Genomic DNA, 286842 nt, shown 5'->3' on the forward strand with positions numbered 1-286842 from the left:
TGCACACTCTAAAACTATATCTAGTATTATTCAACTAGTAATATAAAAAGAGAAACTGTTAAAAAGTATTTAAGTTGAAAAATTCTATTTATAAGTTAGCTAGATAATGCACTTTACACATAGTTAATAAGATATGATTCGATGTAAACCTAAATGTAAACTTTTAATGAGTCTCCTCTCTGTTTTTTCTCTCGCGAAAACTGAGGTGGTGAAAAAAGTTGATAACTGTCAGGGGGGATCTGAGAGGAATGTTGGCTGGAAATAGTAAATTTGGAAAGTGAAGAGATGGAGGGGCTCGAAAGGATGTGTGGTAGTCTCCGATTATCGGAGGAAGAGAATATAGGTATTAATTTAGATCCGATAACGGTGGATGTTGCACGAGAGAAGGGGGAGAGAAGTTTAATTGGGAAGGTATGTATGGAGAGGGTAGTTGGATGTGAAGTGATTGCTGCGATTATAACTAAAATCTGGAGAGTAAGTAGTCCTGCAAAATTTTTGGGAGTTGGAAAGAATTTGTTTGTGATAACATTCAAGACATATGCTGATAAGATGCGTATCCTGGAAGGAAGACCATGGCTATTCGATAGCCATCTTTTCGTCTTAAAAGTGTTCGATGGTTTCTCTCAACCAAATCAGTGGAACTTCTCTATTGAAGTGTTTTGGGTATAGGTCCATGATCGCCCAATGGTCTGTATGACTCGTGATGGGGGAATCCATATTGGAAGCTCACTGGGGGAGGTTAAGAAGGTAGAGAGTCCAGATGATGGTGTTGGATGAGGACAATTTCTACGAATTAGGGTGGAGATCTAATTGCACAAAGCACTTGCTCGGGATAGATTTGTCAAGGTAAATGGGTAATATTGAGGTATGAAAAACTGTCTCGCATTTGTTTTAATTGTGGTTGGGTCCTACATAGTGAGGGTGGAAGCTGGATGGGAACTAGGAAGAGGGAGGAGAGGGGGAGGATGTAGCACAATTTGGTTCATGGTTGAGGGTAGAGGTTGTGCAAAAGGGAAAATATAATGGCTATTTGGACCAGATTTGGTAGTGAGGGGAAGGAAAAAACAAGGTGGAAGGATGATGAAAAGGAAAATGAAAAAGAAGGGGAGGGGTCTGGGAGTGAGGAAATGAATTGTCAAGATTATCCAAGTCGGGTAGCAGAGAAGGAGAATACATCAAAAGAGGAAGGTGTTGTGGATTTGGGGGCCAAAATAACTAAGGCTGAAAAGATATGGGGGGAAAAGGAAGAAGGGATGGTGGAATTGAGTGAGCGTTCTGGCCAGTTGCTATTGTCTGATGAGCAGAAAGGAGGGGGAGTGACTGAGTATGTCAACATTGAAGAGAAGCAAATGGAGTTTGTTGTAAAGAAAAATAGCAGTTGGAAGCGAAGGGCTAGAGACAAAGGTAAGCCAAATAATCCTTTGAATTTAGTGAGTATTAAAAAAATGGGTGGGAAACAGGAGCAGAATGATGTAGTGAGGAAGAAGTTGAAATTATGTGATGAAGAGCACATTGAGTGCAGATTGGTAGAGGCTGTTGAGCAGCCCTGCCAAGAATTATGAAAATTCTCAGTTGGAATTGTCGAGGGCTTGGGAACCCTCGGACAGTTCAATTTCTTTGCTTAATGACAAAGGAAAAGAGACCCGAGATTGTCTTTTTGATAGAGACAATAATGTGTATGGAAAAAGCTGCTGGTATTAGGAGGAAATTGGGTATGGATGGTTGTGTGGTTGTTGAAACCAGAGGAATGAGTGGTGGATTAATGGTTCTATGGAAATTGGAAGATCAGGTTGAATTGCTGAATTACTCACAATGGCATATAAACTTGTGGGTTAAAGGGAGTGTGGGGAGGGGGGGGAGAGGGATTGGATGTTAACTGGATTTTATGGGAACCCTGATGTTAGTAAAAGGGGGAAATCATGGGAACTTCTTAAAGGGTTAAAGCTCCAAGATGGGATTGCGTGGTGTGTTCTGGGAGATTTCAATGAAAAATCACTCAAGATGAAAAGGTGGGAGGGAGGGAAAGAGGTGAGGGGCAGATGTCACAATTTAGAGAGGCTCTTGAGTGCTCTGGGTTGTATGACATGGGTTGGATAGGGAACAAATTCACATGGTCTAATGGGCATGAAGATCATACCTTCATTAAAGAGAGACTTGATCGTGGGGTGGCGAATAAGAGGTGGATGGGTAGGTTCTTGGAGAAAAGGGTAGAGGTGATTGGAACACGTCTCTGACCACAAGGCTTTGTTTCTATCAGTGGGAGAGAAGGTTGGGTGGTTTCAACAAAGAAGAAATTTTAAATATGAGATGAGTTGGGGTATGGAGGAGGAGTGCAGTAAGATTGTAAGGGATGAATGGGGAAAAGATAATATCAAGAGGAAGCCTTTACAAAAGATTCAAAATCTGTTAATAGGGTGTAGAAAGGCTTTAAGCAGATGGTGTAGGGGTTCAATAAGAGCTAGAGAGGGGGCCATAAAAGAAAAAATTGAGAGCTTAAATTTTCTGGAAGCTAATGAAAAGCCCGAGAGAATGGGAGAAATAAAAAAGCTGAGAGGAGAGTTGGGATTATTGCTGGAACAGGAGGATTTGAGATGGAAGCAGATGGCCAAGAAACAATGGCTAGCATATGGTGATAAGAATACTCAATTCTTCCATGCATGTGCAAGTCAAAGAAAAAAGAAAAATACCATTAAATCCATCATGGAAGAGGGAGGAAGGGTGGTGGAGTCTGAGAGTGAATTAGAATGGGTTTTCTAGGATTATTTTAGGAAAATTTACACATCTTCAAATCCTTCCTCGGATGATATTGTGAACTGTGTGCAACATTCTAGATCCAAAATTGATGAAGGTATGAGAGAAGGTTTAGAGAGAGTGTTCACTGTGGGAGAAGTGGAGTTGGCTTTAAAGTAGATGTCTCCCATGAAGTTCCCGGGAATTGATAGTTTTGGGGCTGGGTTTTACCAAAACCATTGGAAAATAGTAAAAGATAAAGCAGCGTTAGAGGTATTGAATGGGGGAGAGATTAGCATGGGGTTAAACCATACCTTGATTGCACTGATTCCCAAAGTGAAAAATCATAACTCAGTGAGAGAGTTCAAGCCAATTAGCCCTCGTAATGTGTTATACAAGCTCATTGCAAAGGTGCTAGCAAATAGAATAACGAAAACCCTACCTGCTGTGATTTCCCAAAACCAAAGTGCATTTATCCCGAGAAGGTTAATAACATATAACATAATGGTGGCATATGAAATGCTACATTCAATGAGGTTGAGGCAGAAGGGTGGTGAAGGGAGTATGGCATTCAAATTGGACATGTCAAAGGCTTACGACAGAGTTGAGTGGCCTTTCCTAAGGGCAATGCTGTTAAAACTGGGGTTAGGGGACAAAATAACAGGTTTGCTTATGAAATGTGTGGAAACTGTTAGCTTTTCAATACTTGTAAATGGAAAGGCTGGGAGAACTATAGGCCAACTAGAGGAATAAGGCAAGGGGACCCCCTGTCCCCTTACCTTTTCATCATATGTGCAGAAGGTCTTAGCCAAATGCTTCATACAGCTAAGAGGTAGGGAAACATAAGGGGGAGTGCAGTTTGTAGAGGAGGATTGAGGGTGAGTCACCTACTTTTTGCTGATGACTGTGTGCTATTTTGTAGGTCAAAAGTAGATGAGTGGAGGAGAGTTTATGAAATTTTAAAACTCTATGAAGCTGCTTCTGGCCAAGCACTTAATAAGGAAAAAACTTCTATAATGTTCACTAAAAATACAAAAAGTGAAGTAAGAATGAGAGTCAACCATGAAGCTGGTGCTGTGATGTGTGATAGCTATGAAAGATATTTAGGCCTACCTGCCTTTGTGGGAAGATCCAAATATAATGCTTTTCGAAGCATAAAAGAAAAGGATATGGATGAAGATACAAAACTGGAAGACCAATTTTCTTTCGAAAGTTGGGAAGGAGGTGATGATTAAAGCTGTATTGCAAGCTGTACTAACATATACAATGGGTGTTTTTTTACTGCCCAAAAGATTATGCACTGAGATTGAAGGCATTTTCTTGAGACTTTGGTGGAGCCAATGTCAGAATGAGAAAGGTATTCATTGGAGAAGTGTATGGGCAGCAATGGAGGGTGGGAAATGGCAAGGATATCAAGATTTGGGGACAAAAATGGTTGCCTACTAAAACTACTCACTGTGTCCATTCTCCTATATCGACGTTGCAAGCTAACTCAAAAGTTTGTGAATTAATAGATGAGGAAAATAGATGTTGGAAGGTGGATCTTGTAAATGCTGTGTTGTCAAAGGAGGAAGCTGAGATTGTGAGATCAATCCCTATCAGTCAAAGGGGCTTAGCAGATAAACTTGTGCGGGGCCAAACAAAGAATATGAAGTACTCGGTGAGGAGTGCTTATCATATGGTCCAGCAGAGGTTATTGCAAACAGGTGGTGAACCTTCTAATATTGAGAATAAAGATGAGATATGGTCAAGAATTTGGAGCATGAATGTACCAACTGCTACAAAGTTGTTTGTGTGGAGAGCAATTAGTGATTTGTTGCCCACAAGGAAAAATCTCTGGAAGAAAAAGATTGTAGAGGATCATTTGTGTCCAATATGCAATTTGAATGAAGAAACAATATCTCATGTAATGTGGTCTTGCCCTGCAACAGTTGATGTATGGCGGGATACAATGAGTCCTATTAGTAAGTGGCCTACTGGTGATTGTGATTTTATACAAAAGTGGTTGGACTTGTGCAGAGGTAAGGATCAGAAAATCACAGAAATGGTGGCTGTAATAATGTAGGGTATATGGTATAGAAGAAACAAATATGTGTTTGAGAAGAAGTTTTGGAGGCCTAGTAATGTAATATAGATGGCAGTTACGGGGTGGAGGCTTTTTATTCTGCAAATGAGAAAAAAACTAGGTTGAATAAGGGGGAGGGAGGGAATAGAGAAAAATGCCCTGTTGGTGTAGCGTTCAAAGTCAATTTCGATGGGACTCTTCACCAAAGTTGCTCAAAGATAGGAATAGGCGTGGTAATTAGAGATAGGCAGGGGGAGGTAGTGGTTGCTATGAGTGCTTCAAACGGGGATGCCCAAAATTCCTACATGGCAGAGGGTATGGTCCTATGGAGAGCAATGGTATTATGTCTGGAGATTGGCATGGTGGATGTGGTTTTTGAAGGAGATTCAAAGGAATTGATTGAGGTTGTAATGTCAGAAGAAGAGGAGGACTCCAGATGGGGTTAGATTGTTGAAGATATTAAGCAATTGAGGAGTCAGCACAACAATTGGAAGGTGGTTTTCAGTTATAGGGAAACCAATGAAGTGGCTCATAATTTGGCAAGAATAGCTCTCTTGAATGGTGAGGAACATTTCTAGATGGAAGATGTACCAAATTCTATACAAGAGTATATTGTAAAGGATAAACTTTGTAACAATCTACCGTAAATGAAAGTTGATGAATGATTCAAAAAATAAAAAAGATATGATTCAATTTATAATAAAAATTAAAAAATTTAAATATTACAAATTAAATCATACTACATTAATAACATGAATAGTGTGTCCACATTTTCTTGTTTTAATATAACTGGTAATAACTTGCTAAAAAAAAAATTAACTAAGAGCACTCTCATTGGATTAGTTAAAAGCTAAATCTAATGAATATTTAGTTATTAAAGAGTAAAATATGCTTACATTGGATTAGTCAAATTTCAAATATTTGGAATTTAGTTACAGTGACTTTCAAAAGTTTTTTCAAATTTGAAAGTTACTGTACATACATCAAATACATATTTTATTAATTATTTATCTCTCTCTTTCTTTCTATTACATATTTTATCACAATTAATATATTAATTTGACTTAGTGATATATTAATTTAATAAGAACATGATTATTAATTAATATATAATAAGTAGAATAGTAAAATATGATAAAATTAAAAAAATTAAATATTTTTGAAATTATTAATTATTCATTATCATATAATGAATAAATGTATAATCTAATGTGGAGATTTAATGTGAATAATTAAAATTAAATTCATCTTATATTATTTTATTATTATATAATGAAAAAATAATTATTTTAATGTATAAATTTATGTAAATAAAATAATAAAAAATTTAAATTTATTTTATATTCATCAAAATTATTTTTTAATTTTGACTATTCTAGCTAGAGTGCTCGCTACTGATGACGGTAAACCATGATTATCTATGACGCATTTTTTCTATGATTAAGGGAAGTTGTTCTGTCTAATCACTGAATGCAAAATGCAGAATAGGTAGTTTGTAGGTATATAGGGTTGTTAAACTAATACAACCAAATCTCAATGCGAGACAAATTATATATCTTTCATCAGAGTAGTTTGTGGTCTTGTCCTTTTTTTTCTTTTTTTTTTTCCAATTAATTAAACGGTACAGCTTGATGATCAAGTTGTTGCTTTTTTATGTTTTTTTCTTTAAAGGTTAATGTTCGTCCAATTTCTAAAATATTATATTTGATTAAATAATAAGATAAGATGAAATAAATTAAAATGATTTATAAATAATAATATAATTATTAATTAAAATAAAATAAAATGAGATATGATGAAGTCATCTAACCTCTCTGTATACCCTTAATTTAAATTCATGCTTTAAACCAAGATCTCCCTTCTTCCCAGAAACAGTGAAAAAAAAAAAGAAAAAAAAAAAAAGGGAAGGAAGTACGTTAAAGTAGAAGTAAATAAATTAAGGATCGCTGGCTTGCCGTAAAGAACACACTTGTTCAAGTGAAAGTGCTGATGATAATTGAGTTGTCTTTAGGCTTTAAGTTTCTTTTTTTTCTTTTTCTTTTTAAATTTTGAGACAGTGAAGTGACGTTATGATTAGGCAAAAGCAAGCATATCTTCAAGTTATTAAAGGAGATCACACCAACGATTATTTATAATCTTCAAGTACTAAATCAAACCGCATCATTTTATAAATATTACATGATTTCATATAGGCATGACATTTATCTAATAAAATTTAGATTATGTGATTTTTAATAAAAGAATATATATATATATATTGTGAGATCAAGAGTAAAGAATAATAAAAAAGAAATTGTTAAATATATTTAAGAATAACTTACTTTTTCACATCTCAATTATTTACATGATATTAAAGCAGAAGTCTTGAATTCGAATCTTAACTCTACACTCTATCTCATTTAATTAAATATTTTATATGTTGGGCTACCCATTAAAGAGAAGTATAACTCACACGTGAATGAGAATATTAAGATATAAAATAAATAATAAAATATATCTCTTTCAATAAATTTAAATTTTAAAAATAATTGATGGTTTAACATATATCCCAACTCATTAAAAAAAAATGATGGAAAATCTTAGTTGTGGGCTGGTGCATTTGGAGGCATTGTACACAATGATGGAAAATGGTAAGAAAATGTCAAACTCACTCAGATGATATACGAATGTCTGAGGAGACCCACATCAGAACTGCGGCCTCCTTAAAGCCTGCGATCCCCTGCTCACCGCTTTCAATTATTTCTTGGACTTTATATATATATCATTCATGAATTTCATCCATCCTCCCCTCCGTACATGCTTTCCCTTGTATCTTTGCCTCTTGTTTTTTTTTCCTCCACAATTATTAAGGGACAGTCTCCGTGACTTCAAATATTGTCATATAAAAATAATATTAAATTAATTTCTGATCATATGAGATCACATCAATAGATAATAAATGACTATATTTTAAAATGGTGATATAATATTTCCTTATATTCCTTTCAAGTTTATGGATTTAATTTCCTTTTATAAAGAGTTACAGACAAACCATATTGAATCCTAAACCTATTCTTGGTTTCTAAAAGTGAGACAAACGTATAAAAAGATTTGTTTGGGGCCTTGGGCTACACCATTCCTGTCCATTCAATTGGGCCCGCTGAGAACCTCTACTACAGTAATTAGCCCAAAAACAATGAACATTAGCCTTTTTTTTCCGGTTTTTCGCAGGCCCATAAACTCATTAATATATTACCCAAAATAATCCAACTAATAAAAAAGGATATAGTTTAAAAAGTAAAAAATAAAAACTTCAATCTTCACCAGAAAGCTCGCTTTGCTGACCCTCTGGTTGCATAAACTTGTGTATTTATGTTTCTGATTTTCGTGAATCCGATTTGAGAATTTTACTGAGCATTAGCATTGATTTAGCTAATTTTTTATTAAAGATGTCAAATTTTGCATGTTAGCTGATTTATTTCAAAATTTCGCATTGGATTAGTCACTATTCTTTCTATAATAATAAAATATTATTATTTTATTTATTTATTTAATGTTTTTGTATACATATATTAAATTCATCAAATTAACTTTATTTCATTCTCGTTATTTTAAAAAATAATCGATACATCAAAATAAATCCAAAAAAATAAAAAAAACAGAGCGTCAAAATATACGAACAAGAGGGAATTTTGATGTAAAAGAATGGGTTGGTGACTCCTAAGAAAAAATTTCAAGAGGGAGCAATGAAAAAAAAAGTTGGAAAGAGAGATATGAAAAACAACTTGGGAAAAAGGAATTTCGAGAGAGGGGAGAGACGTTATCATTGGAGGTAAGGAAAAGAGAGAAAATAAGATAGTTGTGCAAAAGTTCCATACAAAGTTGTTAAACGTTTGTAGATCATACCCAATATGTTATGAAGCCCACAAAGTTGGGCCGAGTTGAGGAAACAATAAAAGGCTAAGAAGAAGAAAGCTGAAGTGGGCCAGGGGACCATTAGCTAAACGGGGCATTTTGGAGCTGTTTCAGAAGGCAACTTATGTGAGAAAATGGACTACAATGCTTTGTGGGTCACGTCTATGCTCTAGAAAATGATTATGTTATTATAATCTAGTAGTTTAACATTTTACCCTTTTGTAATTCAGTTTTAAAATTCCAGGTGTAAGCAAATAATTGAAGAAGTTAGTTATATGTAACAATCTGATCTTAAGATTAGGCCATAAAATAAGTTTTATTTCATATAGTTATAAATATTATTATTATCATTATTATTATTATTATTACTATTAAGATTTTATTGTTATTAGGATAACTACTCTCATTATTTTTAACTTCCACGTTTTTCCCTTCTCTTCATTCTGCACGTCTCTCATGCACGTCTCTTTTCCTCTAGGTCTCCTCTTGATTCATCACCTAAATATATAAATTTATATTACACTTATCACTTCGGGATGGAAAGAAAACTCCAAGTCGCAAACCTCAAGCCTTCCCCTCCATGTACGCTCAGCCCCTCTGCCCAGAGCAAGCCGACGCCACCATCGACAACCTTCAGGATCACCAACCAACTCCTCGGACAACACTGTAAGCCCTCCCTGCGCCCCAGTCATGCATGAAATGCACCCCTGTTTTGCACTCACGGAACAGAGCACACCCATGTCATGAAAAGCCGCCCGGACACTACTCGGTGAGACGCAGCAACCGGAAAGGCCACGACTCGACGACGGAACCACCACAGCAACTCCGCTGCGCAGACCATGCATGACCGAGAAGGACCTCCAAGCACTGTCACACGTACGCCACGCGGTGGCTTCTTGTCGAGCACCTCTACGCTACCAGTTCAGATTGTTCCGCCGATCACCCCAGGACGTCGGAGCACCACCCACGATGCCAGAAACTGCCGACCAGCTCTTCCCCGTGACATCTACTCCATCCCGGTAGGCCTACAACCCTTAGCCACCCAGCTCAGCGTGTGCTCCTCCCTCTCTCTCGGTTGCACTGCCGCATGGTTCACTTCCTTCGGCGTCACACCACCACAGACGAGCCCCCTGTCGCGCCGCCGTGACCCCCGCCAACAACCCAGAACCGCCGCACGTCAGCCTCTCTCTCTGTGAGTTCTCTGCCTCTCAATCGTCTCCCATTGCCTCCTTTTCTCTACATAACGTATTAGTTGCTTTTTAGGTTTAATTCACTCAGTGCAAGTGTTTAAAAGAGATTACTTTTATACCCTTTTTAATCCCTTCCCATAGTATCTCCAGTGTTTTAAGTACGATTACATTTATAACTTTATGTTTAAGTGTATGTTAATTATGAATATTAATATGTCATTGTATTGAAGTTGAGTTTATTTTATTAAATAAATATATTAGTCATGAGCTCATTTTTTATAAGAAAATAGTTAAAGAATTTGAAAGGGTATTTTAAATTAGATTTAATCTTATTTTAACAACGGTTTTAGTAATTTTATTGGGCTTAATATTTTAAAGGTTAGTTTTTAATTAAATAAATATATTAGTTAAATGTTCATTTTATAAGAAAGTGTTTAAAGAATTGGAAATATATTTTAAAGTATACTTTTAAGTCTAATATTTTAGTTAATATTTCCTTTAGTAAGATTTTAATAAAATTACTATGTTAAGAATTTAATGAAATTTATTAGGTTTCTTATAAGATTTTAATAATTGTGTTAAGAAAGGAAACTTAGTTTAAGAATTTAAGTTTTATGAATTATTTTAAAATAGCCCAAGTATTCTTCTAAAATTATAAATTAGTATTTTTAAGTAATTTAAATACTAGGAATTATTGATTTTAGTGTAAAACAAAATATTTGTTTGACTATCTTTTAGAATTCCAAATTTAGTTAAGATATTAGTATTTATTTATTTATTTCCAAACAATTTAGTGATAGTTATTTATTGTATATAGGTCTCAAGTTTCGAAGTATTATTCAAGAAGAAACGCAGCGAGGTAAGTAATTTGATCCTAAATTAGGATCATCACAGTTAGCTTATATGTATGTATATTTTAAGCCAATTCATTGACAGCCATTATTTATGAACCGCTCATGTCATGTGCAAGCATGTCATCCAGCATAACATACGATCATGTCATTCCGTATCATGTTTAAATTCAGAAATTATGATTTATGTATGTAATATGTCATGCATCTCATGTGTATAAGACACGTAAGCCATCTTAAATTCAAGTGTAAGATAAGATCAGATCAATTAATAAGATGGCCATTCAGATGCATGGTACCAATGCAGTTCAGTTCAGTTCAGTTCAGGGTGGTGTGCAAGCCACGAACTCAGTCGTGGTCCACCATAGTATGCTAGAATACTATCAGCAGTTCCCCTTGCTGCAGCGGGATGTGGGGCCGATGCACATCCTTGAACACAGGGTTAAGTGTGTTGGCCAGTCAGATAAGTCAGATAAATCAGTCAGTTAGTTCAGATAAATCAGTCATACATAGCATAAGCATTAGCATGAACAGTCATGAATTTTAAGCTCAGCATGAAAGTTCTCATGAAAATCTTATGTTTATTACGTTTACGTTGTGATAGATTTCTTACTGAGTCATCGACTCATTTTAGTTTATTTTTCATGATTTTAACCACCCAGGTGAAGATGATGATTACGAGCAGGCAGGCCAGGAGTAGAAGGAGCATTTTATTTTTAGTTCAGACTTTCTAGAACAAAACTACTTTTATGACAAATTTTAGTCAGATCATTCATTTAATGTTTTTAGAAAATATTTTTATTAAATAGTTTTTCTACAAAATAAATCCTATTTTCAGTTATTAAATATGAGATCTCTTGCCAGGGTTTATTCTCTATCCTACGGGAGGGGGGGTGTTACATTACATGTCTGAAAGGGAATATAGGAAGGGAAAAAGAAATGATTTCCTTATGTTTTTTAGAATATTTTCTGAAGCTTTTCGTAGGCTATGGAGGTTGGGTGTACCTCAAATGTACCCAGTATCAATACATTTCTCTTTGAATCTCTCTATTGTTTCTAATTAATTCTATTACAAAATATCAAAGACCATTACAATTGGTATCAGCAGCACCGATCCTTCATAGTTGACAACACACATTCCAAACACCATGAGGTCCTTCAACGCCAGGATGCCCAGGAAAAAAGGATCCACGTGCAGGAAGAGAGGATGCACTCCGTGAGAAAAGATATTTCCCAGCTCACTGAAATGGTGCGCACCTTAGTCACCAACCAAGCTACCCAGGTAGTCCACCAAGATCCAAATATGCACCAAGATAGAGAATTCCATGATTTTTGCAGAGAAGGCCAACGGGGAGTCAAGCTTGATTTTCCTTATTGTGATGGAAGCAACCCAGCAAGGTGGGTCTTCAAGGCTTCCCACTATTTTGAGTATCACCAAACACCACCTACACAAAAACTATAAATGGCTTCTTATTACATAAAGGGAGATGCACTAATTTGGTACCAAGATGCAGCAGAGACGGGACAGTTTAATAGCTGAGAAACTTTTACAAGAGCATTGTTATTTCGCTTGGGACCAACAGCCTATGAAGATCCAATGGAATTACTCACCCGCCTCAAACAAGTCACCACTGTAGTCAACCATAAGGCTTAGTTTGAAGCACTCTCGAATAGGCTGAGAGGCCTCCCAAAAACACACAAACTGAGCTATTTTCTTAGTGGGTTGAAGGATGAGATTCGACTCCCCGTGCGAATGTTCAACCCACTAAGCCTAAATGATGCCTTAGGACTAGCCAAAGTTCAGGAGGAGTACTTGGCCAGCTCTAAAAAGTATGTGAAGGGATGGGTGGAGAAGAGCATTGGGTTCTCAGATTCAAGTTCTAGCTTGGGAACTCACTATAGTCAACCCCAAGGGCAAGTGCATAACTATTTAAACTAGGTAGACAAATCTCTTTAGCTCAAATGGACGAGAAGAGGAAACGACGTTTGTGTTATCATTGTGAAGAAAAGTGAAGTCCCTCCCATGTATGCAAATCACCTCGAGTCTATGTACTTCAAGGGTTTGATGAGAATGGGGAGGACAAATGGGAGGAAGTCTATTTTGACTCACTCGATCGGGCAAACACACACACAATAGCCAAGAATGAGGAAAAGTTGGAACTCTCTCTAAATGCTATAACAGGAACTCCAAATCCCAAAACTATGAGGTTATGTGGTTCGATTGGAGGTGAAGTGGTGGTGATCCTAGTGGATTCAAGAAGCACTCATAACTTCCTAGATCCCTCCATAGCAAGAAAGGTTAGACTCTTGGTGGACACTACAAACAAGTTGAAAGTCAGCGTGGCTAATGGGGAGATGGTAACCAGTGAAGGATTCTACCAGAACACCCCCACCAAACTGCAAGGTACTCAGTTTAACATTCTCTTATATTTGTTAACTTTGGGAAGGTATGATGTTGTGTTGGGAGTATATTGGTTAGAAACCTTGGGGTGTATCACTTGAGATTTTTCCAAACTAGTTATGGAATTTCAGTGGAAGGGTAAGAAGATGGAGTTAGTGGGTCTAAGGCTTGGGAGGCCATCCTTCGAGGAAGGCAGAAAGGTTAAGTTCAATAGTAGCAATGGCTCTAAGGGGGTTTTAATTCAGCTATGGGTAATGGAGCTATTACCACAAATGGATAGCACAGTACATAAACCTTTTAACAATCATATTAACCTATTGCTACAACAGTTAAAATTTTTTTTTTAGGAGCCTGTGGGGTTACCACCCGAGAGAGCACAAGACCACAAAATCATCCTCAAAGCAGGAACTCCCCCCATTTCAACAGGACCTTATAGATACCCATTTTACCAAAAAATAGAGATAGAAAAAATTGTGGCTGACTTGTTAACATCTGGTATGATTAGACCCAAGTCAAGCCCCTTCTCCTCATCTGTTTTGTTGGTTCGAAAGGCAGATGGCAGTTGGCACCACATTATGTGTGGACTATAAAGCCCTAAATCAGGAGGCTATCAAGGATAAGTTCCCAATCTCAGTCATCGATGAGTTGCTAGATGAGTTATTTGGTTCGGTGATGTTTTAAAAAATGGACTTGAGGTCCGAGTACCATCAAATCAAGGTGGCCCTAGAGGATGTTCCCAAAATGACATTTTGTACTCATGAGGATCATTATGAGTTTTTGGTGATACCATTTGGCCTCACCAATGCACCCTCAACATTTCAAGGGTTAATAAACGAGATTTTTAAGCCATTTTTAAGGAGATTTGTTCTTCTTTTTTTTAATTTTATTTTTTACGATATACTGGTGTATACAGTTTAGAGGACCACTTAAGTCACCTTAAACAAGTTCTGGAGGTCTTATCTCAACACTAGTTGTATGCCAAGTTGTCTAAATGTAAGTTTGAGGTGCATGGGGCAGAATATTTGGGACATGTAGTGTCGTGTGAAGAGGTGAAGGCAGATCCAAATAAGGTGGCCTTGATGTTGGAGTGGCCAGTTCCTATAAACTTAAAAGCCTTACGAGGTTTCTTGGGTTTAACGGGCTACTACAGAAAATTTATAAGGAACTATGGCCTTATAGCTGCTCCTCTAACAACTCTTCTAAAAAAGAATGCCTTTGCATGGAATCAAGAAGCCATTGTGGCCTTTAAGCAGTTAAAAAGAGTAATTTCTCAGCCCCCAATTCTACGGCTTCCAGATTTTATACAAACATTCATGATAGAATGTGATTCTAGTGGATGTGGGATAAGGGCAGTCCTCATGCAAGGGGGGCAATCAATTTCCTAATTCAGCAAGGCCTTAAAAGTGAAGGTTTTGACACTTTCTACTTATGAAAAGGAGTTACTTGCACTAGTGTTAGTAGTGCAAAGGTGGAAACTCTACTTTTTGGGATAATCGTTTGTTGTTAAAGCAAACCAACAGACCTTGAAATTTTTGCTAGAACGAAAGTTGGGAACTACTGCATAGTAGAAATGGGTCACCAAGTTCATGAGTTATGACTTTAAAATTGAGTTTAAGAAGGGAAGGGAAAATAAGGTGGTCGGTGCTCTCTCTAGAATGCATGAAAATTCTGAAGGGGAGGAGGGATTGCTAGCCATTATTTCATTTCCAACTGTAGATTGGGTAGAAGAATTGAGGTAGAGTTATTCTTTTGCCCTTGAATTACTAGATTTGGTGAGTAAATTCAAGGTCAAGCAGGAGGTTCTAGAGTCTACACACTACAGCAGGAGCTGCTTCTTAAGAAGGGGAGGTTTGTGATAGCTCTTAATTCTTCATTCAAGGAAAAGGTCCTACAGTTTATCCATAGCAATCCACAAGCAGGCCACTCAGGGTTTCTTAGAACCTATTAAAGAGCTAAACAAGATATTTTTTGGCATGGCATGAAGGACATCAAGAACCTGGTCAGGTGTTGTGATGTTTGCCAATCTAACAAACATGAAACCCTCTTCCCAGCAGGCCTCTTACAGCCTTTACCCATACTTGAACAAGCGTGGGAAGAAATTTCAATGGATTCTGTGGAGGATCTCCCATCAGAAAAAGGGGTCAATGTCATTTTAGTAGTGATTGACAGACTCATGAAATACGGTCATTTCATGAGTCTGTCACACACTTACACTGTCAATGATGTAGCTCAGATTTTCTTAAAGGAGGTATTCAACCTCCATGGTTTTTCAAAGGCCATTATTTCTGATCGTGATCCTACATTCCTAAGTTCATTTTGGAAAACCCTTTTTTCGCTACAAGGAATTTTTTTAAACTACAGCTTAACTTACCATCCCCAGATTGATGGTCAAACCGAGGCCTTGAACAAGACTGTGGAAGGGTATCTCAGATACTATGTGGGGGCTAAGCCAAAACAATGGGTTCAATGGCTTTCTCTTGCAGAGTGGTGGTACAATACTTCGTATGTGTCTGGCACGGCTTCTAACGACATAGTGGACAAATTCCTCATGTCAAGAGAGCAAACCAACCAAATCTTGAAAGAAAACCTCATATTTGCTCAACAAAGAATGAAACAATATGCTGACCAACACAGAACAGTGAGAAAGTTCAACATTGGGCAGTGGGTGTACCTTAGGTTAGAACCTTACCGCAAGAGATGAGTAGCTGCACGACACAACCTCAAACCCTCACCTAGATTCTACAGCCCCTTCAAGGTGGTGCAGCGCCTGAAAGCCGTGGCCAACCGTTTGGATCTACCCTCGGAGTCGAGGATCCACCATGTCTTTCACGTCTCTTGCCTCAAACGAAAGTTGGGTTTTCATGTACAACCCCTCCCTTCACTGCCTCCAATCAATGACGCCGACGAAGTGCAACCCGAGCCAGAAATGGTGCTGGATCGCCGCATCACCCGCCAAGCTTGCACAGAAGTGTTGGTGAAGTGGGTTGGGGCTTCTGTCATGAACAACAACTGGGAGTGTTTGAAAACACTTCAAGAATCTTACCCACACCTTATGGGCAGGGTTCTTTAAGTGGGCGGGTTTGTTATGAAGCCCACGAAGTTGGGCCAAGCTGAGGAAAGAATAAAAAGCTGAGAAGAAGAGAACTGAAGTGGACCAGGGGACCATTAGCTAAACGGGGCATTTTGGAGCTGTTTCAGAAGGCAACTTACGTGAGAAGATGGATTACATTGCTGCGTGAGTCACGTCTATGTTCTAGAAAATGATTTTGTTATTATAATCTAGTAGTTTACTATTTTATCCTTTTGTAATTCAGTTTTAGAATTCCAAGTGTAAGCAAATAATTGGGGAAGTTAGTTACCTGTCTAAAAGGGAATATAGGAAGGGGGAACAAAAATGATTTCCTTATGTTTTTTAGAATTTTTTCTGAAGCTTCTCGTAGGCTATGGAGGTTGGGTGTACCTCGAATGTACCCAGTATCAATATATTTCTCTTTGAATCTCTCTATTGTTTCTAGTTAATTCTATTACCAAAATATCAAAGACCATTACACAATATGATCACTTCCTAATAGTTACATAATGTAAGCAACGTTTTCTCTCATATTAGCCACTTTTTTTATTGGCATTCAGAAGGCATCCCTCATCCTCCCTCATATATGGTTTATTTTTCCTTTTTCCTGATCTCTCTCCTACAAAAGATACAATTACATAGTTTGAAATTTTCAGGAAACGATTGTTGTCTTGGGTGGTCTTGGGCCTCTCTCAGCTTCAAAAGCTAGCTCAAGAAGTGAGGATTTTCCTCACATTTATAAATTGGCCACCAGCCCCCTTCCACAACCAATGTGGGACAACCCCAATAATCTCTCCCTCACACATCAGGCTCTAGGTTGAAGCAGCAACAACCCGTTTCTCCCGCAGACTATTGGGCCTAAGACTGTTGGTAAACCTTGGCTTTGATACCAGTGTTGGGTGGTCTTGGGCTTCTCTCAACCTCAAAAGCTAGCTCAAGAGGTGAGACTTTATCTCATACTTATAAACTGACCACCAACTCCTTCTACAACCGATATGAGACAACCTTAGCTCGTGGTTTTAGAAATATAATGGAAGATCGAAAGGCATTGTTCATGTAAAATGACTAGAATTGTAAATAAAGTACCATAAAGGAAAAGGAAATATAATTCATTAAACAGATTATACAGTTCTCTTCTAGAAATTTGTATGTTTCTGCATTATTTTATCTATTCCGCGCGTCCCCCTACCTTTTACATTATCTAAATTGTGGGTAATGATCCAGTTTGTTCATGAAATAGACAATATCTTGCAAAAGTAGTATAACTTTGTTAAAAATAAATAAGAAGCATGACACCAAAATTCATGAGTGAACCAATGTCTGAGTCAGCAAGCTACATCTGACACAAAACACTTCTAAGGCACCCGCCCCCAATGGGACTTATGGAAGACAGACTCATCATCATGCTTGTAGGAGACTCTTGAAAGAAGCTTTGTCTTTTCTTAAAAAACACGAGGTGACCCAAAATATAGGGAATAAAAGGAACCCCAAGGATGTGTGTGCATATATATATATATATATATATATATATATAACCTAAAACTTGTATAATAATGATAAAATCACCAAAATCTGATCTGAGGTGGAAGGTATTTTTAAAGTGAAAAATGGGTACTAGGGAAGGGTATTGTGGCATGGTACAAGTGTGAGAAGCACTGGTGATTGGTGGGGTGGCTGAGGCTCCTTCTTCTACAAGCCAAAAAGGGGTTTGAAAGAGACATTGCACCAAGAGCAAAATGTGATACGCATGATTAGTCTGCAAGGGAATGAAATGTTAAAATGTCTCTCTGGAAACTGTGACCTAAAAATGTTCTTCACCCTTGTCTAAGCAAAACCAACAGTCTCCCTCGTCTTAAATTCCTCCCAATTGTTTTTAACCCACATGAGACTCCACACCCACTTCTCCTAAATGGGGTGGCTTCAATCCCTCCTCTCTCCAGTGAAGAAGCTCTGGTTTCGAATGCATTCAGCTGAAAGAAAGAGTAAGTACTGCTGCTTCCAATATTGTCTTTGCACTAATCACATTGCCATATGGTTTCCTGGAAACACACGAACTACTGTCATTTCTCTCTTCCTCTCAGAAGCACGACGCTTTCTGCAGTTTACTTGTTTTTTTTTTTTTCTTGGTGTCGTTTTGGATCCTTTTCATGCATGCATTTCTTAGTTTCTTCCCTCTATGTTAATCTTTTTATATCATTTTGCTTTGGGTTTTCAGGAAGAGGGATATACATTTTGTATGAGGATGTCAAATCCTGCCCCTATGAAGATGTGCATGTCCTTTGGTCAATACTGGTGGAATCTAATGCACCTTTGCAACCAAAAAAATGAGGGCTCCAATGCACAGAGTTGACAGAATATGAGAAATTTCCAGTTATTTACACTTCTTATTTTCTGTCAAGTTCCAGCTATGTACATAAAAATATTTATGACATCTTCACTCATATAAAAGAAAAAAAAAAAGTTAATATTTTCTTTTTGTGTATTTTGGGCTCCTCAATTACTCCCCTCCCCCTGCCATCTTTGTTTATGCAACGTCTTTTATTTGGCTCTAAATCTGGAAGAGCCTTTTCTTTTACATGTTCTATATGCCTAATAACTCAATGTCCCAAATCTCTCTCTCTCTCTGTGTTTTTATTTTTCTTGGTTTTGGTGAGGGAGGTGGGGAAAGGTAATGGCTCTATTTCTAGATTGCATATTAGGCTGAAGGTATAACTCGTTTCTACTTCTACGAGGCCTCCTATTGTTGCTTCGTCTGTTTCGGTAGTTGAGGTGGCACTTTGTTTCTTCCTTCCCTAGAGTTTAGAGGACTAAAATTTCTTGACGATGACATGTGAAAACTACAGAAACGACGGAAAACCGACAAGATTTTCACGTCTTAATATTGCTGAACTTGAAGCAATCTCAATAGCGCTGTTGATTTTCTTTCTAGATACTAAAAAAAGAGTAAATCAATAAAGGACGTTGAAACATAGCTTTCCAAGTGCCACATAGGGATTCAACAAGGTTCTCGTGGACATGCCTTCCAAAAAAAAAACAGGCAAAACATAATGATTACAATGATAAGCCGTATAAAAAATATCTAATTTAAGACAAAAAAAACAGATGAATTGTGAATAGAATAATTGTCCTCGTGGCCAAATTATATGAAAAGAAAAAGGAGTTGGTGTGATTTTAGGTCTCATGAAATGCCTGGTTGCAAAGGAAAAGGTTGGTCATCCAAAAAAAAAAAAAAAAACCTTTGGCGAGGCTTTATGAACCCTACACTTTCATCTCTCTGATATGGTGAAAGGAACCCAATATATTTTATGCTAAAAACATATGCCATTTGCAGGCACAAGTTACTTCAACTTTTAGCCAAACTTCGTAAGCATTTTTACTTTTCGGCTATTTAGGTAGTGTTCGAGTACTACTACTCCACCATATTCTATTAGTTTTTAAAACCATTTTTCTTTTTTCTTTTGTTTTTTTTTTTGTGCGCGCTCTCTACCCGTAGATTCAACCTTCAGGAAGCTTTATAAGATGTACGAGCCTTCTAAAGCCATTATCTACCATTCCAAAGTCGTGTAATTGAATTTCCTATATTTTTTGATTTGGCTAATCCAACCTTCCATATCTGGTCAAAACGGGTTAGGTAAAAGTCTGTCCTGCTCACGAGTCTCGATCACGTGCTCATCTTACTTCATACATCATCGAAAACAACGTTATTTTCTTTTCTTTTAGGAATCCTCTAATGTACTTACTTGCAGAAGCATGTTTTCTGGTACAAATCCAGGCAGGCGATACGGTAGTAGCTTGTTCTACGGAAATTCTAATCCACGTCTATAGGAAATTTAGATAAGTTCAAAGCTACGACGAAAGTAATATATAGAGAACTAAAAGCATACATAGGATTGTTAATCATACAAATGTGTTCATAGAGGCATTCCAGATCCTTTTAGTAAGATGCGCGTGCTACGACCAGACGCCGGCATTCTGAGGGCAATGAAAAATGATATCATCTGGCAGACGAATCCAAAGGAATTATTTGAGCTCTACTTTCTTCAGTTTGCCCTAGCAATAAGATTAACATGAATAATCCTGTGTAATTCAGTATTTTCGTCCAGTGAAAACATAAAGGTAGTGATTACTATTACCTCGTGGATAATTAAACTATTCTTTCTATTATCATCTACTTAAACTATCAAACAGCTTAGAATGAGACCCTTTTAATATCTATTGTGTGGGAGAAAAAGTAGAATTTGAGACAATGAATGGGTAAAAGAAGGTTCTGTTGAACTCAAGATACGCTGCCGTAAATGTAGAAATTGTGAAAACTACGGGACAAAATGGTTTTTTTTTTTCCCGAACTGAAGATATACTGGTGTATATTTCCCACCTCACTCGCTCATTTCCACAGGAATGGTGTTCCACAGATCCGAAATCCACCCCTAGAATTGGAATAGGGAATTCTAAGGGTATCACAATCCGATTCCCTGATAATATAAAGTTTTATTCAGCATGACATGATTGAGCTAAAATCGGTGCTGCTACTAATATTTTATAATTAGGCCAGCAAATAAATAGCAAACACATGAAACCTACATATCTAAACCAAACATGTAAAAGCAATGGTGCGATGGTGCTGTTCACTCAATTTTCTTGAGTATAGGGAAAATTATATAGGCTGCAGTTACTTACAACAAGAAGGATATAAGCATTATAAGGATGAAGAAGAGGGGTGTGCAACCACACTTGGCAGCCAATTTTGAAAGAAGACATGAGAATCTTTCTCTGCAGGTGAAAGGGCACCAAGAGGAGTGACAGTAATCTGTAATAGAATCAAGATACCAATTTACTGATGGTTTTTTTTTTTTTTTTTTTAATTTCAATCAAAGTTATTGGGGCTGAAATAAAACCATATAGATAAATTTTATCAATCATATAAACATACATATCCTTCCTGAAGAATTCGGTGGTCCGTATCATTGTCGCCATGTTCAATACTAATCACCTACAACATTTGAAAAGCAGAGTTATATATGAAGAATTTAAACAGAAAAAAGTGACGCGCTTAAATATCAAGCAAAAGATCAGGAAACTTGTCCTCTGTATTAGGGCTTTCTAAAAAGAACAAAGCTTTCCTGCATGTTTGTAACAAGTAACTCAGCAATCACATTTGACTCAACCATTTTGTTCCAAACGATGTCGTCCTCAAAAGCATTAGTCATTAGATGAAATGATATAGATCACAATCTTGCAATTAGCTGAAATGATATGGTTCGAAAATTTAAAAACAAATACAAGGGATGCGAAATCTAATATACCATCCAACACAATCATATTCTCTTCCTTGAAAAGAAATTGTCTTCTATAGAATATACTGAGTGGGTCGCATCGTAGGGCTTCTATTTCAGGTTCATGAAGATGGAGCCCTCCCTCCACTTTCTACTAGCGGGTGTGATTGCCTACATTTTTTCTTCTTGGATTATACACTTCAACTCTTAGGCCATAACACATGGAAATCTTTCATCGTTCAATTAGTAAAACTCAACCCTTCATGGTCTAGACTGAACTGAAAATGGCTAAAGTAGGTAATAAAATTAAGCCATGTGAGACTCACATGACTGGCAACCAGGTACATTTATGCCACAAAGTCATTTTTCTTCAAAACCATAGATTTACACCATCATCTTCACCACTAAAGGTTATGATACCAATGGTAATAACATCAATAGTAAATATGTTCTCCTCCCTCTCTCTCTCTCTCTCTCTCAACAAACTTGTGATTTGAAAATCAGGTATAAAACAAAAGCTAAAAGTCTTCATGATCAAAAGAGAGAAACTTATGCTTCAAACAAACACAGACACGGCCTTTTTCATTCATTCATCCATTCATTCAATACCACATAGTTTCCTCTTTATTAAATGAAAGTCCATGTTTTCTATCAAGCAGAAAATTGGCAAGCAAAAGCAAACACAGAAGAGTTCAGTGGATATCTTTTCTATTTTTTAAGTAATCGAAAATTTGTATAAAGAGTTCAGTGAATATCAGAATAAGATTTTAACTTGGCAAAACAAATGGACAATGCATTCACAACATGAAGAGGCAGATGGATAAAGAATTGCACATACTTCCCTCCTGAACAAAGGATTTTCTGGCAATATAGGTGATGTTTGAGTTTCTGCTGATGCTTCTGAGTTAGACTCCATAGTCATAGTCGATGCCATTTTTTCTCCTTGCATGTCAGAAGTAACTTGTCTCCATCCCATTCTGAATATGCTTGTACCCTGCTTAGTCAGCTTATACCCCTTTTTAAGGCACATGAGACAACCCAAAATGACATTACAATCTCACTTAGTGAATACCCAACAGAAACACAGGCATTCTTATCATGAAACAGTCCAAGGAGTTCCTAATTGATCACATAAAGCTAAATGGCTAATCCATGAATATATACACGCCTATAAGTTGCATAATGAGGTTAACAAAACTGTGTCAGGTCATCACATTCAACAAAACACTAACACATTTTTAAAAATACTAAGGAAAAAACTCATTAAAATGACCAGACGAACTCGACATATTCCAGAAATGCTAGTCCTAAAGTTATCCTCTTCTTCAACCTTCTAGATATGCTACTCTCTTGCATAATTTAAAAAGAAATGACTTCCTATGAGAAAAACAATGGCTATTCATATATTCTCTTAAAATTAACGTTCAGTAGTGATATGTTCTCAAAAAAGTTTAAATTTACCTTATGATTAGCAACATCTGTTGGTAGATCAATATTCAAAAAGCATCTATGAGGATAATTTTGATTCCTGATCTCATCCACAATTGCACTTATGATCGGTAAACAAGCCTCAGCAGCAAGTGTATAGTCATGAACATTGCTCTTACCTCCAACCCTGAATGTTAAGAACACAGATCGCTAGTTTAGGAGAAAAGGAACCATTTACTATGATATGGAGGATTATGGGGAGGATGGTGTACGAAAGAAGTGAAAGGAGCTTACAGAGTGGGGTTGCGGAAACACATAAGAAGAGGATCGGAGGTATTCACTAGACACACAAGATTTCTTGTGGGGGAGGGTTCCAGGATTAAATTATGGAGTGATATCTGGTGTGGTGACAGTGCTCTACAGAATGTATTTCCTTCACTTTTCCGGTTTGCAAGTGCCAAAGATGTTTTAGTGGCTAAAGTCATGGTGATAGCGGGGGAGCAAATCCAGTGGAATATCAATTTTAGTCGGCCGGCACAATTTTGGGAAATGAGCAGCTTTGAAGAATTGTTCAGCCTCTTATACTCTATAAAACCAAGCAACCAGCAGGAAGATATGTTGTGGTGGACACCAGCAAGTAAAGGTTCTTTCTCGGTTCACTCTTACTACAAGTCCCTCACACAAGCCCAATATTCAGTTTCTATGGAGAAGGCTATGGAGACATAAGGCACCGCCCAAAGGAGCCTTGTTCGTGTGGACAGCTTCATTGGGTAAGATCCTCACAACTGACAATTTGAGGAAACAGAGGGTGATCATTGCAGATTAGTGTTGTATGTGTAGGAAAGGGGGTGAGTAGGTGGATCATTTCCTTTTATATTGTGAGACAGCTAGGGTGTTATGGAATGAAGTGTTTAGTAGACTAGACTTGGCTTGGGTTATGCCCGAGACAGTGGTGGCAATTCTGGCCAGCTGGACAAATCTAAGAGGCATTCAACAGATTAAAGCTGTGTGGAAAATGGTCCCCATATGAGTCATGTGGTGTTTGTGGTAGGAACGCAATGAACGGACTTTTGAAGATAAGGAGAGATCGCTAGAGGAACTAAAAGCTTTTTTTATTAGAACTCTATGTATTTGGGCCATTGCTGTTGATTTTAATGGCATGGATCTACATGATTTTCTTGTCTCTATTGCGCCTACTTAGATAGGGCATACTTTCTGTATGTGTACTGGGCTATGCCTATTTGTTGATTAATAATACTTATTTACTCATATAAAAAAAAAAGTAAGATGGATTTAAGGATGAAATGCAAGAAAAGCTGAAAGAGCTTTTAGCCAAAGACTATAATGACCATAATTGTTGCCATGTCCATTATATTCAGCCTCAACTCCTATTATACCCATGAAATTTTGTTTTTGATGAATAAGAAATTTTATTGAGACAAGTAGCAAGGCAAAGCCAAGTACATAGGAAGTATACAAAAACTGAACCTAGTTACAAGCCAGGAACTAGTAAAAGAAATACCCATGAAATGTATATATGTGTGTGTTTGTGTGTGTGTGTATTTAGGACTATTGGCATGCATGTATGTTTACATACCAATCGTATGATATAGAGACAGAAGGTACACCATTGAAAAAGGCCTCTCGAGCACCAGCAACTGTGCCAGAGTAGATTCTGAATTCCAAACAAAAAAAGAGTCAGTAAAGATATTAGCATAACTGACCAAAGAAATAAATTACACAGTATTAACTACACACTGAACTCCAGCTGAGACACTGGCTACTTGAACAAAGAAAGTGGTTAAAAATGGATATTTTTAAAGTTTCATGAGATTAAGATCATTTCAATCTGTTTTTTCAACTGTTTTGGAAGGACATGTTCCCTTGTTATCAGGTGGGCTAGGAAAAAGTCTTTTGATAACAGAGTCATTTCATTTTTTTGTCAATGGCACAGACCCACATTGTTTCCATGCCATTCAAAAGCACAATGAAACCACTGTAATGGTGTTCGAAGAATATAAACCAGCCTGTGTCACAAATCCAAACTTATTCCATTAATTAGAAGTCCAAAATAAAACACATCAAGATACTTATAGACTGTGTTGACTTTATATTCTGGTATCCTTTTTACTTTTACTTTTTCGGGCTCTTTAAGGGGAAGCTTCTTGTCCCATATTCTTCCTCCCTTTCTATTTTTAAGAAAGGTCTTCATTTTGAAAAGAGAAAGCGGCATTTTCACAATTCAAAATTTCAAAGAGACGGCAGAAAAGAAGACTAACATGTGATAACCACAGTTGCTTCCCATGTTTATGCCACTGACCACCTGTGTGCAGAAAGAGAAAACATTAGTAGCGAAATAAAAAACTTTAATTACCACATGTCTAGTCAAATGGATTCTAATTTGAGTTTTAAGTGTTTGCAGTAATCATCTCAAGTCCCAACAGCCCCTTGTTGAGGTTTTGGGGAGAGAGAGAGAGAAACAAGAGTATTGAAGTTTTACGCCGTCCAAACAGAGAAATAAGTCAGATGAAAGCACAACTAGGGACAAACAATTTAAGCACATACGTAAAGCCAGAGATTACCAGATCAGAAATTGTAGGAAAGAGTGCTTTGGAGATTCCCAAAGAAGCACAGTCAGCTGGAGTTCCTGCAAATCATATGCAAGACTTGAGCCTTTTGAATATTTATCAAGAACCATCTGAGGAATGCAGCATCAAAAGGGGCGGATCATCCCCTATCTATCAACATCATAATTCTGGTACACGCTACAGAGTACTGGTAGCATTACAGAATAGTTAAAAGCACAATGATCTCCACTAGTTGATCATTTCTTAGGGCCTAATATTTTTGAGTGAGATATACCCTACTGATGAATTAGAAGATGATATCAAGAAGGGTGAATTTTGTAAGCACGTTGCTAGAGGTATATGGAGTTCATTACAGTATAATCATAGTTTTATCCATACAGCATTCATTTGTGTTCTTCAATGCCCTACTCTTCATTATAACTACCTTAATCTCTTTATTCTCCTCTACAAATATAATAATATGTTTAAAAGGAAAAAAAAAAGTAAAAGTACTTCTTTTAAGAAATTCATTAATCACCTAAGGTGCTGAACTCCTACAAATATATGAAAAATTACAAGGAAATAGTTCCAGCTCACATACAGCAGTAGGAAGTTACCAAAAGTGATCACGCATAGCAAAATTATATCACAAAGTTTATACTCTAAAAAAGAGTCGGAATATCTCTACTGATTCAACATGCTCTTCGAATGGATGGTAGTGTAGATTCCACCAGCTAAAAATAGATTGTGATATTAACTCAAAATTGAAAATACTGAAAGTAGTGGAGTATGAATTAATGGAAGACGCAACATACCACAGGCTGCAAAGGCTGTTGCTCCATCAATATGTACTCGTTTGGCAGAAATTGGGTGACGCCAAGTGATACAATGGCTAACAGCTGACTTTTCCCTGAAAGTGGTGCAATAACGACATTAAATGACTCCAGATTGAAAACTCTGTTCATAAAAATCGATTTTGGTACCCAAAGTTAGCAAGATTTCTGCTATTTTGACACACAAATGACAACAATAACTCGCAGGCTGACACGAACGCTTATGGAGATGTGAGATCATATAGAGATTATTATTATTTTTATATAAGTAAGAGATCATATAGAGATTATACATAGTACCATGCGCAATAGCGCATAGGATTTCATTTAATAAATTAGTTTATTAAATCATCCTGAAGCTCCGTTTAAATCATATATGATACAACTAAGCAGTTAGGAGAGGTTTGGATTCAGAGATGAATTGAGATGGTTTGTAAATAATAGAATAAAAATTAAATTAGTTATTATATTTAATGTGAGAATTTGATAAAGTTATTTTAAAATTTGAAAAAGTTGAATTATTTATTATATTTTGTGTGAAAATTTGAGAAAATTATAACTATGAGATGAGATGAGTTGAGGAGAGTCCTAAAACAATTATATTATCAAAAGAAACCGGTTAAACGGTTATCCTTCATCATGATCTCAACCACAAACAAAGACTTCCACATGACAATTCCAATATAACAAAAGTGAATGGTGATAATGCTATAGGCTATTGCGCAATTCATAGTCACAGAAACACTGACATAAAAAACAGCAAAACGGCCACAGAAGACTCGTTAGTTACAGCATAGCCATCGTATCCGTTGGCAAGGCAAGATTGTTCGCGCAGGCAGAGCACTTTCGTAATAGAATATATGAGCGTTGAAAATCGAGGCCAGAATTAAAATAATCAGAGCTTAGAATTTCAAGAATCCAGTTGAAAATAATAACAACTACCACGTTAGCACAAACACGCCCCCATAGATATACAAATAGATATATGCACGGAGGGAACATGGAAACAGTTACGCACGAATCCGGAGCGCAGACTTGAACATTGTAGCGATCCGTGGAAACGAGGACGCGAACCAGGGCTCGGAGACCTGGCGCGTCAATTCCGTCGTCGTTGGTGACCATGATCGTGGGCCTGTGAATGTTCTCCATTTTTTGCTTGCGAGAGTGACTGAGAAAGGCGTTAGGAGTTTCGATGGCTGCCGGCTGGTAAGGGAAAAGGGTTAGGAGCCAATGGGCGCGTTTTGCGTACGAATGCCAAACTCGATCTTTTACTGTGTATCTTTTTTTTATTTTTTTAACCTGCTAGACCCACCGACAAGTTATAAAAAAAAAAAAAAAAACTTTACTTTTTATTTTATTTTTTTTTAATATTTAAAAAATATTTTCTTAATTACCCAATAAATAAAAAAATTTGCATGGTTACCCGTTCTCGAGATGGTTGCTCGGGTGACGTAGATTATTCTTTCCGTTTTAAACACTATTTTGATTGATAAGAATAATGCATGGAAGAGCGGCGTTACTCTTTCGTTCAGTATGTACCGTTCAACTTTATCGCAAGCTTTTTTTTTTTTATTAATATTTTTTAATTATTTTATAACATTTTCAAAAATATAAAAAAAATATTAATACATTAATAATCAATTTTTTAATTATTAAATAAAAAAATTAAAATATATAAAATATCAAAATAAAAAATAAATAAAATAGACAAAATAACATTTTTCAGAAACATTTTTCGTTCATGGGGACACCTCAACGAGACGAGTCTCGATAATTATTAATCACTTTGAAATAAAAACTGGAAGGTAAAAAATAAGAAATTATCAGCCGCCAACCTCTTTTCTTATTTTCTTTTCCTTAATTTATTTTCTTGGTCAATCCATAGCTTTACTTTCCATGTATAGGGTAGATTATAGGGCATAATTGTAGCTTATGCTTTTTATTTAAACACTTATACACGTCTTTTCACAAATAAAAATGTCAATTGGGAATTTTCGTTGGGATTATTTATTTATTTATTAAAAAAATATTTTTTAATAATATTATGAATTTTTTTAATATTTAAAAATATTAAAAATACATATAAATGAATAGACTAGGAAGAGCTCCCAACGGCTGAAGAGCCACCCTTTCACAAATCAATAAAAGAGATTATCATAGCCATTAAACTTGAGCATCTAAGAGCATTCACATTAAGTTTTTTATAAAAAATTTTATAATTTAGTTAAACTAGACACTTCCTATAATTTTTTCTTAAATTTTATCTATATTTTAAAAATCTTCTACATCTCATTCTCTATTCTTTCTCAATTCTATTAAAATAAAATTCTTCTATTCTTTCTTTATTACTTTTTTCTCTCACTTCTATTTACAAATTTAACTACTTAATATTTTTTTCTTATGTTTTAAACTATTACTATAGTGAATATTTTAAACAAAAATTTAAATTATTTTTTTAAAGGTTTGATAATATTTTTAAAATTAATATTTTTATATTTTAGCAATCTTTTAAATTTATTATTTAAAACTATAATAAATATGGGTAAAAGAAAAAATGTAATTGATTAGAAGAATAATGTATTTTATTTATTAGAATAAAATATTAATAAAAAATGATTTAGGGGATGAATAGTGATTCCCTATATTTAGGGAACCACTGTTCATCCCCTAAACCAAAATCCTAAAATATGGAATGGGATGGGAGGGGGTTTTTGAGTTTTTTCCTAAATTATTCCCTATAATTTAGGGATAATAGTGATATAAAGATGCAAATGGAGATGCTCTAATATTATTTATTTCTCACATTCTCCCATGGCGGCTGCCTAATTCCTCTAGTCCTCAGCCCTTCGTATCACCATTAATTAGTGAGGTTTCTTCTCCTTATTTTCTCCGCTCAGCCGATCACCAATTGCTGTTTGGACGATGCTATAGCCACCGTTTCTTTTTACCTTTTTACTTTCGCTTAACGTGGCCTACCATTTTTTTTCCTTTCATTTTTTTCTTTTATTTTTACTTTCCTTTTTTGTTTCCTTCCCAAGTCGTCTTCTCCATTTCATTTTGTCTTATCGAATCTTCATTCCATTTTACCTTCCCAAATTCTCATTCCATTTTATCTCTTTGCATTTTTTTTCCTTTTAATTTTACCTTCTCTTTTTTTTCTTTCCCATTTCGTCTTCCCCCTCCAACCCATTTCGTCATCAATGGCTGTATGACTATGAGAAAGGAACATGAGATTAAAAAAAAAAAAATGTAAAAAGGCAAAAGCACATAGTCTCATTACATATCGATCAAAGGATAGCATGAAATCATCCATATGTCGTTGAAACAGAGTAAGATAGTGCAAAAGCAGAATACATAGAATTTAGTCCAGATCATAACAAAGCAACAGATGTAGACTTTATGTCTAGAAAATGTTTTCTTTTCCAAAACTCATCCAGTAATTATCAAAACTAAAGCATGTATACTATTCAGAATTAGGAAATCAAAAAGACAAAAATAGGGTCTGCAACGAAAATGCAAATCCATTAAGAAATTGAAAGAAAACCTATGAATTAGAGTATCAATTGGATGATAGTATCTGATAGGCCTGGGCAGAAAACCCGTGGACCCATCCCGTCCTAATAATCCGAACCGACCCGACCAATAAAATGAGGGCCAAATGTATTTACGGGTCGAACCCGTCAAATGTTGGTTTTAACCTGTCTAAAGTGCAAACTTCGGATGCTCCCTAGCATATCTTCATCCAATGGTCACGAATCAACCCTTTCTTTCTAACATAAGCCGAATGCCATCTGTACTTCCAGACTTCCAATTCCTTCTTCGCAAGACACAACTCGAAACAACCATCTTCCTCGCATATCTTCATCTTCTTCGGCGATCTGTGACAGGGAGTCTTGCCCGAGAACCAGCCCGTCGTTGTCAAGGCCAAACTCGTCTCCAAGATCATCGAGAAGAAGATCAAAGAGGCCGGTGGGGCCGTGGTTCTCACTGCTTAGGAGGTTTTGTAATTTGTGGGTTCAGATACTTTGAGATTTTGTGTTTGATGGTTTGATTGTTTTGAACTTGTTTTGTTTGTTCTTTTCTTTGAGTTTGTGCTTTGTCATAGTTTTCAATTTTAAGGTCACAGAAAATGATTTTGTGGTCAATAGCAACGGAAGATCATCAAAGATAATGATCAATCAAAGAAATTATAGGTGTGTAAATTCCAAACACTCGTTGTAAAGAAGAAATCTAGAGCCTACAAATTTTCTGTTTGATGATTTCCGACACTGCCATCTTTGAAAAATAAGAACATTAAAAAAAATTAAAAGAAAAGAAAAAGGAAGAAGATGATGAAGAGAGGTGCTTATCGGACCCGACTGTCAGTGGGTCGGGTCGAACCAACTTGGCATGAACTGCGGATCGGGTTGGGCTCAGATACTGTGCGATTTGGTCGGGTTGCAAGCCTAGTATCTGAGGAGATCTGAAAGAGAACAAAGAAAAACAAGAAACAAATTACAAAAGAACAATGAGGGAAGTAGCTAGGGAACGGTAGCACAGTACGTGTTGAGGGAGATGATGAGAGAAAGAGAAAGATGATCGGCGAGTATGGAGAAGACGAAATGAAATGGCGAAGACGACGTGGGAAGAAAAATTAAAGGGAAGTAAAAATGAAAAAATAAAAAATAACATGCCACGTCAAGCAGGAAGCAAAAAGGGGAAGAGGGAACGATGGATGTAGCATTTTCCTTGTTGTTTTGGTCTCTTATGTTCTCAATGGTGACAATTATTCCACATGATGTGGAGCCATGAAGATGCCCTTAATGTTAAGAACAGATTTTGCTTTGTTGATGGCATTCTCAAGAGGCCAACCAACGACGTTGCAGTAACCCACTTACAAGAGAGATGCAACGATATGATCTTGTCTTGGCTTTTTAATAGCATTGATAAATCTCTCATGGGCAATCTTCTATATTGCAATATGCCTTATGAAGTTTGGCTAGAACTTGGGGCTCGATTCTCTCAAAACAACCAACCTCGCGACATCGCCACCCTTCGCCAGGACATCGCCTCTCGTGCCTTGTATTACAACATCACTAAACAACATTGGGAAGAGCTCAGTGCACTCCAGACCACACCACACTACACTTGTGGAGCGTCAAAGGAGTCTGCCAATTTACAAGCAACCAAACATGTTTTCCAATTTCTTATGGGATTGAATGATTCATACGCTCAAATTAGAAGCCAAATTTTGGCCATGGATCCCTTACCTGTTGTTAGTCGAGTATATTCTATCATGCACCAAGAAGAAAGTCAATGTCTTCTTCATCTTCCTTTACCCACACTGGACGACTTTGTTATGCATGTTAATCGGGCTCAATCTTATTCTACACGTGAGCTTAAAGGCAAGCGAAAGACCATTATCACCTGTGAACATTGTGGCAAAGTCAACCACTCCAAATCCTCTTATTATAAACTTATTGGTTTTCCTGTGCACTCGAATAAAAACCACAACACTTCACGCAATGACCCAATTCGACAACCCATGGCGTACCAAGTATTTGCTAGCCTACCTACCACTTGAACTGAGCATGCAATTCCTGGTTTGACTAATGAGCAGTATCACTAGTTAATGGATCTACTCACACCTCCTTTTGTTAGTTTTGCTGGTACTTCTTTCTCTCTCATTTGCAATTCGACTTATGTTTCTAATTTTGATTGGGTAATAAACAATGGTGCATCCGATCATATGACTAACCACCTCTTACTTAGCCACATGTTCTTAGTCCACTCAATTAGTTCGTTTAACCATATGTGATATTCTTGCAATATCTCATATTGGCACTTTTCATTATCTCCATCTCTTCCTCTTCATAACATACTTTATGTTCCTCAGTTTAAATAATCTTCAGTCCATCAACAAGCTTACCAAATCTTTGAACTGTGTTTTCATATTTTTCACAACTTTTATGTTTCCAGGACCTAACCACTCCACCATGGGCTTCTTCATCAACCTTGGCGAAAGTCCTATCTCTTGGCAAACAAAGAAATAATTCATTGTCTCTCGCTCCTCCACTGAAATTGAGAATATTGTGCTATAGCCAATACCACATGAGAGTTAGTCTAGTTAAAGCTCTTACTTCAAGATTTGGCTTTTCATCATCCTCAGCTCATGCGACTTCACTGTGAAAATCAAGTTGCTTTCCATATCATTGGTAATCTTATTTCCATAAATGTCTCAAACACATCGAGATTGATTGTCACTTGGTTTGTGAGAAGTTTCATGATCGTCTCATTTCTCTGACTCATTTTCCGGCCTCCAGTCAACTAACTGACAAGTTGGAATTACAGATTTTCATGCACCAACTTAAAAAATGGAGTATTATGGCACACATATTCATATGAGCCACCAACCTCTTTCCTTATTTTCTTGGTCAAAGTACAACCTTACTTTCTATGTATAGTGTAGATTATAGGGCATGATTGTAGCTTTTGCTTTTTATTTAAACACTTGTACACATCCTTTCACAAATTAATGAAAGAGATTTCTTCTTTCATTCAACATATTGTTTAAAGATTTATACAAATGGTTGTGTATCATTGCTCATTTTAAAATATGAGGAATTTGAAATATTTACTCTAGTTACTCACAGTAAGAAGAGCTAGGCACATTGTATTTAATTTTTTTAAGTCTTCGTCCGTTAGGTGAGGAAGATCGAGCAAAAGCCAAATTCCTACAGTTAACGTTCTGTTTCGTACGTCTTTGAACTAGGTTCCAACAACTCAGGTCTTCATAACTAGGCCTACAAAAATGGAGAAGAAGACAACTGGGAGAGGGTGGCATCGGGGCTGGGGAATCTCTGATGCAAAAATTAGTAAAGTCTCTCGAAAGTTTGTAAATAAGCGAGAGAGTCTTGAAAGCACATAGAGGTTTCTCGTACCTGGGAGTTGCTATCCAGGAGTCTAGGGGGACAAATCGTGTCTACCCCCATGGAGTCTATGTCTTTTGTACTGTTCATTTTGTCAAAGTCCTTTAATGCAGCATGACTCTACGACGATGTCATTAATGTGGCATGTAGCTCCGGTAGTAGTGTCATTAATGCGGCGTGGTTTCCTGATTTGCCCCACCTCGCTAGCGTCCTTGATGGTTCGTCGATATCTCCATGCCAGAGGATCGAGGGTTCCCCTTACTTCTCGCCCGTTTACGTGGACAAGTACTTAAGAGCTGGACATTGTTCGAGGGGTCTCCAAGTCAACGACTCTCATCCCCCTGCAGTATGCTCCTTCATGGAGGTTGCGTCTAGGAGAGACTACTCGTGGGTCGGGCCGAAGAGTCTACTTGTTCTGGACTGGACCTTCGCTTCTTGTTCCCTCAGTTGCCCTTCTCAGGCCTACTAAAACAAAAAGGAAAAAAATCCCTTACAGTTACCCCGCTAATCTTCATCGAACTCGTACGGTGGGAATTACTTTTAATCTTAAATCCTCCTTGACATTGAGGTCGGGATCCCTTTGCTGACATGTGTGTGGCTCCGAAATTTGGGATGGTTCCTTGTCGCTTGGCTATCCCGATACCGTTTCCCTTCCCACTTTTGTTGGCACATTTTTTAATAAATTTGATGGCATCTTTTTAGTTGTATCAATATTGAGGGTGTCAGGCAGCTCTTTGCCTTCACGTCGCTTCGTGGTGCGTACTTTCTAGGATTCGAAGCGTCTCGTACATTTTCCTTCTACCACATGGCATGGGAGATTAACAACTGTCTTCCTCCTATATAAATGCGATTGAATTATGGTCTTATCTCTTTTCACCGCACTATAATCCTCTTTTCATCCTTATTCTTCTAACTCCTCATTCTTTTCACTCATACCCTTTTCTCCATTCACTAATACATTCTACTTCTTCATTAATGCCCCCGGAGAACGCTACCCAACCCACGACTTCTAGTGGGGGAGACGCTCTAGAGGTTGGCGATGTCGGGCCATCTTTCTGGGGTAGCACTTGGCGTTCAAACATCCAAGCAGCAACGCTGACATCTCTGGCCCTTACTTACCAGGTGCCGAAATAAGTGATCTTCCAGGTCCCTAATCCACATGAGGGTGTCGTCGATGCTATAGAGGTGTAACCAGTCTGGTTGTGATCCAGTTTTGGATAAAATTTGTGACCAAACTGGTATGCACTGATTTTGCATTTTCAAGAACCGATTCCACACCGATTATTCCTCTAAACCGGTACTTCCAGTTTTACCGATTCTGATCTGATTTTTCAATTTTAATATACTATATTATATAATATATAATAGTATATTATAGTATATAATGCTATAGTGATAATATATTGTACTATATTATAATATATATTATAATTGTATTATAGACTACAATGATATTAGATTTTAAAATTTAATATTATATTAATTAGTAATTTATTATATCATATAAAAATATTTTATATATAATTATATATTATATATAAAAATAATATACAATATAAAAAATTATAATACATATATGAACCGGTCCGATTCGGTTTTAGAAAAAGAAAAACTAGAACCAGACTGATTTTGACCAGTTAGAAAAATAAAACCGGTACTAGACCGAACCAAACTTGGTACCGAACCAAATCCATTGGTTCAATCCGGTCCGGTTTACCGATTCACCGATTTTTTTACACCCCTAGTCGATGCTGAGGGTCATTCTTCCTGAGTTGCCATCTTTCCTTCTATGTTTCCGTGTAGGTTGAGGCTTCATTTCCCTCTTCCTGTTCGCGATTTGCTGAATCGCCTTGGTCTAGCCCCATCCGAGCTTCACCCGAATGCTTGGAAGCTCCTGATTTGTTGCAGTATCATCTGGCGACATGCCTTGTTGGGGTCAGACCTAGAGCAGGTTGACCTGATCAGCCGTGAATTCCTCCTTGCTTACATGGTGTTGCAGCAGAAGGGGAACGTTTGCAACTTTAAGGCGATGCACGCCCTTGTCAATTTGGAGTCGGATACCGCAAGGTGAATGACTGGTCTCCAAAGTTTTTTTTCGTGTCTGGCCATGGATGGGAGTTTCCGGTGGGTCAGGTGAACTGTCGTGAGTTCCTGATTCAAACTAACTAGGGAAGGGTACCGAAAAATAAGGCGGTGCATCCGACGGCTACGCCTGCCTAGTCGCAGCCTATCGTTATCGTTAGGGAGTGGGTGATCCAACAACGTCTTCTCAAAAGCCCTTCTTTCCAAGGAGAGCCTAAAGGTTTCTTTGCCTCCCCTCAGTCATGTTCCTTTCGACGACATGGTGATTGTTGCCCGACCTTGGGTCACTCCTGCCTGAAAGCGCCCCTTGGATCCTTCTCCATCGAGCAAGGGGAAGAAACCTTACTCGGAGGGGGCTAGGGTCTACAACGGGCCCTTGCTGAAGCCCCGATCCCTGATGGGCGAGCGCTGGCCATGCCTAAGGCCCATCATTCTGTCGTCTAGGTGACGCCAATGGAAGCGTCTCGTTGTCCAGTTGGCATAGAGGTGCTGGCGGAATCTTTTCCTTTGGAGCCCTTGGACCCATCGACGAAAGGCCCTTTGGTTGAGGTTCCCAAGATGTTGTCCCTGCCGACTGATGTTTGTGACGTGCTTTCGGAAACTAGTGACCTTGGCGCCCTACTCCGAGGAGTGTTGGCAGTTAGGATCCCCCGGCGAGCCGTCATAGGGGGCATCTTCCGAGGGTCTCCTCCCTTTCTTCTGCTCATTCTGCTGCTGGCAATCGTTCCTTGGAAGGCAAGTTTGAGGCCTGCTCGGGAGGTCCCAGCTTTGAGGCCTTGCTTTCCGCAATGTCTTCGGCTGCTGCCATGGGACAAGACGATCTGGTTTCTGTGGTAGGTGGGGAGGAGCTCAAGTCGCTTGGAGGCTTGGACTCCGTTCCTAAGAGGGCAACGACCGCTACTTTCAGTAATCGTGTCTCGGAGGCAGAGCACCAAGCGGAAGGTGGTCTCCATGTAGATGTTGTAGTTGGCATAGGTTCGGGGGCTCCGTGCGGAGATAAGCTCGCCCAAGTGGCGATGCATGCCTAATAGGTTGTCAACAGGGCTCATCAGACCGAGGCGGCTGCACAAGCGTCTGGAAACGGGGGTGCCTTACGGAAGCCATCAGCCAGGTCACCAAATGTTTGTCTGACTTTTTCCACGAGGTTCGACGACTTCTTCTTGTCTTTTTCCTTTCTTTTTCTATTTCCTAAATTCCCCTTACTGATCGTTTCATGTCGGCCTCTCTTGTTGTCAGGGTTCCTCTCAGCTAGCGGCCTTCATTATGGACGGCCAGGAGGTCGTTAAGCAAGAAAACTAGGATCTTTGTGCGATGACCCAGACTACCCTTCGGTACGCTCATGGCGAGAGGGAAGAGAGGGAGCGGCTGGAGCAATAGCTGGGGAGGGTATGACTTGCCTTGGAGGAGGAGAGCAGGAAAACCGAGAAGCTTAACCGCCATCGAAAGAGGCTAAAGAAAAAGGCCAGGGAAGACGACCAGCTGATGGAGCAACTTGTCGTAAATCTTCAGGGTGACTTGTCTCGAGTGTAGGAGGTCGCCTCTCGCTTGGACAGCTAGATAAAGTCGGTCATGAGCGTTCACGATACCGCGTAGGGGCACGAGTGTGCCAAGGGCCTTAAGTCGATGCGAGACCATATTCTGGAGAGACCACAACTATGTTCGGGAACTCTCAAAAAGTATTTGCGGGACCTTGACCTTACTCGGGTTACTGTCAAAGAAAAAGCCTTTGCATTCAGCCACAAGTTGGGGATAAAATAGATCCCTGGTGCTTTTCCGAGTCCTGCCTTCCAGGCCATGCCCGAGCCTGCTGCCTCCGAACATAGCGATTCTGATCCTGACGTTCCTGAGGTTGAAGCTCCCAATGCTGGGGTCTCCAAGCATGGTGCCTAATGTTGCAATGCCCTAGCTTCTTGGTGTCATTGATGTTATTTCATTTTGCTCTTCTTTCTCTTTCTTTTCTTTTTTTATAAATGTGTATACCTCTGCACCGTCGACATGCGGCTTGTGTGTAACTTTTGGTCATTAATGAAATTGCTTCATATTTTGTTGTACCAAACTGCTTGTTTTTACGATGTTTCATTTGTTTGGCGGGGGGGATAGCCGTCGTACTTACGGTCAGTCCCGCCAGCTCCTAACCTATTCATGACAACCCCGCTGGCCAATCATTCTTCTGCTTATGCTTTCTTCGTTCGCCCTTGTTAGGTAGCTGTCCCTTTGGGGGCTTTTAGCAATAATGTTTGACTAGGCCGATGTCTCCTGAGTTCTCCTTTATGCCGATTTCCTCCTTCTTGCCGTTTGTCTCTTGGATGTGCTTTACCTAGCCTAATCCCTCGGTTCTTCCTTTTTGTGTTATTGTGCTTTATTTTGGCATGTAACTGAAAGAAAAGAGAGTGTCATAAGTGCGTGTTAGCCCTTGCTCGCTGTCGTCGACTTGGAAGGGATGGAAGCCCCTCTTTTAGAGTAGCCGCGTCAGGGAGACTTTGGTTGCCTCCTTGGAGGAAAAAGGCTGGGAAGCATTTTGCTAACCCGCCTCTATCCCCAAAGCCTGAGTTTGAATATAAATAGATCGGCTCGCTTTTTGCTACACAGGGGGCGGATGTAGGTTATTTAGGTAGCCGTGGGGCTAATCTGACTCTCATTTAAGGGGAGACTTGGCGGCCTTTGGCTTGACCCATATCCTTGGTCTACAGGGACGTAGGTTATCCGGGTAGTTTGGAACTGGATCTACTCCCATCCATGGGCATTGTGCATTTAATCCCGGGTTGGAAGATAAGAATGTCATCATAATTTTATCCTTAGTTTTGTAGATGTTAGACTTCGCAAACCTGAACCCTCTGGCCCGTGACGTGATTTGCCTGTTGCATTTGCCGGATTGTTGATGTCCGCAATTCTTGGTGTAGTAGTAGGGCGGTCGAAGAACCTAGCCCTCTCTCTACCGGCGAGTGGTCAGGATGCTTTAGGCCAACCTGCCCCTTTAACCCCCGATGAGGTAATTTCTTTGGAAGGTCGTGGGCAGGCTCGTTCTTTATTGTGATGGGAGTTGAGGTAAGCGTAATGGAGCCGAGAGGCTGGACTGGCTCGCCTCCACAGCAGGGTCCGAGCGACATAGGGCTCAACTCGCCCCTGCTACCCTGCGGAAAGGTAATTTGTTTGGGCAATTTGAGATTGAGCCTGCGCCCACTCGTTGACACCGTGTAGCCCATAAGAAGGTAACTTCTTTGGACGGCCTTGGAGTCGGTCCGCTTTTTCGCTGCGATGGGAGTCAGGAAAAGTATTCGGGTAGTTGAAAGGCTAGACCTGCTCTCCTTCGCGGGAGGGTTCGAGCGACCTTCGGCTAAACTCATCCATGCTATCCCGCTGGGAGGTAATTTGTTCAGGTAGTTTGAGAGTGAACCCGTTCATGCTCGTTGACATCGCAGGAAAATGTAAGATTTGGGTCAGGTCAGCGCTGAACCCACTCTTCATTCACAGCAGAGGTTGGGGTAAGTATTCAGACTGCTGGGAAGGCTGAATCCACACTCCTCCATGGGAGAGTAGACTGGCCTTTAGAGTGACTCAACCTTTCGAATCCTGTGGGGAGGTAAGTTTTTCGGCAGTTTGCAACTCGACCCGCTCCTGCCTGTTGACGCTTACGAGGAATGTAAGTTTTTGTCTTCGAGTAGCTAAGAACTAACCCGCACTCCGCCGCAGGAGAGATAAAGCAGCTTTAGGCATTACACTCATCCCTTTGGTACCCTACGGGGAGGTAATTCGAACAATGATATAGCTGGTCCGCTCTTTCTCGTGATAGGGGTCGGGTTAAGTTATTCAGGCCGCCAGGGCTTGACCCGCTCTACATCGCAGGAGGGGTAGAACGACCTTAGACCTAGTTCTCCCAGGAGGTACTCTGTTCAGGCAGTTTGAGACTGGTCCCGCACCCGTTCGTTGATATTGCAGGGAATGTAAGTGTTGGGTCAGGCTGGTGCTAAGCCTACTCTTCATTGCAGCAGACGTCGAGATAAGTTGTTCAGGCCGCCAGAGGGGCAGAACCCGCTCTCCATTACGGGAGGAGTAGAGCTGCCTTCGGCCTAGCTCTCCTCTTAATCCCACGGGAGGTATGTTGTTCGGGCAGTTGGATACTGGACCCATTCTCGCCTGTTGACACTCACAAGGAATGTAAGTTTTTGTCTTCGGGCCACTGAGGGCTGGCCCACACTCTGCCGAGAGAAGGACGAAGCAGCCTTTGGAGTACTTCTCATTTTGATACCCCGCAAGGGAGGTAACATTTTCGAACAGCGATGTGGCTAGTCCGCTCTTCGCTGCAATGGAGGTCGGGGTAAGTTGTTCGGGCCAGGGGGGGGGAAGACTAGCTCTCCATCACGAGAGGGGTACAGGGCCTTCAGCCTAACTCTCCCATTTATCCCGCAGGAGGTACGCTGTTAAGGTAGTTTGGGACTGGACCCGCTCCCACCTGTTGACATCGCAGGGAAGGTAGGCATTTGACTTAGTGATGATTTTGTCGTTAATTGTAGATCTTCTTGTCGATGTTTTGTCAATAACGTGAAAGCTTGAAGTATATGTGTTGCATTATCCTAGAAAATCATACATTTCATTAAATAATAAGAATTTACAATAGTTAAATAACGCATTACAAAAGAAAGGAAAATAGAACCTTCATCCGTGGAGCTTTCGTCTTTTCTGTGTCTGCCTCTGGGACCATGCACCTTCCCGCTCTCCCTCGAGCTCGGCAATGTGAGTCGTAGACTAAGGCCTGACAGGCCTCTCTAAGCGATGCATGACCTACTCCCTCCTAGAGAAGCAATTCGGGGTAACCCCATCATCCTTCTGCTTGAATTCCTGGACGTAGCATTCCCTCGTCAGGACCAATTTGCCTCAGATTTCTCCCACTCTATGAGGAGTCAGAAACTTCATCTTAAGGTGGTAGGTCGACGTGATGACCCGCAAGCTGTTGAGGGTGGGCCTTCCAATGATGGTGTTATAGGATGACGGGGTTCTCACCAATAGGAAGTCGACCATGATTGAGGTCATGCAAGGGGCACTGCCTGCGAGGATCGACAGTGTGATGGTTCCCGGAGGATGAACCATATTCCCGGAGAAACCATTCACGTAGGGGCAGGGTGTAGCCAGACAACATATATTCTCATCCTGGTGAAGGCTTCATAAAATAGGATGTCCGTGGAGATCCCGTTGTCGATGAGGATTCTGCAGGTGGTAAAGTTGGCGACCAACATGGTCACTACCAGCGCATCATCATGAGGGTACAAGACCTCTTCTTCGTCTACCTCTCGAAAGGAGATGACTGGAGTCAGTTCACCCCTTCTGTGCTTGGTGGGGTGGTATTCCACCTAATACACCTCGTGGTACCGGGCCCACCTGGCATGTGCCTTCCTGCTAGAGGAAGAAGTGCCCCCCGCCTACGAATCCTCCCCTATTGTCTGAATTTCTCCAAGTGGAGGTCCCCTGCCCTTGGGCAGTGGTGAACGGGGGCGATCTTGTTGCTGCCCTCGTGCTGGTGGTCGTTGCAGAGGGCTTTTCCCCATTTTTCGTCGTCGACTCGATCCATGCTCCTTTCCCTCGACCTTCCCCTTCTTTCCTACTCCTGTCTTCTAATGGGGGGATAGTGTTGCCTTGTCCGTTCCACATGCTCCCTCCTCCCTTGTTGGGAGAAGTTGTCTTCAATGTTATGCGATGTGGACTTATGGTATGTATAGTAGCGGCGGACAATGCCTCGGTCATTGTCTTCGTGGGTAGTGGAAGTGTCGACCTTGTTGATGGTGAAAGCGTGTCGGTCAAGGCAAGGTCCTGGCCCCCTCGTCTGAGCTTCCTACCTCCTCTTGTCGTGGGGGCTCTTTTCTGGCTTCTCTTGGACCTTGGCCTTGGCTGGGGCCCTTCCCTTCCTTCCGCTCTCTCCAGCTCCTTCTTCCTCGACTCAGTTAGCGCTTGAAGAGTGTCTTCAGCGTTCATGATGTTATCGACCTGGTCCATAAACTCTCACACGAGAGTCTATCACGCCAACTTGGCCATGAACTAGGATCGCGGCTAGATCTTTCCCAAAAGCGCCGTCTGGGTTATCTTCTTGTCCTGGTCGTTGGTGGTAGGGGTGGGCAACAGGGCCCCACACCCCGCATGGGCGGGGCAGGGCTCCGTGCCCCAGATGAAGGGGGCAGGTGGCCATGCTCGCATTTGAGGCCTCTGGTGGAGGCAGGGGACGGAGGGGACCCAGCCTCACTCCGTGTTTGCCCTGCCCCGCATATATATATATATAAATAATTATATATGTATTTATATATATAAAAAACCCCTCAGACATAAAATGACATCGTTTTGTATATGACAAAACGACGTCATTTCATGCCTGGAATTTTTTTTTTTTTAACTTAATAACATATGACCAAACGACGTCGTTTTTTCATAGATAAAACGGCATTGTTCTGGTCATATGTTATTAGCCCCCCTCCCTCGCGACTCCCTTTTTCTAGTTTTCTATGAAAAATCTCTCTCTCTCTCTCTCTCTCTCACATCTCCGTCGTCGTCCATTTGCATCTCTGTCGTTGAAGGTAAGAATCAAACCTGATAGCTCTCCGATTATGTTTATTTTATTTTTTGTTGAATTATGGAATGGAGATTAGAGGAATGATGGAATTTAATCGGAGTTTGAAGATGGGATTGTGTGTTTGTGAATTGTCTACTGTGGATACTCGATTGTGCATGTGTTTTGGTGTGTGTTAATTTTTGTGTGTGATAATGATTTTGTGACTTTCGCGAAATGAGAATTCACAAAATAATGATAATGATTTTTCTGATAATAATGTTAATTTTTCCCATTACCCAATTTTTGTGTGTGAAGTATTCAAGTATTCTCAGAATATCTCATTATTATTTATTATTTTATTATTACTTTTCACCTATTTTTTACTACTATTCAATTTTTTATTATTTTTTCACTATTATTCACAGAATATTTCAGACTACTCTTCACAGAATATTTCAGAATACCTCACTACCCAAACGCAACAAATTTAGGGTTCCAATACTAAGTATGACCCCAATGAATGTAGAATAAAGTTAATTGTATGGTTATCATGAACGAGCTACTTTTTCAGTTTATGGAGGAGGGAGGATTCTAAAAATATTCCAGTTGCTTGGAACCTAGGATTAATATTCCTTATCACCATACTGTGGCAAATGATATTAAAAAACATTACCAAAATGAGAAGGATTTGTTGTGGAGCCAATTGGTGGGTTAAGTTATAAGCCTCACTACCGATACTTGGACATCAATCAAAAATTTTAATTACATATCCTTAACTGTGCATTTCATTGATTGTGATTGGACACTACATAAGAAAATTGTAAAGTTTTGTCTAATTTTCGATCACAATGGTGAGATGATTGGGAAGGTCTTCGAGGTCGTAATAAAAGAGTGGGGATTGGCACGGGTTTCTATAGTTACAGTTACAGTTGATAATGCATCATCTAATGATGTCGCATTGGGATATCTTAAGACCTAGGGGTGCTAGCTAACCCCTACGGGGCAGGGTCACCCATTCCCTACCCCCCACCCCAGCATGGGCAGGGATGAGGATTTTTTTCCCACAATTTGCCCTCATCCATGTAGGGGCAGGATACCCCGTGCGTTGCAGGGGGTATCCATTGCACAGGATACCCCGTCCATGCGGGTGCGGGGGAGGACCTCCATCCGTCCTCCCCTCCCAATTGGGCCTTTGGCCCAGAAACACATTCAAACCTGTTTTGGGCTATTTTGGGCTCAGGATTTAACTACAAAAATAAATATATTTAAAAACTGAAAACAAAAAATAAATTATATGGATAGAAACTATTAACTATATACTAAGTTTCAACAAATATTGTGGCGCCCTTGACCCCCCACGTGTTATTTTAGTAGAGTTCGTGACACCGGGATGATGACCACACGGATCACGCACCCCCAACGACCAGTGTTCAGAGTGTGTACAACATGTAATAAGTGTACAAAATAATATTTGCATTGGAGAAATAAAAAGGTATTTCTTTATTAAGTACCAGAATTGTTCAAAAACAGAAAAGTAACTTTACAATGATTAAACAGTCATCCGATAGATAAATTAAAAAAAGGAAATAATATAAGGGAAACAAATCTCATAACGTTGAACAGTAACTTAACAAGTCAAACCTCCGGCAGAGCTGATCCCTCAGGCTCATACTCGGGCTCTGCGTCAGACTCTACGGCACTATAAGACAGAACCGTAGGGTAAAGCACCACAATGAAATTATGACATCTTAACAAATAATTAACCAAAATAACATCCAAGAGAATAGAGATATATAGAAATAACACTCGTCCCCATACGGACATAATATGCAAAACATCTCATTTTCTTTTTTCCAAAATACCATTTTTACAACTCAGCCAAAAATTCCATTTTTGGTCCAATCACAACCATTAATTAATAAGCATGCACCACAATCTCCCCTATGGACCGTCTGCACGACTTGGCTCTCATCATCACATCACGGGTAACGTCCGTGCATGAGACTTCGTAATGAGCGATGCCCAGTTCCGCGCCTAGCTCGTACATGGCCAAGCATCCTCTAACATCGCCAGCCAAAGGTCACGGAATCGGTACGAGAGCATTACCGTCTCGTCCGTTCCAGTCGTCGCCTTGCGACAACTCAGGGGACGTCACGTCAGTTTGTTACGCTCCCGAGTGACCAGAGGAGCTCCACCGAGATAATGCCTCATCTCGACTTGGGGTCGTGATACACACGCACCCACATAATTAATACCAACAATCTCGATTTCCAACAGACAACGTGACATCACCGCTCAATTTAATAAAGCGATAAATATACAATTCACAATTTATTGGAATACATATTTAAATATTTCTTTTACAAAATCTCAATAAATACAGAAATACAAGTTCACATGCTACACGCGTATCTCGTCCTCCAATCCGGCCCAAGGCCCAACACCAAATCCAAACATAAACACAATCCAACATTTTATCTTCCCTCATCCAATGCTACATTCCTCTATTGCCGTGTGCCTCCATCAACCATTGCATTCTCACACGCCAAGCCAAGCCCAAACACCTAACCTCACCCTACCAAAATTGTCACTTTGGCAACCTTTGTTCTTGAACCAAGCAAGAGAGGAACCGGCTCTCAGTCATCACAAGGAAATCCTAGGCGAGGAGGACATAGTGTTTAGGGACTTGACCGGGGTCCCTAACAGCGCAGTCGTTCCGCGCGTGCTGCCCACGCCTGCGCACACATGCCCCAACGCCCAGGCACCCTGCCTGGACCATGCCAGCCTGCCAATGCCCAGACCAGCCCAAGGCCCTGCCAGCCACATGCCAACAGCCAACCTAGCCCACCCATGGGCTCATGCATGACATGAGTCAACTTAACCCATGTCAACTATGTTATTTTTTATTATTTATTTTTATTTAATTATTTATTTTCCAATGGACCTATTGGGAGTTTCCAAATTGTAATCCTTATAAATAGGATCCTTAGCATTTGCATTCACATCTTTTGAACCTTTGGCAAATTCCCTAAATGGGTAGACTTGTTCTAGAGATCACCTTTGGTGCTAGGCACTTGGGCTTTTTGGGTGCAATTCATGAATCCCAAAGAGAGGATCACACCTTGCAATTCGTGAATAGGTGTGATTCAATCTATCTTGTTCTTGCAACTTGGTGCAATTCGTGAATCCAAGTTGTTGTTTTTTGTTATTTTCAAGTTCATCAATAAAGAGATTTATTTCATCTATGTGCAATTCGTGAATCAAAGTTGAATTGGCTATCTTTTGTTCACTTTGTTCTTGATTATTTATTACTTGTCCATCGTGTTCTTCATTTGTTCTTGGGGTTCACCCATTCCATTGCTCATTTGATCCATTCCATTCCACATACTCGACCACCATAGTGTTTGTCATCATTTCCATAAGTTTGTCAACATACCATAAATTGTTCTCTCCATACACCTTGCCCTAGCCGAACACATTACCCTTGCCAAGTCCAACTTCATTTCGGCAATCACTTGCCTTATTTGGACTTGACCTAGCCACACCAACCACTTACCATAATTAGCTCAAGACATCAACCATAAACCCTAGCCGCCCACCTCAAGGCTCCATAAGGTTATTCTTTCCTTTTAGGAGTCTTGCCTCCATCATCCATTGACTTAGCCATCCATCAAGAGTCCATCTTGAGTCAACTTCCTTAATTTTAGAAAAGTTGATTCATTCCAATCATATCCCAAAAATCTCTCCATCCTCTTACCATAATCAAATTCAAAATAAAAAATTCAAATCCCAATTCAAATTCAAACTTCCCTCTTCTCTCAAAGATTCATTCCATCTTTCAAACTTCCATATCCATTTCCAAATCATCCAAAATCTAGCCAACCTTCCAAAGACCAAGTCAACTCAATCCATTCATCTTAGCCATCCAACATCCCAAAACCCTAATCCTACCTTCCTATTTCGGCAACCCTAGCCAACCAAACCCCAGCATCACTCTTCCATCTCATTCCCAAACCCTAGCATCATCCTATACTCAAACCCTAAGCCAACTCTTGCAAATCTCGAAATCCACCCTAGCCACCTCACAAAATCCTAGCTACACTTCACCATTCCTACCCTAATCACCATCCAAGTGGCCCAAACATCAAGGGCAACCCTTAAGCCATTCCCATTGCATCAAACACCCATAATTCTAAGTCAATCTTCCAAGACCACACCAACCCTAATTCTACCATAGCCTACGACATTCCTAGTTGCCTCCAACCCGAACCCTAACCTCATCTCATCCATTTAACCCTAGCCTCCATCATCTTGGCACTTCACTCAAGAACAAGTCTAGCCCTACATTGATTTGCCTTAGCCTTCCCAAATACATCATCATCCCATCACTCAAACATCATCCTTTTGTAGAAGACCAAGCAAGTTGGCAAGAACACTCGGTCACCATCATCACCAAAACGAACCATGGACCCTTAGTGTTAAGTACAAGACCGGGGTCCCTAACAGTTATGCATAGGTCTCACGAAGTGCTTTTGGGCTTTAACTCGTGCGTTTTAAATTTTGGGTCCATTTCCAAAATGTTAGGAGGCCCATATCTTGGGTAATGAATAGTCTTAACAAATACGTTAGGCTGGTTAGAGCACTCTAAATAGTTTATCTGGTCCCCCCCCCCCTTTTGAGAAATAAATACGTACGAATGGGCCTAGTATTCGATAAATTCCTATGGCCTTGTCTAAAGTTTTAAAAATAATACAACTTGTCTCAAAAATTTCTCGGGTCAATTCCCAATTGGCTTATTAGAAGATTTTAACCTAATTGTTAAGCCCAATAAAATTTATACACTACCAAAATAAATTTTGGACCCGTAACCTACTCTAAAATTACTCTTTAAAACTCAAATGGGTTTTTCATACATATTAACCCAAACAAAAAATTTATAGATCGCAGCTTGGCCTGGGCTTGGTGCTAGGCCTGGGTGTTACAATAAATCCTTTCTACCCGTTATAAAGATGGCTCACAAAATTGAACGAAAAGAGCAATTTTCTATATATTCCGTCTCTTTCTTGTAGATCGGGTAGTGGTTACCATCCAAGTCTTGAATTTCGTACCGTACCATCCGGTACAGTCGAAATATACTGTTTCTATGGCATAGCCAGTACAGAAAAGGATATAGTTTCTTACCGGTTAGAATTTCAGCCGATATTTCTGCCTTTGCTTTTTTCTTCTTTTTTTTCATTTCTTCAAACTGCAAGCCCATGCTGGCTATTATGAAACGGTATTCGAAATGGTACCGGTACTGAAATATCTCGTTTCAATGCCTCGATCGAAACGGTCCCCGAAACAGTATTCAAAACATTGGTTACCATACTCCCTATGCTAAGTGATCTTACTAAGTCATAGTCTTACAAGTCTTGGATCTAAACTGGCTTTGATATTTGAATCTCATGCCACTAGAGCTAAAGATTCAACACCTGAGCTCAGCACCAAGCCCAGAAACAATTTAGTTATTTTGGGCCCAGAAACAGCTTCTGGGCCCATGGCCCATTCGAGGGTGCGGTGGGTCGGACAGATAGGGTATCCGCCCCCGCACCCCGGTACCCCACCCCCGCACCACAAGGGCGGGTGTCGAGGACGAAAACCCCACCCCTGCACCATATGGTGTGGGTAGCACCCCTAGTCGATGGTCATGTGCTCCCTGTTGAATCGAGACAGGTACGTCTTCAGGCTTTCCTCCTCTCCCTGCTTGATGGTGAGAAGGTACGCTGTTGGGCATCGCCTTAGTCGACTTGACATGAATTGGGTCAAAAATAGTCGAGCCAACTCACCAAAATTGTCTATAGAGCTAGGCGCCAGAGACCCAAACCACACTCATGTTGGCCCCTTTAGGGTCAGCAGGAATGCCCTACATGCCACCTCCCCCGGGAAACTATGCAATGTGATGTGAGCCCTGAAAGTTTCATAGCTTTGAGCGAGTCCCAAGGCTTCCTCTATGTCTCTTTTGAGCTATTTGGAATGAGTTGTCGCAGGCATACAAAGTACATGCAAGATCTATAACGATCTCACAGACGATACCAATGTTAACGTCGTGTTTTGTACGCATTTGGGCCAGGTTCTAGCCACTCAGGTCTTCAGAACTGGGCCTTCAAAAATAGAGAAGAAGGCAACTGGAAGAGGGTGGCATCGGGGCCAGGGAGTCTCCGATACCAAAGTTAGTAAAATCTCTTCGAAGTTTGTAAATAAGTGAGAGAGTCTAGAGATTAGAGAGAGGTTTCTCACACCTGGGAGTTGCTATTTATACTGGGAGTCTGGGGGGACAGATCATGTCTACCCCCATGGAGTCTATGTCCTTCGTACTGTTCCTTTTGTCAGAGTCCTTTAATGCAGCATGACTCTGCAATAGCGTCATTAATTTGGCGTGTAGCTCGGGGTAGTGGTGACATTAATGTGGCATCGTTTTCCAATTTGCCTCACCCCGCTGGCATCCTTGGTGGTTCGTCAATATCTCCATGCTAGAGGATCAAAGGTGCCCCCAACTTCTCGTCCATTTACGTGGACAGGTACTCAAGGGCTGGACACTGTTAGAGGACTCTCCAGGTCAGCGAGTGTCATCCCCTTGTAGGATGCTCATTCATGGAGGTTGTGTTCAGGGGAGTCAACCCGTGGGCCGGGCCGAAGAGTCTACTTGTTCTTGACAGGGTCTTCGCTTCTTATTCCCTCAGTTGCCCTTCTCAGGCCCGTTAAAACAGGAGAGAAAAACCCCTTACACCCACAAAATAGAAGAATCGAGCATATCCACTTTTATCAAAATAAAGGGAACAATATCATCATCTCCTTAAATATATAGGAGAACTGAAGTCATATTGCAATTATAGCCCATGGATTGTGGTATATGAAACTCGCGCATCTATAGCACCACACGGACTTCATGCATTGATGAAAATTGCAGAGCAACCGATGAGGATTCTATCGATTGGGCGCTCTAATACTCCTGTAAATGTAACTGTGAAATATCTAGGGAAATGGATGAGAAATGTAATATGCTAGTTCACTTAGAGGGTGAGGACCTCCATGTATTAGGAAGAGGAAGAGTGAGAAGAGAGAGAGGAAAATAACAACTTCATTCAGGTTTTGCACAACTGACATAGTGCACGGCGTCACTCAAATAGACCTACCAGCAGACGTAACAAACATATTCTTCTTCTAAAAGACTAGTAAATAAAACAACAATGACAACTAATTAAATGACACAAACTCAATTAATACCCGTATGACTTTTACATTCTCCAGACCCTTCTGCCACGGGCCTTACTCTACTAACCTTTACTGGCCCAATTTCCACCCTAACCAACTAACTCAACTTATTACATGCAAATGGATAGGAAAGCCTAACCCATGGAACACGACTGAACCCTAGTAAGGATAGTTTAACCTTTTCTTCTTCAATTCTTCATCTCAAACCCTTCCTTACTAGACATGTCACAGAGCCACCCCCATTAGAGCATCTTGCCCATAACGTGCGGGTAAGAAACCCTTAGCTTTTCATACAATTCCCAAGTAGCACTATCAACGTTTTGCCTCGCCACTACACCAAACACTCGACCAAGGACAAATTTTTACTTCGCCGAACCTTACGGTCCAAAATCTTCAAAGTTTCTGGTTTCAGTATGTCGTTGCTTCCCGTGGGAGGTAAAGAAGGAAGGAGCACGTGTCTCTGTCCCAGTTTCTTCTTCAGCTGCGATACATGGAAGACAGGATTGATGGTGGCCATGGGTGACAATTGGAGTTTGTAAGCAGCAAATCCGACCTTGTGGAGGAAGGGGAAGGGCCCATAGAAGCGTTGAGAGAGTTTAAAACTCCTTCGATGAGCCACACTAAGTTGCCCATATGGTTGCAGGCGTAGATATACTAAATCCCCCATCTGAAATTACTATTCTTTTCTCTTCAAATCATAATATTTATTCTAAGCTATCTGAATGTTGTGCTTGGGAATGTGATTCATGTATTCCCTTGTCTATAACATGTCTTCTACTGCCTCCGCTTTTGACAGCTCCAGAATGTAAGTCATTAGTTTAGGAAGAGGGTACCCATAGAGTGCTTGGAAGGGGGTTACCCTCGTTGAGGAGTGCAGAGTGGTGTTGTACCACCACTCAGCCAAGGGCACCCACTGAGACCAGTCTTGTGGTCTGTCCCCTGCAATGCATCTCAAAAAATTTTCTACACATTTGTTCACGGCCTCAGACTGCCCATCTATCTATGGATGGTAGGTAGTGCTGAAGGCCAACTGTACCCCTTGTATTTTGAACAATTCTTGCCAAAATTGGCTTGTAAATGTGTTGTCCCTGTCTGACACAATTGAATCAGGCATTCCATGTAATTTTAAGACATGTTTGGTGAACAACTGAGCAATGATTTTGGTTGTGTAATGATGGGTTATAGGAATAAAGTGTCTATATCTTGTAAACTGGTCCACAATCACCTATAGGTTGTTGAACCCGTGTGAGGGGGGTAGACCTTCCATAAAGTCCATTGAGATCTAAGTCCAAGGTTGAGAGGGAATGAGAGTGGTTGCAGCAATCCACTAGGTATTAACTGGTCAACTTTGATGCACTGACAAACTTCACAATTCCTTATATATTCTTTCACATCCTTCTTCATACCATCCCCATAGAAATCTCTCCTAAGTCCATGGAAAGTCTTATCATAACTCGAGTGCCCCCCCATAAAACTTGCATGTAGTAAGTGTAATAACTTCTGCTTAAAGTCAGCATCTTTTGCTATGACTATCATTTACTTATAAAAAAGCAATCCTTCCCTAAACATGTACTTCTGTGGTAGCACCCATTTCTAAACTTTTCCAAGAGATTTTAAATTCTTTGATTCCCACCACAACCTTCCTTAATCTAGGACAGCAATAGTGGATTCCACCTTCTATTCCTCCCCTTCTACTTTTCTAGATAGGGCATCTACTACCCTATTCTCAGGACCTCTCTTATACTCTATTAGCATGTCATAGCCCAGTAATTTTGAAGTCTATTTCTGTTCCATGGGGGTCCCCACCTTCTGCTCTAATAAATACTTCAGTCTTTGATGGTCTGTCCTAACCATAAGAGGATGACCCAACAAGTAAGGCCTCCATTTCTGCACTTCCATAACTAGTGCATAGAGTTCTTTTTCGTAAGTGGACAGATTTAGGATCCTTCCTTTCAATGCTTGGCTATATAAGGCTATAGGTCTATTTTTTTGCATCAATATAGCTCCAATTGCCCCTCTGGATGCATCACACTCTATCACAAAAGGGAGGGAAAAATTGGGAAGAGCCAATACAGGGGGCTGACTTACTGCCCTCTAAAGAAACTGAAAAGCCTCTTTAGCCTCCACACTCCACACAAACTGGTTCTTCTTCAAGAGTTAAGTCAATGGGGCTGCAATGCTACCATAACCATTAATGAACCTGCAATAGTACCTTGTTAGGCTCATGAACCCTCTTAAGGACTTCAAAGAGATTGGAGAGGGCCAATCTGTTATGGCTGTCAGCTTATCAAAATCAGCTCTCACCCCTTCAGCTGAAATCACATGTCCCAAGTAGGCCACGTCTTGGACAGCAAACCTGCACTTAGACATCTTGGCCAAAAAACTGTGTTGTTTTAACGCTTATTTATTGGCCCAATTTTCAACCTAACCAACTAACCCACTTATTGAATGCAAATGGATAGGAAAGCCCAGCCCATGGAACACGACTAAACCCTAGTAAGGATAGTTTAACCTTGTCTTCTTCAGTTCTTCATCTCAAAACCTTTCTCGCCGTCAGACGTGTCACAGGCACGCATGATGCAATGATGGACAAACAACTGTAGATTTGACATCCAACTACAAACGCACATTGTCTTTCTTCTGAAGAAGAGAGTTTGAGAGAGTGTGAGGAGTGAGGAGTCTTCTGTGTATTATATCGTTAATGCTTTGGCAGTGGCGGACCTATGAAGTGGCCCCCCCCCAAAAGTTTGAAAAAAATAAATAATATATATTAATTTTTTATGATTTAATAGGATCATATTAATCTCATCTTATATTGACCCTCTCTCTAAAAAATTATATTGGCCCCTTTTACAAAATTACTTTGATTTTATAGATTAATTGCTTATAAGTCCAATTTAAAAAAATTTAATCTAATTTAAAAATAAAATAAATAAAATATATCTCACATAAAATAAAATGATCTAATAACATGATGACACATTTTTACTATCAATAAAAATAAAAAAGGAATTTGGATGGTTTTTTCTCCTTTCACTGCTGCCTACAAGGTTACACTGTAGTTTTAACTTTCTACTGCTATAAGTTTAAAGTCTTGAGTTGTCCTTACCATCTGCCAAATGGCTAGCTTTTGATCATTGGCTTACCACTTACATATTCATGTCTTAAAGTAAAGCTTTGGTGCAGACCTACAAGCTACACTAACAGTATCATGAGCTTTTGAATTTTGATAGTTCTGCCACTACCTGTCGCACGATACTATGATATACAGTTTGACTTTTCTCTATTTTTTTTTCTTATTTTCGATTTTCTTCTTCTTTCATATATATAATTGTATTGAATCTATTGAATTTGATGCAGTGTTTTTGAAGTTTTTTTTTCACTTTTCCCCTTCTTTCGTGTATTGATGTAGTTGTATGTTTGTTTAATTTTTTTTTTCTTTTGGAAATAGATTAATTATTACTTAGTTTGGCTTATATATAATTATGTATATTGAATGGTTATTTATTTTGTGCTTAAAAATTAACTTTAAATTCATGTTTCATGAGTAATTGAATTCATATATATCTAATTTTATTTTATATGTTTTAATTTGATTTTAAATTTAGGTGCATGAATTATGTCTAAATTAAAAACTATTGACTCATTCTTCAAAAGAAAAGAAGCTGATATTCCAGAAAATTCTTCTAAAATTCCAATGATTGAACCGGAGGAAAATCCTGATTGTAACTCTCCATTTTATGGAGTCTAAAGATATTCATTTTACATCGTCAACACTTGATTCTAAAGTGATTGATATATCTTCTCTACAACGAGATCCTAGATTACGTCCTCCTATGTGGGACTATTCAGTCAATCAACGTGATGAAATAAGAAGAGCTTAGTTGAAAATGGATACATATCATATACATCTCTCAAAATATCAATTTTTTGGTTTTCAAAAGCATCATCGTCGCTTTCAACCGTATTGATTTGTACAATTTGCATCTTAGCTAGAGTATTTTCTATCAAAGAATGCTACATATTGTTTACATTATTATCTTTTTACAATGAAAGCATCTCAACGTTCTGAATGAGATGTATTTACTATCATAGAATTTAGACATTGGAAGGAGATTAATGATGGAAAATATTGTGCCTTTTTTAATTATATTGGGAATGATAATTGCTCTTGTCATAATAATGATGTGAAATCTTGTGAAGATTTATTAAAACAATCACAGCATATTGATAAAATAATGAATGCACAAAACTTTGAATAAATTCTTAACAATCGACCCCTAGTAAAAACATCTATTGACATTACAAGAAAAATGTTTATTTGTGGCCAACTATTTTATGCAAAAATGATTATTTTCTTTTAAAATGAGTTTAATTTTATTGTAAATAGTTATTCTCGTCATAAATAATGCATCACAGATGATCGTTTTTATTGTAGTGTGATGTTGTTCGATGGCTTGCATTTCAAGGAAGTGCCTTTAGAGGTCATAATGAAACCCCTGAGTCAAAAAATCGAGGTAATTTTTTTGAGATGCTTAAACTCTTGGCTTCGTATAATGACAAGGTTGGAAAACTTGTTTTGGAAAATGCTCCTAAATGTTCAAAGTATACTTCACCCAAAACTCAAAAAGAGATTTTGAAAGTTATTGCAAAGAAAATGAGAAACAAAATTCATGAAAATTTTAAATTTTGCATTATTGTTGATGAGGCATGAGATGAGTCTAAGAGGGAGCAAATGGTTATAATCTTGAGATTTGTTGATGATGATAGTTTTATACAATAATGATTTTTTGATCTTGTACATGTTAAAGATGCATCGGCATTGACTCTAAAGATTGAAATATCTGCAGTTCTTTCTCATTATTGTCTTGATATTCAAAATATTTGTTGGCAATGATATAATGGTGCTAGTAATATGCGTGGTGAATAAAAATGATTGGAAGCATTATTTTTTAAAGATTGCCCATATGCATACTATGTCCATTGTTTTACTCATCGATTACAGTTAGCATTAGTTGATTCTTCTAGAAATGTAGTTTCTGTTCATGAGTTTTTCTCAAATTTGAATTTTATTGTCAATGTGGTGGGCCCTTCATGTAAACGTCATGATGAACTGAAAGCTGCTCATGCAACACAAATTGCACATATGATAGTTATTGATGAACTTGAAAGTGAAAAATGAGCTAACCAAATTGACACTGTCAAACGAGCAGATGATTCTTGTTGTGGTTCTCATTTTTATTCTATTTGCAGTCTATTATGAATGTTTGGAGCCACTTGCTCAGTGCTTGAAAATATAATAAAAAAAGGATACACTTACTCTCAACGTGGGGATGCGAATGCTGCTTATAAATTGATTACATTATTTTAATTTATATTTATTTTACATTTAATGAAAGAAATCATGGGTATTACTGATTTTTTAGTCAAGTTTTACAGCAAAAATCTCAAGACATCTTGAATGCCATGGATATGGTTTCTACTACAAAAAAAACTCATTCAAAAGTTGAGAAATGAAAGTTGGGAAAGTCTCCTTGAGAATGTTGTCTCTTTCTCCAAGAAATTTGATATTGATATTTTAGAATTGAGCTCTCGTTATGTACAAGGTCGTGGTCGTCATTAACGAGATCACATTACAATAGAGCACCATTATCATTTTGAAATATTTAATGCTACTATAGATTTTCAAATGCAAGAGCTTGACAGTAGGTTTAGTGAAGGACCGACAAACCTTTTAACCCTTAGCTCAGCTTTAGATCCAATAATGTTTATAAATCATTTAATATTGATGATATATGTCGTTTTGTGAATAAGTATTATTCTCTTGATTTTTCTGAGAACGAAAAAATTAATTTAAGATTTCAATTGAAACATTTTGAAGTTGATGTGCTTACCAATCCAAAATTTCAGAATTTGTCATCCATTGAAGATTTATGTCGAAAATTGGTAGAGACAGAGAAATCAACGATATACTATCATATTGATTGATTGATTTGTCTTGTTTTAACTCTTCGAGTATCTACAGCGATAAGTGAACAAGAATTTTCAACCATGAAGATTGTTAAAACAAGACTTCGTAACAAAATTGAATATGAGTTTCTAGCAAATAATTTAATTGTCGATATTGAAAGAGAAATAGATAAGAATTTTGATTTAGATTCAATACTTGATGATTTTATTTCTTTAAAAGAACGCAAGTTATAATTTAAGACACTCTGTTTTTCTTTTATTTGATATATTTGTATAAGTGTGTTTATGTTAATTCAATGATATATTATTTTCAATTCTTGACATATCATATACTTTTTTAATATATAAGTTGTATTAAATGTATTTTATTTTTATTTTAAATCTTTACTATCAAATTGTTCTATACCAAATTTTTTTTTTTTTTTTATAGAAATAGAATAAAAAGTATTTTATTATAATTTAAACTTTGCTTGGCGCCGAAAATAAATTTCTGATTACGCCAATGCGCTCTGGGTTGGTTAGTGCTTTTGGGTCTCTTCAGCTCGATAACGAGGGGAATGTAATATCTGTGCGTGGTGGCTTCCAAGAAGAAAATGGCATACTGGCTTATACTTCTGGTTTATGGGAGACTGGATTTGTATGAGTGGATCCATAACCCATCTTCTAGTATGTATTGGAGGTCATGGAAGGATCACCAGACAACCTAAAAGTGTTCGAATTTCTAGATCCTTGAATTGCACATAGGGCAGGATAGACCATGCTCATCAATATCATATATGCCTGTCCAAAAATTCAGAGAAAAAAAAAAAAAAAACATCAATGTAAGATTTTATGATGTCTTGACCACATGTTATGTCACGGAATGCTTCAGTAAGTATCTTTGGAAATCCAGATGCACTAATTTCGAACTCATCGAAGAAAACAAAAACAAAAATAATAAAAAATATATTTGATATTCTTTTTATATCACCTAAATCTTATCCTTAGTTGGGATAGGTGCTAGATATTGGGTTTATAAAATTGGTTTGGTCAAGTTTGGTTGTTTTCAAATTCGAGATTTCCTAGGTTTATGTTTGTCATCAAGCTTGAGGAAAATGGTAGGATATATTAGATGTCATGTGGAACGTGGTGGATCTTTGCCAATTGCCATCCTCTCGTGTCTTCCTTTTTTCTGCGTTATTTGGGGGATTATCTTCTGTTTAATAGATAGATATCCAGCTTGAACGTGATGGTCTCGAATGAAACAAACTGTTGGTGGTCAAGACTTTTAAGTCAGCGGGGGCAGAACCAATCGGTGCATGTAACAGTAAAACACATTATCTACGTTGTACTGTGATTAGACAAAAACAAATTTAGTTGAAAATCACGTCAACCGGCAAAACCGATCAAATCGGTGTATTCAATCCGGTTCGAAATTAGTCTGATTTGTTTCCGGTTTCTAATAATTAATATCGGTTAAAAATCAATCCGATTCTGATCTTGATATTTAAAACACCGGTTCGAACTGAATTAGATCGGTAGATATATATATATTTAATTTTTTCTATTATGTATAAAATATTTTTTATATTATATATTATATGCTAAACACTAATTAATATAACGTAAAATTTTAATCTTATTATTCATATCTATTATTCTTATAACATAAAGTTAATATAACATTTAAAATTAATCTTATAATTTTTAATATAACATTTGAATTTTTATATAACATATAGAAAATTAATATAACATAAAATAAGGGATATGTGTCAATCATTTGCTTAGCTTAAGTTTTGTTAGAATATGATTTTATTTATCCATAAAATCCTACAGGATAGACATTGAAAAATTTAAAAGTTTTAATTTCGATACTTGCACACTTCACGATTTTATATAATATTACTCGTAAAATATAACAATTCATAATATTTTAGATTGCTAAATCAATTGTCTTTGTGTAACCTTTCCTTAGCATTTGATCAACTAAGGAAACCCAAGATTGAGGGTACATTTGGTTATCAAACTCACTTCAACTCATCATTATAATTTTTTCAAATTTCAACATAAAATATAATAAATAATTTAACTTTTCAAATTTTAAAATAATAATAATATTAAAAAATAATATTCTACCAATATTTTATCATTTCAACTTAATTTAACTCAGTTTAACATTCAAACGCAGCCTGAAGCATTACTAAAATATTCATTTTCTCACTTTTTCTTATAAGTATTTTTATGTAGTAATTGTACTGGAGCGGGCACTCCACTTCCTATTCAGCCATTATTAATATTAGAAAAATGATACTTGCAGTCGTGAGCGTGCAGTCGCCGTGCAGTCGTTTTGAAAAAAGTGAATAAATAAGGGACCCACATGAAAATAAATTAATTTTTTAATAGTGGACCCCACTCTTTTTCAAAGCGACTGCACGGCGTTTGCGCATTCCACGACTGTATGTAGCATTACTCAATGATGATAATTAAAACGACACCAAATAATATTTTTTAATATAACTTGCTTACACAAAATCACAAGTTAATATTTCTTACGTGCAACAATTGAATATGATTCAATCCCCTATAACATCGAAGTTGAATAGCTGAAGATTTTATCGGGTTAGGAAAATATTTGGCTAACAAAAACTTCTTAAAATAATAAAAGTTTACAGACTTGTTGCAGTAGCTTAAGGTCTCATTTTGTTGCGTATATAAAATGAAACAAAATGAAAATTAAATAAAATATTATTAAAATATAAATTTTTTAATATTATTTTTATTTTAACATTTAAAAAAAATTAATTATTTATTATATTTTATATGAGAATTTAAAAAAAATTATAACGATTAAATGGGATGCGATGAGATAGTTTATGAAAACAAACCAGACTTAGGTCCTGTTTGGATCGTGAAAATGTTTTATCTCATTTCATCATTACAACTTTCTCAAATTCTCATACAAAATATAATAAACAATTCAATTTTTTAAAATCTTAAAATAATAATAATATTTTATTTAATTTTTTAAATTGTCAATTATCCAAATGACACCTTAAATTGTCAATTTTTTTTTTTTTTTTATCTTAAAGAAGATCTAACACAACACATTAACATCAACCTATATGGATTTAAAGAGTTTATTTTAACGAAATATTATTAACCAGATGTACGAAGGCAATGTAGAGTGAAATGGGAGCAATATCCGATGTAAAATGAAAATCAGTCTGAATGATATGACTAGCCTAAACAATTCTAACTTTTTTAAATTCTAAACTCATATCAACTCATCATTACAATTTTTTTAAATTTCAACATAAAATATAATAAACAATTCAACTTTTTCAAATCTTAAAATAATAATAATATTAAAAAATAATATTATAACAATATTTTATCATCTTAATTCAACTCAACTCAACTCACTTCAACATCTAAACACAACTTAAGGCTTCGTTTGGAAGTTGAACTCATTTCAATTCATCTCAACTCATCATTACAACTTTTTTAAATTTTAATATAAAATATAATAAATAATTTAATTTTTTCAAATTCTAAAATAATAATAATAATAATAAATAATAAATAATATTCTAACAATATTTTATTATCTCAACTCAATTCAACTCGACTCACTTCAACATCCAAACCCATCCTAAGAGTGTAAAGAAGTAAATCACCCAGAAACTTACAATGGAAACTTCACACATTTTATTGATAGAATACATGTCCCTATAGACTTTACAATTCTATCTAAGGAAATATACAGCTATTGAAAGATTGGAAAACAAATCAATTACAAAATATAATTACATAAATGAGATGATGTACACGCATGATACTTGGCTTGATTGTTGCTGCAGTTACTTTCGGATTTGCTGGGAATTTGGAGTTGATACTTGTTTTGTGTCACCTTTAGAACACTCTTATTAGATTAGTCAAAGTTAAAGGACAGTTTTGATAAATGTAAGAGAAATTTAATTTTTAACTATTTCATTCACATAAATCTCTACATTGGAATAGTTATTTTTTTATTATATAATAATAAAATAATATAAGATGAATTTAGTTTTAGTTATTCACATCAAATCTCTACATTAGATTATACATTTATTCATTATATGATAATGAATAATTAATAATTTTAAAAATATTTAATTTTTTTAATTATTAATTTATTTAATTTTATCATATTTGACTATTCTACTTATTATATGTTAATTAATAATTATGTTATTATTAAATTAATATATCACTAAATCAAATTAATATATTAATTGTGATAAAGTATGTGATAGAAAGAAAATGAGAGAGAAATAATTAATAAAATATGTATTTGATGTATGTACAGTAACCTTTAAATTTGAAAAAAATTTTGAAAGTTACTGTAGTTAAATTCTAAATATTTAGAATTTAATTAATCTAATATGAGTATATTTTACTCTTTAATAATTAAATATTCATTAGATTTAATTTTTAACTAATTCAATAAGAATTCTCTTAGATTTTATAATATAATCTAAAATACTGTGTACACATCAAGAAAACAAGCCCAAAAGGGTCCAAATCTTGGTTACAAAAATCAGAAAGAATTTTCCAACCAAACCTTGACGACTCAAATCAATCAGAGCCGCGTCAAAATAATAAGAATAATAAAACAAAAGACTTTTTCGATGGACTGTTAGAATATAGGAGCCCAAAGAGAAAAACCGAACATGGTAGCTAGAGGGAAAGCCCCGAATTCATGGGTGGACACGTAGTTTGCATGTGTTTCATAGTTGATGGCACGGCATTGCATTGCATTGCTAGAATAGGCATTTATTTCGTATGGGTCATGTTTAAGTGAACTTCATCCACCTAACGTTGTATTAGAATTTAGCACTTTGTGGATATGGGACCGATGCGTTTCACTCCCCAAATGTACGTCTCCTCGCACTTTTCTATTAACCTACCTTCCGTACAATCAGCCCAAATTGTGGATCGCTTGGTCGACAGCAAACATCATTAATATAAGAAAAACTATATTATTATTATTATTAATTATTATTTCATGTTCAAGTACTGTTATTAACGTTGTCGAGATTGGGTCAATATTCGGAACCAATTTCTAATCTACTGAAAGTGGCTTATTACCCTTTTTTTTTTAAAGGGTAGACTCGCGTGTAAACCACTTCGAGAAAGAAAGAGGCAAATTAAAGGAAATGGGACCATACGTGTTAATGTTATAACGTTGGTTGGTGCCTTTACTTATTCAGGAGTTTTTGTGGGTCTATTGTCGTTTTACATGCAATAATAGTTTTGATCCAATTTCCTTCTTCGCTCTAATTATTTTCTTAAAGAAGTAGGGCTCGTTTAAATAGTGAAATGAGATAAAATGAAATGAGATGAGATGATATGATTTTAAATAAGTTGAATAAAATATTATTAGAATAATATTTTTTAATATTATTATTATTTTAAAATTTAAAAAATTAAATTATTTATTATATTTTATACGATAATTTAAAAAAATTATAATGATAAGATAAGATGAGATGAGATTGATTGAGTTAATAGTGTTTCTGTATCCAACAAGGGCCTAAAACATAATTTTAAGCCTCTTTACACAAGAATTTATGAAATGAATGAATTTCTTTTGCTTGTTCTAATGCAAAAAATCAATGATCTAGGCCTATTTAATTTTTTTTTTTTTATACAACGGGAGTGATGAGTTTTGAATTCAAAATTTTTATTTGAAAAATGAGGTTGCATGCCATCCAACCATGCATCAGGCTATTGGGTATGCCTACCCAATTGATGATATATATTAATGTCTCAATGCATGAACGTATAGCATCCGTTTCCATTCGATGATGGATGGCTGTGGTTGATAGATTCTACCCAACCAAATGACTTAATTCTTTCTATTTTGGCTAATTTGGTAATTTTATATTCCAAATAGCCGCATAATTGTCACATTCAGAGGTTCAAACACTGGTAATAGTACAAGTTTTAATTCAATGTTCCTCATGAGAAAATTATAATATTTGTGTCAGTCTGACCTGTAAATTAATAACTTCGATGCTTCACTTTTCAATATATATATATATAAAAACTTGGATCGCATTACGTACGTGACATGTGACCAAGTTCGGTTTGAGTATATATATGGCTAACACTGATGGAGGATATGCATAGCAATTGCCAATGGGGATTTTATATTGAAGTCATATTGTAAGGTACCGAAATTAATAGCTTGTGGGTTATGTTAGGAAAAAAAAAAATGATAATTCAAGGGGGGGTTAAAAATTAAAATGGCTTTTCCTTTTCTCCATTGCAATATTTTCATAGTTTTCTTGAGTAAGAAAGAATTCAACCTCAAACTTTTCTGTTTTCATGATTATTATTTTTTATATCCTTCTCTTAGGAAATACCCTAAAGGAAGATATAAAGTTTTTATTTTTAATTCTTTTAAGAAATGTTATGTACTGTTGAGATATGTTTGGTAAAAACCATATTTCATTAAGATATGTTTCTTAATTTTTATAATTTTTAAGAATTATTGAAAATAAATTTAAGGTATATTTTGTTTGAGAAATGATATTTGTAGGTTGTAGAGTACACAAGCGTTGCATAATTTTTTTGTAAAAAATGAATAAATACAGACTCACATATAAAAAATTAATTTTTTAATAATATACTTTATTTTTTTTGAAAATAATTTCGTAATATTTGCATCCTTTACAATTGTACGTAATATTTCTCTATTGTTTTTGTTGTGAAAATAGGCAGTTACGTACAGTCTTAAAGAGATAATTGGTTTGAATAAAAAAAATTGTTGAGATGTTTTTTGTACTAGCATTTACGAATTAAAGTGTTTTATAATATAAATAACTAAACTTATTTCTTTACATCATTTGTGGTTATTTAATATAATATTAGTGCACATGTTATGAGGTCAAATTTTGACACGATATTTTACCCGTTAGTTAAATATTTAAGATGTTGTACCACTTATCAAGTTATTAAAAAAAACCTTTTGATCTACACAAATAGTTTTGAAATATAACATAATTAATTGATTTTTTTACTCGATCTGTTTAAGTTTTCATAAATAAAATTAAAAAGTTATTTGGATGAACTTTTATGATTGAAATGTTTGAAGGTTTGGATTCTTTTAGATGGTGAAATAAGATAGAATGAGATAAGATGATTTTAAATGAATTAAATAAGATATTTTTAGAGCACTCCTATTGATTTTTGTATTATATAAAAAATATAAATTATTTGAAAAATTGCTCTAAAAAGGAGTTCCATCCGATTAGGTAAAATGAATTGTAAAATACAATTAGCTATAGTATTCCGTTACATGTAGTAGGTTCTGTTCATCCTGTAATTTTTTTTTTATTGATATTTCATTTACTCTCTCATTTTCTTTTACTTTGATTTTTATCATATAAGTAAATTATTTTTATTATTCATCATTTAAAATACATATATTTCATTTTCTTCTAAAAAACACATTGGAAATATTTTTAAACCAATTTTTTCATATTTTGATTTTATTTTTAATTTTTATTTGGTTTATATATTTTTGTTTGACATTTATAGGACTGAATTATTTTATATTGTATATAAAAACAAATTACAAATATAAAAAAATATATAGATATTGTAAATTTATTAGTAGAAATGAAATATTTAAAAAGAATAAAAAAAATATTTAAATGATATAGAGAAAAAATAGATAAATTGATGAATGACCTATTGTAAAAGTCAGTATGTAAAATGAAAATAAAAGTTTTGATGATTTATTTTAAAGGATAGGATAAAAAATTCATTAGGAGTACTCTTGGAATATTATTTTATAATATTATTATTATTTTAAAATTTGAAAAAATTGAATTATTTATTATATTTTATATGAAAGTTTAAAAAAATTATAATGATAAGATAAGATAAGATAAGATAAAATTATTTTTATATCTAAATATGATCTTAGTGAAATATGTTTTGGTGTTTGTGTATTTTTTATTTTTATTTTTTCCATTTTGAACATAGGAAAATCACTAGATTACTTTTCATAAATAAAAAGCTTTATGATTTGATGATGTTTGGATAAAAAAAAAAGAAAGAAAAAAAGAAAAAGAAAAAATCAACTTCTGAAAAAGCTCGCCTAACCGAAAATGTTTACCCAGTTTCTGCTTCGCTCCTTCCTAATCCTGTCAGCGTAGAAAACGATTAAATGAATTAATTTAATCCATAAAAATAAATTTTGGAGCATAGTAATCAAACCAACCATTTCCTAACTAGAAAGTTTCATAAGAATTTCGTGATTCAAAACTAAAATATTTTTTCCTAAAAATTTTAATCCATAATTCTCACTTGTGCCTTCAAACCACATAAAACGTTGTATAGGAAAAAAAAATATATATATATATATATATTAAAGCTTGTTTGGTCCATGTCTTGCAAGCTGTTTCTGCAGGCCTAGAGAGAGAGAAAAGTCTGTTTGGTATTACAGCTCGTGATGAGAAAAAGTACGAGCAAGGAGTGAAAAGGAGAGGCTGTTTTGTCAGGTTATGTCTAAGGGTCGCTCCCTAGTCTGTAACCTAGTGAAATCTCTGCCTCGTTGTCTCTGAGTAGTTGGCAATTATCCTGTCTTTTGATGGACTCTCCAAGGCTATCTTTCTCTTCTTCTCTTTTCTTTCTTCACAAAAATTTAAAGAAAATAAATATAATTATTTTCTATATTTCTAATTAATGTGGGATTACCCATCTCTCTCTCTCTCTCTCTCGCTCTCGTTCAGACACACTCACCCGCACACTGATACAAAGGAAACGTTTGTGGAGCAAGAAAAAGATTAACAAAAGATATTAGCAAAGAATAGAAACCAAGGAATGAATGGTGTTTCAGCTGTTGAACCGGATTACTCTGAGTTTGTTGAAGTTGATCCTACTGGAAGATATGGAAGAGTACGTAAATTCTTTTGCTCTGTTGTTGCCTTCTCTCTGCGTTTTTCATTGCCTGTTTTGGTGTTTTATGTTCCTTCTTACAAGCATGAATCTTCTTCTTTTTTTTTTTTTGTTTTTTTTTTTCTAAATGAATTCAATGGGTCCTATTTATGAGTCGCTGTATTTGATTTTTTTTTTTGGCAGTACAATGAAATTCTTGGCAAAGGAGCTTCAAAGACAGTGTATGAGGCTTAATTCTCTCGATTTTTTCTTTGGCATATCCTTTTCACATGTCTGCAAGTTATCTACTTTTTTGACATTCTATGATTTTTTTTTTCATTTTTTTTTTGTCAATAGTATGGTTTTGCAAATAAATGGATGTCTGGGGTTGTATTGATTGTTGTAGTTATAGAGCCTTTGATGAGTATGAAGGGATTGAAGTAGCATGGAATCAGGTGAAGCTTTATGACTTCCTACAAAATCCTGAAGATCTTGAGAGGCTGTACTGTGAAATTCATCTGCTCAAGACCCTTAAACACAACAACATCATGAAGTTCTACACTTCTTGGGTTGATACTGCTAAGAGGAACATTAACTTTGTCACCGAGATGTTCACCTCTGGTACTCTCAGACAGTAAGCATCATATCAAGTTCCAAAAAATAGAAATGCTCATCTGTCTTCATCTTTGTCGACTTCATGGTTTGGGTTTTTGATGCTTATTTATTTAAATATTTTGTGTTTTCGATTGCTGGTTAGGTATAGGCTGAAGCACAGGAGAGTGAACATTAGAGCCGTGAAACATTGGTGTAGACAGATTTTGAAAGGGCTTCTGTATCTCCACAGCCGTAACCCACCTGTTATCCACAGAGACCTCAAGTGTGACAACATTTTTATCAACGGGAACCAAGGGGAAGTCAAGATTGGAGATCTTGGCCTCGCAGCAATCCTTCGCAAATCTCATGCCGCTCACTGTGTCGGTATGTTAGACGTGTTCTAGATTCCCTTGAATATTGTCCGAATCAAAATTGCCACCATTTGTTTCTCATCCTGTTTCCGGAAAATGAACTGCATCAATGCCGATGAAGTTCTAGCAATTCTGATTATGCATATTGTGTTTTCCCTTCCTTTTTTTTTCCCTTTTTGTTCCGCAGGAACACCCGAGTTCATGGCACCGGAGGTTTATGAAGAGGAATACAATGAATTAGTTGACATATATTCTTTTGGAATGTGCATCTTGGAGATGGTCACGTTTGAATATCCATACAGTGAATGCACCCACCCTGCTCAGATATACAAGAAAGTTGTCTCTGTAAGAACTCTTAACTATGAACTTAAGTTTCAGATAGAATTTTGTCTCCAATGTCTAATTACGAATTGCATTCTTACTATAGGGGAAAAAACCAGAAGCTCTTTACAAAGTAAAAGATCCCGAGGTGCGACAATTTGTTGAGAAATGCTTAGCAGCCGTGTCACATAGGCTCTCTGCTAGGGAGCTTCTGAAGGACCCTTTTCTACAAATTGATGACTATGGATTCTGCTTAAGTTCAGTAGAGTACCGAGGAGATTTTGATGAACTGGGCCCTTTCCTAAGACAATCTCATTATGGAAGTTATAACATAAACCATTCTTTCATCGATGGGTACAGCAATTGTCTTGGTTATTCCGGTGAAAATGATTTGGAATACCATCCAGTTGAGTTTGGAATGAGTGAAATTGATCTCTTCACTTGTCAAGAGGATGAGCATTTGGCAGATGTAGATATCACAATCAAAGGGAGGAGAAGAGAAGATGATGGCATCTTCTTAAGGCTCAGAATGGCAGATAAAGAAGGTTAGAGTTATATCTTTCATGGGTATCATAATTTTTATACTCCTTTCCAATTATTCCGAAATCCCAAATTTAATTTATTGCCTTAAATTTTCAATCAAAACTCAGAATTACTTTCCTCCGTGCAGGCCGTATTCGAAATATCTACTTCCCATTCGACATTGAGACTGACACAGCATTGAGTGTTGCAACAGAAATGGTGGCGGAGCTTGATATTACTGACCAAGATATGATAAAAGTAGCAGACATGATTGATAGTGAAATTTCCACTTTGGTCCCAGAGTGGAATAGGGGGCTGGGCATAGAGGAAAGTTTACATTGTACAAATGGAAATTTCTGTCACAATTGTGTTTCAAAAGATTCCCTATTGGATTATGTTTCATCAAATTGTCCAGGTCCCAAGAATCTGCAAGTTCTTCAGTGTTCTAAACAAGGATGTGCTGCTATCCATGGACGTTTCGAAGAGATAACATACCAAGTTGAAGGGTCGGAACAATGTGTAACAGCTGGGGAGCTAAAAACATCAAGCCAGTTTGGTGGCATCCATTTTGCTGATATCTGGGCTCAGAGAGAAGGTTTAGAATTGAGTTCACCAGGCTCGAAGGATATATGTTGCAATGAAGGAGACAACACATTGGACCAATTGACGTTTGGAAATGAGAGAACTATAAATATGGATGATCAAAGTGAATATGATGCAAGAAACTCTCCCTCCACAACCCGTTCAGCAGAGCATGCCCTCTTGGATGATTATGAGAATGAGATCAGGCAAGAATTAAGATGGCTCAAAGCTAAATATCAATTGCAGTTGAGGGAACTCAGAGACCAACAACTTGGGGCGAAATGGAAATCTTCAAGCTTATCTCAGAAGTCTTTCAACTTTGAACATGAGAGAGATAATGGATTTTCCCCTCCTATGCCCCAGCTAAAAAGAGAGAACAATGGACCTCTTCTGAAATCTTTGCCCTCTGGGAAGAATTTCACTACGGATTTTCTCATTGATGCTGATAGGAAATGCTCCACTGTGGCAAACCGAATGACCGAAAACTCTGAGACAGTGAATGTGTCCTACAGTCCTGAGAACATGTTTACAGCCAAGAATTTCTACACGGGACCTTTGCTGCTTCCACACTCTCTTCAAAGGGCAACTTCTCTTCCAGTTGATGCTGTAGATGTTTAAAACACCAAACCTTCGAGCTTTCCTAGGCTGCCTCTTCGAACGGAAGAAATAATGGTGATGGATCATGCTTGTACAAGTCAGAGATGCAACTTCCACAGCTCATAGAGTTTTTTCCCAGGTTAGATAGCATCGCTTGGGTAAAAATGAGTTAATGTACATTTCCTGCTAACTTAAAAGGTAAACCGTGTTTCAGAAATTTTCTGCTACGTCTCCCAGAAGATAGGATGGTCATGACTCATGACCCTCTGATCTCCATTTTCATTGCTGCACTTTGTGAGAATTTGCCTCTCTCCCGTTTTTTTTTTTTTTTTGGGCATACCGTGCATCTTCAAACGTCTTAAGATTAACATCTAAAACTATCAAAATTGATACATTGTGCATTTGGTCTACCAAAAACTAAAATGTAGCATAGTGTCCGATTCCGATTGTTAAATGAATGAAAAATAGGTATTGATATTAAAAAAAAAAAAAAAAAAGAATGAAAAATAGGTGACATGTTATAATGTTGAATTACAAAAAAAAAAAATGTTGAAAATCATATCTTAACGGAGGTGTATCTCGCAATTTTTACTTATTGTGGGGGTGTAATGTCTCAGTTTTGGTAGTTTTTTATGTAAAGTGCAAAACTCTTGATAATTTAACAATGCAAAGTGTATTTTTTATCGGAGAAATGATAGTTATAGTTATGAGTGTGTAAGCGTTATGTAATTATTTAAAAAAAAATGAATAAATACGAGATCTACTGGAAAAGAAATTAATTTTTTAATAGTAAATTTTATTTTTTTTAAAGTCATTACATGACGTTTGAGCACTTTACGACTGCATGAAATATTACTCATTTTTTCGTCAATTAGTAAATAATTGATAGGAGAGTTCTGTTTGACTTTCAGAGTTATTTTAGAGCAGCATTTATTGACATTACAGGGTATGAAATGTGGACCAAATTCCATCTACTCATCCATTGGCACACTAGACGTGCTCACCCACAGCACAAGGGATGGAACCTATCGTAATATCTATATATAGTAGATACCAACATCATATGCGGACGCCATTACTCAGGTTCACAAAAATGCCCTTGCATTTTCCTAGTTCCCTGGGCACCTTTCTAGTTCTAGATGTATGACAATAATGCCAACCTCCCCACCTCTAGAAAGCAAGCAAAGTCTTTGGAACCTAAAGACTTGACAACTTGACAAACATCACCATTATCAGCTCCAAGTCTCCCCTCAAAGATGGCATTCTTTCCCCCACATCCCTACCTCTCTGCTCTTCCATCACTTTCAAATGTAAACCCTGAGAAAGCACAACCTTAGGACAATTATTAGGGCGGTTTGTGCTAGAGAGCGGCAAAAGTAGGCTGTACAAAAGGTCCAAAGCATTTTGATGGTTTCTGTAGTCTGGCAAGTATATGTCATGTGCCTAACTACTGGCACCATGTGATGCTTCTTCTGCTTGCCCAAGTTGCCAACTTGGGTTAGATATTTATCTTACTTTTGTAGAATATACAACACATATATGCCCCTATAACTATTACCATTTAAAATGACTGCGGGTAGTTGCCACGTTGTATTTGTTTTGAGAAATGCTTGCCATCTCGAAAATGGGTTTCGGACATTTATTTGAAATTTATTTATTTAATAATTAAAGAATTATTTTTTAATAATATTGTGAATTTTTTATTTTTTAAAAAAATATTTATAATAATTAAAAAATATATGAAAAAAATAAATAAAAAATGAAAAACTGAAATATACTATTCGGACACTCATGGTTACTGTAGCACCACTCGTTTGTTTTCCCAGCTATTTGTGAATAATATTAATATTTGTGTTTGAAGTTCGAGTTTTCAGCTTTAAAGGCTCTCTTTTTATGAGGAGGCACTATTTCTACCACTGTTACTAAAAGGTTTGGTCACAGAAAAGTGATGATCGGATAACACGTGTAGTTAGAGTCCTTTACGACCCTACTCTCTTTTCAAAAGGGTCTTTTTACGAACCAACCTTCACGTGGGTTCTATTCTGTAGTGTTGCAAAGCAAGATTAATTTCTATTCAAGCCTTTCGACTATCCTACGCCACACACTATATACAATTTTTTTTTATTAGATTAAATAAGCTTTTCTACTCATCATTCATATCATTTGATAAGAAAAAATAAAAAATAAAAAAAAATAAAATAAATCATATATATATAATGTGTAGTATAAGAATGATGAGTAGAGTTTTTTTTTTCTTCTTTCATATTTAGGGCTGTAAGTTGGTTAGTCCGGACCGGAGAAACTGACTGGACCGGACTAGCCCAAAGTTGGGACCGATCGATCTCGGTCTAAAAAATTCTATTTTTTTTATTTTCGGTCCGATCCTGAGGTGGGATTTTCCCGGACCGGACCAATTGAATAGAAAATATATTTTTTTAATTTTTAAATATATTATTTTATATAATAATTGTATAATTAATTTTATAATTTTCATCTAACTCATTACTATTAACAATATAAAATTTTAAATATGTAATTACAATTAATATTCTATTAAATAACTAATGTATATTATTAATTAACCCATCACTAATTCACTATTAACTAATTACTAATATCTACATCTATGATCTAATTAAAGTTATTAGATAATTTTTTTATAAAATACCTAAATTGTAAGTAAATATAAAGCAATTACAAATGTTATTGTAAATTATAATTAACTAATGTATGATATCAATTAACTAACATTTCATCAATTCACCATTAACTAATTACTAACATCTACATCTATGATATAATTAAAGTTATTAGATAACTTTTTTTATAAAATACCTAAGTTGTAAGTAAATATAAAGGAATTACAAATATTATTGTAAATTGGAATTAACTAATGTATGATATCAATTAACTAACTTATCATCAATTCACCATTAACTAATTACTAACATCCACATCTATGATCTAATTAAAGTTATTAGATAAACTTTTTGTAAAATACCTAAGTTTCAAATAAATATAAAGCATGTATGGACGGGACTTATGGATAATTCAATTATTTATGCTTCGTATACAAAATGTAAAAAGTTTAATATGGCTCATTATGCATTAACTAGCATAATACATTGACATACTCTAAGTTAGTAACAAATTAGCAATTAACATCGTCAATATAATTATAATTAATTCTTTTTTTAATGATTTAGTTACATAATCTACATTAATTATTCACTTAATTTTAATTAATTAATTTAAATATATTATTTATTAATTTATTTAAAAAAAAGAAGAAAAATAATAATAAAAAATAATTAGACTGAACCGAACGGACCGATAACTATCGATTCGGTCCCTATGGATGTCCGGTCCGATTTAGTCTGGAAAAAATGATGGACCATCACCCTCTCACCGACCAATTTATATCCCTATGAATCATATCACTTTTATTTATTTATTTATTAATAATAGAATGTGATAAGGCCTAACGGGTGATCTACACTGGGTATAATAGATTTTGGCGTGATTTCGAGGACCCAATGGATTTAGTACCAGTCCACTAAACTACAAATTATTGAGGGATGACTATGCCCATGATGTTGGTCTGGTATGGACCGACTCTCCAGTTTTAGCCTTTTATTATCGAGATTGTTATTAATATTATTTACGAAAACAAACTTATTATATATATATATATATATATTATTTTATTAGCAATATTTTTTTTTTTTCCTAAGCTGATGCATTTCATTTGTAAGGAAAATTTTATATATTACACCATCATCTAGGGCTGGATTCGGTCTAGTCCAGTTGGTCCCTAGGAGATTTTGCAGATCGGACCGAAGGGGACCGAATTGACATATGGACCAGACTGGATTGTTGCCAATCGGTCCAGTCTGGTCCCGTCAGTCCGTTCTGTCCAACTCTTACCCCAGTGGCAGTGGGCCACTTTTCCAGTCTCGGCCCAACTGACGTTACTAGTCAAATTTTTGCTCAAGTGCTGAATTTGAGACTATTTTCAACTTAAATTATTATTAACAATTTAACATGCAAAAAAATAGAAAAACAACTAGAAGAAGATGCAAAATTTCAATGACATCCAAAATATAAATAAAAGAAAAATATAGAAAAAATGAAAAAATAATAATAAAACTAAAATTCCCTAATCATCCAAACTCTAAATGAAATGAAAAAAAGGTTACAAAATAAAAAAAAGTAAAGAAAATACACAATAAATTTTACAAATTACAATCCATGCATCTAAGTCGAAATTATAAATTACAAATTATAAATGACTAAATAGTAATACAAAAAAACTCCAACTCCAAGTCTTTAGTCTCCAAGTCCAAAACTTCAAGTCTTCACAAGTTTACTGCAAAAACATAGCAGACAAATATTAAATATATTAGTTTAATAACAAAAATAACTAGTATAGTAGTATAAAAGTATATTTTTCTCACCTCATTCATCTCCATTGAGTTTAGGCATTGTATTCGACGCCTCCGTAGAATTTTCAACTTCTCCAACAAGTTCTATACATAAAAGATAAAACAAAATAAATTATATAAATTTATATAACATATTAATCATAAAAGATATAAAATGAAGTAAATTTATAATTGTTACATACCCATATCCAGCTGCTTCTCAAAATCTTCCACCTCATCCATTAAAATCCTAAGGCTGATTGGAGTAGAAGAAGAATGAAGCCAATTCTATACACAAATGAGACTCTCAACCATCATCGGAGATAAGCTACTTCGGAAAGGATCAAGTACACGATTTGTCTTGCTAAATGCATATTCAGAGGCCACTGTAGATACCGGTATTGTAAGTACATTGCATGCAACTTTTGAAAGTACGCGATATCTAATTGAATTAACCTTCTACCAATTTAGAATGCCAAAACTCGCATATTGTTCCTTACAACTTTCAACTAGGTATCTATCAATCTCTGACTTGTTTTCTAAATAGTTTTATGATTGTAACCGTTGCTTAAATTTGACCAATCATTGTGCCTTCCTATCCTCAAATCTGCTAACTATAGGATTTACATCTTCACATAGGGAACTTGTGCATTGTTGTCGTTGGCCAGAACTGTTCCCTTCTTTATTTTCAACGTATGCCTCATACATGCAGGTTCAAGCATCTTCCACCTTCTAACTCAAATCAACCGTTTTTGTTATATCATAGACATACATTGATTCTGATGCAAAGTTAAGATATCGCATCCTGTACCGAGGATCAAGAATAATCCCAACATACAACAACATATTCATATTATCCATGTTGCCCTAATATTTGTCAAATTTTTTTTCTCATATATTAATCCCATCATGGGGCTTCCTTCTTCACACTCCATATCGATCGCATTTTGAATTGTAACTAACTCATAAAAAAAAAAAAAAGAGTTTCAAGTTACATATTAACCCCCCGAGAAACGCAAAGTTGTATAATAAAATAGTTGAAGAAGCCTCACAAACAACCTTACCTTCTTCCAATCGATATTATTCGGAGGCTCTAACTTCTTCGACATTCTCCTACTCACCACATCATTGTCATCATCTCCAATACTACTAAGGAACCCCGAATCTTTTTCTTCTTCCAACCGTTCAAAAGCTTTTCAAAATTTTTCAACCCTCTCCAACATAAGGTATATGGAGCTCCACCTAGTTGGTACATCTAGGCAAACATGACTTTTGCATGTAATCTCTTCCAACTGTACACATTTTTAAATGTATTCCACCTTTGAGGGGAGGACTTAACATATTTCACAACACCTCTCACATTTACAATAGACTCATCAAATTCTTTCAAGCCCTCATAGACGATTAAGTTTAAGATGTTGGCACAACATCGAACATGTAAGAATTCATGTTCCGAAACAATGTCTCTTCTATACTTTTTTTTTTTTTCAAATAAGAAACTGCTCCATTATTAGAACTTGCATTATTAAGAGTGATTGCAAGTACTTTTGGTCGCCCCTAGTCATGCAAGCACATTTATATGGCCCTACCAAGTGTATCACCCTTATGATTTTCAACCAAAGAAAAAGAAAGAATCATCTTCTGTAGATTTCAATCATCATCAATAAAGTGTACAGTGAGACACATATAATTGAAGTTTTGCACGGATGTCCATGTATCCGTGGTGAGGAAAATTTGTTGCCCTTAAAGAGCACTTCTCAACATATTTTTTTCTCCTATATACACACTAAAATAATCATTTGTAATTGTAGCACGAGATAAAATCCTTACCCACTTAGGGCAAACAACAAGTATAAACTTTTTGAAACCCTCACGAGTGTCGAGCCAACTCACGAGTTGGCCTCCCGCTCAAGCCACAATCAAGGTCTGGCTTCGCTCAAGCAGGGTCGAGCAAATGGAAATGACTAATAATTTTCTCTTTTCACAAACAGAAACTTCTGTAAACCTATTCTATACAAATTTATCAATGATTCACTACACTCTAAATTACTAAATATGTAAGCCTATTCAAAGAGAAATTTCACTACATTGGGAGAAATTCGAGAAAATAAAATGGAAGAATCAAGACTCAAGACTGTACCTTAGGTAGAGGCTGTGACGAAGGGGTTGTAGAGGGGAGGGGACGCGACAAAGGGGCCGTTTGCTAGGTTTCTAACTTCTAAGTGACAACTGAGAACTGAGAGGGAGTGTGAGAGAATGGGAGGGAATCGAGATTCCGCGAGGGGGTGGGTTCCCTTTCTAAATTATGTTGAAACAACATCGTTTGGATTGGAAATAACCCTAAACGACGCCGTTTCAACATAAGGTTATTTAAAAAAAACTGAGCGTCGTCACGCAACTCAGTTTTAATTTTGCTTTCCACCGGACCTAAACGGCACCGTTTAGGTCCAATTTTACACTAAACGGTGTCGTTTCTTTAATGAGTAAGAGCCATTTTTTTAATCTTTTTGGCACATAAATTAATAAAAAATTATTTAAATTAGTAAAATTAAATTAAGTAAACTATTTAATGTGTATTATTTAGTTATCTTATTAAAAAATATTTAATTATACTTATATTTATGAAGTTAATTGCTAATCTGTTACTAACTTAAAGTATGTCAATGTATTATAAATCTGTGATAGTTAATGCAAAATGAGCTATATTAAACTTTTTACATTTTGTATATGTTTAATAAATAATTTTCATTGACCATAGGTCCATACATAATTTATATTTATTTATGATTTTAATTAGATCATACATGTAGATGTTAGTAATTAGTTAATGGTGAATTGGTGATAGGTTAGTTAATTGATATCATACATTAGTTAATTATAATAATATTTGTAATTGCTTTATACTCGCTTGCAACTTAGGTATTTTACAAAAAGTTTATCTAATAACTTTAATTAGATCATAGATGTAAATGTTAGTAATTAGTTAATGATGAATTGGTGATCAATTAATTGATATCATATATTAGTTAATTGATAGAATATTAATTTGTAATTATATATTTAAAATTTTATATTGTTAATTTGTTAATGGTGATAGATTAGATGAAAATTGCATAATTGAGACCAAGACCGACAGGTCTCAGCCTCGATCCGATCGATTTCTCCGATCTGGACCGACCGGCTTACAGCATCACAAAGTGATGTATTTGTCCATCAACTTTAAAATTTGGTTTCTTAAAAGAAAAAAAGATACTTCAAAGACAGTAGAAAGTGATGTATTTATAAAATTAAATGAATATTGAGATAATAGTGTGGCTTATAGCATTTTTTAGTCACTCTGTTAATGCTAAAAATCGCACAACAGTTCAGAATGAGAGAAATAGTGATTCCTGACCCACTATGATAATCTGGGTCTCGATTGGTGTAGTCTGAAGCTCCTGGCATGGTTTGGTACGGTAATGAATGAAAAATAAATACTGAAAATGTAAAAGTGAGATGGATGCATAGATTTACGTGATTTTAGATATTGCCTACGTCCACGAGGGTTTTTGTGGAGGGGAGAGTCTATTATAATATGCTTATTTACAGTCTGTCATGGTCTCTCATATTCTCTGTACAATGGAGATTAGAGTTCTATTTTTTTGGTAGAGATCTCTTGTCGCTAGAGCTCCTGCCATGAGGTTGAAGAAGTTGAAAAAGTGGTTGAATTCCCAGAAGTCCCCCTAAAATCCTTTGACCATTTTCTTATATGACCCATCTTTTTGTGTTCCCTTAGGGAGTGGTGGGGATTTGACGCATTCCCTTACGTGTCTGACATATTTCTTTACTTTTTGTTTTCTTCTTTTCCTTTCCGTGTCGACCTTCCCTTTCTCTTGACACATTCTCTTTTTCCTGTTCCCTCATTATCTCCCATTCCCGTTCCTCATTAGTTTAGGCTGTGCATATTTTATCACTTCCAGTAGCTTGTGATTCTTAATGTTTGTTCTAAAATGGACCTTGAGAATCTTTAAATATAAAATATGCAATCAAAATGATCCACTAAAGTTCGTAGAGAAATAAATCTTGAGAGTGTGTTCTTGGTTATATGTTTCTCTTGCGTTAAGCGACAAGAATTTTTAAGCACGAAGTAACGTGAGAGATGTACTCGACCGCATAAGATGCCCACAAGGGTGGTCAGCCAATCAAGTGACTTGCCCGCGTAAGAGGCCGGGCAGTCCCTGACCTTTCCCGCCTATTAACTTGTTATGAAAATGGAGGTAAGCCTGCAATTAAATGACTGGACCCTCCTCTTTGGTGTGATGGAGATCGACCAGTTTGTAAGACTGAACTTGCATGTTGTTGTCGAAGAGCATATACTCATCCGATGTTTTTGTTTTCAACTTTGTTGGCTTATTTTTCCCTTCCAATGTGAGTTGTTATTAATGTTTCCAGTTTGCTATTAGTGTTGGAGTTTGTACGTGGTAACCCACGCAAAGTGGTCAGGGAGCTCGTCGACCCCCTGGATCTACCTTAAGTGGTTGTCGAGCCTATCAACTCATTCCCGATGGTACCTTACGCAGAGTAATTATGGAGCTCAGAGGCTCGTTAACTCCAAAGACTCATTCCCGAAGGAGTCTCGCTAGCAGCGATTATGGCACGAGTGTGTACACCTGGCATTCGCTAGTGGTGATGTTGTCCTGTGGTTCTCCTCGTCTGCCCTCGTAGATTGAGGGAAGGGATGAAGCAAGCTTGTGGAGACATGGTGGTTGGCTCCCCTTGCCTTCTCGTCGACCTAGTAGACTGAGGCAAGGGATGAGGCAAGCCCGTGGAGACACGGTACTTGGCTCCCCTAGTCTTATCACCGACCTGGTAGACTGAGGTAAGGGATGAGGCAAACCCGTGGAGAATCGAGATATGGTGCTTGGCTACCCTAGTCTTCTTGTCGACCTCGTAGACTGAGGCAAGGGATGAGACAAGCTCGTGGAGACACAATGCTTGGCTCCCCTAGTCTTCTTGTTGACCTTGTATACTAAGGCAATGGATGATGCAAGCCCGTGAAGACACGGTGCTTGGCTCCCCTGGTCTTCTCGTCAACCTTGTATACTAAGGCAAGGGATTAGGCAAGCCAGTGAGGACACGATGTTTGGCTCCCCTAGTCTTCTCGCTGACTTCGTAGACTGAGACAAGGGATAGGGTGTAACCGGTCCGGCCCAGTTCGATTTTGGACATATTTTAAAACTAAACTGGTATATACCAATTTTGAGATTTGAATAACCGATACCGCACCAGTTACATTTCTAAACCGGTACTTCCGATTTTTTAGGTTCTGGTCTAGTTCGGTCCATTTTTTTGGTATAATATATAGTATATATATATATATATTATAATATATAATATAGTGATATATATTATAATATATAATATAGTGATATAGTATTAATATAATTACTAATACAAAATACAATAGACTATAGTGATAATATATAGTTATTTATATAGGATTTTAAAATTTAAAATTATATTAATTAGTAATTTATCATATAATACAAAATTACTTTATACAATATAAAAATTAATATATATATATATATATGAATCGGTCTGGTCCGATGTTAGAAAAAGGAAAATCAGAACAGAACCAATTTCAACTGATTTTGAGAAAAATAGAACCGGTACCGGGTTCGTTCTGGTACCGGACCAAACTCAACAGTTCGGTTAGGTCCGATCTGGTTTATCGGTTCACTAGTTTTTTTTTTTTTTACCCCGAGCAAGGGATGAGAAAATCCCATGGAGACACGATGCTTGGCTCCCCTAGTCTTCTCCCCGATGGAAGTTTAGGAGTCGGTGTAGATAGTTGGGGTGCTTAACTAAGCTATGGAAATCGAAACGATTAACGTAAACAATTTTCAATCACAAGTGTGATGTTTGTGCACCTGAATTGTCCCATTGGATCGTAGAGAAATTTTAGGACGCCTTGGCATTGCCCGTGAGTCGCCTTGTTTCGGTGGTGACATAGATACGGGTTTGCCCGAATGTATGTTAATTTCGAGAAATCAATTCTGATGGAAACAAACAAGGATGTCTGAGCGAGGCTGTGTAGTCGATGTTTCGAGCTATAAGAATCAATTTTGTTAGCAGAAATAAAATTCACACAAATCTTGAGAGAGACAAACCAGTGAGTCTTAGTTGCTGAAGTTGATTTTGTTCAACTGAAAATGTTTACTTCAATGGTTTCCTTCTCTTCATGCCCTTCATCCTTTCCATTCAAGCTTATATATATATATATATATATATATTATTTTTTTAATTTTGGGCAGCCCATGCCTGAGGAAGTGGTTGTCGGAGTGAGAGGTGGTCACCACTAAGTTGCTAAGATGTTAGTTGAGTGCATGGCCATTTGTTAGCCCGTCAGTGGTTACTAAGATGTGCACTAGCTGAGTAGTTTGCATGGCTGAGCTTGGGCGAGGAGTCGCTGGACTGCTTGGGCGATGAGGAGCATACCACCGGCAAGGAGTTTGGTCGTTGAGTTGCTGGGCAGCCTGGGTGAGGAGTTCTGGTGAGTCGTCATGGGTGAGGAGTTTTGTTGATTCTTCATGGGTGAGGAGTCTGGCCGACGAAGGTGAATCTGTGGGCAAGGAGTCAAGGGCATGGTACATGGCCGTGGGCGAGGAGTTCTCTAGCAGTGGTGCATGGTCGTGGGTGAGGAGTCTAGTGCATAGTTCGTGCACTGGGTGTGTGGCCAAAGGAACTGGTTGGGTCAGCCGTCATGGTCTGGGACCTCAATGACATCTTCAAAAGGTGTCGGTGGCCTCATGGTGGCTCACGGCAGTTTGTCGTGAGCTGGCCGAGGAGTCTTGTGCACTGGGTGCGTGGCCGAGGGACCACCGAGTTAAGCCATGGTGGGTCAGGGACCACCCCTTAGTCGTCAAAAGACGTCGCCGTTCCAAGTGGAGATCGCTGGCGTGAGCTAGGGGCTCACGACGCCTGCCGTGAGATTTTCGTGAGCCTCCCATGTATGGAGTGTGTGCCGAGGACCACTGTGGGTCTGTCGTGGTGGTCGAGGACTACCATTCCTCAGTCAGTTGAAGACGCCGACGATCCAAGCAGTAACCGACGACGGGAACAATGGGCTCATGGTAGTCTGTCGTGAGCTCACTGTACCCATGATGCCCGTTCGTGCATGGCCACAGGCGGCCGTTTGCCCACCACAGTGGTCAAGGATCTCTTCAGTAGAGATAGACAACGTCGGCGGGCCACAGGGTGGCCTCCGGCGCTCCTTCCCGATCACGCCATTGTTGGGCCAAGCATCAATCCCATGTGCAAGGAGAGGTGCACACTGAATAACACTATTCAAGACCCCCATGGGAGGGGGCTGTCATGGCTGCCATAAAAAATCGCCTGTGGTCCACACTCCTGGGCTAGCGGCGGGACGTGCGTGGCACTATTCATGCCATGCACGGCCACCACGTTGTACCATTGCACACTTGGTCTGTGCCAATGTGTGCCTTCAGTGTATCTCATTCTATCTCTTTTTACGCAATGCACTTGCAACTCAAGTAGTTGAATAGTTCATCTTCCTGGCCTTTTGGATGTGAGTGTTTTGCACACTGTGCACTTTTAGTACACAACATCACTAACCACATGGGTGGGGGAATGATCTCTCGCCCGATTTTAGTGACAGTGTCACCAATAAAAGTAAGAGTGGAGGAATTGAAAATACTTATATGTAGAAAAGTTTATCTCCTCAGTCTGAGATGATTTAGGACGCTGAAAATCGTCATTTTTCCTCATCTGGTGTAAAAAGTAACTCAAATCCCATAGACGATGTCAACTGTCAATACCAAAAATCGCACAACAGTTTGAAAAAGGAGAAAGAGTCATTCCCGACCCGCTATAACGATTTGGGCCTTAATCGGTGTAGTCTGGAGCCCCCGCCTTGGTCCAGTGCAGCTGTGCGTAGGTTCATAGCAGTGAATGAAAAATAAATACTGAGAATGTAAAAGTGAAATGGATGCTCTGATTTATGTGGTTCAGCATATTGCCTTCGCCCAAGGGTATTTTTCGAGGTATGAGAGTCCACTATAATATGATTATTTACAATCTCTCATTGTCTTTCATACTCTCTGTACAATGGTGATTAGAGTTCTATTTTTCTGGTAGAGGTCTCTTGTTGTTGGAGCTTTTGTCATGAGGTTGAAGAAGTGGTCGAAGTCCCAGAAGTCCCCCTGAAATCTTTTGGCCATTTCCTTTTATATGCCCCATCTTTTTGCGTGCCCCTAGAGAGTGGTGAGGATTTGCTGCAATCCCTTGCGTGTCTGACATCTTCATTTCCTTTCCATTTTCTTCTTTTCCTTTCCGTGTCCCCCTTCCCTTCATCCTAACACCTTCTCTTTTTTCTTGTCTCTCATTCATCTCCCTTCCTTTGCTTTCTAGTGGAAATACCTCCCCCTTAGGCCGGCCTGGTTTACTTTGGGTTGTGCATATTTTATCTATTTCACAGTCAATAACACTAATAAAGTTATAAGAAAATGTAATTTTTTTTTAAAATAACTGCATATACTAATATAGGTTTTCGATTAGTCCTTTTCATTATAAATTATGTTTGTTGATGTTGTGTTTCATGGGCCTGGACAATTTCACGTCGGCAGTATTCGAGCGATCGCCTGCACAGTAATTAAGGGGGGACCTCGGGGTCCATTGATACTTCGATGCTTAAGTCAATGATGGTGATGGAGATGATAAACAGTAATGGAGACGAGAATGTAAGGTGATAGCGATTGATTACCTCACTTGCGGCTAGTATTGTCTTATTTATAGTTACCTACCTGGTCTCCACGATAGTGGGGTATTGCATAGCAGGAGATAATATGTTTGTGTTGTCGATTCTCCGAACTACCCTTATGGCGTCACCTCGCCAAGCTATAAAGTGCTCAGGGTGGCTTGGTATTGCTTGGGCCTTGGGCCGCATTGAATGCGACATGCATTCTGCTTTGGGACGCATTGAATGCGATATGCCTTCTACTCTGAACCGCAATGGATGCGGCATATCTTTCATTAATGATGGGTGTAAACCGTCACAAGCTCTTTCATCTGACACCGAATGCTAGGTTCCTTCCCTCTTAAGTCTTGCATGTACTTCCTATTATGATCAAGATCCGACCTGGGCATCATACCCAAGCCCTGGCCCAAGTACTACTATGCACCTGAGCTCTAATCTGGCCCATGTCTTCAGCCCAGTTCCACCCAGACCTCATATCTAGGTTGTAACCTGGGCCTTGCTCTTAGCCCAATGTAAGGGATATTCTCCCTTCACAATACCCCACGAATTTTTAGCACACTTGTGGACTGAAAATTCTAAGACTTCTTTTCTGACCTGGTAACACTAAAAAGGTGAATGCGCACTCGCCCATTAATTGTTGATGTAAACCGATCTCTCCATAATTATTAACGCCGTTCCCATTAATTAAGGTTGCTTTCTGGCGTGCCAACGTTGCCCGGGATTGGTTCGTTCAACGTACATGTGCAGTTGGTAAACGTCAATCCGTATCCCTATAGCCGAGGCGTCCCTTTGAATCTCATGCCATCATTTCGAATATCTAACCGTTCCATCACGACATTCCTATTTATTTCTTCTTCCTCATTCCTTCCTCTCTTTCTTCCCTTTCGTCTTCGTCTTGTCCTCTTCCTTTGCTTTTCTGAACCCTTAAAGTTTCTCCAATTCTTCCGTCTACTCTCACCATGACTAAACGACGCGCGAGCGGCTCTCGATTCAGTTATTATGTTTGGAAACGGTGGACGTCAGTTATGACTAGTAACGAACTTCGTTTGTTCTGCAAAGAGTTCCCCATTCCTGCTAGAACTGGAACTGTTCTGGAACTCCCACAACCTCGGGTTACAATGGTGGACGAGGAGGGTCTATCGAAAAAGGTGGCCATTTACCTTCACATGTTTTCCATTGGACTGCATCTGCCATTTTTCCATCCAGTGTATGACATTATGGATTTCCTAAAACTTGCTCTGGCGCAACTCAACCCTAATGCTTGGCGTTTAATTATGGCCAATTACGTGGCCTTTCAAATTGTTCTAAGCGGCTCAAAAGATTACCACGAAATGCTTCCCATCTTGATGGGAACATCTGTAGCTTCCCATCTTACTCTGTCGAAAAATGCTTCACTATTTTGGAGAGACATTATTCTTCAATAAAGGATTAGCACCGACGATTCTTCTTTGTTAGGGGCTCGGTTCCTATGCTTCTATACTTCGTGGATTGGCCCTTATAGGTTGGCAGGCCCAAGGGACCTGCTTCCTCACCAACATATCGTTTTTGCATCCTTGCATGAAGCTCGAAAATTCATTTAGATTGCGTTGAGAATATCTATTAGCAGGTCAAAACTCATGGCTCGATTCCTGTGCTTTATACTTCGTGGCCAATCTCGATACCGGGCTTATTTGATTTAGGTTGTTTATAAGAGACACAATAATGCAACATTCGAAATTAGTCCATAAAATTTCAACTAATCACAGTCTTACATCATTTGAACTTGGCTTGGATTTCTCATACAAAATACTTCCTTAGGTGTTCGGCATTCCATGGGTGTGGCAACTCGTATCCTTCGTTGTTCTTAAGTCGATAAGAACCAGGTCTTCCAGTTGCTGTTACCCGGCCCTTCCCACTTGGGGCCTAGGTTATCTTCATCCTGAGTAGTAACTCCTGTTTGTTTCAATACTATGTCCCCCACTTTGAAGTTGCGGGGCCGAACCCGTTTGTTAAAATACTGTTTAACTCTCCGTTTGTTGGCTGCTACTCGACTTACTGCTTCCTCCCGCCTTTCTTCCAAGAAGTCCGAGTTCTCTCCTAATCTCTCGTTATTGCCATCCGGATCGTAATGTTGTACACGATATGTGGGCACCACCACTTCAGCTAGTATCATGGCTTTAGGTCCATAGACGAGGGAGAAATGAGTCTCCTCTGTAGGAGTTCTTACTGACGTCCGATATACCCACAATGTGCTGGGAAGTTTTTCAACCCATTCCCCCTTCTAGCTTCCTAGTTTCTTTTTCAAGATGTTGAGCAATGTTTTGTTGGTTGCTTTTACTTGCTCATGGGCCTGGGGGTGATGAGTACTTAGTCTTGAATCTGAGCTCCGAGCACCACTTTCGATAATGGGAGCAATCGAACAATCTCTCATTGTCCGAAACGAAGGTTTGGGAGATCTAGAAGCGGCATACTATAGACTTGCAGAGAAAATTTGTAATTTCTCGAATCGTAATCGTTGCTAGAGTTTTCGCTTCCACCCATTTTATGAAATAGTCAACTGCTACCACAACAAACTTCACCCCTCCTTTGCCCGCAGGGAGGGGGCCAATAACCCCCATTATGCAAAGGGCCATGGGGAGGTGACAGAAGTGAGTTTTTTTGGGGGCAATGAGGAATGGAAGCTTTTTCCTGGCACTTGAGACATTTTCTGGTGAACTCGTTAGCATCTCTGTGAGAGTTAAGTCAATAATACCCTGCTCCGGCAATTCGCGCTGCTAGTGCCCTTCCACTAGCATGGTTCTCACAAACTTCTTCATGTATCTCTGCTAGCACATATTGGGCTTGTTCGAAGGAGATACATCTTAATAGAGGTTCGGCGTAGCTTCTTTTGTATAGGACTCCTTCCACCAAAGTGAACCAAGCCGGTTGGTTCCTAATTTTCCGTGCCTCCTCTTGATCATCAGGAAGGATTCCCTCTTGAAGAAATTTTAGAATGTCCACAGCCCATTCTGGGGGTTGTAGGATCTCGATAGTGGATACTCGAATCCCTACTGCTACTACATCAATAGTCTGAATTACAATGTGATTTGGGAGTGGGACTCCTTCTTAGCCTGAGGCAGCTTTAGTTAGTCGATCTGCCTCCTAGTTTTCTACTCTTGAAATCTGATGGATGGTAGAATATTGGAAGAGATCCCATTCTTCTCCTACCCATTGGAGATACCTTTTCAAATTTTCTCATTTCGTAAGAAATTGTCCAGTTACTTGCCCCACCACTATCTGAGAATCAGCCTTCACTTCAACTTCAGTTGCCCCCAATGATCTGGCAATTGTTAGATCTGACAAAAATGCTTCATATTCAACTTCGTTATTGGTGACTTTGAACCTGAGCTTGAGTGCGTAGTCCAGTTTTTCTCCTGAGTCCATTATTACATGTACTCCCACTCCTCTCCCGATTTGGCAGGATGAGCCATCGATGTAGACTTGCCACGACTTACCCTGGGGCATAATGACCATCTCCCAGGGAAAGTTCAAGAACTTGGTTAGAAAATTTGCCAATACCTAGCCCTTTATTGCGGTGCGTGGAAGGTACTCAATCTCAAACTTGCTCAGCTCGATTGCTCAGTTAGTCATTTGACTAGACGTATCAGGTTTTTGTAATATTTTTCTCAAGGGAACATCAGTTTGGACTTTTATTGGGTTAGCTTGAAAATAACGCCTTAATCGTTTGGCAGTGATCACTAATGCAAATGCTAGCATTTTCATTCGGGGGTATCTAGCATCCGCTCCCTAGAAGGCTCTACTTACATAATAAATCGGACGTTGAACTTGTTCTTCTACTCGAGTCAATACGACGGACACCGCATTGGGCGATACAGCCAGGTAGGCAGTCAGGTATTTTCTTGGCGTGGTTTGATTGAGCAAAGGTGGATGGGCCAAGTATTCTTCAGCTCGCTAAAGACCCTTCCACAATCTTCATCCCATTCTTGTGCTTTCCGCAGGACCTTGAAGAAAGGGAGGCATCGGTCGGTTGACTTCGCGATGAAGCAGCTAGGGGTGGCTACTCTCCCAGCCAGTCTCTAAACCTCATTGAAAGTTCGGGGTGGAGGCATATCCACAATTGCTTTAACTTTTTCGGGATTGGCCTCGATTCCTCGTTCAAAAACCATAAATCCCAAGAATTTTCCTAATTCGATTCCGAAAACACACTTTTGCGGGTTGAGCTTCATTTTGTATTTTCTCAGTACTGCAAAAGCTTCCCGGATATCATCAAGATGCTGTTCGGATTTCTTACTCTTAACCAGAAGATCATCTACATAAACTTCCATGTTTCTCCTGATCTGGTTTTTGAACATTCGGTTGACCAGACATTGATATGTTGCTCCTACATTCTTGAGACCGAATGGCATTGTTTTGTAGCAATAAAGTCATCGGTCGGTGATAAATGCCATTTTTTTCTCATCATCGGGGCTCATCATGATCTGATTGTAGCCAAAGTATGCGTCCATGAAGTTGAGTAGGGTGTGCCCGGCCGTTGAGTCCATTATCAAGTCTATCCTTAGGAGATGAGAACTATCTTTAGGATAGGCTTTATTTAAGTCAGTGAAGTCGACACACATTCTCCATTTCCCACTTGCCTTCTTGACCAGTATGACGTTAGAGAGCCATTTGGGATAGTGAACTTCCCGAATGAACCCTGCAACTAGAAGGCGTTCCACTTCTTCAGCAATGATCGCATATTTCTCCGCATTGAGACTACGACGCTTTTGCTTGACTCTTTTTGCCTTAGGATTTACACCGAGGCAGTGCTCTATTACCGATCTATTGATACCTGGCATTTATTCATGCCACCAGGTGAAGACATCACAATGTTCGACAAGCAACTGCTCCATAGACCGGCTCAGCTCGGTGAGCATCTTGGATCCCATTCGCACAGTCTGTTCTGGTTTTTCAGGATCCATTGGTATCCAAAGTAACGGTTCGTTAGGTTCCGCCTGCCTCAATCCCTCTTCGTCCCTTACTTCTCGGTCTAGTTCTGTTAAAGCTGAGGGTGGAGACTTGGCTGCCTTGTTGGGTCTGCTTGCCTCGATGCCTCTTTGTCCCTTACCTCTTGGTCTGGCCCTGTTAAAGCCGGAGGTGGAGGCCTGGCTGTCTCATTGGGTTGCACCTGCCTCAGTGCCTCTTTGTCCCTTACCTTTTGGTCTAGCTCTGTTAAAGCCGAAGGTGGAGGCCTAGCTGCCTCGCCGTGGTCTTGCTCAACAGTTTGTATAGCTATCGCCTTTGACTTCATCTCCCAGATGTAACAGTCTCTTATGGTCTGCTGTTCGCCACACATTTCTCCTACTCCAAATAAGGTTGGGAATTTTACCTTCAGATGATACGTGGAGGTTACAGCCTTCATTTGATGCAAGGACGGACTTCCAAGGATTACATTGTATGAAGACGGGGCCTACACTACTAAGAAGTCTACTATGAGAGATGTTTTGGGAGTTGTTCCCTCCAACACATATAGAGTGATTGCTCCAATTGGCTAGATGTGTCCCCTGTGAAGCCTTTGAGGGGCATAGGTGCTGGCCGCAACTAATCAGGAGTGATTCCCATTTTAATGAAAGCTTCACAGAAAAGGATGTTGGCGGAGTTGCTGTTGTTAATCAATACTCTTTTGGTCCGATAGTTGGCTATTTGTACTGTTACTACCAGTGCATCATCATAGGGGCCCAACAAACCTTCTCCTTCTTTTTCGCTGAAAGTTATGAGATATTCTCCGGTTTGACCCCTGTTGTTATAGGATGGTCTATGGGCGGAGAATACTTCTTCATACCTAGCCCTTCTTGCATGGACATTTCGTGCCAAGGAAGTCGTTCCCCCTACATATCCCCCAGCTATGGTGCTGATTTCGCCTATGGGAGGTTCTTCTCTTCTCGAGTCCCTTTGACGTGGGTTTTCTCCGTGAGGGTTCGCGGTTCTTCTTCTTTCAAGGCTCCTATTACTCCTCCGAGTAGGGTTCTGATCTTTGCAGGTCGGGCTGTAATTCCTGCGAATTGGACTTTGGTTCCTCCGAATAGGGCTTCGATCCTGGTTTCTCCATGAGTAGGGACGGTAGTCTTGTTGTGACTCATCCCTCTCGTCTTCATATTGGTTAGCACGAATTTCTGGGCCGTCAAACCTTCTCCTCCTGTATAGTAATCTTGCGTGTTATGTCCATTGCTCCTATGGAAGGAACAATATTTGGGGCGCGACGAACTTTGTCTTTGCTCTTCTCGCGGATTCAAGTCCTCCTTAGCTTCAACCATTAGGTTAGGGTGTATACGAGGGCCGGGTTTTCTTTTGCCCTTAGTTTCGTAAAACCTCTTCTTGTAGGCCCCCTGGTTCGACCCTTGATGTCAATTTATTGTCTTCTTATCTGCCCTCTCCAAGTCATTCTTTCTGGGGGTAGATAACGCTTGGAGCGTATCTTCTCCATTTATGTAACCATCAGTGCAGTCCATAAACTCCCTCAGGTTGCTGGGGTCTTCTGGGCGACTTCTGTCATAAAGGGATTACGAGGCCAGATCCCTCCTAATAGTGTGGCCAGAGTGATCTTTTCGTTTTGGTCGTCCGTTATAATTTGTTCCTTGTTAAACCGAGAGAGGTATGACTTGAGGCTCTTGTCGTCTCTTTGCTTAATAGTCAACAAATAGGCCGCTGGCCTTATCCTTGTTCGGCTGACTATGAATTGTGTTAAGAACATACGTGCTAGTTCGTTGAAACTATCCACTGTCCCGGGCTGTAGGGAACTGAACCACACTCGTGCTACACCCTTTAGAGTGAGGGGGAAAGCCCTGCATGCCACTTCGCTAGGGAAGCCATGGAGAGTCATGTGGGCCTTGAAGGTCTCCAGGTGTTCTAACGAATCCTTTGACCCATCGTATGCGTCCATCTAAGGAACTTTAAATTTTAAAGGTATAGGTACTGCCAAAATCCCAATACTATACGACAGTTTAGCATTGGTGGGCAGTTGGTCTACCATGGAGGGTTGGCCTATTTGCTTTGCCACCTCCATTTGGATTTGCATATTGACCCTACGTCGTTCTTCATCTGTGGTGGTTGCATTAGGATGAGGATGGACTCCGGAGTGATGACTCTGTTGGTCTACCTCGGGTTCTTCATCATTCCTTCGTAAAGCGATGTTCTCTTGTCGAAGGGTCTCCATGTCCGCCATGAGTTTATGTATTGCTTCATTTTTTTCATTGAATCTTGCTTCCATTGCTTCGGACTGCACCGTTTCACACTACGAATGCTAAGAGCGGGTTGTTGCCGGCATACAAAGGACACTCTCGTTATGGGACAACAAAGATCCCACAGACGGTGCCACTGTTGATGTCATGTTTCGAGGGCTTGGGCAACTTCACGCTGGCAGTATTCGAGTGATCACCTGCACAGTAACTAAGGGGGGACCTCGGGGTCCATTGATCCTCCGATGTTTAAGTCAGTGATGGTGATGGAGATAATAAACAGTAATGGAGACGAGAATGTAAGGTGATAGTGATTGATTACCTCACTTGCGACTAGTATTGTCTTATTTATAGTCACCGACTTGGTCTCCACGATAATGAGGTGTTGCATAGTAGGAGATAATATGTTTGTGCTCTCGATTCGCTGAGCTACCTCTGTGGCGTCACCTTGCCGAGTTATAAAGTGCTCAAGGTGGCTGGGTATTGCTCGGGCCTTGGGCCGTATTGAATGCGGCACGCCTCTTGCTCTGGGCTGCATTGAATGCAACATGCCTTCTTCTTTGGACCGCATTGAATGCGGCATGTCTTTCATTAAGGCTGTGTGTAAATAGTCACAAGCCATTTCGTCTGACACCGAATGCTAGGTTTCTTCCCTCTTAAGTCTTGCATGTACTTCCTGTTATGATCAAGATCCAATCCGGGCATCATACCCGAGCCCTGACCTAAGTACTACTGTACACCTGAGCTCTAATCTAGCTCATGTCTTCGGCCCAGTTCCACCCAGACCTCAAATGTAGGTTGTAACTTGGGCCTTGCTCTTGGCCCAATATAAAGGATTTTCTTCCTTCATAATGTTCATTTTAGTTAATAGAAAATATGTTGAAACTTCAAGCTTATAAGATTTCCATATGAAAAAATATCCTATTTTTATCTAAAAATGAAATTAAAATTGATATAAAATGGAATGGGTTAATTCAAAATAAGTGAGCCAAATTCATAGGTGCCAAGAATTATTGTGCAGATATTTAAAAAAAAAAAATTAACACCCGTTCTTATTCAATACTAAAGTTCACAAGAAGTACTATTGTCATAAAAGTTTTTGGAAAATGTTAAGCGTCTCGCTCTCAGCTCTTGTTGGGGGCTACCGCTTGTATTAATGTATTTTTTTTATGTGTTTTTTTAATTTTTTTTATATAAGTTTTTTTAACAATTTTAAATATTTTAAAAAAATAAAAAAATTATAATATCATTAAAAAATACTTTCTTAATCACGAAGTAAAATAAAAAATTATTTTTTTTATTTTACTTCGTGATTAATGAAATATTTTTTAATAATTTTTTTTTACTTTATGATAAAGGAAATGTTTTTTAATAATATTTTAAATTTATTTTTTAAATATTAAAAAGTATTAAAATTTTTTTTATAAAAAATAATTTTAAAAAAAAACACATCAAAAAACAAATGCTAGAGCCAGCGATAGCTCTTAGCGGGAGCCGCCAGCGATAGCTCTAGCAGTACTCCAAGTTTTTTAAAAAAATAAATTAATAAAAATAATCTTATAATTTGATAAATTACATTAATTTATAAATTTGTTTTTGTATTTCTTTTTCCGTGAAAATATTTCTCAAAGCTCAAACCTGGACAACCCCAGTCCGCAGCTGGAGCGTAACTCCCCGAGAAGCCAAACAGAGCCGAAGGCATTTCACTCTACCTTAAACCCTAATAATACCATCTGGTTTCTTTTCCCTCTTTCAAACGCAGCTTCACTTAACAGCGCCGGCGCCATTGCCAAGTAGACCAAAAGCGAAAGCAACTACCATAGTACGTTGCTCAACTTGCTCCTCCTCCATTAATTAGGGTCTCCAACACTTGCGTAATCGTCTTGTGTATGATGTATGCATGTGTTTTATAATAAGAGGCTTTTCTGCTTTTCTTCAGAACAATGGCGGACAAGGCGGTGACTATTCGGACAAGGAAGTTCATGACCAACAGGCTCCTTTCCAGGAAGCAATTCGTGAGTTATAGTATTCAAACTCGTTCCATATAATAACACTCTCTTTCGATCTGTTTGATTGCTGGGAAGATTTTGGAAAATCCGAAAACAAACAATTTCACTCTTTGAATACAAACACAACTGGGGTAAGGTTTCTTTCATACTAAATGATTTGTGTCAAAAAGCTATTACAGCTACAATTGCACTCTGTATTTGACGCAGGTCATTGATGTTCTGCATCCCGGGAGGCCCAATGTTTCGAAGGTATGGCCTTTTGAATTTCCATTGTATATTTGCATATAACTTCCGCTTCTTCGTGTTTAAATTGTTGTGTTTTTGTTTTCCATTTGTATTTACTCGAGTGGGGTTTTCAATTTTAATGAAGGCCGAGCTTAAAGATAAATTGTCAAGGCTTTACGAGGTGAAAGACTCGAATTCCATATTTGTATTCAAGTTCCGTACTCATTTTGGAGGTGGGAAGTCAACTGGGTTCGGGCTGATTTATGATTCAGTTGAGAATGCAAAGAAATATGAGCCCAAGTACAGGCTTATCAGGGTAATCTCATATTTCATACCGGCTTTTACGTGTAATTAACTGATATTCCTTGATTGGATGTTTATAAAATATGTGGAACATATTGTTCATATTTTAAGGCAGGCTTAGCTGCATAGATTAGCTCAAAATAGATTAAGGTGATTTGGCGAGACGGGAATGGGTCGGAAGAAAACAACCACTGCCACTGCAAGGGTTTAATTGGTAAACTTTGAAATACAAATGCTTTGGATTCTTATAGACATTAATGTATTGATTAAAGACTGCCCACTTTTTTTTCTATTGGTGAGTGAATTGGACCTTTAAGATGTCATATTGATGTTGTTCAGCCCAAAAGGTTTTGGGTGAGGCCAATGTGTTCTAGTTAGGGGTGGCAATATGTGACACGACCCGTTAACCCAACATGAACACGACACAAAATTAGCAGGCTTGGGTTTGATGTTAACGGGTTCGGGTCAAAACAGGTTGACCCGTTAAGACACTATTCATTAATGGGTCACTAACGGGTCAACCCGTTTAATCCGTCAGTGACACGTTAAATTTTTTATCCCAAAATTACAATTATGTCCTTTTTAACATAAAATAAAAAATACTCTAACCATATTCGTATTTCCTAACTCTTTCTCAGTTTTCAGTTGAGTTAGTTCTCATGAGTCACAACCGTCTCCCACACTTCCATTAGATTGTAATTTTGGTGTTTTTATTATTTGGATTGTAATTTTAGACTTATGTAGTTAGTTTTATATTTTTGGGAGATATTGTGATTTTAACTTTTATGTGAAATTATGCTAATTAGGTCAAATTAATTATTTGGGTCAATTCAACCCCTTTATACAAACGGGTTGAAACGGGTCGTGTTGAGTCGATATATTTTTAATTAATTCATAACGGGTCTAAACGGGTCGGGCCGTGTTGTGTCAACTTGTTATTTTAATGGATTGTGTTAGGGTTTGGAAATCTGACCCATTAAGCTTAATGGGTCGTGTTCGGGTTGACCCATATCGTATAATGTACACGACCTGACACATCACGAATACGACCCATTAACACGATTTGCCACCCTTAGTTCTAGTTCAAATAGAACTTTCTCCCTTGCAAGAACAGTGTGGAGCTTACCAATATAGAAAGGTAGGATGAATGATTAGACTTTTACAGGGATAGGGTTTGAATTGTGAACAACTTAGGCATGGTGCAAGATAGGGCCAAGTTGCATAAAAGATGAAAATGTGGTAACATAAGGTAGTGCTTCCCCTACCTGTCTATGCCTCCTGAGGGAGCAATAGGGTCTAACAAAGTGGCACATAAAGGATTGTCGGGGGGTGGGGCACCTATAACTATAAGCAATGTCCTCGTCGATGGAATGATGACACCTATGCCGGAGGTGAAGGTATCTTTAATGGTGACAACAACATTGGACAACAACAATATAGTTGTTGAGGAGGTTCGGGATTTGAATGTAGAATATGGCAGGGAGGAAATTATGTGTTTGTCGTTGGTGCCTTGTGAGGAGGAATGTCTAGGGTCGGGAGTGCAGTTGGGAATTGTATCTGGGGATAATGTTGTTCCCCTAGTTTCTCTCCCTCCGATAAACAATATAGCGGATTCACCATTGAATTGGGTTTTGCATAAGGTTTACGAGATTCAACATATTGTGGGGCTTTCACATAGAGGATGTGAAGACCAATTTAAAGCACTACTCACTACGATTGAGGCAGGTCACTCGCTTGAAACCGAATCAATTTTTAAGAAAAGCAAGGAGTTAAAGCGTCTTTTCTTGGGCAATCAACTACGACGCTAAGAGAGGTAGTTCAAGTCAAGAGAAGACTAAAGGGAGGGCTTTCTGAAGACGTCCTCGTAGAGGTAGTTTTGGGAGGAGTATTAGTCTTAAGGGAAACAAGGGGTTGGGTTGGGAGGTGTGTTCTATTCCAATTTGGGCTTGGTGTATTTCGGATAGATTTCTAATTTTCGTGGGCTTTTTGGGTCATTAGGAGCTCTCTTGTATGGGCTAGGTGTTTTTTTGTATACATCCAGTGTACTTGGTTACTCCTATTGATATATATATATATATATATAATATTTTTACTTATAAAAAAAATGATTTATTGTAAAATAAGAAGATCCAAGGTTGTTCAAAGTTATTGCAAGTGATGTTGGTATGACTGGAGAAAGTAAAAGTACCAGAGAAATTGTGGGAGAATCTAGCTTAGAATGTTTAGTCCCTTCCCCTCCTTCCCACATGATATGATAAATTCAAAGGAGAAACATTAAATCATTATTTAACTATGTCCAAAAGTCTGCTAGTGACAATGGCAGCCAGCTGTTGATTTTATCATGAGTCAGCAGCAATCAGCTGTTTCCCTTAAATCATTAGTTGACTGCTAGTTATCTCAGATGTGTCATGTGTGGCCCAATAAACGAGCAGACGTTAATGATTGTTGCACACGGACTACTGTTGCTTGCATTTTCTTGATATTCAAGTTCCCTTATGCCTTTTATTTTGTATGGAGGTTCTTATAACGCTCTGGTCTTGACAAGTGTGTTAAATTCCATCAATTGTTAGGACTTATTGTTTGGCGCATCCTTGTTTGTCCTTTAGTATTTAGCTTATTATGGTCTATTGTAATGAACCCATTCATGAAGGTTAACATCGGTTCAGTGAATTGCTGTGCTTAGCTGAATTTGAACTGGCACAAGACTCCTTTCTTTAGGCTTTGGATTGACTATGTACAAAATTTAACAGACCAAGTGCTATTATAGGCTTAGATATACAACCACGGGAAATATTAGAAAAGATTCAGAATGGAAATATTGGACTATTAAAAAGCAGCACGTTCACAAAACAAATTTAGCCGAAATGAGAGTGTTAAGATGGATGATAAGGAACGTCAAGGAAGATTAGATAAGAAAGAGAGTCATCTGTACAAAGGTTGGGGTGGCTCCTATTGATGAAAACCCAGGGAGTCGCTTAGGATGGTTTCATCATGTGCAATGGAGATCGGTTAATGTAATGGTGAGAAAGAGTTGTTAATTCAGGTTGAGGGAGTGAAAAGAGGTATGTGGAAATTTACAATTACATAGGTAAAAATATATACCTGTGCAATTGAGTTGTGTTGAGTTCTTGCCGAGGGGAAAAAAAGAGAGAAGAAATAAGAGTTGAGTTAGTATTTATATGCAGTTGTTAAGTTGCATGATATGTTCCTTTATAAGAAACTTTGGCTCCAGATTTCCTTCCTTACTGTGCTGCAAGAAGGATGCATATTTAGATAGTAATTCTCTATGTTATCCAAGTTCCTTTCTGGTGACATGATGCGGAAGATGTCTTTGAATCCTCAGCTACGAGTTCTCTTCATAGAAGATTTTATCAAATTTAACACGCTCAGTAGTGCTGACTCATTTTTGGATTATCTTTTTTAATTGCGGATGTAAAGAGAGAAATTTGTCATGTGCAAGTAAACGTGGTTCAGTCAGACATGCCAGGCTCTTATAATGTTGTGTTAGATTCAAATGTAGCTGCCTTGTGTGGTCAGGAGGAAGAACAAATGGCAGTATAGTTCTGCACATAAATTTATTATCTCTTAGCATATAAAATTTGGTCCCACAAATCTTCGGTCCATGAGTTGATATATGCAGTGCATTGTTTTGTATTTATATTCTGCTGAATAATTATTGCTTGTGATGGCAGAATGGACTAGATACCAAGGTGGAAAAGTCAAGGAAGCAGTTAAAGGAAAGGAAAAACAGGGCCAAGAAAATCCGAGGTGTAAAGAAGGTAATGAAGCCACCTTTGAAATTCGACACTCCCTCTCTTTTTCTCTCTCTCGCACTGTGATTGGACTTTCTCTATCTTCTCCAATTGTTGCTATGTCTCATGTGTGCAGACCAAGGCTGGTGATGCTGCCAAGGGCGGAAAGAAGAAGTGAGATTATTAAGATTACGCCTTGCATATTCAGTAATGCAATAGCTGGATCCCAGAGGATGTTTATTCTTTTTATTCTGCTAGCTATACTTCTAAGCATTTGGCTTCATTTTTGAGACTTAATATGCTCTGATTATAGAACTCCGAAATCTGTCTACTTATGCTGTGAGAATCTGATATATCAGACAAAAAAAAAACAAAGATTGTGAGAATGCGCATTCATTCAACCGCATTAACATGCAAGTGATGTACACTCCTCCGAGTCCTCTTGAGCCTTTTTTTGTTTTAGCCAACATTCAACATTCTCTACCTAATTCTGATATTGATACTTGTAACATTAGTAGTGGTCTAGTCAAAGTTTGGCCAAAATTTGACTAGAAAATTTATTTTTATAAATTTAGCTAGTCACTTTTCAACAATACTAAATAACAAATTCTTCAAATCTATCATTATTTTATTAAAATATTAATTTTAATATTTTTATTTATTTTAATTTTAATTTTAATTGTAATTTGAATATTTATTCTTCTTCAAACCTCTCTTTCTCTCAAAGCTGTAACTCGGAAATGCTTGTAAAAATCAGCGACCAACCATAGCTTCAAATGTCTTTCTCCTCGGCAAAATGATAACCCAGCAATGCTTCCAAAATCAGCAATCAAACAACAGAAGGATATTTGTCTCTGTTTGTTTTAATAGAAGAGATGAATTGAGATTAAAATTAAAAATTGAATAAAATATTATTAGAATATATTTTTTTAATATTATTTTTATTTTAATATTTAAAAAAATTAAATTGTTTATTTTATTTTGTGTGAAAATTTTTAAAAATTTTAATGATTAGATAAAATAAGTTATAATGAGTTGTTAAAACAAACAGGGAGTTGTAAAAACTCTCTTCCACTCACTTTCAAAACACCGGACCAGAAAATAATATCTCAAAATTAGAGATAGTCACTGCTCATTTTTGTTTTGTAACGAACAAACAAATGCCAAACGGTCAAAATCATTAAAGAAAACCTAGGAAAAATATACAGGAGAATCCTCAGCCTAGATGAAGAGGAAGCTGCCCCATGTTTGAAAAACCAACCAAGTATTCGAGCTTTACCGCTACAAGACACAGAGAGACTATATATAACAATCATAATCAAATTCAAAAACCAAACTTCACTCTCTCTCTCTCTTGTGGAAGGAAATATCAGTCTCTCTGTCGATTAGATTCTATTAGTGAAAAAAATGCAGTATCTTCAAGAGATGGGGTGGCTTATCAGGAGGAGGCGTTCAGCGGCAACGATGAGAGATATCAACAGCATGATTTATCAGGAGGCGTTCAGTTGCAGCTGCTGGATTGGTCAAAATGGTGGAGCTTCATGCTTTTGAGAAACTATCTTTGGTTGGAGTCGTGGAGCTTCATGCGGGATGAATAGCATGCGGGAAGAGTAGTTTTTTATGCCAAATATAAGATTTGGCCAGCAACTTGGACTAGCCAGTTTGACCAATAAAAATAACTTTAGTTAAAAATACTGTATATATATTGAGTCAATTGCAATCAATTTTTATGCAATTAATTAATTTAGCTGAGTTGATTTCACTATTGGTGCTCTTAAAAATGGGGAAGAGTTCTCTTCTTATTCGCTTTGCTGATTTGGAAGCAATTAAAAATGTGGCTGACAAGAGTTCAATTGTGCATAGTTGGAATTTGGAAAGGGGAGGGGGGGGGGGACCAAGGTTATACATTGAGAATATGAAATTAAAGTCAAAAGAGAAAAAAATCAAAGAAGAGAATAAGAGATGATTTCTGTTAATTCAGTTATTAAGTTAATATCTTAGTATAAATACAGTTGCATATTATTCCTTCAATGCAATTCAGTCGATTACACAGATTCATTTTCTCTCATCTGTTTTGTTTCTTCTCCTCTTTCGTAAGTTCCAATTGGGTCTGTATCAAGTTCTTGACAACCAGCTCAATTGTGTTAACAACTAATGCATTAAATGATGTCATGTGCTTTTTGTTTGAATACATTGGACCATGCAGAAAAGGAAAAAAACGACCGTAGCAGTGGTCCGGAGCTGTCAAAACTCAGAACGGGAAAAACAAGGAACAAAGAAAATATACCTCCCTGAGAATAAATTCGTGAAAGTCGGCCACCAAAACGGTAACAATCATGGGGGGCTGAGCTCATCAACATGGGGGCTGTGGTAGAGCCTCGGTTCTCTTCCTCAAATCCATGCCAGATCCCATTGTCTCAATAGAAACCCGTTACTTCACGCGCTGTCTTTCCACGCGTGCACGGTATATTCGTCGTTAGCTGGAAGAATCGGTATTCTTTAGCGAAGCAGTACGGCCAACCAAACTGCTAAAACAGATACCTACCTAGTTCATAACCCGCTTGATCTTGCCACGTTACCGTCCAAGCCCGCAATAAATCGGACAGTCCGACGTGGATTGATCGAGGCCGTTGACTAACAGTCCTGTCGAGCCTCGAATTCCCAGATTTGGAGGGAAAACAGAGAAAAAATAAAAAAAATTAAAAGAAATAGTAATTAAGAAAAAAAAATTATATATATACACATTAAAATGTAGAGGAAACAATGGAGAAAATACACAAAATAAATAGTGAGCAAAATATATAGAAAGAGACAGAGCACAATGGTTTGGTTTTCATAAAGTAACATCTCCAGCCAAATCCTCAATCTCTCCGCCCACTTTCGCCGGAGAATGGCGTCACTGATCGGACCTTCCCAGAGGTGAATTACGGGCGAAGGAATCTTAGGGCTTTCCAAAAATAGGTACGCTTTTCCGAATCTTTCTACTGGAGGGTGAGGTTTTGGTTGTTGTCAAACGGATTATAAGCATTCGGATTTCTTCGTTTCAGATCTGGTTCTGTTAGTTTTTTTTTTTGGGGAGAGAGGATTAGGGTTTCAATTGATTTATCCGGTATCAATTCGAAGGAAAATTTTGGGATTTAGGACCTTTTTTTTGTGTATTGGATGTAGATGGAAGAGGGACTGAGATCTGGTCGTCCTTCGGGGCTTGTAGTGAAGAACAGGAACTCTTCAGGTTGTTTAATTGTTCGGAAGAAAACTGTGGATGGAGTAAGCGGGGTTGGTTCGGCGAGTTCTAGAAAGGTTTTCGAGTCAAAGAAGCAGAATAAGAAGAAGAGGTCGAGGTTGGTTTTGAGCGATTCTGGCTCGAGCGATGAGCTTGTGCCTGTTCCTCGTAGAAGGGTTGGACCCGAAACTGTAAGGGTTTGTAATGGTTTATCTGCTTTTGAAAAGGGTGTTGTAGACGAGAGTGGAATTGGTAGAAACAAGGGTAGGTTGGAGCATAGTAGGCATTATGAAAAGGGGATGATTGGTAAGAATGGTTTTGATGAGAGCGATGGAAAGAGAGGTAAGTTGGATGTATTTGAGTTTGATGAGTATGATGGGGTTGATGGGGAAAGGATACGGAGGAAACGGTCCAATGGCAGTGGAATCGAAGTTGAGGGAAGAAGGTTTTTGGGACCAATGGACATGGCCCGTAGTGCAATTGATAGGGAATATGAAACCGGGTCAAGTAGACATGGCATTGGCAAGAGAAAGAATTTATACTATGACCGGACGAGTGGCTTGAATTTGGGAGGTTGTGTCGACAATACTAGAGTTAAGATGAGTAGGGATGGAAAACAGCTTCCTCCATCCTTTTTAGGAGATAAATTAATGAGTCATTCCGATCAACCCATTAGAGTTCAGGGGAAAAATGGTGTTTTGAAGGTGATGGTAAACAAGAAGAAGAGGTTGGGCGGAGCTTTAGACAATTTTGATCACCGCAAAGCTGAGGGAAGTAGAAAGGGTTCAAGGACTGAAGATACTGCTAAGAGGAATGTAGTGACTCATTCTTCATCATACTCTGAGAAAAAACTTCTCAAGAAACCGGGTTCATTTTTCCGGCCAGAAAAAAGTCAGATGGCTTTGCAGAAATCATTATCAAGTAAGAATAGTCAGGGAAGTGAGGGGGATTCGGAGTCAGAGAACAGCGATACATCATCGAAGCTAAGATCAAAGAATGTGGAAGCTCATAGTTCTATAAAGAGGATAATTTGTGAAGAGGAAACGACTCCATGTGAGAAGCTCCCACCAGCTATAACCAAAGATGGAAAATTCAGGCGTGGTAGTGGCACAGAGAAGCAAAAACTGCGTGAACGGATTAGAGAGATGCTTCTAAGTGCTGGTTGGACGATAGATTATAGGCCTAGGAGGAATAGAGACTATCTAGATGCTGTTTACATTAACCCCTCAGGAACAGCGTACTGGTCAATTATTAAGGCTTATGATGCACTTCAAAAGCAATCTAAAGATGAGGATGTTGAGGCTAAACCTATTGGGGACTGTTCTTCATTTGCTCCTATAGCAGATGAGGTCCTCAGCCAATTAACTAGGAAAACACGAAAGAAAATTGAGAAAGAAATGAAAAAGAATCAAAGGGATCACAGTGAGAGTGACAATGCAACAGAAGCGGCTGTGAAAAGATATCCAAGTATGAAGCGTGATGCCGAGAGCATGGACAGTTCTAGCCATGAAGAGAAACTAAGCTCCTTCATAAAGCAGGGTGGCAAGTCATTGAAGAATAGAATGAATGAAAATGGTTCGGCCAGCATCAACTCAAGATTTCAGAATTCTAATTATATGCATGATGACACTGAAAAACCATCCTCTGGATCCAATCCTCGGATGCCACATGGAAGAAAAAGTAGAAAACTTGGCAGATGTACTTTACTGGTTCGTAGTTCTAACAAGGGGCAAAATTCAGAAGCTGATGGTTTTGTTCCATATACTGGAAAGCGTACACTGCTTTCTTGGCTGATTGACTCTGGAACTGTGGGATTAAGCCAGAAGGTGCAGTATATGAACCGTCGGCGGACTCGTGTAATGCTTGAGGGCTGGATTACTCGAGATGGCATTCACTGTGGTTGCTGTAGTAAAATCCTCACAGTTTCAAAGTTTGAGATTCATGCAGGGAGCAAATTGCGCCAGCCGTTTCAACACATATATCTAGACTCTGGGGTTTCTCTTCTCCAGTGCCAGATAGATGCATGGAATAGACAAGAAGAGTCTGAACGCATTGATTTCCACTCTATAGATATGGAAGGAGATGATCCAAACGACGACACTTGTGGCATCTGTGGCGATGGTGGGGATTTAATCTGTTGTGATGGTTGTCCATCAACGTTTCATCAGAGTTGCTTGGATATAGCGGTATGTGTACTTTATTTCACTGCATTTGCACCAAGCCACGTGGTTCCTTGCATAATCCTATTTGTATCATACATTTCTTTTTGCAGTTTTTGTAGATTTCCCATGCCATTCTTTTGTGTATTTTTGAAAGAACTTGTTTACAAAAGACATTGAATCATAATATCGTCTCTTTTTTTGGGGTGTGTTGGTCTGTAGAACTCTGTTGAGTGAAGTTAGATTTAGGTTCTGTGGCTGGAGGGAGTGCGCAGAAGGGCCCTGAATTTCGTTTCATCTTCCACTTTAAGACTTGAGGGGCACTTGTTTACAGAAGATATTGAATCATTGAATGATGTTTCCTTGCGTGGTGGACTGTTATGGGGAGCTCTGTTGAGTGTGGTGAGATATATAGGTTATCATCTAATGATGAGTCCTTGCGTGGTAAACTGTTATGGGGAACTCTGTTGAGTGTGCTGAAATATATAGGTTGTGGTGCTTTTAGGTTGTTTGGATGGATGGGCGGAGGGAGCGAGGAGGCCCAGGGTGGTTATTTATTTATTTATTAGATAATTTTTTATTAGAACAAGTATTTAGGCATAGCCCAAATACACAGGGAGTCTACAAGAGAAAACGCCTAATTACAAGCTAGGATTTAGAAAAAGAACCACATAAGGCATACAAGAATCATTTTCCATGAGCCTTGGGGTTATGTTAATGACTCAATGAGATTGGTCATTTAATTGGGCACTTGCAGTATATTGGTATGATATCATGATGAAGTGTAAACTGTGTTTCTATTTGATTATTTGAACTTAAAGAATTTTTGGTATGGAGATTCTATGTTGGATTTGTTTTTCCCTGTACCTTACTCATATATGCACAATTAATTAACTGTTAGACATCTGTTTGAATTGTTTAGTTTTGGGCTGTCATAGAAATGTCTTACCTTGATTGTATGCTCCTTTGGCACTTGAGGCATTCATAGTGTTCTTCTTCTAACAGATGCTTCCACCTGGTGATTGGCACTGTCCAAATTGTACGTGCAAATTTTGTGGGGTTGTCAGTGGGAATGTTTCTCACGGAGATGATAAAATGGCCTCCACACTACTCAACTGTAGTTTGTGTGAGAGAAAATGTAATGATCTTCTTTCTTTCTTGGTTTTGAGATTTCAAATGGACTGAGTTTTATTTCCTTGTTTTATCACTGCATTGACAATATTTTGGTTGGAATTCCTCTTTTGTAGATCATAAATTATGCATGCTGGAGATGGATGCTGTTCACATCGATTTCAATAGCTTAGTCACTTCTTTTTGTGGGAAAAATTGTAAAGAGGTAATTTTTTTGGCTTCTGGTGCCTAATTATACTGAAGTCTTATAGTAGTTCAAAAGTATCTTTTAAGTTGTTTAATTAATTGTGCTTAGAAACTTGAAATGACTTGGTAACGTAGTAAGTTGGATAGAATATGACAAGTTATTATTCAACAATTTATAACGAAACATTGGTTAATGCTGTGGCTAGTTAGAATTGTTCTTTTTGTTAATGATTTTCTTGTCCTATCTGAAATCGGGTGTCAAGGACTCAATCACATTCTAACACCTCTAGATTTAATGCAATCTAATGTTACATGACTTCGCCCTTTGAATTTCATAATACCATATAGCACTAAGGTGCAGTCATGACATATTTGCACTATTTGGGAGGTTTTGTATATGATGACATCTTGTATGGGAGCTCCCTTTTGATGTTTCAGAAATACATCAATTTTCTTTTTTGGTTTATGTTAAGCGTAGTAGTTGTTAGTATGGTTCTGCCTGTCTGTCTCATCAATTTGAAAACTTCTGTTTGGTATTCTGAATGTACTTTGTTGAATTTTACTCTTGTTGTTTCTACAGCTCTTTGAGCATTTGCAGAAATATCTTGGAGTCAAACACGAACTGGAAGCAGGCTTTTCTTGGTCTCTTGTTCATAGAACAGATGAAGACTCAGATACATCTCTTCGAGGGATTCCTCAAAGGGTGGAAAGCAATTCTAAGCTAGCCGTTGCACTTTCTGTTATGGATGAATGTTTTTTGCCAATTGTTGACAGGAGGAGTGGGATTAATTTAATACATAATGTTCTTTATAATTGTGGGTAAGCTCTAAATTTTGTAATATTGCTTCGACCAATTAATGTAGATACCCATCTTAAGTAGGTATTCTTTCATTCCCTAATAGAATATTTATTATATATTAAAATTACAATAGGTATTGCTGTTGGCTAGTGGATGAGAGACTGTTTGAGTGAAGTATGTGATCATAATGAACTACCTACTTCGACTCTAGGATTTTCTGTGATAAGCTTTTTAGCATTTGCTGAACTTCACATCTGTGACATATAGGCTTCCTGAAATAGTTTTATTGTTATTTTTCTTTTTAATGATGCTTGACCGGCTTAATGTATGTTTAAGTATTTTCATTTTAGTCGTTTAATGATTCTCCCGTTGGTTGTTTTATTTTTATGGCTGTCTTGATTATTTTGGATATAGAAACATGTACAAGTACAATAATATGCATTCACGTAAATGGAGGAATGATTCTTTGGTAGCTGTTCCCGAGAACAATTTTCTGTTCCTGAGAACAGTTTTCCCAAAATGCCACCCTAAATAAAATTCACTTTTGTAAAAAAGAAAAGAAAAACTCAGATTGTGGATTTGAGGGTGGTCTTCCCTCCACTGCGTGCGGCAGGGGGAGATTTCCCACCCCTGGTAGCAAACTGCAGTGGCCGGGAGACCTCCCCCTCCAGCATGGTGTCGGTGGCGGCTCTGAGTGAGGAGGGGGATTTTGCAGCCTGTGGCCGCTGCGAGTGAGGGGCAGAGATCTCCCCCATATCACGTGCGGCTGCCAGGGTAATAGCTGATACTTGAATGTGCTTGGAAATATTCTGGAGTATTTAGGCGTGATAACTGATGTGTGTGCGTGTGCACGCTGATCACTTTTGTGGTGCATTAAGGAGTATAAATGATACTCACCATAGATATTATATTTTATGTGAAAGAGTATGTGGTCCCATTTGTTTGATGTTTTAGTTTTCCTTTTTTTTTTTTCCAGATCAAACTTCAATCGGATGAACTATGGTGGCTTCTATACTGCTATTTTGGAGAGGGGTGATGAAATAATTTCTGCAGCATCTATCAGGTGCCAATTTCCCCTATGATGATTTATAAGCTCCTGTTAAGGGGTGTCAAAAGCCTTTTTTATATAAATGTTCTGGAATGTGTGGATTAGTATGGAACTAAATTCTTACCATTACCTTTTAACTGCCTAGTTAAATTGTGGTATGAGGGAAGAGTTCCGTTTCGGAGGTCTTCAGATTTATGACTTTGGCTTGTGTACGTACGTGGATTGTGATTCTTACCTCTATGGTGTCTACTGCTTGGTTAGGTTCCATGGTACTAAGTTAGCTGAGATGCCATTTATTGGAACTCGCCATATATATAGGCGTCAAGGGATGTGCCGCCGGCTTTTTGCTGCTATTGAATCAGTAAGCTACAAGAACCATGCCCTTGATGACTTCTCTAGCATGGAAAAGAGATTGAAAATATTGCATCTTTGTTTACATTCTACTTGCTTGCTTTTCATGTTTGCTACCCGACTTCATCCTGTTTCTCTTCCATTTGAAGGCTCTCTGTGCTCTCAAGGTTGAGAAACTGATCATTCCTGCAATTGCCGAACTCATGCATACATGGACCGTGGTTTTTGGTTTCATTCCTCTCGAGGAATCACTTAAGCAAGAGATGAGATCAATGAATATGTTGGTCTTCCCTGGTACAGATATGTTACAGAAGCTACTACTGGAGCGAGAGAACATCGAAGGGAATGTGACTACCAGCATGGGTACTAGCTGTGGTGTTTGTAGCCTTTCCCTTAACCTTAGATTTATGGCCTATTGTTTAAGTCTGTATCTGTTTCTTTCCAATAGGTGCAAAGCAAAAGGAGTGCAAAGGCAAACATTCTACTAAGCATGAGGTGGAGAGTAAATCTGATATGGGACATGATTCTCATGGGTGTAACAGTGCTGCTTCAGATCATGATAATAAGTTGATAACTGATGAAAATGCAGCCACGGGTAGTAAATCTGATAAGGATTTCTCAGCTGGGCATGGTCCTCATGGGTGTGATGATGCTGCTCTGTGTCGTGCTAATGAGATAACTGATCAAGTGGTAGCTTTGGATAATAAATCTGATTTGAATTTCTCAGCTGATCCTTATAAGTGTGATGATGCTTGTCATCGTGCTAATGAAAAAACTGATGAAATTACAGCCACCGACAATAAATCTGATATGGATTCCACTGCTGGGCATGATCCTGAGGGGTGTGATGATGCTAGTTTGCCATTTGCCAATGAGATAACTAATAATGATGCAGCTGCAGATTCAAGTTCTTTAGATGCTTCTTATGATGTTACAACCCCTGCTTCAGTCCAGGCATGTTGCGACCCTCATTCTGAGGACAAGTTAGCTCAATCTGCATCTGGCACAAAATGTATGACCTCCTCTGATATGATTCATGAATCACTTGAGCTGGAAAATAAACCCGAAATAAATTGCCCTGTTGTAGATAATGCCGAGTCTTTGAAAGAGAGTGATATGGATGAAGCCCATGAAATAAACATTAGCATTGGCTGTCTTGAGCCCGTTCTTACTTCGGGGGGAATTTCTGCAGAGAACGCCACCGAGTTGATTATTGAAAATCTATATGTCTCTGATTCATCTCAAAATGGTCCTCCGGAGGGTTCCTTGCAAGGTAAATCTGATTCAAATCTTCAAGTTGCATGTGAGAGAGAAAGCAGATTACATCCTTTTGATGACAATTCTGTGACTGATGCACTTGGAGGAAAGACTTATTTATGACCATGATATTTGTAGGTTTCTGACTAACTATTGTGCATTGCAAGATTAAGGTCTCAACCAGAAGGTTTGGATATTTGCAATTTGATGCAAGTGATGTGGTTTCATGTGCACACGAAGTCAATGGTGAAGTTGCTACTACAAAGCATGAATTTTGGATGTTGGAGGTGTACATTTGAAATGTTCCAAGTGTGTCATATGATGTACCCATTCTGCTGCACGGTGTATATATCTGAATCTGCTGGTGCAAGTGTGAAGTTTCTCTCCATGCCCTTTATCATAGCAGCAGTTCGCTATTTATTATGATAGTAGCAGTACCTTTGTTCCCAGTGCTGGCATTATGTTCATAATAATATGGGTAAAGCCACAATTTGCTTCCCCCTCGTCCGCTCCCATGTGGGAGCAACAAGACATGATGCTCTGAGTGGTACTTCAGAAACCTCTCTACTTCCTCAGGCTGAGGTGACAACCAACTTGTAAATGTTCAATTTGGGGTTAATGTTGTGATCTGAAATGAAAAAGGCTCTACTATTGGAATTTTCTTCGGGGCACGTAGTAGTGAAGAGGATTTCATGCACAATATTCAATATTCTTTAGATCTGTAGTGTCATTGGACGTTAATAATCATCTCTCTCTCTCTCTATATATATATATACTAGTAAAAATGTTACGTGCCTAAGGCACGTGTGCTCAATTTAATTTTTTTTCTTTTAGCCAATCATTCATTAATTGAAATCTGGGTAAAAATAATCGGATTTTTTTTTTAACTCCATTTGAGGACTTTTATCAAACACCGACTGTGCATCCATTTTCTTGTGGCTTCCAGCGTTTTGTTTACTTTCTCCTTCAACATTTACATTACAAACAGACAGTAATACATTAAAAGGGAAGGTTTCTAAAAAAAAAAAAAAAAAACTCAGGGCTTCAGACAAATTTATGCCGAGAAACCAATGTCCAAGAACAACTTCGAATTTGACTTTACAGTCAGTAACAAGTACTGGTATATCCAAGAAATTAAAATCTAAGGTATTTACTTTTATTCAACCATCATGCTCAACGATAGTAGCCTGAAAAAGTGACATCGTTTTCCACTAACCCATTACTTGATAGGTGTAATTATTATATACCAATATAGATGGAAAAAATGATCGATATTGCTTGACACCCAAAATGAGAATTTTATAAAATTCGAGATACTTGCAAAGATATTCCCAGATCTTGCTCTTTTCTCAACCGATCAAAGAAACAATTGGGATTGATCTGACCTTCTTTAGTTGCCCATCATTGCAATTCAATCCGCAACCACACTGAGGGCACTCCTCAAAGTTATCAATAGAAAAATCCGCAACAGCTTTCCCAACCGAGAATCTGAGACTATCCCCTTTCCTCTGTAACTCAACAATGTCAACCCAGAAGAAGAAGAGCTCCACACTAATGCCCTCCAAGCTCGAGAACTTGCCTTGTGAAATATAACCTCTGATAGTGGATTTGTACTTCAACTGGTACGACCCTTCGAGCGAGAAACTGCAACTACTGCCCAAGTAGGCAGAAAATTTTCCCGTGGAGGGATCAAGATTATAGCCTCGCACACCTTTAGGGAGGATGCCGATAGGGAAGTTGTCGTCCTCGCACATCCCAGATCTTGCTCTTTTCTCAATCGATCGAGCTCTTTGTAAAGGAAGAGAGAAAGAGATAGTGTAAGGGACGACGAACACTGTCATTCACATGCGCGATATTTATTACTGTTTATTACAGAGAAGCAAGGCAGATATTTATTACTGTTTATTATTACTATTCATTACTGTTGATGTTATAGCTGCTTTTAAGTATAAGGCAGATATATATATGTACACACCTTATTTTCTTACTTGTTACGCAATTGCCATTATCTCAACCTATATTCTAATTTCTGTTAATTGGAAGTAAATAGAGGTTTCATTATTCATTTTCTGAAGGGAATAGCCGTAACCGTTGCAACTATCCTATCCTGAATGGAACATATCGATATATCCTTATGAAAGGCCCCCGCAGTGTTTGGAGGAAGGAAAAATGATTTATGTGACAAGTTCTTTGTAGGTCTTTTAAAAAAAATAATGAGATTCATATAAAAAATCTATATTATTTTTTTTATGGTGGGTTTTACTTATTTTCATAAGATCTGCAAGACTTGGACACCTAAACTGTATGTAAGATTATCTAAACCTAAATCCGTATGTAGTATTATTCTAAAAATGATTAAATTGAGTAGTAAAATGAAAAATGATCAAAATTCTAGAATTAGGAGGTGGGTTTAAATTGGGTTCAACCTTCATTTGAATTAGGATATTTAATGTTGATTATTAAAAGATAATTGAATGATAGATCAATGATTCAATGAAGTGAAGTGCTATGAACAATCTTGGAAGTAAAACGGGTCGTTTCCGATAAGCAAACAAACGGTGCGTTTTTATTCACTGACAACGCTTCGTTACGATGGATAATAGATACGGCATGTCAATCTCTCTCGGGAGCCGACTACTGTTTGCTTCCTTCCTCACTTTTCGCTTTCTGAACAATGGAGCTTGCCGCGCCTCCTCGTCTTGTATACTGTCCCAACTCATCTCCGCTGCCAAAACATAGTGTTAAGGTTTCTCAGAGACCTATCGCTTCCACTCCCACCTCTTTTGCTGAACACCCGTCTTTCTCTCTGAATAGTGGCCTACTCCTGAGAACGTCGCGGTACCCACACAGACTGGTTGCCTGCGCTGCATCGGTCGCTGATAATGGCTCAACGATTGCAGCTTCTCCTAGCGGCGCAGGTTAAAATAAAAATGACCCTAATTTTGCTTCTCTGTGTTGGTTTTTTCCTTAAATAGGCGTCGTCTTCTTTTTTTTTTAACAGGTTGCCATTTTGAATTCTTACTGTTTATTTGTTAGGGGCTCGGATTGGGGAGGTCAAAAGGGTCACAAAGGAGACTAATGTAGCGGTCAAAATAAACTTGGATGGTTCGGGGGTTGCTGAAAATAATACTGGGATTCCCTTCCTTGATCACATGTTGGATGTTAGTGATTTCTCCTTCAATAATTGCTTTAATTTTTTCAATTTATTAACTTTGTTTTGTTTCTCAATCTGGGTTTAGCTGCTTTTAGCTGTAGATTAAAATTTCAGTATTTATTTTTACACATTATTTTTCTTCCGAGTCGATTATATAGCTCTGTTGGTATGGTATATGCCAATTACCTGGATCAGGAAAACACACTTAAAATGAATTTCACTTGAGATGTATTCCTTTTTTTGTGAATTTATTGTGCAATATTCGAGTATGATGTGTTGTTTGATGATTGTATCTATTTGTTTTACGTTAGCAACTTGCATCGCATGGGCTGTTCGATGTGCATGTGAAGGCTACCGGGGACATCCACATTGACGATCATCACACAAATGAAGATGTTGCTCTTGCCATCGGAACGGTACTGGAAAGAAATTTACACCTTATGGTTTCTCCTGGTGTGATGCAAAATTTGAGGCAGCCCTAGTGTGCGTGCGTGTGTTTTTCTAGCATTTGAAAATAAAATATATGTTTATTTGATGGCATTCAATGAAGCCTATTTGTTTCCATAATCTGAGTCATTTAACCAATTTTACATCTAGTCTTATTATCGATTTAATTAGTTTTGCTTATATATTAATGCTTAGCTGAGAATGTCACATAAACGTAATGGACTGGTCATTGTTGGCTAATTCTGCTTGGTCTGCAGGCTTTTTTGCAGGCACTTGGGGATAGGAGAGGAATAAATCGTTTTGGTGACTTCTCCGCTCCTCTTGATGAAGCACTAGTACATGTTGCGCTGGTAGGTTCAACTCAATCTTTCATATAAAGTAATTAGATATTGGGTTTTTTTGTACTAAAAAACTTCACCGATGTTAAGGCCTTTTTGTGTTGGTATGTGAAATAATTGCTTACTTTAGGACATTGTTTGTTCAGGATTTATCAGGCCGACCACATTTAGGTTATGATCTGCGAATACCCACTCAGAGAGTTGGAGCATATGACACTCAGGTAGGACTTTTTTTAAAAAAAAGTACTTGCACACCAAAATTTTGTATGCCTCCTTTTTCTTATTCATCTCTATAGCAGTGGTAGAACTCCCTGCTGAGATATTGACAATATCGACATGATGTGACATCATGTGCACCTTTGGAGATTTTCTGCAATTTTATGTAGTTTAGCTATTGTTCTTTCACCTTAATCTTAAAACTGTTACTTGAGGAGATAATTTGTTTTGAATTTTTTTTTATTTGTAGTTGGTGGAGCACTTTTTCCAGTCACTGGTGAATACTTCTGGCATGACACTTCACATACGTCAGGTAAAAATACTCAGAACTTCTTAACTTCGTTATCTCGTATAAAATACCCACCTGAACGCGACAAGAAGTTGTCAGTGTTAAATTATCCAACTATGCTTGATTGTTTAGATTCTTTGAACAAAAACATGAAATTTACTGGAAATGCCATTTTCTTGCACTTTTTATTGGGCTAAATGTATATTCTTATTTAATTTCTTATGCAATTAGGTGTTTAAATTTTATTTTGAGGTTTTTATCTTTTCTATTTTTTACAACTCAATTTTTTACTTGCAAAAAAAGGAAACTGTATAGAGAAGCTCCACCAAAAAATAAACAAACAAACAAATGAAGGAAAGAAAGAGAAAACGAGTAATGGAAAGCAGCTCCAGAGTTCACAACATATAAGAATAAGAAAGTCGGCAACAACTATGTTGATCTTTTCATTCTTGGGAGACACACTTTCCAGATCTATATCAGAAAAGGTTGCCACGAGTATGTTTCGATCTATATCAGGATTTGTGGAGAAGATAAGGGCTTGGTGGGATGCTTATTATTTTGATGGTACCCCTAGCTTCATAGTGGCGGGTAAACTTAAAGCCCTTACGTCCGATTTAAAGAAGTGGAATGAAGAAGTATTTAGACATACAAAAGTGCAGAAAAACATCCTTTGGGATGAGCTGCATGCATTGGAGGAAGGGAACGTTAATGAGGATTCTTTGTTAAGGAAGAATGTAGTGGTGACCAAAATTGAGAAAGTTTTGTTGATGGAAGAAATATCTTGGTGGCAAAAATCAAGGGTGCTTTGGTTGAAGGAGGGGGGACAAATGCACTAAGTTCTTTCACAAGGTGGCTAATTCTCATAGGCGCAACAATGCTATTGAAGTCCTCCATTCCGGCCCTAATGTGTTACATTCTCCCAAAGAGATCAAAGATCACGTAATGCAGTATTATGAGAACCTACTTGCTGGAAAAGAAGAATGGCACCCCAAATTTGATGGTTTAATTTTTGACCAGCTGGATTCGGATGTAGCAAGTTGGTTGGAGAGGCCATTTGATGAGGAGGAGGTGCATCTAGTGGTGAGGTATTTGTAAAGATAAAGCCCCGGACCTGAATGGCTTTTCTATGGCATTCTTTCAAGAGTGTTGGGATATAGTGAAGGAGGAAATGATGCAGATTTTCCAAGCTTTTCATTATGATCTTAAGTTTGAGAAGTCTTTAAACGCTACTTTCATTGCTCTTATCCCGAAGATAGTTGGCGCCCATGAATTGAAAGACTTCCGGCCTATTAGTTTGGTAGGTGGGATCGATAAAATCATATCAAAGGTGTTAGCTAATCATATGAGTTTAGTGATGGACAAACTCATTTCCAAACCTCAAAATGCTTTCATTTGGGGTTGGCAAATTTTGGATTCAGTTTTGAGAGCTAATGAGCGTTTCGACAGCAGGTTAAGAGAAGGCATCCTGAGGGTCCTTTGCAAGCTAGACATGGAAAAGGCTTATGACACCATGTGTGTTAGGACTTTCTTTTTTATATTCTTAGAAGATGTGGATTTAGGGATAGGTGGTGTGAATGGGTCAAACATTGTGTTTCGACTGCTCGGTTTTCGGCTTTAGTCAATGGAAAATTTTGTGATTTTTTTCAGACTTTGAGGGGTTCGGGACAAGGGGATCCGCTATCCCCTTTCCTTTTTGTTATAGTAATGGAGGCATTGAGTCGCATGGTAGAGGCAGGCTGCCATCAGGGGTATTCCTTGCTAGTTTTTCGGTGGGCAACGATAGTAATGGTGTTAGTTCCATTTCTCACTTATTTTTTGCAGATGATACGCTCATTTTTTGTGATACTGTTAGTGGCCAGATTCAAGCTCTAAGGGTGGTTTTATTGTGCTTCGAAATTGTTTCAGGACTCAAAGTAAACTTGAGGAAGTCGGAGTTGGTTTCGGTAGGGGATGTGAGTAATATTGTTTCTCTAGCAGAGTTGTTGGGCTGTAAAATTGCCTCTCTTCCTATGAAATATCTTGGACTTCCCTTGGAAGCGTCATTTAAAGCAAAGAGTATTTGGGATGGTGTGGTAGAGAAGATTGAGAAAAGATTATCGGGGTGGAAGAGGTTATATCTATCAAAGGGGGGGAGATTAACACTTATCAAAAGCACCCTCTCCAATCTTCACACTTATTATCTTTCTCTCTTCCCATTACTGGGGGGTGTGGCAAACCAGATCGAAAAGTTGTTTAGAGCTTTCTTGTGGGGTGGTATGGGGGAGGAAATTAAATTTCACCTTGTGAGTTGGCAAAGAGTGAGCTGTCAGATTGCGAATGGTGGGTTAGGGGTGCGAAATTTGTGCCTTTTTAATAAGGGACTATTGGAAAAATGGTTATGGAGGTACCAAATGGAAGGGAAACTCGTTGTGAAAAGAGGTTATTGATCACAAGCATGGTAGTGCATGGGGGGATGGTGTTTTAAGGAGGGTAGGGGGTCTTATGGAGTAAGCCTATGGAAATTTATTAGAAAGGAGTGGAACACTTTTGAAAAACATATTAAGTTTGAGGTGGGCGAAAGAACAAGAACCCGCTTTTAGTTCATGTTTGGAGTGGGGAGAGCCCTCTTTCCACTGTTTTTCCAGTTGTATTTAACTTGGTTGGAAATCAGAAAGCTGCAGTTTTAGAATTGTTATGTCCTGCAAATGGGACGGTAACTTGGAATGTAACTTTTACTAGAAATGCTCAGGATTGGAAACTTGAAGGGCTGGCAGATTTTTATAGCTACTTGTATTCAGCAAAATTAGGAGGTCATGGGGGTGACCGTATGTTGTGGATTCACATGGGGAGAAAAGAGTTTATTGTTAAATCTTTTTACAGGGCCTTGACAGTCCAACAACCCATATTCTTTCCGTGAAAGAGTATTTGGAAGGTTTTAGTGCCGTCTAAAGTTGTGTTTTTTACTTGGACAGTTGTACTTGGAAAGATTTTGACGGTTGATAATCTAAAGAAGCGCAGTATGGTGGTCACGAAGTGGTGCTTCATGTGTAAAAGGAATAGAGAATCGATAGATAATTTGCTTTTACATTGTGAGGTGGCTAAGGAGTTATGGGCTGGGATCCTGAGTAGAGCCGGGCTGAGTTGGGTATGCTTAAGAGTGTGGTGGAACTACTATCGTGCTGGAACATGAGACATAATAGCGCTCTACTGGCAGCAGTGTGGAGAATGATACCTTTGTGCTTAATGTGGTGTTTATGGTCAGAAAGGAATGATAGGTGTTTTAACAACAAGGAGCGTGCAGTGGGGGAAATCTGGAATTTATTTGTTTTCTCTCTTTTACAATGGTTTTCTTCTATTATATTGAAGGGTGGGAATGTTCATGAGTTTCTATCTTCTTTTCAGCTTACTAGAATGTAATTACGTGTCTCAATTTGTATACTTCCTGTGTATTTGGGCATTGCCTAGTTTCATTCTATTAAAAAAAGATTCTTACTTATAAAATAAAATAAAATATTTTGAACAGTATGTTGATTTCGGTTGACAACAGCTTGCTGGAAGAAATTCGCACCATATAATTGAAGCAACCTTCAAAGCTTTTGCAAGAGCTCTTCGACAAGCAACAGAATATGACCCACGTCGCCATGGGACTGTTCCAAGGTTTGTTATTGTCTCATTAAATTTAAATTTACAACATTATTGCCAGTGGTCTTTGAACGAAGTAGAATCTACCCCCCCTCCACCCCAAGAAAAAAAAACAAAAACAAAACAAAACATGGTAGAGGGTGAGGTTACAAGTTCATTTTTATTTCTTGATGTCAGAGCTAGTTGCTTACTCTAAAGACATTTCCTTGGTTCATCGCATTGGATGTTACTTCCAAATATTTTTTTTTGATAATTAATAAGAGAAATTTTATTCCAAGTAAAATAGGCATAGTCCAAGTACACATGATGTATACAAATGAGAACACCTACTTACATGCTAAAACAGAATACAACTAAAGCAAAACATTACAATCATTCTCATTCCTTACAAGATTCTTCATCCAAAAACTTAAAGTACTAAGGAAAAACTCCCTAAGTTCTCCTAAAGAACATTCACAATTGTCAAAGCACCTCCCATTCCTCTCCAACCATAAACACCAAAGCAAGCACAAGGGGATCATCTTCAACACTGCAGTGCTGTTACTTCTCCCCACAATACCTTGCCAGCATGCAAAGAAATCTACCACACGCATAGGCATCACCCAAAAAATGCCAACCCTTGCAAAAATCTCATTCCACAAAGAAGTCGCCACCTCACAATGAAGAAAAAGATGATCAATAGATTCACCATCCTTCTTACACATAAAACACCAATCAAACACCGGTAAGCCTCTCTTCCTCAAGTTGTCCGTGATTAAAATTTTCCCAAGAGACATCAGCCAACAGATGAAAGCAACCTTACTAGGCACCTTGGCTCTCCAAATACTTTTCCAGGGATAATCTTTGACCCCATGGCAGGTTAACACCTTGTAAAAAGAACTCACTCAAAATCTGGAATTAACTGTATGCACGCATTGCAGACTATCCTCCCTGTTCTGATCAAGCTTCATCTCGTATAATCTTCCAAATAAATCAGAAACTTCGCATACTTCCCAATCCTGTACATCTCTAGTGAATTCCACAGTCCAGTGAAAAAATTTGGACCATTTCTCAATTTGTGCGTGTCATTCCTATTATCTAAGTCCTCCACAATACTTCTTAAGGTGGGGGGTTCTTGGAAGTTTCTGACCTTTTGCTTCATTGTATCTATGTGTAAGAGATTCTGTTGCAGCAACTCATTCAGAATCGTGTGAAACTTCAGTCATTTTCAGTTTTATTACTGATCTACAGTCATACTACTGCCATTAATCCTTTTGTATGGTGTGGTGGATTCTTTGGAAATTTGTACTCTTAAACTAGGTATTGAATGTTAATCTAAATACATCTTGCATTTGGTTGTGCAGCTCAAAAGGCGTGCTCTCACGTTCTTGATTTTTCATTATGATCATGCTAAAGGTGGATAATCTAGCCTTAAGTTGGTGGTAATTTTGATCTAATATCCTCACTCCCCCCAAGCGGTCAGTGATCCCACATATATTGCATTTATTGATCATCGGTTGAAGCTCTGCCAAGTTGAGACAAAACAATACATACCTGGGTTACTACCGCTTGAGCAATGCGACTTGCAAATTATCAAGGACTGAACGTCACCTATTATATGATTTGTTGTATACCTAGCAGTGTATTGATCAACAATAGTTGGCCACTCAGTTTAGTGTCATCTGTTTGTTATGATCATTGAACTCTTTGCAGATTTATCAATGTATATCCAAGTTAGGGTGGTTTTGTTTCTGCCACTTGCTTTAAGCTTCCATAGTCTCTATTCTATGGCTCTTGTTCTATCTAGTATAAGATCATTTTAGGATTTTATGACTAACCTCCCATTATTAATAGTTTGGAAATGACTGTACAACCCTTGTGTGCTAGCTTCACGCGATGAGGTTACTTCTCTCTGGCTCCAACATGTTGTTGAACTCTTCTTGTTCATTTTCTAGTCGCCAAGTCTCCAGTGGTTGCTATGTCGATGTTTGTATATTAATTTGCTGCTTCCCGAGAATATATTGAAAATAAAGAAATCCCCAACAACTTCCAGGTAGCAAGCGCGCATAATTTTGATTGAACATCGAATAAAAATACATAAAAAGGTAGCTGTTTGAATCCCAATCCAGGACTTGAGTGGTTAAGCTTGATTTACTAGATGTACATCTTGCTACAAAAACCCTTCGGCTGTGTTCAGGTCATCCAATACCTCTGACTTAACCTCTTCTGGCAGTGGGGCAGATGGGCCTGCCTTCGAGTAGAAGCTGGCTAACGATCTAATTGCTTTCTCTAGCACAACATATGATTCCTACAGGTGAATCCACAGCATTGAAATTCGTTAGTAATCATCCAACTAAAACATAAAAGATAACCTTGTGCATTCCAAGTCATACAAGTTATTTCAAAGGTACCTCTTGAACCACAGTTTGTTGTCCCCTCCAACTGCTCAAATACTCTCGAATTGACTCCTTTGCTGCATCTGCAGTGCGTCTGAACTTAGCGATATCCTGGGGGTCTTCCTTTAAGGACTCGCGCAGTGTCTTCACAACCTCTCTCGCTGACTTCAAGTACGCCTTTGGTAACACTTTACCGGACTTGGTCTTTTCATTAGGATCAAACAATGATTTCAGGGCACCAGTAATCCCCGCATCCTCTTCCTCTCGGCCATTTGACTCATCTTCAGCCCAAACAACTGATGGTGTCAAGCCATAGTTTATGGTCAGAGTGGTAAGGAATGATGCACCAGTACACACTATGATATGCCGGCGACTTGAAGGAGCTGGTTGAGGGGATAGCACAGGATGACACCTTAATTGTGTTTTACCTGTTATGTTAAAGAAAGAAATGAGGCAATGAATGCTCAACATGCAAAGCAGTGCAGGCGGAGGCACGAGTCTACACAATGTGTCAATGAATTTCATGAACTAAGATACAAGATAGGAATAACGACCGATATGCAATGCAGGTATATAGTTTATCAGTGAAGAAACTGTTGCAGGCTACATTTTAAGCAATGCAATCCCGGAATCATCTTCTTCTACAACATCTGTACTTCTAGAAGGAAAAACAGTAAATACTCTTATCTTCTCAAGCTCACCATTCAGCTTGAATAATTGTCGATGAAGGGCAGAGAACCGAGCCCCCTTCATCCAAGCCACTCACCGCATGAATTGAAGAAAAAGAACAGACACATTACTTACACTCATTGTCAGGTTTCCAGATATTCTCTGTTCTTTTGTAGATTATGGTGGGGCTGGGGCAAGTCTTTACTGCAAGAAAAGCTTCCATCTTTGTTCGCAAAAATCATCAAAGTTGAGTGTAGCAGCAACTGCTTGAATCGTGCAGCTACCCCATACTAGACTAATTCCACCTTTACCAACACCTAAACGCATCCATATGTACGCATATATCAAAGTTGGAAACACCAAAAAAGGAAGTAAAATCAAGAATGCAATGAAGTTTTACAGACAGCAGATGCAGAACAAAAAAACAGCACCCAATTTAGAGATTTTGAGAGGCGAGCAGTGAACTGCCAAGACACATAATAAATTGATGCAAAGTATAAATAAATCAAGACAGAAAACAATGAATAAGTTGGTGTTTCGGGAAATAGACTCCATGCCTCACCTGATAATGTCTGCGCTTTACAACATCTCTGCCTCAGCTTCTCTTCCAAATGGTTGGATTTTATCCGCACGAAACTCGAAGTAATTTTCATAAAACATTAGGGGTAGAATAGTCAGTCTGGCCACATGACTAGAATTACATAAGGCCCTTGACTTTTGCATAAGGTGCCAACTTCAACAGATCCAACGGCTGTGGCATCGTGAGTAGATCTCCATCGCAGCTTCTTGGGCCCACTTTCTCTTGGGAACGAAATAAGAAGTACAAGTATGAATGAGTCGTAGCATATAATTACCCTCTAGGGTTTTGTTTTGTGGCCTCATGCCCTTTAAAACCACCCATCTTCGGCAATAATAACTCTTTCTTCACCACTGCGGTCTCAATCTACACTCACCGCGATCGCTCCGATTCACAGAGAGAGAGAGAGCTAGCCATGGTGACCCAACTCGCTTCCATTCACTCGTCTCGCTTCTATTGGCACATCCTATTTTTCTTATATTTTATTTTGGTTTCGTTGTTGATTTGGGAGTATGGGTTTTGCAGTCTCTGGTAGCGAATGAGGAATTCCAGCACATTTTGCGTGTGCTGAACACAAACGTGGATGGGAAGCAGAAGATAATGTTCGCGCTTACCTCCATCAAAGGTATCGGTCGCCGGCTCGCCAACATTGTCTGCAAGAAAGCTGATGTAGACATGAACAAGCGGTACCGTTCTCTAAATTCTGACTCTCGCTACTACTATTTTCCAGCATGTTCTTCGTAGCTTTTGGCTTATGTTAGTATTGGTTCAATTTGGTTTTGATGGGCTTAGCGAGAGTTTAAGAATGCTATAAAATAGTTGATTTTTATTCGTGGGCTCAGTTGTGTGCTATTTGGTCGTTGGGTTAATCTAGATTTTATGCCAAAATTGTTGCCATTGGTTTCAAAGATATTAAAAGCTGTGCTTTGTAAAACTTCTTAAGAGGACGAAGATTAGGACGAAGATTTTTCGATTACGCTTTTCATTTAATTTGGTTGTCTCGCGCTGATGTGCTTTAATGTTTTTAATGCTCATCTATACTTCTATTCAGGCACTTCGTGCAGTGTCTTTAAAGGTTTGGATAGGGAGTTGAGATGAGATGAGTAGAGTTGAGATAAAAGTTAAAAGTTGAATAAAATATCGTTAGAATATTATTTTTTAATATTATTATTATTTTTTAATTTGAAAAAGTTAAATTTTTTATTATATTTTGTGTGGAAATTTGGAAAAATTGTAATTATTAGACGAGATTAGTTGAGATACCTTTTGTATCCAAATTGGGAAAAACCCTAATCTTCTTGATTTGCCTGGATGTTGTAACTTTTTTTTTTCTCTTTTGGTGCGTGATTTTGTTAGATGCAATTATATTTTGGAACTTCCTTTATTGTAAAGGTTAATCTAGTGTTTGATGCATTTTTCTTTCTGCTTCATATATGTGTTTCATTCTCCCATGTTTGTAAATTGTGGTGTTACGGTTACTGCAGAGCTGGTGAGTTGACAGCTGCTGAGCTTGATAACCTCATGGTGATCGTTGCAAACCCTCGGCAGTTCAAGATTCCTGACTGGTTTCTGAACAGGAAGAAGGATTACAAGGATGGCAAGTATTCTCAGGTTGTCTCCAATGCTTTGGACATGAAGCTCAGAGATGATCTTGAGCGTTTGAAGAAGATCAGGTATGCCTCCATTGATCTCCTGCAATTCTATGCCTACGAGTTTTTATTCCATACTCTAATTGCAATTCATTGATGTCGTGGATACTATACATTGGCTTGGATACTCTAATTCCATACTCCAAAATATTCACTTTTAATACTATTTTTGTTTTGGGATTTGAAAAAATTTAAATTGTGTTTGTGTTTTGTTTGAAAGTTTGTAAAAGTTGTAATGATTAGGTATGATTAGATGAAAATTTTGAAAATTTGAAATTGAAAAGCGATTGTGTTTGAGTGATGTTTGAAAAGAAAATGAGATGAGATTGTATGAGATGAAACCATTTCATCTTCCAAACAACCCCTCTGCCTGTCAGCTGCCCTACCTCTTATCCTCCTATCACTTCTTTTTTAAGAAGATTTATGTTGGTTTATCCTGTCAGAAGCTTTTGATCTAAGCGAGGCTTGCATGGCCTTCATCACAAGGAATGACATCGTGCTAACCTGTTTGCCATTATTTGTGTATGCTTGGATTGAGTGTTGGGTGGATGGCTTGTCTTCAGCTATTATGCATGATTTGAAATCACAAGGAAAACATGCTGAAGCAAGGAGTTGGAAATTTGGTGTAAGTGCGAGAGGGCGTTGGCACTTTAGCTCATGAAAAGAATCTATGACAAGCAGTTTCCCATAACAGTTGTTTAGTTAATGCAGAACTAGATGATGACAAGTTCGGTTTAGATCTTCTCAAAAATGGTTTAGACAAGAATCTGTCCAATACCATATTGGAATTATGACTTGTTAATGACATTCATTGTAACATTATCTGTTTCTCTATTGATACATTTATCTTTTTTTTAGTATTGCTTTTCTTGCCGGTGAAAGCCTTTATTCTTGATATGTAGGAACCACCGTGGTCTGCGACATTACTGGGGTCTTCGAGTGCGTGGGCAGCACACAAAGACAACTGGTCGCCGTGGGAAGACTGTTGGTGTCTCAAAGAAGCGTTGAGTTTGTTTCTTTCTTTTTGGGATGTCAAGTTTTTGTTGCGAATTCTATTTTGCACTTTTTTATGTTTGTAGTTTTTTGGTGGATTTACGCAACACTGTCTAGCCGGCTTTCATACATACCTGATACCTCTATTGAGGCTGTTTGATCTTGAGATTTTGCCATGTTACTGCATTAATCATTTATATAGTAGTTGAAGGTCACGATGACTTATGCCTTCTCAATTTTATATACTTGTTCGTTTACCTTGATTAATGCGGTGGTGACTGGTTCTCAAGTGGCGTTGCTGGGAGGTTGTAACCTCCCAGCTCTTCTATTCCTCGGTGGCTCGCTGCACTCCCTGGCTTTGAACCAGGGAGACACTGGCGTTTGGTATTCTACTTGAGGGCATGACCGATGCCTTCATTGCAAATGCCAAACATTTTAAACGATCAAACCAGAGAGACTATTTGAGAAGCTCAAAACCATCTCATGTAGTATGGAAGAAAATCGATATTTTATCAAATATAATGGAATATGCATGCATTCTTGCCATTTTTCTCCTATTGTTTTTGTATTAAGGTGGCAAATTTTAGCATTTTAATGGGATCTTTTCTTTTGGCAGTGGATTGTTGACTGTTACGCGAGATAGGTGAAACAATGAGCAGTGTTTTCTCTACCAATTATTAACTAATGAACAATCAAACTACGTTCGTTTAGGAGGTATATAGTTTGAGTAGCACTCCCAGCCGGTCGGGTGGGAATTAAGTTTTTACACCCGCCAATCAGGTATTGCCACATAGGCGTCTCAACAAAGTGGGTGTTGCCCCGCATATATGTAATGAAAGCAATTTGTTTCTCCCTCTCCCTCCCCCATCTGCACTAAATCGACGTCCTTGCACCGAACAGATCCAGATCTCGCCCCCATAAAATTAAATCGGCCATCTGATCTTGCCTCCAGAAAAATCGCCATCGCCAGATGAAGGGAATCTTATCGGTTTGCAGATTTTGTAGTCTCCACCTTGCAAATGAATCGTCACACCTCCGAAGTCGCTAATGCCAGGAAGCAACTCTAGCCCACTTTGCATTTGGATGGCATCTCCCAAGGCCTGCAATATGGCATCACTGCTGTCTTGTTCCCCGCTTGGGTCTGCTACATATCCAATTGGAACGAAAATTCTCTCATCCTTTCACACGAGTACATTCAAAGCATAAACATACATTTCGTAAAAAACAGAGATGTTGAAGAACCAATTAATAAACACTACATAATTTATAAGGATAATAAATAAACTCACAAAAAAATGACGAAGAAAGTAAATAAATGAACATGCACAAAAAAGCGTACCCTTTTCTTGGCTGAAGTCTCTTGGAAGAAAATTTTAGTTCGGTAGGACTAGGACAATAGGCTAAATTTCAGTCGATTTTTTCTCTAAACTAAAACACTACTTGCTCAATACTAGAACCTAAGGCTTCTTGTACCAACAGTACTAATAGGAAACTCAATATTGGCAAAGGTTTCATTGCTTTTGATCCAAGCATTGCTAACTATTTGTTTGGTTTGACACTGGATCTATTGATTGAATGTGCTCCTATTCGTGAAAGAGACAGGGGGAAGGGGAGAGGAAGGGTTTTGAAGGGAAGGGGGTTCTGATTCTTGCATGCAGGTGTAGGTGTTTGGAGCTTGTACCTCTTACGTGGCCAATGTTTATTGGTTGGTGTAAAAATCACATTTCTACCCGACCGGCGTCGAGTTTTTCTCTTATAGTTTTCGATCAACTCTTTTTTAAAAAAAAAGCAAATCCCTAATACTCGACCGAGAGGCCGGAGAAAATATGCTTTACTTGTCCCCTGGAATTTGTATAAAATATCGATCATCTGGATTTCGTTTAGACCTTAGGCCTTGTTAGTTTCCACAATTCTCTTTAACTCATCTCATCTAATTATTATAATTTTTTTAAATATTTATACTAAATAAAATAAATAATTCAACTTTTTCAAATCTTAAAACAAAAATAATATTAAAAAAATATATTTTAATAATATTTTATTTAACTTTTAACTTTAATTTTATCTCATCCACTAGAACTAGGGATGTAACCGGTCCGGTCCGGTCTGGTTTTGGATAAAATCTAGGACCGAACCGGTATGTACCGGTTTTGTATTTTTTAAAACCGATTACGCACCGGTTACCCTCCTAAACCGGTACTTCCGGTTTTACCGGTTTCCGGTCCGGTCCAGTCCGGTTTTTTAGTTTTTTTAAAATGTAAATTTTCACAATTTGTCATTAAAAATTTGTTTATAAAAAAAAATTAATTTAAAAAAAAAACTGTTTTATACTTTTATTAATATATTAGACTATATAATAGTATTAATATTAGACTATTGGTATAGTTATAAGTTATATATTAGTATTAGTTATAAACTTTTAGTGATTTAGTATTAACATTTTATGTAATAATTTATAAATTATAATAAGAAATTATTTCATATATGAATATATATGTTATATATAAAATTTCACATAAAAATTTATAATTATACATTACATATAAAACTTATATATATTAATATTTTATATATATATAATATTTTATATAAAACTTATATATAAAAATATTATTTTTTATTTTTTTTAATCAACCAGTCCGGTCCAAAAAATCTTGGAACCGGAACCGGACCGGAACCGGCCGGTTTTTACGCTTTAAAAACCGGTTCCGGACCGAACCGGTTCAAAACCGGTAAAACCGGTCCAGTTCGGTCCAGTCCGATTCGGTTTTCCAGTTTTCCGGTTTGAATTTACACCCCTAACTAGAACAAACGAGTTTCTTAATAAGCCCATTAATTGACACCACAAAGACGCTGTTGATAAAAGCATGCACAAAGGTACAAACTAACTAGGTCTTTCTTAAATGAAAAAATCTAGGGAGTAGCCACATCACACCCTGCGTGGTCTAGCAAAATAACTAATTTGTCCCTACAACAAAAAGCAAGTTCCCTCTCTCAGATTTCACTAGTTTGAAGTTCCGTCTGCATCCCCTGCCCCCCACCCCCACCTGCATCAGCATCCTTTCCCCCACCCTCACCCCGTGTCGCGCATCCTCTTGCCCACCCCACCCTGCATCGCCATCCTATCCCTCACCCGCACCCCTGCGTCGCGCATCTAGGCCAAATGGGAGGCATGATTGAACATGGAGGGTTAAAGGAGGTGTAGTGGAGCTAATGGTGGCGAGGGGGAGGCAGCACGGTGGTTGGAGGGAGGCAAATCTAGGCCAAATGGATGGGGAAACCTATGGGAGAGTGAGGGTGCGTGAGGGGCAGATTGGGGTTATGGGTGGCTAGAATAGGTCGATGGCAGCCAAAGGAGACTCGAGGTGGCGGTCGGAAGTCGTGGGTGGTGGCGTACGGTGGGCTAAGGTAAAGAACCCGTGTATGGGTGAAACCCATTTCGGGAAAGAAAGGGGAAGGGCAACCGTGATATGGAAGCTTGACAGTGGCTAGGAGGGAGGTCAAGAGCTCGGTGGGGCTAAAGGCTGACGACGGCAGTGGTAGCAACGATAAGAGGGAGAAATCGTGTAGAAGAACCCATTTCGAGTTGAGAAAGGGGCTGCGCGTGGGAGTTGTAGTGGAGACTTGAAGCTGGCTAGAGGTGGCCGATGTGAGGGGGTAGTCAGTGGCACTGCAGGAGGCACACGATGGGGCTGGGTGAGCTAAGAAAGGGAATTGGGTAGGGGGAGGAGGGAGGGGGTGTAATACCCCGTATTTTAGTGTATTTTTACTGAAGAATTATTTTTATTTATTCGAAAATTTATTCTCTTATTTTAAAATTATTGAATTTTTAATTGGGTTATTTTTAGGAGTTTTAATTTGGTGAAAATTAATTTTTATGTGCTTTCTTAATATTTATTTATTGTTGTGCATTTAAATTACTTTTCATATTTAATTAATTACTGTTGGATTTAATTATTTTAGTTTCACTTTACCATTACGTTTGAATTATTTTATTTAACTTGAGGTTTTGAAATCGTTTCCGTTGGATTATTTTTGTGACCCAAGTTATGAGGATTGGATCTCATTTCTTTCTCTCCATTTTCTTTTTCCTCTCTTTTTTCTTTCTTCTTTTCTTTTCTTTTTCTTCTTTTCTTTCTTCTTTCCCTGGTCTCCCGCGCGCTGCTCGTCCAGCTCCTTCCCTCTCTCTCCGTCCGTTCTTCTCTCCCCCAGCCCGCCACCGTGCGCCGACGGTGGTCGACACAGCCCGGCTCCCCCATCCACTGGCGACGCCACCCCTCAGTTTTCAGCCCCAGCTGCGTCGCCATTAGCCACCACCAGCCCCTCAAGCCGCGGCGTCATCTTCGCTCCAGCGCCGCCATCGCACTACCATTGGCTACCATCTTCACACCACTTCATCATCGACCTCTTGGCAACCCATTGGACCCAACCCCACCTCCGATCCGTCATCGGTGAAGCACAACCAACCACATTTCCGTTTTGGGTATTTTTGGCCTTAAACCACCCCTTGTGCCGCCACCCACAGCCAACCTTCACCACCACTAGCTTCACCGACCTCCCTAGGCCCTACCCTATCAATTTTGGGTCTTCGTTTGTCTCCATTGAAAAGTGGGTATCTGTGACCCACGGCCACAGTGTATTTTACACTGTTCTGCAGCTGTTTTTCCACCTCTTGCAGTTTCGTGATCCTTCAGAAATTGCTATATTGCACTGTAAGTATTTTTCAAAGAATTCTTGTGAATTTAATGTATTTTTGCACTAACACATTACACTGTATTTGAACTGTTGATTGGTTTTGCCGGACTGAGTCCGAGGAGTACGGGGGTCGGATGGTTTGGTGATTGAAGTTGTTTGGTTGGATTTGTTTGGGTTGGTTATTGATGGTTGTGGATTAGAGTTGGTACATGTGCATTTCATAATTTCATGCATGATCATGTTTGTGAAGGAAACTGGGTTTTCGTGTATTGCATTCATGTTCATGTGTTCATTGAAAACTGGGTTTTCATGTGAAATGATTTATTGGGTGCATGTGTATCACGAACCCCAAGCCGAGATGGGGTATTATCTCGGTGGAGCTCCTCTGGTCACTCGGGAGCGTAATATATTGAGTGACGTCCCCTGGATTGTCGCTGGGGCGACAATGGGATCGGACGAGAGTTCGTGCCTACTCCGTGGTCCTTCTGCTGGCGGAGACTAGAGGATGCTTGGCTACGTACGTGCTGGGCGCGGAACTGGGCATCGCTCGTTGTGTAGTTGATGTTTTCCCACGTACGTGTTGGGCGCAGAAGTGGGCATCGCTACAAAGTCAGGGTGTGCGGATGACCCATAGGGGAGATCATGGTGCATACGTTAAAAATGGACTATTTTCTGGGAAAATAGTGTGTGTTGGATTTTGTGTAAACCATTTTCTGGGAAAATGTTTTACGGATTATTTTTGGGCTAATTGGGATTTTGGCGTGTGTTGGAAAATAATCATTCTCGGATAAAATGATGTTTTGAAGAAAATGCATATTTCTTCATATGCATACATGTTGGCTGCATTAAATGCATTTTATTCATGAGGATTATTTGGGTTATACTTACATGCGGTACCATTATGTGGTAACGCAGACTTTGATGCAGATGAAGATAAGGGTGAGCCTGAAGAGTCGGCTCCGCCCGATGAGTGATTTTGGATCACTCATTTGTATTTTGGGACATGTGTTAAACTTTATTTTGGGATGACTGTATAACTTTTTAAACCCTTTTACTGATATTTAAATTGTATTTAAATTCTGGTACTTAGTAGACTTAATTATCCGTTGCGTTGTTATTGTACACTGTCGCATGTACACACACTTGACACTTTCGTTGGAATGCGTGACCGTGTTGTCATCATCCCGACGTCTCGATTCCTGTGTTTCCTTACATAGGGGTTGGGGGCGCCACAAGGGGTGCTGCCTGCTTGAGTGTTATCTCAGTAGAGGACGTTTTGTTTAAAAAAAAAAAGGATAAGATGGCACATAAGGTGTGCTACAAATCAGCTGTGAACATTGGATGATTTGAAGTAAAACTCTTCTTAAATCATTAGAAGCTTGTAGGATTTTTTGAGCATTTTCTCAAGGAAGATATTTGGAGAGTGCATGTTTGGAAATCAAAACTTTCTTATAATTTCATTTTTAAACATTATCTAAATATAAAATATTTTATAATTTCAAATTTTTAATTTTTTTTAATCATTATCTAATATAAAAATTAGTGGTGTAGAATCAGGTCGGAATTTTTTCTGGTCTGGTTCAAAACTCGAAATCCGGGTGTACCCGGGTGGTTGAGAGAAACCTAGATCTGGTTCGATTTTATGACTCGATTATTCGTAATCGGGTTTTTTTTTTTTAATATTTTTTCCAGATATCCAAATTTATAACCAAAAAAGAGAAAAAAAAAATCTAGATTGAATCCGGTTATCTACCCGATTTTTAGAATCCATATCCGGATCCAGTTATGGCTGGATATTCAGATTCGGATCCGGTTACACACCCCTAATAAAAATCAATACAATTTTTACAAATTTCAAAATAAAATACAAAAATAATACAATTTTTATATACTTCAAAATAAAAATAATATTAAAAATTACATCCAAATAATTTCTTAACTTTATTTATTAACTCTCACAAACTCCAATACATTACTTATTTTAAAATATATTTTTCTTCAATTTTTATTTATTTTTACCCAAAACTCAATAAAATATTTTCACTTGAACCATTTCATTACAATTCACAAAATCTTGAAATACTTTAAGCATCCAAATAAGAGATTCGTTTGTGGAGTGAGATGTGATGAAAATTTTAATTTTGTGAATAGTAATAAGATATTTATGAATAGTAGTAAGATAGTTTGAGTTGAATATATGTTGAGTTTTGAGAAATGAGAGAGAAAAAATTGAATAACAAATATTATAAAGTTAAAATGTTGTTAGAATATAGTTTTATAATATTATTTTTATTTGGAGATTTAAAAAAGTTAAATTGTTTTTTATTTGAAAATTTAAAAAAATTGTAATGATTAGTTTAAAAAAGTTATAATGATTTGTTTGAAAATTTTATATTTAAATTATTTTAGAAAGGAGATGAGATGAGATGGAATTGGAAATTTTGGAATAAGATTATTTCCAAACAAGCCCTTTTGAATATTTTGCTAGTTTCAATCAAACATTCTCACAATGGTATAATGTAAATATCAAAATATTCTATTATATTTTTATAATAAAAAATGATATTTATAATCATAGAAAGTGTAAATGTCGCACATTTTTTTTGAAATAATTGAGTAAATATCTAAAAAAGTAATTTTATAATAATAAATATATTTTTTTTCAAGATGAATATGTGATGCTTTCACAATCATAATTGTATCTAATATTATCATTTTATAAGAAAATGAAATCAAAATAATTTTAAAAAAATTTTAAATCTAAAAAATTATTAGTCTCAATGCAACGTGCAACTTTACCAAAATTGAGACTCCTCATTGAAATTCTTCAAAAAAAAAAGAAACACTAGAAGTTATTTTGGAAATTCCAATCATCCCCTCTGCGTTATTCATCATTTTTACACACTAAATACCATATATCATATTTATTTTTATTATTATTATTTTTAAAATTTAATTTTTTTAAACTAATTAAAATCTTCTACTTATTATTTATATATCATACAGGAAAAAAAAAAAAAAAAAATTGTGTCGTGCATTAGACGGGGAATAGAATTTTTCAATATAAAAAGCGACAGATCCTTTTTGTTGACACTCTCTTCGTCTGCAAAACCGAACCCTGGTTCTTCAAGAAGTAATATCAGCAGGCGCTCTGTCCTCTAGGATGGCCGGAGGTAATCAGAACAAAAGCGCATCCCATAAGCCTTCTCCATCCTCAGCCTCCTCCTCTCAACGCAAGTCTCGCTGGGAATCCGATAACCCACCCTCCGACTCCTCCAAAAAACCCGCTGACCCCAAACACAGCAAACCCCCATCCAACCCCACTCCGAAACCCCCGAGCTCACCCCGTCACAAAACCCCCACCGACCCAAGTCATTCCGGTCATGCTCCAATCCCCTCTTCGGGACCTCCATTTCCCTTTCCCGACCCTGCCGCTCTGGGCCCTCCGCCTCCCCCGGTCTACGGTTTCCACATGCTCGACCGGCGTACTATAGTTCTTGCAGACGGTACCGTCCGGTCCTACTTTGCCCTCCCGCTCGATTACCTAGATTTTACTCCGCCGCGGCCTCCCGCTGGAAGATTCTTGCCGATGGGCCCCGGTCCAAGGCCCGAACTGGGCGGGTTCGATAACCGTTTTCCCGCACCGGCGAGTCCCGGAGGTTTCAGTAGGCATCAGGATTACTGGAACTCGCTAGGGCTCGATGGGCGGGGGACCGCTGAGGGGTCGATGAAGAGGAAGTATAGAGAGGAGGATGAGAAGGATGAGTTCTCCAAGCACATTCCGCAATTCGTGCAGTATGGGCACTCCAACGGTCTTCCGGTGAGTCATGGCGGTGACCGGGGCGAGTCTTTTGCTGGAACCAGTGGCCCGTTTGGCCGTGGCGATGAATATAGGGCATCGAAGTACATGAGGGTTGGTGGTAATACGGGTCTTAAGCACCTTGAAGTCGATCAGAACGCATTGAAGAAGGCGTTTCTCCAATTTGCGAAGTTAATTAATGAGAATGCGAGTCAAAGGAAGAATTACTTGGAGGAAGGAAAGCATGGACGGCTCCAATGCATTGCTTGTGGCAGGTCTGTTTTTTCCATACTCTTCTATTTCTTTAAAATTTTCTACCTGGCCTGAAAAACCTGTTTTCATTTGGACGGGGGTGTTAGAGGAAACTACATTTCGTGGATTTTAAACTCTTCTTCACAATATTATTATTTTTGCTCCTAATTAACATATCGCGTCCTGCGTTGGTGCTGTATTCGTTTTGAGCTATCCATAAGTCGTACCAAATTGGTATACGGAGGAAGTATTTAGTTTTTTTTTTCCTTTTCTGTGTTGCTCTAGGAGTTGGGATGGCTATTTGACATGTCTTCCACAATTGTATGTGTCTTGTATGGCCTATTAGACTGCAATAAAGACCAAGCATTTTGTTACTCATCTAAAAAACTTTCTGTACGTATTATTGAGCTGAGGTATGAGAGATCAAATGCATTCTGCATAGTGTAGGTGTCAGGAATTGAAGTGAGATATAAGGAACTGTCAAGGACAGCAAGGTGTTCGCAAGTCTGATATATATACATGTGTGTGTGTGTGTAGGTATGTATGTATGTCTGTATTGTGTGCTTGTTTGTTTTTGTTTTTAGTCAGTTAGTACTTTTGAGTTCACTTTTGGTATTTCTAACTATGAGGTGACTCGTCAAGTTAACTTACTTGACAAATAGGAGATTAAAAATAGGTTAACTTAACTTGAAAAATAGGAGATTAAAAATAGGCGTGGGAAAATGGTACTGTGATTGTTCTTGCGATTTACCTTTTGCAATTATTTAGAAACTTGCTTTGGTAGATTTAGGGACTTCTTTTTTAAGAAGTTAAGATACCAAATTTTATTAAAGAGCACTTGGGGTGCAACCCACATACACTGGTTGTATAGATAGGTGAAACACCTAGTTTAAAGAAAGGATGAGGAGCAAGAATTCAGAAACACTACAAAAATCAAAGCTGGTATTGTTGTGGGCAATTGTCTACTCATACAAAGGCCAAGCATAGAAGTCTTTTTTACTCTTCCAATGATGTCTTGCAATCCTCAAAGCTGTGGACAATGCACTCCTTTAAATGCTCCCATTAAGCATAAAGGAGCTATCCTCCATACATCTATGCTCAAGATGCCTTCCAGTTTGCCCCACCAACTCCAAGCCACCGTTAACTCTTATCACTAGCTGTGGAATCACCCATTCAGTCCCAAAAAGGTGGAAGATCACGTCCCACAAGGCCCTAGCCGCTTCACCGTGAAGCAGTAAATGGTTGATAGTTTTCCCACACCTCTTAAGCACACAACACAAATCGTATGGTTATATTCATGGTTAATCCAGTCACAATGTGAAATCGTGCAGTGGTAAGTTTGTCAACTATTACTACCTTGAATGTTGTGTCAGAAAGAGGGCCTTGGGGAATTGATCGTTGACATTACATAGGATTTCATAGTGTAGTTTGTGGACAATTTCACATGGTGGTTAAATTTGATCATTGCCTACAGTTTCTGGATGCACCATGTGGGTATTGGGAGGAAGTGCTTGTTGTCTAATGCTTAAGAGTTGTGTTTGTGTGTGTGCACTTAGAATTCAATAGTGTACCTCACATTTTTGTTTTTTCAAGAAGACTAGTGACTCGTCTCCCTTGGTTGGTTTTTCATGAAGCAAGGAATTGTCTCTTATCAACTTTATCGGGAGGTCTTTTATTTGTAATTGCTTGCATTTACTCTAAGAACCTTCTAGTTCTTATCCTAGTATGTTCATACTTTGTGTTGCCTTTGAAACTAGTGTTTACCCAACATGAAGGTTGAATTGTTAGGTGTATGATACTTGTATGTTGCTTCAGTGCCTGAGCAATAGCTTGTTTGGTGTCAGCTATTTGTAGTGCTTCTGTGAGGAATTTTCTTGTTGCTTATATCTTAGTTTTGTTTACATATTCAGTTGAGAAAGGTGGTTGTTGGATCTATGCAATATGCATTGGTTCCTTTTTTCAGCTGACTTTTTATACTTCTGATGGTACCTTTAGTTGTTTGATAAGATAGTTGTGTATTTCAGTGGATTAATGTAACCATGGACCTGATAATCTGGGAAAGATTGCTCTGTTCATGCAATTTTTTTTATAAGATTCCCACTATTCTACGTATCAGAAAAATAGGATTCCTACCATTATATGTGAAATAGTTACGTAATATAATGCTGAAAATTGGAAAATAGTGACTTTGATTTGTTCTTAGAAAGTATTTTTGGATTGTAACCAAGATGAGATATCATCCCCAGTAAAATGTAGGATCGATATACTTCATGTTTTGCTTCTTTTTTCTTGTATCTTTTCCTTCTTCTAGATATGTCACATGTAGTTGCTCAATTTATGCTATATGCACTTTTCTTCAGTTGCTGCATGTGCAGGTCTTTTGATTTTAATATGTATTGAGGTAGTTTCAACTGTATTTTATTTGTAACTACTTACATAGAAGTACATACACTGGATCATCATCTAGGTTGGATGATGCATTGGCAAGTTACTCTGGTGTATGTAATGATATGACAGTTTTCACTTATTTCTTTTCCTATTAGAAAAGTGGTTGCATACAATCATGGTAGAAATTAGTTGAAAATGGATTTAGGCATTAGTTTGGGTATGCACTTCTGTTTGCACTAGAAATTGTTCGCTTTGATATGTGCTTCTATGCCATGCTACTTGTCCTAGGACTATGACCTATTTTTAAGGGATTTGATTTGATTAGCTTGGAATGCACATCTCTGCTTTTCCGATGATTATGGCCTAATTTTTTAAGGCCTCGATGTAATTATTCTTTTATCGGTAAATAAGATTTTATTGATCGTAGGAATAGGCAAAAGCCCAAGGGTCATATACAAGAGCAACTCCTAGAGGTGATGTTCTAGTGATACAAAAAATTCATGAATGGTCATGCCATTAAAATCAATTACAATCGACCATTGTAACAAAGTGTTAAAAAAGAAAGTTCCATGTTCATCCAATGACCACTCACGATCTTTGAAGCTTTGCTCGTTCCTCTCCCTCCAAAGACACCACCATAGGCTGATGGGAACCATCTTCTAAATTGCGGCAATTTGAGAAATGCCTTGGAGACCTCCCCATAAAGCTAAGAGGTTGATCACCTTTCTTGGCATCACCCAAGCTACACCCACCCTAGCAAATGTCATTCCACAAAGTTTTGGCAATCTCACAACGTATTAGTAGATGATCGATGGATTCTCCACTCTTTTTACACAAACAACACCTGTCTAAGGCTATGATTCGGTGTTTCCCTAGGTTATTGATAGTGAGAATCTTCTCCAAAGAAGTTGTCCATACAAAAAAGGATGCCTTTAAGGGGGGGCCTTTGTCTTCCAAATGCTCTTCCACGGGAATAGATTTACATTATGCTTAGAGATGGATTGGTAGAAGGAGCGTACTGTGAACTTCCCTTTTGCCGAGGGGCACCAAAAAAGCTCGTCTCCATCTCCCCCCCTCATAGGAACATAATAGACTAGGTTGTAAAATTCAGAGATTGCTTCAACTTCCCAATCATGGATAGTTCTAAGAAATGTGACATTCAATTGAGGAGTGCCGTTAGATTGGTCAAGGAGGTCCACAATCAAGGCTTCCTTCCTTATTGCTATACCAATGAAGTCTGGATAGGCTTCCTTAAGTGCCCTGTCACCACACCACATGTCATGCCATAATTTGATTTGAGACCCATCACCCACCTCAAAGCAGGTAAAATTAGAAAATTTAGTCCATCCTTGTCTAATGTGCTTCCAGAGCCCCACCCCATATGATCCACTCACCTTCTTTGAGCACCAACCTCCCCATGCTCTACCATACTTTGAGTCTAAAATTGTTCTCCACAAAGCTCCATGTTCTATGGGATATCTCCATAGCCATTTGCCCAACAACGCCTTATTAAAAAGCTGCAAATTTTGGATACCCAAACCTCCTTCAGAAACTGGGGAACAAACGATGACCCATTTTACTAGATGAAATTTGAATACTTCATTCATCCCTCGCCATAGGAAATCTTGCTGAATTTTCTCCTTACGTTAATCCACCTTTGATGGAAGCGGAAATAAAGAGAGGAAATAAGTCGGTAGGTTGGAGATGGTACTTTTGATGAGTGTGTCTGTGCCTTCTTTGGATAAGTACATCTGCTTCCAACTAGCAAGTTTCCACTCCATCTTTTCTAGGACATCATTCTAAAGGGATATCGATTTTTAGTGAGCACCCAATGGGAGACCAAGATATTTCATGGGTAAATTAGATGTCTTACATCCTAAGATAGAAGCCATACTATCCACATTATGGACTTGCCCCATCGGAACTACATCACATTTGCCCAAGTTTGCCTTCAATCCAAAAATTACTTCAAAGCATAGGAGCGTCCTCAATGCACATATATGATCATGGCTGGCCTCACAAAATAATAGGTTATTGTCGGTAAATAAAAGATGAGATATATTGAGAGATAGAGAAGCGTGCAGTAGAGATGCAATGTTTGATCCATGAGCACCACTTCACCCCGAAACCACATCTTTCGAGCATATAGAGTAAGAACCTCTATTGTTTTTTTGATAAGTAGAGTAAGGAGATGTTTGGATTCGAAGATGATTTGAGATGAGCTGAGATGAATTGAGATGGATTGTAAATAGTAATGAGATGAGTTGTGAATAGTAGTGAGATTTGTGAGTTAAAGTTGCTGAATAGTAATGAATAGTAGTGAGATGAGTTGAGATGAGTTGAGATGACCTGAGATGACTTACGAATCCAAACAAGCCCTAAGAAGCTCTAATTGATTCGATCATAGGCCTTTTCCATATATAGTTTGCGAAGAAGCCCCGGCGCTCCCAACTTGAATCTACTATACAAACATTTGTTGGCAATAAGCACCACATCGAGTATTTGCCTCCCCTTCACAAAGGCGTTTTGGGGTTTGATATTACTTTCTCCACCACTATGCTTAACCTGTTCGCCAAGACTTTGAGATAATTTTATACATCCCACTCACTAAGCTAATGGGGCGATAATCTTTAACATCAACCACACTCGGATTTTTTTGGAATGTGGAAGAGGCTTGGGAATTGGATTATTTTTAATTAGTTCCCAAATTGTATAGGTGCTAATGTTTTTAGTTGATATAGAAATTTAAATTTTCATTTTTGTATAGATTATCCTCCTCCGTGCATTTGATAGATTAGATCATATTTGGAGGTTATTGTCTCGATATTATATTATAGGCCATCTCCAATCAGCGGATATCTTTGTAGTCAGTGTCTAATGAGTATCGTATGGCATCAAGGTCTCTACGAAGATCATATTTAGGGGTTATCGTCTCTATATTCTATTAATGGCCATCTCCAATCAGTGGATACTCTTTGTAGCCAATTTTCTATTAAGTGGCTTATAACATCAAGGTCACTACGGTTTGATACTTATGTGTTGTTTTCTATCTAGAACGTACAAGAATTGTTGAGCAATCCATTTGAATGGTTGGGTTTCATGCTTTCATTTCTGGTTGGCATTTGATAATATCACTTACAATTCATGTTGTGTCGGATTCAGGTTTGAGTTCGTGTCGTATATCGACCCTAAATGAGTCAATTCTGTCAACCTTAAATGGGTTAGAACCCTCAACTCTAACCCATTAATTTCGTGTCAGGTTCGTGGGTACTATCAAAATTCATTGGCCCTATCATATATATAATAGTGTATCCGTGCACATACATTGATATTTGTGGCTGCTTGCGTGTACACATGGTCTCTGTTTCTTTGTATTTTTGTCACCGCGAATGGATTGTAATTCCGGAACATGCTGAATGAGTATAATCAACTAGTCAACTCTTCTTAATTGCTTTGGTTCTTTACGTGATCACTCATTCAGTGTCATATTGCTTGAGTGACATGAGCAAGAGTTTCATCCCTCTGCTTGGTGGTTTGGTTTTCTTTTTTATTGTTCTTTTGTACTTCTGATATAATACTTTGAGGGAGGGGAGATTGAGCTTTGAGATTACCTAAAATCTTTAGGTTTGAGTGGGTATGTGCTTCGTAGTTAGGGGTGTAGATTCTAGAACCAGGCCAGATTTTTTCCCGGTCTGGTCTGAAACCCGGAATCCGGGCGGTTGAGAGAAACCTGGATCCGGTTTTATGACCTAGTTATCCGTAACCAGGTCCCTTTTCTAAAAAAAATTCTTGCTTCCAATTAGTTATGATGTGAAGAGTAGTAGCATTGTATTAGTCTAATTAGTTATGATGTATTATTATTTTTTTGTTCTTTGTAAATTAATATTTTGCATTGTGATGTAACAACAATATTATTTATTTTGCATTATTACTTATTTTGTTATTTATTTTATTTTTTTTAAAAAAATTTTAAAAAGTGTTTAAATTATTTTTTAAAAAAAAATCTAGGCAATTTAAACATGATATCTAATTTTAAAAAAAAAAAGTGCTATAAAAATATTTTTTAAAGTTTAAACAGTTAAGTATTAATAAATCCGGTTACAATCCGGATATCCAGATTTATAGCCAAAAAAGGGAAAAAAATCCAGTTATCTGCCCGGATTATTTCTGAATTAATCCTGGCGGATAATTGCCTGGTTTTAGAATCCGGATCTGGATCCGGATCCAGTTATGGCCAGATTAAGGATATCCGGATCCCGTTGCACACCCTTATTCGTAGTGGCATGTGGCATGGAAGATCTATTCAGATAAATTTTAAATTTCATTACCTAGCTATAAACCGGCTTCATACTATTTATTGTACAATGTCCACATGTTTAAAAGTGTATAAAATGAGGATGCTAAGATGATTAAAGCTTGGTTTGGAAAAAAAAGAGAGCCTGCTATCTCATCTTATCATATTTCATCTCATCTCATCTTATCTCAATATCTAAACGCTCCACAAACACAAACACTTTTTAATTTCAAATTTTCAATTTTTTCATTTAATCAAAACTTTCCCAAACTTTTAAACAAAACACAAAAAAAATTCAACTTTTTCAAATCTCAAAACAAAAATAATATTAAAAAAATTATATTCTATCAATATTTTAGCTTTATAATATTTTTATTCAACATTTTCTGTCCTTTTCCAAAATCCCATAAAACATCTCAACACAAACCATTTCATTACTATTCACAAATTATTTTACTACTATTTATAGATCATCTCATCTCATCTCATCTTACTATCCAAACCAAACCTAAGTAGCACCAACGGCTTCTCTTCAAAATGTAAAGGTATTCATATTAGAAATTTTATTAGAACCACTCATTTTTTATCAAAAGCTTGTAATTTAGTTTTTGATGCAGCTAGTGGCCACCAAGGAGGTAGAATGAGAATTTAATATCTGTGGAAGTTAAGAGGCAGTGGGAGAAATAAGATAACAAGAGAGAGAAATAGATTTCAATGGTCTCGATTTTCATGATTTTCTTGTTTCCATTTCTTCTTCCTAAATAGGTGTTACCTCTTGTATACCCCTTTGTGTACTTGGGCTATGCCTATTCTTAGTAATACAATCGTTTACTTATAAAAAAAAAATATGGATTATTATATACACACTAGTGTATTGGCCTGTGAGCAGATATTCTGTTTTAATTTAAAAGCTTTTATTTCTACTTCTATTTATATTTCTAGCTAGATAACTGTCTTTTACATATCTCATTGTATGTGGGTGTGCATTTTAGTGTTTTTAATGAAATGATTATTACTTATAAAAAAAGTTTGAAAACTTTTCTGCTTTAAATTCTACTTGGAGGGTTTCTGATTGCTATCTTGGCTTTTTTTATTGCCTCTAGCAATTAGCAACATAGGTTCGATTAGTCTGAACTTTTTCTTATATGCTGCTGTTTCAATTCTGCTGCCATTTTTCTGACAGATACCAAAGCCTATATCAGCTGCAGTACTGGCCTTAAACAGATTTAATTTTCTCAAAATTAACAACTGTTCCAAATCATTTGCTATCAGTTGCTGTGATCCCTAAACATTTCCAATTAGAACCATTAAGCTCTTCGTCATATATACTGTTGTCTCTAGCTGACTGCCCTTATTCTTTCGATTTTGACAGAATTAGAAGCATAATCCCAATTTAATACTACGCTCCACATCATTTGTTATCAACTCCTATGATCTCTAAACTTTTCCAAGTAGAACCATTTTGCTAATTTCATACTATGGTGCTGGGTCTTTTACTGCATCTTCATTGAAAAGAGAGAAAAAAAAAGCTGTGCTGGCGATTCAATTGTTTAGTTGGCATTGGTTGTGGCTCATAAGTTTGTCAGCTCTATGTATGTTGTATTCAATCAGGTACTGGTGACTCGTGGATGGCATGACATTGTAGTGTTTATTTATTTGTTAATTGAGCAGAAACAAGAGCTGTCTATAAGAACAATGGCATATGTTTCTTATTTAAGCTAAATACATACACATACTTTGCATATCGGTTGAAAGGTTGATGAACCTTGGTTTTACGTGGTAAATTTACTCGCATGTTGGACTAGACTTCATACTTGCTCTCAAGTGGGAGCTGTGTGGAAGATGATTCCTTTGTGCATTATGAGGTGTATTTGGTTGGAAAGGAATGAGAGGTGTTTTAATAATAGGGAACGCAATGTAGAAGAACTCTGGAATTTTTTTTTTGTGTTCCTTGTTTAATTGGTTTTCAACTATTGTACTTAATGGAGGGGCTGTCCATGAGTTTTTGTCCTCGTTTTTCTAGTATTAGAATGTATTTAGGCGTTTCTTTTGTATACATCCTGTGTACATGGGCTTCACCTATTTCATTTGATGAATAAAGTTTACTTATAAAAAAAAAAAAAAAAAAAAACCTTTGATTGTTCATTGAATTTGGTCTCCATTCAGATCTTCCTAGTTTAAGATTATTGTACTGTTTTATCTGTGATTTGGAGGCACAAATCATCACAAGCTGAGTTATTGCGGAAATGGTGGCATTACCCACAAATGAAAGTCAAAATGATTTCATTTTTTGAAACTTTCGAAATGGATTTTTCCATGTGTAGAGATAAAAGTCATTTGTAATTATCTCAGTTTTTCTTTTATACATAATGGAATGATTTATTGTTCAGTAGTGTTGTCCAGCAATGCAACCAATATTATTGATGCTTTTTTTTTTTTTTTTCTTAGCTCTAATCTACGATATTGTTTAGCCATGATATCTCACCTTTTCACTTATGCCTTGAATATTCCCTTGAACTGGTGAATGCATTGCCTTCTTTCCCCTTATAGCTCAAACTTGTGGGCACATACTGATATCTGAAAGGAAACCCTGAATCATTTCTTCAATGCCCTTGATATGCATTATTTCAGGTCTTCTAAAGATTTTCCGGACATGCATGGTCTCGTAATGCACACTTACAACTCAGATAATGCTGACTTGCTTCTGGATCACTTGGGCTTACACAAAGCTCTGTGTGTTTTAATGGGGTGGAACTACTCGAAGCCTCCTGATAGCTCAAAGGCATATCAGTTTCTATCTGCTGATGAAGCAGCAGCAAACCAGGATGATCTGATTATATGGCCACCTGTTGTGATAATTCATAATACAATTACAGGAAAGGGTAAAGATGGGCGCATGGAAGGTTTGGGAAACAAAGCAATGGATAGTAAAATTAGAGGTATAATGCACCCTTTCATTTATTTGTTGTTATTATTTTCTCTGTATTGAAATGTCTCTGCAAAAATGTTGGCCTCTGATCATCCAAATCAGATTCATGCATCTGATTTTAGTCCCACCGTCTATAGCAGAATGCTTATGATATTTTTAGGAATAATTCTATTAGTTTTTAAGGGATATCTATTTTAGGGCAAAGCTGCATTCAATCACCTCTAGTTTAGTTCCCGTGCTAGCCTTCTAACGTTGGATTGGCTTGATTTGAGAGACACTTTCATTTTGGAACTTAGTGTTAGAATAGGATGTGTGTATTCGACCATAGGTAGCTACAGTTACAGGTCTTTTGAGTGTATTTATATTTCAGTTCTTCTAGGTGCAGGCGGTTTCGCGCACCAACCGCGCACTAATTGCCCAGCTGGAGAGTAGAGTTTTCCTTTTACCAATTTCCCAAAGGACCCCGACCCTTGAAACGAGAAAAATGGATAATAATCTTTTTAGTTTTTAACTTCTTGACCATTTTCCTTCATTTTCTCCTTACTGCTCTCAAACCCTGTATGGATATGAGCATCCTCTTCAAGCCTCGATCTTCTGCGCGAACATTTTTCCAAAATCACATCTTTTGCTGATCTGGGTCGTCAACAGTTTTGGTGCAGACAGTAGCTTCCACCGCTTTTTGGTCTCAGTTACTTCACTCTGAATCCGTTTATAGGAACAAACCTGGTTGTTTCTCGTGATTTTAATTTAATGGCTTTCTGATTACCATAATCAGATTCTGAGAAATGGGTTTTTCCTTTTACACGCGTAACATCGATTTGTGTTTATGAGGGTAGCTTCATTTTTGTTGCTTCTCTCTCTCTCTCTCTCTCTCTCTATATATATATATATATGCTAGCCAGTGATATATGTTCTATCTAAAGTTTCTGCTTTCTGAGAAGATAAATTCCTTGTTTGGTCCTCTGAGAATTCGTAGAAAAGGAAATAAATTATTATTCTTTATTCATAGATATCTCGTTGTTTGAGAACTGAGAAATTGAAGAACTCTACTCCCCTTGGAACAATCTGGGGCAGATTAGGCCACCATTTCATTTTCTGAAAGAACTCTAATTTTCCGAAGAAGTTCGCTACGGTTGTCGTTTCAGGGAAAATATACGCCACTGGAGGTGGTCCAAGGACTTTCATTTACTGAAAGTGAAACAAAAATGATTCGCATCATTAAAAAAAAACTCCTGCCCAAAACTCAGTGAAAGTGAAACGAAAACGAACCGTTTCATTAAAGGCAAATTACATGTCAGCTGGTCAGTGCACTTCGGTGCGCAAAAACGCCAACAAGACTTTTCCTTTATATTTAGTTTCCCTTTTCTATGCCAGCTTTTTTATTCATTCTACAGCTACTTGTGAACAAATGTATTTGTTCTATGGCCACATCCAGTATAAAGTGTTTTTTTATGGTATTGTTCATTTTGGGTTAAGAGTAACAGTCTTTGATTTATTTCAGATGTGCTTGCTTGAGGAACCACTAATCAGGTTCACTTGCGGATATCATTATGAATATGAATCATTGGGCAATATTTATAAGCTTATTGGTATTGGTAAAAGGAAGGGTATTTTGGGGGGTCAGAGTAGGGATTAATTAGAGAGAGTATTGAAACGTATATTTGACGATTCTGCCTGAATTTCTGCATTGCATCGATGGTGGTGGATCCATGATCCATCTGTTTCCTAGTGCCGACTTTGGGCGTGACGGGAAATTGGACAGGAGGTGGTGGACCCCTATAAGCCAATGAGCCCCGCCCATGCTGTACTATACTCAACGGAGGCTCCATACACAAGGTTTGCGAGATTGGTATGGGACTCTTTGGAAAAAAAAAAGAAAAAAGAACTGTTGTGTGTCAGAACACCCTACAACTGTGTTGTTTGCTGTGGCATTGCATTATTCATCTTCTCGCTCTAACTTCAACCTCCATCAAATGTTTGTGTTGGTATTGAGACTGTTTTATTTATTTATTTTCAGTAGGGATTTGGTTCTCAAAGGTTTGCGAACACATTACTAACTGCATTGTGAAACTCTACTGATGCATGCTGTGATAGTCATGACGTTTTGATTCTCATATTTATTCAAATATTTGGTCCTTGTTCGTGTCCGTCCATCACTTCTTCTCATTGTTAGTGATTTAAATTTAATTACCTTTATGTACTGAATCACTGTTCTGGCTGTGGCCTCCCTTTTGTTTCAGCTTTATAGAGGATTTGTTTACATTTGTTAGAATGTTATGATATGATTAAATACACCATTTCCATCCGTTTAAGCTTTTGGGGCAATTGATCATTTTTTAGAATCTAAATCTTTATGCCCTGTTACCTCTACATGCGTGTTTTGCATTACTTTGTATTGAGAAAAATGTGTGGGCTTCAACTTGGTTGGGCTGGTTGGTTGAAGGCAACAGAATTCTAGTTATTGTTGAATTTAAGTCATTTTATAACTGACAATGCAATATTAAGGAATTTCTGACTCTTCATTGGAAGTTCCATGGGGTATAAACCATCCAAAAATATAGCATACTAAAACAAAAGCTTTGAGATCCTCCATTGTCCTTGCACGTCTTCAAACCTGCTTTCTCATCATCTGTACCACATTAAACATATCAGAGTCATGCTCCATTGTGATCATTCTCAAGTCTTCCTTTACAACATGATAATAAATCTGCCACCTGTCTAGGCATCACTCAAATCTAGCCAAAGAGACCAAAATATGCTTGCCACATAGTGCTAGCTATCTGACAATGGACTAAGAAATGATCCATGGTTCTCCATCCCTTTACACAGGCAACGCTATTCTATCAACCCGACATCTCTCATTTATAGAAAGTTTATGAGATCCTATTGGTATTTAAAAAAATGTAGAAATTTTAGATACGTTTTCTTTAGTGAGATGTCACAAGCATCTCTTATTTTGGAAAACCAGCCTGAGAGGAATGCCTTAGTTTTATGACGCCCTCTAGAAAACCAAATTAATCTATTGAAGGTTCATAGATTGATGATCCAAGCTAAAAGAAAAGAGTGATGTCAAGACTTTCAATGGATGATTTCACTTGGTAATGTGGTCCAGAGTCGTTCACTATAAAGGAGGTTGACACTGGGTGCTCAAAATAGGTAGGGAAAATGTATAGAGGTGTGATTTAGAAGAAATGGGTGGGTGCAGTAAGGCTAGTTATGGAACTTAATAATTGTTAATGCATGGCTAAAGGTGATTATGGGTGAAGTTTGTGTCATGCTGAACTTATGCTAGGCCCCAAATTAAAGCAGGTGGCTGAGATTTACTACTAACAGAATTCAAGGCTCAAGCAGGTACTCAGTTGATGTCTAAGAGTTGCATCTCTCACGGTTGAGCTTTTTATGTTGCTTGATGCACTTCGTTTTTACTGGTGCCACACATTTTTTTTTCCTAGTGTTTTTCTTTCTGTTCTTTGTTTCCTTTAAAGTCTCACTTTGGAATATAGACAAAAGAACTATTTATCTCTGCGTCCTGTGTAGAAATTTGCAGTTTTAAGCTTGTTGCAATTAAATGGTCATGTTGACTTCCATGAAGCTCATCCAGATTTCTCAACACCCCACCCCCCTGCAGAAAACAAAAAGTAGATTAAAAAACACTTGGATTTATATGAATTGTGTTATGGCCTATGGGGGACCTTAAGCCTCGCATATAGGCGAGGCTTCCCCTTAAACCCAAATTTGGGATAAAATTGCCTAGATCATGAGCCCATGAATGATACTGTAGATGATTGATAGCAAGCAATTGCAGGTTCTTTTATATTTCTTATGGTGTGATTTTAAGATTATATGATTTTCCTTCTTAGTTTCTTTTTGCACCTATGCCCTCCTCCTCTTTCATTTTCTGGTGGTGGTTTATAATTTTTGTTTGATATTATAGACAATTGAGAGCAAACAATTGCAGGGTTACAAATTTGGGACATGCTAGCTAGATCTGGGGACGTACTAGCCAGATCAACCTAGTATATACTTGATATGGAAGTTAGCATGTGGCCACACCAACGTGTCACAAACCAAACAATATTTCCTACTTTATGTAGTATCCATATGCAACGCGGCATTACTAACTTGGGTTCAGATGCTATCTTTTATGATTTGGGGCTGGGCTAGCTTTTTGTGACTATATGTGAGATAACCCAAAAGTAGTTACTTTTTTTTATAAGTAAAATTTTATTGATAGTAAAAGGCATAGCCAAAGTACACAGGAAGTATACATCGAAAAGTAGTTTTTTTTTTTTTGCCCAAAAGTAGTTACTATTAGAGCTCCTCTTAATTGTTTATATAGCCGAGATCAATGTACTCACTGCATGCCTGCAGACCAACTCACAATCCACAATCTGGGGTATCATATGCTTGCCTCTTTCAATTCTATATATATATGAGCTGTTGTTTTCTGCTCTTGCCTAAGTATGTCTTGATTTTCACTTTGTGTTTGCATTAAATGAATGTGCCATTCCCAACATTTTGTCATTCTATTTGGTTCGGTCAACATGCTATATTCACTGGCAGACCACCAACCACAAATTAAAACCACTGGTTTAAGCAGGCTTGGACCAGCTTATCTTGACTTGTCAAGCATTGTAGAGCCTCATTATCTGTTGCAGTTGTAAGATTATTCTTAGCAGGAAAAGGTATTATAGGCATGCTTGAAAGCATCCATTTGTCTGTTCAATTCCCTAGTGCCTTGATATATTGCTGGAACTACCTATAAAAAAATATATATTGCTGGATCTGGTGGATCCAATTCCGCTCTCTCCAAGTATCGGTTAACATTTACATGAGTTCATGCTTGGCTTTGATTATTAAGTTTTTAATGAGATTTAACTACAGGAGGAGATGATGTGATTTCACATGGATTAACAAATCCATATTGGACCACTGGTTCTGATGTTTATAATCAAATGAAATAAAGCAGTTCAATAAGACCCAATACCTAGAGCTCACATCATATAACTCAAACTGCAACATTGTAGAATTGGCTAAGCTTCTTAATATCTTTTTTGAGCAAGAGCTAAAGTAGCTCCTAATAGTAATGTCTTAGTGTACTTGGGCTATGCCTTTTGCTTTGTCAATAAATTTTTTATTAAAAAAGTCATCATTTAAGGTATAACCATAAAAAGAGGAAGAAGCTGAGCTACAAGAAAAAATCGTACTGCTACCATAGTGGCATTAGAAGAGCTGAAATAGTAGTAGTAACTAGCATAGCATCAGGTAGCCTTACCTAAAGTTTTGAGGATGAGTTCCCATTTAGTAGGATTGCGTGTGTTAATTGTCAGTATAATTTAAAGAAAGGCCCTTTCCTTTGATATCCAAAGTCCCCTTTCCTGTAAGCTTGACACAAACTGGTTGGATTATATTAGATTTCATATATTCGCTGAACATGTAGTAGGAATCATAACTTAGATTACAAATTGATTGATGAATATCTTAATAAAAGCTACTATGCATTTGTGTTGTGGAAGTAGGATATTAAACTAGATCCTATTGATGATTTACATGTTTATCAGTCTTCTCTGCCTTGATATTGATACAGAATTTTCTAAAGTTCAAAGTTCAGCTGTAGCAGTGTCTTTCGTGTAGATTGGGTCTTTTGCGGTTGTCTTAATTTCTCGTTGCGAGTGTTTTGGAGTCTTTTCCAGGGATTGTGGTAATAATGGATGCTGCTTCTGTGTTATGAAATGGGCCTGCAAGCTGCTTTTCCTGGGCAATGGGCCTGCTAGTATATTACAATGTGATTCTAAGTTATTTATTTATACTCATTGATCAAAAAGCAAAAGCAAGGAAGTTGAAACTTCCTCAATCGGAAGTTGCTGATTAATCCAATTAGATTTTGTTTGTTCAGACAGAACCGAATAATGGTCTCTAAATTGTGTTTTAATAAGGTCGTTTTACTAATCCCTTTATGCTTTATACTGCCTTGATTTGCATGTTTTGTTTCTCCCTTATCTCCTCACTTGTGACATTTTTGTCTAGTATATTTTTCACTTGAATCTAAATGTTATGTTTCTTATCCATCTGAAAATATCATATGGTGGGGGTGATGTTTGCCCGTCTATTTTTTTTTGTATGCTTTATTCATCTGTCAAGTACCATCAATAGAGTAGAGAGATGGTTTTTGCTTGCATAATGTGGGAGTCTTTTGACGTCTAGCCAGTAGCCATCCAGTGAGAACTGTAAGAGTCTATTGATGTAAATGTATTTAATAGTAGATATATTTTGGGGGCCTTGGGATTTCTCTAGAGAGAATCTGAAAGTCGTCACTGGGGAAATGGAAACTGCCTTGTTTTGGGATGCATTGATATTAATTCAATAACATGTTAATTTGATATTTATCTTTGAGTATCCTTATCTGCATTATCATGCACTTGTTTGTATTCATGATTATCCTTATCTGTATTATCAGTGAAGTCCTTTCGACAAGTTTTTTCCAATTGATTGTATTCATGTTTCAGATCTTGGATTTGGGAGTGGAAAGTCAAAGTCTGTGTATGGGAGAGATGGTCATCTGGGTATAACCCTGGTTAAGTTTTCGGGTGACCAATCAGGCCTTAAGGAGGCAATGCGGTTTTCAGAATTCTTTGATAAAGAAAATCATGGACGCAAGGCTTGGGCTCGTGTACAGCCCTTGACATTTGGCAGGGACGACGAGAAGAACCCAAACCTTATGCGGGTAGATGAGAAGACGGGCGAGAAAAAGAGGATCTTTTATGGTTATCTTGGAACTGCTTCTGATCTGGATAAATTTGATTTAGACATGAGGAAGAAAGTCGCGATCGAGTCTTGGAGGGAACGCATCTCCATGTAGGTTCTTGGTGACAATGCAAGGTAGTGTGGTGTATTCTAATTTATTGTCACTTAGCACAAGAACATCTGATCCTTAGGCCAACTGGTCATTTGATGATAAATGTTTAATGTAACATGCCAACAGTTGCTGATGATATAAGTCATGCAGCCTCGTTGACTGCTGGTGCTGCTTGTTGGGTAATGCAAGGTAATGTTCTCGGGTGTTAAATGGTAATGTTTCCAGCTGCAGGTTATATGTTCTCAGATATTCCTCACTGCTTATCCTGATTATAGAGTTTCGACACTTCAGCTGAGAGAGAATATAAGAAGTTAGAAAGAAATATGTATCGGATTTAATTTATATTCATTCTGAAAAAGGTTAAAAACCCAGTGGACCATGGCATGCCTCAGTGGGAGTTTCCTGAACCACTTCTTATGGGCCTGAAAGCAATAAATGAATTTGACAACATGAGAAAGCCGACAAAGCCTGTGAGCTTCTTAATCGTGATGACTTTTCTAAGAGCAAACGAGGAGGAGGAATAGGAAGGAATTCATGTGCAAAGAATAAGATAAGAGCCTATAAAATATTCTTATGGAAACATAAACAAACGATACTGCTCATATTTTCAACATTTGTGTTCGGAAAACTTAGGAGAAAGGATGTTGAGTAGCCTGTCATATAGGCCCACCCACCAGAGCCTATTTCCATCAAGATCTCATAAAATTAAATTTATAAGACTGTCGAGTCTACATGCGATATTTTAGATTTAAAAAAGTTTTACAATATAAAATAGTTTATAAATTTTATTTTATGATAAAACCAAATATTTATCTTGCATATTGAGAAGTCAAACGTTATGGTTGGAAAAGTAATAAGATTTGAAATCCCATTTTTTTAATGCATGTGATGTGTGTATTTTGTTACTATTATTTGGCAGGTACTCATTACAACATTCACTTGCCACTTTAATGTGGGCAAGTGTGGATGGAATTATCATCTATACAGGTGGAAGTTGTAAGAAACAAATATTAATGATATATATAATATAATTCAATATATATATAATTCAATATATATATAATTCAATATATATATATATATTGAAAAAGCAGACATGGAAGATGCATGAAATCATTGTCATTATTATTACCCTTCTAATTAGGTCCGAGGTCTGATACATCTAAATTTGAAGCAAGTGGGGGGTGCTTTAAGTTAAGTAAAAATTCCAACCTCCCTCCCACCGGGCCGCCTTCCCCCCCCCCTTTTTTTTTTACCCTCCAATTCTAACTTATAGACAATTTCTCTTCTAATGCACTCTGGGCCCATCTAAACGTAACTACCAGACCAGTTTTACTGATTACTTGGCATTTTTAATTTTATGAAGAATTTATACAAATACAAAAAATGAGTTTGAGAATTCAAGAGGGTAGTATAGGGTAGATTGAAGTGTAAAGTGTAAGTGGAGTGTGATTTATTTGTGAAAAAAAAAAAAAGTAATATTACATAGACTTAAAAATGTGAAAATCTAGCAATTTTTTTTTTTTTAAAGAATAATACTATGCATTAGTCATTATTCATTCACACACTTCATATATAATTTTTTTAAAAAGTGTGAAAATTTTTTTCATAAAAAGTGAGATGTGAGATGGTAAATAGTGGTTATTTTTAAAAATGAATTGGTAAATTTAAAACCTATCTTTAAAAAAACAAAAAAAAAAAGGAAAACTAAGCAAAATGGCAAAGATTCTTTGGAGGCTAAAGCAACAAGGTAAGATTTTTAGGAGTACAGCGTCCAGCCTAAAAGACATGACTGAGGAGGTGTCATGGTGATGCGCGCGCGCGCATGCATGCATGCTGATGCCTCTGTCCTTATCCTTCTAAACGAAAATACGATGTGCTTCTGTACAAATATGTTACATTTTTAACTTAAGCTTAGCAAATACGTCTTTTACACTTTATCTGACTCCACCCCATGTGGTGGTCAGTGGTTCTGCTCCCTCTCCCCTCTCCCCAACCTATCTCTTTCCTATCTGCTTTTTTTTTTTTTTTTTTTTATCCAACTTCGGTTTCCGCGAAAGTAACTCTCTCCTCTTGTCCTTTACTCCATCCATCCCAAACATGCCCTTATCCCACGTCACTACTCCCACTTTACCATTCTTTGTCCTACGCACCCCATGCGCACTCTATCGCCAGCCCTCCATCTTACTTTTTTCTTAGACGCCATAACACGTGTCTCTCCACATTCCGTCCACGTCACGTCACCGTTTGTTCAATGCTCACTTGACTTTATCTTGTACCTTTTTCTTCCTCTCTCCTCTCTCTCTCTCTCTCTCTCTCCCTTCGTTTTCGTTTCTAGGGTTTCGATTTGCTTCTTCTGCTGCTTTTTCTGGTAGTGAATTGCGGTGACCAACGGCGAAGCCATGGGGTCTATCCCCGATCCCGGAGAGTTGTCGGAGTTGAATCCGCCCAGCTTCGATGAGTTCCAGCGGCAAACCTCACTCATGACGAGCTGCACACTCCTCTGGAAGGAACTCTCGGACCACTTCTCATCCTTGGAGCAGAACCTCCTGAAGAAATCCGAGGCCATCAGAAACAAAATCCTTAACCTAGACCATGAAACTAAGGCCTCCCTCAACGAGCTTGAGAAGCGCGAGGTCACCATCCAAGGCAGCGTCGAGATCGCCCTGGAGAAACTCGAGGCAAGCAAAGAGGCCGCGTTTTCGGTTCTACAGAGAGCTTCCGATGACGATGAGAACGGAGAGGTCGATAACGACGACGGTTTCTTGCTGACTCTTAAGTCGTTTTGCTTGAAAATGGATGCTCTCGGATTCTGGAGGTTCATCACCGGGAAAAAGAAGGAACTAGACATGTTGAGAGCTCAGATGCCCCTGGCTTTGGCCGAGTGCATCGATCCGCCAAGGTTCGTTCTCGAATCGATATCGGAGGTGTTTCCTGTCGACAAAAGGGTCGAGAAAAGCGAGAGAGTGAACGATTTGGGCTGGGCCTGCGTTCTAGTGCTGGAGTCTTTGATACCTGTGGTGGTGGATCCGGTGATCGGAAATTCGAGGCTGCTGGTGACGCCGAGCGTGAAGGAACGAGCCAGGGACATCGCTGAGGCGTGGAAGGCAAGCTTGGAGGAGCGCGGTGGTATAGAGAATGTGAAGACTCCGGACGTGCACACGTTCCTGCAGCATTTGGTGACCTTTGGGATTGTGAAGGAGGAAGACGTGGGTTTGTACAGGAAGCTTGTGGTGGGGTCTGCGTGGCGGAAGCAGATGCCGAAGCTCGCGGTCTCGCTTGGGCTCGGCGATAAAATGCCCGGTATGCTTTGTTTCTTAATTTTGTTGTTTTATTTATCGCGGGTATTTCGATGGTCTGGGTTAGGAAACCATAAGCCAGCTTTTCCAGATGTCATGTTCTCAGCTTTTGTAAGGCTAAATTTCTTCTGTTTTGAAATACTTAAATTTCCAGTTTTCCATACGTTCTTCATCATATTCAGTACTGGGGATAATCGAGGCGCTGCAATAAGCATGGACCTTTAGAGCAAGGATTGTTGGGGTTTTTTGTTTTAGTTTTTTTTTTTTTTGGGGGGGGGGTATGTAATTCATGGGCTGTCGGTTAGTTCTGCTTATGGATTCCGACTACCGAGATCTCGTGTATCGATACAAGTTTCGACGTTTCGGAGAAAGCAGCGGTACTTTTATGTGATTGATATCTTTGAATATCTGTTATAGTTAATGTGATGGATTGGATAGGAACATGTCCAATGGATGAATTCTTGCAGTTTCAAATCCAAAATCACTTCAGAAGCAAATGTCTAGATGGTCTTTTACAAATTTTAGGATGCAAAGGGTTTATGTTATGGACAACTTGGCATGCCGTTGGTTGACGGGAGTGTATTTCAGTAATATGAAAGTTTTTTCAGCATTCTTCGCATCCTCATGTTGAAAGCATATCATATTGTTGATAGTGTTGTTCGTCCTATTCTTATTTTTTTGCTGTTTTCCTTCATATCGTGGCAGGATATTACCTTTTAACACCCTAGCAAAAATAATTATTTTATTTTCATTCAAATTTCAAACACTAACAAGTATTTGTGCCATATGGATTTTCAAATTTATCTTTTGTACTCCCGCTATTTGTCTCGAGTTCAATGCTTTGGCTCTTTCTGTTGATTTTATGAGTAGTTATTTATTATGAATAATATTAACTTGTGGAATTGAATAAGAGCCTAAATAGATTATAAAAGATAATTAACAAATACTTCTACATATGACTTGTTGATAAAAGCTAGGTTATTTTCTGTATCTGTTTGTAGAACCTAGAACCTACTTGATGTATGATTCGTTGATTGTTGTTATGATATAGATATATTTAAGCATGATATCATAATCTCATGACTTTTAATAATGTTTGTGATGAGTATCTGGTTTAGTTGAGCTTTTAATACTTTGGAGGTGGTCTTGTGTGTAGATATGATTGAAGAATTAATCAGCAGGGGACAGCAGCTTGATGCAGTGCATTTTACCTACGAAGTTGGCCTTGTGGACAAGTTCCCTCCTGTTCCTCTTTTGAAAGCCTTTTTGAAGGATGCAAAGAAAGCTGCAGCTTCCATCTTGGAGGATCCCAGTAGCCCTGGCCGAGCTTCGGTAGTTATTTCATTATTTCAGCTTTGGATCTTTTTTGCTAACAAATCTTATGAGTTGTACATTTATCTTTCATCTTCTATTTTTTTTTTTTTGGGGGGGGTGTGGGGGGTATGGGCTGTACTTATTTGCAAAACCAGATTATCTTTCTTTGTTTAGTTTCAGATGTCTGGTCTCTATTACTTTGGTTTTGCTCATGCCATTGTATACAGATTCATGAGCTTTGACCCTATCTTATTCTCTGAAGCAATTTCTCCTACCAAATAAGCTTGGCACTCGAAAGCCCACTGCTCATGGATGAAATACAATCTTGACTTTATGCATGCAAGTCTGGCCGAGATTTGGAGGAATATAACTCAATTACTTTCAGGACTTTAGGGCCATCCATGTTGGGTGGAGCACTGTTTCCACTATATCAAATATGCATAGATTAATTGGTATTATTGCTGTTTTTACTTTTGCAGCAACTAGCTGGACGTAAAGAGCAATCAGCTCTCAGGGCTGTAATCAAGTGCATTGAAGAATATAAGCTGGAGGCTGAGTTCCCTCCAGAAAACCTCAAGAAACGCCTTGAACAGCTAGAGAAGGTGAAGACAGAGAAGAGAAAGCCAGCTGCAGTCCCTGCGAACAAAAGAACACGGGCCAACAATGGTGGTCCTATGCCTCCTGCCAAGGCTGGCCGTTTGACAAATGCTTATGTATCTTCCTTCCCTGCAGCTCCTACATTTGTCAGGTCTCCCTCTCATGGTCAGTACCCTGCTGGCGTCCCTCAATACCATTCCCCACCCCCCATGTATGGCAGCAGAAGTCCGCCAGCAAATCCCTATGCTTACTCTCCAGAAGCGGCCCCTCCTCCCCTTGCTGGATCATACCCTGTAGCTCCGATGAACTATCCTGCATATGCGGGCTATGGGAATGGCATTCCACCAGCGTATCAGCAGGCTTACTACCGATAGACATGACTACCCTTTGAAGATGGTAACCACTGATATGATGACACCCAAAAATCTCATTTGCTTTCTCAATGGTTTGTCTGTAATCACTAACCGTTTAATGGTAGCGATGTATGTGTGTTAATGGTGACATTTGTCCTGCTTCTTGCTCTGTCATGGTGAGAAGTTGTATTTCTAATGTTGATCAGACGGTAGATCTAGGTGACTGTGGAAGTTAATTAGGACGGCCTTAAACAGCATCAAGGACTTGACAGCAATGCCGTATGATTAATTGTAGAAACTTTGTTTATTGTTTTGACCTTCCCTCCCCCTTTTACATGCGGCTTCACAACGAAACAAATGCCATCTATGTCTTAATTGGTTGAGGGTCAAATTCTTTTTCCTTTCCCGCCCTGAAATAGATGGTATTTGATTCAATATGAGCCTCTTTTCTGCCTTCTTCTGGTGGAGGGAGACTAATGGGTGCACATAACATGGTGTCCTAATCGGCTCGATCTCAAAGGGTGCTGGTGTTTCACAAATCTGTTTCCTTCATTGTTGATGCCTTGCCATTTCGAAATTGTCATGGAACAGGGCGTTAGATGGAAACAAGTGTTGCCAGCTATTTTGAGTTTAGGACTGGCCTTAGAAAAATAAAACAGTGTCATTTCATGTTCTGTTTATATTCCCTTTAGGAGCTGTACCAAAGCTTTAATTAGGCCCCCCACCCAGCTAAGATGATTGTGTGCTGTTGTCTATGAAGATTATGAATAGGTGGGTGGTATCTTTATAATTTGATGTGGGTATAAACATACAGGTATTGCTTCTTGTAACTTGTTCTATACCCCTCTATTTCAATTTTTGTGGAGCTTGGATGACGAATTTTTCAATCTCTCTAGATTTTCATTGATTCAATCGTTATTTTTATTACATAATGCAAATTCTGTCCAATAAGTTGAGGAAAAACATAAATATTCTCAACCTAAAAGAATATAATAGTTTTTAAGATTTTATCTCGTATCTCGAGGGTTGAAAGGATAATTTTATATTTTTATCATTGCTGTAAAATCTAACTCGTTTGTTTTTATAAATGAGTTAAAATTAAAATTAAAAAGTTAAATAAAATATTGTTAGAATATATTTTTTAATATTATTTTTATTTTAAAATTAAAAAAATTAGATTATTTATTTTAATTGTATTGAAAGTTAAAAAAATTATAATGATAAAATGAGATGAGATATTTTTTAAAAATAACGTGTTTATCCTCTCCTTCTACACGGATGGTTCATACGTGTATTTTCAACCGAGCTATATTAGTTTTTAGATAATTATTAGGTCATTTTAGATTATAAATGAAGCAAATTATACCAAAAAAAATGGGGGAAACCTGACAAAAGCGATGGCTATTTAAGCGGCCGTATTCGTTCATTTCGCGCGCGTCTGATAGGGAGAGAGAAGCGTCGGTGATGGGTGTCGCTCCAATCAAAGGCCATTGGAGCGTAAACGAACAAGAATTTTTTTACAAAGATTTGACAAGCTCTCAACATTGAAGTTTTCTGATTCACGAAACTAAGCGTCGAGTGGGTCCGGGTGGTAAGAGCAATAGTCGCCCACCAGATGGTTGATGCTTTGCTCCTTTGAACTCCCGCTCTTTTTGGTAAATTTGGTTCGCATTATACCTCTACTCATGACAACGAGTTTCTTGAGAAGAAGTTTCGCCTTCGCATCCGTGGTGAATTCGCATGTTCTTTCAAGACAGTATAGAGTCTGCACCAACGCCCCCACAACAATTCTTGACAAGGAGAATGAAGCAACCAGACATTCAGTACCAGCATCTGATTATTCTGATAGCCTTAATCTCTCTCCATTGTTCTCCGATGTTAAAACTCAGTCCTGTGGTTATGATATCGAGCTTGTGGACCATGATGCCTGGCGAGTTTCGTCCGGATTAGCTCAAGCATGGCGGGGCACGGATGGGGCTTCCACGGGAACGAGCCTTCTCATGGAGGAACTGGTTGATGAGGTAGTTGATTATAGTTCCCCACCCATTGAAGCTGATTCGGATTTTGATGACATTGATAACATGAGAATTCGGGGCAATCTTTTCTATAAACTTGACCGGGACTCCAAGGAATTTGAAGAGTACAGTTTTGACTTCCATCGGAGGAAATCTTCAAAGAAAAAGGATGATCAAAATGAAAGAAAAAAAGTTGAGAAGAAGGAAAACAAGAGCCCTAGTTCTTCCTCTAGAGGTGAAATTCATCCGAAGGTTTTCAATAACAAATGTTCTACGTCTCTGCTTGACGAAGTGGATAGCTTCTATGAGGAGAAGAAGAAGCTGAGGACGCCTACTTTCAACCAACTTACGGGTCCTTACCATGAACCCTTTTGCCTGGACATATACATATCCAAGGCTTCTGTTCGTGCCTGTGTGATTCACCGAGTGACTAGTAAGGTGGTGGTTGTGGCACATTCCATTTCCAAGGATATGAAGTTTGAGCTGGCTTCAACGAGAAATGCCACTGCTTGTGCTGCTGTGGGTTCAGTTCTGGCTCAGAGAGCATTGGCTGATGACATTCATGATGTGGTTTACACCCCAAGGAAGGGGGATAGATTGGAGGGAAAGCTTCAGATTGTGCTTCAGTCTATCATTGATACTGGCGTTAATGTGAAGGTGAAGCTTAAGCAAAGAAGATTAAAAAAAGCTGCTCCCTTATCTACTCCTTAGAAACCCGGATATTCAGTCTGTTCTGTTCAGCAGCTCCAGTAGTTCTTATTGAGTCTCTTGATTTGATATGAATAAATCTGTGTCTTCATTAGTGTAAACTTTATGATTTTGCAACTACACAATGTTCAAATCCCGTAATTTACCGAGATTTGTTTTAGCTTATCAGATTGAGCAGTAGCACTCTCATGAAACCGAAAAACAAACCGGATTATCATGAATACGATCAATTTGCTCAAGTTCAGCTTGTGTATAAAACGTGCCTCAAAATTAGGATTGGACTTTACTTGTTTCTAAGTGAGATCAAATTGTGATTCTTATTTCCTTCTAAAGTCATGTACTCATTCAATAAGTTATCCAGTTGCTTTTTTGGTTATTAATTATAAGAAAAATTCTTCTCTTCAGCCACTATTCACCACTTCACACCTCACATTCTATGAAAAACACCCCAACACTCTATGAAAAACATCCTTACACCTATGAAAAAATTATAGGTGTGTGATGTGAGAATGAATAGTGGCTGATGCATAGTATTCCTCAAACTACAATGTTTGGTGGTATTGAGCACTTAACATTATACCCTTTCGGATGAATCTATCATTGTCCAGCTCTTATGGAGTGATCTCAAACTCAAATAATCCCAAATTTAAGAGTGAAAATGGTTACTTATTACGTATACATTTTATAATCTTTGGATGAAACTTTTTTCTACTAACTTGAACAATTTTTTTTTTTCAACTCTTAAGATGAACAAAGCTAGCTATATGGGTTTGTTTGGAGTGACAAAAGAAGCATCCATGACCCAACCTAGCTCAAGCTCATTGGACTTTGTTTTATGAAGCCCGAGTCTAAACACCATGAACGAGTTGCAGTCAAGCTCCAGCTGAGGTTTCGATACTCGACTTAACTGGGTTAGAGGCAGTCTCATATGATATTCCTCGGATGACCCAGTCAATCTTAATAATGACATACTAGAAACAGGATATAAACCAAGTTGAGTACACAAATATCAACTAAAAGTGCCAAAGGAAAATCATCATTAGTGAGAATCAAACCCCAACTCCATTCAACAATATTCCGAAACCAACATGGTAGATATACGTATACATATTCAAGTAACAAAATTGGGAATTTAGTCATTAGCTGTTGCCAATTGCAAGGACAGCAGCTCATCCTCAGGAATGGTCCTGATGTGACAATCCGACTGTGGGTACGCCACACATAACAGCGCATAACCGCGCTCCACCACATCATCACTGAGCATACCTTCACTCTGATCTACCGAGCCGCTCAATAACCGTGCCGGGCAAGTCATGCATACACCGAGCTTGCAGTCATGTGGCACGGACATGCCCGAGTCAATTGCCTTGGCTAGAATGGTCTCGTCGGGTTCCACCTCCAGCTCGGTGGCCTGACCCTCGTGCTCGATGACCACTTTGTAGGACCTGACAATGGCCGATAAGAACCGGCACGAACTGGGGCGTGTCCGTGGGTTGAGCTGGAATGCAGTAGAGAGTTTGGTAGGATGGTTTTGTCTGAGCAGAGTAAAGGTGGGAGGTGGAATGAAGTGAAGAGTTGCCATGTTTTTGCAGTCCCAGGGAAGGAACTAGTGAGTGATTTTTTGTGGGTACTGAGGAGGTGGGTGGTGCTTACAAGGATAAGGTTTGGTTGTCTTCGATGGGTATATGTTGTCCAAATTACTCGCGTAGAAATATATATTTTCACTTTTACTCGCATACGATTAAAATAACTCTTTGCAATTATCATCACTTTGGTTAATCCTTTCAAATATAGTCCTTAAATTATCATTTTTTTGTGTTTATAATCCCTTACTGACAAAACCAAGCAAAGGTTATAATTTGTATATCTAAAAGGGAAATATTCTAGTTACAAATGGATTATATAAAAATAATTTCATAAACTAATGTGACTTGATTTGATTCGTTAGATTATAAAATTATTTTTATTGTAAAGTAGATATAACGGATCAGATGAAACTATTTCAGTTTATGTGATTGCTTTTATGTAATTCATTTGTGAATGTAGTAGTACTCTATCCAAAATGTACTGTTGATATTTTCACAGTCCTAAATTATTTAAGACTTTTTATAAAAACAAAAATGATGACACATAATCACCTAGATGTTGAGAATTTAAACAAAGTTAGTAATTGGCACTATTCTATTTTCAAATCGGTATATAGAACACATCATACATATAATTTAAATAGTAAGATTTGATTTGTAAAATTTAAAATTTATTTTTTAAATTAAATTATATCATGTAAATATTTTATTAGGTGTATTATATACTAGTTTAAAATATTTTTCTTTAAAATAAAATATAATAATCCTTGTAAATAGAATATTTTTTTTGTCATTTGACTATGAAAAGACACTTTAATTGTTGCAGTGACTCAGTGAGCAATACCATTTTTCCGTATTGTTACCAGGTTAGTTTCCATTTTTGCTTATTTCTCCCTCGTCTTGTTTTGGTAAGTACATTATATTTATAATAAGAATAAATATAGATAGAAATTATTATTAGAGTATCTATTTTGTATACATGATGTAATATCATATAAACTACACATCTTTCCAAGTGAGTATTGAGAACAATTAATTAAAAACAACCACACAGTTAATATAAAATATATATTGCTATAGTGACTTCTCTCTAACATTACTCTTATAATAATCAAATTTGCCCTGGAAACGGGTCAGGTTCAATCTGCTCAGTAGGCAGTTACAGCCAAAACTTGATCTTTTGGGCTTCTCATTTCTAGCCCTCACAGTTGCACATCGAATTGACCCCTCCTTGGTCCTTTCGGATAACCCTATGCCCAACATAGAATACAGAAAATTTTCAAAGAAAATTTTCTCGATTTTGACGTCACACATAGCACATCGAAACACATATAAAATGTGCATGCTTGACTAGTTATAAACGCTAACGTAGTCTCCAGCTCCCATGACCCTTTGTCAAGGTGATTCATCTCTCTCTATTCCTTCAGTTTTTTTAAGTTGTTCATATTAGAGTTCCTGTATGTTTGTTAATCTGGCTTCACAACTCTCGTCGATCACGCTTATTTCGTCTTCTTAAGTACTAATTTAGTTTTGTTCTCGAAATAATGAAGTATAGTCAAATTCTATTTTTTCTTGGTTTATCCAGTATTCATTAATCGAATATAAACGTTAGTTGATTTATAGGAAGGATTAAAGAACAAGGGATATAATTTTGCATTTCTCAGTAATTTACAAAGGTCTAAAGGTTGATGCTTTCTTGGATTCTTTGATCCGCTGTTTGGATGGCTATCCAGAAAGCTGTGGAAAAGTAAGACAGACGGACTTTGAAATCGCGTTTTGGTATTTGTTGATTGGCTGAAAGAAATGTGGGTAAGTAAGACAAATAAGCTAAAAGAGTTTGAATTGGGTTTTGTCAAGTGGAGGTCGTTTTTTCCTTTCTTGGGTCCCCAATCAATAAAATATTGAAGGTTTGGGAAAGTCGACAATTTTCCTACTCTGTCTCTGCAACCAAATGTTTCTGATTCAATATTACTGATTGTGGAGCACAAAGAAGTAAAGGCTCCATATTTTGTGACATTTATTTTCCTTACCGTATATTTACACTCCGCTTTCTCGTTGCAGCAAACTGAAAACATGGCAGTTGAAAAGTCCGGCATCGCCAATGATGTTACTGAAGTAAGTTTTTTTTTTTTAATAATTAATCATTCGTAGGAGAACTTACTTCAGATGTTACTGAGTAAGTTGCGCCTACGGATGTTTACATGTGAAGGTCCAGGATTATCTCATTCTTTTATGTTAGAATGATTTGCTAACTATGATATGCACCTTTCTTACTTCATATACAGTTGATTGGCCAGACACCACTGGTTTATCTCAATAATGTTGTGGATGGTTGCGTTGCTCGTATTGCTGCTAAGCTTGAAATGATGGAGCCCTGCTCTAGTGTGAAAGACAGGTATGGTTCATGTAATATTTTGTTGATTCTTCATTCTTTGATTTTCCTTCTTACGCTAGTCATAGTCGGGACATCCCTGAATGTTTGTTTTGAACAACACTTATAGAAGGGGAAAAAATGAAAGAATGTTTATTTGAGCTTTTGGGTCACAACCAATTTGTCTGACCGCTGACTAGTGTGTTCTAATGTGTAGGATTGGTTATAGTATGATTACTGATGCGGAGGAGAAGGGCCTTATCACACCTGGGCAGGTTAATTGATTTTTTTATGAAGAAGCCTTTAGGTTAGGATTTGTGCATGATGAAATAGGGGTGACACTCTTTGGAAATACTCTCAAGTCTGGATATATATGCCATATGTAAGACTAACCAATAGTATGCTTGTGTTTTATCAAAAAAAAAAAAAAAACATGCTTGTGATTTGTATTGCTAGTTTGATAAAAGAAAAATATGAATTATATAAGTGATGTTATCTCATTCTTGAGTGCATAATGACCTTTTACAGATTTTCCTAATTATCTTTTATATAACCTGCAATTTCTCCCCTCGTATGATTGTGACACGCAACGCTAGACCGATAAAATATCAGTTACTTTCATTTGGTTGGATTTTTTATCTGACAAATCTCCCTTTCTTTCTACCATGATATATTAATTCTTGCTGAAGAGTGTCCTCGTCGAACCAACTAGTGGTAATACTGGCATAGGGTTAGCCTTTATGGCAGCAGCTAAGGGTTACAAGCTTATCATTACAATGCCTGCTTCAATGAGCCTTGAAAGAAGAATCATTCTTCGAGCTTTTGGAGCTGAGTTGGTTCTAACAGATCCTGCAAAAGGCATGAAAGGGGCTGTTCAGAAGGCAGAAGAGATACTGTCAAAGACACCCAATGCCTACATACTTCAGCAGTTTGAAAACCCTGCGAACCCAAAGGTACAGTTCATCAATCAAGTACCATCATGGATGCAGTCAATCATTAAATGATAGATCACAACTAGTGATTAGGAATAGATATTGGGTGTGTTTGAAAGACTATGAATCGAGCCAAGACAAAGCAGAGGGCCAGCAAAACAAACAAAGATGGATATGGTGTTTGCAAAAGTTAAAACGATGTTTATTTTGTGGTTTAGGTACATTATGAAACCACTGGACCAGAGATATGGAAAGGCTCTGGAGGGAAAATTGATGCATTTGTTTCTGGGATAGGTACAGGTGGTACCATTACAGGTGTTGGAAAATTTCTTAAAGAGCAGAACCCTACCATAAAGGTTAGCTTTAGCTTTTAGTGTGGAAAACATTCTTCTGTAGCTATTGCTCCTTTCTTACGAGTAGTTTCTCGTTGTCTTTCTTTTGTACTAGTTGTATGGCGTGGAACCTGTTGAAAGTCCTGTTCTATCTGGAGGGAAGCCTGGTGAGTTATATGAAATTAATTACTGTTCTTTGTTGAATTGTATCTATTGCATTTATGCTACCTGCAACCTTCTCAATCCTGAAGCCTAAATTTTCTTCTAAAGATGTCTATTAAGTTCTTCTAAAGATCCATGTCTTTTAATATGTAATCAGCAAGTGAGTTGTTTTTTTTTTTTCACTTTTTCAAATATAGCTACCTCCCTGTGCGAAAAGAAAACGTAGCTACCCACTATAGACCAACGGTATGATCAGGGTGTTTCAAAGGGAGCAAGGGAATTTAGGTTTCAGTTTTATACACATTCCATCCCTTGAAACAAAATTACTGCTTTTTCAGTAAGCGAACAAAGATAGTTTTTTAAACAAAACAAAAAATCTATCTATTTTTTTTTTAATTTCTCCCACTACCAATTAAGTTATTTTAAAATAATAAACATTTCATATATGCACAATATTTCGAGTTGATAAATGTTCTAAGCTTTGAGCTTGGGAATCCCATGCCTTGAAATATGTAGTTGTTACAGGTATAATATGTACTCATTCCTGAAAACAAGGAAGATGGCTTGCTGAGTCTTTTTTTCTAGCTTTTGTAGCTTATTTTGACTACTAGATTTTTCCTCAATTTAATATGAACTTAAAATGCTGGTTTCCTCCTATAAAAAAAAATGCTGCTTTCCTGAAACAGAAGATAGGATTATCTTGACTAACTTAAAGATATTATGCATGCTGGTCAAGGTCCTCACAAGATTCAAGGGATAGGTGCTGGTTTCATTCCTGGTGTTTTGGAAGTCAACATCGTTGATGAAGTTGTTCAAGTATGGCTCACACTTCTTTGATTAGTTAATATCTTCTATAGCCTAGAAAAAGAATTAATACTATTTGTAGGATATCAAATTATATCAGCATTAGGGACTTCTATGCAGCCTGTGTCTTGGGTGTCTCTCTTTCTGATAATGTGAAAAGCATAATTATCTGATAAAAATATTTGGAAGTTATGGGTAATGAGTAATATTATGAAAAATATCATTGCTTATTAACATGTTCCAAAATTGATTCACACCATCAACTTGGTCATCTTTGTCCATGTCGTCATTCTGACAATACTGATGGGGTTTGTCTATTTTTTTATTTTGATAAGTGAAAGATAAGAGAAAAAGAGAATAAAATAAACAGTCGTTCATAACTATGTTAAGCTTCCTACAACAGTTCTTCTTTGTCCTACAAGTTAATGTTCCTGGGTTGAGTGAGGTTAATCCATGTTTTGCATTTGTCCCTGCTAGAGACTACAAACATTAGTGGAATTATATTTTGAGAATGCCTTTCAGTTGAGCCTAACGAGGACATGTTTTAGAATGCAACAGAGTTGTTATTCTTAAATTGATTCACACCATCCACTTGATCATCTTCCTCCATTTCATTATTCTGATGATACCAATGGGATTTGTCTGTTTTTTATGCTGCATAAAAAGAATGTTAAGAAAAAAAAGAGAATAAAGAAAAAAAGTCGTTCATAACTATGTTAAGCTTCCTACAACGGTTCTTCTGTTGTCTTTGTCCTATAAGTTACTGTTCCTGGGTTGAGTGAGGTTAATCCATGTTCTGCATTTGCACAAACATTAGTGGAATTCTATTTTGAGAATGCCTTTCAGCTGAGCCAAACATGGACATGTTTCAGAATGCAACAGAGTTGTTACTCTTAAATTGATTCACACCGTCAACTTGGTCATCTTCCTCCATTTCATTATTCTGATGATACCGATGGGATTTGTCTGTTTTTTATGCTGCATAAAGGAAAGAATAAAAAAAAAAAAAAAGACAGAGAGAGAGAGAGAGAGAATAAAGAAAAAAGTCGTTCATAACTATGTTAAGCTTCCTACAACAGTTCTTCTGTTGTCTTTGTCCCACAAGTTAGTGTTCGTGGGCTGGGTCAGGTTAATCCATGTTCTACATTTGCCCCTGCTAGAGACTACAAACATTAGTGGAATTCTGTTTTGAGAATGCCTTTCAGTTGAGCCTAACGAGGACATCATTGAGAATGCAACAAACTTCTCGTAAGATAAAAAAATAAATGGAGAAATGCTTAGATGTGGTTGAAATTGGAATAAAGTAAAACTTTCCTTAGATGGATCCAAGATAAGCCATAATTGTAAAACTATATATGAGTTTTAATCTTTTATCCAGTGTTTCATGAAACTATAATGTAGCTTCGAATCTAATTTCTATTAAAAAAATAGAAAGTAAAGCACAAGATTAATGACTAGATGTGGGCTGGGTTGGTCATTCATATGATTTTGAATACTATTTTGCTGAAGCAGAAGCTTAACTTTCACATGTGCTCATTTCCTATTTATTTTTAATCTGTAAGATTATCAATCAGATCTAATGACTCTTATCTCTTTCCCAGTTATTAAATCTGATTGTTGTGTTACATATGTTATGCTTTTCCCCTGATTTGTAATTGTAACTTTATCGATTACTTTTGACAGCCAAAAGCTGTTTCCATCTGTTCATTTGTTACATTTGACATATGTGCAATTTGCTAGATTTCAAGTGAAGAAGCAATTGAAACTGCAAAGCTTCTTGCTCTGAAAGAAGGTCTATTTGTAAGTGTTCTCAATCTTCTAAAACGTTCAGTAATGAACTTAATGCTATCTTGGGCAATGATATTGAATCCTATTCTTTTCAATATACAAATCACTTTCCTTGCTCTTCTTTTATTTTGTCTATTTATTTTGGGTTTTTTATTGGCCTTTTGCTTGTGGGATCGACTGTCCCAGGTGGGAATATCATCTGGTGCTGCCACTGCCGCTGCAATTAAGATTGCTAAGAGACCAGAGAATGCTGGAAAGCTCATTGTTGTAAGTTTGATCATTCATGTCCAATTTCTAGTAGGATTAGCCTATTAGAAATTTCTAGTTGCATTTAGGTATGATCAGCTAACGAATAATGTTCCCATTCAACATATTAATTGCCTATAATCAGCTGTTTATAAAAAAAAATGGTTGCTTTCGGTTTTGACAAGACACCTACGTATAAAACAAAGTTTTGACAAGACACCTGTTGCAATCTGTGGACGTCTAGTCAGGTGAATTCCCTTGTATAATTTGACTAGAGAACAGTAATAGTACCGGGGAGCACATTCACTTTTTGACTCGAGAGTCATGATGAAAGATGGGATTTTGGCCATCTTTGAAAGGTCTCCTACTCGTTTTAAAATTCCTGTTAGGCTGATGTTGTGACCCTGTTTATCTCCTCTTCATGCTCACCCATGAATTATGACCTTCAATCAAATCAAGACTAGCCACTAATCATCACGGTCTTGAATTTTCTACTTTTTAAAAATAATTTGTAATCTAAAGTGCCTTTTTTAAAGTGACTAGTTGGAATAACAGATGGCAGTAACTTGCACGATTCATCGACTAGACTGGTTCAGGCTTAAGTTTGAATATAGCCAAATGATCTTCATGCAAAGTTTGTAGGTCAATCTATCTAATGACAGTACTCTCCAACTTCAGTTTGCAATTCTGGAACTATCAGTATAATTTTTTTCCATTTGATATTACTTATGCAGGTGATTTTTCCAAGCTTTGGGGAGAGATACCTGTCGTCTGTGCTGTTTGAGTCAGTGAGACGGGAGGCTGAAAGCATGACTTTTGAGCCTTGATCTTGGCTCCCCAGTTCCTGGCTTATTGCAACCTTCCGACTGCAGAACTTTTAAAAGTTGATCTACAAGATAGATTATGGCTTAAGACAATACAGTTGTGGCATCTGGGTTGTATCTTGGTTCCCATATGGTTTCCTCAATTAAGATTATTTTGAATTGTGTGATGTGTATTGCAGCATGCTTTCTTGTCAATTATTGTGTCCAAACATCGTTGAATATAAATGCAAGATTTTGAGATGCTGGGCACTCAAAACCTTAATAATTCACTTAATAATGATTATAATCAATATCAAACATTGGACCAAAGTTCTTTAGCCTAGGCGTCAATCACCTTCATATCCACTACCCCTTTTTTTTGGGTCTTAGAAATCGAGCTACGATTGAGCAACTTATGCAGGTCATGCTTGGACATGGAGCGGCGAGCAGGGATCCTAACTAGGGGAGTAAGTCGGTCCGGTCCGGTCATCCATCATTTTCCCCAGATCGGACCGGACCGAACATCCATAGGGACTGGATCCAATTAATTTTTTTTTCTTCTTTTTTCAAATAAATTAATAAAAAAACTATTTATATTACTAAATTAAAATTAAGTGAATTATTAATGTGAAAAGTTATTTTACTTATGTTGATAGTTACTACTTACTGACGTAGACTTTACTATTTAGTATGCATAATTATTAATAAGGTCATACATTTTATATATGGTTAATGAATATCAAATAATTTCATTGTACATAGATTATTCATGATTGCTTACAACTTAAGTATTTTAAAAAAATTACCTAATTACTTTTAATTAAGTGTAAATAGGAGAGTATGTATAAATATATTAACTATTTATATATAATGACATAAACTAACACATGATTTATGATTTATTATTAATTGATAACATATATTATTTAATATATTTGTATGGTTAATGATAATAAATTAGATGAAAATTATTATCATTAACTTATATAATTACTCTATAAAATAATATGCTAAATTATTAAAAATATTTTTAAAAAATATATATAGGGGTTTGGTCAAGTTTGATCTGGTCCGGTCTAAAATTTGTAGATCCCGAGATTGACCTGAATTTTATTGGTCCACATATTTTGAAATCGAGATTGACAGGTCCAGAATTCGGTCCGGACCGAATTATTTGCATCCCTAATCCTAACACTCATTAAAGCTTGTACAAGGGTACCATATTTTTAGATATTATTCTTATGAAATAATACACTCATAACTATCTTATAATTAGTCAATGTTACTAAAAAATAATATAAATTTTATATAATTACCTATTATTTTGATATAAAAATATAAAATAGTTGCAAATTTATCATTACTCTTCCTATCATAACTTATTATAATGATTAAACATCAACTATTTTACGACTCTATAAAAAAAAATACAAGATTTGTATAAAATTAAAATTTATTTTTAATAAATTAACATTGTATTAGTTTTATTTATTTATTTATGAAAATAGATTTCATTTCATTCAATAAAATCGAAGTTACAGTTGTGATTTATCAATATAGGAAAAAAATCCAAACTACAAACCAAACTACTAATATATTTTGGAACTCTCCACACATAAATATTTTTGTGACGGATATTGTCTTAATTTTTATAAACTCTCTCCTGACAAACATTCTAGTTTGTTTGAGAGAAAGGACACCCACCATTCTCTAAAGGGGGAAGTGAGACTCTTCTATCATGAATAGCAAGTCTAATAATTATATTAGTTGGTATTTCAAGGTAAAATAATTGTATCTCTATCGGTATCCCGATAAATTAAAATTAAAATAAGATAAAATAAATAAATAAAAAGAAGGAGCCGAGCGATTTATTTTACGCTGGGTGCATACCGTCCGCCTACCGCAAAGAAGAATCCCTTCGGTTCCTAAAAGGGGGCTGCCACTTTGCAAATTCACCGCATCTTTCTCCACGGCTGCATCGCCCAGGTACCCTTTCTCCGTTTCTCTATACTCTTCGTCTGCTTCTTTCCATTATCCAGCAAGCTTCAGATTATATGGTTATTTCTTTTATTTCATCTTCTCCTTTTTTCTTCCGTACATCTGCATCTTTAAACTCGCGAGTCGAGGGACTCGTTTGGTTTCTGAGATGTTTGAATAATAATAATAATTAAGTTGTTTTGGTTTCCTATGAATTTGCCGCTACATTTTAGCCAAGAGAATTGGTGTTAGGCTTAGCTAGTGTGATCTGATCGATGAGGATCACTTGATATTAGCGACCAATGAGAGTATTGGTTTTCACTCTGAGAACTTGGGAAGCCCTATGCTATTTTATATGTGAAATACTGTTCATTCGTTAGTCTGATCATCAATTTTGGGATAGATGAGGTTTTGTTTTTTCGTTATGATTTGGTTCGAGACTTGACGAATCAACCTTAAGTTTTTAATTAAGTATGCGGCTGTGAAATAATATTCTCAACCTTTTATGAAGAACTCGCGCCCACTTCCAAACTGGGCTTCGTTTGGAACCAAAATTTCTCTCAACTCATCATTACAACTTTTTCAAATTCCAACACAAAATATAATAAATAATTCAACTTTTTCAAATCTCAAAATAATAATAATAATATAAATAATATTCTAACAATATTTTATTATCTCAACTCAACTCCACTTAACTCACTTCAACATCCAAACGCACCCCTAAATATATTATTGCTAAAACCAATAAAATTCCCACAAAACACCACAGACAATTAACTCAGCCCCACAAATTCTCTCAGGTCCCTGGCCTTCATTGTAAAAAGAGTACGTCACAAAGTCTCCAAAAACCAAAAATCCTAGTTCAGTGAAACGCCAGATCATCAAAGCCTCATTTCATCAAGACATGTGTACTTGATACCAATCCACATTGATGGGGACATATACACAACATAGTTATTCTATGAGCTGCCCAACACTATTGGATTCCAATCCAAACCTGTATGGATTCTCCCACTATACTTAAAAAGGAACATCAAAGTTTGAGCCAAAAGAAATGGAAATGAATTGAAGTGGAATACAAAGAGGGGTTTATGAATTTGACAAGCTTCGCTGTGATGGGCATCATCGGCATCATTGCACTCATTGAAGCCCAGGTAGGAGACATTTTAGGCAATTGAAAGGTGGGATTGGGTAGAATGGGAAATGAGATTTGAAGATATAGTGATAGCATTTGAAGGTTGTGCTGTGATATAACTGAAGAACATAAGGAAACAAAGAGTGCTAATGAAGAGGGATCAGATGGTCTTGGAGAGGTGGAATGCCATGGTTCATCCCTTTTCCAAGCATTTTTCATGAATAATAGAGTTGTGACTTTTTGGGAATGGCTAAAGCTTTCTGGAAAACTATGGAGAGGATATGGGGAGAAAAAAGAGAGATTTTTTATTTTCCTTAAGATGGCATGAGTTGAGTGTGGGGATGTGAGGAGGGAATGTGGAAGGGAGAAGGAAGATTTTTTAGGAGAATTGAGGATTTTGGGGAAAACGTGATTGGCTTATATTGGTATTCTCTCCCCTCCCCCCCCCCACCTTCTCGAATATGATAGTCATTTCACAACCCCTATAAGCTGTGCGACGCATGTACTTCCACTTTCAATTCAATACAAATTAATGCCTGATTTGGATAGTGGTACAAATTGAAATTGAGATTTCAAATTAGGGGGTGGCTTATAGGCATTTTAAGTTTGGTAGCGCTTGAGAATGAGGTAGAAATTTTAGGGAAAAATGTAACTTACCTTTTCTTTATTAAAGTGTTCTCTTTTTTTTTTTTGTTAACTTATATAATTAATCTATTAGTATTCATATCTTGTTAGTTGAGGTATTGAATGGAAACCTCAATTCTTGAACAAGATTCAGTTATTAGAGAGAGAGGGGGGGACAAGGTTTGTATATAGAGACCTTTCCTTGTCTATGACTGTGGGTTTTACTAGCTAATAATGGAACTTCTACTCTACACATTTACTTCAAATAGTAATCATAAATTAAAAATTTTATTAAAATGCCTATAATTTTAAAAAGAGTCTCAAATCTTCCCTTGGGTTCTTGGTATGCACTAATTTAGTATTAAAAAGGGACCAATTTGGGACTGCTGCCACACTGATGGAAGGAAAATATTTTCAAAAACAGTAGTGGGGTAAATGGCTTATGCACCAATAGTTGTGGTAGTTTGTGGTTTTTACTTATCAAAAAAATAGTTGTAGAGTTGATGTTTTCATGAGCCATCCGTCTCATTTGGTTACTTGTGAGCTTTCCTTCTCCTTAGAAAAGAAAAAAGAAACGAGGTAGATGCCCATGATGGAACTGCTTTAATTAAAAATCTGCACTTAATAGTATAACGTGTTGATGGCCAAAATTCTTGATATTCAAATCATGTACGAAGCTTAGAAGAACTAATAGATGTTATTGATATAGAAGAAATGAAATTAGTAGCTCGTATAACGCCTCTATCTCAGAACCTTTCTTAACGATAATCAGATTACTTGATTGTGAATCCAATATTTCAGACAATTTTTCATATTCTAAAACAATCTGCACTTTTTGGATTCCTTTTCATTTTTTTTAACAAAATTGCTAACTGCCAACTAGAACCTTCATTTCTTCAGGTTCAAATTTTGTTACCTTGTAAAAATGCCAACCCAGTTGGCATTCAGGAATAAAGTCCTTTTCTGCTTGATTGTCTGTCCCTGATTGTTGACAGTGTAACCAATCAGACTTTCCTTATTGAATAAACATCATACGTATTATGCTTACTTTACATGTAATTCCTGGGAGACACCTCACTGTTCCACCTACAAAAATAGCTTACATGGCTGGAATGTACCTGTGCTTTGCTGGAAGAATATTCCCATGTAATGCCCTTATCTTTCTATTTTTCCCCATTCGTAGACCATAATGGCCAGCAAACATGAAGATGATCCAAATGAACCAGTAAATGAACAAGCAGTTGCAAATAAGTATGCTGCCATGAGGTCTGAACTCAATCAAATTTACTCGAAAATCACTGAATTAGAGATGGAAGCGAGTGAGCACTCATTGGTAATCAATGCTATTGAGCCGCTTGACCCATCGAGGCGGTGCTACCGGATGATTGGAGGTGTTCTGGTGGAGAGAACCATCAAAGAAGTGTTGCCTGCTGTCCACAGGAATAAAGAGGGGCTTGAGGAGGTTATTGCTAGGCTCAATGAGGCCTTGGAAAAGAAGAAAAAGGATATTGCTGAGTTGGAGACCAAGTACAAAATTAGGATGAGAAAGAACGATGGTGAGATGAAGGATGATGGTATCGAGAAGGGAGGTTCTTCCCAGGGAGTCCTGGTTGGCCCTGCGAGTGGAAGTGAATGACGGGTGTTGTAATATTTGCCCCTTAATTTTCTCGAACTAGTTGCATACATTTTTTTACTATAGCTTTCATCTGGGTATTGAAGACTGGGTGTAGGCTGATGGTAGATGCTGAATCTGATTTTGTGATTTTTGTGCTACGAAGGTGCATCATCTGGCTTGCCATTCATACAAATGGTACGATGTAATTGTTGAGCATGAGCATGAGCATGAGCATGAGCATGAGCATGATTATCTTTTATAATTAGCTTTGTTGGTTTATAATTTCCTTCTTTGCAATTCATTGGTCCGATTGAAGCTTGACTGCCGAATAGATAGTTTTTCACATTGCTAATTGAATACAGTTTGTCCTAAGAGTGACAATCGTTGGGAAGGGGGAGAAATGTTTACCAAATTTTTTTTTTTTTTCTTTTTCTCAGTTTATTGTAGTAAATCAGAGTTCTTTTTTATGTATCTAAATTCTTTTTACTAATCGATTTAATGGTGTTGTTCCATGTTTCTCCTCAAGAAGAAATAAACTTTAAGATATTCAGCTGCTTCCAGCAGGACCTCAAAAGAGAAGAGTAAAAGCATATACCAACTCTTCTAAAATATAGGAACTCAGGTATTAAAAAGACATAGGCTATATGAATGATTCATCAATAACGTTGCAGGAAATACACATTGTCATCATCCAGCAACACACACTATTCCAGATTCTCTCTTCCACTCACCATGACACCATTTTTCTGCCAACGAGTGAGTATCCTCGAGGGAATTCCTACTTCCTTTCCTACCTTCGTGGGCTGGGCCTCGTCCTGGAGATAGCTACCATCACAACCTCACATTCTCTCCCTCTCTCTCTCTCTCTCAGCCGAAGAAATCCTGGACTCCTCTGCCGGCGAAAACCCGGTCGGAGAGCTCGGCCAATACGGCATTCACGGTTAGCAAAACGACACTCGATCCAGCAATCACTCCCAGGACGACACCTGTCGTCCCCAAAACCTTACCGAACGCGGGCCACTCGATCTCCCGAATCTCCTCCGCGACTCCGCTCCAGAAACCTCCATCTCTCGCCTCCTCCTCCTTTCTCTGCCGCATTGCCTCCTTTATCTGCGATCCTAATTCGGCGCTCGACTTGGTCGCTTGAATCCCAGGTTCCGGAGGGCTGTCCTGGTTGCTCACAGTCTCCGCTTCGGGACTTTCTCGGGTTTCGTCGGCAGCGTTGATTGTGAGGGACCGGTTTCTTCTTTGAGTGCGAGTGATCGCTAGGGTTCTCTGTTTGGGGTGGGACAGAAGATGGCGACCCACAGGTGGTGGTTTGAATCGTACTTGTGAGAGTGGGTGACCAGTTTTCCTTGGCGTAAGGAAGGTTGAGGCTGCCGAGAATTGTACGGACATCGGAACCGCCATTTTCTGCGAGCGGCGACTGTGGGCGTTTCAGCGTCTGGATGACTGGTATATGGTTGCTGCTGCAGCAGCAGTTATCTATATCTTTGATTTGGGTGTCAATTGGGCTTTAGTGTGGGCTTAGCTCTGGAGTCTGGACTTGTCTTTGAAGCTATTCTGGGTCAGCCATTTAGGCCCAGTAAATTTCTTACTAAAAATTGGCAATATTTTTGAAGATGTATGCCTCTTGTTAGGAACTTAATTCATAATGCATGCAATTGGGTAGAGGTAGGAGTGTAAACTAGTCTAATTCGAGCGAGTAGTATTGGTCATGCCTCATTTGATTAACTTTCATTTGAACATGAGTCGAGCTTAATTTTTTTTTATCAACTTTGATTTTTTTCAAAAAAAATTCATTAGTATTCAATCGAATTCGCATGAGCTATTTTATTTTAATAAAACAGGTTATTTATTTTACATTTTATGATTTTATCTTTGAGTTTTGACAAATAAAACTAGTTTGAATAGTTTATATAAACATAACGTCGTATTTACTACTTTCTATGGTTTAGATAAATACTATAGACAGTGATAAATACGAAGTTATTCGAGTTTAAATAAACTTATACAAATCAAATCGAGTTTTATATGAGTCATATCGTTTAATATTCAATTATAATTTTATATTCACAAACAACTTAATTAATAAACGAATCGAGTCGAATTCAAGTATGAACGAGTCAATCTCAAACAACTTGTGTGTAACTTTGTTTATTTGCATCCCTAGGTAAATGTATCTGTCAATTACAAAGTCCTTAAATCTTCTTTGTTACAATATATAGTTTTGGAAGTTGGAAGTATAAGATCTTGATTTTAAGAAGTTCATAATACTTTCTTAACTCAAATATTTTGGAATATTAACATATATACTTATTGTTTAACACCAGCGTGCATGTGTTTTTTTTTTTTTAATTTTTATGAAAGTGTGTTTGTGCTGATGCTTGAACCTAAACAAACTTGTAGTCTAATGCCATATCTCCACTTTATAAAGATGAGATCATCTTGTTATGAATGGAAACTTTAATTCATTGATTGTATGTTGTGAAAAAATGACGACAAACAAGTGAAAGCAAACACATGCAAATCAATCACACAACACATATTTAACGTGATTTGATAACGTGTCTATGTCCACATAGCTGTAGAGAATTTTATTATGCCGATGAATCACAAAATATACTTTGGGATGAAATTTCACTTTTTAGAACACATAGGGCATACTAAACTATTCATTAAGTACATATTTATAGTGCCACATGCTGAAAATCTTAATTTTTACTTTTTTGCGTTGTCTGCTCAAGCAGAGTGTCGAGCGTGCCTTGAGCGAGATTTATGTCTGATTCTCACTTGAGCTACCTGTCGAGCAATACTCAAGTGAACTCTCTGTCTAAGTTTTGTTCGAGTCACTTGTTGCACAAATGTCGAGCGAACTTTTTGTCTGGCTCTTTTTCTAACCACAAATCATGCAAAAAATTATCGACTCAAGTCTGCGCTCCATGACCCAAGTCTTCTTGAAAATCCACCACAAAATCATAACACATCCTTGTTAGGTCGGGTCATCAAATTGAGCTGACACACCAACAAAACCAGGTTTTGCAAACCCAACATTATAGTCATACTTGATTCAGGGCAAAAGGGGAAAGAAAAACAGAAGCATTAACTGTCCGAAAAATCTATTGTAGTAAAGATAGAGTTGAATATCACTAGTGGTGTAATCGATCCGGTTTTGGACATATTTTAGAACTGAACCAGTATGCCGGTTTTGGGATTTGAAGAACCGATATCACACCGGTTATATCCCTAAATCGGTATTTTCGGTTTTATCGGTTCTGATCCGATTTTTTCAGTATATAATATAGTCCTATATATATTATAGTATACAATAATATAGTTAATATATTGTAGAATATTACAATATATATATTATATTTGTATTATAAACTATAGTGATATATTATAATATATAATTTAGTGACATATTATTGTATATTATTATATATAATGATATAGTATTAGTATAACTACTAATATTATAGACTATAGTGATAATATACAGTTATTTATATATGATTTTAAGATTTAATGTTATATTAATTAATAATTTAGCATATAATATAAAATTATTTTACATATAATTATATATATTATATATATAAATTATATATAATATAAAAAATTAAAAAATATATATATGAACTGGTCTAATCCGGTAAAAAAGAAAATCAAAATTGAATCGATTTCAATCGAATAAAATTGAAACTAAACCGAATCAGTTTAGAGCCGGACCGAGCCCACCCACCGGTTCAGTCCAGTTTATCAGTACACCAGTTTTTTTTTTTCACCTTAAGTAGTAAATATCACTTTTTTTCTTCCTGCGTTGCAGCTTTACTAACAGTGTAGATTTGGTCGTATGGTTAAGACAAATAATAAAGAAATTGAAAAATGTGGCGTGCAATGTGCATTGTCTCTACGCATAAAAACAAGAACCGGGGGTTGCAAAGTGCACAGTAAACAAAAGACAAAGTCTTGCTCAAATGGACAGAGAAAACCATTTCCGATAAAAAATACCCATGAAACTGAGGCTCAGAACAGTCTCCAGACTCCTTTCGCTATAGAGAAACAGCAGACTGCAGAAGCATGCAAAATTTGACAGATAAGTTCCAGTATGTAGATGAAGGAACATCCCTAACCACTGCCAAAACCTGCTCTCTGTATTTTGTTTTTGGTGTTCTTGAATAAGTTGAACTTGAAACTTCCATAGAAATGTTACTTCCAACATGTATGATGAAATCAAATTGGTTCTGTAACGCCTTGTTTACAGTTATGCACACTAGCTGCTGTTTCATGTCTGTCCCTGTAAGTTACACAACTTGGAAAGGTGCACCTTAATGGGGTCCAAGGAAAAGATCTCTAAATCCAACAAAATTAGGTTTGAGATGAGTAATACATAAGATGACAATCCCAACATTAATTTCAGAATGTGTTGAGCCTGTTCATATTTGCATTATTTCCAATAATGGGAGGGTCTAGAGGTCATAGCACCATGTTCATCTGATCTGTTTGTTTTCAGTTTGACTATGGAACCAAGCCTTTTCAAATCAGGGTGATCATCAAATTTCAGAAAAAGTCGGATGGTGATACCTACTAATTACCACCTGGTTCTACAGTAGTACTGTGCCTTTGGTTGTACGTAACATCCCAAGCTGGCCAGGTGTCTTCTTTCAATTTAAGGAGCACCTCAAATCCCAAGTCATCGTCGACAAGATGTGAATTAATTTACACGTTGTTTTGGTGATTCATACATCTCTGATCAGCCACCGCCAAATATTTGTTTTAATTTCATTGATACAAGGCACCTCCAAAACAATCCTCACTCAATCTCTCGATTGGAAAATGAAGAGCAAAAGTCATGCATGCCCGAAATTATTTCCTTCACAAATCGTAGGAATTAGACCTAAGCATAAGCTGGTTCCCCAGTTCCTCTCTCTCTCTCTCTCTCTCTCTCTCTCTTATTCTTTAGTTTGCCAATGAAGCAGCCTCTATTAATGAAACTAAAAGATTAGCAGCATAGACAAATCATGTTGGGATTCGACGAGAACGTACATTTTCTTCTAGTTGGGTGCACCTCTTTAGATCCATCTGTCCAACTTGTGCTTTTGGCCTCACATATGAATCCGAATCGTCACTTCCTTTTTCCTTTTTTATCTACTCCATCCTTTATTTGTTTATACCATGTGCATGCTCTTTTATGGGTAAGCCAATTTCTCAATGCCAGTTTTCACTTTTGATCATCAGAAATCATCTATATATAGTACTTATACTCAAAATCTGAAGTTAAAAACAAACCCACATGAAAAAAAATCAGAATTATGTTAATTCAAACGGCCCCTTATTATTCTGAAAGAACTTGCAGGAGAACATGGACATTGGATTTTGTACTCTCTCATCCCACCAAATTTGCCTAACTTGTTCCCAATTAATCGTGTCTGCAGTTTAATAATGCAGACACTAAAGGACAAATGGTCTGGTATTAGCCTTACCTAAACCAACTAACTTCACAAATAATTAATTATTACAGCCTTTGCAATATAACCTCTCTTTGGATCCCCCTTGTTTGTCTCACTTGTTTTCTGTCCTATAGAAAGATTATTAAAGTACTCAAGCACTATTTTCTTAATACCCTCCTAGCTTGTTCTCTGCCATGAAGATTTCGGGGTTTCCAATGCTTTTGCTCACTATATTAGTATATTATAGACTGACTGGAGACTGCACCTGACATGACCTCCAACTGTTGGACCTTGTGATTTTTGTTTCAAAGCTTTGAAAGTCGAAGACTCTATCAACTTTTTAAGTACCTAAACGATTCATGTACTTGAACACATTTCACTCAAATCCAGCACTCTATAATATATCTGGATGGTATTATATGTATGCATAATGTCATTCATGAAGAACCATTTTTTAGATATATATCTGTCGATCAAAAGAACTGCTTTTTTTTTGGAGAGAAGAATCAAAGTTGCTAGAGATGTACCAGATCATTTCCATCCCACTCCTTTACTACCAGCTAGCTGAAGTTTAGAATCACAAGAAATTCCACCTTTCCAGACAATATATCCCTACTACAACTGGTGATCAGTTGGATGAAGATAAAGCTTACAGAATCACTCCTACTAATTCTCATCTTTCCAGACACATCCCCCATGCATATAATTAATTTACAGAACTATAAAGAAGCAACGTCTATATATGCCAGCTCTAAGTTACAAAGCTATGCCCCTCGTGATTATGTGTGCAAAACGCTCCAAATATATATGTGTATATATATTCGCATGCACCAAGGTGTTGCCAGGACCACAACAAAAACAAGGACAACATTGAACGAACTTCGGATATTGTTTAATTAATACCATTTGCCATCGTCCCTATCCATTTTTTGTCTGCTCAGCCACCATCATTCACCGTTGTAAATCAAGCTAGGAACACCGAACAAGAAAAAAAACACATTATTTTTTACATAAACACGAAAACACATAAATTATCACATTCATCGAGACATTAATATCCCACCACGCCTTCTTGCTTTTTGTGATTATCAAATACATGTTTTCGTTCTCTTCATAGTTGAAACATTATCCCCTTTCACCAAAGACAAAATAAATATCCTAAAAGAAGCAAAAACAACCGCCAGCATGTTCTTCCTATTGAAAAGAAAAGATAAAGATTAAAAGAAAAGAAAAGATGGTGTTACACCTGCAATTGCCGTGAAATACATCGCTGCCGGCTGTTCTTAGACTCCCGGCGGCTATGATTTGAAGCCGATGAAGATGGGGACGAGGAATTACAGATGACAAGGTCGGCGAAAGCGCGAATAATATACTTGTGGGTGTGTTTGGGATTTAATGTTAGATAACACAAGAGAAGCTGGTGCAAATATTCGCATTGATCAGTTGTCTCGTCCATGAGATTTCTTGCTTCAACCATCTCTAGCATTGAGCGCCGGAAATCAACGTAAGGATCTAGCGAGTACTTGGGCACCTGGACACTTCCAGAGATCACTAACGCGTTATGATCAGGGACTTGCCTGGTGTCCAGGGACTCGAAAATGGAGTTGGAGCTGCCTGGAGTGGAGAAGAAGAACCGCTGGGAGGCGAAGATGGTGGCAAAGTCGGGAGGTGAATCTGTTAGTACTACAGTGTCGTCGGAGTCATCGGAGGAGGATAAGAAGTCGGAGTTGGTGTTGAAGGAGGGGGTGAGGGATTTGGAGGTGGGATCGTCTGATGAGGAAATAGTATCGTAGAGGGAGTTGAAGTTGTTGATCATGATGATTGATCTAGTATTGTGGGAGGTGGGTGAGGGATATTGGCTGTCATGATCTTTGCTTGGAGGTGAAGGTGGGGATTCGATGCTGGGCAGGCATTTGATTTTGGAGAAACAGAGGTGGAAGTTCCTCCAAAGCAGCTTTGGCATTTTTCAGTTCCAGGAGATCGTAGAAGAAAGAAGTGTGTAATCTTTGCGTGTGTGTATTATATAAATATGTATATATGCATACATAAATACACACACACACATATATATATATTATGAAATATTGAAGAGGAAGATTTAAAGTAATTGATTGATGTTGACCAAATGATCAATAGAACATGATATATATGCATAGCTTGCCTCCATCAATTAATTAATTAATACCTGATCTTATAATATATAACATGATGGTGATCATATCTTGCATATTTAGCACCCAAAAATAAAAAATATCAGCATATAGTATTTGTTAACGAAGAAATTAACAAGAAACAATAATGTACTTGTAATAACATTAATGAAAGTTTAATTAACATGTAGTACTAGCTAGTACTGCATGCTGCTGGCCTTTCCATATGGCTCCATTTCTTTCTGTCCTTCTCAAATGAATTTAGAAACAAGCTGGTACAATTCAACGCATCTGCAAAACCAATCACACACACACACATTCATATATAAGTATATGAAACTCTAGACTAATGTACGCTCCTATATATACATACGTGTATATATATATATATATATATATCGAACCTTTTCAAACATGATGATCAGTACTACCAGTGAGGCACTTCTTATATCGGGATGAGCTGCCTTTCTCTCAGGAGTTTTACTCTTTCTTTTTATTGTGAAATCTCATTTTCTTTTAAGGACAAATCATGAAAAGACCGGTTTTATGCTAATCGGAATGAAAAATGATAAACAAATAATACTTTTTATAATATATTTTACAGTTATATTTTAAAATAAGGAGTATTATTATAAAATATTATAAAAATAATATTATTTTATAAAAATCTCTTCATTTTATATCATGTATTATAAAAAGTATTATTATAAAAATATTGTGTGAATGATTACTCAACCGAAATATACTTGGTTGGTTGGAGTGAGAATGCAAAGACAATATTCAGGATATGTAGATGATGTAATTGTCAGAGCCAATCAGTTTTATATATTCAGATATGTAGATGATGTAATTGTCCAAGCCCTAACAATTGTCATGTCATTCAAAACCTTTAATTTGTAGTACTGCGTTTGAACTTTTGTAATTATACATGATGTAAGTACTTCTCCTTTTCCATAATGCTTAGAAGAAGTTTTTCCTTCATGTTTTTCGATCGAGTTTTGCCTTACTATATACTTGTCAAGTAGTTTTGACGTTTGCGTATATTATAACCTGGCATTTATGATCTGCTTAACTTTGCATGCAGCAGGGCCTAGCTTTCAGCACTACTTCCCTGACAAGCCATGAAATGACTAGCTAGCTCGGTCGCTTGTTAATTTTTCCTTCATCATCATATTCCAAAGCAACTGCAGATACTACAATTGTGCACGCAGCGTTGTTATATATTTATGGTTGAAAAGACTAGCAATGCAGACAAATGGCAATGCAGAATTGGGGATTGTCAGAGCTGCTGACTGGCAGTCTCTTCATCCTCCACCATGGCCATTGAACCAACCAATCTCAGCGCACCTCCCTCCTCCCTCCTTTTTCATCTTATTTTTTCATATAATCACCATCAAACTCAATTCAGATAATTAACTCTTGTGGCTAGGTTGAATCTCTGCATATTTGAGAGGCCAAGATCTGTTTTCTTATGTTGATGGTACTCAAACCGCTCCTTCTCCCACTCTCTTAATTACACAAAATGCTTCTTCTTCTTCCTTTACCTCTTATTCAGACACTCAATCCAATCCCTCTTATCTTTCTTGGAGACGGACTGATAAGTTAATTTTCAGTATTCTCTTTTCTTCCCTCACTGAATCGGTCATTGGTCATGTTGCCTCTACAACTACATCCCGTGAGCTTTGGCTAGCTCTTGAATCCATGTTTAACTCCCACTCACAAGTTAAAAAATTCCAAACTCGTTTTAAACTCACGAACTTGTCTCGTGGGGAACAAACCATCTTAGACTATTTCAGCAAGGTTCGTATGTTGGCTAACACCCTTTCAGCCACTGGAAGTCCACTCCCTGATAAAGATTTCGTGACCTATCTCTTGAATGGACCCTCTTACAAATCTTTTATCACCTCTGTAACCACTTGAACCGAGCCCATTACCTCTCATGAATATCATCTGCTCTTGATTCAAGAAAGACGAATGTCTCATTTCTCTTGCAGCAGCAGCACTTCCAATCCTTTTGAGCCATCTGCAAACTTGAGTACTGGACGTTCTCGTGACCAATGTGGAAGACCACCTTACCGAGGTGGTCAATTTACAAGAGGATGAAGCAGGTTCTATAATCACTAAGGCCGTAACTCACCTTCTTCCCACCCTACCTCTAATCCTCCACCTTATAACCAACAAAGACCCACTTGTCAAGTTTGTAATAAACCTGGCCATATTGCTCTTCAATGCCATTACCAATTCAATCATACCTACCAATTCGCACCCCAAACTCCTTCTATGCACATTACACCTCTCCCTCGGCCATACTTGACACCACTTGGTACCCCGACTCCGCCACGACCCACCACATTACACCTGACCTCTCCCAACTTAACATATAATCAACACTTTACAGTGGGATTGACCAGATTCGTGTGGGCAACTGCAACGGGCTACCAATTAGTAACATCGGTGACTTCTCTCTTCATACCTCCTATTCTTCTTTTCATCTTTTTAATATTCTTCATGCTCATTCCATTACAAAGAACCTTGTCTTCATTGCTAAATTTTGTACTGACAATGCACGTTTATTTGAATTCCATTCAAACTAGTTTTGGTTAAGGACAAGTTGACGGGGACGCTCCTCACCAGCAAACCTCTTCGTGATGGCCTTTACCAGTTTTCTTCACCATTGTCTTAATCTAATCCTTCTGCTACAGCCGGTGAACATGTTCCTCTTCCTCAATGGCACAAGCGTTTGGGTTACCCTTCTCTTGATTTGGTGTCTCGCATAGTGCACATAAGCTATTTGCCGTTAATTCCCACTGATTCTCCTTTCACTTGTCTTGATTGCCCATTAGCTAAGTCTCATCAATTTCTCTTTCCAAAAGGCTCCACTAGGTCTGTAAAGCCTTTAGAAAAACTTTGGGCCGATGTATGGGGCCCATCCCCTTTTATTTCAAGGAATGGATTTCGTTATTATTTTTCCATTGTGGACCATTTTACTAGATTTTCATGGTTTTTTCCTCTTAAATATAATTATGATGTATTTGCAGTTTTTACCTCTTTCATTGCCTTTGCCAAAAGATTTTTCAATACCAAAGTTATTTCCATACAAACAGATGCTGGTGGTGAATTTCGGCCTTTAACAAATCTTTGTAAACAACTAGGCATCTCTCATCGTTTCTCTTGTCGTCACACCCATCAACAAAATAGGCTTGTTGAGCACAAACATCGTCACATCGTGGAAGCCAAACTTACTCTTCTTACTCAAGCATCACTCCATTTTTTCTTTTAGGATGATGCTTTTGAAACAACAACATATCTCATCAACTTACTTCACACATCAGCCCTTAAAAATAAATCTCCATATTTTTTGATTTATCATAAACCCCCTGATTATAAATTTCTCAAAATATTTAGGTGTCAATGTTGGCCAAATCTAAGACCTTATAACCGCCATAAAATGAATTTTTGGTCTACTCCTTGTATTTTTCTAGGGTATAGTTCATCTCACAAGGGATATAAGTGCCTAGATTTTACCCACAAACACATGTACATCTCACATGATGTTACCTTTGCAGAACATATCTTCCCTTTTCACAATACTTCTTCTCCTTCCACTCGGCCCAGCCCACCCACTACTTCCACTGTTCCTCTCCCATGCTTCCCTCATTCTATTCTTGGCCCAATACCCTCCACTTCTCTCATTTCCTCATCATTCCTCTCTTGGTTCTCTACTTCCGTCTTCTACTGGCCCATTATCTTCCCCTTCTCCTGGCCTAGTCCATCAACCTCCATTAGGTCCAACAGTCGTGCCTCTCTCATCTTTCCCAATTTCGAATCAACCTAACTCCACATCCTCTTCAACCTTTGCTTCAATCTCTCCCTCGGCACTACCCTTAACTCCTCCTCACCTGCCTTCCTCAATTCCTCCATGTTCCCAAATAACTACCAGGTCTTACACCGACTCTTCTTGACCCAAAGTATATATTGTTGGTATTGTTCCGTATCCACAACGCTGCCTCATGACCACTGTAGTTGTGCCCGATGAACCAACTTATTTCACTCTTGCCTCGAAATTTCCCGAATGGTGCTCTTCCATGACTTGGGGATTTGAAGCTCTCGTTAAAACCCACACCTGGACACTTGTCCCTTCTTCCTCTGCTTCTAATCTCGTTGGTTGCATGTGGGTCTTCAAGACCAAGTTACATGCAGATGGCTCGATCGAGCGACGGAAAGCGTGGCTCGTTGCGAAGGGTTTTCATCAACAACACGGAGTGGATTATATCAAGACATTCAGTCCGGTTGTTAAGCCATCTATCATCTGATTAGTTCTATCCATTGCAATTTCTCGGTGGTGGACTCTTCGGCAAATTGACATTCAAAATGCGTTCCTCCATGGGAACCTAACCGAGATAGTGTTTATGTAACAACCACCAAGGTTTGTTGATCCTCAACGCCTTGATTTTGTCTGCAAACTCAACAAGGCGATTTACGACCTCTAGTAGGCCCTCTATGCGTGGTTCGCACAATTGAGTTCATGGTTGTTCAACTACAACTTTTCAACCTCCAAAGAAGACCCCTCTCTATTTGTTCTTCATTAATCTGATCTACGCACCTTCGTCCTTGTCTATGTAGACGATATGATAATTACTTCATCTTCCTCCTCTACCGTAGAATCTCTTATCAATGATCTTGGTCATGCTTTCCCAATTACTGATTCAGGGTGCTTGTCATATTTCCTAGGCTTAGAACTTGATTATTTGCTTGATGGAATCCTGGTATCTCAGAGGAAATATATTTTGGATATCCTAAAAAAAACTAACATGCTTGAAGCCAATTCAATTTCTTCACCTATGTCTGCTTCAAACAAACTGTCCAAATTTGATACTCTTGTGTTTGACAATGTCACCTTATTTAGAAGTGTGGTTGAAAGTTCCCAATACCTCTCATTGACCAGACCCGATATTTCTTTTTCTGTAAACAAGGTATGTCAATTCATGCATGAACCAAAAATCAATCACTGGACAACAGTTAAACGTATCCTTCATTACCTACAGTCTACCATAAACCACAGCCTCTTTTTTCCATGTCAGTCTAGTTTCTCTCTTCATGCTTATTTGGATGCTGACTGGGCGGGTTGTCCAGATGATAGACGTTCCACTAGAAGATATTGCAGATTTCTTGGTAGACATCTTATTTCTTGAAGTTCTTGTAAACAACATATTGTTGCTAGATCAAGCACTGAGGCTGAATACAAAGCCTTAGCCAATGCCACTGCCACTGCCGAATTGATATGGCTCCAAACACTCATCAAAGAACTCAATTTTCCCTCTCTTCCCCACCTGTTTTGTAGTGTGATAATCTAGGAGCAACTTACTTAACGGCAAATCCTGTGTATCACTCTCGTACAAAACACATGGACATAAATTTTCACTTTGTTCGAGATCAAGTAGCTGCCTAGACACTTCAAGTATCTTTTTGCAACAGTAAAGATCAATTGGCTGATGTATTCACCAAGTCTATAGTTGCTAACAGATTCATCTCACTCAGGTAGAGTCTCACTGTGCTAGGCACTCCAATTGACTCGAAGGGGCATATCAACCTAAGCTATACAAGTGCACTTCCAAAGAGCAATGCAGGTGCACAACCAAAGAAATTCACTCAGCCACATCCACCTAAGCTATAGAAGATTCAAGAAATATTCATTAGTTTGTATTATGTTGCTAGTGCAGCACTGTTGTAACCGTTTATTTCCTTCTATATTATTTTCTCATACCTGTACTAATGTCTATACAAATATACATACACACTGTAAGCTATACATAATGGAAATGCAAAGTATTACAGAAAACATTGCCTCTTTCTTTTCTTCACTTTCTTAGGGGTCTGGTTTTTGGGGAGCGACCTCAATATTGCGGGCCATTAGGATCATCATCAAACTTAGAGCAATTAGCCAAATGCTAGTAAAATACATAAAATAACTAATTTTATTCAAAATCAACTAGTATTGGTAGGGTTGTAAGAATAAAGCGGAGAATCGGAGAACTGAGATGAACCGGCCCGGACCGGTTGGTTAAGCCTGGGATTGGTTCTTCTATTTTAAAAACCTGCCAAAATTAGTCCAGTTTCGATTTTATGGTTTTTGGCACTGGACCAGACCGGTGTGCATATATATATTTAATTAACTTTTAATAGTATATATAATATTTTTTATATTATATATAACTTTTTATATATAATATATATAATTATATATGAAATAATGTTACATTATAATTTATAACATAAAATTTTAATCTTAAATATGAATATTTATTTTATCATATGTTTTAAATATAAAATATATATTAATTACGTTTTATGGCCTAATAAATTCTCAACATATTCATTTTAATAAATACATTAGTAATACTAATATACATTAGTATATTAATTACATTTTATGGCCTAATACTAATACTATTAGTAATCCACTTTAAGTTTATAAATAAATTACTGTATAAATCACTATAATATTACTTATACTATTACTAATACTATATCACTATAGTAATAGTAATACTATTAGTATTAGTATACTAATACTATCAGTGATATAGTTATATTAAATTAAAATCACTATAACAAATACTAATATATAATTATATTAATCACTATAACTAATACTAATAGTCTAATATAGTTGTACTAAATCTCTATAACTAATACTAATATATAGCTATACTAATACTTATACTATTATATAGTTATACTAATCACTATAACTAAATCACTATAACTATATATAGTATTAATATCACTATTAGTATAGTATATAGTATTAGTAATAATTTAGTATCAATGTATTATTATTACTTCATAATGTATAACATATAGTATTAGTATCACTATATCACTATAATATTACACACACTATATGTAGTACTAGTAGTAACACTATAATAGTATAATATATAGTACTTGTATATATTAATTAATATATTATAAGAGTTATAGTATAATATATGTATAATAGTATAGTTAACTTAATATGTTAGTATTAATATCACTATAACTATATAGTGTTAATATCACTATAATATAGTATTTAGTATTTAGTATTAGTATTACTATTAGTATTAGTATAGTCTATAGTTATTTAGTATTATAATATATATTAATTTTGATAAATACATTTCTATACATTTGATCATATACAGTCATGCAAAAAAATGTGTCTAACCATCATTTAATATATTATTAGTAGCATATATGTTACCACTATAGACTATTGTATTAGTAATAATACTATATTATCACTAGCATATGTTACAATACCAATAGTATTACTATCTACTAATAGTATTAGTGTATTACTAATATTTATGTATATTAATATATATATATCAAGTATAAATATCATAGTATAATATACTATAAATTTTAGTATATATACAATATATACATATATATATATATGTATATATATATAAAGTGGATTAAATATGTATATATTTATATATGTATGAAAAAAAAAAGAGTAGCCCAGCAGGCCAGAAAGCCTAGTGGAATAAAAAAGTCTAGTTGCCCAAAACAATAAACGACGTCGTTTTAGTGAATCAGTCATCAAAAGAGAGACACAGCTAGTTGCAACGGCGTCGTTTTTTTTCCTCACTTTCTCTCTCTCCTCTGGCCCGATTCACCCCAAGCCCGAAATGGGTTTTAAGCCCAGCCTGGAGTCGCCGTGTGCCGCACCTTCTCACCGCCATCACCGGCGACTCCCCTTCACGTCGGCGACTCTCCCAGCCACCACCGATCTCCCCAATACGCAGCGTTACGTCCCCTGTGGTAACCCAACCAAAATGGGTGAAACCCATTTTTCTGTTGACTTGCACCGCCGTACATGGCCGCCCAACCTCATCGCCACCATCGGCGACTCCCCCTCACGCTGGCAACCAAACCAGCCACCACTGCTCTCCCCCACGCGCAACTCTCTCTCTCTTGTGGTAACCCAACCGAAATGAGTTTCATAAATATTTATGTCCACTTGTGCCGCCGTACGCGGCCATTAGGCCACCACACCTCCACCACCTCTCGCAGACCCAGCCACCGCGAACCTCTCTCTCCCTCTCCCTCTCTGTCGCACACTGGCATTCGCATGCAACTTTATTCAAACTTCTTCGACTGTGTTTTCGACTTTGTTCAAGAGACATTGTTCAACACAGTGCAAGAGACTTTGTTCAAACTACTTCAAATGTGTTTGACATGTGAAGTCTCCTCATCCGTACGAAAATATTTGAAAAGTGTTGAGAAGTGTTAGTTACCCAAACACAGCCCTCCCAATCCCTCCCTCACTCTCAGTCTCTCACACAGCCCTCCCCTCAGCTCTCGCACCGTCACACACAGCCCATCTCGCACGTAGGGGCAGCCACACAACCCCTCTCTTTCTCTGGTATTTTCTCTTCTTGAATCCTCTCTCCCGCATTTCTCTCCTTCATCTTGGACGATTATTCCTGCTCTAAATTTAGAAATTTTCTCTCCCTCACCATCGCACATAGTCTCTACGATGATTTGGCTTTGGAATTTTTTTTTTTTTTTTGATGTATTTACATTTGTTTTATGATTTTTATGTTGCTGTACATATCTATTTGCTCGTACAGACTGCTTGGTTGGTGAGAAAGCACTAGAAATAACTTAGATTGGAAATGTTGGGTATCACTATATCAAATATAAGTCATTGATGGCTCGATAGAAAACCCATCTAACTAAGCCTCTAACACACGTACTTTTATTTTTGGATCTGGAATTGTCATGAATTTTGTTAATAGTAAGGAGAAGGAACAGGTTAGTTTTTTTTTTTTTTTTCCAAATTCTATTTTATTATTTTTTTGCTTTATAAGAACTTATTGGGAATTATTGTTGGAGTCTTCCTCCTCTAGTTGTCATATTACTAGCTTATGTAATATGACCTGCAAATATAATTCCTCCAGAAAAGATGTTTCATAAATGGTCATAGTTTACTCATTTAATATAATATATGGTCTTTTGGAAGTATTTTTCATGTTGTTTATAGAAAATAAGAAGCTGAATGCTATCGGAATATTTATTATGTGGGCTAGCTGTATGTTAATGCATACGTGATTGTAGTTTTTTTTCCTTAATTTGGTTTGAGTTTGGTGATGATGGCCGACAGTATGTATATATAAGTTCAGTTTAGTCTACTTGTCGTCAACTACTCAGATATATATGCTAATAAGAGTCACTGTCCTGATGAATTTTGCTATCTGATATTAAAGAGGGTTTTGGGTTTTGATATGAATATAAATATGTCCAATAATTGCTGGACCTTTCCAGCATATAATTGCAGATCGACCACACTTTCTCTAAAACTTGAAGTCCTGGTTTTTCAATAATTGCAGATGTTTTTATAGTAGTTTTTTTTTTTAATAGATTTTGTTACGACAGATTAACACTTGATTAAAATTAAAAAATCGAATCGAACTAGATCGGAATCAGTAAAATTAGAAATAACAATTTAAAAGAGTAATCTATACTATATCTATTTTTAAAAATATAAAACCAATGTATAATAATTTAATTTTAAAATTGATCTAAAATCAAATAGATTATCCAAAGAGAGTCATCCAAGTTTTCATCTATAGTAACACAGACACTCTTCTTCAAATATGAAGCGAAGTGTAGCAAGAATATCTATTATTTTATTATTATTTCACCCCAACCTAATAATACTTTTCTTCTGTAGCTTTTGGTCTTCCTCACGCAATTTATCTTCACCTTTATTTTTCCTTGTGAGGGTTTCTTCTCCAAGCCTGTTTACAGAAGCAAAATTTCTCTACTATCACAATTTATTTTACAGAAGATCAAGCAAATAAATCTTTTGGTATTTTCTCTTCCTCTAGTCGAACGGTAACATCTTCACTATACTTCTCTTCTCACAATTTTTTCCCTCCCAAATACTCATCTCTGTTCTTCTTTAGATTTCTCTTTTTCCGTTCACACACACAGTAAATTTGTCGGTTTGTTCCTCCGTTTTAGGGTTTTTTTTTTTTTTACTAGTTTGAAATTTGTGAAGCTAGAAATTTGGATGAAATTCGTGCAAGCATTCTGGGTGAAATTTGTTTGGATAATGGGTGTTATTCCAACACTTCAGAAATTGATTTACTGTAGCTACTTGGAAAATAAAGATGATTTACAACCTTCATTAGATCCTTATTTTGATCAACATTCTTCATATTTTAAAAAAAATTCTATTTTAAAACATCCATTGGTAGTGCTATTATATATTTATAATTGTTTCTAAAAGAGTACTAGCGATGCAGGCAAATGGCAACGCAGAACTGGGGGTTTGGTTTCTGGGGAGTGACCTAATATTGCACGAGAAATGATATTTATTGTCTGTATAAATATCGTACGGTCATTTTAAAATATATATATATATATATAAAATTTATATAAAAAAAATTAATTTTTTAATAATAAATTTTATTTTTTTAAAAAAAATTTATATAATATTTATATATTTCATAATTATATATAACATTATCCATACTGCAGGCCATTAAGATCATCATCAAACTTTACGTGATTCATTACTCCAAAAAATAAAAAATAAAAAGTGGTACACGCTTCACGGGATCAGCACGTCCTTGCTGTTCTTAAGATAAGAAGATAATGGCGGTGGGTCCCCTTTTGAGTTTTGACTTTTATGATTGACAGTGCGGGGGCATGCAAGTGCAACTTTGGTACATTCCATTAATCATGCATGCAAGTGTAACCGCGCTTGAATCACTTCAGGTCCCACCCACGTTCTCTCTGTCTGCATTTTCGACCGTATTTTCTGTCTAAGCTTTGGTGGCTGTTTTCATTAGATGCTCTTTGTACGGTTACTAACTAGAAGTTTGATTAGATGATAAAACCCGACTAGTTCTGCCGCTAATTTGGTCATCTTCCAGCTTTTATAATCTGGGCGTACGAACCGGATGACAGTCAGGGTCGGGAAATATGATGTACGTACCTACACACCAACGAACCTGATCTCTCTGTCCCTCTACCATTTTTCTCTCTTTCCTTTTTATTCATCTTTATTGTGCCTAATTTGATATCAAATCCATTTACATTTACTCTTCTGTTAATTAGAAACTAGGATACTTTGGGCCTGCATATATATATATATATATGCGTTCATCTGTGGTCCTGGCCCATTAATCCATGGTAACTTTTCCCCCAATGTCACCCCTCCCCAGCCCAATTCATGTCCATCCCTGTGGATGCCTTTGTTCGCGACATGGCCGATTTCTTCCTGTACAGGGAGGGAGGCTTGCCCCACTTTTGCGATTCTGTTCTGTTCTTGATTATTTTAAATCCATGGATTGCAGTTTTTGGATATCTTATGAGTACTGATGATCGATATCTAGATCTAACAATTGATATTGTAACCTAGTAATTAGAGACAAGCTCATCAATACTCATGCTTAATTTTGGTGTCATCTTAAATCATTAAGGCCGATTGCATTTCAAGCACTACGGATTAACCTTATGCCAACACAACTCACACTTCAAACAAAAGCAAAAGAGTAATACACATGCATTCAGCGTCAAGTCGGCTGCACCACCAGAGTCCAGACTGCATATATACACGGGCGGGAAATATTTCACTGCTGCCTTTTTGTTTATTTGGAAATTCCGCTCTGGGGCCGCCTCGTTGATGTTGAATCTCATACATTTACTCTCTCATTGAGCCTAGCAGCTGCTGCCACTGCCGCCGCTACTCCTCCTGGATGAGTCGCCAGATTAGGATTGTTCCTTAGCTCCGCACTCACCACCCCCTCGGCATCCTGCCGCGTCGCTACCTTGTCCGCAGGCAACTTAGAGGTCGCACCCTGCCACATTTATATATATACACATGCACGATGGAATCACAAACTTGGAAACCCTTCAATCCTCTATTCTGAAAATAGTAGATATATAGCTCAAAGTTCTACCGCTAAAACATCGCTTAGCTTGATCTTATTCTCATCTCGATCAACTCGCGCATTGTAATTTGCGGCCGACTGAGCCGTGGCTGCAAGCCCTCCTGGGGTGACAACATTAGTACCTGTTGCTCTCACCTCCGCTGCCTGAATGGCAGCGGCGTCGCTCTGATCCACCGGCTTGTTTCCTGCTGATTGTGCAGTGGCTTCCAGTGCTTCACCTATAGTAATTGCACTCTGTTCTATAACCTCAACCGCTGCTTGTTGCACTGCCGTTGGTTCCACGGACTGTCCAACAACCTACCCAGAATTCAGATCAACAAGAATAATGCATTTATAAACAATGTGATCAGCGACTTCTGCAAGAGTTACAGACTACTCATGCGTGTTCGCTTGTGCCAATTAAATCAGAAAGAATTAACTGCATATCCAGTAATTTATAATAACCACCACAATTTTGTAAAACAACAGAAAATGAAATACTTGTCCAGCAACTGATTCGGTGATCATGCGACTTCCAGGGACATCGGTCTCCGTAACGGTGACGCCCAGCTCGCCAGTAACGTCACTGAAATCCCGGTGACCAACAAGACCGGCTCTCTCGTTCCGAGTCGCCGCGGATTGCATGACAGCAGCGGGCCCGCCCTTCTGTTTCTGTCCCAACGCCATTCGTTCAGCGGTCTGCATCATGGCAGCGTCTTGCGGTGCGACAGGCATGGACGCGAGATCACCGGAGACGTTAAAAACGTCGCCGTATCTGATGGGTCGTTCTTTCTCATCTTGAGGCCTGCGTTTCTGTTCCTGGCTCATCTTGTAGCTGGAAAAACTAGGGAAAATTCCACAGATTGGTGAGAGCAGCATGCAGGAAGAACGAATTTATAATATACAAGGGTGCTAGGAAGTTTGGAAGGAATGGAAACGTGGCTATAAGGACACGTGGCATGGAAACAGGCCGACAGAGTTGGTTTATAGCGGTACAAGTGGCAGCTGGATAGCATCGATCGGTCATTGAGCTGTACTTTTGCTTTTACACGTGACAACTTCTTAGCCTTCCTCTCAGCTGAGTCAACCGTGTCTTATCTAAAGTAATCTGGCTTCCCAAACAATTCTTTAACCCCAGCCCTCGAGATTTATTTTGCTAAAAGCACATAGTTTATTTTGAGATTAATTAAATTACGAATATATTTTATAATATTTTGCTAACAAAAAGCATCGAACGGTGGAGAAGATGGGTTATAAATCATGAAGAAATTCTACTCCCATATTTTACACGCACAGCCAATAGTTCTCACAATTTCAATGATGGACTTGGTGCCAATAAAAATCAGTGGAGGAATAGCAATGATGTGGCATTCTAAGGATCAAATAGAATTGGAATCTTTTACAAGATTTCACATATCTGTGAAGGTTTTAGAACCTGAAAATGGAAAGGAATGGGTTCTCACAAGGTTTTATGACAATCCATGTATAGCTCTTAGAGCATTCTCATTGGCTTGGTCAAAATTGAAAAATGTCTAAAATTTAAATAACTTGTGTCAAAAAGACCTCACATTAGATTGGACATCTCCAAAATAATTTGAATTTCTGCTACAGTGATTGGCTAAATATGATGAACCAAAATTAATTCACCAAATATTAAAATACTAATTTTTCACTCCAAGCAAACAAATTAAATTAATTAGAATATAATTAACATTTAACATTTAGAATATAATTATTATTAACATTTAATAATACTTTTTTAATATTAATTTAATTAGAATATAATTATTATTAACATTTAATAATATTTTTTTAATATTAATTTTGTTAAAATATAATTAGTATTAACATTTAATAAAACTTTTTTTAATATTAATTTAATTAGAATATAATTATTATTAACATTTAATAAAACTTTTTTGATATTAATTTAATTAGAATATAATTATTATTAACATTTAATAATACTTTTTTTAATATTAATTTAACTAGAATATAATTATTATTAACATTTAATTGGTAGAACTATAAAATGTGATAAAAATAAATTTAATTAATTAATTATTAAAATCATAATATTTTAGTATTATATAGAATGTGAATGGCTAATCCAATGTGGAGATTGAATTTAAATGGAATAGGCAAATGTAAAAAAGTGTGATATTGGCTAAATTTTGAAGATGCATTTGCCCAAACCAATGAGAATGCTCTTAGAGAAGGTAGTTGGCAGTTGCTAAGACTTTTGAAACCTATAGATAATAGTCCTGGACTTTGTATTTGTGATTTCAATGAAATGTTGAGCCAACATGACAAGTTTGGGGGAGCGGTAAGACTTAAACACTAGATGGATTCCTTTCAACGAGCCTTGCAAAATTGTGAATTGAATGATTTGGGTTTTATAGGGCCAAAGTACACTTGGTTCAATAGTAGCGATGGCCGTGATTTTACAAAAGAAAGATTAGACAGAGTCTTTGCTAATGAAATTTGTATCAGTATGTTCTCAAATTTTTCTGTCACCACCATTCCTGCTTGTAATTCTGATCATAATCCTCTTATTTTAAATCTCAAATCACATTTACAAGAGGAGATAAGAACTATAAGAAAATTTAGATATGAGTATATATAGCTGGGGTAAGCAATTGGAATGCAAATGTATAATTTCGACTGTTTGGAATCAAGGAAACAATATGGCACAATCAGTTTCAATAGTGTCAAATAAGCTTATCAGATGCAAAGATCAACTTCTCAATTGGAGTAGACATCATCTGCAGGAGATTATTAGAAGCATTGAGCATAAAAAACTTCAGCTACATATTTTGCAACAACAAAATGATGGGAATGATCAGCACCATATAAATCAGTTACAGAAAGAGATGTCACTACTTTTAGAAGAAGAAAATCTGAGATGGAAACAAAGAACAAAGGAGAGCTGGCTTAGACATGGAGATAGGAATACCAAATTTTTTCACAATTGTGCAACACAGAGAAGGAAAATAAATCATATCAATTGCATACAAGATGATGATGGCTTGACTCATAACACCTCACAAGGAATACAACAGATTTTTTAGAGGTATTATACTTCTTTGTTCTCGACTTCCAACCCAACTGGCATAAATGAATGCTTGAATCCTATACAACCAAAGGTTAATGAGGATATGAACAATAAGCTGATGGCAGAATTTACTTTCACAGAGATACAAGAAGCTGTATTGGCATGAATCCCATGAGTTCTCCTGGTCCAGATGGATTTTCTGCAGGATTCTATCAACAGCACTGGGATACAGTGGGCAAAAAGCTTTGTGAGGCAGTGATCCTGGCATTAAAGACAAACAACTAGGATAGCAACATCAATGATACATTTATTGTTCTAATACCTAAGAAGAAATGTCCAACACAGGTCACAGAATTCAGACCAATCAGTTTATGTAATGTAATCTACAAGATCATGGCCAAGGTTCTTGCTAACAAGTTGAAACAAGTCCTACCAGAAATCATTGCTACAACACAGAGTGCCTTTGTCGCTGGAAGACAGATTCTAGACAATTTCATTGTGGCCTTTGAAGTGTTGCACTCAATGAACAGTAGAGTAAAAGGGAAAAAAAGTTATATGGCTTTAAAACTACACATGAGTAAAGCTTATGAAAGATTAGAATGGAGCTTTATAGCAGTTGTCATGGGAAAATTGGGTTTTGCAAACTCATGGATAGAGCTCATACTCAACTGTGTTAAGTCAGTTTCCTATTCTCTTTTAATTAATGGAAGTCCTCAGCCTTCTTTTAAGCCTTCGAAGGGAGTAAGACAGGGCGATCCTCTATCACCATATATCTTTATTTTATGCTCTGAAGCTTTCACACAAATTCTCAATAGAGCAGAAAGAATGAACCTCATTTCTGGTTTTCCATTGGCAAGGGGTCAGTTATCTATCAATCATTTGTTTTTTACAGATGATAGTATTTTATTTTGTCAAGCCTCATCCATTGAATGGAGCAGACTGCAAGGTTTGATTGGACAATATGAGCTTTCATCAGGACAAAGATGAAATAAAGAGAAATCTTCCTTATTTTTTAGCACTAACACAAGGCCAACAGCTATAGATAGCATTCTTAATATAGCAGGTATGAGATCATTATCTTCTTATGAAAGTTATCTAGGATTACCTGTTTTGCTAGGAAAATCAAGAGGAAAGGCTTTCTCGGCTATTCTAGAAAAGGTGAAAGAAAAACTGAACAATTGGAAGTGGAGATTTCTTTCTAGAGTAGGTAAAGAAATTCTTCTTAAATCTGTCATACAAGCCATCCCAACTTATTCAATTGGGGTTTTTAAGCTTCCTAAAGGCCTGTTACATGATCTGAACAAATTGATTAGAGGGTATTGGTGGGGACAAATCAATCAAGAAAGGAAAATAAGCTGGATTAGCTGGAATCAGATGGGTAAATCAAAAACTGCAGGAGGATTAGATTTTAGAGACTTCGAGAATTTTAATATTGCTTTGTTAGCAAAGCAAGGTTGGAGGTTATTGCAAAACCCAAACTCACTAGCTACCCAGGTGCTACATCTTAAATATTTTCCACATTTAGATTTCTTTAATGCTAAGTTAGGCAGTAGTCCTTCTTTCATATGGAGAAGCTTACTAGTGGCTAGACCTCTACTTCAAGAAGGAGCTATTTGGAGGATTGGAAATGGAAATTCTGTTAGAATTTGGACTGATAAGTGGTTGCCAACACCCTCTACCTTTAAGTCTCAAAGTGGTTTTCAGTTTTTTGACAGAGAGGCCAAAGTGGAAATGCTTATTAATCATCAGACTAGAGAGTGGAATACCAATGTTATCAATGATATTTTCTCAAAGGAGAATGCTGATACTATTGTTCAATTGCCTTTAAGTCACTATAACAGGTCTGATCAAATGATTTGGAGGTGTACCAAAAATAGAATGTTCAATGTAAAGAGTGCTTATTACTTGCAGGGAGATATCCTTTACAGTAGGCAGGGACAAAGCTCGAAAGGCAAACTAAATAGAGAGGAATGGACCAAAATTTGGAATCTAGGTATCCCACCAGCCACAAAGAATTTTCTATGGAGGGCTTGTCTTAATATTCTTCCTACTAAAAAAAATCTCTGCAAAAAGAAGATCTTATCTGATAATAACTGTCCTATGTGTTTATCAGCACCAGAAACCACAATTCACATTCTTTGACAATGTATCTCTGCTAATGATATTTTGGGGCAGTGCTCAAAAAATATTCAAAAGTGTAATAATACTTGTCAGTGTATGAAAGAACTTCTTGCATATATGTTCAACAAATTACAGCAGGAGGAAATGGAAGAATTAGCTTTGACTCTTTGGAACCTATGGAAAAGAAGAAATGATAAGGTGTTCAACAATGTTATGATTGATCCTAAAACAGTTCAACATCGTGTTCAATAGATGTAGCTTGATCTTGCAGTAATAGGAGCCAACACTGAGAATCAACATCATAGCAGAAGTTCTTTGAGGACACAAACATGAGAAGCACCCCCTTCAGGTTTTTGCAAAGTGAATTGAGATGTGGCAGTGGACAAAAAGCATTTCAAGATTGGTATTGGCAGTTTAGTTAGAGATGGGGAAGGTAATTGCTTAGCCACCATGAGAAAGAATCAGTACTTGAATCCAGATCCTTTAATTGTTGAAGCAGTAGGTGCATTGCCAGCAGCTACTTTTGCTCTGGAACTAGGCATGAACAAGATCATATTGGAGGGAGATTCTGAGTTAGTAGTGGCCAGGATCCAGAAGCAAACACTAGATCAAAGCTATTTTGGGATGATCACGTTAGACATAAGGTCTCCAACTAGTATGTTTGATGTTTGTATCACTAAGCATGTTAATAGAGAGGGCAATGTAATAGCTCATACTCTTGCTAAAAATGCTCTTCTTGTTTCTGATTGCATAGTGGAGATGGAGGAAACTCCCCACTGTATAAGAATTATGTACTAGTTTCAGTATCAATGAAATGAGTTTGTTTAAAAAAAAAAAATCAGTTCTAATTCTTCCGACTTTGACCCCCTTAAATAGCTAGCCAAGCCTCTCCACTCTTCAAGCTTCTCGTTCTTAGCTTCATCCACTTCACTTGCACAAAATTCAATACTATTTCAATCACCTTTCGGTAATTTTTCAATTTCAAATCACAAAGAACGTAGATTTGAATTCAGTAATCAATCTTTTCCTTAAAAGCCATCAGGAACTTGGTCCGAATCTTGCAAAGCAACCAAAGCTTAGCTGCTTCACAATGACACAAACTCATTTTATCCCAGCATTTCAACAAGCCAGACTACTCCGATTATTGATCTAGTTCAACATTCTTGGGTTGGGATTTTTCAGATCGGATCAATCATTTTCTCAAGAGTAATGTTAATACAATTTTAGAATTTGCAAACTCCACACACTCATTTTGAAAAAAAAAATAAAATCTAGTGTTACAAAAATAATTTTTTTTTTTTTTTTATATAAATCTCATATTTATCCACATTTTACAAAAGAAGCACGGGACTTGCCCTATAAATATGGTTTCTCTTTTCTCAAAGACGGATATTGATCAAGTGTTTCACAATTGTTTTCAAAAAGTAAAATCCTAACTAAGATGCAGTACTTTTTAGCCAAGATAACAATTTATGTTTTTCATGAAACGCTTGTGAGAAGAATACACACATATCCAACATAAAAAAGTACACATTCTATTTTCTTTTCTTTTTGATAATAAGTAGAAATACACAAACATTCTAGCATGCGTAGGCCATAACATTCTCTGCAACTTATTGACTGAAAAGAAAATTCCACTCTGGAGCTCCCTGTTTATTTCTCTGGAGCCAGACTTCCAATCTCCAGTCCATTACCTGCATATTTTTCAAATTCATAGATGATTTAACAAATTTAACCCATTTTACTGATCCTCCACTTATTTTGTCGTCGCACTACGAGGGCTTACCATCGGGATCAAAGAAGAAGACTTGCTTAACCTTCCCATCAGGAAGAGATCTCTCAAAGATTTTGATTTCCTTTTCCTGCAAGGCCAACTTACATTCAGCCGAACATGATCATAGAATAAACACACATGCCACTCCTTTGTGATTGTTAATATAACTAGACTTGCCGACTGTCTCAAAACATTTGCTTAAATTTCCAACCGTTCCAAACCCAGAAAACAGACAGAATTCTAAGATTCTTTTTTGGGGCAAAGGCTTCTATCCATACCTCTTCCAGTTGACACCATAAGTTACTCTTCTAAGATGATACACGCTGCCAGCATAAGAGGCCATAAACTTAGTCATATGAGCGGTCTCCCAGCACACAATTTTGGCTTTTCCATTCCCAGTTATGAAAATTATTTTCAATTTATACAATTTTTCTCTTATGTCAGTTCGACCGTCTTAACCATTGACAAATGCGGATTATTATCTTACAATTTAAATCGAATCGATGTTGAAATTTTTAGACTTTATTTTCAGTTAATTTGTTTAAGAAAAGTTGAAAGATCCTCTGGAGGTGGCCATCATTGAGGTGGAATATACTGAGATGAAATAAATCTGAATAATTTAAATACAAATAATAAATTATTGTTATGATATATGTAAATTTAAATCGTTACGAGTGATGCTGACAGAGAATTTAATGTATGAAATCATCGCCGCTTGTTAGAAGAGATGGAATTTATTATTTATTTTATGAATAAAGGTTTATATAAGAGAGGGAGGTGGGGGGGTACCTTAAGAGCTCGCACAACAGATTCGAAATTGGAGACGGAGAAGCAGATATGGTGACCTCTGGGGAGATGACTGGGGTCGGCGACGGGTGACGTGGCGCTCCAGGGACCTTCTGGAAGCCTCGAGCTAGGGTTCCTCTCGATGAGGTGGATTTGAACGGAAGCCAGATTCAACCATATGACCTTAAACTCCACGAAGTCGGGGCTTTCTATCTCCTCAAACCCAAAAATCTGAACACGGTAGTTGTAAAAATGAAACAATTTTCGAAAACAAAGAAACAGCGAGACAAAAAGGAAAAGAAAAACAAGGTTCGAGGAGGAAGACCTCCTTGTAGAAGTTGGCGAGGCGTCTGATGTCTGAGGATTCTCTGGATATGTGGCTGAGAGACGCTCCTTTTGCTACTGATGCTGCCATTTTCTACGATTGTGTTTCTATGGAAACGTGAGAGTAGAGGATGTGAGTTAGAGATAAATATATTTATATTTTTTTTCTAAAATTATTAAAAAGATAATATTATTTATCATCTTAATTTTTATTATTTTTTTATTATTTTATAATGTGATATTAAATAATTAAAAATTATTTGTTATATTTTATTTATAAACTTATTATTTAATGACACATCATAAAATAACGATAGAATGATAAAAATTAAGATAATGAATAGATTTTTTTAATATTAAAATAAACGCATCACACTTGCTTTATATTTTTTTAAAACTAAAAAAATTTAAAATAATAATAATAATAATAATAATAATAATAAAAAAGTGTCAAAAAGAAAAATTTGACGCTTGTGAATCTGTGATATTTCATTACAATTTGTGCCATGACAGCAGCAACATTACGATGATGCTCCTTTTAACTACATCTTCGATTATTTTAAACAAGAGAATAATTATGTTCCTTTATTTAATTATCAACTGGTTTATTATTTAGAATTGTTTGGATAATGAGATAAAATGATATAGTTTTAAATAAAAATTAAAAATTAAATAAAATATTATTAAAATATTATTTTTTAACATTATTATTGTTTTAAGATTTGAAAATGTTGAATTATTTATTATATTTTATGTAAAAATTTAAAAAAATTATAATGATAAGATGAGAAGAGATGAAACTATTTTTGTATCTAAACATGATCCGAATAGAGAACGGCTGTATTATCTTCTCCTTCATGTCCTTGCTCAAATATATATTTCCTTTATTAATTGAGGGGAAAATCACATTTTTATTGTCATCTGGTAAAACCACAAAAAAATATTAAGGGATAAAAAGAAACAAACGCCATTGTATTAAATTCCATTCAATTTTGATATTTTCTCCTTTTAAACTTCCAAACACACTGAAGTTGACCGACCTGATTCACAAACAAAGTCTCAACAGAAGTTCATCCCCAACCTATTCCAAGTACAGTTTATTTGCGATGTGTACCTATAGGTAAACGTTGAAATACAAGTGTGATCGATCGATCCCATATATAGAACGAACTAACTCAAAAAGGTGGCAAAAATTCAACCATTTCCGACCCCCCAAAAATCAACTGCGCTTGTATGTTTTATAAAAAAACATTTACGATCTATAATTTTTTTGTCAGAAAGCTCTGTGCCATGAGAAAGTGTCGAAAAAAAATTTTGAGTTATCACCAATAATCTCTACAAGAGCACTGACCATCCCTAAAGCGATGAAACCGATTGTTATCTCTTACTGTAATTTCTCTACCAACAATGCCTGAGATGAACTTGATGGCACTATGGCAGTCTCCACAAATCCTAAGATTTTTTGTGATTCTTATAGGTACTCCAGGAGGGATAGTAATGAGGCCATAGGCTAGGGCAATCTTCTCGCTGTGGTACCATACTTCTGATATTTTCTCTTCTTCCTCTAAATCATAGAGAGCAAAATCGGTATCAGGTACATATCCTGCTTCCTTCATCTCCTTCCTTAGCTTGTATAGCATTGCCTGAATCTCTGAGTTCCTTTCATGGGAAGTATCCTTCGCTTGGAATACATGGACTCCATTCTTCACAGAGATCCAACTGCAGCCTACACCCTTTTTAATACCGACATGCTTCATCTCCTTTCTCACAAGAGTGGCTTCTTCCCACCTGCATTAATTATTTGTGTAATATAATCAGTTTACCAAATAGGGGAGGAAAATGAAGAAGCAACGAGAACACATGCACGCATATACACACAAAAGCAAAAGCACAATAGTGTCTATAAAGCTCCTAGTTCTACGGGCACTTTAAAATCAATACGTTCAGAATCTAGAGTACATTGCCTAAGGAGTTCATGGATGCTGATGAAGTAAGTTCACGAGTCAAACTTCAAATAAGTAATAAATCTGTGGAACCTCTTGAGACTCAGTATGGAAAAACATGATTAGCCATGTTTTAGGAAAATGTTATTACATGCCAGCAGCTGCAAACAGGTTAGAAAGCACCACGTGGTTGCCAGAGTCTTTTGGATCAAGTTCAAATAAGTTATCAGCAGCAATCTTCCCCAGTTCTGGCTTTCCATACATCCTACAAGCCCCTAACAGAGCCCCCCAAATTGCTATAGTTGGACGAATCCGCACTTTCGTTAGAAATTCATAGGCACGCTCTACCATCCCAGATCTCCCCAGCAAGTCGACTATACATGCATAATGCTCTACCCCCGGTTCAATCCCAAATCTTGCTCTCATTGACTCAAAAATCTCCAGGCCCATTTCTACTGCCCCTGCCCTACTACAAGCCGATAATACACAAACCAAAGTCACATAATTCGGCACCACGTCATCGCTACCAGATGTCATGTCCTGTAAAAAAGCCAAAGCCATGTCAGCGTGCCCTTGGTGTGCATATCCACCTATCATTGCATTCCAAGTGATTAAGTTCCTCTCCGGCATCTCATAAAAGGCTTGCTCCGCATCATGTATACTTCCACACTTCCCATACATGTCAACTATTGCACTCCCAACAAAAACATTGCCCTCAACGCACGCCTTTACAGCTAGAGCATGAACTGACCTACCTAATTCGAGCCCTGAAAGCCCAGCACAAGCACTTAGAACACTGGAAATCATATAATCTGTCGGCTCAACCCCTTCTTCCCTAGCTTGCAAGAAGACCATACAAGCCTTCTCCTCCTCATAATTTTGTAAGTGTGCAGTCACCATGGAGCACCAGCTAACATCGTTCCGTTGACACATTCTATCAAACACCATCTCAGATGATCCAACATCCCTACACTTTCCATAGAAATCAATAAGCCCGTTCGAGGCAGACACATCTGCCAAAAACCCACTTCGAATTATAAACCCATGCAATTGTCTCCCAGGCTCCAAATACAAAGCATCAGAACACGCATTTAGAAACGCACAGAACGTTATCGAATCTGGCTTCCCATCCACACGTAGAAATTCAATAAACGCTTTCACTGCATTTCTCGGCTGCCCATCGAGCACCGCATTGGACATATATGCATTCCACGTCACAATATTTTTCTCCGGCATTTCATCGAACAGGATCCGAGCCTCATCTCGTAGCCCTGTTTTACAGTACATATCAAAAGCACTGCACCCGACGAAGACATCACGTATCTGGCCGTCCTTAACCGCAAGCGCATGAACCTGTTTTCCAATAGCGGGCATGCGAAGCGAAGCCGAGGCCTTGAACGCGCAAGGGAAGGTGAAGTCATTGGGCTGAATACGCTCACGGAGCATGTTAGAGAACTGGAGAAGAGCAGAGGCAAAACGACCGTTTTGGACGGACCCGGCAATGAGGGCGGTCCAGGTGACAACAGAGCGGGACGGGGTGAGGGAGAGGACGAGTTGGGCAGAGATGGGGAGGTCGAGTTTGGAATACATGTTGACGAGGTGGTTGGAGAGGAAGGAAGGAAGAGGGTTGTTGAGGGTCTTGATGATCTGGGCATGGACGGCGCGGCCGAGAAAAGAGGAGCGAGTAGAAAGCGCCGACTCGACCAAGGCGGCGAGGGAGTTGGGGGTGAGGGAGATCATGGCTGAAAATTACTATAGTCATGGCTGAAGATGTTGGCAAAGTTGTTGAAGAAGCATGAAGGAAGAGGTATGGTACTATCACTGCTACAGATAAGGAGAAAGAGCTTGTAGTCTACTTCCCTATTCCTTGTGTTATCTCTATAAATAAGGACACCAACGCATTGTTCATTGCCTGAGAAGAAGAGTGTTTCTTGCCGGCGTTTTTTAAACTAGTAAGAGCAGCAACTCTTGGCAAAGAGTCTTGGCAACGAGTTTTGCAATGGCCACCCTGTGTCTCTCTGTCTGGATAGTTTTGTAGTGCTTCTATAGACCTATAAGATAAAAAAAAAAAGGTTGTACTTCTTAAAATAGTCAAGAATTTAAAAAAATAATTACATCTTCCAATGATATAATTTAATTTATAAAATTTAAAATTTAAAATTTATTTTTTAAATTAAATTATGTCACGTGAATATGATATAAAGACATTCAAATAGAATTATACTCTAAATTATAGCGAGCATTCACCAACAAAAATTTTGTATTCAATTATGCTAAGTGTTACACAGTCAATTATGCATATTTCTTATGCACTTCACTGATGTGACATAATTCAACAGTTATTTTATATTAAAAAAAAATGACGCAGCCAATCAATCAGAGTGTGCACAAAGAAGTATGCAAAAATGATTGCATATAGAATTTTTATTTTGTGTATTATACCCTCAGTTATTAGTTTGTAACTAGTTACTAAAATCAAGTTAGGCTTATTTTCATCGGAAGAAAGTACTAAATATGTGATGTTAGAAAGTGAATTATTTGTTCACCTCAATCATCTTCGTTTATTCATTTACATAATAGAATATGCCATATGGTGGTATGAATAGTAATGGTTTGGAGTGCAGGTTGAAACATGAATAATGAATATGATAGTTTTGTGTGTAAATGGTTAATTTTGGTTTTTTTTTTGGTGCAGTTTGGAAATATTATAATTATTCAAGAGTGACAAATGAAATTATTTCCCCTTTTTCCCCAAAGCATATTAAATATTGTCAATGTGAAATCAAACTAAGTTTTCTAGTTCTATTGGCCCCGCTTAGATATAAAAACACTTTCAATTTATCTCATCTTATCATTACAATTTTTTTAAAATTTTATACAAAATATAATAAACAATTCAAATCTTTTAAATCTCAAAATAATAATAATATTAAAAAATAATATTCTACCAATATTTTATTCAACTCATCTAAAACTATATCGCTATCCAAATGAGCCCTGATTTTTTGGAAGATGTTTTATCTCATTCTATATCATCTCATATCATTCCCAAATATCACTCAAACACAAACTCAATTCAATTTCAAATATTCAACTTTGTCATATATCATTACAACTTTTCAAAACTTCTAAACAAAATACAAAAAATAATTTAATTTTTTTTTTAAATTCCAAAACAAATATAATATTAAAAAATTATATTTTAACAATATTTTAATCTTATAATATTTTTATTCAATTTTTTCTATCTCCCTTCACAAAACTCAATAAAAATCGTAACTTAAATAATTTCATCAAATCATTTCATTAATATTTATAAATTTCTCATCTTATCATAATTCACGATGCTTGAGCGCTTCATAGGTCCGTTAAACATACTTACAAGTGCCTCCAAAAAAAGTATCCGGAAACATGTATCCAAAAAAAAAGTGTCCGGAAATATGCCTTGATTACTCGAAGCACGAATTGGAACATTGTAGTGAAATCCGGTGCACATAGCTTTCAAAACCGTTTCACTAACAAAAGGAAATTCAGGGCATTGGAAATAAATTGAACCGTATGTGGTCGTAGTTAAGAAGATAGCTTATCTCATTTCCAGCAGGACATATCATGTTCGGTTGTTCACAATTATTAGAAGGATGATGCTATATCCAGAGACTAGAGTGGCCATCCAGAGTGTATTTTTTTTCAAATATTTTTTAAATTTTCTTACACATTTAAAAAAATATAAATTTATTTAAAAAATATATTTTTTAATCATTAAGTAAAAATAATAAAAAAAAAGTAAAAAATGTCAGTTCAAGATGTAAAACTGTCACTCTTTTCAGAATGTAAGGAAGTTATTGGTAAGGTTTGGCATCAATCTAGGATCAATAATGAAGGACTTACAGCTGTTAAGAGGAAACTCGAGATTTGCTTAAAGACTTTAAAACAGTGGAGTTACATAAAAGAATTTCAGTCTAGAGCCAGTTTAGTGCAGAAAACAAGTAAATTGCAAGATTTGCAACAGTCTGTTACAGTAGATTCAATGCAGCAATTGAAAGGCCTAAAAATAGAAATTGATGACATGCTTGAAAGGGATCTTGTGAAGTGGAAACAAATGGCTAAAGTAATATGGCTACAGCAAGGTGACAGAAACACAAAATACTTCCACTTATGTGCAAGTCAAAAACAGAAGAGGAATGCCATCTCTAAGGTAACTGATGACACTGAGAATACCTTTTCAAAACCCAGACAGATTGGGGAAGCTTTTACAAAATACTATAGAAGGTTATTTGCAACTATAGAACCTTGCAATATGGAAGTTTCTCTCAATGCAATTACTAAAAAGGTCACTCAGCAGATGAATGAGGTTCTCGTATCACCTTTCACAAGAGAGGAGATTAAAGAGGCAGTATTCTAAATGGGCCAACACAAAGCATCTGATCCAGATGGGTATAGGGCCCGTTTCTAAAAAAAAAAATATTGGTCTGTGGTGGGAGATGAGATAACTGATGCAATTCTATATTTTTTAACTTCTGACCAGGACTTGGAAGCTATCCATTTTACATATCTAGTGATGATTCCAAAATGCAATAATCCAGTGAACAGTATTGAATATAGACCCATAAGTCTATTTAATGTTCTATACAAGATCATCACTAAAGTGTTGGCCAATCGACTAAAACAGATTCTTTCCTCTTTTATCTCCCATAATCAGTGTGGCTTTGTTACATGAAGGCTTATATCTGATAACATATTGGCTGTCTATGAAACTCTTCATACAATGAGAACTAAGATACATGGATAAAAGGGATATTTGGCATTGAAATTAGATATAAGCAAGACTTATGACCGAATAAAATAGAATTTTCTCAAAGAAGTCATGCTAAAAATGGGGTTTGATGCAAAATGGACTGATCTAATTATGAGATGCATAACATCCTCCTCCTTTTATGTTCTTCTCAATGGGGTTCCTCAAGAAGTTTTCAAACCTACCAAGGGACTTAGACAAGGATGTCTATTATCACATTTTTTATTCATTATTTGCTCTGAGGTCTTAACAGCAAACCTTTATATGGCAAAACAAAAAGGGCTAATTTCAGGGGTACCATGAGCAATGGGACAGATTAAAATCAGTCATTTGTTATTTGCTGATTATAGCCTTTTATTTTGTAGAGCAAATTTGAATGAGTGAGTGTCCTTAAATCAAATCCTCAAATGTTATGAGCAAGCTTCAGGGCAAAGACTTAATAGGGAGAAGACTTCTTTATTTTTCAGCAACAATACCAAGCAAGTTACAAAGGACTACATCATGCATGTAGCTGGACTGAGAGCATCATCTAATATGGAAAGTATTTGGGGCTACCATCTATTATAGGAAGGTCAAAAATCAGAGTTTTCCAAGGCATTGTCGAAAAGGTGAGCAAAAAGATTGAAAATTGGAAAACCAAGTTTCTATCATAGGCTAGCAAGCACATTTTGACTAAAGCAGTTATTCAAGCCATCTCAACATATAGTATGAGTGTATTCCAATTACCAAAATCCAATGCAACAAGCTTAACTCAATGATGGCTAATTTTTAGTGGGATTTTCAAGATAAATCAGCTAAACTTCATTGGAAAGGTAGGGACAACTTGAGCAATAGTAAATCAAGTGGAGAACTTGGCTTCAGAGATTTACTCAGCTTCAATTTTGCACTCTTGGCAAAACAAGTTTGGAGGATGCTTACTAATCCTACCACTCTTGCAGCAAGAATTCTCAAGGCCATTTACTTTCCTAATACTTCTATTCTACAAGCTAGAATTGGATCAAGGCATTCCTTCACATGAAGAAGTATCTGCTTAGCCATCAACATAGTTAAGGAAGGCAAGATTTGGAGAGTGGGCAATGGAGAAAATATAAGGGTTTGGAAAGACAAGTGGATGCCAACTAAGGGATCAAATTTTATCCAGACTCTAGTGAAAATATTGCCAGCAAATACTAAGGTAGCTGACTTGATTGATCTTCAATCTAGGTGGTGGAATTTATAGCTACTTAGAGATATTTTTTGGGAAGATGAGATGAAAGAAATCATAAAACTACCTATTACACAAACTAATGTAGAGGATAAGTTGGTCTGGAAACATACTAAAAATGGTAGTTTTTCAGTTAAAAGTGTCTATCATCTTTCTAAGCAGATGCATTAGCATAAAAAAGGGGAATCCTCATCAAAGGAAGAGCAATGTGAGTTGTGGAAACAGATATGGCAAATGCAGACTGCAAATCCATTGAAAGTTTTTATGTGGCATGCATGCAATGATGCTCTACCTACAAAGCTGAATTTATACAAAAGGAAAATTCTCACAGAATCTTTATGTCCAATTTGCAAGCAAATAGAAGAAACACCAGGCCATATTTTATGGACTTGTCCATCTGCACAAGATGTACGGATGCTAGGTAGTAGGCAGCTTCAAAAAGTTTCAATTATTGAAGAAGACTTTGGCTGCATTTTCCTGTAGGTGTTTCAAAGAATTGCCAAGACAAATATTAGTCTATTTGCTGAGATTGCAAGATCACTATGGACTAGAAGAAATAAAATGGTATTTGAGGACATCTTTCTACCTCCATTAGTATTGATCAGTCGAGCTGTAGAGGCACATGAAGAGTATCAACAAATTCAAAGAAGGCATGCCAACTCAAGACTAGCTTCAAACCAACAGGTCATCACATTATGGGAAGCTCCACCTGCAAATTTGATCAAAATTAACTGGGACATAGCAACTAGAGAGGAAGGTAACAGAATTGGTGTGGGAGTGGCTATTCAAGACAGTGAAGGTGAAATACTGGCTACTTTGATGCAACCATTGTGTCTTCGTTCACAACCTACTATAGCAGAAGCAAAATGATAAGTATATGCTGCAATTTTGTGTACAGAGCTAGGTTTGCATAATGTTATGTTTGGAGGTGACTCAATGCATGTTGTGAAGGCAATGGGACAACACACACAAAACCATGGGTTGCTAAGCTGCCTGGTGCAAGATGTCAAGACCATCTTGGCTGGTACAAAATGGCTTGTTAAACATATCAAGAGGGATCCAAATAGAGTGGCACATCGATTGGCACAACAAGTTGTTATTTTGGGCACTAAAATAATAAACATTGATAACATCAATCCATGTAGTGAGCCTTTGGTTCTAGCTGAATGTAATAGATTTGGTATAGGGACTTATGTAATAGCCGAAGGCCATATATAGTATGGTTTAATGCAATGAAGTAGCAACTTCTCTGAAAGAAAAAAATAAAGAAGTAAAAACCAAATTGGTTCAAGATGTTGGTGGACATCAAAATAGGAGTAGTGTTTTTCTTAGTCAGATTTGGATAGTGAATTAAGATGAGATAAAAATTAAATAAAATATTATTATAATATAATTTTTATTTAAAAATTTGATAAAAATTGAATTATTTATTGTATTTTATTTGAAAATGTTAAAAAAATTATAATGATCAGACGGTAGGAGGAAAAAACAAACAAACGAATGAGAAACTCAAACGTGTCGCTCAGAGAGATGGCTAGCTGTAACAGGCGAGACATATCTCTCGCGCATGCATGGCGCCCTACGTTCTCAACATTTTCGCCCAAGACGCTCTCCCCCGATCCCTACTCTCCCGCACTCCTCTCTCTCTCTTTCTCTCTGGACTTTGGAGGAGGCGACAGAGACGAGAGGGATCCAAGCAGGGCCTTGACCGGAGGTTTCAGGGGAGGCCAAAGGTTTTTCCATGATAATGGAGCCTATCAGTACTGGAAACCGTGCCGCTACTGCAAGTGCTCTCCAGAAGGCCGAGGCAGTCTCTCATCTCCGGGAGGGAATCTCGTTGCTTCTCTCCCAATGGACAGGCCTTCAAATGGCCATCAAGAATGGGTGGGGCGGCCATGACTCCCTCCAGAAGTCCAAGCAGCTAGCCACCGATATCTTATCCTGGTTCTTTCAATCCAATGGTTTGTATATTTATCTTTTACGTACGTTCGTATTCATCCATGTTGTTGCTCGTTTTCTTAAGTTCAACGCCTTGTTCGATCTAAAACCATTAAGCATTATTGTGTTGTAGCTGCAGTAAAACCTAACAAATTCTGCATATATATATATATATATATATGCCTCTTTATTAATTTGCAGCACATCTGAGTCTGGAGGATTTAGAGAATTTTCTCAATGAAAGCATGCTGTTCTCTTTCAACACAGAGATCGAGGATGGTAGCATTGAGGAGGTAACGAATACTCTTCGAAGTTTGAGTTACCTGATAGCTAGAACATCTTTTTCATGCTCGCTTTATAAATTTCTTTTCAGATGGCCTTTAATACAAATAAAAGAAAGCAATGAGCATGTTTGATATTTCCGGCCGACTAATTTAGGTATCGAATCAAATATATATCTAGATGATCATGTAGCAGTCAAAGCTTTTCAAGATCAGTTTTGTGCCCGGCACTACTATATTTTTTTTTTATATTGTTCTGATATTTATTACGGATTAGTATATAACATGAACGACATTATTTATATATATATATATAATATTAAAGAAATTGCGTACACCATTTTAGAATATTCATGAAAGCTGGGTAAATCTCGCCAGAAGTTTGGTTCGACTTATATATAAATGCAAAAATTGTTGCGAGGACAGAGGATCTCCTCTTTTGGATAGTTTATAAGGTGGAGAAATTATGCTTCAGGGTATATCTAGTGCAACGTACAGGCTTAGTTAATGCAAAAATTGGTAAATGAAATGAATTTCTTTGGGTATTAATTAATTTTTATTTAGAAATGGACTTTAAGATTTAATTAACATACTGGTTCGAGTTTGGATCATCTCATTTAATTTATTTTAGGTATATTTCTGCTTGAAATGTACGTACGTACAGTACTTGTTCATGTCCATGCATGCATGACTGATTGATTTCTAATTTCTATATATGAGCAGGTGGCAGAACAGTTGATGATTATGCATGAAGAATATTGGCATGGAAGCCATTATTAGTACTCAAAGATATAATACTAAAGGAAACCGACCCAACTCCGAACCAGAAACTACTCATCTTCGAATTAAGCAGCAGGTAGCTACAGATACAGCCATCAGATCATCGAAGAAGTCCTTAAACTTCATGTCTTGCTATAGAAGCACCTAGCTGTACTTAATCCTTCAAATCTTATTCTAATATGATAATTAATGATCCGTGATTTATTGATATTATTAAATGTCAAGAATATCTTGGTTCAAAATTCAGATCACAACTTTTAAATGTGGAAATGAAGTTTTGACTTCTGAAAGCTTAAGGTCCTGTTTGGATGTTGAGTTGAATTTTTTATGAATAGTAGTCATGAGTTGAGATGGTGGAGTGAGTTTTGTAGGAGTCGTCTAAGATTAGTTTAGATGTGTCTGAATATTAAGATAAGTTTAAATGTATTTCTAGAAAGTTAAAAAAACTTGTGGATTATGCATGTAAAGAGGTGTTGAGTTGAAAAAATATTGTGGATCTTACGTGTAAATGAGTTTTAAGTTGAGATGAGTTTAGTAATTTAAAAATTTAGTGTTTGAATATTAGATTTAACTTAAAATTAAACTAAACTGAATTAATCTCAGTTCAGTCTAAGTTCCAAACAAAAAAGTAATTAAACTATATGTACGTCAGTACGTGTATATGTAAGTGAAACAAATAAGAACAGAAGAGGATTTGATCATTTATTCATATTTTATCTTGACACAAACATGATCAGGTGCTTGCAGAAGGATTGGAAATAAGGGAAGAGGGCCACCTAGCTAGCTGTGGCATCGAAAGCTATAATTTGGTGCAAAAATTCTTCAAAACTGACCACAATACAGCAGCTAGCCTAGATTATGATCAGTCCATGGAGGAGATGGAATTTACTTCAAAATGCTTGAAGACCTGATGATCAAGCTGTGTTTTTTCCTCTTCTATTTTTAACAATTCTGACGCTGGTTTATGTGCTCCTGCTATGAGAATATTGCTGCAATGCTGAGTTGAGGGAATTGAACCGCCCTATGTTCTATGCATGCATGCTCTCTCGATCGGTCCTTCTTTTCCTTTTATTTATTCATCAGCTGGTTTATTTTATCCTCTATATATATACATTAATTAAGTGAAAAGGAGAAAAAAAAATTAAAAAAAAAAATTCTGAGCTCAGATGCGCGTATTCTCATCTGTAGGAGATGATGGTTCGTGATGGCCCTACCATCACTGAAGCGCAGATATCATCATTGCTCGAGTGCACCAGCCGGGAATCGAACCCGGGTCTGTACCGTGGCAGGGTACTATTCTACCACTAGACCACTGGTGCTTGCTGCAAGATTAAGCTATATTTTTATTCATAAAGCAAAAATATCTTACATTTTCACCATTTGATTATTTTTACCCTTCTATTCAACCACACACGTATCGAAATGATAAATCAAATGTTGGTGGGTGCTATGGAGATGGTGCATAGCACTTATATTTTCCAAAAGATCCCAATCTCTCTATTTTTAATTTTTTTTTAGTTTTACTCATCATTGATACACCACATACTTGACATGAGAAAAAGTAATTAAAAGAGTTGTGGTGTGAGGAATGATAAGTATAATTAATTAATTAAAATAAAAATTCTATTCATCATTCCACACATCACACATGATTTTTAATTTTTTTTTTTTTACCAAATATGTGGTGTATGGATAATACGTAGAATGACTCAATTAGGTTAGGAAGAATAAAAAAAAATTAAAACAAAAATTAAAAATAAGTGTGATGTGTGGTGTGTGGAGATGATGAGTAGCATAGCTCAATTAGTTATAATGTTTTATATTTCCTCCTCCTAATTAAAAAAAAAATAGCCACTATGTGTGGGTCTATATTCTCTTATTAATTCTCCTTTTTTATGAAAATAAATGGTAATAAATTTTGAGAAATTCTATTTGCAGTCATGAGTTGGGGATTACGTGTGTAGTCTCATTGATGAATCAGGGTAAAAAGGAAAAATTATTTTAAAAGAGATATTAAGGTAATTTTTAATTTTTTTTAATATAACTGTATGGATTTGAGGACTGTATATAGACTAACTTATAAATTTTATGTTAGAAATATTAAATCAGAATGTATAGCAGAAGCGATATTACCTCACAGGAAATATCTCAGATCTAGTGCGGTTGTTTCACGGATTTTTCAGCGTCATTGTTCATCCACGATCTTCACATTGATGGTGGAGTGTGCTACGTGATAATACCAAAGCAACATTCACACGTTCCACAGCTAGATGCCGTGAAGAGAGAGAATCATTTGAGAGAGAGAGATTGTTTATCTAAGTGTATCATCCCCAAAGAGGGGAGATACTATGTAAATAGTCTCTCTAGTGTAACCCTCTAGCTGACCATTAAGGACCAACCATCAAGTCTCATGAAGTGGCTTAACCCCTCAAGAGGAGGTAAATAGGTGCCACTATGGGTGCCTCTTTCTTACATTTTATATATTGAGCTTAAAATAATTCTAAAAAGTATAAACTCGACAACAAAAGAAAAGCAAAAAACTAAAAATACTAATTCTATCAGCCACCCTGTGCGGGCGTATTCTTCCTTAATAAGTTATTGATTTCGATTTCCATGAACACGAGATTACAAGATTTTTAAAATAATTCTTAGAAATAATAATTAGAGCTACTTAAATAAATAAAAACCTAATACTTCATTATTATACAAAAAGTTATTCTATTTATAAGTCGGTATAAAGGGTGTGTTCTCTACGCCCCTTACATGACAAAATTTCATTTGCAATATATTAAATTTTAAAACTTATCTTACAAATTAAGTCATGTCAAGTCAATCATGTGAATGCTCTAAACCTACTTATAAATAAAATAGAAAAGCTATTTTGCCTCTCCAAGTGTACCGTTCAAATATACCGTTTGGATAATTTTTTTTTTTACCTAGTGATTAAGGAAGTGATTTTAAATATGTATTTTTTTTATTTTTTAAAAATATTAAAAATATATAAATTAAAAAAAAAACTTATAAAACTTACTAACGGTCAATTTGAGCAATGCTACGCCCTAAATAAAATCTTCTCATATAAAAGAACATGTATGTCAAAAGAAAAAAGAACATATATGTCAAATAAATATGCTTTGGAAATTGTTCCTAATTATGATATTAAAAAATCAGAAATTTTATTTGTAGTCTTCAAGTGAGGACTATATGTACAGACTTTTTATTAAATGAGAAAAAGCATCATTTTAGAAGGGATATTTTTGTAAATTTTTAAAAAATTAAAGATAAAATTACTTAAGCTTACATTGCAGTCCCCAAATGAGGACTGTACGTAGTGCTCTTAAAAAATACATAGAGCCATTCTAGGCTTGATAAATTTGTTATTTAATTAAGTCGATTAATCCATTTAGTTGAGGATAATAAAAGTGTTTTATCTCATTTAATCATTATAATTTTTTCAAATTCCTACATAAGATATAATAAACAATTATATTTTTTCAAATTTTAAAATAATAATAATATTAAAAAATAATATTCTAACAATATTTTTTCAACTTTCAAATTCCATCTCAACTCACTATCCAAATGACACCTTAATAAGAGTATGGATTCCCTTGTAATGAGTACAAATTCCTATTACTTTATGAATGCTTTTGTGCATGCTTTTTTCCCCAAAAAGAAAAATTCTTCTGAACTTTTCCTCTGTGGAATATGAGTAGCACGGAGCCATGAACAAAACTGTGCCAGTCTATCATTCTCACGTACTGAGTTCCCTTCCAGGCCATTGCATCCATTCTCTCCATGGATAACCATCCCACATTTGAAGCACAATTTTGGTAGCTTTTGATATTTCAATGGAATCCATATTCTGTTTCCCATTATATCTGCCGCTCTTCCTCTTCTGCAAGTTTATCTCATTTTTTACCCTAAGAAATTTATCTCATCCAATTCCTTTCTCACTCACATCCACTTTTCTAACCACCCTCATTGTTGCTCCTATCTGGAGGCCAATATCGATGTCATACATGCTAGATGAAGATTATTCAATTGAACTTAGAACTCCTCTTTATCAAATTTCATCATTTGTGGAGATGTAAAACCTTCGAAAGGTTTAAGAACAAGAAGGTGTTATCAAATAGCCGTGGCTTACCATCCAGAACTCTACCTTTATCCCTCTGGTTTTCGAAAGTTATCACAAATAAATTTGGATTGATCTCATGAAAAGTAAATAATCCTCCCACTCGCCAGATCTTTGCCATTATTGATTGAATTGCATCCTTACTAATCTTCATTTTAGAATGTAGTTTCCCTACCAAACTTCTTCTCCCTCTTCCAGAACCTTCCCCATGTGCTTGGTTCCCAGTTCGATAACATCATTCTTTTCTTCTGTAAGCGTTAGTTGATACCATCTTTCATTTAAATCCTCCATTACTTTCACCCCAAGTTTGCAAGCAGACTTAGGATGTAACACCCCAATAGAAGACCTAAACCACATGACCGATACTCCAAAATGATTAATTAATGATACAATTGGAACCCCATTGGAACCTTATAAAGAGCATGAATTTCTCCTTCCCAAGGAATGTGAGATCTCATACACCACCTACCATTATCCATATCATATAAGATATCACAATCTACCTCCCTTAAATTTCCGACATCCTCGTCGAGCCTGTCCATTGTAGGTGGCACGGCTCAAGTCCCACATTTCTGATTGGGATAGGTTCTGATACCATTTCTAACACCCCAATGGAAGGCGTAAACCACATGACCCATACTCCAAAAGAACTAGTCAATGATACAATCAGAACTCCATTGGAACATTATAAAGAGCAAAAACTTTTCCTTCCCAAACAATGTGAGATCTCATATACCACCTACCCTTATTCATATCATATGGGGTATCACACAGGAAGTCTATCCTCTTCCTTACTCAATGAGTAATCTGAGACTCGCACTCCACCCGTGCTTTCTCCTTAGAGAAGCCTAGAGGAGAATATTACAGCAAAAAGAAAAAAAAAATCTTAAACGGACAACAATACCTCCAAATATATGTTACTGTTTTTAAATGTTATTTCCTTGTGGTCATTTATGAAATTGGTATTTAGATCCGATAATTATTTAGCTCCAAAAGGAAATGAATAGAGGGATAATAATATATACAATTTACATTAGATAAAATAACTAGTTCTCATTTCTGTTATTTTCATTTAGTTTCAAATACTCTGTATAAACATTTTTCTTAATGCATATTAAGAATTGCAATATAGTTTTAAAATGATAAGGAATTACCAGCTTAAGAATAATCAAAGAATATTAATTAGTCCCGTTAACAAAAATTTAGATTTGTATAGAAAATGTTAGAGTTAGAATTAAATAAAATGATTAACATCTTTTATAAATTATTAATCTAAATATTTGTTGTAATTTAGAGAAGTATATAAATTCCACAATGTTAAATATTTAATTTCAGTATTAGTTATGGGAAAGTATGCATGTATTCTTTTTTATATGTATTCGTATTATAAAAAGTATAAGGGCTGGATAATGGATATACAAAAGATAATATTATAAAAGTAAATTTATAAAATAAAATGATTTAATATTAAATGTCAAGAATATCTTGGTACAAAATTCAGATCACAACTTTTAACATGGAAATGAAATTTTGACTTCTGATAGCTTAAGACTCCGTTTAGATGTTGAACTAAATTGAAATAAGTTGAATTTTTTATAAATGGTAGCAAATTGAGATGATAGAGTTTTGTAGGGTCCACCTATTTCTGTAAAGAAAAGTCTTCTTACCAGCAATTTTGCACATTAAACCTCATACCAATGTTAAATGTAAGACATTTGTTTAATGAAACAATACGAATTAAAGACGAAAATAATTTTCGTGAGACATAGAACTTTATTTTTCTCACAAACAATTTTTTCTTTTATTTTTTTAATAAAAAAAGCTATGTGAGTATTGGTACGCGATTTGGTGCGCCAAACCACTTGTACCTAGCAAGTCTCTTTCTGTAATCCTATTTCTCTATTTTACATTAAAATAAAATTTACAATTTGATATAACATTAAATTTGTAATCCTATTTCTCTATAAAAAAAAAATATTTATTTCATAAAAGAATAATGCTAGATACAATCATAGGTTGTGCGATGTTCAAGCGCCGTACACCCTTTTTGAAAACAGAAAATATTCACAGCAGCCTACTTTGCACTGCAGCCGCAGCACACTTAACATTGTAGGTTAAAAAAAAAGAAAAAAGTGATGCCACGTAAAGTGTGTGGAGAGTGTAGGCTTATGTGTAGTCAATCTCTTTTGAAAAACAACAGGGTCATATATTAAAAAATTATTATTTTTATGTGAATCCATATTAACTTAATTTTTTTAAAAGAAATGTGCGACACTTGTACAATGGCTCAAATATCATCTCTAAGAGGTGAAAGAAAACCAGTCCGAACCATAAATTCTGACCGAACCAATAAAACTAGTGGTCGGTTTTGATCCAAAATGTCAATTTTCGAGCCAGTCTGGGGATGTGGTTTTTTCAGACTGTACTGATCGAAATATATATTTTTTAAAATTAATTTTATTTAGTATTTGATATAATAGTTGTATAACTTAACTATGTAGTTTTCATTTAACCTGATTATTGACCATATAAAAAATTAATTATTATATTATTAAATATTAACTAATATATTGTATGAAATTATGAATACATGATAAATCATAACATTGTATATTTATATGCAATGGTACATACTCTAGTATCTACACTTAAATAAAATAGTTAAGTACATTTTTTGAAAGGTACCTAAGTTACATTGATGAAATATTAAAATTTTAATACTCGTTATGTATTAACTATCATAATTCATTCACATACTATTAAGTATTGACTATTGAATCCTAAGTTAATAACATCATCAATATAATTGTAATTAATGATTTTGTTAATGACTTAAATAGATAAGCCACATTGAAGAGATCACTTAATTCTAATTTTATTATTTTATATAATTTTTATCATTTAATTAGTTTGTTAAGAAAAGGAAATAAAATAAAAAAAAGTTTATAGGGGTAAATAGTTTATATTAGAAGTGTAAATATTGTGGATTTTGTTGTATAGATGGGCCAAAAATACACGTTAGAAGTTATTTTTGGACTTTTAATATGTTTGACACATTTTACACTTATCTAGATTGAATTGGACTTATTAGACTGATAACTAACTGTCCGATCTGATTTATAAAGATAATATGTCTAGTCTCAATTCGAAAAAAATATAGATCGAAATTTTTTATCTAATCCAAAAACTTCAGAATCAAATCGATTACGCTCTTATTATTCTCTCTTCATAAAATTGCAGTAATCCTCATCTGAAAAATAATATTTACAGTCGTCATTGAATAATTATTTAAAAAAAAATTAAAATTTATATAAAAAAATTAATTTTTTAATAATACAACCCACTATTTCTTTAAAAAAAAAATTAGGCGACGGTTGCGTATACTACTATTGTACGTTACTCGTCCTCACCTAGACGAAATTCCCCAAAGCCCAAATGTGTCGATATTGATAAGGACGATCATTTTGTTAAGATTCTCTCCCCACGGGCCATGCGCTCCGGCTGTAGGAGTTTAGTTAGGGTTCCGCCATCCTATTGCCTTCCCCTACTTCACCCCTGTTCATTCGAGTCGAACCATTCTGTCTCCCAAAAATCCTCGTAAAGTTTACTCTCTCTCTCTCTCTCTCTCTCTCTCTCTCGTGCTCATTTCTGATTCCCTTTTCCGAAATTTTGCTTTCTTGAAACATCAAAGCCATTTTCCGTACTTCATTACGTCTTTTTTAGGAATCGGATACCCCAAGCTTCTCTTCTATTTGTAATTCTGTGGAACACTGTCCGTCTCAGGTGATTCTTTTAATCTTTGCTTTTCTTCTTTTAACTACTAAGCACTATGCTTGAAATCTTTGATGGAAATTATAATTAACCAGCGTTTTGGAGTAGGACAATTAAAATGTATGCACACAGCGATTTTAGGATTTTTCGTTGTCTCAGGGGGCTTGGATCAAACCGAGAGCGTTTGCTTGTTAAGGGGGTTTTCGGTGGTATTGGAGCAACGCATGAATCGTTTTTGTTCAATTATATGAATCGAGAACATACTAAAGAAAGTGAATTGTAGTTGCTAGTGAATAGATTCAATTTGCATTGGACTTTCCATTTCAACTTTGGATAATGTGAGTTATTGTCAGTTGCCAGTTGCCAGTTGCGACTTTGGAAGTAACGAAGAAACCCTACTGTTAGGGTAATGATGAGGAACTTAAGCGTATTGTTGTAAAACTTGGACTTATTTGGTCATCCGGTGTAAATTGTTTGGATCAATTATAATTCACTTAGGATTTGAAGGGATGAGTGTACCAATTTGGACGGAGTGATAGAGCAAATTGAGGCTGCATTGAAATTCACGTCGTGGGGTCAATTTAAATGATTTCATGAATGCCGCCATCTTGATTTTCTGCACTAACAAGTATGTAAAATCGCTGTCATTTTGGAATTATGACCTCATTCTTAAAAAATGGTAAAATCCAATTTAACTGGTAATTTAATTGCCTTCCAGAAACCGGAATGGGCCATAGTAATTAGAGTAAGAAAAACAGTTGGATTTGTGCTGTCGCATGTATGCCATAATATTAACATGTTTCTGCAAATATAGATTTGAATTTGAAGGGTCGTAGTTATGCTTGGTCACAATGATTGCACCTATCTTTTGGGTTTTGCATATTTGCTTTTTGAAGAGAAAGTTCCTGATTCAGTATATGCCGACTAATATGCCTTGATGTACAAAGTAAGTTTACTATTTGAAAATGTATATATATATATATGCCAATCGTGTCATGTTTTACCATATATCAGAACCAGTAAGATTTGGAGGATTTAAAGTTGCTCTTCCCTTTAGAAAAAAGGTTTTCGTCTAATGATATTGACATGACATTAGTCAGCTCCAGCTGCAGCCAGTTGCTAGCTGGAAAAGTATATCTATGGAGATTGATGTTCCTGATGAAAGTAATGAAAGCGCACCCAGGACAGAGGAAAATGGTTCTCTTATGAGGCCGGTTTTACCTGAAGAGTCCGGTGTTGGTTTACCATATGCTCCTGTAAATTGGCCCAATCCAGGTGATATGTGGGGTTGGAGGGTGGGTAGGAGAGTTGCCACTACTGGACATTATTTGGATAGGTACCTGTATCTTCCGAGGCGCCTTTACCATGTCAGATGCTCAATGAATAGAAAGCATGCTTTTGCAAGCAAACTTTCTGTTGAACGATTTATCCGAACAGAATTCCCTGGTGCTGATGTTAATGCATTTTTTGCTTCATTCAGCTGGAAGATCCCAGCAAAGAAGTCGGCATTAACAAATGGTCAGTTCTAATTGACCCAACTTTTTCCTTATATTTTGTACTTGTTATTTATCCAAGCTTGAGATTTCTGGTTTCGTCTTGCAATACATTCTCTATGTTCTTGGAAAAATTCAATTTAGTAGTTGATAGTTTAGTTTATTGTGATAATTTGGTGTCGATCTTTTGCTAATTGCATTTTAATGGCTACCAAACTACTTGCCAAACCTTAGAAAGTTTTTTTTCCCTTTATTCCATTATGTCTGTGGTTGATCAACTTCGCACCTGTATATTAGGTCAGTTTGATCATCACATCTGGTGAATAGCTGTTCATGGAGTTCTTCCAATGAATTAGATAGCAAAACTGATGCAGAACTGTTTGATTTCCTTGTCTATTTGGTTTATTATTTTTTAATTTAATTTTCCTTTATTGGGGTAAGGGGTCTAGCATGGACTTTTGTTAAGTCTTTACTTTAATAATGAACTTTTGTAAGGTGTCATTTGGGGTCTTTTCCTGATTAAGCATTCAGTTACATATGTTTTTTTAAACACAGATCTACCATTCTCTGTTATATGTTATTTGGGTTTTTTAGAACTTTGTTACCTGTAATTATGTGAAACTGAATTATTTTTCATTGGTGTCTATTCTTCAATGTTGCAAATGCATATTCAGAATGATGTCAAATACTATGAGTGGTATCATACGAGTATGTATGACTGGGTTTCACACTGGAAATCTCTTTTTCTTGTCCAATAATGTTCCTCTGTTACAGGTCATGTAGAGGGGCTTAGTTTATCCACTGTACCTTTTGACTGGATAGCAGAATATGACGAGTCTGGTTCCCAGACTAACACTGTGGGATGCAAGGCTGGGAATAAGATGTGCAACAGTATCTTGAAACAAGTATACAATCCACCTTTAGCAGCCATGCAATGTGATCTTTGCTGCAGTGAACCCCGTTTCTGCCAGGATTGTTGTTGTATCTTATGTAGCAAGACTATTAATTTAGAATATGGAGGCTACAGTTACATTAAATGTGAAGCAGTGGTGGCTGAGGGTTATATATGTGGACATATTGCTCACATTGACTGCGCTCTTCGATGTTACATAGCTGGGACAGTAGGAGGAAGCATTGGGTTGGATGCTGAGTACTATTGCCGTCGTTGTGATGCAAGAACAGATCTTATATCACATGCTACTAGGCTTTTACAAATATGTGAATCTATTCATTCTCGGGATGACATAGAGAAGATTTTAAGTGTTGGCGTCTGCATTTTGCAAGGTTCACGGAAAACCAGTGCAAAGTGTTTGTTGCATCGTTTCGAATTGGCCATTCTGAAGGTACGAATGATATCTAAGTGTTGAGGTTTTAGTTTTCTTTCTTTTGCGGTAGTTATCCTGGCCCACTTTCGGGGTTTGTAAAACCTGCAGTCTGACATTTGATGTTTACATCAGCTCAAAAATGGGACTTCTGTTGAAGCTATCTGGAAAGTGGAAGATAACTTCTTAATTATGTCTGCAGGTAACTTTTCAGTTCTTAATTTTCTCATCTACAGACGTTTGTTAAACCAACTCTCTCTCTGAGCCTTGGGCACTTCTGTTCACAAGCAGGTGCCTCACACCATGGAAATGCTGCCCCAACAGTTACAAATAGCGAAGAAACTTATGATGTCACCAAGAGCTCAGAGCACACGTTTTCCATACATTTTGACCCTTGGACAGAGTCTCTAAAGCTCGAAGATGAGATTGACCATGTCCTGCTGGAACTGAAAAATTCACAGGAATCAGAATATAAAATCGCAGAGGAAAGGCTTTATGCACAGAAGAATTATCTTCTCAGCTTATATCAGCAACTCGAGAATGAAAAGTCTGAACTGTCATGTCGCCAATCATCAGCTGACCCAGATAGCTTTCCGGGCTGTGTTTCGAATCGAGTACAGCAGATAGAACGGGAACTCGAGAAACTTAGGGATATGGGAAAAGTAGCCAATGGTTTTGGAAAGACGTCGAAAAGAATCCTTAAGGACCACTTTGGTTTAGAAACTGAGAACTGAACCTTTACTGCCTTACAGTTTAATCTGACAACTGTTCATCAGAGTTTGGTCTTGGATTGTGTTCATCCTTCACACCCTTTTCTTCATAGCGACCTTGCATTGAATTAAAATGAAAGATACAAGAGATAGGGGTGGAATCAAAAAATGGGCAGTGGATGCCAACTGCAAGTCCAAGTTATTTGGCCGATCAAAGGGCAAATTTTGAGTACCTATGGTTGGAGACGTATAATCTATGACTTGTCTGAGGAGTCGGATAATGCAGCATTTCTGACAGAGTCTGCCCACTTGCCAATGAAAAATCTGGACACGCCGCATCAAAGGGATGAAAATTTAGTTGTTGAATGGAGTAGCTACCTTGATGTTAAATCAAAAATTTGTGGATCGGTGGATAAACCTTGGAAGATACGTCGAAGGGATTGTGAAAGATTTACTGGGGTGTACATTGAAGGGTCACTTCGTTAGCCTTGTGATTTTTGTGTTCGTAACTTACATATATTGGAGCTGGTAACCGTTTTACTCAAGTAAAACAGCTTATAGTGTAGGTTGTAGTGATTGTATTCCTAGTTGGGATTTTGCTTCAATCCTACGATGTATTTGAGGAACGGCTGCCTGTTCTTCGCAGCAATTCACCCATATTTCACCGATGATGGAGGAAAAAAGGACTTTACACATTTGTGCAGTTGGGCATTTGTTTGTTACTCTGGTTTGAGAAGACAAAATTGGGCAATTGTGGCATGGGTTTAAGATGGGTAGGATTCCCTTAAATCAGATCTCATTTCCAAGTCCCATGAAGGATATATTTTAACTGAAAATATTTTGTGCAACCTTTTGAATGAGTGTAGACGAATCGGGAGCGCAAAAGCATAAAATTCGTGCCCATCTTGACCGGACGAGATGGACGCTATTCAAAGATTCTATACTCTATTTTATTCGTCTCGTAGGTGCTGGAATCTGTCAGAAATTAATTTAAAAAATAAAAGAAAAGAAAAGAATAATGATATGTATTAGTCATTATTTATTTTTACATCTTATATTTACAACTTTTTCATAAAATGTGAGTGTTTGTCGAGTGCAGGGTGGTAAATAGTAACCGATAAGAATTCAATTATATGACCTCTACCTTGAAATAAGGACGTGAATTTTTTACTTGGTCAAAGTGGCCATCCTGTCATCAGGGGCATAATGGATTGTTTGAACCATGCCAATGCGAGCATTACATAAACTAGCTGAGTTGTGACTGAATTCGTGAGAATTGAAAACAAAATATAAAGTTTCCAAAAGGTAATAATGGGCAGGAGAGGACGATCTGTCATGTTGTAATGCAATGTACTCAAGTGTCCATGAATCTGAACTCTCCCAAAGAAAAGGTTTGCACTTTCAGAGAAAAATTCAGGACCAGAATTTCATCTCATATTATTTCACTCCCTATGCTTGAACAAGAAACTGATTATGATGAAACTTTTCATGCCTAAATACTGCGTATCAGAAAAACTTAGTTAATCTACAATCTCATTCCCAGCATAAATCTCTGCTGAGGAGCGTAAAGAAGTCATCAATAGAACTTATTTCATCTACAAACAAAAAGTACTTTCGTCACAAAGAAAAACAGAGAAAAATGTTTATTGCTTTTGGAATAGTCAGAGAAAATGGTTCCTCACTCAAGCTGGTGAAAGCAGGATTTGGGATAAACATGATAATTTGATTAATATGTAACATGATAATTTGATCATAATATCGATGACAACTAAGAGGATGCGCTGGACCTGCTGGGACAAGTCTTCAGATATGAAGAGCACAATCAGATCAAAAGAGCAGTTTTCGTTTTAGGAGAAAGAGAAAGGAGGAGAGAGAGAGTGTGTGTGTGTTGCCAATGGCGTCGTCGAGAAGTGCAGTGAGGGTATCGGAGATGGAGAAGATGAGTTTGGAGCAGCTGAAAGCAGTAAAGGAGCAGGCCGGTCTTGAACTTAATCTCTTCCAGGATAGCTTCAACAATGTCCGCACCGCTACCACTCGCCTCGAGCTTGCTTCCTCCGCCCTTCACGACCCCTCTCTTCGCCCCAAAGGAAAGAAAATGCTGGTTCCTCTTACTGCTTCTCTGTATGACGTATGTACCAGGCAGACCTGATGATGCGGATAAAGTCTTGGTAGATGTTGGCACTGGTTACTTCATTGAGAAAACAATGGCTGAAGGGGAAGATTATTGTGAGCGTAAAATCATCTTGCTGAGATCCAACTTGTTGAGGTTGCTTCTAAAAAGAAAAGCGTAGCAGATGAAGTCGGGGCAATCTTACAGGCAAAATTGAAGCAATTATCTCCTTCAACTTAGGGAGCTGTAGTGCCTTGTTGCATTATTGAGTTTCAAATTCCAATGCCTTCTTTGTATAAAAGGCTGAAGATCTGGTTTTAGATTTTGAATTGGGACCTTTTTCCTACCCCCTCTCCCCTTCCCTTTGTATTCCCTTTCTTTTATTGCATTAAATGATCATAGTAGTAATGAATTCAAGTGAATCCATTTGTAGTTTAAAAAAAGAAGATATGAAGAGCACATAAAAAAGACATCAAAGTGTCTATCAAGGGGTCAACTTGGAATTATAAAGAGAGCAAAAGTAGAGCCTATTACTCCTTTAAGGAAATGGAAAGATAAGGGCCAAATGGCCTTGTAAGATAAGGTAAATTATCACTTGCTGATAAAAATTTAAAGATATAGTGAATAGTGACTGATGAGAAAGAATTTTTCAAATCATAAATTCATTAACATGGAGGCAACATGATTCACTTATCTCTATTTTTTTTTCGAGATTTAAATTTTTTTTTTTTAAAAGAGTACCGTGGAGTAACAAAGGAACCATTATCGGCATAAAACATAGAATAATGGTTTTGCTTTACCATGAATCCTGATTAATGGAGCGAGCATTCTCACAGGTGGAATACCAGAAGACCAGACATATTAAACAGCATAAATCTCCAGGAACAGGTCAAACGTTTAAGCCAGTATAAAAATCACTGGCCTAGGTATTCCGGCTAGACGGAAGTGTTCCAAACCATCACCAAGAAAATATAGGAATGGAAAAAGAAAAAAAAAAAAAAGAATTCTTTCAAAACATAAGATCTTCCTCTTCTTTGGGAATCCACGAGTGCAAATGTGTTACTCAACCAATTACCACTGTTTGACTAAGAATTCTCAACCCCAGAAACCCAAACAACACAAAACATGGCAGAATTTCGTTCTCACCTCCATTCTTATGCTAAGCAACAGCATAAAGGCCAAGGAAACACTAAAAAGAAGCAGAGACAGTGGAAAACCTTGAGGTGTTGTTTGTTCAAAAGCAAACGGACAAAGGAAATTCCGTGCCCCTTTAACAGACCTCTCTCTATACAAATCTTACAATATATATCAAGAAGAACCCGATCTCCAAAAATCGTTAGTGAAAAAAGCATGCCAAAGCAAGATTAATACACTAAAAAGGAGGATTCGATGATCATCTTCATTGGGATCATACTTATAAGATAAAGAGAAATCAACACTTCTTGATGCAGAGTAAACATAACAAAACCAGTCCCATCCCATACTAATTTGCAAACTAATAAATACCGAATTAAAAAAGCGCCAATAATTAAATAAAAAGTTCAAATCTTCATTACTGTACAAGCACAAGCCTCCCTCCGATACCTCCTCTAAAGCCTCCACCATTCCCATCTCTCCAAAACTCCTCATCTCCACCACCACCACCACCACCAACACCCTTTTCCCCAGCACTCTCCACTCCCACCTCACCCTTGGGCACCGTCACGATAAGCTCTCCGTCGACAAAAACCGCGCTAGCCAAGTCGGGCCTGGTAGACTCGGGTAACCGAAACCTCCACATATCGAGCTCAAGCTCGTCCAGGGACAATTCGAGGGACCCACTTTCCCTCACCACAATCTTGGTCACCCCGGGATAGATTTCGACGGTGTGGGCCCTCACGTCGCGGATGTCGTTGTTCGTCTCGGCGATGAATCGGAAGCAATCGGGTTTCTCTTCGATTGAGACATCAGCGTCGGACCGAAAGGGGAGCTCGAGGACCCGGCTAAAGATGTGGGGCAAGCGCCTGAGCTTCTTGGAGGAGAGACCCAAAAGCGCCTGAGCCTCAGCAAAAGTATTTCTCGCATTCATTTCGTATTGAATGGTGATGTTGCGCTTCCTGGGCATCGGGTGGACCTTCATGTTTCTTCGGTCCTGGTGCTTCTTAAAATATTTGTTGATGGTGGTGGTGGGAGAGAGAGCAACAAAAATTAATGCTACCTTTAGTAAAAAAATAAGATGCCTTTGTAAAAAAGGGAACCCAGTTTTGGATAGGAGTCAAAGACTCGATCAGATTGTGAGTTGAAGGTCAGGAAGAATCATAAAGCAATGGTGCGAACGAATTGGATTATGAGGTGGTTGTTTTGTCTCCAATTTTTTAGCTTTTCTTCTACCTTTCTTTTCCGTCTTTTGGTGGAGAACCTAAAGGGGTCTATGGAAATCGAAGTCTAAAACCTAACACAACTTATTCTCTGAGTCTCAAAAAAAGGACAGGGAAATCCCGAGGCAATGGAAAAGATAGTTGTTTTCTGGGCGGAAGAAAAAAAAATGGTTGTCGCTGGCAATGAAATGAAATTTCCTTTATCTGGGGTTGTGCAGAGTGGTATGGGCAATCAGGATCGGCTTCAGAGATAAAGAGGATGAGGGAACAACCATAATCGCCCTCGACTTTCCGGGAAATTACAAGTCCTAATTCTTTTCTTCTTTTTTTTTTCGGGTTATTCCAGAAAATTTAAGGAAAGGCTTCGTGTGGGGAGGTACAGATGAGATGGATGTGGAAGCAGCTAAGCACTTTCATAGACCACCTGATTTTCTTACTTTTTATTTCTTTTATTTTTATTTTCTCAATCAATTAAGTTGAAAACTTTTATTCCGATTAGCCAAATCAACACGAACTTAATAAATTAGGTCCCGTTTGGATAGTCAAAGATTAGATGAGATGAAATGAAATGATTTTAGATAAAAATTAAAAGTTGAATAAAATATTATTATCATTTTAAAATTTAAAAAATTTGAATTGTTTATTATATTTTGTATTAAAATTTAATAAAATTATAATAATGAGATGATATGAGATGAAATCGTTCATGTATCCAAACGGGAGCTAAAACTCATGAATATTTTTAGTTCTTAACTCATATTTGACTCGAATTCAAATTTATACAACTTATAATATTTAGAGTTAAAACAATTTTTATTGCAACCTATAAATGTGATAAGAATTCGATATGAATTTAAAAAATTCGGATTATAATTGACTCGTACAATTCATGAAACCCAGCATCAGAACGCAAATTCTCAACCTTGATCGGTCTATCTTGATAGTTATTATGTTATGATATTTCCAATTAAGTAAGAGCTAATTAATGGGCAAGTTATAGCCAAAGCAAGAATAAAGAAAAGATGGTATATTAGGATGAATAGTTATGATTAAAACTGTTATGCACACACTGAATTAAAATTATATAAGTATGATCAAAGTAACTTCAATCTCAACTAGTAATATAATAAAACGTTAAGAATTAGCTATATTTCAACTAAAAAAATAACCAAATCTGATTCTTGTTGGAGGAGGAAGCCGGTTCCTCCTTCCCCTCTCATTTCTCTATCTCATTTTATCGTTTCTTAGTTTATTTTTCTTCCTTCAAGGTCAAAAAAGTCAGATATATAATTTTTTTACAATTTTCGAGAGATACTCGCTGCATAAAAAGACTCTCAGACTGTAAATCGTTTGGAGGATAGTGACATTTTTACAGAAATCACTGTGAGTGATTCTCACGCGCCATCCCTTCTGATGGTTCTTCTCATCACACGCGCCGGATCACCGAAATCACCACCATCAGATATTTTAGATCTGACTTTTATAACTGAAAAAAGACAAATTTATTGCCTTCACACACCGTCAAAGTCTACTAGAGTTAGTCCAAACTATAATTCATCATTTTTCATTCTTATTTTTCTTATTGTATAGTAAAAATAAAAAAATAAAAAAGTTCGTCTCTTGGACGTTTTGTCCATAGAGGTTGAATTCTCTCTTTCTATGAAGGGTGATGTTAAATCTCTGTTTAGATAGAGTACTGTCTCTTAAACGTTTGTTTGTAGAAAGTATCAACGGCAGTAAAGTCCAAACTAGTCCACTAGGGTACTGATTGAGCTCCAAATGGTGATATGGAAATATCCTCACATGTATCCAGTCATAGATACAAGTTTTTCTTAATAAATGAATGAATGATGACATTTTTCTTCCAAAAAAAAAAAGAAAAAAGAAATAGCTATATATATGTATAGTATGGTACTGAAGATGATGATCATGAAGGTGGTGGTCCTGGTGGATGTTCGAAGTAAAATCGAAACTGTAAAACTACTGCTTAAAAATGCAATAAACTAGCCAATTAAGGAAATTAATTAGATGATCATGTGATTGAAAAAAAGAGAGCCTAATTTCATGCTATTGGCGATCTCATAATATTAATTAATATATAGTTATATTCCTTAAAATAAAAGATAAAAAAAGTAGGGATTAATTCAATATTAATAGATTGAAACGATCGACCTTATCTCTAAATTTCATGTATTCAGATTTCTGATAGATACTGTATATTGATGATCAGTGTTTATAAATTAAATTGATCGTCTCCTTTGAGCCGCCGGAAAATGAAAATTCTGCCTTAAAGAATACTAATACGCGGTAATTTTCAAGCAATTTATAAGCTAAAACGCGCAAGAGGAAGGTTGCATGCAAGCTTCACCATGACTATTGAGGAAGACGATCAGAGATCATGATCAGACACACTCGTTCGTGTACTACTGCATGTTTGTAAACTTGGATGGAAACAGCGTACTATAAACTATATATAATTAAAGTCATCTTTTTCATGCTTTCCTTTCCAGTTTTAAATCGGCCATGCAATAATATCATCATCACTTTATTTATTGATTTTTTAATGTGCATGTCTGTTGATCAATGGTTTTTATATCATGTCACAGATCACACGGTACTTTGTGTGAAAGAAATTAGTACTACTTGATCAAGAGGAGAAAGAAATTTAAAAAAAATGGAAAAGTGAGCATATATTAAAAAATATAAACTAAATAATAAAAATATTTCTTCTAGTTAAAATCAGGGTTTTAATATTATAGAAAATAATTTTTTATTCAAAATATTTAACAAATGAAAAGATCTAGATTTTTTTAATTTATATCATTATTAGCACACTCACAATTTAATTAAATATTTTATGTAGGGTGGCTCTACAGTCACTATTGGGCGCTAGTGTATTTAATGTGTTTTTTTTACATACATTTTTTTAATATTTTTTAATATTTTTAAAAAAATTACAACATAAAAAATACTTCATTAATAACGAAGTAAAAAAAAAATCCGAGGTGGAAGATTAGTATTTTCCTTTTATGTATTAGCCTGGCCACTTATGGATCTGACCTATACTATAGTGAATATTAAAAATAAATATAAATGACTAAATCTAACAGTATAGTTATCATCATTATGATCAGCATGCACGGATGGAGGAGGAGGAGGTGGTGAGAAGAATAAAGTAGTAGTCGTAGAATCAGAATATATTAATCTTGAACTTCAGTGATGATCATAATCAAGGATGTAGGGCTGTTTTCAAAGACACACCCATTCGTAGTAGTACCATTCCAGGCAAAAGACAATTTTCTGATTTACGTACGTTTAACTCCAAGTGAATTAAGAAAATGGCAAAGGAAGAATTAGTTGTTTTGGTTTGGTTAGTTAACTACTCTCAACTCATCTCAACTTATCATTATAATTTTTTTAAATTTTAACATAAAATATAATAAATAATTTAACTTTTTCATCTCAACTCAATAATAATAATATTAAAAAATAATATTCTAACAATATTTTATCATCTCAACTCAACTCAACAAATGAAAGATGCTTTCTTTTAATAAAGCCATACATATGAAGTTGATGTATGGAAGGGAACCGATCGAAGACAAAAAAAAGAAAAGAAAAGAAAAGAAAGAAAAGAGACGAAAGGGTAACAGTCTCAGCAGCATTGAGAACACGACGACAGGCAATGAAGTTGCCATGATCCTTCCTAGAAAAAGGATGAAAAGTCGTGCTTTTTCAGAGCCATTAAAAATAAAAAAAAATAAAAAATAAAATAAAATCAAACCAAAGCGTGTGGTTTTTGTTTTGGTTTGTCTCTTTTTCATTTTTGATCTGCAGACTGCAACGTAGCACCATAGGAAAGGATGAGTCAATCAAGAAGGCCACAAACTAAAATTATCTCAACTCACGTTAATTTATTATTATAATTTTTTTAATTTTTAACATAAAATATAATAAATAATTTAATTTTTTTAAATCTTAAAATAATAATAATAATAAATAATAATATTTTATCATCTTAACTCAACTCAGTTCAACATCTCAACTATACACATATTATTGGCAAATAAATATCACACCCCCACATAAGGATTAATATCTACTTATTCATTGAGAGTAAATTTATCAGAGAAAATCATTCATCCTAATCCAAATTTATCCTCAAGGACCATGACTAGAAATTTTTTTTATTTCTTCTTCTTTGAAAACGTAGTAGTTTTTCTGGCCATATGTAATTATCTCTTTGGAATTTAAATGTTAGCAAAGTCGCCATTCTTTCTTGGCACAAGAACCTAAATACGACCAACCAAATTAAATATGATTATAATTATGATATTCCTTATAAGTTGGTGCTATCAAAATTCTGGGTTTAAAGTTTAAACCCAATCAGACTTGAAAGGTAAGGACAGATGGTAGTACCACAAAAACTCATCCTATCTATTATTTTTCTTATTTAATTACACAAAATCAAATTATCTCATTTTATATAATTATTATAAACTTTTTAAACTCTCCTATAAAATATAATAAATAATTTATTTTTTTCAAATTCTAAAATAAAAATAATATTAAACATAATATTTTATTTAACTTTTAACAAAACATATGTTAAAACATATAATTTCATATGAACTGCATAACCAAATGAGACCTAATGATGATATTATTATACATCATCATCATCTGGAACTTCCATTAAATCGGCAGTAGGATCAAGTGTTCGGTGCTTGAAGCGGCCTTTCATCCTGCAGTCTTGATTTTGGCAGACTTTTATTAGCTTGAAATCTACAATTTCAGATAATACAAATAACCAATGGCCTTTTTATCTATAAAAACTAAAAATCGAGGGACGTTACTGGGGAAAATAGTTATCAAAACGAAATGGCCATAAATCCCCCAACTTCAATACATTCCTACACAATTCACATTGCCAAACTTCAAACTCTCAAATAGACCTTCTCATAATCACAATTAATAGTTTCCTTTTTTTTTTATCTTTCTTCTCTTGATTATCCCATATGTTGAGGATTTATGGGGACATCCTGATGGCGCATTCGTCGCCTCCGGTTAGATCTCTTATGGCCACGAGTATGTGTTCCAGGGGGTATGCTTGAGGTATTAGGGAGACGAACCTCCTCCCTTAGAGCCAGATTACCGAAAACGCAATCAAAAGGATTATCCATCAGATCAATTCCAGGGTTCCCCTATAACAAAAAATAAAAAAAGACAGATAAAAAAGAAAGTTATCTTAAAGAAATAAAAAGGAGTTCTAAATGCCATGAAGAAAAACAAGTGTGAATTCCATTTCCATCAGAAGTTAAAATCCCCTCATAGCTAAGCCAAAGGTGAAGTTATCACAATAAGGGCAATTGAGACCGTCGGATCTATCTTGAAAAGGGGAAAAACGTATGGGGAGACACAGAAAAGGAATCAATTATGGCCAGAATGGCAATGATCGCCCACAGAGAAAGCAGAAGTCAGGATGATTTCTCCAAGGCACGAGGATAAATAGTACATTATTGACTACTGAAAAGAAAGATTTGTTCCTTATAAGACTACTGAAAAGAAAGATGAAAGAAGTCAGGATGGTTTCTGTAGTTTCTGTAGGAGGTAATGACAAATCGTGAATCACTTACTACTGATTAGCACGTGCATTTTTATTTTTTTCAAACGGGACAACTTTCATTCCCAGCTCTTGAAAACTCAATACCGCTGTTTGGGAATGTTCATGCCTTTAGTGCAGAGTCTAGACCGCCCATGCAGATAGATCCTTGCAGCTCTATAAACAGTTAAAACGTATCTTTAGCAGAACCGGAGACATTCAATGATGTAAATGCAATATAACTTCTTCGATATGTACAGTGTATTCCAGAAATAGCTGATGAAAATCAATTCCTACATAAATTGTTTTACTCAAATTTGAACAGACAATAAAATTCACATTTAATGGACATAAGCAGGCACCAGAAGTTCAGTTGCACCATAGCTAAAACCATTTTTTGGCACTTCAATTGTTGGTTTCAAACAGAATGTCCATATAATATGTTGTCCATTCTCTGAAGATTAAAAAGATTAGTAAGTGTACTTACAGGAACTTCTTTGGACTCGGAATTAGTTCTTTTGCCGTCAGAGTCATTACGGGGGTCACTGTGCATTCTGTTGTAGGAATTCGTGTGGTTTTTGTGTGAGTCACCATGGTTGTTGCTGTTGGAGTCACTTTTGGAGTAGCTGGGAGAGTCACTCTCGTGTGCACTTTGACCACGAATAACATCATTAAAGAGAGTTCGATACCGCCACAGTAGTTTTGGCTGATCTGGGTTTGTATCATCAAAAACTTCTTCAGGAAAGAAATGCTTAGAGATAAGCTGCATTCTCCAAGGATCATGCCGGTACTTTGTTAATATTCTGTTATTTGAAATCTATTTCGTAAGTAAAATAACAATGCAAGTCAAGGTTCATAAACATCTTCATGCGAAAGTAAACAGGCAAGGCAAAGAATGGAGTAGAGGCGGAACTGGTTGCAACAAAAATAGATACAAGTTTGCTTGCATGGTATAAATACAACAAAGGATAAAGCAACGTACATCAGTTCAATTTGAGGGAAAGTTGGGCAGACTATTTCAGTATTAATAGTCAATGCACATTAAGGAAATGGACGATGCTGTAATGTTGCAATGATCATATAAATATGGTTGTCTAATCACAGAACATTGTAACATGACATACTATTATAAAGATGAGACTCAAGAAGAGCCAGGGGGAATACCTTTTTTTTTTAATGACGGAGGAACCACCCCATGGCAGAGCCCTTAGGACTCACCTATGGAACCTAAACTCCTGGGGAGACTAGCATAGCAACCTGCCGCCATGGGTTCCCACTTAAATCGCAGTTTGATCCCAAGGGGAATCAATCCTGTTGCATGGGGCTCATGCACACAAGTTCGCCCTTACCACTTGAGCTACCCATGGGTGGGTGGGAATACCATTTTAAAGAAGAGAGTTCTTATATGCTTCCTAAAATCATAGTACCGTGCATCTGTTAAAACAATTCTAACAAATAAAGATCCTTTTTTCTTGTATACTTCATGTATCCTAGGGTAGTGCCCCTGGCTATTAATAGAACTGGTTTTACATATAAAAAATAATAACAAAGATCCACCATGCAGAAGAATCATTAAATTTCAAATCTAAGGATGTCAATACTGGTAAAAACTCTCATGTATACCACCATAGAACATTGATATCTCAAACTGTGGCAGAGAAAGCTCAGATAATCTGTATAATCCAGATGAAGTTAACTGGTCAAATCATAATTGAATCATGTGGACATTCACCAAACCACCTCAGTAACTGCTTGTGTGCCCGTCCACTACCAAAGTTACAGGCTAGATATCTCCCCAGTTTTTTGTTTTTTTTTTATTATTAGTAAGAACTTTATCATCAAGAAAAGTAAGCATAACCAAGTACACAGGACATATACAAAAGCAACGCCTATACATGATTGTCTAAAGATACAAGGAAATCATGAATGTTCATGACATTAAAATCTATTATAATTGAACTACAAAAAACATTCCAAGCTCGTCCATTGTCCGTTCACGATCCTCAAAACTCCCCCATTCCTCTCCATCCATATGCACTGCCACAAACAACTTGGGACCATCTTCCACATAGCTAATATTTGAGAGTTACCAGGGATACCTCTCCAACTTGCCAATAAATGAACCACCCTTCATGGCATCATCCAATGTAGCACCTCTCTAGCAAAGATATCATTCCACAAGCTCATGGCAACTTCACAATGCAATAATAAGTGGTCCACGGAGTCCCCACTTTTCTTGCACATGTAGCACAAATCCAACACAATGATTTGGCGTTTCCTTAGATTATCTAAAGAGAGGATCTTCCCTAATGAAGCTGTCCATACAAAGAAAGAAGCTTTTAGGGGGCCTTAGTCTTCCATATGTTCTTCCATGGGAATGGATTTGTATTTTGTGTCGTAAGGGACTTGTAGAACGAATGAACAGTGAATCTCCTCTCAGTTAACCGGACTATTTGGAAGCATGTCCAATTTATTTTTATAGGTTCTGATTTGAACCTAGGACCAATACCATCCCACCCCCAAGTGTTTACCAACTCAGCTAAGTCTCGCTAAGCAATTTGAAAACACTAGCTCTCCAAGTTTCCTACCAGCTCAGCTCAGCCCTGTGAAAGCCCATTTGTTTAAATCAAACAATTGGTTACACTCAATAATAATCTCAAAATGTCAATAAACTTCAGAACTTTCAGAAACTATAGATAAATCGAAATTCTAAAATGAACTAAAATCCAAGCGATGTTGGCTAATGCTCAGTAACTACCTTCAAAGAGCAAACATGGTTGTTGGCATGCATATTTGTTGATGACAGAAAATCAATGTCAACCGGCACATTGCAGAAACTGGAAATTCACAACCTATTCAAATGGCATGAGGATACCTACATATTTGCCAACTCAAACTGCATTCGATCTCCAGTGTGTGCAAGAACACGATCAACACATGAATCAAGGTGCCGACCAAACCTCCACAACCCAAATAAAGCTGCAGCTCCTGGAAAAAAAGGAAAGGTTTAATGAACAAAGGAAAGGGGGGAGGACATGTAGATTTCCGTAATATGAGTTTTTTTATTTTTTTTATAGGTAACCCAGAGGGGAAATTGGGTCAGAGAATGTTTCATCATCCTATTCAAACGTAATATGAGCATAACCGATGCTGATAACTTGTAAGAGCCAGAGGTTGATCCTTACCTCCTGAAAGGCTGATTTGAGAAAGCAAATTCAGTCGCCCTGTTGCTGCCAGAAAGGGACAGATCACAGATGTTACTGAGCAATATTAGAAAAATAGCAAGAAAAGCAGTAACAACAACATCAATATGCTGAACATATAAAATTGTTAACCACACTTAGTCACAGAAATTAATTTCTCACATCTATCATGAAAGTTAAAAGCAAAATTGTAGTCTACGTGATCTACATTATTCAAAAAACCCATTCAAGTAAAAGGGACTAACATAAATTTCATGCTTCAAGAATCTGCTCCAACGATGCGCGAGGTTAATATACCAACAAAAGTTTCAAGCATGGCTTTTCCCATGGACATAGCATTACATAAAACAACAACGACAATCCACAACTAAACATTACAGAACTTTAAGTGGATAAACAAATGGTTCTACGAATAATTTGAAGTGAAAATCCGTGGATATAAACAGCCGTCGGGTTTCCCTAACGATTTGCCGCACAAGGTTTTATACATTAACAATAAAATACAAGTAAACATTATCTCAAGCAGACGGAAAATATAACACGTGCAGCACCGGCGATTATAAACCACATACCTGAAAACGTAAGGCAGCCGGCAGCAAGAGCGTTAAACCTAAAAAACCGAGAGGCATCGGACTTGCAAGCTCGGAAAAAGTTTTCCTCTTCAGGCCTTATTTTCTCCTGATGAAACACACATTTTAGCCTATAATGCGATTTACGGAATTGACAAAATCTTAAGAACTTAATCTGATCAATATTTTATATATGTTTGCACTACTCCGGGCAAGCTTTGTGATTAGCAGTTCCGAAACACTTTTTTCTTGCTCTGGTAGCCAACGGAAACAAGAAAAACACTTTCAATAAGCAAAACGAAAGCAATCCCAAACAGATAGAAGAAACAAGTAGCCACTGCTACAAGAGGGGAAAACTGAAGGGAGAAAAAGTAATTGCTAGGGTTTGGTTGGGAGCCCTAGATGTGGGGTGAAGTAGAAGAACCTTTTTGGACCTGAGAGCTTGTTCGAGATCGTACAAGATTTCGCCCATTTTTTATGTTCAGTCTTCAGTCTTTAGCTACAGCTGCTTTCAGAGGAAAAAGCTTCTCCGGCTCCAGAAGAGGAAAATGGAAGATGCTAGCGTCGCTAGTTTGAGTACTAGTGGTTCGTTTAAGAAAAGCGTTTGTAAGTGATGGGCCAGGGCCCCATCTTCAATAAAGTGGATCAATAGATTCAAAGTAATGGACTATGCAGCCCGAACTTACTTCAAACGCATTAACTTTTAACAATGGAAAACTCTTAACTCAAAACGAATTTGCGCACCGAGAAGTTAACATGGACTGATTCAATGAAACGAATCAGTTTGATTTTAACTTAGACAAGCACAGTTTTAGACGAGATTTGAAGTTAAACGAATCTCTTCGTTGCGCCTCTTCCCCGCATGTCCTCTCTCTTCTCTGGTAATCTTCTCTGCGTGCCCTCCATGCAAAAGTTGGATGGGTCATTTATTTATACATTAAACGGGTACTAATTAATGCAACCTCTTTAGTTTCCCATTTTATGATCAATGTTTTTTCTGATTGGTTCCTCAAAAAAATCATGACTATAAGATTTTTCATTTTTTCATGCAGGTTAAGGAACTTGAAACTTCTAGAAAAGAGGAGGTAAAAAATTGATCAGAGTTAGAGAAAGAATTAGACGTAGAAAAGGAAAAAATGAATGAAGAAATCATCGACATTGAAGAAAGCAAGTGCAGGCTAAGTTCATTGTTAGAACTCCAAAAAGAGCTATCTGAAAAGCTCTAGATTTCAACAATGGCGAAGTCACAAGCCGAGGTCCAGCTCGAAAAGGCAATGCTGACAAGGGCAGAGAGGGTGAGGGATATTGAGGAGTTGCAGAGTTGCGGAGACAAATAGATGTGTTCAATAGGAGGATCGAATTCTACAGAGAAAAAGATTCCAATGGAATGCTTTCGAAGCTTAATGAAGTGAGCTGTGGTTATAGAGAGTATAGTGCTGAGGAGATTAGATTAGCCACTGATAACTTTTCGGAGAACAAGAGATTGAAATCTGGTGGGGATTGGATGAATGTGTATAGAGGGCGCCAACCCGCTTGTACCTACAAGAACTGTTCTCTTATAGAAATCTGGTGGGGATTGGACGAATGTGTATAGAGGGCGCCAACCTACTTGTACCTAGAATAATTGTTCTCTTACAGAGAATATAGGGAAGAAGACCGTCGCTATCGTGTTCTTTTTGATGTGCAAGATCGTGTTTTCTTGATGTTTCAATTGTCCGCTTCGTTTAAGTTCTTTGGGATTCTATCGTGTTTTGCTCTTTTTTTCATTTTTTTTAATACAACTGACAACAACTTTAAAATATTAATTGGTACGTGGGTTGGTGCGCCAACCCGCTTGTACCTAGAAGAATTGTTTAACAATATGTATCCTATGATAGATTGGAAAATCGTACTTTAAATTATCAGTTCCTTTTTGGGCAGGTCTATCCTATAAAAGGAGTTTATCGGACACCAATAACAAGATGACACTTCAACATTGCACAAAGATGAAGCCTAAACCTGGTTGCACCATAGCAAGGGCATTTGGGGCAATTACTGAAATCCCACTTGGAACGTAAAACCTTATGGTGACTCCCACAAAATCCCTTTGATAGAAAACAATTGCCACCCTGCCGCATGCCGAAAGCCTTTGACCGGTGGAGGAGATTCAAAGTAGACCGGCGCACCCCATCGTATTTGTCAAAATCCCTAGGAAAGTGGCTCCGGGCCACGCCTCGACACTGTCATTGACATGCTAAGACAACACCTTGACACTGTCACTGACGTGCCAAGATAGACCCTTGACATGCCCAATAACATGCCAAGGAAAGCCCTTGACACTGTCGCTGACATGCCAGGACAACCTCATTGACACGCCCAAGGCAGCCCAGCAGACATGCCACGACACCAGCCTTAACATGCCCTTGACAACCCCTAGCGCCCAACAGGCATGCCACGACACTAGCCCTGACATGCCCTTGACAGCCCCCAGGGCCGAGCAGGCATGCCCCAGCCATGGCATGCCCTTGATAGCCCTCAGTGCCCACAGCAGCATGCCAGCCAGGTTAGTGGCATGCCTTAGCAGGCATGTTATCCAGTGCACGACTCCAGCCTATGCCTTGGCAAGGTTAATGGCATGCCCACCAGACATGCCATCCAGCACATGGCACCAGCCCATGCCTTGCAGTATCAATGCCCAGGCCACCTGCCTGGGCCATGCCGAGCCAGTGCATGGCACCACGCCATGCCTGCCAGTAGGCCAACACAAGGCACCATGTCATGCCCATCAGCAGGCCATGCACGGCGCCACGCCCTGGCCACCAACAGGCCAACGCATGACACCATGCCATGCCCATCAGCAGGCCAAGCAAGACACCATGCCATGCCCACCATCAGACATGAGCCAGACCAACCCAACCATGGGCCACGATGCACACTCGGCCATTGCATGTCACGGGCCACATTGGCCATGCAAGACCATGTTATTTTATTATCTTTATTTATTTTATTTAATTATATTTCAAAGGACATATTGGAGGTTTTCATTTTTTAATCTCTATAAATAGAACCCAGCCATTTAGATTACATCTTTTGACAATTTCCCTAGAAGACGTTTACATTGTTTTTGAGATCATATTGTTGGTGCTTATGCACTTGGGCTACTTGAGTGAAATTCATGAATCTCAAGGAAATGATCATCACTTTGCAATTCGTGAATAAATGTGATTCATTTTATTCAATATATGAAGTTTCCTTTCAACTTTGTGCAATTCGTGAATTGAAGTTGATTTGTTTATCATTGTGTTCATTCAAAATTCTTGAGTATTCATATATTTTCCATTTTGTTCATCCATATTTTCTCGCATACATTCTATCTCCCCAAACACACCATATGCCCACCATAGTGCATTCCACATTTACCATATTCGACTATAACCCTAAAACACCATTATTCCAATTTCTTTGACTATAGCCGAAAACCCTACTTGCCATATTAGGATTCCTAAACTTTAGGAATCCTTATTTCCTTCTCATACCCGATTATTCCCATCCTTTGCAAACTAGTTCATACTTCCCATATTGAGATCCTAAATTCTAGGAACTCTCCTATATTCTCCCATTCATCCAATCAATCAATATCCTTTAACCATAACCGAATCCATTATCTCTTAGATTACCACTAATAATTTAGGAACCCTTCTTCCATCCAAACCCTAACCTCACTCATCATCCAAACCCTAAAATGCAACACAAGTGGTGCCAACCCTAAAAGCTCCTATCTTAGCCGTGCCTCCTATCTCAAGCCTTTGAGATCATCACTTAGTTCACCATTTTCATCATCATCACACACCATACCATCACTAAACATCAAACCTCCATTAACCTAAGGACCCATCATTACCATTATTGATCAAAGACCAAGCAATCGGTCATCACAAGGAGAATCAAGGCAAGGACAACATAGTGTTTAGGGACTAGACCGAGGTCCCTAACACGTAGTCGCTAACCCCATTGCAGCAGCTACCTTCCAAACCTGCCACGTTGCACTGCCCATTCCTCCTTATTCATCAATTTATTTTAGTTCTTCAAAACTATTTTATCAAAATGGTAGATTATATGCTCTATTTTCCAAAATGTTTATATCCCATTCAGTTTTTCAAATTCTCTGATATACAATTTTATCACTTTTAATGTTTTGTTTTAATGGAGCTGTTGTTATTAGATGCGTAAGGGAAGAGAAATATGGAAATAAGGTCGGAGATGAAGATAAAATGTATAGGGCGAGATTCTGTTCCCAAACAAAGCTTTCAATGACGACTCCCATTTTTTTGCTTGTTTGGATTAAAGTGACTCCATGAGAGAGAGAAGCTCAAAGGAGGATAGAGATAGAGTTCACAACATATAAAAATGGCGTACCTTTTTGTACGTTGTCTCTGGTCTTATCTGTGAGCATTTGACGGAAGGAGATTTGAGCATTTATCTCAAGATCTGGTCAATTTTGTACGTTATGTTTGGTTTGTAGTGTTGCTATTTCGAATCCCATGCCGAAATCTGGTTTCCTTGCAAATTATCATCTCACCCCCCAAACCTAGTTTGGAGCACAAGACAAAACACAAAACTTTAATCTCATCTCATCTCATCATTACACATTTTTCAAATTCTCATACAAAATATAATAAACAATTCAACTTTTTCAAATCTCAATTCAACTTTTTTAAATACCAAAACAATAATAATATTTAAACATAATATTTTAAACTTTCAAACAAAACATAAAATTCTCATCTCACTCCTAAAACTTGCAGGAGTTAGGTTTGGTAGGTGAGATAAGATGAGAATTTCTGAAAATTTTGTGAATAATATTAAGATTTATGAATTGAGAATTTGAGATGATTTTGAAAAGTTTGTAGGTCTCATGATATATGTTTAGATGTAAAGGTGAGATGAGATTTTTTAACTTTTTTGGGAAGGGAGATGTGGTGGGCCCCATTCAATGGATTATATATTTATGTAATGATGAATATATATTTTAATTATTTTATTTATTTCGGATTTATGGATAAAAATGACCAAAATTACTTTAGTAGTGGAGAAAAATCTGAAAAAATAAAGAAAAAGTAATCTCCTACGCATAAATAGAAAATTACACTATTTAAATAGAAAATTTGTTGATTTTATATTTTAATGTATAAATCATTAAAATATAAACAAAAAATAGCATAAATTACTAAATAATGTCCAAAAATTCGTTTGGACTTTATAATAATGTGTAAATAAATTTCGTACATAGTAAAGGAAAATTGAAAGAAAATTATGCTAGTAATTATGAAATTGTTTTCCGGCATAAATAGTTTCGAACATATTTGAAAATAATGTATTATAATAATTTATTTTTAAGAAATTATTCAGATATACAAAAATCTCTTCTTATTTATATTATAATTTACGCATTTTTATTCCAAAAAGAAGGCCCACAATTTCACAATATTACTGAACAAATGATACCATAAATAGCTAATGCATTTTTTTTTTTTGTTTTTTACATATGAAAAGAAATATTCATAGTTTGTGAATAGTCATAAAATATTACTAGATTTTAATTTTTTGAAATATCAATAAACAGTGCATGTTTTTCCCAAAAACTATACAAAGTAATTTTTCAATTGGTTGATGTTAAATACATAATTAAGAAACATGCTTACATTTTATTTTAGAAGAGCCGGAGGCCACATGTCCAATAGTGATTCTGTCCCAATTTATTAATAACCCTCACTTATGGTGGAGAAATACTGTGTTAACAAGAACGACACTAGGGATTTACAGATAAGGCTAAAACCATCCCTTGTATCAAACCAAAGTAAAACAAACCAAATTAACAAAAAAAAAAAAAAAACTACAATCTCACATGAGGAAGACCAGCCTTGTCCAACCTAAGAATACTTCTCAGGCTACAAGGCAAAGAATCTAAATCAACAAACGTATTATTATGACCTTCCTCTCCCCTTCGAGCGAGGAAATCCGTTGTATTATTCCCTTCCCGAAATTGATGTTGAATTGTAAAATACACATCTCTCAATAAGACCAAGAGTTCCTCCCAATAATCCCATAAGTACCAAGCCGTGCACTTGTGAGAAGCTAGCCAAGAGACCACCAAACTGGAATCACTTTCAATAACAAATTGATTGAAGCCCAACTCTTTACATAAGGAAATACCATGAATTAAAGCCCTTAATTCAGTCTCATTGTTCGTACCCTACCCAAAAAAAGAAGAGAAAGCCCTTTGAAATTACCATGATGGTCGCGAATGATGCCACCTCCACCACACCTCCCCGGGTTGCCACAACAACTCTTATCTATATTCAGCTTGACCCATCCGATATCCGGTTTTTCCCAATAAACAAGTCTTGGTCTAGGCCGAACACGGTCAACACAAGGAACTTGAAGAGCCCGAAGTATACTCTCATCTCTATACGACAGAGGCCAATGTTTCACCATGAGAGATGAGATCTTTCGTAGCCAAATTTTTACTGTCATCCAAACCTCCAATGCCGATTCATGTTTATTTTCCATCCGCGCCTGACATATTCGCATCCAAAGATGCCATGTGATAATAGATGGAATGATTCCAAGCAATCGCCCATTGCAAAACCATTGCAAAACAATCGCCCACCAAGACATCCCAGCCACATAATTCATTCCCAGATTGATGGCAACCATCTTCCAAACTTCTTCCGCTATACTACCCGTACGTAATACATGGTTTAAATCTTCAGAGTGACCTTGAATGCAGCAATCACACCGAGAAACTAGAGGTATTCCTAGTGCTTGTACCCGAGAGTCCAAAGGTAACCCCTTAAAGTGAGCTTTCCACACACAGACAAAAACTTTCTTTGGGAGGAGGTGGTGCCAAATCCACTCCATGCCCATCTACTCAGTTCCTTTTATACGAATGACTTCCCACACCGAGGCCAACATAAACACTCCAGATCCTACTGGTTTCCATATGGTTATGTCTTTCTCCAGTCTTCCAAACCACAATTTCGTGCAGCACTTCCTCTGTTTTTTCACTCCTGAGAAGCTCAACAAGGAAATTCTCATCCCATGCTCCATCTACCCAGACGTCCTTAATTTTTAATTCCGCATGCACAACGTCCCGACTGGCAGCAAGAGGACCACTTGCCAACCATCGATCGAACCAAAATGAAGAGTTACCCTCCCTCACTTTCACTGTGACATTCTCTGCTACCTCAGGCATAACCTTCATAATAGACTTCCAGAAACGAGAAGCTGTCCATCTAGCCTCAGACATTAAAATGTGACCATATTTTAAATATTTTGCTAGGAAAAATTGGGTCTAGAGGTTATCCACCGTTAGCAATCTCCACGCAAATTTCATGTGGAGTGACCACTGCACTTCATGAAAGTTCCTCAGGCCAATACCCCTTATAAGGTTTACAAAGACAATCCCAAACATACAATTTCATCCTTTGCTTTCCATTTGATTCTCCCCAGAAAATGGTTGAGAGTAATGAGTTTAATTTATTAACCACCTTGAGCGGCCCATTTAACACCGACAGAAGGTGTGTGACCATACATGACAGAACATGTTTGAGGAGTGTAAATCGACCACCTTGAGACAGCAAATTTAATTTCCAACTAGCTACTTTTCTCCGAAATTTCCCAATAAGTGGCTCTAGTTCCCTTAAAGTAAGCCTACCAGATACCAGAGGGACTCCCAAATAAGTGACTGGGAACTTGCCTTCCACAAAACCAATTAATCGCATGAGAATATGATGCCGAACTTCTGGAATATATTTTGAGAAGAAAAACGTCGACTTCTCTTTGTTGATTAATTGCCCTGACATTTTTCATATTCCTCCAAAGTTTGCATAAGACGCTGAACCAAACGCTTGCCACCATTCACAAACATTAAGAGATCATTGGCATAAAGTAGATAAGAGACAAGAGGTGCACCCACTGGATGTGAAAAACTTCCAATTTGACCCGCTTCAAAGTTCTTGTGAAGTAGTCTAGACAAAACCTCCTCCATAATAATAAATAAATATGGAAAAAACGGATCCCCCTGTCGTAGATCCTGAGATGGTTGGAAAAAAACCTTTGTAAGTACCATTCATCATAATGGAAAACCAATGTGACTGAACACATTCCCGCACAATATTACAAACATGCGCTGAAAACCCAAAGGAAGTTAAAACATTTCGTAAAAAATTCCAATCCACATGGTCGTAGGCTTTAGCCATATCAATTTTCACCAATGTTGCCACCCTTTGTTTTCTCATTCATTGACTGAATTAATTCTTGCACCAAAGTAATATTTTAAAAAATAATACAGCCTGGAATAAAAGCTGCTTGTTCAGGCGAGATCAACTGAGCTAAAAATGGCGTCATTCGATGCACTAGAACCTTAGAGAGAATTTTATACACAACTCAGCAAAGGCTTATAGGATGGAACTTGTCAAAACTCTTGGGATCTTCTACCTTCGGGATCAACACCCAAAAAAAAGCCATGTAAAATCTAGGCAGTGTAGAACCTGAAAAGAAATCCTTAGCTGCGTCGAGAACATCGTATTTTATTAAATCCCAACAACTCAGATAGAAACCCGAGCCAAAACCATCAGGTCCCGGCGAACTCTCTTTCGGGATAGACTTCAACGCATCATAAATCTCAGCCTCAGACGGCCAACAACTCAGAGAGAAACCCGAGCCAAAACCATCAGATCCTGGCGAACTCTCTTTTGGGATAGACTTTAGCGCATCATAAATCTCAACCTCAGACGGAGCCCTACTAAGAGCCACATTGTTATCCTCTGAGATCGAACACTGAATAAGTGAAGAAAGATCCACCTGTTCAACATTAGAATGAGTAGAAAGAAATTGCTGGGAATAATTTAAAGCCCCATTATGAACCTGTTCTGGCGACTCCAAAATGGTACCATTCTCAAATTGCATGTAAAAAATGATCTTATTTTTCCTTCGTTGGTTAACCACTGCATGGAAAAATTTTGTATTCTGATCCACTTCTGTAAGCCACTTCTTTTTAGCCAATTGAGCAAGTCTGGTCTCTTCCATTTGTTCCCAGATATCTAATTCAAGTTTAGTAACCAAAAAATCAAATTCGACTTCATGATCGTGGCCACCTTGAAGACGACTCTCTAAAACCTCCAATCTCTCTTCTAACTCTTTAATATTCTGCCCAACATGCCCAAAGACTTGTTGATTCCAAGCTCGGAACGCTATCTTTGTTTTCTTTAGCTTTTTCGCTAAACATAAAAGACTCATTGCCTGAGTAGGCTTCTTCCAAACGTCTTCCACACAAGTTTTAAAATCCGCATGAATAGTCCACATATTTTAGAAGTGAAAAGGATGAGGACCATAGCTAACCACATGTTTTTTGAAGGAAATGAGCATAGGACAGTGACCCGACGATGTCTTCTTTTTAAGATATTCAAAGAAAGCTGAAGGAAAATGATTGGTGAAATGGATATTGACGAGGGCTCTATCCAATCTAGCCCAGCTTCTTATCTAATCCTCGTGGCCATGCACCACGATAGCCGGCGTCCCACTACCTGGAGATCCAATAATCCACAACAGTCAAGGCAATTATTAAAATCATCCATAGAAGAAATCGGCCGTGGGTTAGCACCAATTCTTTCACTATCGTCTCGAATAATATTAAAATCCCTTACAACAATCCAAGGAGATTCATTTTCAACCACACTCGCTAAACTCTGCCATAAACCTCTACACTCCATACTACTACACTTCGCGTAGATAAAAGAAATTAAGAGCTTGTCTCTGTCCATCCGAAACCACCTAGAAATGGACTGATTCGTCTTAGACAACACCTCCCAATCACAATTTCCACTCCAAAAAATCCATATTTTGCTCTCTTCTACCGCATTGCTACAAAAATTCGGTAACCCCAACAAATAAGCCAAAACATGCATTTTATCATTCGCAGCAAAAGGCTCCAAAATCCCAACAATATCAACTCCATACTTCTTAACTAAAATTTTTAATCTACTTTTGGAACTACCTATCCCGCATAAATTCCACACAAAACAGTTATATCAATTATAAATTAAGTTTAGAGGGTCAGGATAATACCCGTTGTTATTGTCTCACCGAGTGTCTCTTTACTTCTGATATGTGACTTGGCTAGTTACTCTTAGAATCCGAACTGTAGTGTTTGTTTCGAACCAGAGGTTCCAGAGCAACTTTCTCTTCATTATCTGAAAATGAAACTTGTCTGTCCTCCCCCACGACTACAACATTTACGGGCACTACATTAGCCCTGCATTGCAGTTCTAGAAGTTCCGAAATCAGTACTGTTTGGCCCTCCTTGAAAAATGGTCCTTCCCCCACTGGCAACAATTCCACCATCAGACTCCCTATATCACACCGCTCTGCACTACACCCTCCTACAGGTCTAGGTGTAAAACTTGTCTCTTGCATTATTGGCCCATTGCCTTCCGAAGCCACATCAACAGCGTCTTCCTTCGATGTTAACGTCTGACCCTCAACCATAACCATGAAATTTTGTTTTGTCTACAGCTGCATCAAAGCTCTGTATCCAGTTTCTCCGAACTCCCCTCCCCAACCAAAACCAAAGCATTTTCCTTTACAGATGGTCCTTCCGTATCCTACCCAGAAATAGTCAAAACCAGACCTTCTATCACCTTATCTTTCTCCCCCTCCTTTTTCCCTGTTTTTTCTTCCTCACTAGATTTACCATCCTCTGTTATTTTTCCGTCTTCACTAGATTTTCTTTTCGCACTTAATTTTCCTTTCCACACTTGCTGAATCTTTTTTTGAACACATCCAGCTGCTCCCCCCACCATACGCCGATTTTCCCCCAACCTACAGACGACTTTCATATGCCCCTATCGACAACCCAATTTTTTCATAACGTGCCTCCTGCCATATGGTTATGTTTGCCGAAATGGCAATTGGGAAACCTTGAACAGGTTCCTCCTTTAAATCCACCTCCACACACATTCGTGCACCCGTGGCCCTCGTTTTATTGACTGTTGCATTGTCTGTGCCCAAGTATCGACCAAATCTTGTGGCTAAGATTTGTAACCAATCGACTCTATACATGTGTAGAGGCAAACCAAGTAAGAAAATCCATTGGGGCGCCAACGAAGGTTCTACATGTAGATCAAACTCCTTGATCATCTGAATAATCGGAAAACACACCCATCAATTACACGACCCTTGCGCGCCCAAGCATGCACAAAATCACCCTCAGACTGCATCTGGATGAGTAGCTGAAAATCATCCATAAAACTTATGATCGACACCTCCATCTGACCCCAAGACTTAATCACGTTCATCCGTATCTTATCAATGGATGGCCTGTAGCATGAAAACTTTGATAACAGAGCATACCGAAAATCATCTGCTGCTTTTGACATTTCAGAATCCGTGAAAATGAATCTTGGTCACCATTCACGTCCACCGGATACCGCATGGGAAGCTTGAAAGAAACCGTCTCCTGCCACCTAAGCACTTGCGCAAAGGTCTTCCTACCCTTATCAGATCCCCCCTGCGGCGTCGAAGCCACTGGTGGGGGTGAGGACGCCGCCATGGACGAGCCCTAGCGTTGAAAACGAAAAAGATATGTAAAAAGAAGTTCTGAGAATTCCGGAGCTTACAAAGGGTTTACCTTTCTGTTGTCACTGTTATAAGTTATATAAAAAACATGCTTACATGTCTTTAACAAATTTTCGAAATCTTTTTGCTCCCAAAATTCAAAATACAATTATAAATTATAACATGTCTCATAATTCATTGGTCAGTCCGATGTGCCCACATCGGTAACGCAATCGCATTCCTCATTGTCACCATTGCATGGGCGATTCACTAGACATGTCCACCACAAGAGCCGGCATATGTTGCATTGAGGGCCGATGATTCAATACATTCTGAATGAACTCATCGTTAGGCGTCACCATTTTAATCATGTTGTGTAGTATACAACATGCAATAATGATCATGCCTTGCCTGATGGGGCGATATCGAAGCATGGCTTCCAAAATTGGAAACTGCATTTTCAACAAAAAGAATGTGCATTCAATAACGTTTCGTATAGAGACATGACGATAGTTGAAATAATCTTTATATCCCTGAAAGCGATGCACACTATAACGATCTGATCGGTGATATCTCTTTCGTGGATAAGGCGGCAAAAAAATTTTGACACTTGCATAAGCTGCATCAACAAGATAATAATAACCTAACCACATTTTAAATCAACCTGAATCAATGATTTGCGAAATAAATACACTTACAAAATTTCAAAAGACAATGTTTTATATTTATTTTTGTAAATAAAATTTATCATCTTCTGGCCATGGGAAGTGATTCTGATTTCGACTCAATCCATCCATAAAAACTCGTGTATCGTGGGCTGTTCCCACCTACCCAGTATACACATATACAAACTTCACATCGAAGTCATAAGTGCACAAGACGTTTTGTGCAATCCGGCCATATCAATTTCTATATGCGTTACGTACATTACCGAGTGCCACAACTGAGATCATTGTGTCGTCCATCACCCCAATACATTTATGCAAAATCATTATCATATAACGCATCTCAATCAAAACAATTATATATATTTTAATTAAACAAAAAAGAAATTGAATACAAACGTTTAAAAGTCGGAAAGTCATTACCTCAAACCATGGATAATTATGGGAATTTCCCGCAATCTAAGGATGCACCCTGGTTGTGTGTGTTGGCCTAATCACAGTCCTCCCCAACTCATGCAGCACCAACATAATCGTCTTTACGTGGCGGTTAATAGTCTCACTTGAATGTTGGAAGCAATCCCCAATAACACGTTGACCTTGTACATGACTAACAAGAAGGCAGAACATGGCCAATGAATCCTCCACCAAGGTCCTTTCTGTAGACTCCATAATCATTGTTTCCCGTAACACATCGCATACATAACAGAATGCAAGAACTTCCATGCAAAACATTTCAAGGTAGGTACAAGGGTTCCCATTCAAAACTGCCTGAATATATTGAACCCCCCGAAGACCTATATTGTGTTGGGGCATTGGAATTCGAGCTCCAACATTTTGCATTGTCGTCCACATCATATAAACCATGTTCATCTCATCCAATGCATTATGATCTCCATCTCCTAGCCAAGGGGCATCTTCGTCCGAAAAGTCATCATCGGCCATTCTTAATAACCTTCTTGAGCGTGCGTTAACAAAATTATCAATACACTGTAATAATAAGGAAATTTATGCAAAAGTTCAATGGCATCACTGCATAAATGCCAAGGATATGTCAGAGACAAAACAATTAACTATAATCATCTGCAAGCATAAAACTTCAACGAAATAACTATTATACAATGCTCATCCAAAGTAGCAGTAGCTAATTAGCTCATGTCTAAATAAACATCAAATAAATGATAACCATAAGCATCAAATATGATAACTGTCAGACACAAAGTTATACAACTAAACTCCATTCCAAATTATGAAAAAACTACCAATTGTCTGATAAAACGATCCCCTCATCAATAAAAAAAAGAGTTATAAACTCCATGCCCACTCACTCCTGCACTCCGCAAAGATCTGTTAGGGACCCCGGTCTTGTCCCTAACCCTAAGGTCCACGAGTTTGCCTTGGTGAAGATGATGACTGAGTGATCTTGCCAACTTGCTTGGCTTTCAACAAAGGAATGATGTTTGAGTGATGGAATGATGAAGATGATGCACTTGGGTAGGCTAAGTATTTAGGCTAAGGCAAATCAATGTAGGCGGCTAGACTTGTTCCAAGATGATGGAGGCTAGGGTTGAATGGGTTAGATGAGGCTAGGGTTACGGGTTGGAGGCAACTAGGGTTGCCGTGGACTATGGTGGGATTAGGGTAGGCGTGGTCTTGGAAGATTGGCTTAGAATTATGGGTGTTTGATGCAATGAGAATGGCTTAAGGGTTGCCCTTGATGTTTGGGCCACTTGGATGGTGATTAGGGTAGGTATGGTGTAGTGTAGCTAGGGTTTTGTGAGGTGGCTAGGGTGGATTTCGAGATTTGCAAGAGTTGGCTTAGGGTTTGGGAATGAGATGGAAAAGTGATGCTAGGGTTTGGTTGGCTAGGGTTGCCGAAATGGTAAGGTAGGATTAGGGTTTTAGGATGTTGGATGGCTAAGATGAATGGATTGGGTTGATTTGGTCTTTGGAAGGTTGGCTAGATTTTAGATGATTTGGAAATAGATATGGAAATTTGAAAGATTGAGAGAATCTTTGAGGGAAGAAGGGGATTTGAATTTGAATTTAGATGGCAAGTCAATAGTTGACTAGAGAGATTGTAGGAAGAGTAATTTAAGGAATTGACCATCACATTCAAGCCCTATAACATCACATTCATTCCCTTATAGGGCTTGAATGTGATGGTCAATTCCTTAAATTATGAGATTTAAAATGGGATTTGAATTTGAATGTGAAGGAGCCAAGACTCCTAAAAGGAATGAGTTTCCTTATAGGGCTTGAGGTGGACGGCTAGGGTTTATGGTGGATGACTTTAGGATGACCGAATATGGTAAGTGGATGGGATGGCTAGGGTTTTATGAATATGATAGATGAATGGCAATTATGAGAATGTGAACTAATATGGAAAGTAGGGCAACACTAGGGTTGGCCGAATGGTGTATGTGGGAGTGGAGGCTATGTGTATTTCGGCTAGGGCAGGGTGTATGGAGGGAACAATTTATGGAAAGTTGACAAACTTATGGAAATGATGACAAACACTATGGTGGTCGAGTATGTGGTATGGAATAGATCAAATGAGCAATGGAATGGATGACCACCAAGAATACTAAGAACAACTCAAGAACAATGTACATAAAATAATAAGATCAAAGATAGAAAATGGAAGACAAGAGATGGAATGGAAAATACTCATAAGATTAATGGATCCTTATGTATTCACGAATTGCACCCTAAAGATGAAAAAGAACAAGATAGATAGATTGAACCACACCTATTCATGAATTGCAATGTGTGATTCTCTCTTAGGGGATTCACTTATTGCACCCCAAAGAGCCCAAGTGCCTTAGCACCGAATGGTGATCTGAAGAACAAAATAGTCTACCCACTAGAAAATTTGTCAAAAGATGTAAATGCAAAACCTAAGGGTCCTATTTATAAGGATTACAACTTGGAAACCCCCAATAGGTCCATTGGAAAATAAATAATTAAATAAAAATTAATAATAAAAAATAACATGGTTGACATAGGCCAAGTTTACTCATGGCATGCGTGAGCCCATGGGTGGGCTAGGCTGGCCCATGGGCATGGCTGGCATGGCTGTTGGCATGTGGCTAACATGCCGATGAGGCTGCTATGGGGCTGTCCAGCCTTGTCATGACATGGCTGGTGGCTTGACCATGGGTCACAAAACATGGGGTCCTACCAAGATCGCCCTGAACGAGGTCTGCAATCCCAGATTCTCTGATAATAATTTAAAGGCCTTGTTCCATTGCTCAAAAGGCAGGCGAGGTTCAACTTTGTCAAGCAATCGAAAGCAACTCATTTGTATATTGATTGACGCATCAATCTCCATGTTGTTTGATTTGCTACGCTTCGAGGCCCTCCACTCCTTAGCAGCCAGTCGCCTAACCTTAGAACTTTTCTCAATTGCCTCCAAGGTTATGCTAAAGGCCTCATCAATGGCAGGGGACTTGGAAGGCCCTCCCCTCTGGCATCGATGAGATCCACTACTACATGATGCGGAGAAGGGTCTCCCTGATTGCGTGGATCCGTCCATAGGAGTTGGCTGCGATGGCCCCCCTTGATCAACTGGCTCTGGCCGGCCATGGTTTCATAGCTCCTCAAGTAGGTCCTCCTTGTCGCTGGTTGGGGCTGGGTCAGTCGATGCCCGATGGAATGTCCCTGTCACAAAGGCACAACCAAAGATCGCACACAACTCTTCATATTTTGGGCATCCATTAGTCTTGAAATGCTTGAATGAGTTTCTTACCTAACATATTTAATTAAAAATATCATTAAATTCCCTCAGTGCAAGTTACCAAGGAATAATAATTTTTCATAGTTACGTACTCTGATTGCGTTTGCCCAGTGTTCCTCGCTTGCCACTGGGGCTTTCCTGTCTGGATCCCAGCCCAATCCTGTTTGCTTCATCAAATCCTTAAATTCTCTCTGCCTTCGTTTAAGGAGTGCAATCTTTCCTTTTACTTGCTCAGAGTTAAAATTCTTCAGCCCATAGTTAGGCAATCGTTCAGCAAGCTAAACATGGTCATTGTGGGTGATCCTCCCACCCCTCTGTCTATTCATAATGATATCAACAAGGACATCCTCCATCTCCTCATCCCACAATAGCCGATCACGTATGTTTTCATTCAACTCATCCATATAGAGCTAAAAGATGTTCAAAAATAAACCTCAACACTTGCATTTAAATAGATTGAGGTTTATACACATCTTGCATACAATAGCCGATCACGTATGTTTTCATTCAGCTCATCCATATGGAGCTAAAAGATGTTCAAAATAAACCTCAACACTTGCATTTAAATAGATTGAGGTTTAATTCGCATACAAGATGTGTATTAGAAGCCATAATCTTAGATGTGATAGATAACATGTTTATAGGGTAAAGATAAGAAATAGCTAATGTTCAATATTTTCCCAGTCATTCACAGTAAGGTTACATAAGCAGGAAACGAGAAATACTAACATTTTGGAACTCCTAGCTACATTCTAAAGACAGTAAAAAAAAGATATTATATATATGAATGAAATAGACACAGTCCTTGTACACATGAAGTATACTTAAGAACTCCTAGCTACATTCTAAAGACGGTAAAATAAAGAAAGAATTCCTGAACATTATTCCCATGTAATACAATAGTGGAAAACCAACACATTAGAGTATGGAGAAAAAAATTCTTCAACTCGGTCATTGAGCGTTCCTTATCTTCAAAGCAACGTGCATTCCTTTCCGTCCAAATACACCACATAATACACAACGGAATCATTTTCCATATTGCTACTACTTGATGACTGCCTTGCATGTTTGGCCAACAACCCAACAAATCCACCACCCTCATAGGCATAATAACCCAACCAACATCAACCCTTAGAAAGATTTCATCCCACAACACCTTTGTTAATTCACAGTGTAATAATAGATAGTCCACATATTCTCCATTCTTTTTGCACATGTAACACCAATCCAACACTACACAACCTCTTTTTCTCAAATTTTCTGTGTTCAATATCTTCCCAAGAGCAGCACTCTATACAAAAAAAACTACTTTCGAAGGCACACGAGACCTCCAGATACTCTTCCAAGGAAACTGAATACTACCGAGTTGTGTGTTGTTAAGATGTTGTAATACGCCTTCACTGTAAATATCTTGTGGTTATTAAGCCGCCACTTCAAACTATCTCGTTGTGCCATAGGAATCTCCATCGAGTATAATAAGCTGAAGAATTTTGAAACTATAGGTAATTCACAATCATGGAAATCCCTAATAAAAAGAACATTCCATTGCTGCACACCATGAGAGTATACACTCATATCCACACTGAAGCTTCCCCATTTACTTCAATACGATATAAGGCCGAAAAAGCCCTTTCCAATGCATAATCTCCACACCACACGTCCCGCCAAAATCTGATACAAGCGCCCTCACCAACTACAAAGCGTATTTGATTTACAAAACCTGGTCATCCCTTATGTACTTCCATAAACCCACACCATACCCCCCTCTCACTTTCTTAGAGCACCAACCACCTCAATCGACTTCATATCTAGCATCAATAGTTTCCTTCCACAATGATCCCCTTTCTAGGTGATATTTCTAGAGCCATTTTTTCAATAAAGCTTTATTAAACATTCTCAGGTTACACACTCCCAACCCCCCATTCACAGCTGAGGCACATACAGTTTTTCATCTAACAAGATGAAACTTCTTCTCCTCCCCCATACCTCCCCATAAAAATGTCTTGAAGAGTTTCTCCATTCTGTTCACCACCCCTACAGGCATAGGAAACAAAGATAGAAAATATGTAGGGTGGTTAGTGAGTGTACTCTGATAAGGGTGAGACGACCCCATTTTGATAAATACACCTGTTTCCAATCAGCCAGTTTTTTTTCTATCTTCTCCACTACTCTATCACATATACCTCTATTCTTGAAAGTTGCTCCCAGCAGGAGGCCCAGATATTTCATTGGGAGCGAGGATACCTTACAATCCAAAAGGCTTGCCAAACCTAGGATATTAGAGACCTCACCCACAAGAACCATCTCAAACTTGCCCAGATTCACTTTTAACCCTGATACTGCTTCAAATCAAAGTAGCAAAGCTCGTAAAGTTTGGATCTGGCTACTAGTCGCTTCACAAAATACTAACGTGTCATTTGCAAAAAGATGTGAAATGATAATGGAACCACCTGAACCATTGCCCACTTGAAATGCCGATAAGAAACCTCCCCCAACAACAGCCTGCACCATCCTACTTAAAACTTCCATAACTACAACAAATAGAAGAGGAGATAGAGGATCTCCCTACTGCAATCCCCGCGAACTGTCAAAAAAACCAACAGGTGTGCCATCAACCAAAACCGAGAACCGAGCAGTTGAAATACAATGACGCATCCATGCAATCTACCTATTCCCAAAACCAGTTCTTTCAAGCAAATATAAGAGAAAATCCCAATTCACATAATCATATGCCTTCTCCATGTCAAGCTTGCACAAAACACCTGAACCTCCCTCCCGTAATCTGTAGTCCAAACACTCATTTGCAATGAGTACTGAATCAAGAATTTGTCTCCATCGAATGAAGGCGTTCTGGGACTTGGAAATAATATGTTCCAACACCGGACTGAGCTGATTAGCAAGCACCTTCGAAATAATCTTGTAAACGCTACTAACCAGACTTATAGGCCAAAAGTCTTCAATAGATGATGCCCCATGTTTCTTAGGAATGAGAGCAATAAAGGTCGCATTCAATGACTTTTCAAACTTTTGGAAAGAATGAAATTCATTGAAAACCTGCAAAACATCACATTTTACTATGTCTCAGAAGATTTGAAAGAAACACATTGTAAACCCATCCAGTCCCGATGCTTTATCCTTAGCCATACTCGAAATGACCTTATAAATCTCTTCTTCACCAAAAGGTCTCTCCAACACACTTACACTCTGCGGGTCAATTGCCTCAAAATGCAAAGCATCAAGCTTTGGCCTCCAAGGAACCGATTCTGAGAGAAGGGTCTCATAGTACTGAACTATATGGTTTTCTAGCTCGGGTGGAGAAGCTAGTACTTGAGATCCTGATTTAAGAGACTCAATAGCATTGTTACGCCTATGTGAATTGGCCACTTTGTGAGAGAACTTCGTACACCTATCACCTTCTTTCAACTAAAGAGCCCTAGATTTTTGACACCATGAAGTCTCCTCTGACAACAAAACCCCCTCCAGATTTGCCAAAACCATGCCCTTCCTCAATGCCACGTCTTCCGAATTATCTCCCAAGAACTATTTCTCTTCTAAGTCTTGTAGTTCCTCAATGCCACATCGACCGCAACCGGCGGCTCTTTCTGTGCTGGTGGGAAGATAGGCACAGTGCTTATCGGCACCATCAGAGACTGGCTCGACAGCTGGACCGATATTTCGGTCTCCAACAATATTGATCCAGCTGCTTAGCCCGCCAGGTTTTTATTTTTGGGCCTACGGCTTGGCTCCCATATCAGCCGACGAGCCTTTACAAAAACCAGGCCAAGGTTTCTCGAAGCCCACAAACGGGCCCAACTCTACCCCCGAATCACGGCTCAATACCTCCTTGCCTTTAACGCATCGTTTTAACCAATCTATTTCCTCTAATAAATTCTCAACTTTTTTTCTCCATCTCCCCCAGCACCCTTAAAATGTTTTCTTGATTTGGCCCCAACAGTACACTGCCATGCACGATCTCTGCACTTCCCATGCTTGGTAACCAAGCACTCATTGCTCGAGCCTGACCCTTCTGTGTTTGGAGCGCTTGAATGTACGATTGCGCCCCAACTGCTGTCCACAAAGAAGCACCACCACCACCCCTAACCATCTTCGGGTTCCCATCCTGAACCATACCACCTCTATTTCTCACACTCGAAACAGAGGACTGAGCTCCTTAAGAGTAACACCAAAGTTCCTCCACCCCTCTCCCTTCCTTCCTTCCGGCACCAATAGCAAACATCTCCTCCTTTCATGCCCAAATTATGAAATGCATATAAAACAGCCGTTGTTGTTACAACCTCTCCTCACCATTAAAACATTATTTCCCTTTCTACGAGTTCTCAAGAACTCTACATGGCCCAAAGTAGCTGCACACTCCCTAACCATTGAACCCAACCATCCCAGGGCTTCATGGTCCAAAGAAATGTATTTCACCCCACGGTGGCTGCTCTCAGTGATTCTCCACCACTTATCATTCTCTTTTCTGAACTCAAAAATTTTATGATCAATAACCACCTCTCTGCACAACCCCATCCTAGCCAACCAACACAATAACTCAACCTGGACTAATACCCTAATAAACACAATGTGTTGTAGCCATTAACACAGCACTACCAACAGCAAGCAGGTAAAAAAAAAACCAAGGAAGAAGAAACGTACGGAGAGAAAACTTTTTAAGAAAGAGAAAGAGAATTGAAGTACATAAGGACAAGATCAAAGATACATGTTGTACACAATAAATGAAAAAATGTTACCTGTCGAGATGATGACGATGATCTCGACTGCAATTAGTAAGGCTACAGGCCTGACCATGTAATAAGAAAGAAACAGTGGCACGTATCAGTTTGGAATGTATGTGCATCTAAAATTAAAAAAACAAAATAAACATCTCTAGAAAACGTGTAAAGCTTTGATTATCCACTTTCAGATATTGATGAGTACCTGAGAATCCTTACAAGCCAAGCAAACGATACAATTATGGAAAATTTTAATTTTCGCTACCACTCCTTTTTCTTGAGCAGAAGACAACAGTTTAGAAACTATGACAGGTCTATATATACCTGTTACTTTTTTTTTATAAGTAACTCTATATATAGCTGTTACTATTATTTATATGAAAAATATGAAAACACAATATTTTTTACAACATATTTCACAATCATGCTTTAAAATGATTGTGAAAAACTGTTGAACCCAAAGGGTATACATACATCTTACTAGCCACATGCAAGTTGCAATCTCTCCTTACCCTATGGCACTTGATTTCTTACTATCCAATTATGAATTGGCTCAAAATTTATTTGTTTATTAATCTTAAGCAACCACCTGGCCCCTTGAGCTAGGAGGTATGATCAGGTGTAGCCAAGTCATTTAGGTTTCTTGAGGTGGAGCCTTGTCATTTAGGTGAAGTTTTGAATATCGATCGACGTGAGAACTAAAATTTACAACTTGTTTTAAGGAAGGGTGAACAGCTCTAGTTTCTAGGATTTACTCTGCACTAGTATGGGACATCACTTGGGGGCAGTATGAATACAAGAAATATCCTTGTTCCCAAAATAAAATAAAATAAAATAAAACAAAACAAAATCAAGCAGCTTGATTTTAGCCCCGAGCCCTACTTGTAAATAATAGTTATTATCAGAAACCACATATTATTTTAGTTCTTTATTTGAAGCAGGAGCACAGGTGTTTTTTTTATTAAGTGGTATGTTTGGAAAAACAGCCACGATAACATTTGCTTCTCTTTGTATGTAGACTTTCTGAATCCTTGTTCTCCTCCCAGAGCATTGATATTGGATTAGTTAAATACATTTTTATCTTTAAATTTAACAAATATCATCCATATTTACTCCACATTGAATTAGTTAAATTATTTTCATCCAAACTATAAGCTACAGTAAATCTATTCTTCTTTTCAAATATGAAAAGAACTATAGCAAGTCTAAAAGTATTTTTTTAAATTATTATATTATAGATATGAGATTTTTATTTATATGAGATTTTATCATCTATATACATATAATATTATTATATTATAGATTATTAGATTGTGAAAATGAAAATGAATATAATTTGTTGGAAGTTATTAAAAATTATGAAAATAAAATAAAAATTAATTAAAAAATATAAATAATAAAAAATAATAATATTTTTATTATTATAGAGAGTGTGATGACTAATTCAATGTAGACTTCAAGTTTTGAATGATTAGCTAAAGACAAAATAGTTATATATTAGTCAAAATTTAAAGAATAGGATAATCAATCTAATGCTAATGCTCTTAGCTTAGGTTGGAGTTCTAATTGGTAAACTGCCTATATGCATGGGATGCACCCCAAGTACTATTTTATATCTCCATTATCACTGTTCTCAGCATAGCAGCAATTTTACGAGAATAATATTATAAAAGAAAAAAGATATAAAAGAAAAAAAAAATTAAAAAGTTATGTATAGTGCGTAGTGTGAAAATAATGAACATAATTTTTTTAAAAGGAATATAGAAAATATTTGAAATACAGACACAAGTTTTAAGAATCAATATAGATTATTAAATTTGAAAATATTTGAAAAAGTTAAATTGTTTAATATATTTTATATATAAATTTAAAAAAATTATAAGAATAAGATTTGATGAATTGAATTGAGGTAAGTTTAAATGTAACGAAGGCCGCTCGTCTAACGAAACGAGAGCTGAACATGCACTGAGAATATTGTTTCCAGAAAGTATTTCCCTCCATTATACCTACCTATAGAACATCACCCATGTCAAGCATGGCCCAGACACCCTTAGCCCTCCCTCCCCATCCCACCACCACCCTCTTCAATGCTCTCGAGTCCTCCACCACCCTCGCCCACCTCAAACAAGTTCACGCCCAAATCCTCCGCCGCTCCAATCACCGCCACGGCTCCAATTCCCTCCTCCTTCAACTTGTCCTCTCCTCTTGTGCACACTCCTCCAGCCTCGACTACGCCCTCGCTGTCTTCAGCCACATTCCAAGGCCCGACACCCGCCTATCCAACAAGTTATTGCGCGAGTTGTCGCGGGGCGCCGACCCCGGGAAGGCCCTCCTCGTGTATGAGTGGATGAGGAGGGAGGGACTTAGTTTGGACAGGTTCAGCTTCCCGCCATTGCTGAAGGCGGTGTCGAGAGCATCGGATCTGGTCCAGGGGATGGAGATTCATGGGCTAGCGTCGAAGTTGGGTTTCAGTTCGGACCCGTTTGTGCAGACTGGTTTGGTTAGGATGTATGCTGTGTGTGGGCAGATAATGGAAGCGAGATTGGTGTTCGATAAAATGTCTCACCGGGACGTCGTTGCATGGAGCATTATGATTGTTGGGTATGGCTATTGCTGGTATCTTTAATTGATAGAAATGTTAGCACTTGTTTTTTCCCCAAACTCCGATTTGAATTGCTTTGAGATGCATCGGTGACTGTTTTGGCTTATTTTGGACACATTTTGCAGAAGCAAGGGAACATAAATGTTGGGAGAAATGCACTTGCTAGATGAAAGTTGCAGGAAAACGACAACAGAGTTAAGGAAACATTAAAAAAAGTTAGTGGTGATGGAAAGCATTAGAAAATAATATATAGTCATGCCACAACTACATGTGAATAGAGTAGGCCACTGCATTACTGCCTCTAATGTCACCGCTGGCACCCCCACCATCACCACGACCTGAACTTCTACCCTCATAGCTTCATCACATTCTCCTCTAGGGGTATCTGTTATCGTATGAAACGTTAATTTTCTAAAGTGAACAAGAATTTTGACACAAAAACTTATTAGCAACCAAATGGGGAGTCACTCCACCTAGAGAGTGGTCGGTTATGAAATTCACGTTTTCTTTTTGAAGTTTTCCCACTTTTGAGGAAAGTCGTAGGTGAGGAAATTTTAGTTCAAGAAATTTCTTCTTATTTTCTTTGAAAATGCTGACCTTGTAACATTTGCAAACAGGTACTCCCAGAGTGGTCTTTTGGATGATGCATTGAAACTATTTGATGAGATGAAGGCATCTAATGTGGAACCAGATGAGATTGTTCTTTCTACAATTGTTTCTGCCTGCGGCCGCAGTGGAAATTTAAGCTATGGGAAAGCGATCCATGAGTTCATCACTAAAAATAATATTGTTGCTGACCAACATTTACAGAGTGCTCTTGTTACCATGTATTCAGGTTGTGGATCTATGGATTTGGCTCAGGAACTGTTCGACAAGATGTCACCAAAAAACTTAATTATTTCTACTGCCATGGTTTCTGCATATTCAAAGGTTGGACGCGTTGAAGATGCTCGCATGATTTTTAATGAAACAGATGAGAAGGACTTGGTATGTTGGAGTGCAATGATATCTGGTTATGCTGAGAGTGATCGTCCTCAAGAAGCTCTTAAATTATTCCATGAAATGCAAGCGTTAGGAATACAACCTGATGAAGTCACCATGTTGAGTGTCATCTCAGCTTGTGCTCATCTTGGTGGATTGGACCATGCCAAATGGATCCATTTATATGTTGACAAGAATGGATTTGGTGGAGCTTTGCCTGTTAACAATGCTCTTGTTGATATGTACGCCAAATGCGGGAGCTTGGAAAGAGCAAGATGGGTATTTGAGAAAATGCCAAGAAAAAATGTGATATCTTGGACCAGTATGATCAGTGCCTTTGCCATGCATGGAGATGCTAGCAATGCACTAAGCTTCTTCTATCAAATGAAAGATACAAAAATAGAACCTAACGGGATTACATTTATCGGGGCACTTTATGCTTGTAGCCATGTGGGGCTAGTCGAAGAGGGTCGGAAAATCTTTTCATCCATGATTAATGAGCACAACATCACTCCCAAACATGAGCACTATGGTTGCATGGTTGATCTCTTTGGCCGTGCCAATCTCTTGAGGGAGGCTCTTGAGGTTATAGAGACAATGCCTTTGGCACCTAATGTCGTCATTTGGGGATCCTTAATGGCTGCTTGCCGTATTCATGGTGAAACTGAACTAGGAGAATTTGCAGCCAAACGGCTTCTTGAGCTAGATCCAGATCATGATGGGGCGCATGTGTTCTTATCAAACATTTATGCTAAAGAAAGAAGATGGGAAGATGTTGGAGAGGTGAGGAGATTAATGAAACATAAAGGTATTTCTAAGGAAAGGGGATGTAGTAGGATAGAATTAAACAATGAAGTACATGAGTTTTTTATGGCGGATAGAAATCATAAACGGACAAATCAGATCTATGAGAAATTAGACGAGGTGGTTAGTGAGTTGAAATTGGTTGGTTATGCTCCAAATACCTGTAGCATTCTGGTTGATTTAGAAGAGGAAGAAAAGAAAGAAGTGGTTCTCTGTCATAGTGAGAAGTTGGCAGTATGTTATGGACTAATGAGTGATCCGAAAGGGAGGTGCATTCGCATAGTGAAGAATCTTAGGATTTGTGAGGACTGCCATACTTTTATGAAGTTGGTTTCAAAAGTTTATGAGAGAGAGATTGTTGTTAGAGATAGGACGAGATTTCACCATTACAAGAATGGTGCCTGTTCTTGTAAAGAGTATTGGTAACCAGATGCTTTTTTGTAAGACTGTTTCATATAGTTGAAGTGAAACACCTAAATGCTACAAATTTTAGCGAGCTGTATTGTGTACATTAATCCTAAGGTTTATATAGACAAAATTATGATGTGATCCCTAGAATGGGAAAATCAATTTGATGTTAGGAAATTGGTTTCTTGCAATTAAATAAAACCATGAGAGGCAACGAACTCCTAACTAAATTGCACTAGTGAATAAACAAAACCCTGATGTTAAGATATATTGTTTTGATAAGTGATCTATTAGGAGCGATAAGCGAAAAATTAAAGCAAAAAAGTGGAATTAATCACACACGTCACAAGGTTTATATGTATCAACGTGTAGGCGTCCACAAAAAACCCTAGTTAGCATGTTAGGTCGAACTAGTAAACCCTAATTAGCGGGTTAGGTCGAACTAATAAACCCTAATCAACGGATCGAGTTGGACCAAGTCTTCGCTCCATTGCCCAACCTTCATTAAAAAAAAAATAATAAAACTTTAAACAAATTCTTGTTGGGTCAGATCATCAAATTGGGCCGCACACAAACAAAACCAGGTTCCACACAAAGAAGCCCAACAATTCTCTCACTTGGAGATTGGTACAATCGCAAGTATCAACCACCTACCTCTGAAACTAAAATATCCACCCCTGCAACTTATAGCTCTCGTCCTCAGGCTAGAAGACCAACTGAAGTTGCGCACAATTTCGTCTCAAGTGTAACACCATTAGTCAACATATATGTAAGGTTCTTGCTTCCACAAAAGTTCTCAAGTATCAATTAGTCATCATGAAGAAAAGATCAAATAAAATGATATCTAATCTAAATTTGTTTGATCATGGAATGAAATGCTAGATTGCTGGCAAGGAATATGGCACCTGACTGTCTTTTGCCAACTCCTCCAAGAAATTCTGTAACCAAATCATTTTCTTTGATGCTTAAGATACAACAACATACTTAGCTTTTGGGTAGACAAAACAACAATCTTTTGTAAGTTTGAAGCCCAAGACACAACAGAACCACCCAACATGTAAATAAAACATTTAGTACTCTTCCAGCTATCAGTATATGTAACATACGAATCATCAAATTAGGGTATAAAATAGTTTTAGTCTATTTATTTAATTTTAGTCTAGTTATTATTCATTTATTAAACTTTTTTATTTATTTATCGTATAGTATTAGTATTATTTATAAATATAAGTAAATTATCAATTTAGATTTTGCTAAGTTTTTGAATCTTAAATCACTGAATGAGATTCCCTTAAAATGTACTTCTAACTTTTATCTTAAACTCTGACCAGATAAATTTTGTGTTTATCTTAGGCTGCGTTTAGATGTTGAACTGAATTGAATTGAGTTGAGATGAAAGTTGAAAATTGAATAAAATATTGTTAGAATATTATTTTTTAATATTATTATTATTTTAAAATTTAAAAAAATTGAATTGTTTATTATATTTTGTGTTGAAATTTAAAAAAATTATAATGATAAGATGAGTTGAGTTAAGATGCATTTGGAATCCAAACCGGCCCTCAAATTCTCTCATCTCCATCAGAATCCATTATACACACAATCTGTGTAAATCACAACATCTTCAAGTCCCTTCTTGTTAGGGGTGTAACTAAGACTGTTCATCCGGGCCGGATTTTTATCCGGCCTGGTCCGAAACCCGGATACCCGTTTTTCGGTTCCGGGTTTCGGTCCGGATCAAATCCGGGCCGAAATTCGGATTATAAAACCCGGACCTATACGGTCCGGATGCGGGTAACTTAAAGCGGTTCCGGATTTCCAATCCGGTACCCGCATTTATACGTAAAAACGAAGGTCTCTCTTCATCGAGAGTAGCAGTTCGTCTCTTTCTTAGGTTTAGCAGTTCGTCTCTTTCATCCGTCCCCCCTCTCTCTCTCCTCTTCGAGTTTCTCTTCACAGTTTCTTTCTTAGGTTTAGCTTTCATCCGTTCCCTCTCTCTCTCTCTTCTCTTCGAGTTTCTTACTTGTGGCTCCGTCGTCTTCTTCTCTCTCTCTTTCTCTCTCGTGCTGAAACCCTAGCACCTGTCACTCTTCCTCTGCCAATCGAAGATCTGTTCCTCGTGGCCGTCGTCGACTTCTACAACCAAGGTTAGTTTTTCTCCATTTCACATACTCACTCTGTGTTGGTGCTATTATTTCGATTTGGGTTGTGAAATATTGTCTCTGTGTTAGTTCCTATTGACAAATCAAAAAGTTTCTTTATTTGGGTCTGTTTTATGCTGTTATTTTGCTAGATCTGTTGTTTTTTCTGGTCTTGACTTGTTTTTTGCAACTGAGTTTTTGTTCTCTCCGTTGATTTTGGGTTTATTGTGATGTGAATGTTTGAATGGAGTAATCTGGATTTGTGAGACCTAGAAGGGAAAAGAGTGAAAATATCCATAACCATAGAGTCTCCTAATAAGATTTGGATCTGGGTTTTTTAGATCTGGATCGTGGGCATTAGTTTTAGATGATGTTGAACCCAGTTTCTTATAACAGATTTGTTTGGTTTATCGTGTAGTTTTTCTCTTTACATATGATAGGAAGATATTTTTGGCAGAGAATATAATTTGATTTCTGAATATTTTTTAATGTTATTTTCTTTAGTTTTGTGGTTCAAACTCACAAATATAATTCTGGTTGTCATTAGATTGGATGGTTGTTAACATGTTTCCATCTTTTTCCTATGTTTCTTAGAGCTACTTTAATGGCAGTGTGTTCTCGGTCCAAGTTACAATATTGTAAGCTTTTAAGTTTAAAGAAACTTTTTATAGAGATTGGCTCTTTTCCTTGGCTCATTTGTCGATTATCTTCTATTAATTGATATAACTTCTGCTTTGCTTTATACTTTATGCTTGATACTCATTGCTTTATACTCTAATAAGCTCAAAAATTTCCTTGGTACACGTGAGGATGCATGGTGTACGGAAAAACATAAATGAAATGATTACATGATCTACCTATTGTCATTAGCTTGAGCTTTTGAAATATAATTGGCGACTAATTAATTATACTAAACATGTTAATGTTTAAAGGACATAATTAAGATAGAAAGAAAAAGTGTATTAGAAAATTGCATCTTGTTTAGAAAGGCAGAAGCAATGAGGACAATATATATAAAGGGTTAGTATTCCATGGCATAACATGTTCGTACATCAATTCTATAATAAGCTGAAGGTTAGTATCATGTTCAAAAGATTTCTCAACAAATACATTTTTTTCGGAAGTATGGTACTTCTAAATTACGAGAAAATGCATAATAGTACTGCTAGAGGAGTACTATCCCCTAGTATTTTATTATATCTATGAGGATCTGAAAAACAGATTTTGCATTTGATGAAATTTACACTGAAATTACTTTGTGCTTAATTAATAGAAGTGAAACAACACATACGTTTCGAGCTAATCATGATCTATTTTGGTGATGCTTTTTCATAGGACTATACCATGGAGCAATTTTAGTATAGTTTATTCCCAAACACAAAAAGAAATCGCCGATACGATTGATCATTTGATCTTGAACAAGGACAATTATTAAGTAGCCGCAAAATACAGCTACGTGATACTCCCAACTTATTATGACATGCCATAACATTAAAACTGCTTGTATAAACATTAATTTATTATGACATTCATAGCATTTCAAGATATATTAAGAGTACCACTTGTTTACTTGGCATAAACATGTCCAGGTGTGGTGACGTGGAATTCCTTTTTAACCATGTTGTGAGAGATCAAATGTATTTTTTGGTGGTAGCATTTTTCTTCCCAAAAGCTTTGGATTGACATATTTGGTTTATTATTTGAGTGTCTTCCTTTAATTATCTAGTGTTTCTGATGAAGTGTTGGGACATGTTAACTTGTCATTCTTTTTGTTATGAACTGTGAGGAACATAGCTTGGAAGTGTAATTTATCTTGCTGTTCCATAAAGAGAAGAATTGGAATTTATCTCAAGGTGAGTTTTGTTCTCATCAACAATTTTGGCGATACAATTTGGTGTGAGATTAAAAGACTACATAACTTTTCTAAGTATTCAAAACTTTTGTTTTTTGCAGGATTTCTTTCAGTCAGTCAGATCACTTGAAGTTGCTATTCAGTGTGAGATTAAATCATTGATGGAAGACTATGCTAATTATTTTGTAATTCAGATCTTGTAATTTTGTATTTTGTATTGTAATGTATAAATAACAAATAATGTAATATATAGTGGATTGCATGCATTTTAATTTTTAATTTTTATATATTTTTATTATTCTTGACAATGTTAGTATTATGCTTTTTAACTTTGACTTAGAAAAGAATGTCATAAAATATAGGCTTTTAAAAAAATTATGATTTTCAACATTTTCTTTTAATAAAGAAAGGCTTTTAGGCTTTAACATAAATGGAATTAAGCTCTTCAACATGTATTTTTCTTGAATAGTCTTTAATATAATATAGGCATTTAAAAAAAAAATTAGGCTTTTAAACTGAAAAATGGACTTAAAAAAGAAGAAGAAAAAAAAAAAAAACCTGGGTATGGTCCGGAACCCGGATTTCCGGGTTGTAAAAATCCGGGTTAATCCGGGTTTCGGCCCAAGTTATAACCCGGGTATATCCGAGCGGAACCCGATCCGGATTTGAAATCCGGTTTCCAGGCCGGGTATACCCGGATACCCGGTCCGGTACCCGGTTGAACACCCCTAGGTGTAACCAGTTCGGTCCGGTCCGGTTTTGAATAAAATCTAGGACCGAATTGGTATGTACCGGTTTTGTATTTTTCAAAACCGATTACGCACCGGTTACCCTCTTAAACCGGTACTTTCGGTTTTACCGGTTTCCGGTTCGGTCTGGTTTTCCCTTTTTTTAACATGTAAGTTTCACAATTTGTCATTAAAAATTTGTTTATAAAAAAAAAAAGATTTGATTTAAAAAAAAATTGTTTTATACTTTTATTAATATATTAGACTATATACTAGTATTAATATTAGACTATTGGTATAGTTATAAGTTATATATTAGTATTAGTTATAAATTTTTAATGATTTAATATTAACATTTTATGTAATAATTTATAAATTATAATAAGAAATTATTTCATATATGAATATATATATTATATATAAAATTTCACATAAAAATTTATAATTATACATTATATATAAAACTTATATATATTAATATTTAATATATATAAAATATTTTGTATAAAACTTATATATAAAAATATTATTTTTAATTAACCGGTTCCGTTCGGTCCAGACCGATTTTTCGGTTTGAGTTTACACTCCTACTTCCTGTTTACAAATTAATCATCAAACTCCTACGTGAAATCAAACCCTGTCAAATCTTATTTTAGCAGCCACTGTTTGACCCTAAAACAATCACGTCGTCTATAAATATATATATATATATATCTCTCTATTACATATAAAGTGGTTATCTAATATAAATTCTTGTTTTAACAGGTTTTATTCTTTTTTCCGTTAAAGTTAACGCTTTAAATCCGTCCGTTAATAGTGAATGTTCTTTAATACAGTGTCAGCAAATTGCGGGGGTTCTACTTCATTTTAGTTTTAGCCCACTAAAAACTATTATTGCGATACAAATATATCATTATTTTATTTAAATCTCTATGTTATCCCCCTACTGCCCACCAAATATCGAAGTTACCCTTCAACGAGCGGAGAAATCGAGGGACCTGAAGACATGGTTAAGACAATTGTTGAACATAATTACATATACATTTTAGATTGAAAATAGCTAATGAATAATTGCAATCATTTCAAATAATTAAACTAAAACAGAAAAAGTCTTTCAAAGATTCAAATCATTCTTCATCTCAAAAGTCTAAGTTAAAAAATAAATAAATTTTATTATTTATATTTGCAATAAAATATTTAAATAAATTAATAAGTATAAAATTAAGATTTGAATTCACAAATTTTTTTTATTTGAAATTATATGAAATAGTCATTTATTGACTGTAAAAAAGGAACTGGGCATGATTACAATGATAGCTTCATTTATTACAATTGCAAAAATCAAAACATTTCCCAACTACAGTATGTGTCTTTTAAAAAAAAATTTATAATTTATGTAACAAATTTAATGTATAGTCTTTATTAACTCAAACTTAAAATTATATTTCAATCAAATTTATAGTTCTCGAGCATATGTCGAACTCGACGATGGTACATGAAGACTGTCTGCTGTTATGTTTGATAAAGTTGTAGAAGAAGCATTCAGTTGTTCAGTAGTTGAGTTTATGAATCATACTGGCAATGTATGTTTTCTTAATTTCCATTGTTTTATTGATGTGAGTAAAAAAGTATATCTTAAAATTTTTCACACACTTACTACATTATCTACAAGTAAATTGACTTTTATATTCAAATTGACTTTTATTTACATCATTAATACTAATTTCATTATAAACATTGCATTACAAAATTTGTGTTATTTTACAGGAACATTTGTCATATATAGAAAATATTGCAGCACAAGCTTCACAAAAATAATTGATGATTCAACTTTATGTTGACCCTGACCGACTCAACCAACAGCAGCACAAGAATTTCAACGTCGTCTCTATTGATCCTGTGCAGGATGACATAAAATGATGAATCATAGTACAAACATCAAACAACACATGTTTTGAACTAATGTTTTTGTTGAACTTTTATTAAACTTATCACAGGAAGTTTTGTTAAAATTATGGATGTTATAAACATGTATTGGATTGTATGATATTTTGAACTAATATTTTTATTTTATTCACTATGCCTTAAATTATTAAGTGAAATGAATCAATTTTATAAAATATATATTATTTTTTACAAATAACTATTTCATAAAACTAGGCAAACGTGCTGTGCACGTTGCTCCCGCCTAATATATAGATATATATATATATATATATATTTATTCAACCATTCTTGTGCAAATTCAACAACACAACAGCATAACCTACCTCCCTCAACCCGAGTGCATCCCATACCTAGAGAAAAAGAAATCTAAACTTTCATTTTCACAGCATCACCGCAATCTTCCTCTTCACCCCTCGTTTTCCGTTGCGCCGCCATGACTCCCTGCTGCCAAAGCCACTATCACGTTCAGCCCCCTCTCTCAGTGAGTCCCAAATCTGTCTCCCACGATGTCTCTGTTTCTTCAGTTCTCCTTGGCTAAGCTCTGCCGCCCAAGTCTTTTGTTCTCCTTCATATGTTTTACTCTTGAGTGAAAACTGAAAGAAGCCCTTTGTATTCCGTAAGCCTATGTGCTGCTTTTATGGTTTATTTTCTGGGTTAATTCCAAAAAAACTACCCTTCGAGTTTTGTCGTGTATCGCTAACTTAAACTTCAAACCATATAATTTAACTTCCATAAGAACTAAGAAGTCACCAGAGTCTCATTGTTGGTATACTTACATTATGCCCTAAGCTTTATCTTTGTTTCCTTTTTTTTTTTTTTTTCTCCTTATTGTCATAATACTCCATCTTTAGGAGCCATTTGAAATTTGGATTGAGTTGAGTCTGTCATCAAAACACTCAATTTTTAAATTATTAAATTTATTTTAATTCAAAATCTTTTTATACTTAAGACTCACAATATTTTTCAACTCAACATATTTTTACTCGTGAAATTCATAATCTTTTTTAATTTTTCATAAATATATCTAAACTCATATTAAAATTTAAACACATCTAAATTCATTTTAAATGACCCTCACAAAATTCACTCTATAATCTCAACTCATTGTTATTTATAAAAAATTTAATTCATCTCAAGTCAATTAAACATCCAAACGAAATATAAGATTTGTCTCTATTAATCAAATTTATGTACAATCCTTTATATTTACAGAAAGTGCCAATTAACCTCAATTGCCGTGTAACTTTTTCTTCCCCGACATTAGTTAAGTTGCTTTTCTTATCTGTCATTAATCAAGTTGCCTACGAGAAGGTAGTCAGTACAGTAAGGTAGAACCGTAGATGAAGTTTTGAAAATGGAAAAATGCTATTCTTATAGTTTATTTTTACTGTTTTATTTTATTATTGTAATTATTTATTTATTTTTTATTTTTTTATTTAATGATTAAAAAAATATTTTTTAATAATATTATGATTTTTTTAATTTTTTAAAAAATATTTAAAAGTATTAAAAAATACATGTAAAAACAAAAAAAAAAAACATTTGCTTAACGGTAGCTCCCAACGAGAGCTGGGAGCTGTGGACGTAGCACGTCCCTTCAAAATGATAATAAAATTTGTTTTGGACATAACAGAATAGTTATTAACAATTATTATTTTATTGTCCATATTATATCACACAATAAAAACAGTAATTTTATCGTCCTCCGATCTATTTTTTTGTTTATTTTGTCTTTGCTCTCCTTTTGTTCTTTTATATGAGAGATAAGGAGATTAATCGGACCACCTTAGGATGTTTATTATTTTTTTGTAAAAACTAATATAATGTTTAATCAATATAGTAGAACTGATCATTTACATGATTTTCTCTGTTACTTTAGATTTGAAAAGTCTATAAAATTAAAATGGTATAAAAATAAATCATCACATCTACTTGCAATGTATAAGCTTGGAAGTATGAGATTTTGTTCATATATATATATATATATATATATGAAGTCATATTTCTCATCTTCTAATTCACAAATTTTAGAATCTTAAATGCGCCAATACAGTAATTTTTTTAAAAAGACTATATCACCCTTTCTCAAACTCACAGGTTTTAGAAGTTTAAAGATCTTTAATTAGTTCCTCAAAATTTATTTATTTGCATTCTACATCTTCCGTTGGATTTAAATTTTAATTACGAGAAACCTTGTACCTCTCCGTCCGCTAGCCTCGAAATGAAATCTACGGCCCATACACAATATGACCGTTGGGATTCAAATTTGAATAATGATACTCTTATTATCATCAAATTTTAAGACCAACACACATCACAGAAAGATAGAAGCCACGAAAATGGTGAAAACTACGCTCTCGGGATCAACACCTCGAAAATCAAGCACCACCACAGCTTTGGAAGATGACCGCTCCGAAAGTCGAGACAGCTGCTACTTCCCCGGCTGCCGAAAAGACGCTAATTGTTACTGCCCGATTTTCTTGGCCAGCATCAATGCCCTACTCTTGACCTCAGACCCATCAGCATCCAGAAAAGCTCCCTCACTAAGCTCTTCGCTTCTCAGCCTGGCAACGTGGAGTGCACTCATGTCTCATTCAATTCTTCTATCTTATCCACACCTAGATCGAGTGCTAATTGGGTTCCTCCCCCTCCGTTTCTTGAATCAAATGCAAGACAGAATTTCAACGAGGAGATGAGGAACAGGAAAAGAGAGTGGGATTTGAGAGAAGTCGTTTGATGAGATTGGCATTTGGTTTGAGTTTGATCTTCGTGGCTGAGTCCGGGCTTCATTGTGGGCTTTCTGGGGTCTTAAGACCTGTGTTATCGCGCGCGGGATATAGTTAAGCATGCGGGTGAGAAATCCTGGGTTGTGCAAGATTTGAAGGGGAGCTGAGTTTTTTGCAGAGAGAGTTGCAAGGTCTTGTCAACGGGGAGGTTTCAAATTGCAGCCATACTGATTCTATGAGGGAAATTGATCAGGTGCCGCATATCAAACTCTTCTTTGGAAATCATAGATTCATTCAAAAATTTGGCATGGTTCTTTTGGGAGAGCAAACTGAAAATTCTTGTTTTAAAAAGTCGATGAGAGATCAAACAAAATTTTATTCTTTTCAGGACGGTTTGCTCTGGATTTCGCGTTTTACATTGTACAAGTCAGCAACGGAGGTGGTTAGTCTATGGGGATGGCCATTGCAGACAACGGGATTGCTCACAACTGGATTTTCTTCCCGATCTTTCACTATCTTATTCCGGCAGAGTTACAGAGGTAAAAGCAAAACACTCTTGATATCTGATTGACTAGGCAATCTCAATTTCTCTAGAAAGCATCATATTGGTATGATCAGTAGTCCTGGCAAAACTAAAACGTAAACACCACTAGACCCATTTTTTTTTTTTTCAAATTTTAGAGGCATTTCCTAGCATAAAATACATGGTTTTTGTTCACTTTGGGTGCAAAGTGGTCCGGTGGGAAGGTTGGGTATTTGGTTTGGTAGGCAAACACTTCATGGGCACACAGGAAGTGGGGCGCCTCAGTCGTGCTATTAAATCCCGATACCTTGAGTATGGGGGAAGCTCAATGCTCGATCAAAAATTATTTTCAGCAGCAGTAGAGTTGTTGAAGTTTCGATTTCAAAAATGTTTGGAAGCAGAGTGAAGCAAGCGGTTTGACTCTTCTCTGCTTTTAGATGCAACCATTTCAGTGAGTTTACAGCAAAACATGACGTCGATCCTAACTTAAAGAAAGCCGACGAATAATGGGTATGCCTCATCTTCTCTCGAAAAGTGTCCAGCTCTCATTTCTTGTAAATATTGGTGTGAGAGGAGAAATCTCTAGAGGCCGGGCCCGAGCCCATGCCCACGTATAAGGCCTGGGTTGGCTTGAGAAGCCCAAGAGGATGAGCACAGGGCAGGAGGGTACACTGACAAAAGGACGGAAGGTAAGACAAGACAACCTGACACCATAACTGGCCGACCATCAAGGACATGCCCTGTCCCTGACCCTGATGTCCGGGCGCTGCAGGAGGACGAATGTGCTTGACCAAGACCATGCTGCATTTAATGGAACGGGAGCAAGTTAGGGGTGTCAAATCGTGTTAACGGGTAGTGTTTGTGTTGTGTCAAGACATGTATATTATACTATATAAGTCAACCCTAACCCGACCCGTTAAGCTTATCGTGTCAAAATCTCAAACCCTAACACGACCCAATAACTTAACGGGTCGTGTCGTGTCAACCCGTTTTGACCTATTTATGTAAATGGATTGAAACAAACCCAAAATTAACCTCTTTAATCTAGTTAAGTTTAGCATAATTTTATATAAATATTAAAATCACAATATCTATAAAAAATATAAAACTAACTACAAGTCCAAAATTACAATCTAAACAATAAAAATATCGAAATTAAAATCCCAACAATTTCATTTTTTAGGTATAAGGATATAATTGTAATTTTAACTTTCTTAACGGGTCATAACGGGTTGACCCGTTATCAACCCGTTAAGTTATCGTGTTTTAACGGGTCAACCCGTTAAGAGTAAACCCTAACCCACTTTTATCGTGTCGTGTTCGTGTTGGGTTAATGGGTCGTGTCATATATTGACACCCCTAGAGCAAGCACGCCATGGCAGGAGCCACGCTACATTCAATGTGTCCTGAGAGTTGGCACGCTATAGTATGCCCCCTGGGTGTCAGCAACAACCGTGTTCAAGCTTGGCAGGTATGCAGGGAAGCAAAAAGCTAGAAAGGACACCCAATCGTGGTATAGAGCTGCATAACAGCCACCATCACCTCGGGGTTCACCTCGACCATATATAAATACCTCATCTCTTAGCCAAGAAGAGTGTTACTCACACTCTAGAATATTTCTACTTTCATTCTCCCTAAGCTCTCATTTTCTCTCTTCATATTCTACCTTGAACTAACTTGAGCGTTGGAGTTACCACTGCCCCCAAGCCCCCATTTTCCATCTTAGCAGGAATCTGGCCTGAGCCCAACAGTGTGGAGTTGCCCAGGCTGCGAAACACGACATCAACAATGGCGCCGTCTATGAGATTTTATTTCCTATAGTAGTATGTCCTTCGTATGTCAGCAACAACATGCTATCATGCCTCGTGACATGAAGAAAAACAACCCGAATTGATGGAAGGAAGAATCAGCAAGCAAGCTGAAATGATACGGAAACTCATAGAGAAAATGACGACTCTCCGCCAGGAAAATATCTCCTTGCGGAGGGCCGGATGAGACCAATAGAGCCATGAGGCCAACAGAGCCACCACTCTGAGTCTCGTCGCCCCTTCGAAAAAAAGCAATGCAGAATGTGCCTCGAGATCCGGAAGCTCGGGACCAATGGGTAGGCGCGACATCCACGGTGGACTAGCTGCTCACTAGCACGGAGCTAGCATACAATGCCGAAGTCATGGCAGTCCCTCTCCCTTAAAGTTCCCTAGATTGACGCATATGATGGGTCAAAGGACCCCTTTGAGAATCTGGAGACGTTCAAGGCCCACATGACCTACACAAGTTCCCGGAAGAGGTTGCGTGTAGGGCATTTCCACTCACTCTGAGGAGAACATCAAAAGTATGGTTTGAGTCCCTGCCGCCCGGGACAGTCGACAACTTTGCTGAGCTGGCTGACTTTTCCTGATTTAGTTCATGGCAAGACGGAAAGGAGGCGACCCACAGCCTACCTCTTGATTGTGAAATAGCGAGACGATGAAAGCCTGAAGTCGTACCTCTCTCAGTTTTATATGGAGTGCATGAAGACAAACGACTAGGATGAAAAAATCACCCCGGCGGCTCTGCTGGGGGGATCTAGCCCTAGAACCCCTTCATAACCAAGATTGTGCAGAAGACCCCCCGACTTCATTGAGGGAGTTCATGGACTGAGCTAGGGACGACTCTGTTGGTATTTTCTTGAACAAATATTTTCCTTTGAACGTTAAACCATCTAGAACCTCAAGAATAGTGTTGAGTCTCAAAAATATTGTCAACGTCAACAATTGATGCAGAAAATTGCTGTTCAAAATGGCGATTTTCCAAGAAAGCACAAAAAACTAAAGCAGAAAATTTGTTTTAAAAAAAAAAATCCATGAAAAAAATAAACCTGGAAATTATTCTAAAAAAAGTTATGTTGAGACATTGTTTATATTTTCAGATCTTGTCTTTTGAACTTTCAACTCTCTAGCAATTTATAAAATCTGTTGGTATTTTGATGAACAAATATTTTTCCTTGAACATCAAGCGATCGGGAATCTCAGGAATAATGTTGAGTCTCAAAAACAATGTCACGTCTACAATTGATGTAGAAAATTACTGTGCAAAAACAAATATTTTATTGATGCAAGTAGTTCTGATTTTCAATTTTATTTGATTGTTTAGGCAAATTCTTTTTCATAAAAAGTTAAAGAGTTTTAGGGTTTTAGAACGATATTGCATTATTTCTATCAAAATAAAATAATTATTGTAATAGTAGATATTTCAAACTGTACCTTTTTTTAAATTAAAAAAAACGCCAATACATCAGAATTAAAAACCGAAACAAATGCAAACTTTTATTAAAAGTTAACAACATGTAATGGAAATTGTCTCAGTTTTTACAAATTCTAACCATCGATAAGTTTTTTAATGTTATTTAATTCTTAGTAAATTCTTTTTCATAACATAAAAAAAAAATAAAAGTTTTATTATTTGAAAAGTTTATTGCATTATCTGCAACTAAACAAAACAAGAGAAAAATGTTTTGAAAAAATAATAAAACAATGAAGAGATAGATGAAAACTGTTTTGAAAAAATTAACAAAATAATGAACGCAAAAATTGTTTTAATATTTTGAATGTTCTTATTTTATTTACATCTTTTTATCTCACCTTTTCCAGCTATCCTCTGCTTCTTGGTATGATTTAAGTTTTGATTTTAAGATATTTTTTGATTATATGTCTGTTAGCTTTCTAAATTTTATATATTAATTTAGAATGGTAATATCCCATAGTTATAAGATTTGAATAATGTACAGATTTATATATGGTATTATTGTTTTGAAATTGTCAATATTCATTGAGCATAAATATTTAATATTTCTCTGTTAAATATTTGATTTTATACTTATTTCTTATATTGTTGTGCTTCATAATTGTGCTTACCAAGATATTCGATTCAGTTGTGACTACTTTGATCATTTATCAAGATTTTATTATATGTTTTCATTTTATTTGTTGACTTTGTATATTTTATTTGTTGATTTAAGGTTATGTTTTGTTTTGCTTTTATTATTTCAATATTGTGGACATTAACTATAGCTATTATTTCTGCTTTGTAATTCTTATTTTTTATCTATTCAATTCTTTGATTTTGTATCTATTGTTGTATTGTTTTGTTTCATAAATGTACTTTTCATCTTTATATTTTTTACTACAACTGTCTTTGTTATATATAAATTATTTTACATCACAGTATAAACACTTATTATTAGTGACAATTGTACTTCCTTTTAGATATTAATTCCAAATTGATTGTGTTGATCATTCCTTCACTTGAATTTGATTTTTCCAATTCGACGCAATCATTGACATACCTCTTTTCTTGACAAACAAAATGAATAGTGGTGATGATCTTAACAAGTTATATTCAATTCAATATCGGATTATGATAATTAGAACAATTCAACAGATTCTTTGCCACCAAGATCAACAACTACATCTATAGAAACTTCAAATAAATGTCATCAAGTTGTAATCGAACAAGTTTATTGTGTAGTCCTCATTTTTCTTGATCTTTTTAAATGAAACTTTTTATTTTTGACATTATATTGAGAGTGGTAAACATTTAGTCAATAGGCTACTTGTACTCTTTAAGACCAATTCAATTGTGAAAGCAGTACATCGAGATCTTGTCAACGTAAGCAAAAACTATAACATCAAATCGTTCTTTTCATATTCTTTTTAGTATTTTATTATTTTCTCAACAGCCTTTTTTATGTGAATTTCTATAAGATTTTAATCATAGCTAAAACTACCAAATTTTTAACATATGTGCGCACATATAATAATAAATTTGTATTTATATCATTTGGAATTAAATTTGATAAAGATTTATGCAGATGAAATAAAAGAATCTATACATTTCGGGCTCAAGGACAAATCTATCATTATATTAATGATTTGATTTCTTTGGATGAACATCTTCTTATTTATAGTTATATTTCTATGATACTAAACATAAATTACAGAATCGTATTTCTGATTCAGAAAGATTGGACTCATCAATTATTGCTCAACTCATGACCATTCTTTTTGTTAATTCATATTCAATTTTTTTCCAGAAACTTGGTGATATGCCCAACTTGAAAAATCACGAAATCTATATAAGATCAGATCCTAATTTATAGATCAACGTATTTTTAATGCTCCTATATCATCATCACAAGTGGTAGTAATTTGGATTGAAAATAATGATTCAGAGCAATTGAGTGGAAGAAATATTATGGTTCAGAATTATTTAGGTGGTAATCATATAGTTTATTACTATTTTAGATGTTATGACGCACTTCAATACCATTATTATTTTCTTATGATAATACTGGTGGGCACAATGGCACACAAAGAATAAAAAAAGGTATACTATTTCTACCAAGTGAAAGATCAACACTGCTTGGACCTCCAGAATCAACATCAACTGATGATTTACTTTTAAGAGAAACACAAGGTCAGAATAATTTCAATATTCTGATACTGTAATATTCTAATTCCTAAATTTGGAATGTCTTTTTAAATTTAATATTTGTAGTGCTCCAAAAAGAAAGAAAGAGTCAATTGTTTCATGCCATGAGTATTATTGTTACAAGATACAGATCTGAAAAAACATTAGCGCTATTTTGTTATGTTGAGGTCGTTTGTTACAACAATTCGTGGTTGACATGTATGTTAAGATTGAAACATCAAGACTAGATTATTTCCGTAGTAAACAACAGCAAATTCGATCTAAAGTATATCAAGAGATCGTTGATAGTTTTTCACTTGAAAATTTGGTAAACGCATTATGTTTCATTCTTCTTTTATTGGAGTACCAAGAGACATGCGAAAAAGATATATAGAAATAATGGCTTTATTTCACGTTATGAAAAACTAGATATTTTTTAACAATGACATGGGAAAATTTTTTTAGATGAATTGGGTCCACAACAAGATTCCTGATTTAATTGCCATAATTTTCAGAGCAAAATTAGAAGAACTCAAAGATCAACTATTCAAGCGACAAATCTTTGGCAAAGTTGCAACATATGTTTACGTGATAATTGAGCACCAAAAAGGAGGACTTCCATTTGCACATTTCTTAATTATTTTTTCAAACAAATTAGAATATTTATACTTTAGAATATTTTGATGAAATTGTATCAATAAGAATACCTTATAAAAATAAAAATCTGCATCTTTATAAATCTGTTGTCAGACTTATGATGCATGACACCTGTGTAATGTTAAATCCAACCAATATTTGTATGGAGAAAAATGGTACTTACAAAAATCATTATCCGAAGAATTTTTTGCCTAATACAATTATTGAAAATGATTGTTTTCTACAATATATGCGTTGTGATAATAGAATTACTGTCAATGTTAGAGGACAAGAGTTGGATAGCCGTTGGGTTGTTCTGTATAATATATATTTGGTTGCAACATTTGATTCTCACATCAATGTTGAGATATGTTCTACAATTAACGCAGTCAAGTATCTTTACAAATACATCTACAAAGGTCATAATCGTGTTACTTTTAAGGTAATTTCTTAACAAGATAATCAAACCATTGATGAAATCAACTCGATGGATTGCTACACCTAAAGCTATGTGGATGATTTTTGAGTTTATTGTAAATGAGATGCATCGAGCAGTATATAGCTTACACTTACATCTTGAAGATCAACATCTAGTGACTTTTCCTGCAAATCAAAACTTGAACAATCTTATAAACTCTGATTTTTATGCAAAATCAATGTTAATAGAATTTTTTTCAACAAATTGTGTAAATGAAAACTCTCAAAAATTCTTGTATAAAGAACTTCCTAAGTTTTTTGTTTGGAGCAATCAACATAAAATATGGACCCCTCGAAAGACCCCTCAAAAGGAACAAATAGTTATTGGCAGAATTATTACAGCAAATCTACTTGAAGGTGAAAGGTATTACCTGTGAATATTATTAAATCATATAAAGCGTCATCTATCTTTTAATTACCTCAAAACGGTTGTTGGTATTGTCTTTCCAACATTTCGTGAAGTAGAAACAGATAATAGCTTGGAAGGTCGTTTTCATAAGACATCACTGTACCAAATGCCATACAGTTTGAAGCGACTATTTGCCATAATCTTGATTTATTGTAATCCTGCAAATCCAAGATAATTATGAGAACATTTTAAAGAAAATATGTCAGTTGACTTTAAAAAGATTGAAAATAACTCTATGAATGTCAGAAGAGAAGTTTTACAGCATATTTCTTCCACACTCCAGTCAATGGGAAAGGACATCAACGTGTTCTATCTTTTAGATGATGACATTTGTTTTGATGAAGACCAACTTTAATCTACAGAGATTAATGATGAATTGGCTATCATAATTTCAGAATAAGATCTTCTAGCATCAACAATTCTCAATGATGAGCAACAACATGCATATGATTCAATCTTACAAAATGTTTTCTCAAGTCAAGCAAGTTCATTTTTTATTGATGGTTCAGATGGAACAGGAAAAACATTTCTATACAGAGCGTTTCTTGCTATATTAAGATCTAAACAGCTAATAGCCTTGCAACTGCATCATCTGATGTTGCTGCATCTATTTTACTTGGAGGTCGAACAACACATTCACGATTTAAAATTCATTAAATTTTGATAAAAGCAACACTTACAATGTTAGTAAACAAAGTGGACTTGCAAGATTATTACATGCTGCTAAATTAATCATATGAGATGATGAAGCCCCTATGTCAAAAAAATAATCTATAGAAGCATTGGACATAATGTTTCAGGACATCAATAATTCAGAATTATTATTTGGTGGCAAGGTTGTAGTATTTGGTAGAGATTTTTCACAAATTTTACCTGTTATTCAAAAAGGTACAAGACAGGAACATATTTATGCAAGTTTACTCTCCTCTTACTTATGACCTACTTTGACCAAGATTTGCTTAACTCAAAGCATGTGAGCAAAATTAGATCCAGGTTTTTCAAATTATTTGCTTCAATTAGGAAAGAGAGTATTGCCAATCACAATTGAAAACAAGACAAGAATTCCTGATGATATGCTTATATGTTATGAAAATTATGCTATTTCTTTACAAAAATTAATAGATGTTGTTTTTTGCAACATTCATGATTACTCAAAGAATTTGTCTGAGATGTTGAATCGAGTTATATTGACACCAATGAATAATTATGTTGATAAAATAGATGCTACACTTATAAAACAATATTATAACTTTGATGAAACAATTGATACATCTAAACAAAGCATTATGGAGGACTTTTTGAATACTTTGACACCAAATGGAGTTCATCCTCATGAATTGGTATTTAAGAAAAAGTGTCCAATCATATTGCATGGAAATAATAATCTTTCAGAAGGCTTATGTAATGGAACTTGTTTGATATATCGCAACTTTGAGCGTAAATTCATTGATGCAGAAATTGCAATTGGTTATCATAGTTGTAAAAAAGTCTTTATACTAAGAATTCCATTTTTACCAAATCCTGATGAAAACAATGAGTTTCCATTCAAGAGAACTCAATTTCCTATCAGACTAAGCTTTGCAATGAAAATCAACAAAGCTAAGATTGTTGTATGTAGAATTATCAAGAATTAAGACTGTTGTTTCAGTAAAAATTCTAATCAAGCTAACATCAACTAATACATCTCAACAAAATTACACAAAAAATATTCTGTATAGAGAATTATTAAGTTTGGCATTCTCATCTTAACAATATACAAATAAGTTATTGAATAGTCTACAATTCTATTGTCATTATTTTATAAAAGTTCAAGTTTAAATACTAATTCATTTTTTCTTTTTTACATGATCAATATCCCAGATGCAAAAGCTTTATACATCCATCAAGGATATCACGCCAAACACAAGAAATTAGAAAATCAAAATGGTCGTAATAGAGAAGTCTCCAAACATACAATACAACATTCACCGTTAAAATATCAAAACTTAACCTCGATTGATTTTGAGGTATGGTACTTGTTATTTTTTATATTTATAAAAAATTATAACTTTATGTTTCATAATGTAAAACATTATCTTAATAATAATGACCACATATTAGTTTCTACTGAAAATATATTATTTTAATATTTTACAGGGCAATCGACTACAAGCCACCAATTTTGATAAAGAAATTGATTCTCACGATGACACTTTGCATATATTCCAATCATACTACATCCATAATGCTTATGTGAAGCCATTAGATTCTAAACATAGAATTAAATCCCATCAATATCAATATATCTTAAACTCAAAGACAATTATTGAAAAAATTTCAGATGATGAAGAAGCATTGTAACCACCAAATTATAATATCATTCCATTTAGTTCAGGGGCCATCTTGGTTCCTACCCGGACAGTGCGTTCAAGTCTCTACGAATCCACCATTACTAACTCTAGAGGTTTGTTGGGCTCTAGTTGCCATAGGACCTCCTCATCCCTAACTTCCTCGTCCAGCTCAGTCAGGGTCGGAGTCGGAGGCAGGCCGGCTAGGGGTGTCAAATCGTGTTAATGGGTCGTGTTCATATCGTGTCAAAACATGTATATTATACTATATGGATCAACCCTAACACGACCTATTAATATAACGGATCGTGTCGTGTCAACTCGTTTTGACCCGTTTATGTAAATGGGATAAACAGACTCGAAATTAACCTGTTTGACCTAGTTAAGTTTAGCATAATTTTATATAAATGTTAAAATCACAATATCTATAAAAAAATATAAAACTAACTACAAGTCTAAAATTACAATCCAAACAACAAAAATATCGAAATTATAATCCCAATAATTTTATTTTGAGGTATAAAGATATAATTGTAACTTGAACTTTCTTAACGAATCATAATAGATTAACCCGTTAAGCAATCGTGTCTTAGGGGAGTCAACCCGTTTTGACTCGAACCCGTTAAGGCTAAATTCTAACCCATTTTTATCGTGTCGTGTTCGTGTTAGGTTAACGAGTCGTATCACATATTGCCACCCTTAGGGCCAGCATCCTCTCGCACTCCTTCGAGTCACACTCATTCGAGAGCTCGAACCTTAATAGTCTCAGGCTTTAACTCCCTAGCATAGCACTCTCTTGCTAGTTTCTACTCGCCACGTATTTTGCCCACCCCAATGGGAGTTGGAAACTTCATCTTTAGGTGATAGGTGGACGCCACCGCCTAAGGTGGTTCAGGGTTGGAAACCCCAAGATCACGTTGTAGAAGGATGGAGCCTTTACTGCAAGAAAATTCAAAATGGTAGCCACCGTTCTTGGGGTCGTTCCCGCCATGAGAGATAAAGTTATTACCCTGATTGGCTGGATCACATATCCGGTGAAGTCCTTGAGGGGTGTCGGGGTAGGGTGCAATCAATTAGGTGTTATCCCCATCAGAATGAACACTTCCCAGAACAGCTTCCCAGAACAAGATGTCGGCAGAGCTGCCATTGTCGATCAGGATTCTCCTTGTCAAGTAGTTGGTGATCTGCACGGTCATGACTAAGGCGTCATCTGAGGGGCGCAACATGCCTTCCTCATCCTTCTCATTGAAGGTTATAACAAGCTCCCTCAAGTGGCTCTTGGCACCCGGGGCTACCCTGTAAGTTGTGAACACTTCCTTGTATCTGGCCCTTCTTGCGTGGGCCCTCCTTACCGACAAGGTGGTTCCTCCTCCAACGTACCGTCCTTCTATCATACAAATTTCACCTAACAGGCTGTCTCCCCTGACTTGGCTTCTCAGGCTCGGGCTCGCTTTGGGCCGACCTCCAGCCATTCTTCTTGCTGGCCGCACCTCTCGTCACCCTGTTGGTCTAGTAGGGCCTACAACTCCTCCATCTTCTGTTTCCTAGTGAAGCAATCCTCCATTCGGTGGCTATCAGTTTTATGATAGGAGTAGTACTTAGAGTGGGTCGAGCCTTGTCGTCACACGCCATGGGGGCTTGGATCCCTTTCAACCTTTACTACTAGGCTGGAGTGGGTGTGGGGTCCGACCCGCCCGCATGTGGGCTGCTCCTCCATGCATTTGGTCTCCCATGTCTTCTTCTTATTACCTCCCCTTTCCAATTCAGCCTTTCGAGGAGCCGTCAACGCCCGAAGAGTGTCTTCAACGTTGATAAAACTGTCAACTTGGTCCATGAACTCCCACAATAAAGTCGGGAGGTCCTCCATGCAATCTCAGTCATGAAGGGGTTCTAGGGCCAGATCCCCCCAATCAGAGCCGCTAGGGTGATTTTTTCATCCTGGTCGTCTGTCGTCATGCACTCCCTATAAAATCGAGAGAGGTACGACTTCAAGCTTTCGTCGTCTTGTTGTTTCATAGTCAAGAGGTAGGCTATGGGTCGCCTCCTTTCAGGCTTTTCCATGAACTACGTCAGGAAAAGTCGGGCCAGCTCAGCCAAGTTGTCGACTGTCCAGGGCGGTAGGGAGTCAAACCATACTCTTGTTATTCCCTTCAAAGTGAGTGGGAATGCCCTGCACGAAACCTCTCCAAGGAACCCGTGTAGGGTCATATGGGCCTTGAACGTCTCCAGATGCTCCAATGGGTCCTTTGACCCATCATACGTGTCAATCTGGAGAACTTTAAGGGAGAAGGACTACCATGACTTCAGTGTTGTATGCTAGCTTCGCGCTAGTGAGCAGCTGGTCCACTGTGGACGTCGTGCCTACCCGTTTGACCATCTCTGCGTACTTGTCCCCGAGCTCTCGAATCTCGAGGCGCATTACGCATTGCTCTTCTTTGGCTGTTGCTACCTTGAAGGGGCAACGAGACTTAAAGTGGTGGCTCTACTGGTCTCCTCTGGTTCCCCGCCAACCCTCAGCAAGGAGATATTTTCCTAGCGGAGAGCCATCACTTCCTCTATGAGTTTCTGTATCATTTTAGCGTGCTCGTTAATTCTTCCTTCCATCAATTCGAGTTGTTTTTCTTCATGCACGAGACTTGAGAACGCGTTGTTGCTAACATACGAAGGACATGCTACTATAGGAAATAAAATCTCATAGACGGCGCCATTGTTGATGTCGTGTTTCACAGCCTGGGCACTTTGCCCTCAATTGGTTTTCTACAAAATCCTGGACAAAGTGGTAAAAATAAGAGATGCTCCGATTGGCCAGGGGTTGGTTCAAACATACCATAAGATCATGGTAGTACTGATATGAACTCGCGGGAATTGAATCCCTTAAACCCACAATCAATTTGAAACCTCCCCAAGAAAGTCAAAATCAAGTCAATGGATGGAGAACCCAGACCTGATGAGAACTTCTTTCAAGAAAGCCATTATGCATTGCCCTTCTTCGGCTGTTGCTACCTTGAAGGGGCAACGGGACTCAAAGTGGTGGCTCTGCTGGTCTCCTCTGGTTCCCCGCCGGCCCTCAGCAAGGAGATATTTTCCTAGCAGAGAGCCATCACTTCCTCTATGAGTTTCTGTATCATTTCAGCTTGCTCGTTAATTCTTCCTTCCATCAATTCGGGTTGTTTTTCTTCATGCACGAGGCTTGAGAGTGCGTTGTTGCTGACATACGAAGGACACGCTACTATAGGAAATAAAATCTCATAGACGGCGCCACTGTTGATGTCGTGTTTCACAGCCTGGGTAACTCCACACTGTTTGGCTCAGGCCTGATTCTTGCTAAGATGGAAAATGGAGGCTAGGGACAGTGGTATCAATGTTAATAGAATTTTTTTCAGCAAATTGTGTAAATGAAAACTCTCGAAAATTGTTGTATAAAGAACTTCCTAAGTTTTTTGTTTGGAGCAATCAATATAAAATATGGACCCCTCGAAAGAAACAAACAATTATTGGCAGAATTATTGCAGCAAATCCACTTGAAGGTGAAAGGTATTACCTGCGGATATTATTAACTCATATAAAAGGTCATCTATCTTTTAATTACCTCAAAACGGTTGATGTTGTCGTCTTTCCAACATTTCGTGAAGTAGAAACAAATAATAGCTTGGAAGGTTGTTTACATGAGACATCACTGTACCAAATGCCATACAGTTTGAGGCGAGTATTTGCCATAATCTTGATTTATTTGTAATCTCTGAACAAAATAATCAAACCATTGATGAAATCAACTCGATGGATTGCTACACCTAAAGCTATGTGGATGATTTTTGAGTTTATTGTAAATGAGATGCATCGAGCAGTATATAGCTTACACTTACATCTTGAAGATCAACATCTAGTGACTTTTCCTGCAAATCAAAACTTGAACAATCTTGTAAACTCTGATTTTTATGCAAAATCAATGTTAATAGAATTTTTTTCAACAAATTGTGTAAATAAAAACTCTCGAAAATTGTTGTATAAAGAACTTCCTAAGTTTTTTGTTTGTAGCAATCAACATAAAATATGGACCCCTCGAAAGAAACAAACAATTATTGGCAGAATTACTGCAGCAAATCCACTTGAAGGTGAAAAGTATTACCTGCGGATATTATTAAATCATATAAAAGGTCATCTATCTTTTAATTACCTCAAAACGGTTGATGGTGTTGTCTTTCCAACATTTCGTGAAGTAGAAACAAATAATAGCTTGGAAGGTTGTTTACATGAGACATCACTGTACCAAATGTCATACAGTTTGAGGCAACTATTTGCCATAATCTTGATTTATTGTAATCTCTCAACAAGATAATCAAACCATTGATGAAATTAACTCGATGGATTGCTACACCTAAAGCTATCTGAATGATTTTTGAATTTATTGTAAATGAGATGCATCGAGCAGTATATAGCTTACACTTACATCTTGAAGATCAACATCTAGCGACTTTTCCTGCAAATCAAAACTTGAACAATCTTGTAAACTCTGATTTTTATGCAAAATCAATGTTAACAGAATTTTTTTCAACAAATTGTGTAAATGAAAACTCTCGAAAATTGTTATATAAAGAACTTCCTAAGTTTTTTGTTCGGAGCAATCAACATAAAATATGGACCCCTCAAAAGAAACAAACAGTTATTGGCAGAATTATTGCAGCAAATCCACTTGAAGATGAAAGGTATTACCTGCGGATATTATTAGATCATATAAAGGGTCATCTATATTTTAATTACCTCAAAACGGTCGATGGTGTTGTCTTTCCAACGTTTCATGAAGTAGAAACAAATAATAGCTTGGAAGGTTGTTTACATGAGACATTACTGTACCAAATGCCAAATAGTTTGATGCGATTATTTGTCATAATCTTGATTTATTGTAATCCTACAAATCCAAGATAATTATGAGAACATTTTAAAGAAAATATGTCAGTTGACTTTAAAAAGATTGAAAATGACTCTACGAATGTCAGAAGAGAAGTTTTACGGCATATTTCTTCCACACTCCAGTCAATGGGAAAGGACATCAACATGCTTTATCTTTTAGATGATGATATTTGTTTTGATGAAGACCAACTTCAATCTTCAGAGATTAATGATGAATTGGCTATCATAATTTCAGAATAAGATCTTCTAGCATCAACAATTCTCAATGATGAGCAACGACATGCATATGATTCAATCTTACAAAATGTTTTCTCAAATCAAGCAAGTTCATATTTTATTGATGGTCCAAATGGAACAAGAAAAACATTTCTATACAGAGCGCTTCTTGCTATATTAAGATCTAAACAGCTAATAGCGCTTGCAACTGCATCATTTGGTGTTGCTGCATCTATTTTACTTGGAGGTCGAACAACACATTCACGATTTAAAATTCATTAAATTTTGATAAAAGCAACACTTACAATGTTAGTAAACAAAGTGGACTTGCAAGATTATTACATGCTGCTAAATTAATCATATGAGATGATGAAGCCCCTATGTCCAAAAAATAATCTATAGAAGCATTGGACATAATGTTTCAGGACATCAATAATTCAGAATTATTATTTGGTGGCAAAATTGTTATATTTGATAGAGATTTTTGACAAATTTTACCTGTTATTCAAAAAGGTACAAGACAAGAACATACTTATGCAAGTTTACTCTCATTTTACTTATGGCCTACTTTGACCAAGATTTGCTTAACTCAAAGCATGTGAGCAAAATTAGATCCAGGTTTTTCAAATTACTTGCTTCAATTAGGCAAGAAAGTATTGCCAATCACAATTGAAAAAAAGACAAGAATTCCTGATGATATGCTTATATGTTACGAAAATTAATAGATGTTGTTTTTTGCAACATTCATGATTACTCAAAGAATTTGTCTGAGATGTTGAATCGAGTTATATTGCCACCGAGGAATAATTATGTTGATGAAATAAATGCTACACTTATAAAACAATATTATAACTTTGATGAAACAATTGATACATCTAAACAAAGCATTATGGAGTACTTTTTGAATACTTTGACACCAAATGGAGTTTCTTCTCAATTTCAGCCAGTACCGGCCGATATTTCGGCCAGTTTTTTTTTTTTTTCTCTTTTTTTCAAACTACAAGCTTATTTTTTAACCCACAATTCAGACTAGACTATTTATAATTTATATATATGTATTTATATATAATTTATTTATATATAGACTATTATTTTAGAATATAATTTTTATATATAATTTATTTATATATCGAGTATTCCGAAATGTTATTCCGAAACGCTATCTCGAAACGGTACCGGTACCGAAATATTTCGTTCCAGTGCCTTGACCGGTACAGCATCCGATACGGTATTCAAAACATTGATTGAATCCCTTGAACCCACAATCAATTTGAAAACTCCCCAAGAAAGTCAAAATCAAGCCAATGGATGGAGAACCTAGACCTGATGAAAACTCGTTTCTAGAAAGCCATTATGCGTTGCTCTTCTTCAGCTGTTGCTACCTTGAAGGGGCAACGAGACTCAAAGTGGTGGCTCTGCTGGTCCTCTGGTTCCCCGCCGGCCCTCTGCAAGGAGATATTTTTCTAGCGGAGAGCCATCACTTCCTCTATGAGTTTCTGTATCATTTCAGCTTGCTCGTTAATTCTTCCTTCCATCAATTCGGGTTGTTTTTCTTCATGCACGAGGCTTGAGAGCGTGTTGTTGCTGACATACGAAGGACACGCTACTATAGGAAATAAAATCTCATAGACGGTGCCACTGTTGATGTCGTGTTTCACAACCTGGGTAACTCCACGCTGTTTGGCTCAGGCCTGATTCCTACTAAGATGGAAAATGGAGGCTAGGGGCAGTGGTACCTCCGGCGCTCAAGTCAGTTCAAGGTAGAAGATGAAGAGAGAAAATGAGAGCTTAGGGAGATTGAAAGTAGAAGTATTCTAGAGTGTGAGTAACGCCCTTCTCGGCAGAAAGATGAGGCATTTATATCTGGTCTAGGTGAACCTCGAGGTGATGGTGGCTGTTAGCAGCTTTAATCTTTATAGCAGGATTGGGTGTCCTTTCCAGCTTCTTGCTTCCCTGCAGACCTGCCAGGCCTAACCACGGTTATTGCTGACACCCAGGGGGCATGTTGTAGCATGCCAACTCCTTGGACACATTGAAGGCAACGTGACTCCTGCCATGGCATGCCTGCTCCCGTTCCATTGAATGCAGTGTGGTCCTGGTTAGGCATGTTAGTCCTCCTACGCTGCCCTGGACATCAGGGTCAGGGACATGTCCTATCCCTGACAGTCAGCCAGTTATGGTGTTAGGTTTACCTGCCTTACCTTTCGTCCTTTTGTCAGTGTACCTTGCCGTGTGCTCATCCTCTTTGGCCTCCTGGGCCAATCTGACCTAGGCTGAGGCTTTATACGTGGGCTTGGGCTCGGGACCGACCTCTAGGGATTTCTCCCCTCACACCAATATTTACAAGAAATGAGAGTTTAGGAAGAATCAAAATAGAAGTATTCAAGAGTGTGAGTAACGCCCTTCTCAATAGAGAGGGGGTATTTGTATCTGCTCGGGGTGAACCCCGAGGTGATGGTGGCTGGTATGCGGCTCTATACCAGGATCGAGTGTCCCAAATAGCTTCTTGCTTCCCTGCAGACCTGCCAGGCCTGACCAAGGTTGTAGCGTGCCAACTCCTGGGACACATTGAATGCACTCCTGCCATGGCATGTCGCACCTGTTACATCAAATAATAGAAGATTAATGGGTCGAGCCTTGTCGCCGGGGCTTGGATCCCTTTCGGCCTTTACCACTAGGCTGGAGTGGCTGCGGGGTCACCCACCCGCATGTGGGCTGCTCCTCCATGTGTTTGGTCCCACATGTCTTCTTCTTATTACCTACCCTGCTCACCTCGCTTCCTTGGCTAGCTGTTTTCTTGTTTGCCCTTTCCAACTCAGCCTTTCAGGGAGCCATCAATGCCCAAAGAGTGTTTTCAACGTTGATAAAACTCTCAGTTCAGTCCAGGAACTCCCTCAATGAAGTCGGGGGGGTCTTCCACGCAATCTCGGTTCTGAAGGGGTTCCAGGGCCAAATCCCCCCAACAGAGCTGTAAGGGTGATTTTTTCATCCTGGACTTTTGTTGTCATGCAGTCCCTATAAAACTGAGAGAGGTACAACTTCAGCCTTTCGTCGTCTCGCTGTTTCACAGTCAAGAGGTACAATGTGGGTCGCCTCCTTTCCGGCTTGCCATGAACTACATCAGGAAAAGTCAGCCAGCTCAGCAAAGTTGTCGACTGTCCCAAGCGTACACAGGTTCCCGGGAGAGGTTGCGTGTGGGGCATTCCGACTCACTCTGAGGGGAACATCAAAAGTATGGGCCTTGAACGTCTCCAGATGCTCAAAGGGGTCCTTTGACCCATCATAAGCGTCAATATGGGGAACTATAAGGGAGAGGGACTGCCATGACCTCGGCATTGTATGTCAGCTCCGTGTTGGTGAACAGCTGGTCCACCGTGGACGTCATGCCTACGCATTTGACATCTTTGCGTACTTGTCCCGAGCTCTCGAATCTCGAGGTGCATTCTGCTCTTTTTCGAAAAGGCAACGAGACTCAAAGTGGTGGCTTTGCTGGTCCTCTGGTTCCCCGTCGGCCCTCAGCAAGGAGATATTTTCCTCGTGGAGAGCCGTCACTTCCTCTATGAGTTTCCGTATCATTTCAGCTTGCTCGTTAATTCTTCCTTCCATCAATTCGGGTTGTTTTTCTTCACGTCACGAGGCTTGATAGCATGTCGTTGCTGACATACGAATGACACACTACTATAGGAAATAAAATTTCATAGACGGCGCCACTATTTATGTCGTGTTTCGCAGCCTGGGCAACTCCAAGCTATTTGGCTCAGCTCTGATTCCTGCTAAGATGGAAAAATGGGGGCTAGGGGGCAGTGGTAACTCCGGTGCTCAAATCAGTTCAAGGTAGAAGATGAAGAGAGAAAATAAGAACTTAGGGAGAATGAAAGTAGAAGTATTCTAGAGTGTGAGTAACGCTCTTCTTCACTGAGAGATGAGGTATTTATATCTTGTCGGGGTGAACCCTGAGGTGATGGTGGCTATTATGCAGCTTTATACCATGATTGGGTGTCCTTTCTAGCTTGCCAAGCCTGACCACGGTTGTTGCTGACACCCAAGGGGCATACTGTAGCGTGCCAACTCTCGGGACACATTGAATGCAACGTGGCTCCTACCATGGCATGCTCGCTCCTGTTCCATTAAATGCAGCGTGGTCTTGGTCAAGCACGTTCGTCCTCCTACAGCGCCCGGACATCAGGGTCAGGGGCAAGGCATGTCCTTGACGGTCGGCCAGTTATGGTGTCAGGTTGTCCTGCCTTACCTTCCGTCCTTTTGTCAGTGTACCATGCCCTGTGCTCATCCTCTTGGGCTACCCAGTTCAACCCAAACCTTATACGTGGGCCTGTGCTCGAGCCCGGCCTCTAGTGATTTCTCCTCTCACACCAATATTTACAAGAAATGAGTGCCGGACACTTTCCGAGAGAAGATGAGGCATACCCATTATCCGTCGGCTTTCTTTAAGTTAGGATCGACGTCATGTTTTGTTGTAAACTCATTGAAATGGTTGCATCTAAAAGCAGAGAAGAGTCAAACCGCTTGCTTCACTCCGCTTCCAAACATTTTTGAAATCGAAACTTCAACAACTCTACTGCTATTGAAAATAATCGTTTATCCAGCATTGAGCTTCTCCCATACTCAAGGTATCGGGATTTAATAACACGACTAATGCGCCCCACTTCCTGTGTGCCCACTGCCCATGAAGTGTTTGCCTACCAAACCAAATACCCAACCTTCCCACCGGACCACTTTGCACCCAAAGTGAACAAAAACCATGTATTTTATGCTAGGAAATGCCTCTAAAGTTTTTTTTTTTTTTTTTTAAATGAATCTAGTGGTGTTTACGTTTAAGTTTTGCCAGGACTACTGATCATACCAATATGAAGCTTTCTAGAGAAATTGAGATTGCCTAGTCAATCAGATATCAAGAGTGTTTTGCGTTTACCTCTGTAACTCTGCCGGAATAAGATAGTGAAAGATCGGGAAGAAAATCCAGTTGTGAGCAATCCCGTTGTCTGCAATGGCCATCCCCATAAGTCGACTAACCTCCTCCATTGCTGACTTGTACAACGTACAACTCGAAATCAAGAGCAAACCGTCCTGAAAAGAATAAAATTTTGTTTGATCTCTCATCGACTTTTTAAAACAAGAATTTTCAGTTTGCTCTCCTAAAAGAACCATGACAAATTTTTGAATGAATCTATGATTTCCAAAGAAGAGTTTTATATGCGGCACCTGATCAATTTCCCTCATAGAATCAGTATTGCTGCAATTTGAAACCTCCCCGTTGACAAGACCCTGCAACTCTCTCTGCAAAAAACTCAGCTCCCCTTCAAATCTTGCACAACCCAGGATTTCTCACCCACATGCTTAACTATATCCCGCGATAACACGGGTCTTAAGTCCCCAGAAAGCACACAATGAAGCCCGGACTCAGCCACGAAGATCAAACTCAAACCAAATGCCAATCTCATCAAACGACTTCTCTAAAATCCCACTCTCTTTTCCTGTTCCTCATCTCCTCGTTGAAATTCTATCTTGCATTTGATTCAAGAAACGGAGGGGGAGGAACCTAATTAGCACTCGATCTAGGTGTGGATAAGATAGAAGAATTGAATGAGATATGAGTGCACTCCACGTTGCCAGTTTGAGAAGCGAAGAGCTTAGTGAGGGAGCTTTTCTGGATGCTGATGGGTCTGAGGTCAAGAGTAGGGCAATGATGCTGGCCAAGAAAATCGGGCAGTTACAATTAGCATCTTTTCGGCAGCCGGGGAAGTAGTAGCTGTCTCGACTTTCGGAGCGGTCATCTTCCAAAGCTGTGGTGGTGCTTGATTTTCCAGGTGTTGATCCCAAGAGCGTAGTTTTCACCATTTTCATGGCTTCTAGCTTCTTTCTGTGACGTGTGTTGGTCTTTCCGTGTACTTTTGAATCTTTACGCAAGGACGGGGACTTAAAATTTGATGATAATAAGAGTATTATCATTATTCAAATTTGAATCCCAACGGTCATATTGGGTATGGGCGTATGGGCCGTAGATTTCATTTCGAGGCTAGCGGACGGAGAGGTACAATGTTTCTCGTAATTAAAATTTAAATCCAACGGAAGACTCGGAATGCAAATAAATAAATTTTGAGGAACTAATTAAAGATCTTTAAGCTTTTAAAACCTGTGAGTTTGAGAAAGGGTGATATAGTCTTTTTAAAAAAATTACTGTATTGGCGCATTTAAGATTCTAAAATTTGTGAATTAGAAGTAGAGAATAAATATAAGAACAAAATCTCATACTTCCAAGCTTATGCGTTGCAAGTAGAGGTGATGATTTATTTTTATACCATTTTAATTTTATAGACTTTTCAAATCTAGAGTAAGAGAGAAAATCATGTAAATGATCAGTTCTACTATATTGATTAAACATTATATTAATTTTTACAGAAAAATAATAAACATCATAAAGTGGTCCGATTAATCTCCTTATCTCTCTCTTATACCAAAACAAAAAACATTTATGATGTCTAGGAAAAAGACGTATATTGGTGTCGGCCCAAAACATCATCAACGTGTTAGAAAGTTACCATCAATATCTCATAAAAAAATTAAAAAAAAAAAAAAAATTTACCATCAATATCATACTCCAAATTATGCCAATAACATGTCAAGTAGAACAACCAACTTTAATTAGCAAGTTAGATAGAGAGATGCCCTTGAGCATGGTTTATTGAATGTATCCATATATGATGCCCTTGAACAGATTTTTTGACGAGTCTATTCAAAATTATTTTACTTTTTTGGTAAGTCACTGTCTCACAGAAAGTTATACAGGCATATAATATATAACATATTTGCTTGCTTTGAGTAACCATGTATACTTAATTCTACATTATCTTATATTAATATTATTAGGGGTTGATATTTTTTTGTTGTTTAAGTAAGAGAGTGTTAATGTTAGAAGAGTAATTCTACATATAACCGTGAAGTGCGTAAACATCGCGTAACCGCTTTGAAAAAAAGTATGGTCCACTATTAAAAAAATAATTTTTTTCATGTGGGTCTTATATTTTATTCATTTTTTTCAAAACGATTACGTGACAGTTGCACAATTTACTATTGCAAATATATTTTCTCATGTTAGAACTATTTTCCTTTTGTAAAGAAGTGTTATATAACATCTTGTTTTCATTATCGTTATACCATCATTTAATGTAGCACGAAATGATTGGA

At 37.2% G+C, this 286842-nt stretch overlaps 25 protein-coding genes, 1 long non-coding RNA gene, 2 other non-coding genes and 2 pseudogenes across 41 annotated transcripts; 15 read left to right on the plus strand and 15 right to left on the minus strand.

Moving 5' to 3' along the window:
* Positions 1 to 19893: 19893 nt before the first annotated feature.
* LOC109018719 (5'-nucleotidase SurE) lies at positions 19894 to 27561 on the minus strand. 2 transcript variants are annotated; one of them, XM_019000874.2, is made up of 10 exons: positions 27321 to 27561; positions 26285 to 26379; positions 25485 to 25549; positions 25182 to 25225; positions 24500 to 24577; positions 22936 to 23089; positions 22313 to 22489; positions 21132 to 21191; positions 20879 to 21008; positions 19894 to 20251 (listed from the first exon to the last, which is right to left on the minus strand). In XM_019000874.2, exons 1-9 carry the CDS (start codon positions 27449 to 27451, stop codon positions 20898 to 20900), a joined length of 915 nt encoding a protein of 304 aa, XP_018856419.2. In that variant the 5' UTR covers positions 27452 to 27561; the 3' UTR covers positions 19894 to 20251; positions 20879 to 20897. The 2 variants fall into 2 exon arrangements, with proteins under 2 accessions (XP_018856419.2, XP_018856421.2); XM_019000876.2 differs by lacking the exon at positions 19894 to 20251 and adding an exon at positions 20294 to 20673 and having other exon boundaries at positions 27321 to 27545.
* Positions 27562 to 63739: 36178 nt separating this feature from the next.
* LOC109020705 (probable serine/threonine-protein kinase WNK9) lies at positions 63740 to 67246 on the plus strand. Its single transcript, XM_019003226.2, has 7 exons — positions 63740 to 63979; positions 64163 to 64200; positions 64365 to 64592; positions 64716 to 64936; positions 65111 to 65268; positions 65351 to 65789; positions 65915 to 67246. Exons 1-7 carry the CDS (start codon positions 63905 to 63907, stop codon positions 66964 to 66966), a joined length of 2211 nt encoding a protein of 736 aa, XP_018858771.1. The 5' UTR covers positions 63740 to 63904; the 3' UTR covers positions 66967 to 67246.
* Positions 67247 to 89010: 21764 nt separating this feature from the next.
* Positions 89011 to 94033, plus strand: LOC109020706 (40S ribosomal protein S24-1-like). Its single transcript, XM_019003227.2, has 6 exons — positions 89011 to 89139; positions 89257 to 89332; positions 89534 to 89575; positions 89697 to 89867; positions 93547 to 93633; positions 93743 to 94033. The coding sequence occupies exons 2-6, from the start codon at positions 89261 to 89263 to the stop codon at positions 93782 to 93784; spliced, it is 414 nt and encodes a 137-aa protein (XP_018858772.1). The 5' UTR covers positions 89011 to 89139; positions 89257 to 89260; the 3' UTR covers positions 93785 to 94033.
* A 2344-nt stretch (positions 94034 to 96377) lies between these two features.
* On the plus strand, positions 96378 to 104507 carry LOC109020703. Of its 3 annotated transcripts, none has more exons than XM_035691765.1 (9): positions 96378 to 99015; positions 99994 to 100126; positions 100236 to 100324; positions 100886 to 101124; positions 102081 to 102167; positions 102414 to 102513; positions 102653 to 102866; positions 102952 to 103776; positions 103899 to 104507. In XM_035691765.1, exons 1-9 carry the CDS (start codon positions 96775 to 96777, stop codon positions 103904 to 103906), a joined length of 3936 nt encoding a protein of 1311 aa, XP_035547658.1. In that variant the 5' UTR covers positions 96378 to 96774; the 3' UTR covers positions 103907 to 104507. The 3 variants fall into 3 exon arrangements, with proteins under 3 accessions (XP_035547658.1, XP_035547657.1, XP_018858770.1); XM_035691764.1 differs by having other exon boundaries at positions 96378 to 96567; positions 96775 to 99015; positions 102952 to 104507; XM_019003225.2 differs by having other exon boundaries at positions 102952 to 104507.
* A 387-nt stretch (positions 104508 to 104894) lies between these two features.
* LOC108989146 lies at positions 104895 to 105626 on the minus strand. The gene has a single exon (XM_018962662.2). It carries the CDS (start codon positions 105599 to 105601, stop codon positions 105110 to 105112), a length of 492 nt encoding a protein of 163 aa, XP_018818207.2. The 5' UTR covers positions 105602 to 105626; the 3' UTR covers positions 104895 to 105109.
* Positions 105627 to 106350: 724 nt separating this feature from the next.
* Positions 106351 to 113576, plus strand: LOC108989150 (imidazoleglycerol-phosphate dehydratase 1, chloroplastic-like). 2 transcript variants are annotated; one of them, XM_018962665.2, is made up of 8 exons: positions 106352 to 106678; positions 106797 to 106921; positions 107226 to 107330; positions 107619 to 107711; positions 107846 to 107920; positions 108166 to 108228; positions 111731 to 111840; positions 113169 to 113576. In XM_018962665.2, exons 1-8 carry the CDS (start codon positions 106435 to 106437, stop codon positions 113194 to 113196), a joined length of 843 nt encoding a protein of 280 aa, XP_018818210.2. In that variant the 5' UTR covers positions 106352 to 106434; the 3' UTR covers positions 113197 to 113576. The 2 variants fall into 2 exon arrangements, with proteins under 2 accessions (XP_018818213.1, XP_018818210.2); XM_018962668.2 differs by lacking the exon at positions 113169 to 113576 and having other exon boundaries at positions 106351 to 106678; positions 111707 to 111814.
* Positions 113577 to 113851: 275 nt separating this feature from the next.
* On the minus strand, positions 113852 to 115495 carry LOC108989151 (photosystem II D1 precursor processing protein PSB27-H2, chloroplastic-like). The gene is made up of 4 exons (XM_018962669.2): positions 115432 to 115495; positions 115005 to 115186; positions 114216 to 114628; positions 113852 to 114112 (listed from the first exon to the last, which is right to left on the minus strand). The coding sequence occupies exons 2-4, from the start codon at positions 115090 to 115092 to the stop codon at positions 113975 to 113977; spliced, it is 639 nt and encodes a 212-aa protein (XP_018818214.1). The 5' UTR covers positions 115093 to 115186; positions 115432 to 115495; the 3' UTR covers positions 113852 to 113974.
* A 102-nt stretch (positions 115496 to 115597) lies between these two features.
* Positions 115598 to 118331, plus strand: LOC109018528 (40S ribosomal protein S18-like). The gene is made up of 4 exons (XM_035692582.1): positions 115598 to 115864; positions 115972 to 116132; positions 116931 to 117119; positions 117998 to 118331. Exons 1-4 carry the CDS (start codon positions 115862 to 115864, stop codon positions 118101 to 118103), a joined length of 459 nt encoding a protein of 152 aa, XP_035548475.1. The 5' UTR covers positions 115598 to 115861; the 3' UTR covers positions 118104 to 118331.
* Positions 118332 to 125865: 7534 nt separating this feature from the next.
* On the plus strand, positions 125866 to 143643 carry LOC108989149. Its single transcript, XM_018962664.2, has 3 exons — positions 125866 to 126857; positions 136148 to 136455; positions 142952 to 143643. Exons 1-3 carry the CDS (start codon positions 125947 to 125949, stop codon positions 143302 to 143304), a joined length of 1572 nt encoding a protein of 523 aa, XP_018818209.1. The 5' UTR covers positions 125866 to 125946; the 3' UTR covers positions 143305 to 143643.
* A 1582-nt stretch (positions 143644 to 145225) lies between these two features.
* On the plus strand, positions 145226 to 149184 carry LOC108989147 (FRIGIDA-like protein 4a). The gene is made up of 3 exons (XM_018962663.2): positions 145226 to 146604; positions 147757 to 147932; positions 148394 to 149184. The coding sequence occupies exons 1-3, from the start codon at positions 145704 to 145706 to the stop codon at positions 148883 to 148885; spliced, it is 1569 nt and encodes a 522-aa protein (XP_018818208.1). The 5' UTR covers positions 145226 to 145703; the 3' UTR covers positions 148886 to 149184.
* Positions 149185 to 150249: 1065 nt separating this feature from the next.
* On the plus strand, positions 150250 to 151917 carry LOC108989145. Its single transcript, XM_018962661.2, has one exon. The coding sequence runs from the start codon at positions 150487 to 150489 to the stop codon at positions 151588 to 151590; it is 1104 nt and encodes a 367-aa protein (XP_018818206.1). The 5' UTR covers positions 150250 to 150486; the 3' UTR covers positions 151591 to 151917.
* A 679-nt stretch (positions 151918 to 152596) lies between these two features.
* LOC108989144 (ferredoxin C 1, chloroplastic-like) lies at positions 152597 to 153258 on the minus strand. Its single transcript, XM_018962660.2, has one exon. The coding sequence runs from the start codon at positions 153167 to 153169 to the stop codon at positions 152720 to 152722; it is 450 nt and encodes a 149-aa protein (XP_018818205.1). The 5' UTR covers positions 153170 to 153258; the 3' UTR covers positions 152597 to 152719.
* Positions 153259 to 154548: 1290 nt separating this feature from the next.
* LOC109007288 (cysteine synthase) lies at positions 154549 to 160762 on the plus strand. 2 transcript variants are annotated; one of them, XM_018986904.2, is made up of 11 exons: positions 154549 to 154573; positions 155235 to 155288; positions 155459 to 155568; positions 155762 to 155819; positions 156234 to 156497; positions 156695 to 156832; positions 156924 to 156975; positions 157707 to 157786; positions 159515 to 159574; positions 159749 to 159829; positions 160543 to 160762. In XM_018986904.2, the coding sequence occupies exons 2-11, from the start codon at positions 155247 to 155249 to the stop codon at positions 160633 to 160635; spliced, it is 978 nt and encodes a 325-aa protein (XP_018842449.2). In that variant the 5' UTR covers positions 154549 to 154573; positions 155235 to 155246; the 3' UTR covers positions 160636 to 160762. The 2 variants fall into 2 exon arrangements, with proteins under 2 accessions (XP_018842449.2, XP_035547740.1); XM_035691847.1 differs by lacking the exon at positions 154549 to 154573 and adding an exon at positions 154945 to 154982.
* Positions 160763 to 162482: 1720 nt separating this feature from the next.
* LOC109007287 (probable prefoldin subunit 2) lies at positions 162483 to 166227 on the plus strand. Its single transcript, XM_018986902.2, has 2 exons — positions 162483 to 162597; positions 165534 to 166227. Exon 2 carries the CDS (start codon positions 165540 to 165542, stop codon positions 165984 to 165986), a length of 447 nt encoding a protein of 148 aa, XP_018842447.1. The 5' UTR covers positions 162483 to 162597; positions 165534 to 165539; the 3' UTR covers positions 165987 to 166227.
* A 316-nt stretch (positions 166228 to 166543) lies between these two features.
* LOC109007286 (preprotein translocase subunit SECE1) lies at positions 166544 to 167504 on the minus strand. The gene has a single exon (XM_018986901.2). It carries the CDS (start codon positions 167373 to 167375, stop codon positions 166833 to 166835), a length of 543 nt encoding a protein of 180 aa, XP_018842446.1. The 5' UTR covers positions 167376 to 167504; the 3' UTR covers positions 166544 to 166832.
* Positions 167505 to 171940: 4436 nt separating this feature from the next.
* On the minus strand, positions 171941 to 173423 carry LOC109007272 (transcription repressor OFP12-like). Its single transcript, XM_018986881.2, has 2 exons — positions 172665 to 173423; positions 171941 to 172387 (listed from the first exon to the last, which is right to left on the minus strand). Exons 1-2 carry the CDS (start codon positions 173379 to 173381, stop codon positions 172370 to 172372), a joined length of 735 nt encoding a protein of 244 aa, XP_018842426.1. The 5' UTR covers positions 173382 to 173423; the 3' UTR covers positions 171941 to 172369.
* An 11595-nt stretch (positions 173424 to 185018) lies between these two features.
* LOC109007292 (late embryogenesis abundant protein D-34-like) lies at positions 185019 to 186391 on the minus strand. Its single transcript, XM_018986907.2, has 3 exons — positions 186009 to 186391; positions 185538 to 185825; positions 185019 to 185435 (listed from the first exon to the last, which is right to left on the minus strand). The coding sequence occupies exons 1-3, from the start codon at positions 186384 to 186386 to the stop codon at positions 185271 to 185273; spliced, it is 831 nt and encodes a 276-aa protein (XP_018842452.2). The 5' UTR covers positions 186387 to 186391; the 3' UTR covers positions 185019 to 185270.
* A 5725-nt stretch (positions 186392 to 192116) lies between these two features.
* Positions 192117 to 193694, minus strand: LOC109007291 (lactoylglutathione lyase-like). The gene is made up of 4 exons (XM_018986906.2): positions 193569 to 193694; positions 193247 to 193474; positions 192470 to 192545; positions 192117 to 192377 (listed from the first exon to the last, which is right to left on the minus strand). The coding sequence occupies exons 1-4, from the start codon at positions 193656 to 193658 to the stop codon at positions 192337 to 192339; spliced, it is 435 nt and encodes a 144-aa protein (XP_018842451.1). The 5' UTR covers positions 193659 to 193694; the 3' UTR covers positions 192117 to 192336.
* An 858-nt stretch (positions 193695 to 194552) lies between these two features.
* LOC109007283 (pentatricopeptide repeat-containing protein At4g14850) lies at positions 194553 to 197501 on the minus strand. The gene is made up of 2 exons (XM_018986898.2): positions 195662 to 197501; positions 194553 to 195355 (listed from the first exon to the last, which is right to left on the minus strand). Exons 1-2 carry the CDS (start codon positions 197248 to 197250, stop codon positions 194890 to 194892), a joined length of 2055 nt encoding a protein of 684 aa, XP_018842443.2. The 5' UTR covers positions 197251 to 197501; the 3' UTR covers positions 194553 to 194889.
* Positions 197502 to 203087: 5586 nt separating this feature from the next.
* On the plus strand, positions 203088 to 205659 carry LOC109007274 (pre-rRNA-processing protein TSR2 homolog). 2 transcript variants are annotated; one of them, XR_004802038.1, is made up of 4 exons: positions 203088 to 203467; positions 203646 to 203737; positions 204449 to 204581; positions 205243 to 205659. XR_004802038.1 is itself a non-coding variant. In XM_035692569.1 (3 exons), the coding sequence occupies exons 1-3, from the start codon at positions 203248 to 203250 to the stop codon at positions 204503 to 204505; spliced, it is 369 nt and encodes a 122-aa protein (XP_035548462.1). In that variant the 5' UTR covers positions 203090 to 203247; the 3' UTR covers positions 204506 to 204801. The 2 variants fall into 2 exon arrangements, 1 of the variants encoding a protein (XP_035548462.1); XM_035692569.1 differs by lacking the exon at positions 205243 to 205659 and having other exon boundaries at positions 203090 to 203467; positions 204449 to 204801.
* A 4-nt stretch (positions 205660 to 205663) lies between these two features.
* On the minus strand, positions 205664 to 205750 carry LOC118349116. The gene has a single exon (XR_004802107.1). It is a non-coding gene; the product is annotated as a small nucleolar RNA snoR114 (small nucleolar RNA).
* A 3-nt stretch (positions 205751 to 205753) lies between these two features.
* Positions 205754 to 205824, minus strand: TRNAG-GCC. The gene has a single exon. It is a non-coding gene; the product is annotated as a tRNA-Gly (tRNA).
* Positions 205825 to 212082: 6258 nt separating this feature from the next.
* On the plus strand, positions 212083 to 216704 carry LOC109007280 (protein OBERON 1-like). Of its 4 annotated transcripts, XM_035692231.1 has the most exons (6): positions 212083 to 212423; positions 212571 to 213039; positions 213508 to 213929; positions 214679 to 215247; positions 215362 to 215428; positions 215518 to 216704. In XM_035692231.1, the coding sequence occupies exons 2-6, from the start codon at positions 213005 to 213007 to the stop codon at positions 215958 to 215960; spliced, it is 1536 nt and encodes a 511-aa protein (XP_035548124.1). In that variant the 5' UTR covers positions 212083 to 212423; positions 212571 to 213004; the 3' UTR covers positions 215961 to 216704. The 4 variants fall into 4 exon arrangements, with proteins under 4 accessions (XP_035548124.1, XP_018842437.1, XP_018842439.1 ...); XM_018986892.2 differs by lacking the exon at positions 212571 to 213039 and having other exon boundaries at positions 212084 to 212423; XM_018986894.2 differs by lacking the exon at positions 212571 to 213039 and having other exon boundaries at positions 212084 to 212423; positions 213512 to 213929.
* Positions 216705 to 217676: 972 nt separating this feature from the next.
* LOC109007282 lies at positions 217677 to 218401 on the plus strand (annotated as a pseudogene).
* Positions 218402 to 219308: 907 nt separating this feature from the next.
* Positions 219309 to 220650, minus strand: LOC109007279. The gene has a single exon (XM_018986890.2). The coding sequence runs from the start codon at positions 220163 to 220165 to the stop codon at positions 219599 to 219601; it is 567 nt and encodes a 188-aa protein (XP_018842435.1). The 5' UTR covers positions 220166 to 220650; the 3' UTR covers positions 219309 to 219598.
* Positions 220651 to 225150: 4500 nt separating this feature from the next.
* On the minus strand, positions 225151 to 230350 carry LOC109007277. Of its 5 annotated transcripts, XR_001998756.2 has the most exons (7): positions 230202 to 230350; positions 229781 to 229886; positions 229191 to 229235; positions 228885 to 228993; positions 226493 to 226768; positions 226040 to 226182; positions 225494 to 225607 (listed from the first exon to the last, which is right to left on the minus strand). XR_001998756.2 is itself a non-coding variant. In XM_018986887.2 (6 exons), exons 1-6 carry the CDS (start codon positions 230247 to 230249, stop codon positions 225413 to 225415), a joined length of 813 nt encoding a protein of 270 aa, XP_018842432.1. In that variant the 5' UTR covers positions 230250 to 230347; the 3' UTR covers positions 225151 to 225412. The 5 variants fall into 5 exon arrangements, 4 of the variants coding, with proteins under 4 accessions (XP_018842432.1, XP_018842431.1, XP_018842434.1 ...); XM_018986887.2 differs by lacking the exon at positions 226040 to 226182 and having other exon boundaries at positions 225151 to 225607; positions 226493 to 226808; positions 229191 to 229229; positions 230202 to 230347; XM_018986886.2 differs by lacking the exon at positions 226040 to 226182 and having other exon boundaries at positions 225151 to 225607; positions 226493 to 226808; positions 230202 to 230347.
* A 7854-nt stretch (positions 230351 to 238204) lies between these two features.
* On the minus strand, positions 238205 to 239122 carry LOC118348934. Its single transcript, XM_035691527.1, has one exon. The coding sequence runs from the start codon at positions 239120 to 239122 to the stop codon at positions 238205 to 238207; it is 918 nt and encodes a 305-aa protein (XP_035547420.1).
* A 13322-nt stretch (positions 239123 to 252444) lies between these two features.
* Positions 252445 to 255429, plus strand: LOC109007276 (pentatricopeptide repeat-containing protein At4g14820). The gene is made up of 2 exons (XM_018986884.2): positions 252445 to 253107; positions 253726 to 255429. The coding sequence occupies exons 1-2, from the start codon at positions 252533 to 252535 to the stop codon at positions 255317 to 255319; spliced, it is 2169 nt and encodes a 722-aa protein (XP_018842429.1). The 5' UTR covers positions 252445 to 252532; the 3' UTR covers positions 255320 to 255429.
* Positions 255430 to 264302: 8873 nt separating this feature from the next.
* On the plus strand, positions 264303 to 266099 carry LOC109000313 (annotated as a pseudogene).
* Positions 266100 to 279300: 13201 nt separating this feature from the next.
* Positions 279301 to 285533, minus strand: LOC118349056. Its single transcript, XR_004802031.1, has 3 exons — positions 284860 to 285533; positions 284570 to 284724; positions 279301 to 279421 (listed from the first exon to the last, which is right to left on the minus strand). It is a non-coding gene; the product is annotated as an uncharacterized LOC118349056 (long non-coding RNA).
* Between the last annotated feature and the right edge of the window lie 1309 nt (positions 285534 to 286842).

Source organism: Juglans regia, chromosome 7, assembly GCF_001411555.2.
Source record: "Juglans regia cultivar Chandler chromosome 7, Walnut 2.0, whole genome shotgun sequence".
In the NCBI taxonomy this organism is placed as follows: domain Eukaryota; kingdom Viridiplantae; phylum Streptophyta; class Magnoliopsida; order Fagales; family Juglandaceae; genus Juglans; species Juglans regia.

Excerpts from the sequence above, each read along its gene's own strand:
- LOC109018719 (XM_019000874.2), bottom strand. The coding sequence starts at position 27,451 with ATGGAGAACATTCACAGGCCCACGATCATGGTCACCAACGACGACGGA. Across the intron at positions 23,090-24,499 it reads GTCTCTATATCATACGATTG|GGTTGGAGGTAAGAGCAATG; the intron begins GTATGTAAACAT and ends CTTAACATTCAG. Across the intron at positions 22,490-22,935 it reads CAGATGTTGCTAATCATAAG|GGGTATAAGCTGACTAAGCA; the intron begins GTAAATTTAAAC and ends TGCCTTAAAAAG.
- LOC109020705 (XM_019003226.2), top strand. The coding sequence starts at position 63,905 with ATGAATGGTGTTTCAGCTGTTGAACCGGATTACTCTGAGTTTGTTGAA. Across the intron at positions 64,937-65,110 it reads TCATGCCGCTCACTGTGTCG|GAACACCCGAGTTCATGGCA; the intron begins GTATGTTAGACG and ends TTTGTTCCGCAG. Across the intron at positions 65,269-65,350 it reads TATACAAGAAAGTTGTCTCT|GGGAAAAAACCAGAAGCTCT; the intron begins GTAAGAACTCTT and ends TTCTTACTATAG.
- LOC109020706 (XM_019003227.2), top strand. The coding sequence starts at position 89,261 with ATGGCGGACAAGGCGGTGACTATTCGGACAAGGAAGTTCATGACCAAC. Across the intron at positions 89,576-89,696 it reads GGAGGCCCAATGTTTCGAAG|GCCGAGCTTAAAGATAAATT; the intron begins GTATGGCCTTTT and ends ATTTTAATGAAG. Across the intron at positions 89,868-93,546 it reads CCAAGTACAGGCTTATCAGG|AATGGACTAGATACCAAGGT; the intron begins GTAATCTCATAT and ends TTGTGATGGCAG.
- LOC109020703 (XM_019003225.2), top strand. The coding sequence starts at position 96,775 with ATGGAAGAGGGACTGAGATCTGGTCGTCCTTCGGGGCTTGTAGTGAAG. Across the intron at positions 100,325-100,885 it reads GTGGGAAAAATTGTAAAGAG|CTCTTTGAGCATTTGCAGAA; the intron begins GTAATTTTTTTG and ends TTGTTTCTACAG. Across the intron at positions 102,867-102,951 it reads GAATGTGACTACCAGCATGG|GTGCAAAGCAAAAGGAGTGC; the intron begins GTACTAGCTGTG and ends TCTTTCCAATAG.
- LOC108989146 (XM_018962662.2), bottom strand. The coding sequence starts at position 105,601 with ATGACAGTGTTCGTCGTCCCTTACACTATCTCTTTCTCTCTTCCTTTA.
- LOC108989150 (XM_018962665.2), top strand. The coding sequence starts at position 106,435 with ATGGAGCTTGCCGCGCCTCCTCGTCTTGTATACTGTCCCAACTCATCT. Across the intron at positions 107,331-107,618 it reads TTGCTCTTGCCATCGGAACG|GCTTTTTTGCAGGCACTTGG; the intron begins GTACTGGAAAGA and ends CTTGGTCTGCAG. Across the intron at positions 107,921-108,165 it reads TTGGAGCATATGACACTCAG|TTGGTGGAGCACTTTTTCCA; the intron begins GTAGGACTTTTT and ends TTTTATTTGTAG.
- LOC108989151 (XM_018962669.2), bottom strand. The coding sequence starts at position 115,092 with ATGGAAGCTTTTCTTGCAGTAAAGACTTGCCCCAGCCCCACCATAATC. Across the intron at positions 114,629-115,004 it reads CTGGAAACCTGACAATGAGT|GTAAAACACAATTAAGGTGT; the intron begins GTAAGTAATGTG and ends TTAACATAACAG. Across the intron at positions 114,113-114,215 it reads AACAAACTGTGGTTCAAGAG|GAATCATATGTTGTGCTAGA; the intron begins GTACCTTTGAAA and ends ATTCACCTGTAG.
- LOC109018528 (XM_035692582.1), top strand. Across the intron at positions 116,133-116,930 it reads GATGTAGACATGAACAAGCG|AGCTGGTGAGTTGACAGCTG; the intron begins GTACCGTTCTCT and ends CGGTTACTGCAG. Across the intron at positions 117,120-117,997 it reads GAGCGTTTGAAGAAGATCAG|GAACCACCGTGGTCTGCGAC; the intron begins GTATGCCTCCAT and ends CTTGATATGTAG.
- LOC108989149 (XM_018962664.2), top strand. The coding sequence starts at position 125,947 with ATGGCCGGAGGTAATCAGAACAAAAGCGCATCCCATAAGCCTTCTCCA. Across the intron at positions 126,858-136,147 it reads CAATGCATTGCTTGTGGCAG|GTCTTCTAAAGATTTTCCGG; the intron begins GTCTGTTTTTTC and ends GCATTATTTCAG. Across the intron at positions 136,456-142,951 it reads AATGGATAGTAAAATTAGAG|ATCTTGGATTTGGGAGTGGA; the intron begins GTATAATGCACC and ends TTCATGTTTCAG.
- LOC108989147 (XM_018962663.2), top strand. The coding sequence starts at position 145,704 with ATGGGGTCTATCCCCGATCCCGGAGAGTTGTCGGAGTTGAATCCGCCC. Across the intron at positions 146,605-147,756 it reads GCTCGGCGATAAAATGCCCG|ATATGATTGAAGAATTAATC; the intron begins GTATGCTTTGTT and ends TCTTGTGTGTAG. Across the intron at positions 147,933-148,393 it reads GTAGCCCTGGCCGAGCTTCG|CAACTAGCTGGACGTAAAGA; the intron begins GTAGTTATTTCA and ends TTACTTTTGCAG.
- LOC108989145 (XM_018962661.2), top strand. The coding sequence starts at position 150,487 with ATGCTTTGCTCCTTTGAACTCCCGCTCTTTTTGGTAAATTTGGTTCGC.
- LOC108989144 (XM_018962660.2), bottom strand. The coding sequence starts at position 153,169 with ATGGCAACTCTTCACTTCATTCCACCTCCCACCTTTACTCTGCTCAGA.
- LOC109007288 (XM_035691847.1), top strand. Across the intron at positions 155,569-155,761 it reads TGCTCTAGTGTGAAAGACAG|GATTGGTTATAGTATGATTA; the intron begins GTATGGTTCATG and ends TCTAATGTGTAG. Across the intron at positions 156,833-156,923 it reads AGCAGAACCCTACCATAAAG|TTGTATGGCGTGGAACCTGT; the intron begins GTTAGCTTTAGC and ends CTTTTGTACTAG.
- LOC109007287 (XM_018986902.2), top strand. The coding sequence starts at position 165,540 with ATGGCCAGCAAACATGAAGATGATCCAAATGAACCAGTAAATGAACAA.
- LOC109007286 (XM_018986901.2), bottom strand. The coding sequence starts at position 167,375 with ATGGCGGTTCCGATGTCCGTACAATTCTCGGCAGCCTCAACCTTCCTT.
- LOC109007272 (XM_018986881.2), bottom strand. The coding sequence starts at position 173,381 with ATGCCAAAGCTGCTTTGGAGGAACTTCCACCTCTGTTTCTCCAAAATC.
- LOC109007292 (XM_018986907.2), bottom strand. The coding sequence starts at position 186,386 with ATGCTGCTCTCACCAATCTGTGGAATTTTCCCTAGTTTTTCCAGCTAC. Across the intron at positions 185,826-186,008 it reads CCGAATCAGTTGCTGGACAA|GTTGTTGGACAGTCCGTGGA; the intron begins GTATTTCATTTT and ends AATTCTGGGTAG. Across the intron at positions 185,436-185,537 it reads AGCTAAGCGATGTTTTAGCG|GGTGCGACCTCTAAGTTGCC; the intron begins GTAGAACTTTGA and ends TAAATGTGGCAG.
- LOC109007291 (XM_018986906.2), bottom strand. The coding sequence starts at position 193,658 with ATGGCAGCATCAGTAGCAAAAGGAGCGTCTCTCAGCCACATATCCAGA. Across the intron at positions 193,475-193,568 it reads TCGCCAACTTCTACAAGGAG|ATTTTTGGGTTTGAGGAGAT; the intron begins GTCTTCCTCCTC and ends TACCGTGTTCAG. Across the intron at positions 192,378-192,469 it reads CTTCTTCTTTGATCCCGATG|GTAATGGACTGGAGATTGGA; the intron begins GTAAGCCCTCGT and ends AAAAATATGCAG.
- LOC109007283 (XM_018986898.2), bottom strand. The coding sequence starts at position 197,250 with ATGATCTCCCTCACCCCCAACTCCCTCGCCGCCTTGGTCGAGTCGGCG. Across the intron at positions 195,356-195,661 it reads CTGTTTGCAGCTGCTGGCAT|GTGGGAAGAAGCCACTCTTG; the intron begins GTAATAACATTT and ends TAATTAATGCAG.
- LOC109007274 (XM_035692569.1), top strand. The coding sequence starts at position 203,248 with ATGATAATGGAGCCTATCAGTACTGGAAACCGTGCCGCTACTGCAAGT. Across the intron at positions 203,468-203,645 it reads CTGGTTCTTTCAATCCAATG|CACATCTGAGTCTGGAGGAT; the intron begins GTTTGTATATTT and ends ATTAATTTGCAG. Across the intron at positions 203,738-204,448 it reads AGGATGGTAGCATTGAGGAG|GTGGCAGAACAGTTGATGAT; the intron begins GTAACGAATACT and ends ATATATGAGCAG.
- LOC109007280 (XM_035692231.1), top strand. The coding sequence starts at position 213,005 with ATGAATGCCGCCATCTTGATTTTCTGCACTAACAA. Across the intron at positions 213,930-214,678 it reads GAAGTCGGCATTAACAAATG|GTCATGTAGAGGGGCTTAGT; the intron begins GTCAGTTCTAAT and ends CCTCTGTTACAG. Across the intron at positions 215,429-215,517 it reads CTTCTTAATTATGTCTGCAG|GTGCCTCACACCATGGAAAT; the intron begins GTAACTTTTCAG and ends GTTCACAAGCAG.
- LOC109007279 (XM_018986890.2), bottom strand. The coding sequence starts at position 220,165 with ATGAAGGTCCACCCGATGCCCAGGAAGCGCAACATCACCATTCAATAC.
- LOC109007277 (XM_018986886.2), bottom strand. The coding sequence starts at position 230,249 with ATGGGCGAAATCTTGTACGATCTCGAACAAGCTCTCAGGTCCAAAAAG. Across the intron at positions 229,887-230,201 it reads AAGCTCTCAGGTCCAAAAAG|GAGAAAATAAGGCCTGAAGA; the intron begins GTTCTTCTACTT and ends GTGTTTCATCAG. Across the intron at positions 229,236-229,780 it reads CGGCTGCCTTACGTTTTCAG|CAACAGGGCGACTGAATTTG; the intron begins GTATGTGGTTTA and ends CCTTTCTGGCAG.
- LOC118348934 (XM_035691527.1), bottom strand. The coding sequence starts at position 239,122 with ATGTGGACTATTCATGCGGATTTTAAAACTTGTGTGGAAGACGTTTGG.
- LOC109007276 (XM_018986884.2), top strand. The coding sequence starts at position 252,533 with ATGTCAAGCATGGCCCAGACACCCTTAGCCCTCCCTCCCCATCCCACC. Across the intron at positions 253,108-253,725 it reads TGGAGCATTATGATTGTTGG|GTACTCCCAGAGTGGTCTTT; the intron begins GTATGGCTATTG and ends ATTTGCAAACAG.